The sequence below is a fragment of the Crinia signifera genome, chromosome 4, assembly GCF_055691185.1.
Source record: "Crinia signifera chromosome 4, ASM5569118v1, whole genome shotgun sequence".
NCBI classification, from domain to species: domain Eukaryota; kingdom Metazoa; phylum Chordata; class Amphibia; order Anura; family Myobatrachidae; genus Crinia; species Crinia signifera.
The window spans coordinates 18,603,131-18,891,488 of NC_139220.1; the positions used below are offsets into that span (position 1 = coordinate 18,603,131).

General features: G+C 45.4%; 1 protein-coding gene and 2 long non-coding RNA genes across 7 annotated transcripts; 1 reads left to right on the plus strand and 2 right to left on the minus strand.

The window, feature by feature from the left end:
* Nucleotides 1–42,486: 42,486 nt before the first annotated feature.
* On the minus strand, nt 42,487–180,741 carry WNT7B (Wnt family member 7B). Of its 5 annotated transcripts, XM_083181302.1 has the most exons (5): nt 180,294–180,741; nt 173,128–173,213; nt 77,175–77,401; nt 49,928–50,199; nt 42,487–43,812 (listed from the first exon to the last, which is right to left on the minus strand). In XM_083181302.1, exons 2-5 carry the CDS (start codon nt 173,172–173,174, stop codon nt 43,333–43,335), a joined length of 1,026 nt encoding a protein of 341 aa, XP_083037428.1. In that variant the 5' UTR covers nt 173,175–173,213; nt 180,294–180,741; the 3' UTR covers nt 42,487–43,332. The 5 variants fall into 5 exon arrangements, with proteins under 5 accessions (XP_083037428.1, XP_083037427.1, XP_083037426.1 ...); XM_083181301.1 differs by lacking the exon at nt 180,294–180,741 and having other exon boundaries at nt 173,128–173,394; XM_083181300.1 differs by lacking the exons at nt 173,128–173,213; nt 180,294–180,741 and adding an exon at nt 157,258–157,603.
* A 25,560-nt stretch (nt 180,742–206,301) lies between these two features.
* Nucleotides 206,302–232,049, minus strand: LOC146073817 (uncharacterized). The gene is made up of 2 exons (XR_014473316.1): nt 231,847–232,049; nt 206,302–206,505 (listed from the first exon to the last, which is right to left on the minus strand). It is a non-coding gene; the product is annotated as an uncharacterized LOC146073817 (long non-coding RNA).
* A 36,447-nt stretch (nt 232,050–268,496) lies between these two features.
* On the plus strand, nt 268,497–274,347 carry LOC146072245 (uncharacterized). The gene is made up of 3 exons (XR_014473002.1): nt 268,497–269,097; nt 269,523–269,581; nt 274,030–274,347. It is a non-coding gene; the product is annotated as an uncharacterized LOC146072245 (long non-coding RNA).
* The last annotated feature ends 14,011 nt before the right edge of the window (nt 274,348–288,358 follow it).

Sequence of the window (288,358 nt, forward strand, 5' to 3'; positions counted from 1 at the left end):
CTACATGAAATGAGTTTTTCACGTTTTTTTGGTGTCTATGTCAACAAAGGGGCAAAATAGAGAATGGGACATCCAAAGCAGGCAGAGGGGGACACAGATCTCTAAAGGCCTTTTCTTTTTTTTTTGGGGGGGGGGGGAGAGGATAAAATAATTGCACCCCAAAAAAGCATACCACCCAACCGTCCTAATTTTGGAAAACATTCCCCACACCCCTTTTGGGTGATAACACCACTTTTTTGCCTGTGCACCTACTGCGCGCGCAGATGTTCCTCCTTGGTAGCTCGCAAATGATTTTTGGCCTGTAGAGTAGTACCCTAGGTGCAAAAGTTTTGCCCCCCCCACCTATGCAATGAATAGTTATTGCTGTGCACAGACAGAACTTTTTAATACAGTTTTAATCTATGTGTAGCGTTTTATCCTTTCAGATATTTTTCTTATCTGCGTAAGAAATGAAACTTTACTGGAAATGTAGCATTTCATAGGCAGATGCAAACAAAGTCGCACGCAGATTACACACATATCCTTTTAATCAGCAGAAGCTGCTTGTGCAACCTATTCGCTCACTGGAAAAGTTGCAAAAAAAACACGTCTTGTGTAAGTGCTGTAGGTTGTTCATTCAGAACCTATGTACACAATCAGAATGCCTCCAAGACCCAACATTTTGTGGCTGCAACAACGCTTACTTCACACACACACACACACACACACACACACACACACATAAAAGCAGCAGAACTCCCAACACTTGATTTATTGTGACCTCTTACTTATCTGAGCATCCTCCTTGTCTAGAAACTCAACTCCTGCATTTAATGTCCTCTATAAACCATACCCAAGACACTACTGCTATCAGCCTCTACCCTGCACGCGCTCTCACCCGCATTCAGCTTACTCAAGCAAATCTGTAATTTGGGATTACTTAATGGAGCTCATCTTCTCCCTTGTCAGATTCCTGCCTGTTATGCCATAAATGTGCCATTGCTCATATGTTTACAATCCATCGGAAATTATCTCTGCGTTCGGGTCGTGCATTCTTGTCTTATTCAGCTATTTTCTCTCATGACTCTAACACACAAAAATGCTCTGCTGCTGTCACGTCCTTATTATACCCAGACTGCTGCGATGGTGCCAGCACGGGACGCAATCACCACTGCGCGCCAAAATAACCGCATGTGCTCAGCTACATACTTCACTGTTGGAACCGAATTTGTTATATTCAATCAAACCTGCGAGTTAGATTAGACTTTTATTTTTATTGTTTCTGAACACCGACTGCTCCACCTAAATTTAACAACTTCAATTAAAATCTTCAGGTGTTGTATATACTCCTATCTATCTATCTATCTATCTATCTATCTATAGCATTTCTATGATGCAGTTATCTGAGCAGGGTTTGTAGATTTGCAGAGATATGTTGGCGTTGTAATTGGTTGCATTATGTGGAAAAACTGCCGCCTGCCGTTTACAATGCATCACCATTGTACTCTGGAAAATTAGACCGTTGGTAAACTCTCCCTGTGCTCCAGCTTGGTGACATCTGACCTGCTTGGTGGTCTAGAGGCTGTGACAGTTATTTGCAGCCTACCAATAAGGTTTTTTGTTTTTTTTCGAAATTCGACTCCTATGTCGTGAAATGTGGTAAATTTTTCTGCCCAGCAAACTTTTGTCCGCTTGAAACCAGGCACATCAGTTAGTAATATTTATACATACTGTATGTATGAAATCCGGGTAAAAGAACTATGTGAATGGAAAATACTGTATTGGGAGAGCTCAGTAGTGTTGCCCATGGCACTTCCTGACTTATTCATGAGGCCTGACTAATATTAATCTTATATTTATTATTTTTACCTAAAATACCACTTGGCTGAGCTTAATTAAAGACAAATAATCATCATAGTAAGAGGCATCGCCACTGCCTGACATTGTGCTAGAAAGCTTTCCTCCAAAGTCCAACCAAAGTTTGTATACAGTTTAAAAGTAGACAACGTGCATGAACCGGCGTAAGACTGTGGGTGTGGCCCAGCATGTGGGGGTGTGTCTCCAGACTCTACCAAGATTATATATGCTGCTGCGAAGCCATGGGGGGTGTTGGTCCATATCCACGGCAGGCTTGGATCTTCTAGACATCTGGGCTTGGATAATTAGTATCCGCTAATTAAGGCAGTATAGGATAGGAACTGATCTCCACCAGTTCAGTGCTGGTGAGAAAAGGACACTCCGGCAGGATGGGCTGTATTTCGGGCAGGGTGGAATGTGCTTCACTGAAAGTGCCCTGTCCACCCCTTTATTTTAAAAATCGCACTCCGCAAACTGTTTTGTCCACCTCCCCTCAAATACTTTTGTAACTTCACCCTCTCTAGAACCTGTCCTAAGATCTCCCTCTACCAGACGCTTGAGTTACAGCATGGCAGGTTTTCCAGCCGGCAACACAGAGGCTTCACAGTATGGGAACAATCCAAAGATCCCTAATGTATCCCCACATTTCCCAGCCTATTGCCCAGCCACTATAAGGCATTGGGCACACTGACCCTCTGCTCTGGACAAACATATAACAGGAATTAACAGGTGTTGATAATTAGCAAACAGTGATTCACAATACATCTTAGGGAAACCCAGACTGGATCTCACTAGCCTTGCTGCTGCTCTAAATCCTGGACTGGATCTTCCACATTCACCTCATGTGGAAGTATGCTGTACTGTATATTGTTTTTTACTTGCTTCTTTAATGGTTGGCGTACCTAACGTCAATACATGACTGCAGACGAAACACACAATGGAGATCCAGGACAGTTATATGATTGTTTCCCCTAGTTTCCTGGGCCCCAAATATCCAACCAAGTCCCCTGTTGACATCAGGACCACCTCTGCACACATGGCATTATTAGCCTGATACACTGCAGAGGGCTCTTTTGTGAAGTACATCATTTGCTGGTTAGTTGGGCAGATACTCCCCCAATTAAACCAAGACAATCTCTCCAATTACGGGTGGCTTTCATACTGTCTGCAATGCCAAAAATGTGCAGCTGCCTTTGTGTTTGATCCCTTGAGTGACACTGCGCCAATCTACTGAAAGCCCCCTCTTCATTATGTGGGTGGTAATCAGCGCCCAGCGTGGTCCCTCTGACAACGCAAAGCCCGGCCGACTATTCAAGTCCAAAAATAATTTTAGTGGAATATTAAACTTGCATTATTTTATTGGCAATTATACAATTACTTTGTTTCATCTATAAATCAGAGTATATATATATATATATATTTATGCAGCTTTTCAATCTGTGTTTACTAGAAAAGCTCATTAACCCTGTGTATACTCTGCCAAGTTATATATTAACCCTCTGCCTGCTATGATAGTTTGAGCACATTTACGGGCAACAGCATTTCTTCCAACGTGACCCATTCCAGGAGGGGCAAGATGCTCCGTTCCTGGACTTCCATGCCAGTGGCAGTTGCAGAGTTGGAGGCTGCAGCACAGTCCAACATTCAGATAGGGGAGCCCCACCAACTGCCACACCAAACACCACAGTCAGGCACTCAAAGGCAGGTGTAGCTCCCCTATTTGAATTTTGGACAGTGGTTCAGTCCCAGCTCTGCAACTGCCACTGGCAAGGAAGTCCAGGAGCAGAGCATTTTGTCCCTGCAGGAACGGTGCCCATGGAATGATGTGGGTGTTCACCCACAGGCTGCAAATAGATGTTTATGTGAAACATCCATTTGCAGTGAGGGGGGCGGGCGGGCGGCCCGGCGTTTCCTGGGCGGGGTTTGGTGGACTTGCAGGGCTGCGAATTCGCAGCCTTGTGAATCAACCAGAATAATCCCCCATGTTTCCTAGATCGGCATGTTGGGTCTGTACCTGGGGGCAAACAACCAGATCTACAACCAAGGGCTGTAGAAGGGTACGGGTAAAATGCAATCACATTTCAGATTATAGGTGAAGGCTTGCTGGAGCCAATGAGAATCAGTGGGAGGGATTACAATGATATGGGTACTTAAAGGAGGGAATCCTGTTTCCTGGTCCCTTTGCTTTGTGATTTTCCCATTTTTAATTGATGAACGAGGTGATCAGGATCACAACCCTTCACTATAGATTTAAAGCTGCAATTTATTTAAGGTCAAAGGTCAATACTAACCTTGTTACCCCTTTAAATCACATATTTGTCACCGGAATTACACTGGTTCCTGCAAACCATGGGCCGTTATATTTGGCCCCCCGGTATTTTAATTAGGACTGGTGGAAGTTTTGTGCCATCTGTTCTGGGGGGAAATAAGTACCTCAACCAGAGATGGTCTCAAAACTTTCATTGGCGTAACCATCGATGGACTAATCTTAGCTTGACCCTGATTGGTTATATGGATTACAGAGCTCTGGGGGATGGGTATCAAACTTTGAAGAGATATAAACTACCAGCCAATCAGCTTCTCCCTGCCGTGTTACAGCGTATGTTTGAAAAACGACAGGAGCTGATTGGTTGGTATGTTATCTCTCTCCAAACTTTGTAACATCCCCACCATGTTTTATATAAGCCTGCATGTACAACATTAATAATGTCAGATGCCGCTTCCGTGTCTAATATCATTGTGCAAGGGGTTGGATTTACTAAAGGGCATATTTATCAATTATCAGGTGTCTATCGGCGTATGTCTCGCATATTTTATTTGATATATAAGCCCTTGAAGCTTCTACAAAAGAAAATGTGGATGGGGTTACCCATGGCAAGGGCCTTATTTTAGTTCACTCTTTCTGACAAAATCCTTCTTAGATGGGCAAAACCATGTGCACTGCAGGTGGGCAGATGTAACTTGTGCAGAGAGAATTAGATTTGGGTGGGGTTTTACTTCAAAGTGAGATCTATATTGCAGTGTAAAAATAAAGCAGCCAGTATTTTCCCTTCACAGAAACAAAATAACTCACCCAAATCTAATTCTCTCTGCACATTTTACATCTGCCCCCCTGCAGTGCACATGGTTTTGTCCATCTAAGAAGGATTTTGTCAGAAAGTGTGAACCAAAATAAGGCCCATTGTACCCTATCACCACCCAGAAACACTTGTCAACTTTCTGCAAGGGTGTAACTACTATAGGTTCAGGGGGTACAGCCACTATGGGGCCCTCTGCTGAGGGGGCCCCATCTTCGCTGTCACAGTTATATGTGTTATATACATTTACATACAGTTATATACAATTATATACATTTATCACAATTGGTTGGTATATAGGGGCCCTTTCCAAACGTTTGCTATCAAAAAGGGCAACATGCGTTTTTTACCTTTCTTGCTGTACGATCAATGTGGACTACAATTCGGAACGGCATGCGTTACACTAATTGGGGGTTTATGTCGACAGATGTCGACATTGACATTTGTAAAGGAAAAAATGTTCGTCTACATTTTATGTGCCGGCCACTGTTCCTGTCGACCTTTTGCCTGTCTCAACCTAGTGCGTATGGACCCTTTTGCCTTGTTGACCCTTTTCTCAATCTTTTGCCTGTTGGCATTTCATGGTCGACCTATTCACTGTTGACGCACACCCCTACAAACATCTAGGTGCTCCCCGCCTTTCTGTATTCTCTCTGTATAATGCAACCCTTGGAATTCCACGAGGGTTGCGTACGGCTTGAGTCTGACCCTCCATGTTTAGGTATCGGTCATTGGGTTGACCCAATTTACGTTGCCATATATTGGGTCGACCACCGAAGGTCGACAGGGCTAAGGTCAACAGAGTTGGAAGGTCAACACAAACATTACGTCGACAATGGGAAAGTTGACAGTCAAAAGGTCGACATGATTTTTTTTCACGTTTGTTTTGTCCCGAATGTCGACATGGACACCGGCAAAGTGTACCGCGGCCCCTCGCATTGCTCGCCACGCTTCGGGCACACCACAACGTAGTGGATGGTAGGGCTTGAAATACCGCCTGTCGGCACATGTCGACTCAATTTAAAAAAAACTCATCAACCTTTTGACCGTCGACCTTCCCAATTGTCAACATAATGCTTGTATCGAATTATTTCTTGTGTTGACACAAACCACGACCGAATGCATGTCAACTTAAATAGGGTCTACCTAATGACCCATGCCCTATGTCTTGCATAGTTGTGGCACTAGTACGTTGTGGTGTGTTTAACCCTTCGCCCAGTGGGTCCGTTATGCAGTGCCCTGGTGACCCCTGCGGTGTGAGATCGCTGGGGGTGGAGAGGACATTGCTTTCTGATACCATTTCACTCCAATAAAGGGTTTATAGGTTTCACCATCCCGGGGGAACACATACCCCAGGAGTTTATAATTGTAGGGATTTTCGCATTAAATGTTGCATTACAGGCAAGAGGTTTGGGGAAAGGCTTTCTCCCCGACCACAGAGGTCTCAGTGCTGGGGCCTGAATGCGCTCCCCAGGGTCTTGTGATAATTACAGAAGCAAGTCTTGGCTTCCTCCTGAATTTTGATCAGAATCTGAAAGCTGCGGCTCGGGGTAATGATACGTCTGCTCTTTTGTGTTTATAATGCTGCTATCTGTTGCAGGATGGGCTCAAACTCCGCTAAATCAAACACACATGTCAGGTTCGGCTTTTATTGTACCTATTATTTTAGAATGACAATATCTGAGGAACAGCAAAAAAAGTCAGGGGAAGAGTAACAAGAGCGGGGAAGTTGCCTGTAGTAACTGATAAACCTTATCCTGTGTACACATGGTGAGATTTGACATTAGATTTTGACTATATAGTCCAAATCGCAGGCAGATCGAATGCAGATCGCAGAGGTTTTTTTACCTTGTGATCCCGATGCGCGCTCCCAGGACAGCACAAATCGAAACCCAGATAGACAGGGCAGCAATGACTATATAGTCCAAATTGTATGTAAAAAGTACAGAGATAGCAAAGATTGTATAGCACTCGAATCTTATACCCCTTTCACACTGCAGCTCTTAACCGGTATATTGCCGTTTTTTTAGCCTTTGAAACCGGTTAGAGCTGCAGTGTGAAAGCTCCAGTCTGCATTTACCGGTTACAAATAACCGGTACTTGCAAACGGGTAAAAAGCAGAGTCCTACACGGTTCAGAGACGTTTTTTATGCAGTGTGAACGGCTCTGAACCGGTATATAGGACTCAGGAAGCAGTTAGCACTGAGCTGGTTATCAGCGCAGTGAATATTTAGTGATCGGGAGCTGCTCATTACATATGCGCATATGTAATGAGTGTCTGATTGCAGTAAATAAATAACAATAATAGAGTATTGGTAAAAACATTTATCAATTATATATATCTACTGCCAGTGACCATTAGAGGCCACACAAAGGATGAAATTACTCCTTTGTGTGCTAAAAGATGTCATAATAGAAAGTGAAAGCAATTTTTGCAGGCACACTGATCTGTTTCAAACTTGCTACATATGGAGTGAGAGAGCTGTAAAGACAGAGATTGGAGGTAGGAGCAGATAGGGACTGAAGGTGGGGTGGACAGAAAAACTGTTACAGCTCAAAGTGCAAGTAAAAACTGTCACAGCTCAAAGTGAAAGTACATTGCAGAAGCCATCATTTTGACAGGCTTTTAACTAGTCTCACCTCTATAGGGGGAAGTCAAGTGTTTTGCACGCCAGCAGCCACTAGATGACACCCAACGGTGCAATTCAAGTGTTCCTCTGTTCGGCCGCGCTCAATCGTCGGCGCTGATGTTACTGGAATTAATAGTAACTAGTATCCTATACAATGGTAGGTATAACCTTATAGGTTTTAAGACCAACCTCGCCTTGTTTTGTCTTCACACTAATTGCCGCTTTAAACCTAGCGGCTATCTTTCCGATTTTGCTCCAATTGCCGGAAATCGGAGCCTATTACCGTATAATCATAGAGCTGGTTTCATATATTGGGGAAGATGTATTAAGCCTGGTGAAGAGAAAAAGAGGCGATAAATTGAAAGCAGATAATGCACCAGCCAATCAAATGCGTTTGAAAAATGACAGTTGGGCATTGATTGGCCGGTGCGTTATCTCCTTCCACCTTATCTCCGCTTTTTCTCCACTCTATCTCTTCACCAGGCTGAATACATCTGCCCCATTGCATGACATTCTTGCAGAGTGTAATTAATATCTCCAGTCACTAACTTGTTGACTTAATTTCACTCTCTGACAACTATTCTGTAGTTGAAAAGATTCCCTTGTGTGCCGAATACGAGAAAAAACCTAAAACACTTCAATCCGTTTACTTAAAAGCATTTAATCTTCCCGAGCAGAGGTAAGAAATGAATAGGAATTCGGCAGCCCATTAATGAAAGACACCGGCGGAATGCGTACCGTTTCTGAAGCCTTTGGTTACTAGGGAGACATTTAAATATTTGTAAAGATTTACTTGTCTTGTTTCTGTCAACCACAAGTATGGAGGTTTAATTAATTGAACGGTGCGCTCTCATTAATTTTATCTGTGTCCCGGGGACATACAGCACGTTGCGCTCAGCGCAGGATACAACAGACGCACTGGATAAGCTGGCAAGAGGGATCTGGCGGATGGTACGATCATTGGATTATGTTTTCAGTGGTGTTACTATAACTTTTATATGGTTTTACAGCTTATTATCGCAATTAAGGCAGCTCAGTGCATGGAAGCCAGTGATATGCTGTCACGGCACAAACTCTTGTGTAATACAGGGACTGGGAAACCCTACAGCAGACATGGACAAACGGTGGCCTTCCAGCTGTTGTGAAACTACACATCCCAGCATGCCTTGCCGTAGTTTTAGCATTCCCTATTAGCAAAACTGTGGCAAGGCATGATGGGACTTGTAGTTTCACAACAGCTGGAGGGCCATAGTTTGGACATGCCTGCCCTACAGTACATACCAGTGTCTGCAGGCACAGAAATAGGACTTATAGAAATCTTTTGGGGCTGGATCCAATTAGTAGGTAACTGGGAGATCATTGGTCAGCTACGGATATTCAATTACAGTCCGCAGCAACCGGGTGATAGACCGGCAGGCTAAACTTAACACGGATATCTGTTATAACCCATAGCACAGTCATTAGGTTGATACCATAAGGTCGGCATGGGAAATGGTCGACATGGGTCTAGGTCAACATAGGAAAAGGTCGACATGGTTCTAGGTCGAAAGGTCATTAGTCCGACAGGCCGTTAGTTCTACAGGTCATTAGTTCGACAATGTCTAAGTCGGTAGTCAAAAGGTCGACATGGGGTATTTCACTGTTTTTTGAGCCGACATGTGCCGACAGGCGGTATTTCATGCCCTACCATCCACTAGGGCGTGGTGGGAGAATAAAATAGTGTGCCGAGCGCAGCGAGCGATGGGAGGGGATGCGGTGCACTTTAAACTGTGTCCATGTCGACATTCAGGTAAAAAAAAACAGTGAGAAACCCCATGTCGACATTTTAACTGTCGACATAGACATTGTCAAACTAATGACCTGTCGAACTAATGACATTTCGACCTAGAACCATGTCGGCCTAGACCCATGTCAACCTTTTCCCATGTCGACCTAATGGTGTTGACCTAATGACTGTCGACCAGCATGCTGTAGACCAAATATTCCCAACCCCTCCAGTCCCAGGGGTGCATTGAGCGAGTGCACAGGGTGCGCTGGTGATGTCACAGCCGCGCCCACACACTCACGCAATGCATCCCTGGGACCGGAGATGCCGCTGAAGAGGATCCTGAAGGCCGCGGTGGATATCAGGGGACGAGTTAAGTATGAAAAAAGCCACAAAATATTCTGCAAGACCACGGTTTCCACGGATAAGGGAGACCCCACCTGTAATTGAACATGTTACCGGAAAATCATGAGACAACTCTAAATGAAAACGTTCAGCCGTGAGAAATGTTGTACATACGAGCGTGGTTCAGTAAGTGAGGTAACAAACCCTTTCCTTTGTGTAACGCTCTCTATTTCAGTCCAGGCCAGAGCAGGTAGGCCGCTGCTTCCCCCCACGGCCATCGCATTGCGTCTCAAATCAGTCATACTGTCCCAACATCAGCTGTAGGATGGCAGGGCTGGGGGAATACATGACTGAGACCTGGTCGCACGGCAGCGAATAGGATGCCGCCACCGGGCCAGAGTGTAATCCCGCCCTTCACGGGCCTGTGAAAGGGTAGCGAAGATGCCGCGCCCCAACTGCTCACCTTCCAATGATTTTCCCACTGTGTGCAGTGTCTGAGTGGCCCTGGACTTATTCTGCGGCTGCGAAGGAACCAACCTGACCGGGGACGGAGCTGATGTCACGCACCCTCCCTGACAACGCTTAGGCACGCCTACATTGTTCCTGACACTCCCAGAAAACGTCAGGTTGCCGGCCAGAAACTGCGGTTTCCTGTCAATCAACTTGTGAATGGCCGGCGATGAAAAGTAGTAGCAGGATCTCATCGCATGTCGGCATGCGTGTTAAGAGCTGTACACATGCGCAGCGTATCGACAATTGGACGCTGTGCGAATTCACTCAGCAGCAATCAGGTCTGAATCAGGCACGTGGTCGCACACTGTGGTGCGTAGTGAGATCAGATGTGCGCATCAGCAGCTGTAATTTATCACCAACTTCTCGCAGTGATAACGTCATGTCTCGGAGGCAGGTTTGGTGCATGGCCTGTGGTGGACGTGGTTGCCTGGCTGAATCGCTGCTCATCCCTACTACCCGCCCTGCCAATATCAAAGGCAATGCACTAAAACCACACCTGTGTCCGTGACATGACGTTAACCTGGTGCACCTTGAGATACTGCTGGAGGAATAACCAAATTCTTTGTAGTTCACCTCTTAAAATATGGGAGGCTCCAGAAAATCGGGTCCGCTTCTTAGACCCAGGGAAGGTGAGCAAGTCCCCCACAATGTCCCCTCAGGGGTGGTTACACAGGGACCTGGTGAAGTGAATCGTGTCATTGTGGCCCCGCCCCTGCTGTGCAGTGCCTGTAATACCAGCATTTCACAGCAGGGGGGGGTGGGGGTGTGTGGACATGATGATGTGATCGCAATGGCCATGCCCCTACTCAAGGCTCACTTGTTGAGCTCCACCTCCGGCCCCATCCCTTGGGTCGCCGGCCCCATCCCTTGGGTCGCCGGTCCCGCCCCCTGCTTCCTCTATCTGGCTGACTAAAAGTAGGCAACCCTGAGAGGTCGACATTAGTTTTTTCACATTTTTGGGTGTCTATGAGGACATCGCTCTACATGGATACAGTATAAGTGTACCACGTCCCCCCCACAGTGCCTCACTGCGATCGTCAAAAAAAAATGGGAAAACCTCATGTGTAGACCTATTGCTTGTGTCAATTTTCTGATCATGTCGACCCAAGGCGTGTCAACCCTTTTTTATGTGTTTTTAATATTTGGTTCCAGCCCCACTTTCATCCTTGGAGTGCGATATAGCTAATACCCCCTCTCCACATTCTTGTAAAGTATCTAAGCCCAGTAATTACAGTGCGTACAGCAGCTGAGCGCGGCCAGCACAAAGGCAGCAGGCCCGCCCAGCTCACCTGTAAACCGCTGCAAGGGCTTTGATACTTAAAAACGTTATTATGGATCTCAGGCCTTTGAAGACCTGCTAAAAACATAGGACGGTATTAGGAAGACAAAGGGACGTCGGATTACTCTGACCCAAGGCAGCCGGCGTAATCCGCTACTGTTTGAAGCTGTATTAAACGTTTTACCACCCAGGTGAAAGTTAACCCCTAAAATCATGCTCAGGTATGATACACCATCGTGGAGGGGAAGGGATGACGGTTCTCTTTGTAGTGCCTGTAGGCTACCACTTGTGTTTTGTCTAGGAAGTCTGGGAGCCGTAGTCCGATGGTCGACCCCCTCGGCGTGAAAATTGGGAATCCACATTCTACCTCCTATGGGCCCGGCAACAGAGTTGACAGGTTGACACAAGGTTGTCAGACAAAAGGTCGCGTTTTTCCCCCCGCATGTCGACATCCGGGCAGTCAACATAGTTACCGTCAAAGTGTCCCTTTGCATAGCCGTCTGTGCTCACCACGCTTCGGACGCTGTACCTTGTTACGCTCGGCACACTATTTTATTCTCCCACCGCGCCGTAGTGGATGGTAGGGCATGAAATACCGCCTGTCGGCACATGTCGGCTGGAAAAAAAAGTAAAGAACTCGTGCGACCTTCCCATTGTCGACCTAATGCTTGTTTCAACTTTCCAACCCTGTCGACCTTAGCATCGCCGGCCTATTTCAGGTGTCGTCCTAAACCCATTCGACCTTCAGTGGTCGACACAATGCATGTCTACCTAGTGACTGTATCTCTTGTGCAACTCTGCTAGTTTCTGTCGTCTTTTTTTGCAAAAAGTGACAATACAATGCAACTAGGACGCATGAGGAGACTGTGCTTGGTAAGGTGATATGACACTTATATATTGTGTGCGACTGAGTCTGTATGCGGAGCAGAACAGAACTTGTAATGGGAAAAATGTTTGCGTACAGACTCAGAGACTCAGTCGCACACAGATATACGTGTCATCTGTTACTCAGCACATTAAGGCCCCCATACACTATAAGATTTATCTGACTTGTAAGTCAAGAGTATGTACAGTGCTGTCAGAGTCAATCACCCCATCCACTACGCAGACATATCGGAAGCTGTAAATCTCTTCAGATTTCCCTTGAACTCTCCCAGATAATTCACTTCATATACATCTGATCAATTCTATGTTAAACCCCTGACGGCTTCAGATCAGATGAAACTTTGGTGCAGCACGTAAGATTTTTTTGTCAGAAAGATCTGAGACTCAGCCGCACATCTGATCTGAGGGAGCTCAGATTTTTCTACAGATTGGTCTGTCAGATCCATCTGAATCTGACGAAAACAGGCCAAATCTGACTAGAGGATGGGGGCCTTCTCACGTGACCTGGCATGCTATAAATCTAAGGGGTGTGATACAACATATCAATATTCAAAATGTCGACTTGGTCCGTGTGTGAATCTTAATAATGTCAGCATGAATGCTTTGTGGACACTGTCAAATTTCGCCATTTAAAATCTCAACATTGACATAATGCCGACATTGTGTGTCTGAAGTCGGCATGCCTACATATTTTTAGGTGATGGTGACTCTTACCATAGCAGAGTTGATCGCTGTTGTGCCAACTGGAAATCAATTTGATTATCGAATGATCACAAATGCGTATGGATTGTTTGCAATCCCCTTGCAATTTGACAGGTGTTTCATGTTCACTGCTAGGTGATTCATGCTTGTTGCCAGGGGTTACATATGCTTGTTGCCAGGGGTTACATGTTCATTGCCAAGAGTTTCTAGCTCATTGCCATGGGTTACATGCTCCTTGCCAGGGTTTCATGGTCATTGCCAGGTGTTTCATGCTCATTACCAGGTGATTCATGCTTGTTGCCAGGGAGTACATATGCTTGTTGCCAGGCGTTACAGTCACATGCTTTTTAGCCAGTGGTCACATGCTCTTGGCCTAGGGGCAGGTGTTCACAGCGTGCCAGTGCTCCCAGATCTTCCAGGTAGTGCTGTACGTGCTGCGTACAGACTCTGTCTCATCCAATGCAGCGGCCATTTTGGTGTGCCGTTTTTAATAAGATTCCTTGAGGAAAGCCAGCCCTCATTAAATCTGCTAAGCTGCCGACGCCAGAGCTTGGGCTGCAATTGCGTAGTTACACCTGAATCATTGATATTTCTAATCTGTCCAGTACTAGTAACCACTTTCCGTCGGCCATCTTGTATCTTAGGCTTTGTGGGCCTATAACAACTCTTTACCTAACAACAATGGAAAACTCAAAAAGTAGCAACTAGTTGTGGCAAATCCAATGGCGGATATCTAAATAACCAGATGGGGGTAACATTCCACCCCCTTTATATTTATTTTGGAACCTTTGGTGGGTGTCACATTTAGCCTTCACATTTATCTCAAGAGGTCTGGGGCCGGCAAACCCTTATGATCTGTCTCCATAACAGTGAGCCGGGTTTACGGCTGGGTACTGTATAGTTCCAGGGCGATTAGACTAATTAGCAGAATGAATGGCTACAATATATCATTGGGGGGGGGGGGAAGTGCTTCTTTTTAAGCACTAGAAAAAAAGTTGACCTCTACCGTTAAGCGTTTTATTTCCAGGTTAGCTGCTTTGAAAAGGGGCCAGAACATCAGGTGGCCGGGCTACAAAAGAGCCATTCGGGACATTACGCAGACTGCCAATAAATATCACCAAGGAATACACGGCAATGCCTGCAAAGGCTGGATGCATTGTCTGGCCTTCCCCCCTAATGGTCCTCTGTTTCCCCTGCCGGCCGTGTCTTGGCGAGGTCACCTCTTTGTCTGGTTTATACGTATATACACCCTTATATTGTGGAGTCACAGTGGTTTTGACCTTTTGCACTTAGACCCATTTCTAAATTGCGTTGTAAAGTTGCAGATGCCTAATTGCATTATACCAGCTGCCTTGTTTTTGCTGCCAAAAAAGAACAATGGTAATAGTTAGCATTGTATCTACATGGGGGTTATTCAGATCTGATCGCAGTACAAATTTGCAGAGAGAGTTACATTTGGGTGGGGTGTGCTGAAACTGAAATTTAAATTGCAGTGTAAAAATAATGCAGCCAGTGTTTACCCTCCACAGAAACAAAATAACTCACACAAATCTAATAGTGTGTACACACGGTAAGATATGGCTTCCGATGTTGCCGATATAGTGAACATCGGAAGCCATATCGCATGCAAATCGCATGCTTTTTTAGGTCTGCCGATACGCTGCTGATGCGTGCTCCCATGTGAGCGCAAATCGGCAGCCAAGGTTATATAGTGCAGCTCTGCACTATATAGTCTAAATTGTCCCTCTGCATGATCTGATCGTCTCGGGACTCGCATCTCACTATACATGTTACATCTGCCCCACCTGCAGTGCACATGGTTTTGCCCATTTTGAGAACAAATTTGTACTGCGATCAGATCTGAATAAGGCCCATAGTATGTATATATAGTAGAGTATATATGACGTCAACTGCCACCGGTGGGCAGCTGACGTAAAAACCATGCTGCAATGCAGGAAGGGGTGGGGGGCAGATGTAACATGTGCCGAGAGAGTTTAATTTGGGTGAGTTATATTGTTTCTGTGCAGAGTAAATAATACTGGCTGCTTGGCTGCTTTATTTTTACATTGTAATATAGATATCAGTTCATCACATCTCACCCAAATCTAAAGGCCCATACACACTGGGCGACCTTGAGATGAAAGCCACTCAAAACAGCATTTCAGCTCAAAGCCGCCCAGTGTGTATGCCTCGGCGATGAGTGGTGAACGCTGCTGTGTGCTCCCGCATCATCGCCGGGAAAGCCGTTCATCTGCTGGTATTACCAGCAGATGAACGTCTTAGAGGATGGCTTTGCATAGTGCTGGGCTATGGAAAGCCCCCCGCCACCCTGCTGTCGGTGCCGGGCAGGGGGAAAGCCACTCAGTGTGTATGCACTGAGCGGCTTCCCCCCCCCCCCAGCGATGATAGCGATCATTACTGTCCATACACGCTGGGCATAGTCGCCCAGTGTGTATGGGCCTTTACTCTCCCTGCACATTTTACATCTGCCCCACCTGCAGTACAGCATGGTTTTGCCCATTAGCAAACCAAGGATCTTATTCTAGTTTACACACATAAAACGTTTAATATGTGCTTTTATCGTTTATTTGGTGTCAATGCCGACGCCTGAGCACTTGGACCCTGACTTAGTCTACGTGGATTGTAAAGTCCAAAAAATGAAGACCTTTTCACGTATTAGCCATTCCCATGTCAACCTTTTGACCATGTTGACTATATTGCATCGACCTAGACATTGTCTGTCAGCCATATTTCAGATGGGATGTTGCTATGGGCAACTAATCAGATTCCATTGATTTTCCAGAAGGTACTAAATAAATAAGAAGTAGATACTGATTGGTTGCCTATAGCAACATCCCATGTGAAATAGAACTCCCATCTTAGTTCTATTTCACTCTCGACCTGGGTCATTGCTGGGTCGTTACGTCACCAACCTGGGTCGAGGTGCGGTGTGATAGCATCATCCCGGGTCGATCAACCCAGGATTTCAGCCCTGGTCACGACTAATGTTGAACACGGCTCTGACCCGGGTCGAGGCACAGTGTGAACGGGTAACCTGGGTTGAGTGACCTGGGTCACATCCACACTGTGGAGGAGGCAGCGATGTCGGCGCCATGCACCGCCTCCTCCCCTACCTCCCGATGATGCTCCACCACTCCGCCCTGCCCCCCTGTGATGTCAGCGACCCAGCATTTGCTGTCTGCAAGGTGTATAGATTTCCCCTAAGATCTCACGCACTGGTCACGGAACCTCAGTCTTACTCCATGTTTATTTACAGAGCTTACTATGATTTCTGTGATTAGCAGTGTTCTCTTAGTACTTAGAACGTGCGCCTGCATTTTCTCCTTTGTTTCTGTATGGCACTACAAGTCTCAGCACGGTAGCTCATATTATTATGTTTACAAATACGGTGCAAACCCCTTCACCTCTCCCATATATCCTCCAATATGGCACTACACGGATCAGCATTCCCTCCAGCCGCTGACCCCATACGTTCCTCTCAGAACAGATCGTAATATAAAGGGCACACACATGGGCATACAAATTAGACAAATCGGGGCAGACAGATGGGAGGATGAGCGCTGGTCACGGGAGCTTACAGTCTAATACCCCTTTCAGACAGAAAAATCCCAAAAAACCCAGGTATTTCCCGGATACAAAAACCCGGGTACAACTAGGCAGCAAGGGGCTGACCCCCTTTCACACAGGAGCAAAAACCCGGGTATTTCCCGTGTCGACCCCTTTCACACAGAAGCCGGATTTTTCCTGCAAAACTCTGTGTGTCATAAGAATAGGACAGTTTTAAAGGCACACAGAGATGAGGTCATCAAAAGTGGGTGGTGACTGCTCACTGCATTGCATTAACCATGGCATGACACAAGGATATGTTGTAAACAAGTGTTATTGTTTTTATATACTGGAAGGTACATGTTACCTCACATGGCTGTCAGTATATTTGCAATGTTTGAGTACACTGTGGCATCTTTGACTGTCCCAGTCATCTGCCGATATCCTCCTCCCCTCTCACTGCCAGCAGCTCTCACCTCTTGCTTCTACCAGTGGGCCATGCTATACTTTTTTCAGCTCCCTAATGACCTCAGAGGCCAGCTCCATTGCCATGCCCTCCCAGCCAATCAGAGAAGCCTATCCTCACAACCAATCAGCCAGCACCCCACCAGGAGAGCCAATCAGTGCCTAACAATGTGTAATAATCCCCAAAACCCGGGTCGTTTCCTTTCAGACAGCCGGCGACCCGGGTTTTTGGAATACAGACCCGGGAAAAACCCAGGTAAATACCTGGGTCGAAGTCCCGGAACTTTAGACCCGTGTTGACCCTTTCAGACAGAAGAAAAACCCGGGTCGACACGGCAAGAGCAGGGAAATTCCCGGGTCTTTTTTTCTGTCTGAAAGGGGTATAATTCGGAGGGGGCAGGAAACTAATATACTAATAAGATAAATACAACACTTAAATTCAGATTTTAGAGGAATTCCTAAAACTGTCCCATCCCTCAAACCAGTCCTTCAGCCGCCGATTGCCCCGTTCTAGGCACACACCCGTCAGACCGGCTATGACGGCTTTGTATGATGTATTATTTGTAGTCATTTCACCCCTACAGTGGAACCTGTGCCCACCCCCACCTCCCATGTAAACACCTTCCCTGGAACGCCACCTTGAGCCTCTCACATAGTACAGAGGCATATTTAAGTAGTTTGTCAACATGGGCGTTCCTGACTTGGCACCGATGTTTCTTTACCGAAGGGATAAACACCAAACAGATAACAAGGCGCGGTGTTGTGATGGTATGTTTCCACAAAGACGAAATACCTGTGCGATAACGCACTGAGCTGTGGCGTAACTGCACACAAAGCGGCAGAAAGACGATGAACCCGTAACGCTGCACTGCACTGTTTCACAAACAGCCAAAGAGGGGGGATTAAAGGCCTTTTGTAACTCAGTGAAAAACCTGGCAGTGCAAACAGTTCAACCCATCGCCCGGCTCTCGGCGGAGCGAGAAGCAGCATCTTTATTGTTGGCAAACAATGGAATGAGTATTTCCCTTGGGTAACGATACTGAGTCACAGGGAACTGTACCTACTGTACAATACGCGGCATGCATTGTATGACAGGAATGCCTGGCATTAGGCTCCGGAGTGCCAACCTAATGCCGCCTTTCAGAACAAGATTAACAACATCGCTCCTGGAAGCACGGATTGATATCCTCAGCTTCACCTAGGCGGCGACTGTATCGCGCGCTGGGAGCCTTGTGTGTAGCTTCCTGCATACACAAAATAACACAGCTGTGCGGGCGGCCTGCAGATTCAGAATAAAGATGGCCGACTGCAAGGAACATTCTGCCGCTGGGTTTAATCGTGAAAGTTAGGGAGGAAGATATAGTAGGTATTGGAGAGAGATAAAGTGCCAACCAATCAGCTGCAAACTGCCATGGTACAGGCTATTGGACTGATTCAGACCTGCTGGCTGGTGTCCGAAATTGCAGAGCCCTGCGATCACATAGTCGCAGCTAGGGATGCCAATCCCGGGGCCTTTTTCCAATCCCGGGATTGAAAAATGCTCAATCCCAGGATTCCCGGGATCCCAGGATTGGCATCCTTAGAAAATATAAACCCCGGCCCCCACTCCAAAAACTAGGAACTTATATATAGTTTCATTATGCTCTGTTGCATCCCGTTTATTTGCCGCTATATAGTCTTAAACAGTACGTGGCCACTTAGCCAACCTTCCAGGGGCTGTAGTCTCCTCTCTCATCACCGTATCCATACCAACAATTGTAATCATTGCAGTTTATTATATTTTGTTTTTGTTTTGTTTTTTTATTCTTCCATTTTAACACATGGGTTTTTGCCTATATGAGAGTCGTGATTCAACAACAGCTGTAGAGCCACAAACATTTTTAAGAAGCACTTTAAAAAGATTCCATAGCCCGTAGAATGTCTGTTATGTGGCTTGTCTTCATCGAACGGATTAAGTCATAGCAGAAAATGGAAAAAGTTACGGCAAATGCCACCGAGCGTCTCTCACGTCGGTCCAAACGGTGCCGTTTAGCTCCTATGTTATTACACGCACCACATCAAAAATACTATTATGTGTGTTTTTCACATTAGAGTCCCCCAAAAAACATTATGGTTACTGTGCTTTGTCCCTGCCAACTTGAAAAATATCACTAATAGAATCTTACCATATGCCTGAAGCTAAACAATCGCAAAAAGCGAAGGCCGGCCGAGACACCACAGAAATTTGTACCAAACACGCAGCATTCTTGAGCGGTTGTCATGGACTGCATTCAGCAAATGACACAAACCGATGCTAACTGTACATTTTTATTGAAGGAATATGTGTTGCAGCCTACCGGAGGGGCTCACAAAAGGCTTTGATGCTCAGAGCTGAGATTTTACCTCAGAGATATTTATAGAGTCACCTGTGAACAATGGAGGCAGCCATTTTGGATGGGGAAGGACATTCACTAGGAACCTATGTCATCACTGCAATGGAAGTGTCCTATTTATCTCAGTATTGTCACGTTATGTCAACATACATAAATGTTGTCTTTATTGTCCTCTTTAAAAAAAAAAATTAAAACAAAATTTTTATTCCTGTGAGATTGGTAGAGTGGCGCTAGGTTGTGACATCGTAGTTCATCAACCAGACCATTACTGACATGAAGGTGCCGTGCCCAACAGTTTTACTGATAACAAGCTGCTCCTCCATGTCATTGGCTGGCGCTCCATGTTGGGGAGCTGTGGGGACGTTACCTGCTGAATGATCATCTTTGGGTCACCCATCATTAAGCAGACCCTCCACCTATGATTGCTGTATTTAAGCTATAGCCACGATCATTACATCTGAAACCCACAGATGCTGAGGGGAATGGAGACTTGTGGGTAAAATTCACATATCAGCAAATGGCCGACTGTTTTATTGCAATGTGTGGCCCCAACCCACAGGCATTTGTTGGCCGCAGGGCAGTTGTGAGGTAAATCATCGACATTTAGGGGAGTTTTTGTCCTCAGGGAGTTGGAACTTTATAATAATAATGTGAATGTATTGTGAAAAATCCCTTTAGTGCGTGGAATCTGATATTTGTGAAAAGTGCAGCAGAATTTACGCGCAATCTGCAATTAACTGCAATATCCCCATATTTTTCCATCACTGGCATGCTAAGCAAATTACAATGTACGGGACAATAGGGGGTTGATTCAGTAACTGTTTACGTGACAATACAGATATTATAATGGTAGTTATTGAAGAAAATAGTAAACTATCTCTATGGCAACCTATCTTATCAATGTGACCAGATGGGAAGATGTAGCACACGGCAGTAATTATATTGTCTGTGGGAAACGCCTCTTGTTGTGGAGAGCTTAGTTCCCTACAGTTCCTTAAATATCATGTGACCATTACAAGAATGAAAATGTATTTGGACACAATTCCATTCTTAAACCTTTATTAAGTAAAACATTTCAATATACTGCCACACCCATGATTCAAACTCATAATCTGTTGTATTCCGTTAAACCACCCTACTCATTGATATATGGGATCCTGCATAAGAACTCTGAGTTCAAAATATATGAACCTACAGAACTTGTACTTTGTAGAAAAGCAGCATTTCAATAGAGCAAATCTATGTAGTGTGCAGCCACACATCCAATCCCTTCCACCCACATACTACATAGATCTGCTCAGCTGCAACGCTGATTGTTTTTTTTCCGCAAAGTACAAGGTGAGCTTCAATAAGTTCGAATTGTCTACCTTTCTGTGCAGGGTCAGATGGCTCATGAATAGAGTGTCTGACTGCAGTGCCATATACTATGGGGGTACTTGTGAGTTATCCGGGCTCCCGATTTTTTGATTGTATGCCTTAAGTTAAGGCATACAATCCGATGCGATGCGATACGATATCGCATCGCATCGCATCGCATCGCATCCGACCATCGGATGCGATGACCCGATTTTTCCATAGGAATCAATGTTAAAATGATTCCTATGGAAAAAGGGGTCCTTTTCATACCCCTACTATCCAAGTGGGCATGGAGTTGGATATAAACCTGTGGCGAGCGTAGCGAGCCACCGAGCCCGAAGCGTGGCGAGCGAAGCGAGCCCCGCGAGGGGACGGTATTCCGTGTCCCCTCGCGGGGCTCGCTACGCTCGCCACGCTTCGGGCTCGGTGGCTCGCTACGCTCGCCACAGGTTTATATCCAGCTCCATGCCCACTTGGATAGTAGGGGTATGAAAAGGACCCCTTTTTCCCATTGAATTCCATGTTAAAATGGACTCAGTCCATTTTAACATTGATTCCTATGGAAAAATCGGGTCATCGCATCGCATCGCATCCGATGGTCGCATGCGATGCAATGCGATGTCCCGATCCGACCCGATTTTAAAATCGGACGCCCGGATAACTCACAAGTACCACTATGGGTTTGAATCTCATGTTTGTTAGCATTTTAAAATGAAATAAAGGACAGTGTGACTGAATGACTAAAAGTTCTCCAGTTAAGTTCATGAATGTTGTACAGGTACCGAAATGGGTGGGGGTAAGAAACGGGCAGTTAGGACATGTTGGGCTTCGGAAAGGGGGGAAGGTACAGAAGAAAGTAGTAGTTAAAATAGATCATTAACAAGTGTCGGTAATAGAGTCCCTTATGCAGCAACGCTATGTGCGGTGGCACCACCAGGACCACCATAGTTACAGTCTTTTTGGAAGGGGCCATTAATGCTGCTTATTGTTATATCCACCTATTTTCCTGACATTTGCTGAAGCAGAGGAATGCTGGAATGTCCATGTTGCAGTCGGAATCTCTCTTTGTTCCAGAGTGATGTCATCCTTCGTTTTCATTACCTCTTTCCATGCTAGTTCTCACTTTTGTAAGGAATTCAAACCCTTTACAAGGTTGTAACTAACGTGAGTCAACAGAGCGGGATCTAAGCTTTGTAAGGAAAATATGATGCCCAATGATGTAATGCTGACAATGAAGATACATGGCAAGTACGACAGGACGGGCAGTATCTGTATAGCGCAGGGGAAGCAGAACGGTGGTGGAAGGAGTTTTGGATGGACATTTTTTTTGTTTTGAGTATGGAACTTCTAAACTCGGCCAAACCGCTCCTCGAGATCTACCAACAGTCCCTGTGTTCCAGGCCACCGGTGGATCTGTAGAATGTTCCGTTTAGGAATGAATGCAGCAGCGTCTCAGACATGCTAAGGGTATATAAGAAAAAGCATAAATAAGTGTAATACAGCATACAGGTCATATGGAAAGGGTTAGACACTAGAGAAGGTGAGAGATAGGTTCAATGATATTGCCGGAACATCGTAGGAGACGACAATCACATGACTATTGGGGACCTGGAAGCCGTCGGGACATATAAGTCACCAAACGACATTTCATCAGAGTCGATATGGTCAGTGTCAACATCCTGTTGACATATCATACCACAACCCTGCTCACCCATTGGATAGGTGCAGGATTACTGAGAGCTGCTGTCTTCCCTACAACCCATTGCTCCCCGTTGACTGTCCCCAGTCAAAAGGCCGACATGAGTTTTTCATGGTTTTCTTGAGCCGACATGTGCCGACAGGCGGCATTTCCTGCCCTACCATCCACTACGGTGTGGTGAGAGAATAAAATAGTCTCCCATGCCCGAAGCACGGTGGTACTTATACCATGTCGACTGTGTCAACGTTCGGGGCAAACAAATTGTGAAAAATTCATGTCGACCTTTTGACTGTCAACCTTCCCATTGTCGACCTAATGCTTGTGTCGACCTTCCGACCCTGTCAAGATTAGCCATGTCGACCTATTTCAGGTGTAGGCTTAAGGCCTGTCAACCATCAGTGGTCTACCCAATGCATGTTGACCTAAGTTGGGTTGAGCCAGTGACTCATACCCCTTAGTAACTGGGTTTATTTACTAAGGACGGAGTTCTAGTTCCCGTAGGATATTGCTATGGGCAACCAATCAGAATATACTTCTTATTGAGCGCAGGATCGTGCGGTAGGCAGCCGGAACCAGGTGAGCTGCTTTCACCCGGCCCGGCGGCGGGACAGGTGAGTGCGACGGGAGGTGGCGCACAGGAGGACGGCGCCGTGTAAGCTGCTGCTGCTCAACCGGCGCTGTCCTCCCTGACCCAATCCGCCATCTTTCAATGTTGGATTGAGATTTCCGGAAATATGGCCAAACCCTTAAAGCAGGTGGATTTCCGGCTATTTCAACAATCTACCTGACCGAGTAGGTCGGAACCCTCTTCCGACCTATTAATGCCGAAAACTGACATCTTTTAAACAGCCACGTATTTGCAGATCTGGCCTGTATCTGTGCATGCCAGACGGTGGCTCCCAGCCCAGAGCCTGCCCGCCCGGCCCCCTGTGGCAATCCGCGCTTCCCCGGCACATCTTTATCGCCGCGTCTGTCACGGTGTTATCTTCACCTCTGATTAGAGATGTTTCTGTTCTACAATATTTTGAAAAGAAAACAAAATTCCCCAAATCGTGTCTGGGATTGTTATGACTACAATATCTGTGACAGGAGAGCTACTTAGCTACTTACCCAATAAAAATGTCAGCAATGTGTTCCTTAGGGGGGGCTAGGATTAACCCCTTCACTCCCAGCGTCGACTGCCTGATGTGAACAAAGGTCTGAACAGATTTGCGTTCATCGTGTGGTAATGCTGCCGACAGAGCCGGCGGTGGGTTAAGTATCGCACACGTGAAGTGTTATTGACAAATGCACTTTTCTGCATGAAAAACAAAACAAAATATTTTTTACTACCGACTACTGTCGGAGCAATGGAATTTCAAAATGCATTAGGATGCACTTCGGAATCCCGACAGCCGGCATCTCAAATGTAAGTATGCTGGGGTGGCTTAGTGTCAGGCCATGCTGGGAGGTGTAGTTCCACAGCTGCTGGAGTCTCATAGGTTGTTGCCTACCCTGTTCCAGACCCAGGACTTTGTAGTCCAAGTGTAAGTGCAAATCCCCCTCCCCCCACAGAACCAGCGGATGGGATCTCTCACCGTGACACGTAACCAAAGCAACATGACGCCATGATAAATGTAAAATAACAGATTTATGAAGCGTCACTGGCAATAAGGAACAATCTATATTCCCTACCACATGTACACGCACACACAGACATTCTAGGGTAGTTTTGTTGGGTTAACCTACCAGTACATTTTTGGTATTGTGTGAGGAAACCGGAGTACCCGGAGGAAACCCATGAAACCACAGAGAGAATATACAAGCTCCACACAGATAGGGCCATGGTGGGAATAGAACCCATGACCTCAGTGCTGTGAGGCAGTAATGCTAACCATTACAACGTCCGTACTGCCCCAAGACTTAGCTGTGTTTCCCCATCTCTCGACTGCAGCACTGATTCTGAACTCCAGTCCTCGGGTACCATCAACAGACCATGTTTTCTGGATCTCTTGACTCATTCCTGGGGCCATAACTTGAGGACATGACCTGTCTTTTACATCTTTTCCCTCCTGTATTTCTGTGCTAAGTCTGAGAATTCAGGTGCAGCGTCCTGACGTATCCCTCCTCCTCCTCCTCCTCTCGCAGATAGAGCGCGGTCTCGTGTATAGTCATGTCGCTGGGTGATGCCCCATTACAGACGGCTTCCTCTACATTATGTTATCTGTAACTATCTGTATGGTAACATCAATAACAGAGTGTAGGTGCAGACACAATATCTGCTCATTGTGATCCGTGCTGAGATTCCCGCCTGTGGGGAGAGGATACAGTAAGATCAGGCCCCACCTAACGTTCACATTACTTCCTGCATTATTAAAGCAGCCATTTTGTCAGATGGTCCTATACACAGTTAGCTGAGAGGTACTGACTTTGCATTGCACCTCATGCCTCATTGATGTGGTAAATCAGGGATGGGGAACCTTCGGCCCTCCAGCTGTTGTTGAACTACACATCCAAGCATGCCCTGCTACAGATTTGCTATTTGTCCATGATTAAACTGTTGCAGGGCATGCTGGGATGCATAGTTCAACAACAGCTGGAGGGCTGAAGGTTCCCCATCCCTGAGGTAAATTGTGGCAAATTGATTGGTGCCATTCACACAATGGCTGAACTCAGCCATGTGTCTGCGCTAAGCTTATGAGAATCAGTTACACTACACAAAGGGGTCATTCAGACCTGCTCAGTATGCTGCATATATTCGGAGCCTATGAGCAGGTTAACACCGCCTAGATCCCCTCGCTATGCTGAGAGCGGATTACTGCGCGTACTGCACGTTGTTGTACTAATTGGGGGTGAGCACCAGCCCCGAGCAGGCAGGGGAACGCCCATTGTTTCTATGGACGCCCCCACCATTTTTGTGGGCACGCCAATAAAATGTTGGGTGCCCACCCCGGAGTGCCCCCTGGCTGTCAATCACTGTTCGAGCGCCCCAGCAAGTGAAAATCTCACCGAAGGCGCTTCGTAGTGGGTGTGGTATTACTCGCCGACAGTCATTAGCCCGACGTCAGAATCCCGACTGCCCGGACTCAGACAGCGGGGGGAGCGCAACGAAGCCCCGCACCTATTTTATTCTCCCTCTATGGGGGTCGTGGACCCTCACGAGGGAGAATACCCGCTGCCCGTGTGTCGGGCTTTTAGCAGTCGGGATTCAGATGTCGGGCTAATGACTGCCGGGATCCCGACTGCCGGTGAGTCCTACAGCCAGCGCTGGTATGAAGGACCGTTTCTCCCAAATAAAAATGTATTCCTCTTTCCTTTGGTACAGATCGTTCACTCCTTCTTAATAAACCAATGGGAGGTATCACCTGCATGAACCAATTCAATTCGAACTACCATACTATCGGGTACTGTCAATAACAGGATTGCAACATTCTGATTGGTTGCAATGGGCAATAGCTTCACTCGTGTATTTTTGTAAGGTTTAATAAATCTCCCCTTATGAACCAAATAATAGAAGCGCTAGGTTCATCCTAATGACAGGTTTCTCCAAGACTTAGTTGATCAGGAGGGAGAGAGAAAGTGGAGAGAGATAAAGGGGGAAATTTACTAAAGGAAATTTGTAAAAAATAGGTGTATTTGTATCCAGAAATACACTTATTTTTGACATTTACTATCCCGAAAATACTGCAATTTGTATTCGTATTGATAGCACATCAATACGAATACGAATTGCCGTATTTTCGGGATAGTAAATGTCAAAAATGAGTGTATTTCTGGATACAAATACACCTATTTTTTTTTACAAATTTCCTTTAGTAATTTTACCTCAAAGTACCAACCAATCAGCTTCTAGCTGCCCTTTTTCAAACTCAGCCTTAAAAATGGCAGTTAGATGGTGGATGGTACTTTGGGGCCAATTCAGGCGTTCGTTGTGAGTATAGCGAACAGGGCTCTTTATCTCCAAGGTTTGATGCATTTCCCCCAAGGTCATACATAAAGTGTTCTGTCCCCAAGAGGGGATAATGGTTATTAATATAAACCAGCTGGGCTGAAGGCGGATTTCTGTGAGGAGAGAACCCTTATACCGTACCTCCGATGTTCTGCTCTCATACCTGCGTGGAAGACACTAACCACATTAAAGCAAAGGAGACATCTTTAGATCTCCCAGTTCTATAGAAACATCGGTATCGGGGAACATCATCAAGGGAGGCAAAGACAAAAATCTAAAACAGGAAAAGAGAACTAGGACTGGACCCCTATTCAGCAGGTCTCTATTACATAGGGGCGGTCTATTAGGATTCCAAAACAAGAGACACATCTGAAGGCCGGATTCCGCCTGTGCCTTGATGTGGCGGCTGAATGTTGGTTTCAGAGCAGCCGCCAGATGCACAGAGAGATAAAGGCCATAGTCAGACAAAGACGATCATAGTACAAACGTCTGAGAAAGACGATCAGGAGGACCTGGTGTGAGTTGTACTGTCGATGGGATATTAGGTAATCCAGTAACCGAGCGGTCCAAGACATCTGAGGTGACTTCAAGTAATGACTGATTCCATGGACCATCCTTGTAGGTAGCTGGGTCCATGGTAGATTTAGGGCCCGGATGCTGGTCTGCATATACTCATATCCCCTCATTAGTATGCGGCCGAAGGGGAGAAATAATTTGATGTTGTGCATGTACCTATACGCAGGGTGTAATTTCCCAATAAACAGTATCCCCTGTGTAATAATAAATCCCAGTATCTGTTTATTCACTTCGTTAAGATTTAAATACAGGGAACAGAAGCATTCTGAGTATAACATTTGGTGAAAAAAAAAAAAAAAAACAGGATGTGGGGATCCCGCTGCACTGGGCACCTGTTTATTGGGGTTCAGTGCTCCTTGAGGACGTTGCGTGCAATCTGTGGGGACGCAGACTAACCAGTAGCTACTGTAAGCGTCCCTGGATATTGTATTCACATCTGGCACGAGGTGCGATACAGTATACAACGTAAGATGTTCTGTGGTTGCAATGCCCTGAAACTTTAGCTGGAAGCCAGCTCTGCGCTCGTGGATGGCGGACAAGTCCTGGCCTGAACATGGAGAAATGTTTTGACAGATTCGCAGGTCAGAGATTTTCTTACGCTGGAAATTTCAGACAATATTTAACATTTCCTCCAGTATCTGATTCACAATTTCAACTCATGACTTAAAAAATTGTGTGAATTAAAAGATTGGAAGACTACGCCGATGCCTGGTATCTGCACAATTATAAAGTGTATATTAATCTGTAAGGCATCGGTAACCATCGGGATGCATGCGCAGGCGTACAACATCGGTCGCCTGTGTGGGATATCTCCAATGCATGCACCTGGAGGTACAAGTCCTGCCCCTTGTACCTCCAGGGGCACCATAGTTGCCTTCCCTCCTGCATTCTGCAGGAGACTCCCTGACATAGCAGCAATCTCCCTCTCTCCCTCATTAGTCTAGCAATCTCCCTCATGTCACCTAGCCCACATTACACTGTTACATCATAGTTACCTCCCCTCCTGCATTCTGCCGGAGTCTCCCTGACATAGCAGCAATCTCCCTCTCTCCCTCATTAGTCCTGCAATCTCCCTCATGTCACCTAGCCCACATTACAATGTTACATCATAGTTACCTCCCCTCCTGCATTCTGCAGGAGACTCCCTGACATAGCAGCAATCTCCCTCTCTCCCTTATTAGTATAGCAATCTCCCTCATGTCACCTAGCCCACATTACACTGTTACACCATAGTTACCTCCCCTCCTGCATTCTGCAGGAGACTCCCTGACATAGCAAAAAATCTCCCTCTCTCCCTCATTAGTCTAGCAATCTCCCTCATGTCACCTAGCCCACATTACACTGTTACACCATAGTTACCTCCCCTCCTGCATTCTGCAGGAGACTTCCTGACAGAGCAACAATCTCCTTTTCTCCCTCATTAGTCTAGCAATCTCCCTCATGTCACCTAGCCCACTTTACACTGTTACATCATAGTTACCTCCTCTCCTGCACAGGAGACTCCCTGACATAACAGCAATCTCCCTCTCTCCCTCATTAGTCTAGCAATCTCCCTCATGTCACCTAGCCCACGTTACACTGTTACATCATAGTTACCTCCCCTCCTGCATTCTGCAGGAGACTCCCTGACATAGCAGCAATCTCCCTCTCTCCCTTATTAGTATAGCAATCTTCCTCATGTCACCTAGCCCACATTACACTGTTACACCATAGTTACCTCCCCTCCTGCATTCTGCAGGAGACTCCCTGACATAGCAGCAATCTCCCTCTCTCCCTCATTAGTCTAGCAATCTCCCTCATGTCACCTAGCCCACATTACACTGTTACACCATAGTTACCTCCCCTCCTGCATTCTGCAGGAGACTTCCTGACAGAGCAACAATCTCCTTTTCTCCCTCATTAGTCTAGCAATCTCCCTCATGTCACCTAGCCCACTTTACACTGTTACATCATAGTTACCTCCTCTCCTGCACAGGAGACTCCCTGACATAACAGCAAACTCCCTCTCTCCCTCATTAGTCTAGCAATCTCCCTCATGTCACCTAGCCCACGTTACACTGTTACATCATAGTTACCTCCCCTCCTGCATTCTGCCGGAGTCTCCCTGACATAGCAGCAATCTCCCTCTCTCCCTCATTAGTCTAGCAATCTCCCTCATGTTACCTAGCCCACATTATACTGTTACATTTTTGTATGTATGTAGGAATGATAGACAGATACATTTACACTGAATCATCAGCACCATTTCCCAGCACCACCAAGTATAGTAGCTCTTACTAACTGCTATAGGGCTCATCTACATTTGGATATCAGTCATTTTAAAAGATTCCCCTCAGATGTAGCAGTACACACCCACGCTTCTAGGTGCCACGTTCACAATCTCTCCAATATATGGAACTAGACACACCCTTTGGGTGGAGCATGACACGCCCCCTCAATGAGGGCGCTGTACAAAATTATATTTCCAACTATAATCTCCCTGAAACTAGTTTTCAAAAGTAGGCAAGTATGAGGTGCCCATCCCCATGTTCCCCATGTATTATTATCCGTCTCATCCCAACAAGATACCTTACTTTCTAGCAGAGGTCGGATTACGCCACCTGTGCCGCCAAACCTGGCTGTAACCTTCCCTCTGCATCTACCAGTCTACAAAGGCAATTAATATGATTTTAAGGGTGAGATGTACTAAGCCTTGAAAAGTGAGTATGTGAAGAGTGACAATGCACCAGCCAATCAGCCTTATGACTTCTACGCTCGGCAGCATATTCGCAGCCCTGATTATCTAACTAATGCTCACGCGCATGATATCCAGCGTCGGCTTTTCATCACTGGCTGTACGCAGGACAATTGACAGGCGGCCGGGAGTGGGCGTGGCAAACAGATGTTTCCAGTGAGTGCCAATGAAAAACGCAGGCGCACCCAGCTGCGGCCCTGATCATCCGGTTTCACCGCAGCTGCTGAGCAAGTGCTGGGATACTCAACCACCGCACACACGAGGCCAATCATTAGTGAGTGCGAATGGAGTAGCAGATTTTCCTCAAGGCTGCAATGCCATTCGCTTCTTTGCACATGGGCGGGATTTCATTCTGGCAGAGTTGGCGGCTAAATGGCTCTGAATCGGGCCCATTGCTGGAAAGATGACTTCTGGGGTAAGCTGTTTGCCCTCAGGCCCCCCAAATTTGATAAAATGCCTCAGCGGTGCGTTATAACTGCGCAATATAAAATATGAATTTTGGTGATTGGAAACTTTACTATAAAAAGTAAACCCTAAAAAAAAAACTATTTCTATGAATCGTGGTCTTCAGAGGTCTGATGCAGACTCCCGGTTTCACCTTATGCACAGGACTGACATCCCACCTGCAGTCCATCTCTCAGCACTCCTACCTGGGCAGGTATGTTAGTTACATATGACAAACGAGCCTGCCTGGATTTCCATTTCCTGTGTGTGTGTCTAGTCTCCTGGGAATAAGCGGGAGGAAAATATGGTTTCAGAAAAATCTATTGCTTAAATGAGTTCCCTGTAGCCTGGAGCTCTGCGCTCTCCGAGCCCTGTGCCAGGATTCTCCTTTCTTGAGTCGCTGCCAGCTGAGCAGTGACAGATTTATGAAGGTTACGATAATGTTGGGGCATGTTTTTATTTATTATATTTAAAGGAGACAATCCCCCAAGTTATTAGTTATGTAAACCTTAATATTGTTTGATTTAATACTTCAGTTTACTAGAAAACTTGCACATGATTATATCCAGTGCCCCAGCAGAAGGCCACTGTGTCCTGCACCAGCCTTGCCCCCTAAGTGCATGATGGTGCACCGTGGGGGCGTGGCATTTGGTACCGGGAAGAACGGCAGTCCCCGGAGTGTCCTCAGGACGGGCTGACACTTCAGCAGTGACATTGGCTGATGCGGGTGCCGTAGGGAAGCAATGGATGACCGCACCGCTCCCTAGTTACGGCCCTGGTTATATTTCCGTTTTGATATAACGATCACCACTCTAAGCATGTGGTCTGGTTACAGTAAGTGACTGGACTTTTGGTAATTTCTGTCCTAAGTCCTATTCATGGGAAAATATGACTATTTTGAACATGAAGCAGAACCATTCCGTGTGAACGGGTCCTGGACCGTCTGTGTGGAGTTTGTTTTTCTGGATTGTGAGTGGATTTCCTCATGGTTGTTGGATTTTGAAACCTTGAAGCCACACCCCTTTCCCCAAGGCCACACCTGCTTTGTGGGAGTGTCCACTGAGGCACACAAGACTGTATTAAAATGTTGGGAGGTATGAATAAATAAATTACTGTGAATATATTCTTACCAGGGGTTAGGCCAAAGCAGGGATGCCGATTTATGTTTTTGCTGGTGGGTGCTCAAGGGGGCGTGTCCTTTAGGGAAGGGATGTGGCCCTGCAATGGGCCCCCACAAACACATCCCCCCCCCCCCCCCCCCCCAGGAGGCAGGCCTGGATTCGTGCAGCACCGCAGCGGGGTCCGTGCAGCGATGGGAAGGCAGCGGGGTCCCTGCAACGGATGGGCAGTCAGCGGCGGGGGACCTGCGGCGGATGGGAACTAGTAGCGGTATTGACAATACCACTACTAGTTCCAATCTGCTGCAGGGACCCCGTCGCTGGCTTCGAATCCGCTGCGGGGATCCACGCTGCTGACTGCCCAGCAGTACCAATGTGTTTTCCTACTCAGCAGCACAGGTTGCGGCGAGCAGCGGGTGAACTCCGGCCGTGGCCTGTGAGTGCTTATCATTTTCCATGGGTACTCGAGCCAATGTTTCCACAAACTCTGCCATTCCATTACAGATTTGAAAGATGTCCCTGCTTGATTCCAGATGGTTAAATCAAATTGACTGAGGTACGAATTAACTCACCTGCATGAAACCTGGACTGTAAAGGCAGGGTTTGCGAAATTCTGGGTTAGGCACGTGGCAGCCTATAGCAGTGGTCCTTAACCTCGACCCTCAGAATCACAAGTGAAATAATTAGCTCCACCTGTGGATCTTTTAAAATGTGTCAGTGAGTAATGAGTGCACCTGTGCACATGCTGGGTGACCTAGAAAACATGAGCTGTGTGGGGGTCTTGAGTACTGAGATTGAGAACCACTGGGGGGGAATTATCGCCCCCACCCTGTAAGGCATAATTTGAGAATTGATTTGTTTGATAATCAAATTATTGATCCGATGTCTGAAACCGTCCCTTGAGCCATCGATATTTGCATATCCCACCGGCCCGGTGCCTAATTTACATGGGATTACGTACTGCAGAAATTAAGTACTGTCCTCAGATTTAGGGTTGGAATTCCGCTCTGATCCCTTCCTCTGTTTCAGATGATCAGCGATACCGATCTTTGGCTTAAGTGCCCGGCATTAAAAGGTTTAATTTGAAAGTGGTCAACATTCCAAAGGTATCTGAAAGCCGCGTGCCCGCATTAGCACATACTGTGTGTGCTTCCTCCTGCCAATTTGGACGGGGTACAAGCGGGAACGCAGATGCTCTGAATTCTAGGTTTCCGATTACAAAGCTGTCTTATCTGTGCTTTGTGTTTCAACACCATTTGTTCAATTACCTGCAGTTAATATTTTACATCAAATAGCTGCGTGTTCACGTGAAGCCCTGCGAGCGCCGGTAATGCAGTGACAATTACATTAAGTGCCCGTCAGAGGGTCTAGTGCGGATGCCATTCCTCCGATGCGGCCACACCCGGCAGCTGAGGCCGGCACACGTAGGCTGGGGTCTGTGTTACAGGGTAGCGGCAGACCGTTCCGTGTATCCGCTGAATAAGAAAGAAAAGTGTAATGTAAATGAAATGTCCACACTCATGCAGGGCTGCCAATAGGGGGTGCTGTGGGTACAGCTGCCCCGGGCCCTGGCCTCTGGAAGGGCCTGGGCAGCTAACCCAAAGACTGCCACCGCTGCGCTCAGTGTGCTGAACAATGGTTGGAAGTTTCTGTCCGGGACAGCCTGTCTGCAGTTGGAAGAGTTGTGGGGCAAATCGGTTAGGAGTGATGGCAGCAATGTGCTGGAGTAAAACTCTGCCACATTACCCATTTTTTGGGGCACTTAGTAAATCAACGAGTTTTATCATATGTAACAAGTTTTAAATACAATTAATGATGCTCCGGTCAATCGGCCCCCAACTATCATTTTGCAAACACATGGCGGGAGCTGAACACATAACAGTTAGGAGCTGAACACAGGAAAGTTGGGGGCTGATTGGCTGGAGAATCCTTTATCATGCGCTACTAGTTGATTCTGATAAATGATGCTCTGGCCAATCAGCTCTCAGCTTTCAGTTTTCTAACACATGTCAGTTAGGAGCTGAACACATGGCAGTAAAGGGCTTAACACAGGGCAGTTAGGGACTAAACACAGGGCAGTTGGGATCTCAACAAAGGACAGTTGGGAGCTGATTGGCTGGAGAACCATTTATAATATGATACAAGTTTTAAAACTCGTTGATTAGGATTGTTGATGCTCCAGCCAATCAGCTTTTAACTGTAATTTTCAAACACATGACAGTTAGGGGCTGGGTATTTGACAGTTAGGGGCTGACCACGGGGCAGTTGGGAGCTGATTGGCTAGAGAACCATTACTAGTTTTATAACTGGTTGTGTATTATTAAACTCATTTATAAATAAGCTTTTCAACGCTTGTTCTCTAAAACCTGAGGATTTAATGTTACAAATTGGCTGGTTAGAATAATGGTAATGTGCCGGTAACACAGTATCTCGCCTGGATCAATGATACCTTATGTATTGCTGTAGCTGCAGTATATTCGATGACTAAGGGACTGGTTCAGAGGTGGACGTAGCTAACAACGGGGAGATGTATGCAAGCTATTGGGTATGGGTACATCTCCGGGAATGGATAAAACCCGGAACCCGACCCCGGAACACCAAACCGGACAGGCTCCAATCATCAAAATATGTAATTCTGGAGCTTGTAGTGTCCAGCCTGCGGGGTGGGGCTGCCTGTGACACCTGTCACCATAGAGACTGGGAGGGAGAGATTGCAGCCTCCCAGTACCATACGATCCCTCCACATCTCCAAGGAGACAGCTGTGACAGTCTCCCCTCAAACCGGACACCCCTGGACATGCAGTCCCCCCTCGGACCGGACACTATGGGGTTTATTTACTAAAATGGGACTTCTATTGAAGATTGTATGTTGCTATGGGCAACCAATCAGAATCTATCTAATATCTTCTAGGAGGTCCTAAATAAATAAGTCGATTTTAATTGGTTGCTATGGGTAACATCCAATATTCAATAATACTCCAATTTTAGTTAATAAAAAAACCTACAAGCACAGGAATGGCACAGTTTGGTGAATGGAGTCCCGGTGTTCCGGTTACGGTTTTTACTCAGTCCCTACATCTTCGAATCAGCTTGGCCCATCTAGTCTGCCCCTTCTTTAGCCTTCAGGTAATCTCAACCCTTTTTGATCTTTATTTCTTTGTTGTCATAGCAGCCCGCATGGATACGCACTCCCGGCCTTGATACCGTTATAATTCTCAAGTGTCTCTAATCCGAATTCCACAATATCCAGCTGCACACGATATAATAATAGTGTGTAACTTAGGTTTAATGCTCCTACCAGTTATGTAACGTTCTCCTGCGTTTTATCCTCCCGTCTTGAGCAGCGTCTGCCAAATCTTGATTCAACCGCTAGTGACAGGATTGTGAAAGGTATTAGAAAATTATTATAGGATTAAGAGCGAGAATATTAATTTAAGCTGAAGGAACATGTTGGTTCCTTGTCCTGTGCAGGTAGCGCAACAAACACGGCTGCGGGGGACGTGGCGAACACTCATCCACATTACACCGATTTATGTTACAAATTGACTCTGACCCTCTGCAGTATTCTCGTTCCTTAATTAGGGGATTATCGTTTGCTGCTGATAATTATAAGCTGCAATAATCGTGTGGATTGTGTAATTAGAGCCAAATTAATAACACCAGAGAAAAGACGGGTTTATGATACGTAGTCGATTCCACTTTATTCATGTAACTTAGCATCATTCTTATCTTGTAATAAACAAATATAATTATAGAGAACTTATAGTTGGGGATATGTAATGGCGGCAGTGGAGGAGTGTCGGACACACCTGGGTTTCACCCGCCGAGTGGTGACACCAAATTTCTCACTCCTGCACATTAATAGAAGCCTGATGCTGTACTGTAAAATTACAGGTCGCACCTGTCTTCTGTCACTGTGGAGGAGCTGATACTGCAGCTTACACTGTCCCGGAGATGCAGCTTGCATCTCCGGGACCTACTGAGTGAAGAAAAAGGGTATCCGGCCGGGTCGGAAGGCCATGTCCCTATACACAATGCCACACCCATTTCTTCCGGCACATGTGCAAAGAACAGGCCCGCCCCCACCGAGTGTCACCTGAGGTAGCTAGATAATGACAACATTGAGAATGACTAGATAATGACAACATTGAGGTAGGGATGCCACTGGGGATAGGTTAGGGAGTATTCGGCTTGACAGATCTGCTGTTCCAACCTAGGACAACCTGAGGCGCTCTACCGTGTTTTTTCCGAAAGCGATGGCGCACATAAATGACCGCGGCTTGACTTGGGGGGGGGGGGGGGGTCCAGCCATTTACTGAATTAGCAGCAATGGTTTCAAAGCTTTTTCCACCTTCTTCAGTCTGGTTTCTATGTGACATGCAGACAGGCTGTCCCGGACAGAATTAGCGGAGAACATTAGCTTGCAGAATATATGCCGCTGAGCTAATGATTCTGACACCTCCACAATACCAGCTTTGTAGATGGCCAGTTCTGTTTTTCTATCTCCTATTTTTTAATGGGCGACTGTTTGTAGGAAACAAAATGGATTTATTATGCTCAATCCTAGGTATAATATCGAGGCTTATCGAGTTCCGGGCCCTTAGGACTTCAGACGACTAACAAAACACATCTTACTTCTGCTCCGCTAATCGCCTGTTATTCTTTTCACACGCAGGAATAAAGGGAGAGGAGAAATGGAACGAGAAAGTAAATCTGGGCCCTCCTCGCATCTTACCGGAGGAACCCATTTATAATAAGAACAACAACACAAAAACCTGGAAATCATTTTCAGGGAGCGAATGTTCTTTTTCTTCGATTATCTGTCCAGGAATAATGCTGGGTACACACCAGGACGACTAGGGCCCGATCCCCACAATCTAGATCCAATTCCGATCAATTGGATGTAGATTGTGTGCTGATTGGGCCCTTTTCTGACCTGGTGTGGACCGATCCGATGCGCGGTCCCGCGGGTCGGTCGGTCGTTATTGAGATCCTACCTGCTGCAGGTAGGATCTCAATGACGACCATACAGCCGGGTGCGGGTCGCCATTGGATCGGACCCGCTCACGGTGCACATCGTGAGCGGGTCGTGCCCCCCCGCGTCATCGTGAGCGGGTCGGACGAGACACTGACGACCCGCTCACGATGTGCATCGTGAGCGGGTCGTCCTGGTGTGTACCCCGCATAAGACTTGACTGCCGCAGAGGAGAACGAAGGATCACACTTAGAGGAAGGGGGGGTTTCCAAAAACTTTACGCCGGACTTGAACTGGTGCACTGGTTCAAGTCATTACTGTCACTTTACCAGACCACCAAGCTGGTGCACAGGTGCAGTCATTACTAACTGTCACATTACCAGACCACCAAGCTGGTGCTCAGATGCAGTCTTACTAACTGTCACATTACCAGACCACCTAGATGGTGCACAGGTGCAGTCATTACTAAAGGTGGCCATACATCAGAAAGATATTGTACCCAATCATACAATCTCAACTGATTGTAAGATGGATTGTATGCAGATTGTGTGAACATCTTATGTACATAATCATACAATCAATCAGCAGATGGATTGTATGACTGATTGTAAGATGGATTGTATGCAGATTGTGTGCACATCTTATGTACATAATCATACAATCAATCAGCAGATGGATTGTATGACTGATTGTATGATGGATTGTATGCAGATTGTGTGCACATCTTGTGTACACAATCATGCAGCAGATGGATTGTATGATTGATTGTATGATCGATTGTGTGTAGATTGTGTGTCCAAAAACCACCAAGGACTGCCGGGGATTTCAAGGGAAATTGTACACAATCATGAGCGCAATCGATCTTAAGATCGATCTTTCTGATGTATGGCCAGCTTAACTGTCACATCCCCCAGACCACCTAGCTGGTGCACAGGTGCAGTCATTACTAACTGTCACATTCCCCAGACCACCTAGCTGGTGCACAGGTGCAGTCATTACTAACTGTCACATTCCCCAGTCCACCTAGCTGGTGCACAGCTGTAGTCATTACTAACTGTCACATTCCCCAGACCACCTAGCTGGTGCACAGGTGCAGTCATTACTAACTGTCACATTACCAGACCACCTAGCTGGTGCACAGGTGCAGTCATTACTAACTGTCACATTACCCAGACCACCTAGCTGGTGCACAGGTGCAGTCATTACTAACGGTCACATTACCAGACCACCTAGCTGGTGCACCGGTGCAGTCATTACTGTCACATTTCCCAGACCACCTAGCTAGTACACTGGTGCAGTCATTACTAACTTTCACATTCCCCAGACCACCAAACTGGTGCACAGGTGCAGTCATTACTAACTGTCACTTTACCAGAACACATAGCAGGTGCACAGGTGCAGTCATTATTAACTGTCACATTAACAGACCACCTAGCTGGTGCAAATGTGCAGTCATTACTGTCACATTTCCCAGACCACCTAGCAGGGGCACAGGTGCAGTCATTACTGTCACATCTCCCAGACCATGGTGCAGTCATTACTAACTGTCACATTACCAGACCATCCAGCTGCTGCACATGTGTAGTCACTACGAAGCAAGGAAAAATAATTTTATGTGAATTGGAATTCGAATGATCAACCGCATGTGAGCAGATGCTTAAGCGTGCACATCCGGCCGCTTGCAAGTGCGTGGATTTGCTGGATGGGGGGGGGAGAGGGAGGAAGTGTTCAGCGGGGATAATTGGCTTATGTCATTTTTTCGGTCACAGCATGTAAAATGTCAGAAGCGGATTGGTTAGTACCTTATCTCTCTCCAACTTTTTATAAACTTCCCCCAATGTCAAACCCCCCCCCCATAAAACTATGCTCTTAGTAAAAGTAAACTGAGGACAATGGACATGTTGTTAGGCAGATGTACAAGTTGCAGCAGGGCGCACAGGCCGGCTCAGTGACACCCATCACAGGCAAGCAACCACTTACACTTCCCTGCTACTTTTTGATCTTCTTAAATGCCCCTAATTATTAAACATAAAAACTGCATTACAGGCAGATTATAAACCATTATAGGAAAACAAAAGAAAAAGGCCGACAAGACGAGATAACCCCTGATCAGGGGCAACATCATTAATCATCTGCATAAATCGATCCTTGATGTCCGCGCCATTTCTCGCCTCACTCCTCACCAACCTGTCTGTGCAAGAGAGTGACATGTGACCTTACATCGCTGTATTTTGTCATCACACCGCGTTGTCATGGAGATGACTTTGATGCCATGAATAAAAGTCTTTGTGTGGCTCCCAGTTCCTCGGCCCGGGGTGAGTCACTGGTAACACAACACAAAAAGAGGGACAAAATACAGAACGATTTCATCGGTTAAACATTACTAGACAATACATTACGCTTCTCAGGTTGGGAGAACCAGCTCAGTGACCTTCTGCTGTATGGATCAGCTAATAGGTAGAACTGCAAATAGGGTCAGGATGTCTATATATTAAGATGAAATTAGCAGCTGCATGAGAGCTACTGTACTTGTTCCAATACTGTCCATGATCAAGTTACTTCCCTATGGATTTCCCCCTGGTGAATCTGCCCAGGATGTGTGGGCTACATGCAAAATCAGCCAGTACTTACCCTGCATGATAAATATATGCACCGCCCTTACATTGCAACGTGGTTTGTTTCTGCAGCGCCACCTCTGGAGGAAAACGGAACACAAGAAAACATTTCTATGCTGAATCCCGCAGACTTGAGTGCGTTCCAGAGTGTCCTGTCCAGAACTTACAACCCTGCCTACATAAGCGTACCCAGATAAACTTATAATGTTGACTACAAGATGTATTCTATTATATCTCAGTTTTAGGAATAAATCCATCTCTCTATAGATAATCACCATACTGCGGTACTCCATGACCTTGAAAAGTCCAATTACCAAAGACAGCGCGTTTCACCAAATGAACAATGCGTTTCACTCCTGAGACCTGACCGATGAAGGCTCGCCAGACCCCGGTGAAGCCATGCGATCTAGTTCGTTGACAAAGAGATAGAGAAAGTGACGCCCCGGAGTCTTCGCATGTCATGTGTCATCTGAGCCCAAAGCGTTTCTGCATATCAGGCGAATAAAGGGCGAAACTTCCTTATTCTATATACTGTCAGGAGCAGGCGAGGCCATAGAGTACTGGGCTGGGAGCCACAGGACGGGACCAGGTTGCCTCTCTCCTGTCTCAGGAGTCACCTCTGTGATACAGGTCCAGCCTACTGTAATGCTTACAGAGGATTATGGAGTGCAGGCCTTCGGGACACCTGAAATAACTTGGCAGATGGAAATGACTCTTTTCATGGCCTGCTTACCCTAAGAAAGAAAACAAAGGCTGAATTCCAGATAGGGTTATACAGTGGTGCACACGTTTCTGTGAACAAACAGTCTGAGATCTGCAGAGATGGAGCGGGTATGATTGACAGGCAGCAGATAAGGATCGCCTGGCCCACCTAAGTCGCCCGTTTGCTCTACCTGCTGTAAATCCTTCTAACCAGCTGCCTTTTTTTTCTTACGGAGTTTATTTTCTATGGACCATTGTGCAATGATACGTATAAACTGCACTTGGACTGTGCCCCCTAGTGGCCAAAATTCCATGAATGTACCATATGTATCAATTATTTGCATTGATGTTATTTTCTTTTCTTTTTAATAAGTTGTCTCGTCCAGTTCAGATTTTTGTACCGGTGAGTATACGCCCTCCTGCAGTTTTTAGCACAGGGGTAGATGTATCAAACTTTGGTGAGAGATAAAGTGCCGGCCTATAAGTTCCCAGCTGCCATGTTACAGGCCGTGTTTGAAAAATGATTATAAACTGATTGGTTGGTGTAGGTACAGGTTGAGTTTCCCTTATCCGAAATGCTCAGGACCACGAACATTTTAGATAAGGGATTTTTTCAGATTTTGGAATTTTTTTTTTTCATACTTGGTAGGCCCCAACGTCCATGGTGTCCCCCGGTGACCTCCAGGATCCTCTTCAGCAGCATCTCCGGTCCCAGGGGTGCATCGCGGGAGTGCGTGGGCGCGCTAGTGATGCCCGCGCATTCGCTCAATGCACCCCGGAGATGCCGCTGAAGAGGATCCTGGAGGGCGCCATGGACATCGGGGGACGAAGTAAGTATGAAAAAAAGGGTCTGGGAGGAAAAAAAACAAAAAAGCCTCGATTTAAAAAAAAAAAAAAAACCACGGTTTTTGGAATATTTCAGAATACACAGATAAGGGAGACCTGACCTGTAGTAGTGTATCACTCTCCACTTGATCTCTGGGCAAGCGTTGACACATCTCCCCACAATAGGATGCTACACAGTGTGTTCTGTAGACTGGCTACATCTGTACTGAGCCTACTCTCCCGCAATGGACGGGAGGCTACCGAAAATCAAGCGGCGCTCCCAGCCCCCTGGAAGAGTGGGCAAGTCTCCCGGGCCAGATGCCCCTCCCCCAAAGGTCTGATGATCTGATTTGCAATTTTCCAATTTCCAATGTTGTAAACCTCTGTGTAGCGGGGTTACAATGATGTGGCCACGGACGTGTCCTATTCAACATGACGTACCCCCCCCCCCATGTCGTACGGCACCCCCTGATGTGCCGACCTAGCTTCCACTTGTCAATGGGGCTACCAGAACGTCAGCAGGTTCTGTACGTTACCGAGTTATAACAATTCTGCCTAATAATATAAATACATGGCTACAAATCACTGACTGCAGCTACAAAGTGAAGGGATAATGTAGTAAAAGTCGCGAGAGGCCTGTAAAAGCCAGTAAACAGTGTTATCTAGTTTACAATAGATTTTCTCCATCATGAGTGAGAGTAGAGTTTTATTTGCAGCGATTCTCATAAAACGCTCATCAGCAGACAGCGCTAGAACCTCTCAGCACCTTTCACTAAAGACGTCAGTTGTCACCGGACAGAATATGAAATATGCCCCCCCCTCCCCTCCCCTCCCCCAGCTTACACAAATACCTGAGCACTGAATCTCGGCTCTGTTTAAATAACCTGCTCTGTGTAAAAATGTCCACATTTCGGCTTAGCAGTGCGTATTCTGGTAAGCGGCGTTACTCATTTTTTAGTGTCTTTTAGCAACCTGGTTAATGGAGAACTCGAACCACATATGACATATATAACGCCCATCAATGGGGTAAAGGCGGGGGACGCTAAACAAACGCAGCCGCAAGCACCACAACAGTAATGGGCCCCACCAGAGAAATCTCGGTCTCCGCACTATGGCCTCCGATGAGTCCCCAATTCACATTTTTGTGCCGGATTACCCACTGATCATTCAACGCGAGCTATATTATCTATTGGGCTAGTACGGGTTTAAATGGATATTAGAACACCCAGAAGTCCTGTCCTACATGTAACAAGCCTCATAGCATAATAAACTACATATAATGATTGATAAATATGTCCTGTATTATGCCACCTAAGACTCCACAGGAGACTGCAGCTGCTGCAGAACTTCTTAAACACGTCCGGAGGAAACAAGCTGACGGCACTTTGGAATAAGTGGCTTCTTAACGGAACATAAGCCTAAAAACACAAGTTACCACACAAACACAAACAACTAATAAATGGCCATTGTACTGTCTCTGATCATCTGAAGTGGCTGATAACAGAGGACAGCAGCTGTCCATGGCCCCACTATTCTAGGAGTCTTTCAGCAGGGTCGGGCTGGGATCCTAGAATATTCCCCCTTGGCCTGTCTCTCTGACCTGGTTTTCTAATATAGCGCCCCAACTGGTGACATCCAGTAATGACTTTGTTACGATTCCAGGGACTTTTTCTTGAACCTTTTTGAGTGCTAACATCTCTGTGTGAGATGTTCAAAATGTCCGCTAAGAATCCCAGCGTCGCTCACATTTGTTATATAAATTCAAATAAAAAATGTGTAAAAAAAGATTATATTTCTTATATAAGGCAAATTAAAGGTCATTCTGATGAATAAAATGTTTGCTTGGCTATTTTCACACCTATTTTGACAAATTCACTTGTCACTAAAAGGGTTAAAGACATAAAAAAGTTTTCTTTCTCTGCCATTAATCAGTGCTTACTGCAGTGGAAGTGGCCATCTTTCTTTCTACCCCTCCCATCAATTTCAAATACCCTAAGGAAATACAAAGCAAGAAATATAATCACCTAGTAAAGAATGCAAATAACTACAAAGTAAACATTTATTGAACAAATAGCGAGCGTTATACAGTACGTAGGTAGTTGTGTTATATACCATTCCTGGTGGCTTTATTCTGCACAGGAAATCCTGTGCGGTTGAGGTCTATTTGGACAAAGGACGAGGGATACGTATGGTGTAACGTCTAATCAATAACGTTAAATCTACCAATTTGCCGTCACGTAGCCCCTCCTTTATTGATCCCGACTCCCCCGGGCCGACACAAGCTCAATACTTTCATTCTGTTCCATTACAAAATAATAATAATAAAATAAAATATAAAAGTTTAAGACCCCTCTATCAAGAGCTCAGTAGCACGGAAACAGTTAGAAAAAAAATAAAAAATAAAAACATAATGCACCGTAAGTAAGACAACTCTCTATGTTTAACATGTAGTTGAGAACGAGGACACAAGCTACCCGTTAGTGCTCAGAATTTGTTCGTACTATTAAAACATAAATTAATAATAATAATTTTTTTTTTTCTTATGTTCATTACAATAATTCCAGTGTGACTGGCAGGTGATACAAATAGTATTTTAACTGATAGTTGAGATTCGTATTAGTTTATTCGGTTTGGTCCCCTCCGCAGCAGTCCTACAGTTCTCATAATATAACGTCATTATCTCTCTCTCTCTCTGTATTCACTTAGACTTCTGTAATATGTATAATTTAAAAGTATCTACAATAAACCCTCCAGCGTATAAAGGTGCAACGCTCCCGGTAGAGTAGAAAATCCGTTCCGAAGGAAGCATGCCCGCCCTGCCTTTAAGCAAAGGGTCTAATTTTCTTAATAAAGAAAATTAAGTGTGCAAAATGGCGCCATAGTGGTCCTGTAATGTTTTCTGGTTTCGCCGGCACCGGCGTGCTTTATTTGCAGGTGAAAACCTCTGTCCTTTCGCTGCAAGTGTTGCATTTGACGAAACAGCACCAGTGAAATTTACAGTTGCACTGCCACACTTTGGTGTACTGGTGGGTGTTATAGCCCCGGCCGCAACACATGAGGTCACAACCGTCTACATGCTGGGAGGTGCGGTTACACAGCCGCCCCGCCGTCCCCACGCTGCCCGTCTGGCTGTCTTCCTCGCAGTAGTTTGGAGAACGCTCGATGTACACCAGATCCGTCTCCATGGGCTTCTGGTAGTTTTTAATTTTTTTGATCTTGAGAAAAGTGGGTTGGCGCAGGCGGTTGGCCCGCACCACTTCCACGTGGACCGCGTCGTTGTACTTCTCTTTTAAAGTGAATCCGATGTCCCGGAACTTGGGCAAGGTGTTCCAGCAGGTCTTTGTCGTGCAGGAACCAGACACGCCGTGACACTTACACTCCAGTTTCATCTGCTCTTCTAGTACCTGTGTGGGGAAAAGGATATATTATAGAATCAGCTTTTGTGGCCAAACCAAAGAAACAACTTTTAAATAATTTTGGCCAGATGCACTAAGCTTCAAAAGTGATAAAATGGAGAGTGATAAACAGACAGCCAATCAGCTCCTACCTGTCATGTCACAGACTGTGTTTGAAAAATGTCAGGCAGGAGCTGATTGGCTGGTTGTTTATCACTCTCTATTTTATCATTTGTGAAGCTTAGTGCATCTGGCCCATAATGCAACGCTTTACAGAGAATATCTGAACATTCTCAGCAGTCCTTGCCCCATGCATTATACAGGTTGCACTTTTATCCCTTGGTGTATTTTTTACATGAACAAATAAAGCTCTAAGTTATAATTATGTTATACCTAATAAAACATATCACTGAAGGGTTCCTAAAAAGTACATTTTTTGGAGTAGTTGCTTATAGAATTTTGTTCGTAACCAACCACCTACCACCTCCCTGCACCAGTATCTGACTAATATTCATGGGGCCTGACTAATATTCATGGAGCCTGACTAATATTCATGGGGCGGGGCCTGACTAATATTCATGGGGCCTGACTAATGCCTGACTAATATTCATGGGGCCTGACTGACTAATGCCTGACTAATATTCATGGGGCCTGAGTAATATTAGGAGGGCTGACTAATATTCATGGAGCCTGACTAATATTCATGGGGCGGGGCCTGACTAATATTCATGGGGCCTGACTAATGCCTGACTAATATTCATGGGGCCTGAGTAATATTAGGGGGCCTGACTAATATTCATGGAGCCTGACTAATATTCATGGGGTGGGGCCTGACTAATATTCATGAGGCCTGACTGAAATTCACGAGGCGGGGTCTGACTAATAATTATGAGGCCTGACTAATATTCATGGGGCCTGATTAATATTTGGGGGCCTGACTAATAATTATTAAGCCTGAGTAATATTCATGAGGCCTGAATAATATTCATGAGGCCTGACCAATATTTGTTGGCCTGATTAATATTTGGGGGCCTAACTAATATTCATGAGGCCTGAATAATATTCATGAGGCCTGACTAATATTCATGAGGCCTGACTAATATTCATGAGGCCCAACTAATATTCATGAGGCCTGAATAATATTTGGGGGCCTGAGTAATATTCATAAGGCTTGACCAATATTTATGAGGTCTGATTAATATTTATGAGGCCTAACTAATATTTATGAGGCCTGAGTAATATTTGGGGGCCTGAGTAATATTCATGAGTACCAACTAATATTCATGAGGTCTGATTAATATTCATGAGGCACTGATATAGGCCACTGGAGAATTTTAAGTTTTATTAAGTGGGGCTATATAAATGTACATGTCGCCCAGGGTTATCACAGGGAGGGTGCAAGCCGCATCTGGGTGTCACCAGCAAAGTGCCATCTCCTGTTCACTGACAGAAGCCGGGAGCTGCAATGTAACATTATGTGCAGCACCCAGCTCCTATCACTGTGTAGAAACCAGCACTGCAGCCACAGCACTCCCCTATGGCAGCCTGCACCTCCCGGATACAGAGAGTGTCAAAATAATGGGAGTCTGGGCCATGTGGTCACGTTCCTCCAGTTAAGTAACACCCCATTTCTTTGGGGATGCCAGGGGTGATCTCTGAGTGCTACACCGGGTGTCTTACAGGCAAATGAGGTCCTTTTGTCACCTTACAGACTGAGCCCTCTTCATCTAGCCCTTTAATAGGATTAAATGAGTAATATAATTACTCTGCTAATTCCCTACTGTATTGTTCTATGTATTGTATTGCTGCTGAGAACAATAGGATAGCCACGGTGGGCAATGACCTAAGGAAGATAGTTGAGAGAGGCTACATCTGTACTACTGAATGATGTAATTTACCTTCTGGTTTCTAATTTGGAAATTTTAATTACAGTATTTGTAATTTATAGATTAAAAACATATTTATTATTAATATTAATACTACTAATAATAATAATGTATGACAAATGTAATATTTCCCATGACACTGCAGGTACAGACCAGCTGCACGTGCGGGGTGTAAGGTGTAAGTGGCAGCACAGGAGAGCTGGCTGTGGTTATATACCCGCACCTTGTGCCCGGTTGGAACCACACGGCTGGTAAGGAATGACTTTATTTCTAAGCGGTAAGTTAATACTTTCTGGGGTTTGGCAGCCTCTTCCTCGGAATTCCTCAGAAAATGATGCTCTATGAGGAATATTAATTCCATGCTCAGCTTATTCTCTGCAAGCGTCTTAGGACATAGACTTCTGCGGAATCCCCGCTGCTGGCCACCCGCCAGGGGATACAGTTAACCAGCTTTACTAGCGGCTGCCAGGGAGCCCCTGATTAAAGATTGAAAAACCATTAGCTCAGTCGACCCCTATTATTCTGCAGATCCATTAATCATACATCAAGCCCTCACATGCAGCCTTCTAAAGATCGGCATGTTGCTCCGATGCCCACGGCAAGTTTCCGTTCTTATATCCATGCCTGAGGCTGCTGCGGTGCGCTCCGCGTGCCCAAACAGCACATTGCAGAGCCGATGAAATCCAAAGCAGGTGCAAAGGTTTGGCGCTTGTTCAAGGGAAACTAAAACTAAAATGAGTGATGGACCAATGTTATAGGATGCCTTTAAAAGGTTATATATGGAATACATAAGGATGACCAGCGGTAGGGATGCCGGCGGTCCGAATGCCGACGAATACCCATGTCGGCATCCCGATGCATGGCTGACAGGAGACATCACTAGTGGTCATGGGTGATTGGTGATTGCCAGGAGAACATCTGAGGCCAGAGTGTACAGTATCTACAGTAAACCATGGAGGTAGTGGTGGCGTTATGTTGTGAGGCACCTGGTTTGGCATGGGTCCTCTCGCTTTAAGGCATGGACACATTATCTCTCAGTGAGTAGTAAAGACTAGAGATGTCCTCTTTAACTCTGTGCTCCCCACATTGCGTCAGCTCTACGGAAACCTCAAATGTTTTTATCTGTCCTGTTTCCAGGGTAACGCTGGACTTCTATCCAAAAAATTTGGTAACCAGTGGACTAGATCAGAGTCCAGATCTTAACCTCATTGAGTACCGAATTGGAGTGACTGGTGCGTTCTAGGCCAGCTCAACCTCCTTCAGTGTCACAGTTGGCCGCTGTACTTTAGGTGGAATGGCAAAACATACTGCCTGCTGGGTTCCAGGAACTGTTTGCCAAGAAGGGCGTCTGCTGCTCGCGGTGGACCTACACAGTACTGACGTCAATGACATCTCATTGATCTATTTATTGTCAGTATCCAATCTCTTTTGTCTACATAGTGTAGAAAACGGGTACTTGAGCACAAAGACGCAACTCACCAAGATAATTTGCGATACTCGAGATTGCAAACTAAACTACCAACGCGTTTCGCCGAATCGATGCTTTAAAAAAATCCTTGGAACTGTGTGGACTTAATTCTTTACATTTGGTTGATATTGATTTTACAGTATGTGTGTGTGTGTGTGTAAAATTAAGCTGACTGATTGATCAATAAGAGGATAACAGTTATATTTCCCCTTAAATGATACAATTCCGTACTGTTCCTTACTGTTTGCTTTGGGCGGCGTGCGCTGATTGGAGGAACAGCACATTCCTGTAGCAGTACTTGGCTGCAGCAGAATGTACGAGGTCCTTTGTATCTGCCTCGTAGACATAAAATAACAGGCTTCTGCTAGCCGTCAATCAACATTATTATGAGCTCAGCCCCAGACTGATAAAAAATGACATTTATGTGGGGAATCTGATCCGGAATTCGAGCTGCTCTTTATAATTAAATATACATTTTACAAACGTTCAGACACCTTCTCTTGTAATCATACAGCAATGTAAGCGGCCTGCTATGTACTTAGGTCTGCAGTGGTTACTAGGGTTACAAGGGGTAATTGCCAGCAGTGGGAACTTGTTGGTTCTATAAATCAGGCGATAGTGAAAGCCAGGGCATGTGGAAAAGTCTTACAGTATCTTCACTTTGGCCACCTAAGGAAAGGGAACCTATACATTATTATGTAACAGGTATTTAATAGATATCTATTAAATATGCATTATCTGCAATCGAATAGCCCAAATAGTAGTAAATTAATTTCTAAATCATTGTTATGAATAGTCTGCCTTATGGTTTAAATACAGCAGTTACACATTAACTGGTTTCTATGAAAATGATTGCCTTTGGGGGTTTGCTGTAATTAAAGTGGGCAAGCATCAGGGCACAGGGTCAACGTTGCAACGCATGGAAAACGAGCTAGACCCTGTTTAAACAAAACAAACGGCAACATTTGAAAGTTCCGTATTTCCACCATAATGGGGTTGTTGCTGGTGAGAGCTGGTATATTTCTGTAAAGGTCCACCCCTTTTTCAAAAGTCAAAATAATGTACAAATCTTCTATTTTTGCACAAATGTACCTGCTTTTTTAGGGTGAAGGGTGTAATTTTGTGGGCCAAGATGGCAGGATAGATGAGGTACATATCTGTGTGGGGCTACACAGTATAATCTCGAAGGAGAGGACGACAAAATCTTTATAATGACACTTCCACCAATAAAAGTAGAAAACACGCCTCTCCACTGTTTCGCTGTTTGAATACTGCTTCAGACAAACAAAATGGCTGCCACCTCTGTGAGTGGGATAAGAGCTCACCATTAAAATGCTGTGAGGCTGCTGAAGGGGTGAGAATTTCTAGGAATACGAGAGCCTGATGCTGTGACCGAGAATATCTCTGTCATCCATTTCCCTAACGAGGGTGGACAGGGAACCAGTAGTCAGCAAATGGCGGCCTGTCACCCAACAACAAGTCAGAGGTGTAAAAATTCCACCGTCCGAAGTCATCGCACGAGTGCACCGCTGCACTGTGTTAAATGTGCCATTGTTTTGGTGACAGCTTTATGCCGTCACACCGATAATTGTGCATCTTCTTATCAGTACAAAAGATGAGCTTGTTCCCTCTAGGCAAATGATTGGCATTCTTTGTGGCATATTTACGAGCCCCTTTCACCTCACACACCCACGGGCCTCTGTAGAACATTTTAAGAGGGATAATTTAGTAAATAACCCTTTTCCTGGCCATGTAACCAACTCATGTAGTTGTGAGGTTAGATGTCAAAGGGTCAGGGCCTGTGTGGTCCTTTGGCCTCAGACAACGGCTGGAAACCCGTTTCACACACATTACCTCACCTGCTTAAAATTCCGTTTATAAACTGTTCATAGATCACGGTTAAGCCACTTTAGGGCCTGATTTATTCAGCATTAAAAGGAGGTTAACAGCGTAAGCCAAGCAGAGTCAGCAAAAGTTAACTTTCACCGAACCGCGGCTTAATGGCCTCCTACCATCTGCCAAAGACCATCATGTATTACTGTTGATAATGATGGAAATATTAAGCCGGAAACAAACAGTACAACCCATATGCGTAACTCAGAGCCATCCACCACAGCCAGTTTATATATATTGCTTTTCCTCCTGATGAGGCGGGAAGGCCGCCAACAACTGCCTATGAAATTGAAATGGATGAACCAGAGATGCGGCCAACTTTAGTTTAGGGACGGCCATTTTTTAAAAGGGCGAAGTGGGCTGTGAATCATGAAGCCACTTCTGCAGAGTACCCGTGAACTTCACAGTCCGGATTAAGGGCCACATGGGCTTGGAAATGACCAAGGGCCTATAGGTAGAGGAGGAAAAGCTTTAACCAGTGCTCTATGCGTTTTGGTCAGTGGCATGTGTATACCCCCTAGATACATAAAAGATAGAATTTTATTTTTTTATGAGGTAAATAGTACTTTAATTTTAACCCTTATGGTTTTATGGCCGTCTGGGATGCTGGTAATAGTCATGCTGTCCTGTTGGGCCTTTTGTTATGTGGAGACCTGGAGCTGAAGTGCCAGTACCATTACACTAGTACGCTCGGCCTTTACTGCTTTAGAGAAATAGACAAAAAGTCTGATGACACACACGTGGCGGAAAAGACCAGCAAGAATGTACGTGTCTAGCAAAAGTTGAATAAAGACTGCTTAGATTTTAGATACCCCAAGCCCCTTCCCGACTTTATCACCCCTATCAATGGGACTTGGTTTACCCTGATCTTGAATACCTTTCTGCCGGCTTCGTTGTTGTGTAAGTTCATCAGCCGCCGCGCATTCTTCCTTATTTCCCTGGCGTCCACGAACTTCCTGGAGAATTCGATGCCATATTTGATGTCAGCCGAGCATCCCCCCCACTTCCAGCCTTCCTCTTGATTGTAGTAGCCCTGTTTCTCTCTATCACAGCCACAGTTACTGAAGTTCCCCTGGCTGCAGGCGGAGGTCACCGAGTGCGCTACACCAGCGGCAGTAATGGCGTAGGTGAATGCCGCTTCCCTGCTACCTGCGGAAAAAGTAAACACCTTATAAATAAGTCCGATAAATCTACAACCTGTAGTCATACCCCTAAAAAAAAGTTTTGCATTAAGCTACAATACTGAATGGAAAGAAACCTTTAAAATTAGCGTAAATCCATAGTTTCCGATTCTGACAGGTTGGGACCACAATATCTTAATGTCATCCAGTATGAATGCACTATGTCGCTGATGGCGCACACTACCATACTTGGTCAGCGGCATCTACCGTCATCTGTGCATGCAGGACGATGGAGGATATCGTAATACTCCGCTACTGCTGTGCTTGGCACACTTTACCGTTCCCAATCGGAGTCCGCAGAGATGGTAAAGAATTTTTTTTTAAAACTTATGTCATCCTTTCTATGTGTCGGCCATTTTACCATGACGCCGTATCATACGGGAACAGATAAGTTGGGGCTTCATTCTCCATACTGAACATTTCTGTACAGGCACTAAGGGAGCCTTATCAATCAAAGCTTGGAGGGAAAGTAATGAGATAACATACCAACCAATCAGCTCCTGTCAATTAGCATACACATCCTGTAAAGTGACAGAAGCTGATTGGTTGGCACTTTGGGGCCGAGTAACTATACAGTATTACTACTAACTTTTTTGTACACTCATAATATGGGGGTGGAGGCCGTTTGGTATTTTTGCCTCAGGGGCCAAACACCCTTGACCTGACACTGCCAAGTGTCATGAGCGTCTAACCGCATTCCCACAACTACTGTATATGCAGAATATTTGACACTTTTGCTAAATAATTCTGTTAAATTTCACTGAGGCTGACAGGATATCTTCTTGTAAACACCTACGAAAAATGAGTTCCACGTAAGAGAACACGTCAACACAGCACGGCGTGTAGATCATAAGGTCAAGCAACAGTAAGTCGACAGTTATGCACATTGATGACATGGTCAAAATGTTCACACAGTCAATGGGTCAACATGAAAAAGGTAGGCACCCAAAATGCTCGACAGGCACAAAAGTTCGGCACCGCGGAAAGGTTGACAAGAAAGGTTGACACGTGGGTTTTTAAGCATTTTTTGGTGTATTTTATTATATTTCACTTCACGTGACCCCAGTTATTATACCGCGTGCCTGTACCACAGCGTTTTTCAACCACTGCGCCGTGAGACAGTAGTGTGCCTTGAGCTGTTCTCAAGTGTGCCCCCAGATCTAGAGCTGTCCACACCAGTTTACAGTTACCACCACAAGTTCAACTGTTTATTCACTGGTTCTCTTCTTTTCATGTGAGGGTCAATAGATTTTATTTTTTGTTACCTGTGGGGACCAATGTGATTGGTTTGTTTTTCATATGAGGCCAATGTTTTTTTTTTTTTTTCCTGTGAGGGTCAATGTGTTTTTCCCTGTGGGGGTCTTATGGTGTACCTTCGCAATTTAAAAATTTAGTTTGGTGTGCCTCAAGTTGAAAAAGGTCGACCATTTTTCTGTTAACCATTCAAACCTGTTATCCTTTTGAACCTGCCAACCTTAAGCACCTTCCACCTTTTACATGTCAACCTATTGGCCATATCAACCTATTGTACCTGCTGACCATATGGGGTCGACCTAATTACTGTCGATGTGTCCCCCCAGACACCAATGTCATGTTGTAAAATTTGCTTGAGTAGCTCGATGATCCCATTAAAGGCTACACACTGCGAAGGCAGCCATTTTGGAGACTGAACTAGTTTGTAGGAAAAGTAATTCAGTGACATCACATCACATCACTGAAACATGAGGCATGATGTCACTGATTCCTAATGAGTCGATAGGCTGCAATCTCATAAATATTGTTTCATAACGCAAAATGGCTGCCGACATTGTGTGTAGGAGATGGCTGCACTTTAATCGACAGGCGTTATTTCATTTTTGTCATTCCAGAACTCATAACCGAGTTGTCTCACTAACCAGGCTGGCTTAACTATTGCAATAATAGAAAGAAATTACCTCAGAAGTACTGTGTGTAATATCATTATGAATGTATTATGTAAACGTTTCCTGACACGGTCTCACAGGATTAGCAGCAAAAATCACAGGTCTGGATTCCTGAGATACTGTACATACAAACAATGCATATCTGACATCTTTCTCATTGCTCAGTAACCTCAATAAGGACTTTGGAAGCGTAATCATATTGGACCAGAGAGTGACTATTATGACAAAGTCCACCCACACCAGTCTACACATACAAAGACCAATGTAAACATCGGCATACAGTATGTATCACCTGGGGCTAGTAACACAACTGTTTTTAAAAGCAAGGCGGATTAACGTACCCCTGTCTGCCTGCATGTAGGAACGGTAGCCATTTTGTGGACTGAAAAAATAGTTCTAAGAATATGACCAGACTTGGGATCCTGACAGTCATTTACCTGATGTCGGGATCCCGACTGTCAAAATGCCGACGGCCACCCGCTATTTTCCCTTGTGGGGGTCCAAGGGGCTTTTTTGCGCTTGCCATGCTGTCTGACTCCGGTGCGGCGGGCAGCGGGGTCCCTGCAGCGCTGGTCAGTGAGTCCTTGCGGCAGAGGGGAACTGAGTGAGTAGCGCTATTCGCCGGGCGGCAGCGCGGGAAACGCTGCTGAAATTCAGCAGCGCTTCCCGTGCCGCCCAGCGAATAACACTATTCACTCAGTTCCCATCCGCCGGACCCGCTGCCAGCCCCACGCCGCTTCCCAGCCGCTGCTGCCTGCTCCAGCCACCCAACCAGCTGGCCGGACCCCGCAGCCCGCTGCACGCGTAGGAGGTCCCAGGTCAGGTGGTTGGATGGCCAGCAGGTCCGACCACTTGCTCGGATCCGTTGCACACGGGAATGCTCATCGGACCTGAGGGGACTTCAAACCGAACTGATTTGGCCCGATTTGTCGCAATCGGCCCAAATCGGCTCAATGTTTGGCATTGGTGGTACAGGACCAGTGGTGGATCCAGAGGTAGGGCTGCAGCACAGTTCAAAAAGGGGAACAACACTAACTGCCACTAATGGACTCACTGGCAGATGATGAGACAGCCCTATTTGTATTTTCTACTGTGCTGCAACCCCGCCACTGACCAGGATGTAGATTAAGGTATGGTCTAAAGCAGGGTTGATGGTAGATCTCGAGGACCGGTTTGGCCACCCCTAATCTAAGGCATTTTGCTTATCCATTGTGAATTTCTAAAACTGGGTACATATTAGGCAATGTGCACCCAGCACGACATGACCTGGCAGAGTAGCCGACGTCGGCAAGTACATACATACTGGCAGAGTTGCCCTTGCTAAAGATGTCCTCTGTCGGCCCTGCATGCATCGTTTACGACATAGCGGGTATAGACTAGATGACGTCGGTCTGATCCACTAGAAGGGTCCAAATATCATCTCCTAACTCTAGAATTTTATTTTATTTTAACAAGTCATTTTGGAAATATTATTTTATATTTTGTTCTAGTTTTTTATTTTATTTATTTTTTATTGGCATATTCTTCCTGGTTGTACAATGGGCCTATTATTCCGATCGTAATTCTCAGCACCCTCCCGCGCCTGCCGCCGGATTATCCGTGTAACATCCAGGGACTGGAAGAAAACATTTATACATTTATACACGGAGGCTCAGCTTTCTAATCATTTTATTTAGCGCGAGCCAAAAGTCTGACAGTTAACTCCTTGCGCCAGATATTTGGGGTAGAATCGATGGACGCCCGCTTGCATATTTCATCCCTTATTATACATTAATTTCCGCGATCCCTCCCCACCACTCCTCATCAAACTCTAAGCATAAAAAGATGACTTTGGTATTACAGAAATGTGAAACATGTCCTGGCAGCTGGGAGACATTCCCTGGAAACCCCATTCAGGATTTAACGCTGCCTGGATCCTGGCTGGAGCAGTAGCTAAGAAAGCTGCAACTGAAATATGCCCACATGTGTGTGGAGGGACTACGCTCATCCATTCCCTATGTATCTCCTATACCCACTTTTACATGAATTATCTATTTTTAGGAGCGTGACCGGAGATCGTTTTGGTGGTGACCCTGGATCTGATGGATCTTAAGAACAGATCCCTATACTTCACCTCAGAGTGGGTGAGAAAATGTAATCCCTGGTCAGTATTGCAGACACCACAGTTCCTCATCTACCTGAGGGCCGTCCGCCGGCTCACAGAGACCTGGGAACCTCCGCCTGTGTATTAGGCAGGACTACCCAGGAATTGTATGTTCCCTTCAGTTGGGTGATAGGCCACAATGTAGTATGGATAGACTACAGGGGCGTATGTTCTAACCAGGTGTCCGGAGGCAACATGGAAGATGGCGCCTCCTAGTGGCTTGCACCAGTGCTGATGTCTCAGCGACTCACCAATGGCCCAGTGTGTATGGGGAAGGGGGTTATCGAAGCTCAGAGAGAGAGAGAAAATTTGAGTGATAAAGTAATCAGCTTCTGTCTGTTTGAAAAATGACAGGAGCGGATTGGTTGGAATTTTGTCTCTCACAATTGTATCGCTCTCCAAGCTTTGGAAAAAAAAACCTGTTTATTATAACAATTAGGGGGGTATTCAATCCCCGCTATTTCCCATGGGGGAAATAGAGGCGGGTGCTTATTTAATGCTGTCTTTCCCGACAGCATTGAACAGGGATCTTGGCAGAACGGCCACTACTTTAGATGCAGTCGGGCCCGTTCTGCCAAGAATGGCCGTGGATTGTCGAGCTCCCGGCCGCAGCTTGACGAAGGAGGGTCTCTGAACTTGGACAGCAGTCAGCAAATGACTATGAAATGAGTAGAGATAGTTCTGTCCTAGTTCTACATTCCCCTCAGTCTTTTGTTCTTGGTGCCCCTCTGACAGCTGGAGCATGGCAGCCAATGCCTCCAATGTCTCTAGGAGTTATGGCACTGATAGGCTCCAATATGGCCTCAATTGTTTTGGTACATCCCCAAATATACAGTAAGTGTTAAGCCAAGCACTAGAGGCTGTACAACCTCCCTAGTACATAAGGTAGGAAAGATATATTATCTGTATTCACCATGTATCTTTGTATATAGTGATGTACAAAAAAAAAATAACCTTAGTTTATCCCTAATGATTAGATTAATTTCCTGGTATAAGGCCAGTGATCATTTCAGGCAATAAAATGGACTTAGTTCACAGAAACATGTAGATACACAGTACCAGTAATGTGGGAACATTCCTGGACAGTCACTGGGAGGTAACAGGGGTGTGGCTAAGAAGATACAGCAAATCAGTTTGTGTATGGTGTTTGAAAAATGACCGATGGGAGCCAACTTCTGGAGCACCATGTATCATAAATAATGAGTTTTAAATAGCCAAAACGCAATAACTGGGCCACACAACGAGTTTTAAATAGCTAAAACTCAATAAATGGGCCCCTTTATTCCCTGTCACAAAAAATATCCTTCATAAAAAAAATGTATGTTTCTCATGTTCATGTTGATGAGGAATTTAGCCATAGTTAAGTTCTCCGTCCTCACCAGATCTGGCTCAGATGGCGGTAAGGGTCTACAGGATATGTAAACGTCATGGGTGGCTCGGTCCTCATTGCCAGAGTTCAGAGATACTGTAGGTTCGCAGTGAATCCGCCAGTGCAACAGTGACTTGCCTCACATCTTTAACAGTATCCTCCAAGACCACAAAAACATCCAATAATACAGTTCTCTCGTCACATTTGTGACGTTTGCATCTTGATATTCAGCCTGACTATAGCCTCCTCTGTGACACCACTTTTGGACAAATAAAATCAAATGCTCCCAATCTCGGTTTCGCAAATGAAAGAGGATGAGGACCAGGTTTAGGCTGGCTTGTAGCCTCCAGATGATCCTCACCAGAGCATATGATTGAACTGGTTCCCAGTGAGACATTTTGAAGTCACTTACTGGCTAAGGTTGGTTGCCCACTGACAAAACTGGAAGATGCAATTCCGTTTCGTAGTAACTAGCACTTATAGTTGGGTGGATGAGCAAACTTGGACACTTCAGTTGACCCTGATCAGAGCCAGTGCTTCCACTAGGCAAACCTACCTGGTCCTCTAGTGTGCCAAGGTACAGGAGTGTCACCTAGAACACCATTGCCCAGGGCGGCTCTACCATAAGGCAGCTGCCTAGGGTCTCCAGAATTTGGGGGGGGGGGGCGCCCCTGAGTCTATCACAAAATTTCGGACGACTCAGGAAGGCATCCTTGTTGATTCTAAAACGCCACCTCCTCACTCACACCGGAGGTTCTGGAAAGTCAGTATTGGTGTGTGGGTGGTGGAGGCAGCTAAAGTCTTGCCGATGGTGCTGAAAAACCTTGCACCGGCCAAGTGCCATAATGTGGGGCAATGGTTAGCATTGCTTGTGTCGGATTCCTCCGGGTTGTCCAGCTTCCTAATTGGCTTCTGACCTTAATATGTGTATGTGGTAGGGAACATGGACTGTAAGCTCCACTGGGACAGGGGCTGATGTGAATGGGCAAATATTTTCTGTACATTGCTGCGGAATATGTGTGCACTATATAAAAAGAATGGTGAATAAATAATGTCAATTGTTCCTTCCCGGATTCTCAGCGCCTGTTGTCCTTTAGGTTTGTGTATAACATAGAAGCACAATCTGGTTCTAAGTGCGGCTCTGAGTGTTCCATGTCAAATCTAATACGGACAAATATCAATCATTACTTTCGTCAGTAACACCATTATACTATATCAACTCTTGTCTGTATGTCTTCTAAAGGCGACGGTAATCTAGAACCAGCCATCTCTGATATAGTTTCTTGTATATATCATTTTTTTCTCATATACCGGGTGTCCTTACTATGAAGGCAATAAACATCGTAAACCATAAAATTCAGTGTGAAAAGATCTCAGGCTTTAAGGGATTACGGTTCACTCCAGATCTCACAAGTAGATGCCGTCATGCCAACGAGAGTAAGACTGCCATCAATCTGGAAGTGCCCACCTGCCCTACCAGCTACATGTTACATTTCAACAGCTTGTAAAATGTTAAGAACAGCCCTAATGCATCATGGGCTGTGCACGGAGCTCAGGAACATTAAGGACCATCAACCACTAAGACCTTCCCTGCATGCTCTAGAGAGCGTATCGGAGGCAAGCTACAGGCCAGGATTGGCTGCTATGATGTCATGCACTGCAAAAGCCAAGGAGCTAATTAAGATCACAGGCATCACTGCTCCTGAGAAGATCTCTTTGAAAGCCACAGATGAGGTGTTGATAGGAGACAACATCCATCACCTCAGGGTTGAATCTGGAGCCCTGAACTACCCAAGTGCCGTAAACTCCCTCATGCAGAAACATCTATTAACTCTTTTGCTACTAGTGTAAAAAATGCTCTTAAAATAGATGCTTTTTCTCCGAGCCCAATTCTAGCTCTTATTGATATCCTTTACTGACATATTCTGTAGCATTGTACAAGCCTCAAATCAGTCCCTGTCTCACAAGTGTACTACTGGGCTCATTGGCTGACTAATAAAAAGTGGGCAACTTTGTAAACCGGTAGAAGAAAACAACATAGGCGAATCTAGGGGGTGGTCCGGGGGTGCATAGGACCACCCATTCGCTGAGGGCTGGGGCTTTCCAACGAGCCCAGCCCCGTGTCTCTAGCCCCTTGGGAACCGGATATACTGCCAGGCAAAGCTGGAATGTTTTCCCTATAGGAAAACATGGGACCCGCTAATTCCGACACCCACCCAGTTCCAACAACTGCCAGTTCCCCCTTTGGCATCACTGAAGCTCGAGGTTGATCTCAGTCAAACCCAAATCGATGGACCTTCAATCTGATACCAGGCTGGATCCATATGGGTTAATTGGTTCCAGGGATATTGAGGTTAAACCATTTTTTTCATTTCTTAAATGTAATTTTATGACTGTTTATGTTCTTTGAGGGCAGATTTCTCTGGAACCAAACAGCCCAGTTTCACAGGACCAAAATCATTCAAAGCCAACTCAAAAGTCATGTAAATGGGTCAGTTGGTTCCAAAGATATAGCTGGTTGGTTAAAGGGGGGTAGGGAGAGGGGAGTGGTTTTCTCTCCCCCTCACACCAGAAAATGCAGGGACTAGGCTGGTGTATAGGGGTCAGCCTGGGAATGTCCCTGCATGATCCTGGGACCATATTCCCGGGTAAATCCCTGCATTTTCTGTTGTGAAAGGGGTATTATTTCAAATAGCCGTGACCTGCATTGCTCTGAATACAGCCGGGCAGCCCCCTGCTCTCTGCCCAGCTGTCAATGACTGTCACCCCTGCAGCTTCTGCTCCAATTCTTCTCCCCGCTTTTACCTCAGTCCGCCCCCTTTAATCATGTGGTGCCGGCGCCTGTCGTGCTCCCCCGACGTCACACACAACAGCGTGCACAATATTTCAAATGTCCACTCGGCTAGAGGAGACACCAGGAGGGGATTGGGAGCGTGCTTTGCACTGCACTCTGCTCTGCTCCTCTCCCCATAGAAGCAGCTGCACCGCTCTCCATCTCTCCCTGCAGCAGCAGCGAAGGCTCATATAAAAATTGGTACTTGTGGATTATCACGGCTCCCATCGCATGCCATATATAGTGGCATGCGATGACATGCGATGCAATGCGATTTTTACCGATTTTTGCAGTTTTTGTCAAAATCTCATGCAATCGCATGGCATGCGATCGCATGGCATGCGATTTGATCGCATGCAATTTGATCGCATGCGATCGCATAAAATTTTTCACTGAAAAGCATCCAAATGCATTGAAATTAGTATTAAACATGTTCAAAGGCCCCCAAATGGCATTTTTGAGGCTGTTCCACCCCCACTATGAACGCGAACCCGAAGCGTGGCGAGCGCAGCGAGCCTGCGAGGGGCGGCGGTACGCGTCCTACGACCTTTTCATACCCCCACTATCCACGTCGGCGTGGAGTTGAGAATAGAAAGTGTGGCGAGCCACCGAGCCCGAAGCGTTCATAGTGGGGGTGGTACAGCCTCAAAAATGCCATTTGGGGGCCATTGAACATGTTTCATACTAATTCCAATGCATTTGGATGCTTTTCAGTGAAAAATCGTATGCGATCGCATGCGATGCGATGCAATTTTTTCGCATACGATGGCCATCGTGGGAGCCGTGATAATCCACAAGTACCTAAAAATTTACAGTAAGTGCCACTTTTGGGGGCATTGCTTAAGGGATGCTACAAGTGGCGGTATGTGGGGGCATTACGCATAATGTGTGGCTTAATGTGTAAGGGGCATTATGATGTGCAGCATCATGTGTAAGGGGCATTATGTGTGCAGCATCATGTGTAAGGGGCATTATGTGTGCAGCATAATGTGGCCTTATGTGTAATTGGCATTACGGCGTGTGGCTTTATGTGTAATGGGTATTACTGTATGGCATTTGCTAAAATGTGTAATGAGCATTACTGTGTATGGTCTAAAGTGTAATACCACACCCCTTTTTGTGATGCCACGCCTCCTTCCCATGAGGCCATGTCCCCTTTTTGGCGCGCGGCTACGCCGCACAAAGGTCCCCCTGCTAATTTATCTAGATCTGGGACCACCCATTACCATAATTCTAGATTCGCCTATGGAAAACAAGAGGTTAGGTCATACGGGACCAGAGTCTTCTGCACTGTGGCCTGGATTTAGGAAAGGCAAACGACCGGCGAAGATTCAAAAACATTGATGGTTTATGGCCGATTTAGAATAGGTTTGCCATCGATGGTGGAGAACAAGATGGTTTCCCTCCATCGATGGCAAGCATAACTGAATAGTTGATTTTTTTTTTCTCCCCAAGGGGCTGGGACACGAGAATAGCTCCACTGCAGGCAACCATGAAGCTGCATCCCCAGAATCTGATTGGTAATCCAATCAGTCAAAGAAAATGGATGGCCAAAGGTACAGTAAAACCATCGATGGTCATCAGTTCTTTGTAAATGAGGCAGATCGGAACATGGCCTAATTTGTCCCAAATTCAAAAAGTTAACATCAGGAATGTTCTGCAGATGTGTTTTTGGGACAGAGGACCAAACGGAGGGTTATCAAGCCATTTTACATGTAGGTAAGAGTGGTTCACATCTCCTTGGCATCCCAGGCCCAGCCTGGGTACTTACTTACCCTCTTCCCTGTTGGTGCTTCTTGGGACAGTAGGACCAGCTAATACCCTCAGCAGAAGTCTGAATAGTCTCATATATCTGACTGTATGTCTGAGAGGCCTGGGCATGATAATGTGCTTTGTGGTTATCAGCTGAAAACGCTACTCAGCTAAACAGACAGAGAAAATACACAGTCATTTCCTATAATCGCCGATGTTTAATAAAATAAATCATCACTTTTATTAGCGCTGGAAAGCCAACTGCCAACACCAGCATTATTGAATATAGTCCTTAACCCAAACAAAGTTCTGCATTCTCTATGAATACTTTCTATTAACTCCTCCAATACTGGGGTGTGTGCTGACAAGGGCATTGCAATGGAAACTACAAACAGAGTTCTGTACTGGGGCCAGTGGTACCATTATTGGTAATTTCCCGTCCACATTGCTCCCGTATTTTCCCGTTATACAAGAATCCCAACCACAGACATTTGCTAATTGCTCCCTTGTGTGTTAGCAGAGGGGCGCCCCTAGTGGTCGGCACAGAGAACAGGGGGCAGACCAAGATGAAAGGGGACACTGTTGGGTAAGGAGATCATACACGGGATAAAGCCTTTATAATGTACAAGCTTAACATTGACAGCGGTGGCCACCATTGCATGGGAGTAACCAAGCCCTAAGAGTGCATCAATTCTCCAGTTGGTCCCTAGCAGGGCCGGTGCAAGTTTTTTCAAATTGTTCAAGATAAATGATCACTAGAATCAGTTTGGAAGTTAGTTACGGGCAACAACTTCGGTTTACAAGGTTTGATAAATCTCCCTTCAAAAGAGCTTTATAGAAAAATAATTAATGTGATGCTTCTAGGCCTAGTAAACAAGCCGGAGATTGTGACTGCAGCAGGGACCCCATCAGTGGTAGAGCTTGTTGGTGGTGGGCCCAGGTGCAAAAATACAATTTGCCCTCCTCCAACCCAACCTAATGTGGGGTACACACCAGGACGATATGGCCCCAAACGAACCAATTTAGATACAATCTCGACCGATTGTAGGTAAATCGGCCGTGTTTTGGGCCATTTCGCTGCACTTCTGATGCGATCCCGATCCGATGCACGGCCGGTCTTTTCTGAGATCGTACCTGCTGCAGGTAGGATCTCAGAAAAGACCATTGTAGTGGGTGGGGGTCGCGATCGGATCGCGATCACATTAGGGGCATTTTCGCGGTGGGTCGGCAGCGCCATCAGCTCGTGAGCGGGTCGTACGCTCCTGTGACATCCCGCTCACGAGCACCATCGTCCTGGTGTGTACCGGGCATAAGTTCATAATATGCAACACGACAGTGGGTGACAGGAAGAGGCAGAGGGAGGTAGAGTGTGACACTTAAAAACAGTGGGTGACAGGACGAGGGAGCCATGAGCAGCAGGGGCCCCTGCTGCACCAATGGTAGTAAAAGGATGTGCCGTATGTTCTTCACTGTTTGTTGTGTCTATTACTAAATGATTATTGATTGCGCGGGACAGAGGGGAAGCTGGTGTCCCTGTCTCGTGTTATTTTTATCCCTCACCACATCCAGAACATCAGAGTCTGATGGGGCCAATGCTGGGAATAACAGTAGATGTGTAACATCCTGTTGGGATAGATGATTAGCGATATCATACGATGAGAAGTTGTATCATTGGCGAGCATTGGGCGTGAAGTAATGAAGGGCCTGCTCTCATCCCTATTGCCTTCCCCTGTCTGATTAATGACAACACGTATCCTGAGTGCTTATCACACCTGTGCTGAAATGTATATGAATCTTCAGTCGTGTTACTATCTGTCAGCCGCTGGAGAGAGAACATCATGTTTTGCCATCCACACAGCAGCACAAGTTAACGTTCAATGGGATTTAACGCAGCGGATTTCTGCGGGGCTGGAGCAAAAAACGGTGGGCGCACCCAGAAAAAAACCCAGTGGGCGTCACCATGCGAACGCAGGGGGGACAAAACCTGCACGGGGAAGGCAGCTGACGTCACATTACATCAGTGCCCGCCCCTTTCTCGGCCAAATAAAAGTCAGTCAGTGTACACATCCATTCAGCCGCGCAAATTCACGGGTCGACGGGCATTTGAGAACCCCGGGGACAAATACCCCCCCTTACACTGTAATTGGTATTTCTTTAGGTAATATTCTGCAAAGTGCAGAGTAATACATTTAGGGGCAGGACAGGAATATGGGGGTGCTGTGTAGATGGGAGGGGGGGTGTTAACTTTGGGTGGGAGTTATGGGTTTATCACATTTTTATAAGTGGCTTCAAATGATACAAAAATACATTTATGCCCCTTTCAGACAGCACTTTTTTACCCGTTATTTTGCAGTTTTTTTTACCGTTTTAAAACAGTAATTTGTGCAGTCTGAAAGGTGCAGAGAGAATTTACCGGTTCTTACCGGTAATTTTTAGAAGCTTTAGTAAATTGGGTCATTGGGTTGACCCTATTTAGTTCGACATGCATTGGCCGATAGGGCTGAGGTCTTCACCAGAAATAGGTCAACAGGGTTGGAAGGTTGACACAAGTATTATGTCCTAATGGCAAGGTCAACATTTAAAGGTCGACATGAGATTTTTATGTTCTATTTTGTTCCAAATGTCGATATAGTCAACATGGACACCGTCAAAGTGTACTGTGTCCCTTCGCATGGCTGCCCGTGCTTCGGGCACGGTGCCACGCCATGCTCAGCATATTATTTTATACTCCCGCCACGCCGTAGTGGATGGTAGGACATGAAATACCGCCTGTCGGCACATGGCAACTTAACATTCAAGCTATGGGTTTATCGGACACCTGAGCACTAACATTACGAGGACGGACATCGCATCGCAATGTTTCTTAACCATCGATGATTTCGTTTTGATGGTATTACTTTTACCATTCGATGGCGGCATTCCGATATTTACGGCCATCGAATGGTAAACATTTGGAGGTGACTCACTGGTCGTCCCCCCCCCCCCCCCCCCCCCCCTCTAGCCATGCTGCAGTGCTTCTGGGCACACGTGGCCGCGCTGAAGATATTTGTCCTTGCACAAATCATAGAAAAATAAATTCTAGCAAATTCTTTTGATGCGATTGTCAGTTACCATCGCATGGAAAGATTCGATGGCAGAAGCTCAGCCATCGTTTGATGGTGGGCTTCCGATGTCCACCCCTAGTTTAGGAAAGCTACTCCGCCCCGCAGGTTGTGTGCAATAAAACCACCATGAACGTCTTTGTGAATCCAGCTCTCACAAGCAGCTTACAAACACAGTGACAACATCTGGGCCGTGCTGCTCTACGGATGAGAAAGCCGGAACAATAGCAAAACATGCACGGTTCACGTATCTGCTCGCTTCTGCCGCCAAGAGAAAGGCCGCCTGTTCGCGGCTCGGTGGTCTGTAAGAAAGGCGCTGGCACGGTGTAGAGAAGACGCAGCTTGAGGCCTGGCTAATAATGACACGACAACTACTTGCTCAGATTTGTCGGCCTTGGACTTTCCGTTGTGTCTGGGTGACAGCCGCGGTCTTCTCGCCAGAAACCCTTTGAGGCTACATAGATGTTAACGTGGAGCTCAGATTAATACGGTTTATTGATGATCTGTTCTATGAAGTTTCTGGTAGGAATGTGCTAAGTGCCACCCACTTTCTGCACAACACTAATGGGCAGGGCCGGATTAAGCTTTTGGAGGGCTCGGGTCACTTTAGACAGGGGGGCCCCCTCCCACTTCTGCCGGCCGCAAACTGCACGGGAGAATATTACACTGTCAAAACACAGAGTAAAGGCAGTATAAACTTGGTCAATGGGTAACTGCAGGGGGCAGAATGAATATAAATATGAAAAAAGCCTGTGTTTGTCCCTCTATACCAGGGCTGGGCAATTGCGGCCCTCCAGATGTTGAGGAACTACATATCCCAGGATGCTTTGCATTAGTTTTGCTATGTGGCCATGCTGAAACTGATGCAAGGCATGCTGGGATGTGTAGTTCCTAAACATCTGGAGGGCCGCAATTGCCCAGCCCTGCTCTATACCTTACTCTGTTGATGCCCTGACATGCTCAGCACTGCCTCTGATTGAAAACCCTCCCATGACGAGGCCGCTGCTGCTGTCCTCCATGAGAAGCATATGATGAGCTCCACCAATCAGAGCTCAGCACAAGCCTTTCAGCCTCTGACCTCTTGTGCAAAATCTCATGGGACAGTGCGCCTTGGCTCCCGATGCTCAGCACCATTAATCATTGTCACATTGGCATGTAGGTGAAGCTGCAGCATACCCCACTCCCATGCACAAAACCTTCAGCTAAAAAAAAAATATTTTGAAGAATACATGCCAACCACAGGGGCCCCTAGACAGAGGAGGGCCAGGGGTACTGACCCCCTGTGCCCCCCCTTAATCCGACCCTGCTAAGGGTCATATGTACTAAGCGTTGGAGAGAGATAAAGGGGAGAGTGATAAAGCACCTCACTGCCATGTTACAGGCTGTGTTTGAGAAATAACAGTTGGGGGCTGACTGGCTGGATGTTTAGCACCCTTGCGTTTATCTCTTGTTAAGGCTTAGCACAGCCGACCCGTGTTTGAATAATGACAGTTAGGAGTTTGTTGTCTGGTACTATTTCGCTCTCCACTCTTTCTCTCGCCAATACTTAGCACATCTGCTCCTAGAGCACAATGGGATCCAGGAAGGTGACACAAAAACATCGGTATGTGTATCGGAATGTGCCGGGACTGAGACACCCACTTAGGACGTCTTTAGTTACTGATATACCAACAAAACCTGCTTTGAGGCGCAGTTCTGACTGAGACGCATGTCCAAACTATGGCCCTCCAGCTGTTGTGAAACTACAAGTCCCATCATGCCTTGCCACAGTTTTGCTATTAGGGAATGCTAAAACTATGGCAAGGCATGCTGGGATGTGTAGTTTCACAACAGCTGGAGGGCCACAGTTTGGACATGCCTGAAGATGGTGTGACGGATAGTTGCCTCTAAGTTCTATAGATCCTGTTACAGTGTCATTACGAGGTGATGACATCAGCACTCACTATATCTCAGATTAGTATTTATACACATAGGGGGTTATTCAGACCTGCTTGCTAGGCTGAGCATACTCGTAGCCTAGTGGGCGGGCACTGACGTCATGTGATGTTACCCGCCTGCCCCAAGCAGGCAGGGGAACACTTATGTTCCCTATGCCATCCCAGTATTTCTATGGGAGCGCTGACCACTTTTGTGGGCACGCCAATGAAACGCCGGGTGTCTTCTTTGGAATGCCCTCTGCCTGTCAATCACTGTGCAAGCAAAAATCTTGCCAAAGGCGCTCGCTGCGGGGGTTGCGCATACACATTAGCACCTATGTGCGTGCGCAGTCCCCGACCATCGACAGAGGGGCTGAATTCGCTGCTCTACAGGAAGGTCTGAATTAGCCCCATAGCCAAATAACTTTTATATAAGATAGATAGATAGACTACGACTGGGAAAGCATGCCACGTGGTACACTAATCCACGTGCTCAGGTATCGTCACTGACACCAAAAACCGTGAAAAGCCCATGTCGAATGAATGAATGTTATGTCGTTTACACCTTGTTCTGCTTTTATGTTCTTGTAATACTGACTAATTATGGCCTCTGTGGTTTACGGGCAGTCCTCTAAATACTGATGCTGATAATTGGTGCTGGGGAATGGGCATCTGGGCCAGGGTCAGCCTCCAGCACACATATACCCCTAGTGGTGAGACCAAGAACTGTACTTATGTGGAGACTGTGGCAATGATACATTAATAGAGGGAGACTGATTTACACAGTTAGGAGGTGATTCAGGTTGGCTTGGTAAGCAGCATAAATTCACTGCTTACAGATCGCTTAAATGCCGCCTACCGGCAAACGAGCCAATGCCCGCAGACGCACGAGCGAACAATTTTTTTCGGCCGCTCGCAGATAAAAGTCAGCCTGAGCTGACTTTTATCTGGGCCAGAGACGGCCAAACAGGGGCCTGTGACGTCAGCTGTGACGTCAGCGACTGAATCAGGCCCATAGGCCAGTGCACTCATACGCAACAAAATGGCTGCAGTCTGAACAAACCCCACCCAAATCTGCCAACTGTATAACAGAGCCACGCCCACTCTGTGTTAGGGAATAGGAGCTGCCGGGAAGAATGTGAGATGACATTGCATGATGCGATTAGATGTGCCTGTTATGCAGCTAGTAATTATAATGGAATTTATCGTACAATGTTGGCAAGCATTTGTATCTTCGCAGCCGCTATCGGGCAGCGTATAAAAAGCTGGCAGAGAGTAGAGGAAAGTCTCTCTACACACACACGGGCATATAATAGCTACTGTACCCACTACCCACCAACATCAGAGCCTGCACCAACTCTGCGGCACGTGCGGTTTCTTATGTGTCAGCGCTACTGCGTCTTTAGATTGAACATGTGCAGGATTTACTTGGATCTCAAAGCCGGATCTTATTGGCTATTGGCTGTCACATGTTTTGCATATCCAATAAGAACAGTTTGGATAAATCCAAACTTGCTCTTGCTCTAATCTCCACATAAGTACAGTTCTTGGTCTCACCACTAGGGGTATATGTGTGCTGGAGGCTGACCCTGGCCCAGATGCCCATTCCCCAGCACCAATTATCAGCATCAGTATTTAGAGGACTGCCCGTAAACCACAGAGGCCATAATTAGTCAGTATTACAAGAACATAAAAGCAGAACAAGGTGTAAAAGACATAACATTCAGTAACGGGTCAGCTACTGCTGTAGTATCAAATAGTGGGTTCCCTGCATTCTGATTGGTTATATAGCACTGATTCTGACGGGACAGATCTCTGTGCACGGAAGCAAATGACACCTTATTGTACGCGGCACATGCACAGGTGCCGATGAATGTGGGCATATTTGTGTATCTCAGTCCTATTCTAAACAGTATGGAACACGGTCATATCTGTCTTTGTGGGCAAATGGTAGCATTTTGGGGCATCAACTGGAGGCCGAAAATGCGAGCGGACTGGACCGCTCTGACGTGGGAGAGTCATGTGAGCGTCGTAGGCTGAAATCAATGGGCGGAACTGGTTTCTTACATTGGTATAAGGCTGAATTAGCCCCCAAGACCGCTGGATAGAACTGGCCATTGACCAATCAGAGTTATCATAACTGGTGATAGGCCAGCCCAATACCATTCACGAATCAGAACACAAAATAATGAATTGGCTATCCAGCACTGTAACTAGCGATTGGTCAGCACTAACTAATAGGAACGGTTTTATGGGTCTGTACTTTGAGTGTCTTGCTGGTTACCTTATATACAGCAGCGCACAGCAGCGGCGGCTGGGTCACATGTCCGGTCCAACAGTGAACGTTTGTTTTGCTGAAATCGCCCCCAAAAAAATAAAACTCAAATTTCTTACGCGCTCTAATTTCCTCTTATCGCTTATTTTCCATTTACGGCTCTGATCTACTGTGAGATGATTATTTCCCTGTGACAATGTTATAGCACATAAACAAATGGTTTAATTGTATATGTTACCCGATTCCGCTATCTCTCTGGACCTGAGAAGGTCTTCCCAATTCTGGCACCAGAAAATGGACCTTGAGTTATCAGTTTTGGCACTGATGACAAAAGAGGCCACTATGCTAAGGCTGGCTGATCTCTGCATACCTGGCATGCTTTGGCGATTATTAATGTGGTTTTTTTTACAGGTTCTTTTATATAAATATCTTCAGAGTCTTTAACATTCTGATCAGGAGTGCCAATGCGGTATAACGATATACCGAAAGTGCTGAGAAGCGTTGCATAATAATCTCCGGATCTTAGTCGCAGGAAGCTTATGAATATACAAGTTTCTGTCCGTCTGCATATTCAAGGCTCAGCCATGTTGGGGGGGGGGGGGGGGGGATGTAGTCGGGATTCCGCGCTGGTATAGTGTACCAAACCCATTTAGAATTGTAGTTAAATAGTAATGGGGGTCGTGTATAAGCCATGTATAAAGTGTGGCAGGGACAGCATCATTGGACAATTAGGTGAATGTGGAATATCCAATCCAGGATTTAGAGCAGCAGCAGGACTGATTGGATCCGGTCTGGGTTTTCCTAAGATCTATTGTGCATCACTGTCTGCTAATTAACAACACCTGTGGTTTCCTGTTATATGTTCGGTCAGAACAAAGGGTCAGGGTTCCCAATGCCTTTAAGTGGCTGGGCAATAGGTTGGGGGAATGTGAGGGACTGAACTAGGGATCTCTGGAGTGTACCCGCATTGTGAAGTCTATATGTTGCCTGCTGGAAAACCAACCATGCTGTAACCTCTGATTTTCTAAACTGCCCTGTATGCTGTCTGACTGCAATCAATAAAGAAACAGACTTTGGGGGTTATTCTGGTTGATTTGCAAGGCTGCAAATTGGCAGCCTCGCAAGTCCACCAAACACCGCCTTGCGAATGGTTAGCTGGCACCACCCATCGCAAGTGCACAGTAACATCCATTCGCAGGCCAGGGGGACCCTCCCATATCTTTCGATGGTCGCTGACCATCGAAAGATGTAGTAGTTGCACGCATATGTAAGGTTGCTCTGCGTAACCTTACATTGCGTGCACGTTCAGGGAGAATTGGGCGGCAGCTGACATCCGGTGATGTCACCGGTGGGCCCACCTGTCCATCATGCCGCATTAGCATGAGAACGCCCATGAAATTCTGGGCATTACAATATGCTAATGGGGCTGGCTGGCACCCCACGCCCCTCTCTGCCCCCCCGCCCGCTGTGTTGGTCGATATTACCCCTATCCCTCTCTAATACATAAAATGTATATAAAATTACATAAAAATTGCCCTTTGGGCAAATAAAGGCAAGTACAATTCACGTACACATTTTCCTAATATGTCAATATATCAATATCTGTAGCAAATTGACAACAAGCGTTAATCGGGCGATGTAGAGAGACCCAACGCGTTTCGTCATTACCATGACTTCATCAGGGGGCAATGATAAACCGATTGGATTAACTAGTTTTTATCCGGAGTGTAAACCCAATGTAGTATAAATAAAGAGCAGTCCGGTGTCAGAAAGTCCAATATACATAGAGGGATTATTCGCTGATGTAATTCCTTCAGGGGAAAAGGTCTATGCTCAATGAGCTGGAGGTCTATGATTGCAGTGCAAGGTGTGTGCAGCCCGGGTCCATAACAAGGGGGGAATTGGACAGGCAGCTGACATCCTGTCAGTAAATGACTGTGTCTTAAAGTACCTGGAGTGACGCCTATTCTTTTCAAGTATATATATATATATATATATATATATATATATATATATATATATATATATATATAATGTTAATTAACAGTGGTAACACAGGACTGGACTAGGAACAGATTCTGAAATCAACACCCGTCGCTGATGCACGTTTCTTCAGTATAGAACCGACTTGATAAATAGTAAGAGGATTCTAAGGATAACTCAGTCATGCATCTTTAAGGCAGCTTTGAATCTGGCAAGATACGCGTTTCTGTGAGAACTCACCTTAGCTGGCTCCATCCAAAGACACAGCTTGCTGTGCCCAGTACATTCACCTCTTAATTACACCCTTAAGGTGCATATTTACTACACAGGGCATTTTGCCCTACTGCCGACAAAACAAAAGGAAATTAATGAAAAGGGCATTTTTCCCCCCATATTTTTAAATCGATTGTTTTTAAAATGTTTGTACTTCTGTAAGTGGGAAGCAGGGAGCCAGCAGTGAGCGCAGGACAGAATGTGAACCGCTCTCCGACAAAGGCAGTGCTGTTATCTATGCCCTTGGTCTGTGCTCTTCCCCAGCGAGAGAGCGAGCGGACAGGGGACAGACAGACTGTGACTGCTTTGTATTGCACTAGTGTTACCTAGAATGCGGTGAGTTATTGTTTAAGATTGTACAATACAAATGGGATTGCTGACTGTCTTTAGATTTGAAAGAAAAAGATTGCATTCACAGGCTAACGTTACAGATAACATTAACGTAGGATAAATGTAAATCAGAGTCTGGTATTGATCAACATCTTTAGTAAAAACATACCTGCTTTATACGGGATACGGTTGTATTATACAGTTAGGTCGACAGTCATTAGGTCGACACCGTTGGGTCGAAATGCAACTAGGTCGACAGGGTTCTAGGTCGACATGGATGAAGGTTGACAGGTGTCTAGGTCCACATGGGACAAGGTCAACATGGTTTTAGGTTGACAAATGCGTTAGGTCAACATAAGTTAGGTTGCGAGTTCGACATGGTTTTTTTCGTGCCGACATGTGCTGACAGGCGGTATTTAATGCCCTACCATCCACTAGGGCGTGGTGGGAGAATAAAATAGTGTGCCATGCGCGGCGAGGCACTGTGCCCGAAGCATCGAGAGCGAAGCAAGCGATGAAAGGGGCTGCGGTTGACTTCTAACTGTGTCCATGTCGACTGTGTCGACATCCGGGTAAAAAAAAAAAAAACAGTGAAAAAAAACCATGTCGACCTCGCGACCTGTCGACCTAACCCATGTCGACCTAACCCATTTGTCTACCTAAACCCATGTCGACATTGTCCCATGTCGACCTAGTCACCTGTCGACCTAGAACCCTGTCGACCCAACGGTGTCGACCTAATGACTGTCGACGTAAGTGTGGTCGATAATACGATCCACACCTCTTTATACAGAGATCAGGTTCCAGACTATTTATTAACAGACTATGCCTATATACATTATATATATATGATACATTATACTGCACGGAACTATGGTGTATTCTTTACAGTGCATTGCACTAGTGGTATTTACTACATATATTGTGGCAGGGACAGCAGACTTCCAGATAAGGTGAATGTGGAAGATCCAGTCTAGGGTTTAGAGCAGCGGTAGCAGCAGGGCTAGAGAGCTCCAGCCCGGGTATTCCTAAAATGTATTGTAAATCCCTGTCTGCTGATTAACAACACATGTTACTTCCTGTTATGTGTTTGTCCAGAGCAGAGGGTCAGTGTCCCAATGCCTTTTAGTGGCTGGGCAATAGGCTAGGGGATAATGTGGGGATTGTGTTGGGGATTTTCTGGAGTACCCTGCTAAAATCTGCCATTGCTGTAACCTAAGAATTGCCAAGCTGTTATCCTAAAATGCTGTCTACCTGCTACAAATAAACTACCATTGGTGGCTCCCCGAAAAAAAATCGTCATTGTTATGCTAAACTGATCAGCCACAATGGATGATAGGTTAACAGTGTCTTGACCGACAGTCAATCTTTGACACCATATAGTCAACATAGACAAAAGGTCGATATGGCAGTTGTCGACACACACATGACAAGGTGGGCTTGGGTTTTGGGGGGATGTTTTTCTTTCTTTTTTTTTTGAACATTTTCATACTTTATCATCCACGTGAGCCATGCAAGGGGACGCGGTACATGTTATCAAAAGTATATATTGACACAAAATAATTTGGAAAAAACTCATGTCGACCTTTTCATGAGTAGACCATTTCCACCATTTGTGATCAGAATCAGAAATTGGGGTGACTTTACAAAAATGATCCATACGGTGGGCATGTCTTGGGTGCTATGCAGGTGTGTTAATGCACAATTTGGGAAATGGACGCAGATGTCTGATTGGTAAGTTTGGCTAAACACCCACGGCATTGTATAAGCCCGCAGGTTATTGCAGAACTAAGAACTTCTGTTTCATTTGTTTTTTGTCGGCGCACACAAGGCTGTGCCTGGACACTCGGGACTCGAGTGGCAGAGTAACCACAGCCGTCTACAGCTTAGCCCTGAGTGAGGAGAACAGATGCATTGTCACCCGACGGACTAGTGACAGATAATTGTGGGAAACACATCAAAGGGAAATAGAAAACGATATACTGGTGCTGGACGGGAGAGAAGCGCACATTTGTGTCAGGCCAAACTATTAACAACTGTCAGTCAGCCCCGTCTCTAGTCAGTGCAAAAGGCAACCCCCATACCGGCAGGATAGGAACGGGCAACGCAGGCTAATGACGCATTACACAGTAACGTAGGAGGTCTGTATATGCAAAGAGGGCAAGGACTGGCTATCATTGTCCAACCTGCACAAGGGCTGCTCTAAGCCAATTCAAGAATTTTTTGTTGCTATGGGTTACCACATATCTGTACTGTTAGTAAAGAATTTTTCTAGCCCCTGCCCCCCCAATCCCACACTCTACATGCCCATTACCAGATGCTGGTTAGGACCCCAGGTATCCGGATGATAGGTCGAGAGTATTTAAGTCGAAATGGTCAAAATGAAGTCACATGCAAAGGTCGACATGAGTTTTATTGATTTTTTTTCTAACTATTTAACACTTAGCTTTGCATGTCGACCCCCATCGGGAACAGTAAAGTGTGTCCAGTGCCTGAAGCATGACGAACGAAGACGTATACTAAATTAGGGCCCATAGGTTAAAATCTACAAATTAACACCAAAAAATTAGCGTGGAAACTTTCACGCGTCGATCATTTCTACGTCGATTTTTCAGCTATGTTGCCTGTCGACCTTTTGGGGTCGACTTAGACACTGTTGACCTTTTCGCTATCAACTTACTCTACCACTTTCAGGATTTCATGGGGCTGTAGGCCAAATCCTTGTTACGGCCACAACCCTTCAGCCACCAAAGCTGTTTAGTAGTGTTCAGCCCTCTCCACCCCAACTCAATAGACCACTTATATTAGTGAAGCCTATTTTTTTTTTTTTTATTTATATAACAATATATTTACTGGGAGCACATACAATCAGTGGCGTAACAACAAATTTTGCGCCCCAACCTCAGGAAAATTTCAGCACCCTTCAGTGAAATTAAGAACCCGCGCCCTGCCTTACCCCTCCGCGTCTGTGGCCGGGACTGGCAGATCTACTTGTCTGCATCCCGACACTCCTCCTGGCTCCTTATGAAAAATGTCCCTCACAAAATGGCTGCTCCTAACAGCAGACCGTTTTTAAGGATGCTAGAGGACACAGCCGCTGCCTCCTCTAGCATCCTCAAAAACTGTCTGCTGTAAGGGGGCGGTTATTTTGTAAGGGACATTTTTCATAAGGAGCCAGCCAGGAGGAGTGCCGGGATGTAGACTAGTAGATCAGTGGGTTCCGACTCTTGGCCACAGACGCAGCAGCAAGCGGTGGTGGGATAAGGCAGGTCCCGGCAGGTGGCAGCGTAACAATATCCTCCGCAGACCACCCGCGCCCACACTCAGTGCCTCCTCGCCATCCCGGGGTCTGCAGCACTATTGTGAGTTACGCCACTGCATACAATACATGTATAGAGGTGCAGACTTCCCGGCCAGGGTTGACCGTGTAAACTCAACGGGTCATGAACTTAACTTATTGCAAATTGACATTTTTGTGGAAAACTTTACGTAAACATCCAAACGGATACATTCCTTTGCCGCGGGTATCATCAGTGCTTGTACAGATAACCACTCTTTCTATAACCTAAGGCCTAAGCTGTCAGTAGGACACATTCCCCTGTTCCATAAAAGGCGTACAGTTCCCGGAGCACTGACGCTGGCCCTTTGATGGGAGTTCGTGCCCGATGGCGGTCCACGGGCTATTTTTCTTAGTTTCATCTTGAGTACATATGCACTGACATTGTTTTCTCTGCGGCTCTTCCTGAAGCTTATTTAAGGCCTGACACGTTGTTTGGGAATCTTGTATCACTGTAGCACTCATTCAGCCGCTGTCTCAACATATTCTGCAAGGGGGCTGGGTTTTTTGTCTTAGATAACCTCTCAGTGATACATCTCCTACTCACATGCCCAATTAAAGGGGAACAGACAAACAGAGAACATAGGGCCAGATGTACTAAGCTTGAAAAGTGATACAATGGAGAGTGATAAACCACCAGCCAATCAGTTAGTAACTGCCATATCACAGGCTGGGTTTGAAAAATGACAGGTAGGAGCTGATTGGTTGGTGGTTTATCCATTGGCGGTTTTTACCTATGGGCTGGCAACAGTTATCCGGAAGGCTGACCAACAATATCTAGGTCAATAGTCAATAAGTCAACACTATATGGTCGAAAAAAAGAACATGCTGGTGATCCTGGCAACACAGAATGGGCTGGATATCAACAGAAGACAAAGAAAGACACAGGATCCTGTCATGGTAAAGGAAAAACACTTCAAAACATTCAGCCAAGTAAGGAACACTCCACAGTGGGGAGGGATATCATTATTCAAGTCTACTATAAAAAAAGAAGACATCACAAAATCAAATACAGTAGATTTTCCAGAAGGTATAAACCATTCACAATCCTCAAAAATGAAAAGGCCGGATAAGACTTTGCCCCCAAAAACATCTAAAAAAGCCAGATCAGTTCTGGAACAGCATTCACTGGACAGATGAAACTAAGATCAACCCGTACCAGAATGATGGGATGAAAAAAGTATGGAGAAGGCTTGGAATGGCCCGTTAGCCAACGGACTCCACATCTTCTGAAACACACAGTGTGATGGCATGGACAGACATGGCTTCCAATGACACTGTGTCGCTAGTGTTCATTAATGATGTGACAGAAGACAGAAGCAGCCAGAAGTGTATAAAGATAACCTGCCTGATCAAACTCATTTGAATTCTGTAAAGTTGATTGGATGTTGCTTTAAAGTACAGATGGACAATGCTCCAGGACATACTGCGAAAGCAACCTGGGTGTTTATAAGACACAGAAGCCCAGAAGTGGACTATTCTGCAATGGACAAGTCAGTCTAAGCGCAACCCAATCGAGCAGCATTTTGCTGACTGAAGACAACAGAACCAGGATGAAACAACATCTGAAGACAGCTGCGGTAAAGGCCCAGCGAAGCACAAAATTATTATCGACCATGTATTAAAAATGAACATTTTATTTATGAATATGTAATTTTTTTTCAATTACATTTCAGTACGTGAACACAGGGGACTGTGTATAAAAATGGTTGCAATTCTAAAATTTTTCACACGATAATTTTGTACATCCCCTTGAATTAAAGCTAAAAGTCTGTCCTTAGACCGCATCTCAATTGTTTCATTCCAAATCAATTGTAGGGGCACAGGGAGCCAAAATGAGGAAAACTGTGTCAGTGTCTATGTATAGGGACCTAACACAGTTTCCCTGTCTTTATCTACCACATAATGCAGTAATCATGATAAATCATTAGATAACAAAAACTCTCAATAGACAACAATAGCAGCACTGCCACCATATAAAATATCTGTAAACTATTAAAAACATTTTTGTTTTTCTGCTGCAATTATATAAGAAAGCAATTTACTTACAGGCAAATACCAGACATGTTACAAGACACAGGGGGACATGTATCAATTCTGCCAGAGAAATACAGTTGATAGAGATAAAGGGGGAAATTTACTAAAGGAAATTTGTAAAAAAAATAGGTGTATTTGTATCCAGAAATACACATATTTTTGACATTTACTATCCCGAAAGTACGGCAATTCGTATTCATATTGATGTGCTATCAATACGAATAGGAATCGCCGTATTTTCGGTATAGTAAATGTCAAAAATAATTGTATTTCTGGATACAAATACACCTATTTTTTACAAATTTCCTTTAGTAAATTTCCCCCAAAGTGGCAACTAATCAGCTCCAAACTGTGATTCTTCAACGTCACGTTACACCACTTTTCCACGTTACGCCTGCAACACGGCAACTACGAGCTGATTGGTTGGTATCGAGCTGATAATGTTGATTGAGTCCTCACTACTTACATTTAAGCTGTAATGTGTATTGAACTGTGGTGCTCTTTATTTGTACTGTATTTTTGTTATTTATTCAATGTTATGCCAAGCTTTGGTACTTGTTTCCTATCTGGGCGCCTAGGTTTTCTACGTACGGCACCGTAATGAAATCTGATCGCATCGCATCGTACACATACACGATATTGAACGATGCGATCCGATTCGATTTCCCATAGGAAACAATGTGAAATGGCTCAATTTAGCCAAATTATCATAGGAACAATAGTAAATGGGCCAAAAACACCCCTGAACATTGAAATGTCCCCCCAAAAGTAGTTGACGCCACCCCGCCATCAACGTGAACCCGAAGCGTGGCGAGCGCAGCGAGCCCGCGAGGGGCGGCGGTACGCGTCCTCCGACCTTTTCATGCCCTACTATCCACTAGGGCGTGGAGTGAGAATAGAATAGTGTGGCGAGCGCAGCGAGCCACCGAGCCCGAAGCGTGGCGAGCCCCGCGAGGGGACGCGGATACCTTCACAGTTATCCGCGTCCCCTCGCGGGCTTCCCAGGTGTCCATGGCGACGCGGACACCTGGGAAGCCCGCAAAGGGACGCGTTTACCTGTGAAGGTATCCGCTGCGCTCGCCACACTATTCTATTCTCACTCCACGCCCTAGTGGATAGTAGGGCATGAAAAGGTCGGAGGACGCGTACCGCCGCCCCTCGCGGGCTCGCTGCGCTCGCCACGCTTCGGGTTCACGTTGATGGCGGGGTGGCGTCAACTACTTTTGGGGGGACATTCCACTGCTCTGTGGGTTTTTTTGGGGTTTCTGGCCCATTTACCATTCTTCCCTATGCTGATTTGGGTAAATTGATCCATTTAACATTGTTTCCTATGGGAAATCGAATCGGATCGCATCGCATCGTTCAATATCGTGTATGTGTACGATGCGATGCGATCAGATTTCTCTACGGAGAATAGCATGGTGCGCAATTAACTTAGCGGGCGCCCAGATAGGAAACAAGTACCCAAGCTTTGTCTCCCTGTATTGTTCCTTTGTACGGCGCTGCGAAACACTTGTGGCGCCTTATAAATAAAATTATAATAATAAAAATAATATCTCTCTATAAGGCCTGATACATCTCCCCCTCACTGACATGACGCTTGATGACTGAACAAAAGACATACAGATGAAGTCATCTCGCGTCACACACTAGACACATAGAAGCCTCTTACCTACTCGTAGCTCTTGTCCGAACACCGTCCTTTCTCCAAGTGCTGAGCAGTTCCATCTTGAGTACCGGAACTGATACTGGCATTCATTGATCCCCATCTGTGCCCCTTCTCCAATAACTATAATGGCATCTGGGCGGCTCTCGCAGATGGCTCTTTGCCGAGGCGCCAACCCTGGAATCTTGTTGCAGATTATATTTGCTCCCAAAGCCACCACAGATGACAAAGCTCTAGAGAAAAATAAAATGAGCTATCAGAGATGAAAGGCAAGCGCTGTGTGCAAGAGTGTGAGCATTCTAAGCGAGGGTGAGCATTCTACATGAGAGTATTCTGCATGAGTGTGAGTATTCTATGTGATTGTAAACATTCTGAGTCAGGGTGAGCATTCTGCATGAGGGTGACCATTCTAAGAGAGTGTGAGCATTCTACGTGGGTGCGAGCATTGTATCTGACTGATCACTCTGTGTGAGAGTATTCTGCATGAGTGTGAGCATTCTACGTGACTTTGTTGCCGGGTGAGTATTCTGCATGAGGGTGAGCATTCTGTGAGAGTGTGAACATTCTGCTTGAGGGTGAGCATTCTATGTGAGGGTGAGCATTCTGCACATGTGTTCGCATTCTGTGTTACTGTAAGCATTCTGCGTGAGGGTAAGTATTCTGCATGAAGATGAGCATTCTGCCTGAGGACACCCATTCTACGTGAGGGTGAGCATTCTACAGAGGTGTGAGCATTCTACGTGAGTGCGAGCATTCTAAGTGAGTGATCACTCGGTGTGAGTGAGCATATTCTGCATGAGTGTGAGCATTCTATATGACTGTGAGCACTCTAAATGAGTATTCTGCATGAGTGTAAGGATTCTACATGGATGTGAGCATTCTGTGTGAGGTGAGTGTTCTGCTTGAGTGTAAGCACTCTACGTGACTATGAGCACTCTATGTGACTTTAAACATTTTGCATGAGTGTAAGCATTCTACAGAAGTGTGAGCATTCTTCCTGAGTGTGAGCATCAGGATTACGGTGCACAGTGTGTTCTGTCCTAGTAAAGCTCTCTCTCTTTCTCTCTCTCTCTAGATATAAATTATTGCTATCCAAACCAGGAATGGGACATCGGCAAGGAATTTTTACCATCTCCCAAACATCGATCTATTGAGGCCTATTGTCCCCTTACATATATAAGAGGATTGTTAAGTGTTGATGACAAACATCGATATTAGGGCTTTCTCATCCCTTACGTGGCTTGTGGCCTTCACACAGTAGTGTTTCTGTGTTCCTACTCTGTGCTGTATTGCATTGCTGCCAGGTGTCCGGTCGAATCCTTAACTCTACTGTCTGCTGCTTGGACCAGATGTTTGCCCCTGACCCCTTCATTGCTGCACAGCTGATTGTTCTGCCCTCCTGATAGCACGGTTCATTATTCTGCACACTTCTACAGCAGACCTCTGAGTGCTTATCTCTGTGCTTGCCATTCCACCTGCCCAAATAGTACATCCTATTCTGCTGGACATTACTGGTGGCATGTCAGCTTTTCCTGGTGCCTCATCACCACTAGGACTGCTCTAAACTGCCGCAGCATCACTGGCCAAACACTGGTACTGCACCCACATTTTCACATCACACCTTGGGGCAGATGTATTAAGCCTGGTGAAGCGATAAAGTTGTCATCTCAACTTTATCACTTCACCAGGCCAAAGACGGTATAGGCAACATAAAAACCTGAGACATGCATCAATAGATAAGTGACGTTATATTAACCAGCCAGGAAGCCCTTTCTGACTCTACCTAGGTATGCACTGCTTTGGAAACGGAACCGAGGTCCTCAAACTTATGGCTACAAGACCTCTATGGATATAATATTGTCAGGTGACAGAAGAAATAGACCGGAGGTATGAGTCCTTGCTATGGAAGTATCAGTAGGGAATTCAGGGGAGCAAGCACCCCCAGTACCATTTACTTGGGGGGGGAGTGAGGGACCCTTCCAATACAAAATAAACGTAACTCTGTCTACAAACATCACAAAAACACTTAAATAAAACAACAACATAACAGATGGGTATATTAAATTTGAGAGATTTATGAGTCAGACATTTTTGAGAGATGGTAAATGTGATTATCTGTGAATATATTACGGAGATAAAGGAGATTCCACGGGGGTGGAAAAGAATCTCCAAAACAAGAGACATTGAAAGCTAACAACACAAACAGTCCTAAATGAAAAACACATTGCTGCCCTTAATAAACGGATAAAGAGCCTGATTCATGGTTGGCTCAGTGAGCAGTGAAATTCGCGGCTTACCGAGGGCTGAAACGTCGGCCGCCGGCAAGCTAAATCCCGCCCCCATCGCCGTGCGAATGTCCATCCACATGCCGCGTATGGGTGAAAAATCCCTCAAATCCATCTAATGATTGTTCTCGCACAGATATAAATCAGTTTCATCTGACTTTTATCTGGGCCGGAGGTAGCTGCGCAGGCTTGGGAACGCCTGCGATCACATGTTGACGCCGAGCGTTTTTCTGTGCGCACCCACCGTATTTGTTGGCACGCCCAGGAAACACTGGGCATCCCCATGCACCAATCGACTTCTTATTTTTTAGCACTCTGAGTCTAGAAGATCATAGATAGGATCTGATTTGTTGCCCATAGCAACATCCCATGTGAAGTAGAACCCCCATCTTAGTACATTTACCCCTCAGTGTCCAAATCATAGTCAGAGGGTTAAATTTACTAAGCTTCTAAAATTGGAAAGAGGGGATGTTGCCCATAGCAACCAAAAAAATCCTATTGCATCCTAGAAAATTATAGACAGAATCTGATTGGTTGCTAGGGGCAACATCTTCTCTTATCATTTTAGAAGCGTTAGTAAATATATATATGTCTAGTGTCTATGAGTCGCCGAATCGCTGCCACCTGCTGGCAGAGAGTGAAACTACATCTCTTTCACACACATGCACAAACACAGAAGGTAGCAGACAAGCTTTCAAAGCTTTTGCTTCGAGCGTACTTACTAGTACTTAATGCTAGAGGGATTTCTGACACATATTGGGCCTTATTTCCAGTCAAACATTTTCTTTTGAACGTGTATGCAGTGTCTATTGGCAACGCACACCTATGTTCATTACCTACTAGGGGGTTGGGAGAGGGGTTGAAATGAGGGCATTGGAAATATTTTGCCACACAAATGAGCCGGTATGAACATGCACATCTACTATACCCTGAGTAAGCAGCCATTTTGTAAGCCAAAACAATTATGATTGTGCAGCCTATCAACTTACTCATGGCTAGTGACATCACTAAGGCGTGCAGGACTTCCTGCCCCGGTGTTATTACAAAATGGCCACCTCCACTGTGTCCTTGCAATGGATAAATTTAAAGAGAACTAGAAACTTCAGAAAAAATGTGCGCACCCCGAGAATGAGTAATAAATGATTTATTGAGCTCACGGCATAGACAGTGGCTCCCCTTTTACTACAGTATACATAATATTACATATATTTGTTGTTACACTTCATAATCATCACTATGCTGACCTGGAAATGACTGCCTTAGTAGGACGCTTTATGTTTTTAGCCCATTCCGTGACTTTTCTCGGCGGATAAAGATTATCGTCCCGTCTCCTTGTCAGTTTCAGGTTGTTTTTTTTTCTAAAGGAGAAAGGGGGGAGGGGAAGCCATCTTGTTTTCAGCACTAAGTGCTCTGTCTGGCGCTGAAGCAACAACAGATATTTATAGTGTAAGGACCTCACTGAGCATGTTGTGACAACACCAAATCTCCGGAGTAGCCTAAGCCCCGTGTTCTTAATAGCCACTTACAGTGGAGGCTGGGATGGTGGCTGCAATGCCAACATTGAGTGAGGCGGCTAATCTGCCAACTAAGGTCATGAGGCGATTGGACTTCTTCTGTTTTGTGCCCACGCCAGGCCTCAAATTGAGGACAGGCCGCACAGGTCCACGTTTATGTCTGTAGTGGTTCAGGAGGCCACTATCTTCCCACTTTGAGGAATATTTACTAGTTGTTGGGTTTCAGACCCAATAATTCTAAGTTCCATGCACTACAGTGGGGCGTCACGGATGGTGTAATGGTTAGCATTACTGCCTCACAGCACTAAGGTCATGGGTTCGATTCCCACCATGGCCCTAACAGTGTGGAGTTTGTATATTCTCCCCATGCTTGCGTGGGTTTACTCCGGTTTCCCAGGACAACCTAAAAATATGCTTGTAGGTTATTTGGTTTCCAACAAGATTAACCCTAGAATGTCTGTGTGTGCGTGTACATGTGGTAGGGAATATAGATTGTAAGCTCCCCTGGGGCAGGGGCTGGTGTTCAAATATTCCCTGTACAGCGCTGCGGAATATGTGTGCGCTATATAAATAACTGGAAATAAATAAATAATAGTAAGAAATTATATCTGTTCTTCATATGAAAGAACAGGGGCTCAGAAATGATCCAGTCCCCAGAATGTGTAAAAAGTTAAATGATCATTTCACTTCGACTTTCACGCGGCCCATTGCGCGCACATCTACGGCGGGGTAGTGTTCTGGAGACGCCTTGCCCTTTGTGAGCGAGCAAGTTGGCCAGTACACTAATTGGGGTAACAAACAAAGTAACACCAAAAAACCTATACACATTTGTGTCATCCATTTCTTGTATCAGCCATTTTCTCGTGTTGACCTTTTTACCGGTCAACCTATACATGTTGATCCAATGACCCTGCCAACCTTTTCACTCAGTCGACCTATACAATAAAAATGATTTGTGAACAGGTGCGCACAACACACATGCAGCTTATCAACACTTTAAGGTGACATCCAATAATCACCCAATAGAAACATATGGCAAAACAAATGGAAAAACTGAAGAAATAGCGCTTGTGGTGTTCTCAAATAAAACTCAGTTCATGTGAAGATAATCACAAAGAGTTAATGTCACCAAATGCCGGTATCCATGAATAAATGGGATAATTGCTGGTAGGGTCCTCAAATAGTAAGGTCCTCAATGATGGTGTATAGTATGAAATGACACAATGAAAGAAAAATAGTGCAAACCTTCTTAAACAAATAAATTTAATAAAGATGTGCACTTACAATTTATATGCTTCATATAAGCATGTAGATAAAAGTCGCTCAAGGCAAGACTGCGGTCCAACAGATGGTTCAGGGGCACAGAACTCACACCAGGTCCGGATACTGGGAGAAGTTTGAAGCCCAGGAATACCCACAGCCAAGTCCGTTTGCAGCGATTTAAACAATAAGTGTCTTATTGTTTAAATCGCTGCAAACGGACTTGGCTGTGGGTATTCCTGGGCTTCAAACTTCTCCCAGTATCCGGACCTGGTGTGAGTTCTGTGCCCCTGAACCATCTGTTGGACCGCAGTCTTGCCTTGAGCGACTTTTATCTACATGCTTATATGAAGCATATAAATTGTAAGTGCACATCTTTATTAAATTTATTTGTTTAAGAAGGTTTGCACTATTTTTCTTTCATTGTGTCATTTCATACTATACACCATCATTGAGGACCTGACTATTTGAGGACCCTACCAGCAATTATCCCATTTATTCATGGATACCGGCATTTGGTGACATTAACTCTTTGTGATTATCTTCACATGAACTGACTCAGTCGACCTATGCCATATTGACCCTATGGGATCAACCTATTGCCTGTCAACCTACCCAATGACCCAAAACCAGTATATGATGCAGTGGGACTTGCTTGTTCTCCTAGAACGTCTGGTGGACTCACACATCATGACCACCTGGAAGGTTAATTTTAAATGCTAGTGGGCTACAGGACCTCTGATATCACAAGCAGGTGACATGGCACAACAGGTGGAGGACCAAGCTCCGAACATGGGAGACCAAATGTACCATTGCGGGCTCCCTTTGTTCACCACGCTTCAGACATGGTGGTGAGCAAACCTCCGCTTTGCTCGCCAACTGGTTACTAAAGGCAATAGATGGTGATGTGGATAGTGCTCGTGCCTGACCACCAACCTTTCCCCTCCCCCTGGCATCACGTGATTGGTCATCAGAGATCATTTAGCCCACGCGGTTCTAGAAACTACTGTTACATCACTCTATACTCCCCGCCCACTTCTCTCTGCTTCCTATTGCTGGGGTTTGGGTTCTGTACAAGGAAAAAGCGGGCCAAATGTAAACCCCTATAAATCTCAGCAAAGGTACCCTAATCCAGATAGGACAATATTATAATCCAGTATACGGGGAATTTCTGCGGGTGCACGAGCTTTGTTCTCTCTCCTCCACCTAGATGCGGATAATATTGGACAACTTTATTTTCATTTCCAATTTTTCAAAACATAGCTATGTTTTCATGTCTTCTACACGCTGGTGTTAAAGTTACTCGCCCTACAGAGAAGTATAAGCCTACACAAACAGACTCTGCACGTGTTCTTAAACGGTTGGGAATTTCCATAGGTAAAAAAAAATTCAATACATTAAATACACATGGTTAAAGGGGATCTAGTGATTGACTGGAGGAATTACGCTGTAAAAATAACAATAAGTATTGAAATAACTTCCATACGACAACCACGTTAGCATCTCAACCACCAAGATATACAATGAGGTCGCCACCAATGTAACATCAGATTAGCTCCGACTGCTTCTCCAATGACGTGACTGGACGATGCCTTGGAACATCCCAAACAAAAATCCCCTAAATATCTAGGACCGGGTTCTCAGCTACAGTCTCACAGCTGATTGAGCTACATTTATTGGTTAAGTCATAACAACTTTATACCACATTGTATGTAGCTTTGATGCTGCCTTTAGGCCACAAAGGGCGCTGATGTGGAGATGTTTGGTTCATCGTGGCCAGACGTTACTTCGAAAGTTACACATACAGTATAAATAATCCGGATGACTCAGCGTACTCTCATTCCGATACCGTCCGCCCCAATCACATCAGCGCCGTACGGGTTTTTAGAAATTCTCTCACATGCATTTACGAAAAACTGTGCATTTACGTGAGCGACAGCATCTGTGTGCGCTAAACCAGTGACTACTGATAGAGGTGATCTGCCCTCTTGGCGACTTATTTGAAGGGGCTGTATCGATGCAACGCAGTAAAATGTAGAAGTCGTGACTCCTGACCAAAACGCATACAATTATTGTAATGTGTATGGGCACCTTTAGATACACATGTTAGGGGGTTCGACCCAGCCCGGGTCATTGCATTAGATATGCAGGTTAGGAATGTGATCCAGCCTGGGAGATTGCATTAAATATGCAGGTTAGGGGTGTGATCCAGCCTGGGGAATTGCATTAGATATGCAGGTTAGGGGGTGTGACCCAGCCCGGGGCATTGTATTAAATATGCAGGTTAGGGGGTGTTACCCAGCCCGGGGCATTGCATTAGATATGCAGGTTAGGGGGTGTGACCCAGCCCGGGTCATTGCATTAGATATGCAGGTTAGCGGTGTGATCCAGCCTGGGGAATTGCATTAGATATGCAGGTTAGGGGGTGTGACCCAGCCCGGGGCATTGCATTAGAAATGCAGGTTAGGGGGTGTGACCCAGCCTGGGGCATTGCATTAGAAATGCAGGTTAGGGAGTGACCCAGCCCAGGGCATTGCATTAGATATGCAGGTTAGGGGGTGTTACCCAGCCTGGGAGATTGCATTAGATATGCAGGTTATGGAGTGACCCAGCCCGGGGCATTGCATTAGATATGCAGGTTATGGAGTGACCCAGCCCGGGGCATTGCATTAGATATGCAGGTTAGGGGGTGTTACCCAGCCTGGGAGATTGCATTAGATATGCAAGTTAGGGGGTGTTACCCAGCCCGGGGCATTGCATTAGATATGCAGGTTAGGGGGTGTGACCCAGCCAGGGGAATTGCATTAGATATGCAGGTTAGGGAGTGACCCAGCCCAGGGCATTGCATTAGATATGCAGGTTAGGGGGTGTTACCCAGCCTGGGAGATTGCATTAGATATGCAGGTTATGGAGTGACCCAGCCCAGGGCATTGCATTAGATATGCAGGTTAGGGAGTGACCCAGCCTGGGGCATTGCATTAGATATGCAGGTTAGGGGGTGTTACCCAGCCTGGGAGATTGCATTAGATATGCAAGTTAGGGGGTGTTACCCAGCCCGGGGCATTGCATTAGATATGCAGGTTAGGGGGTGTGACCCAGCCTGGGGAATTGCATTAGATATGCAGGTTAGGGAGTGACCCAGCCCGGAGCATTGCATTAGATATGCAGGTTAGGGTGTGACCCAGCCCGGAGCATTGCATTAGATAGGCAGGTTAGGGGGGGTGACCCAGCCCAGGGGATTGCATTAGATATGCAGGTTAGGGGGTGTGACCCAGCCTGGGAGATTGCATTAGATATGCAGGTTAGGGGGTGTGACTCAGCCCGGGGGATTGCATTAGATATGCAGGTTAGGGGTGTTACCCAGCCTGGGAGATTGCATTAGATATGCAGGTTAGGGGGTGTTACCCAGCCCGGGGCATTGCATTAGATATGCAGGTTAGGGGGTGTGACCCAGCCCAGGGCATTGCATTAGATACAGTATGCAGGTTAGGGGGTGTGACCCAGCCTGGGAGATTGCATTAGATATGCAAGTTAGGGGGTGTTACCCAGCCCGGGACATTGCATTAGATATGCAGGTTAGGGGGTGTGATCCAGCCTGTGGAATTGCATTAAATATGCAGGTTAGAGGGTGTGACCCAGCCCGGACATTGCATTAGATAATCAGGTTAGTAAGAGTGACCCAGCCTGGGACATTGCATTAGATATGCAGGTTAGGGGGTGTGACCCAGCCCGGAGCATTGCATTAGATATGAAGGTTAGGGGGTGACCCAGCCCGGGGGATTGCATTAGATACACAGGCTAGGCTGTGACCTGCGTATTGATATATATAATATGTCATTAGGTTGAACCTATTAAGGTCGACATGCATTGAGTCGACAACTGCAGGCTGACAAGCCTTAGGTCGACACCTGAAATAGGTCAATATGGGTAAGGTCAACAGAGTCGGAAGTTCGACACAAGGTCGAAATGAGCTTTCACGTGGTTTTTTTAGCGGGATACGGTCATTGGGTCACCAGCATGATTATAGACAAGCATTGGGTCAACACCATTAGATCGACATGCATTTAGGTCGACATGACTATTTTTTTGGGAACTTGTTTCCTAGCACGGCGCCCACGATATTCAGTCGTATGGCATTTTATGCATTGTATCGCATCGCATGCCATATACCCGCATGCGATGCATACGATGCAATGCGATTTTAAATTGTATAAGCACCCTAATGGGTGCTTACAATGTTAAATGCACCCCCACGCCACCCCCACTATCAACGCCAACCCGAAGCGTGGCGAGGGGCGGCGTTACGCGTCCTCCGACCGTTTCATACCCCCACTATCCACGTCGGCGTGGAGTTGATTTTATATAGTGTGGCGAGCGCAGCGAGGCGAGCGCAGCGTGCCCCGTGAGGGGACGCTTATTACTTTACATGTATTCCACGTCCCCTCACTTCGGGCTATATAAAATCAACTCCACGCCGACGTGGATGGTGGGGGTATGAAAAGGTCGGAGGACGCGTACCGCCGCCGCTCGCCACTCTTTGGGTTGGCGTTGATAGCGCGGGTGGCGTGGGGGTGCTTTTAACATTGTAAGCACCCATTACGGTGCTTATACAATTAATAATCTTATAGGGGGGACATTTAACATTGAAGACACCCATTAGGGTGCTTATACAATTTTAAATCATATACCATTGTATATGGCATACAATGGCATACAATGCGATGGTATACGATTTTAAATTGTATAACATCGGCGCCATCGCGTAACATCGCATTGCATACCATTGTATGGCTTATGGTATACGATGCGATGGGCGCCGTGCTAGGAAACAAGTACCGTTTTTTGAGCCGACATGTGCCGACAGGCGGTATTTCATGCCCTACCATCCACTAGGGTGCGGTGGAAGAATAAAATAGTGTGCCGAGCACAGCGAGCCATGCGAGGGGATGAGGTGCTATGTTTTAGTGTTTATGTTGACTGTGTTGACATTCAGGGTAAAAAAAAAAAAGTAGACGTTTTCAATGTCGACCTTACCCATGTGCACATAATGACCCTGTCTACCTTCCTGCATGTCGACCTTAATTCATGACGACCTAATGGTGTCTGACAACTTGCTGGTGACCAACTGACCCACACTCTTTTTAGCCGACATGTGCCGACAGGCGGTATTTTATGCCCTACCATCCACTACGGCATGGTGGGAGAATAAAATAGTGTGCCGAGCGCAGGGGACGCGGTACACTTAGACGGTGTCTATATCGACTGTGTCGACATTTGGGACAAAAAAAAAGTGAAAAACCCATGTCAACCTTTTGACTGTCTACCTTCCCATTGTTGACCTAATACTTATGTTGACCTTCCGACCCTGTAGACCTTCTTACCCATGTCGACCAATTCCAGGCCTTGAAGGCCTGTCGATGAAATGCATGTCAACCTAAATTGGGTCAACCCAATGACCCATGCCCTGCGTATCTAATGCAATGCCACAGGCTGAGTCACACTTTCTGACCTGCGTATCTAATGCAATGACACACGATGAAGAATAAAGTCTGGAGATTGGAAATACCATCGACATGTACAAGACACATTGCATCAGATCACTCAGCTATGCGGAAGACTAGACGATTAAGCAGTCACTTTTTTACACAATATTTGCTCAGCTTGAGCACATGGTAAATAACACAACAATACAGCCGCAGAATTCCAGACACCCATTCCTCAGGAGCGGCTAATTGGCACTCGCTGGCATCAACAACCGTACCGTGTCCCGTATTCATACGTGCCAGCATTTCAGCATTGTTACCAGGGGACTTTATTACCTGGCGGAGGGATCTGAACACATCACTCTCAGCACTGTCTACTCTAGATGGTCAATGGTGTGGAGAATTGTGGACCGTTGTCAAATATAATACCCATCCCTCATGTACTGCATTCCCTAATTCTATCATCAGGGAATCAATTCAATGTGTAGTTATGAACTAAAAGGGGAATATCAGAATTATAGACAAATATGGAAGATAAAATAGATGGGTGCTAGGGGCAGCTTAAGCCCGGTGAAGTGATAAAGTGGAAGGTGATAACACAGCAGCCAATCAGCTCCTGTTATTTTCCAAACCCAGCCTATAACTTGTCAGTTAGGAGCTGATTGGCTGCTGAGTTATCCCCGGAGAGGAGACGGTCAGCATCACTTCTGGGGGCGGGGCCTGATGGAGAAATCATGAGTCGCTGCCCCCAGTAATGCAAATCCAACAATATGTGGGTCTCCGACGAGGGGCAGGGCTAAATATGCGCCATTTGCATATATAGCCCCGCCTCCTTCTGGCAAAACCCAATTTAAAGCTTCATGAGAGGGGAAGGGGAGCAGACATAGGTGAAGGTGGACAGGTGTCTAGGTCGACATAGGACAAGGTCGACATAGCGTTAGGTTGACATGGGTTAGGTCCACAGGTCGGAAGGTCGACATGTTTTTTTTTTACTGTTTTTTTTTTACCCGAATGTCGACACAGACACAGTTGGAAGGAAACCGCAGCACCTCGCATCGCTCACTTCGCTCGCGATGCTTCGGGCACGGTGCCTCGCTGCGCTCGGCACACTATTTTATTCTCACGCCCTAGTGGATGGTAGGGCATGAAATACCACCTGTCAGCACAAGTCGGCTCAAAAAACAGTAAAAAAAACAATGTCGACCTTCTGACCTGTCGACCTAACCCATGTCGACCTAACGCTATGTCGACCTAAACCCATGTCGACCTTGTCCTATGTCGACCTTCACCTATGTCGACCTAGACACCTGTTGACCTTCACCTATGTCGACCTAGACACCTGTGGACCTTCCCCCCCTGTCGACCCAATGGTGTCGACCTAATGACTGTCGACCTAAGTGTGGTCGATAATTCGACCGTATGCCCACTAGACGCATTCTATTAAGGGACACAGAAATGGGGAACATTGCCAAGCTGTGCAGCACCCAGGCAGCCATTCAGTGGCGCCACATGGTGATTGCACAGCCAACTAGGTAGCCAGTAACAGTACTGATATATATATATATATATATATATATATATACTAGATGTACTCTAATGAGGGACAGGTACATGGGTAACATATAATTACTGAGCTGTGCAGCACCCAGGCAGCCATTCAACAGCACCACATGGTGATTGCACAGACAGCACCGTACATATAGAACAGTACAGGGTACACAGAACCAGACATAACACAATTAAAGCACAATTATTAGTACACAATACAGCTGAGATATAGGGAAGGAGTGAGAATAGATGCAGGTATAGATTGTAGGTGAGCAAGAGCTGTAATTGAAATGCAAGAAGAGTGCTGTGAGAACAGGAGGGTAGAGGGCCCTGCTCTAAGGAGCTTACAATCTAGAGGGAGGGGTAGACAGAGGGTGTGGTATAGGGGTCCAACAGTCATTATCCCGACGTCGGGATCCAAACTGGCTGGACGCAGACAGCATGGCGAGCGCAACAAAGCGCAACATGGCGAGCGCAACAAAGCTGCGCTCGCCGCAGATATGGGGCAGCAGATGAGCACCCGGTAAGCCAGGGAGGGTGAGATATGGGGCAGCAGACGAGCACCTGGTAAGCCAGGGAGGGTGAGATATGGGGCAGCAGACAAGCGCCCGGTAAACCAGGGAGGGTGAGATATGGGGCAGCAGACAAGCGCCCGGTAAGCCAGGGAGGGTGAGAACCGGGGCAGCAGACAAGCGTCCGGTAAGCCAGGGAGGGTGAGATATGGGGCAGCAGACAAGCACCCGGTAAGCCATGGAGGGTGAGATATGGGGCAGCAGACAAGCACCCGGTAAGCCAGTTAGGGTGAGATATGGGGCAGCAGACGAGCACCCGGTAAGCCAGGGAGGGTGAGATATGGGGCAGCAGACGAGCACCTGATATTCCAGGGAGGGTGAGATATGGGGCAGCAGACAAGCACCCGGTAAGCCAGTTAGGGTGAGATATGGGGCAGCAGACGAGCACCCGGTAAGCCAGGGAGGGTGAGATATGGGGCAGCAGACGAGCACCTGATATTCCAGGGAGGGTGAGATATGGGGCAGCAGACGAGCACCCGGTAAGCCAGGGAGGGTGAGATATGGGGCAGCAGACGAGCACCTGATATTCCAGGGAGGTTGAGATATGGGGCAGCAGACAAGTCAGTGACTCAGGGACGGGTTATGCACTGATGTAAGGAGGAGGGAGGATGAGACAAGGTTGTGGCATGTTGGTACTATATAAATAAAGGGTAATAATAATAATATTTGGCCGAGCACATACAGTATGACATAGATCTGTTCTAGGCTCAGGAAGATAAGTGGGCTGGTAATGTCATTAAAGGACAGAAAGTAGGAGAGGAATGTTACATAGTAATTCCAGCACAGTATCTAGAAATAATCCTACCAATCTGCTAGGAATAATGGGCCTAATTCATGTGCGTACGCAACGGCCAATGTTATCAGCAGACTGGGCATGTGCTGTGATCGCAATGTGCATGTGTGACGCGGCCCCTGAGATCCCGCTTGCATTTTTTTTTATTGACAGTTTCTTATATAGCGCAGCAGATTCCGATGTATTGAGGATTTTGTGGGAGACTGATTGGCACAAAGTGATCGGAAAAGCACAGGCGCGTCCTGGCCATTCAGCGCATGTATCTCCCGTCTCCTGCGAGCACTTACGTGCAAAACCGCGGCACTTTACTAATATAGTAGACAGAGCACCTGGGATGTTGCTATGGGCTACCAATCAGATACTGGCCCTTATGCTGGTTCACTCCCATAGGCAAATTCCTTCTCAAATGGACAAAACCACGTGCACTGCGGTGGAGGCAAGCGTTGATGACCGGAGGCTGGCTCCTGGCAATTCTATCGCCAGCTGCCATGGTTCGCCAGCCGCCAGAAGGGGGCACATGCGCAGCAGGCACTCACGCACCCCGTTCTGACGGAGCCCACCGCCGCCCACGCCCCCCTAACCCTACCGCCGAGTGTAGGGGATACGCGTGCGTGTGAGATGCTCGCGCGTCCCTGTCAGATGCAGCGCCTCTCCGCCAGCGATCGCCGGTTCAGGGAATGTGGCGGTTCCCTGGGCTACCTGAGAGGCGCTACATCAGTAGAGACTTACTTTTATCCACGAACGGAGGGTCAGCGACCACGGAATGATTTTTCGCCGGAGCGGCCGCTTGCGAGGGGTGTTCACGTACACATCCCATCCCATGCTAGCAAAGGGCGGCATGGGTGTGTGTGTGTGTGTTTGGTTGGCCGGCATCTAACCTGCAAACATACGCCGCCTAGCCACCATGTCCGAATCAGACCCAATACAGGATGTATCAGCTTGCGGCCATCACCTTATAGCATGAACTTGATCAATAACAGCTACAAGCTAGAAGGTTTTTATGGACAACTCCTCCACTTGTCCTCATTAGAAGAACCATCTCCTCCCGAGAGTCTCTTGCGGGTAATCCGACATGATGGGAGGTAAGGAATGGGTTTACAAGTGGTTGCTGTGGGGTCTCATTGTGCGGAGTAGAATACCGGCACTATTACCAGCCTCTAACAATTGCCTCCATTGGTGTCATGGTGACCTTGCCCCTTCCATCAGGAGATTAGCATGTGATGGCCTCAATAGCAGAATGACTGCACTATCTCTGCCAGACTTATCAGCGGTTTCACACAACCCGCAAGGACCTCATGCAAAGGGAAATGAGTCTAACGAGGCTTAATGACAGCCGTGCCATCAACACACAGGAGGTAATGTGGTTGCTAGGTCCATTCTTCTCTGGGAAGGTCACAGGCATTCACCAGCTCTGCTCACCCATCTGTAATGGACATTTTACAGCCCAGCAGACCTTACACATGCTATCGGATTATGAGGTCAATGGTTCAGCCTGAAATAAACGTCTACTTAGCCTGTTGTCACAAATCTCTGAGTAGACAGACGGGTTCATGGTGACATTGCCCCATCCCCGTTGCAGGAATACTCAGCCTCGCCAATCACGGCCTAGCGGGAGACCATGGAGGACTCCTGCCCACCACCCCCTCAGCAATTAGCCGTCTTTTCAATGCAAAGCCTTTAGTGCAATTTACATGAGCTCAATAAGGCTTCCATTTATCCAGCGACGTAGATACAAAGCTCGGCCAGGTTTAGGACAGAGAAGGAATTCTATCCAGGAGGCCATTGCTTCAAGTTTGGAGCAACCAGCTTCGGAAGAACTAGGGCAAGTCGACGTGAGAGACAGAATAGAAAGTCAGGAGTACATTTACTAAGATGGGCGTTCTCCTGGCCCAATCAGATTCTAGTTATTATCTGCTAGAAGGTGCAAAACAAAAACTAGAATCTGATTGGTTGTTATGGGCAACATCCAAATCTGATTGGTTGCTGGAGGGGGGGGGGGGGGTTGGTTGATGTCTTGTATGAAGCCTTGGAGAGAGTAAAAGTGGACCCAGCTGCCATTAATTTAGCACACACTTTGAAATGACAGTTAGGGGCTGAGTGGTTGCCTTGGGTTACTACTGCGCGTTATCTCGCTCCGATGTTTGATGCATCTCCCCTATGATCTTTGCAGTGACCACCACTCGTGCGTAATCCTAGGCAGTACAACATGACAGCTGCTTGGCTAGATCTAAATATACCCAATAGTAATTTGCAATAATACTGTACAAAAGTAAAAAAAAAAATCTTTGTTGAAACATAATAAATATGCACAGAAGTTATAGCGATATGAAGAATATTACAAAGGATTCCAGCATCAAAATCCAGGGGCAGTAATAGACTGGTGGAACATCTATATACATTCAGGACGCATACCACGGTGAAGCGCAGAAGCAGTGATCAATGGACATCTTAGTGGAATGGGGAAGGTTCTCATGCCACAGGGCAGCACAGAAGCAGTGATAGATGGACACACTAGTCCCATACCACAGAAGCAGTGATCAATGGACACCCTACTCCCATACCACAGAGTAGCACAGAAGCAGTGATCAATGGACATCCTAGTAGAATAGTGAAGGGTCCCCAACCACATGGTTAGCACAGAAGCAGTGATAAATAGACACCCTAGTCCAATACCACAGGGTAGCACAGAAGCAGTGATGAATGGACATCCTAGTCCCATACCATATGGTAGCACAAAAGCAGTGATAAATGGACACCCTAGTGGAGGTCCCATACCGTAGGGTAGCACAGAAACACAGTTATGAATGGACAGTCTAGTGGAATAGTGTAGTGAAGGGTCCCCAACCACAGGGTAGCACAGAAGGAGTGATAAATATACACCCTAGTCCCATACCAGAGAGTAGCACAGAAGCAGTGATGAATGGACAGCCCAGTTCCATACCACAGAGTAGCACAGAAGCAATGATAAATGGACACTCTAGTGGAGGTCCCATACAACAGGGTAGCACAGAAGTAATGACAAATGGACACCATAGTGGAGATCCCATACCACAGGGTAGCACAGAAGCAGTTATGAATGTACACCCTGTTAGAATGGAGAAGGGTCACATACTACAGGGTAGCACAGCAGCAGTTATGAATGTACACCCTAGTGGAGGTCCATTACCACATGGTAGCACAGAAGTAATCAAAAATGGACACCCTAGTGGAGATCCCATACCACAGTGTAGCACAGAAGCAGTTATGAAAGGACAGCCTATTTGAGGTCCCATACCACAGGATAGCACAGAAACAGTTATGAATGTACATCCTAGTGGAGGTCCCATACCACAGGGTAGCACAGAAGCAGTTATGAATGGACAAGCTAGTGGCAGTCCCATACAACAGAGTAGCACAGAAGGAGTTATGAATGGACAGCCTAGTGGAGGTACCATACCACAGGATAGCACAGAAGCAGTTATGAATGGACAGCCTAGAGGAGGTCCCATACCACAATGTAGCACAGAGGCAGTTATGAATGGACAGCCTAGTGAATGTCCCATACTACAAGGTAGCACAGAAGCAGTTATGAATGGACATCCTAGTGAAGGTCTCATACCACAGTAGCAGTTACGAATGGACAGCCATGGGGAGGACCCTTACTACAGGGTAGCACAGAAGCAGTTATGAATGGACAGCCTAGTGGAGTTCCCATACCACAGGGTAGCACAAAAGCAGTTATGAATGGACAGCCTAGTGGAGGTCCCATACCACAGTGTAGCACAGAAGCAGTTATGAATGGACAGCCTAGTGGAGGTCCCATACCACAGTGTAGCACATAAGCAGTTATGAATGGACAGCCTAGTGGAATGGGGAAGGGTCTCGCACCATAGGGTAGCACCATTTATCATATGCAACACCTTTTATCATTCACAATGACTTTTATCACTCAATGATAAATAAGCCCCATAATGATATTACCACTTATTGCAGCATTAAACACAAGTAAGAAGCCCCTGAATGGAACACTGCTAACACGCAGGGACATGGGGCTCTGATCATGGGAACTGGAAATCCCTAACTTTCCACATTCAGGACCCGATAACGCGCATGCATGGTCATATAGCACTGGGGCTATTGTGTAATGTAGCTCATTGATAACACAATCGGGATAATGGAACATATGAAGATGGAGTCAGCTGGAGCCAAGAAGCAGGAATATCAGTTTTTGTCCCCCCCTACAGGCATTCATGGGAAGTATAATATTTGCAGGTAGCCCAGAAGTAAGAAACGCTGCAGTGAGTGTTTCCTCTCTGGGCTTCTCCGAAGGCAAGTATGATATGGCGGTGCCCGTCAGTGACTGGTATCACAGGAGTAAGCTGCCCATACATATATAGCCTCTGTATCACTGATCAATATGGCGGTGCCCGCCAGTGACTGGTATCACAGGAGTAAGCTGCCCGTACATATATAACCTCTGTATCACTGATCAATATGGCGGTGCCCGTCAGTGACTGGTATCACAGGAGTAATCCGCCCATACATATATAACCTCTGTATCACTGATCAATATGGCGGTGCCCGTCAGTGACTGGTATCACAGGAGTAAGCTGCCCGTACATATATAACCTCTGTATCACTGATCAATATGGCGGTGCCCGTCAGTGACTGGTATCACAGGAGTAATCCGCCCATACATATATAACCTCGGTATTACTGATCAATATGGCGGTGGCGGTCAGTGACTGGTATCACAGGAGTAATCCGCCCATACATATATAACCTCTGTATCACTGATCAATATGGCGGTGCCCGTCAGTGACTGGTATCACAGGAGTAATCCGTCCATACATATATAACCTCTGTATCACTGATCAATATGGCGGTGCCCGTCAGTGACTGGTATCACAGGAGTAATCCGCCCATACATATATAACCTCTGTATCACTGATCAATATGGCGGTGCCGGTCAGTGACTGGTATCACAGGAGTAATCTGCCCATACATATATAACCGCTGTATCACTGATCAATATGGCGGTGCCCGTCAGTGACTGGTATCACAGGAGTAAACTGCCCATACATATATAACCGCTGTATCACTGATCAATATGGCGGTGCCCGTCAGTGACTGGTATCACAGGAGTAATCTGCCCATACATATATAACCGCTGTATCACTGACCAATATGGCGGTGCCCGTCAGTGACTGGTATCACAGGTGTAATCCGCCTATACATATATAACCTCTGTATCACCGATCAATATGGCGGTGCCCGTCAGTGACCGGTATCACAGGAGTAAGCTGCCCATACATATATAACCACTGTATCACTGATCAATATGGCGGTGCCCGTCAGTGACTGGTATCACAGGAGTAATCTGCCCATACATATATAGCCTCTTTATCACTGATCAATATGGCGGTGCCGTCAGTGACTGGTACCACAGGAGTAATCCGCCCGTACATATATAACCTCTGTATCACCGATCAATATGGCGGTGCCCGTCAGTGACTGGTATCACAGGAGTAATCCGCCCGTACATATATAACCTCTGTATCACTGATCAATATGGCGGTGGCGGTCAGTGACTGGTATCACAGGAGTAATCCGCCCATACATATATAACCTCTGTATCACTGATCAATATGGTGGTGCCGGTCAGTGACTGGTATCACAGGAGTAATCCGTCCATACATATATAACCTCTGTATCACTGATCAATATGGCGGTGCCGGTCAGTGACTGGTATCACAGGAGTAAGCCGCCCATCAGTGGCGTAGCTATAGCACCGCAGCCCCCGCGGTCGCGGGGGGGGCGTTGTGCATATGGGGGCGCCGGGGGGGGCTGCGGTGCTATAGTAATCCCCCCGCCCCCCCATCCCCCGCAGGCTTACCTGTCCGCACGTCCCGGCTCTCCTCCTGGCTTCAATCAATGCTATGGAGACGGACCACGATAAAATGGCCGCCCCATAAAGCAAACTGTTCTCTGAAACTGTCTGCGGTATGGGGGCGGGCATTTTATCGTGGTCCGTCTGCATAGAATTAATTGAAGCCAGGAGGGGAGCCGGGACGCGCGGACAGGTAAGCATGCGGCAATGGGGGGAGGGGGCACAGGGGGGGCACGGGCAGCCGGGGGGGAGAGGGGGCGCCCCCCATTGTCATCACCTGTCATTTTAAACAGGGTAATTGATAAGAAAGGTGTTTAAGCACAGGTGATGGTAATCCATAAATTAAGAAGAAAGTCCAGAAACTGAGCAATGTGTCCCTCCTGGAGAGGGTCATATTGGGTATGCACCTCCCCCCCCCCCCATTCACAGCATCCCCACGATTAAATGGCACATGCAAAACACTGACATGGCTATGGTCGACAATGAAAAAGGTTGACAAGATTTATTTTTCACTTTTTCAATGTTTTCATATTCATTCTCATGTGTCGACATGGACACCAATGAAGTGCCACACTTATGTCAACATTTACATATGTTGACCTTTCTGTGTTGATTTTTTACTTGTGGCGATTCGCGGCACCCGCCACGACCCCCTCCCGCGATGTGCAGCACACCCCCCGCAATTCGCGGCACCCCCGGGGACTCCCGCGATTCGCGGCCCCACCCCGTGACACCCCCCCCCTCCTGCAATTCGCGCCAACCCCCGAGCCCCCCCTCCCGCGGTTCACGGTGCCCCCCACGACCCCCCCTACCGCGATTCCCCACCCCTGACCCCCCTCTTGTCATTGCGGCAACCCCCCGCCCCCGCGACCCACCCTCCCGCGATTCACTGCAACCCCACGCGCCCCCCCGATGCCACGATTCGCGGCACCCACCCCCCCCCCCGCGACCCATCCTCCCGCAATTCACGGCATCCACCCACGACCCCTCCTCCCGTGATTCGCCGACACCCCTCACCTCCTCCCTCCCCCACCCCCGCGCGTGATTCACGGCAACCCCAGGATTAAATGGCACATGCAAAACACTGGCACGGCTATGGTCAACAATGAAAAAGGTTGACATGAGTTTTTGAAGATTTATTTTTCTTTTTTTGAATGTTTTCATATTCATTCTCATGTGTCTCATGGCGGTGCCCGTCAGTGACTGGTATCACAGGAGTAATCCGCCCATACATATATAACCTGTGTATCCCTTATCAATATGGCGGTGCCCGTCAGTGACTGGTATCACAGGAATAAGCTGCCCATACATATATAACCTCTGTATCACTGATCAATATGGCGGTGCCCGTCAGTGACTGGTATCACAGGAATAAGCTGCCCATACATATATAACCTCTGTATCACTGATCAATATGGCGGTGCCCGTCAGTGACTGGTATCACAGGAATAAGCTGCCCATACATATATAACCTCTGTATCACTAATCAATATGGCGATGCCCATCAGTGACTGGTATCACAGGAGTAATCCGCCCGTTCATATATAACCTCTGTATCCCTGATCAATATGGCGGTGCCCGTCAGTGACTGGTATCACAGGAGTAATATGCCCATACATATATAACCTCTGTATCACTGATCAATATGGCGGTGCCCGTCAGTGACTGGTATCACAGGAGTAATCCGCCCATACATATATAATCTCTGTATCACTGATCAATATGGCTGTGCCCATCAGTGACTGGTATCACAGGAGTAATCCGCCCATACATATATAACCTCTGTATCACTGATCAATATGGCGGTGCCCGTCAGTGACTGGTATCACAGGAGTAATCTACCCATACATATATAACCTCTGTATCACTGATCAATATGGCGGTGCCCGTCAGTGACTGGTATCACAGGAGTAAGCTGCCCGTACATATATAACCTCTGTATCACTGATCAATATGGCGGTGCCCGTCAGTGACTGGTATCACAGGAGTAATCCGCCCATACATATATAACCTCTGTATCACTGATCAATATGGCGGTGCCCGTCAGTGACTGGTATCACAGGAGTAAGCCGCCCGTACATATATAACCTCTGTATCACTGATCAATATGGCGGTGCCCGTCAGTGACTGGTATCACAGGAGTAATCCGCCCGTACATATATAACCTCTGTATCACTGATCAATAGGGCGGTGCCCGTCAGTGACTGGTATCACAGGAGTAAGCCGCCCGTACATATATAACCTCTGTATCACTGATCAATATGGCGGTGCTCGTCAGTGACTGGTATCACAGGAGTAATCCGCCCATACATATATAGCCTCTGTATCACTGATCAATATGGCTGTGCCCATCAGTGACTGGTATCACAGGAGTAATCCGCCCATACATATATAACCTCTGTATCACTGATCAATATGGCGGTGCCCGTCAGTGACTGGTATCACAGGAGTAATCCGCCCATACATGTATAACCTCTGTATCACTGATCAATATGGCGGTGCCCGTCAGTGACTGGTATCACAGGAGTAATCCGCCCATACATATATAACCTCTGTATCACTGATCAATATGGCGGTGCCCGTCAGTGACTGGTATCACAGGAGTAAGCCGCCCGTACATATATAACCTCTGTATCACTGATCAATATGGCGGTGCCCGTCAGTGACTGGTATCACAGGAGTAATCCACCCGTACATATATAACCTCTGTATCACTGATCAATATGGCGGTGCCCGTCAGGGAATTACAGGAGAGTCAGACTCCCCGTCAGTCCTGTGGTAACAGCAGTTCCTGGAAAATTTTCACTGAATTTATTGACGGGGCTGACTTAAGGTGCCCATACACGTTACAATTATTGTATACAATATTGTATACAATATCGCATCTCATCCGATCTCGGTTTTGCGATGACATCAGATGAGATGAGATCTAGTACAAAAAGTATGTGCAGCACGTACTTTTTGTACTAGATCTCATCTCATTTGATGTCATCGCAAAACCCAGATCGGATGAGATGCGATATTGTATACAATATTGTATACAATAATTGTAACGTGTATGGGCACCTTCAGACTTGCGGCATGCGGTCCGAGAACATTCACATGGGAACATCCCCTGCCCACCTCCATCCCGCGTGCCCCCCCCCCGTGCGAGTGCCGTGGTAACTATACAAGTCGCTGAAGGCACCCGCACAGCAGCCCTGCATTTGCACATACAGTATGGGGATAAGAGCAGTATGAAAACATCGTCCCCGGTGCGAACGAGCCAGGGACCAAATTAATCAGAATGACCCCCATACTGGTGACAAGGGGCGGGAAGCATTAAAATCCAAAAATCTTTGAAAAATACTGTTTCTGAATGTTTGGACGGGTACAGCATAGATTCCAGGACTTGGACAGTGGTGGGCATCGCCATTTTCAGATGGTGCTGCCCAATAGAAGCCATCACAATGCCCCTTCTGAGCAGAATCCCGCCTTGCGAATGGCGGTACTGCCGGCCCACGATTCGCAATGCACGTACGTTCGCACTGGCTGCGAATGGATGTTTTTTATAAACACCCATTCCCAGCCTGCGGGGGAACACCAACATTATTCAATGGTCGCCGATCCATCGAATGATGTGGAACGTGCACGCAGATCTTTGTGCACATTCAGAGGGAAATATCCGGGCAGCTGACATCCAGTGATGTCAGCTGCCCGTCCCCCCTCACCCGCATCATTGACCCGGCGCATGCACAGAAATGCGCATGCGCAAACCGAAAACATTGGCCCCATGCGAACGCACATGGCCTTGCAAACGGACCAGAATAAGGTCCTAAGCCCTTGGACGAAGAATGTTTAAACCAGCAAAAGCCTATGAGCTTCTCTCTGCATCAGTGATGTGGAGGTACGTGGCTACAATGTCCTTCTGTGCATGTGCAAATGGACTCCCTGGTCATAAACCCACGAGTCCCGGGACCGGCGGTCAAGGCTAAGGGCAGCTCTTATTGTAGGACTAATCACATGTTAGTACATATGGTACTTGTTTCCTAGCACGGCCACACCGATTTACATCGGGGTGGTCGTGTCGGAAAAATCGGGTCGATCGCATCGTGGCGAGCGCAGCGAGCCCCGCGAGGGGACGCGGATACCTTCACAGGTAAACGCGTCCCTTCGCGGACTTCACAGGTGTCCGCGTCGCCACGGACACCTGTGAAGCCCGCGAGGGGACGCGTATAACTGTGAAGGTATCCGCGTCCCCTCGCGGGGCGCGCTGCGCTCGCCACGCTTCGGGCACGGTGGCTCGCTGCGCTCGCCACACTATTCTGTTCTCAACTCCACGCCGACGTGGATAGTAGGGGAATGAAAAGGTCGGAGGACGCGCACCGCCGCCCCTCGCGGGCTCGCTGCGCTCGCCACGCTTCGGGTTGGCGTCTATCGTGGGGTGACGACGGGGACATCTAAAATGTGAAATGGGTCATATTGGCCCATTTCACATTTTTCTCATTTTTTTTAGGATTTCAATGTTAAAAAATCTTTTAACATTGAAGCCTATGTAAAAATCGGGGGCATCGCGTCGGGACCTATGTTAATGGTCCCGACCGACGCGATGCCCCCGATATTTTACCTTTCCCGACACGATTTCAATGTTAAAATATTTTTTAACATTGAAGCCTATGGGGAAATCGCGGGCATCGCGTCGGTCGCGTCGGGACCATTGTTAACGGTCCCGACCGACGCGATGCCCCCGATATTTTGTCCTAGCCGGCCAAATGGACCTGATTTCAAAGGAAATCGGGTCCATCGTATGGATCGTGTACCTTAACTAAAGGTACACGATCCATAAGATTTGTGGCCGTGCTAGGAAACAAGTACCGTACATATGTAATAAGTATTGGCGCCTAATAGGGCCTACACACACAGCGAGTGTGCTGAGCGATCTGAGCTGTGCTAGATCACTCAGCAGACAGTGCTGCTCAGCGCGCACAGCGATGTGTAGCGCTGTGTGTTGAGCGAGCTATCAGCGCCAGTTTTCTCCGGTGAGCGAACACTGCCGATAACGAGATTTATGCTCCCTGCTCATTCTTTGTTCTACCGGCGATAACGCTGCGCAGGGCCACGCATCGCTGGCCCGTACACACACGGTAGGGTCATTGTCTAGTCCGATCGCTTAGAAAAATGGCTAAAAATCGCGACGTGTGTGGGCCCCATAAGTGTCAGGATGTTCCACCAAAGGTTGGCTCATCCCATCCTAGGTCATAATGATGCGGCCTATCAAACTGCTTGTATCATGTGACATCACTGATGAAGCTCAATGAGATACTAGAATCTGATTGGTTGCTATGTGATGTATGGATTCATCCCCATGGCCTTCACATCCGTGCGCCTGCATACATCCCCCCCCCCCCAGTGTCTTACTGACTCCAAGTCCTTGGTAAATATTTATAATGGGGGGAGGGCATGTTCCGAATGATCACAGGGACCATCTGTTCCACTGGCGATGATAAGATTTAAGATTCCTGAAGAGGAATACTTTGTATTCGGCCTATGCCAGCATTGCATCTAAATTGGAATCTTGGCAGGGAACGCGTGAAGCGGTTCCTCGGCCAGATGCACGTCTCTGTGTTATTGTCCAGCCGGGCAATCCATTACCACTGAAACAAATAGAGGTGCTACAAATTTACGGCTTCAACACGCTAGATATTGAGGAAACAGGACCAAGGACAATCGGGAAGAGACACAGAAACAGCGCTACGGGACCCTCGTGGCGCCATATAAATAACAGACAACAATGCTACGAGGGGAGCTGCTGTTCTCATACTCCGGAACTAGGAGGCAGAGGCCTAACCACTACCGCAACAGCTATGACCTTAGGCGGGGACGTTGGCTGACTCTATGTAGAGATGTATTAAGTCTATGGTGCAGGTGTTGTCCATAGCAACCTATGAAATTCTAGCCTTCATTTATCTTCTACATTCTAACATAGTAATTAAGGCTGAAAAAAGACGTTAGTCCATCAAGTTCAACCTATCTAACTTGTAACTACTGACTTGAAGAAGTCCTATCTATAGGATTCCCTTAGTGGCCAAAAATGTGTCCAGTTTTGACTTAAATTTATTAGCAGTAGTTGCTGTAACCACCCCCACCGACAATGTGTTCCAGAATGTTACTGCTCTAATGGTGAAGAATCCTCTTCTTAATTCAATACGGAATTTATTTTCCTTGAGCCTCAGTACATGCCCGGGTGTCCTAAGTATAGGCCTGTTAGTGACCAATCATCTCCCAGTTCCATATGATTCCCAATCCTGTATTGGAACATACTAATCATATCACATCTCAGCCTCCGTTTCTCCAGTGAGAACATTTTCAGCCTGGTTATCCTATCTTTACATTCTAGTGATTCGAGACCTTTTACTTGCTTAGTCGCCCTTCTCTGTACCTGTTCCAATTCATTTATGTCCTTTTTCAGGTGCGGTGCCCAGAACTGAACACAATATTCCAAGTGTGGTTTCCCCAATGCCGTGTACAGAGGCACTATCACATTGGTATCCCTTGACTCCATACCCAATTTAATGCATGCCAGTGTCTGGTCTGCTTTTGCTGCTGCACTTGAGCAGTGCGCACTATTACCCAATTTTTTTTTATCTATGATGACCCCCAAGTCCTTCTCTACAGCAGAATTCCCTATAATAACTCCATTTAGCCTATATATAGTTTGTTCATTTTTGTTCCCATAATGAATTACTTTACATTTTTCAACTTAAACCGCATTTTTCACCTTTCCTCCCACGTTTCCAGTTTATTTAAGTCACTTTGTAGTGTTTCCACATCCTCTCCTGAGTTAATTTCCTTACTCAATTTCATGTTGTCTGCAAATATTGCAATTTTACTCACTATGTCACTTCCAATATCATTAATATACATATTAAACAAGGTGGGTCCCAATATTGAACCTTGCAGGACTCCACCTTGGACCATACCCCAGCTGGAATGAATGCCATTTACCACCACTCTCTGTCCCCGATTGTGCAACCAGTTTTTAATCCAATTACAAATTTTATCTCCTAACCCTAAATTACCTAGTTTCATTAATAACTTTTTATGAGGCACCGTGTCAAAAGCATTAGTGAAATCAAGCAGTATTACATCAACAGATTTCCCTAGGTCCAGCCCCCTACTGACTTCCTGATAGAAGCTAATTAAATTAGTCTGACATGATCTATTTTTGACAAACCCATGCTGAGCCTTACTTATCACTTTTTCCTGTTCTAAGAAATTTTGGATACTATCTCTTATTATTCCCTCTAATATTTTTCCCACAATGGATCTTACATCCAGCTGACCGGCCTATAATTTTCAGGGTTAGTTTTGCTACCTTTCTTCCATATTGGTACTACGTTAGCTATGCGCCAGTACGTTGGTACCATCCCTGAGTTTATTGATTCCTCGAATATCAGATATAATGGTAGTGCTATGACAGAACTGATTTTTTTTAGTATCCTAGGGTGTATTTCATCCGGGCCAGGAGATTTGTTACTATTTAGGTTCTGTAATCTATTTTTAAGTATTTCCTCACTCAAACATAAAGTTTGGGAGGAATCAAAAGCCGAGCATTTAATCTGTAGGAGATCTTCTGAAGATTCTTCCCTTGTAAATACCGAAGCAAAAAATTCATTGAATAATTCCGCTTTCTCTTTTCCTTCTATTACCAGGGTATCCTGCTTATTTTTTAGTGGGCCAATATTTTCCTTCCTTATCCGTTTCCAGTTTATATAACTGTCAAATTTTTTGGGATTAGATTTGCTATCTGCCGTTATTTTACGTTCAGTCTCTATTTTAGCCATCTTGATTGTATTTTTACATTTCTTATTACATTCTTTATATGCGGTAAATTATTTGGGTGTCCCATCTTGTTTAAATGTTTTGAATGCCCTCCTATTTTTAGCTATTTCAAATTTGACTTTGCTGTTAAGCCACATCCGTTTCATTTTGACATTTGAATAAATTTATCAGTGCCCTCCAGCAGTATTTTTTTAAAAGTTTTCCACCTTTTAGTAGTATCCATACCTCTAAATAAATCCTTCCAGTTTATATCCTTTAAGGCCTCCTCAAACTTACCAAAGTTTGCTTTTCTGAAATTTAAGGACCTAGTTTCTCCAATATAATTATCTTTGTTAAAATCTAAATAAAATGTGATCATATTGTGATCACTGTTCCCCAATGTCTCCCTTATGGTTATGTTAGTAACAATGTCCCCATCATTGCTTATCAAGAGATCCAGGATATTGTTATTTCTGGTTGGACTTTCAATAAATTGATACAAATATTGGTCATTTAGGGCATCCAATAAAACATTTCCCTTAGCGGTACTAGTTGACCTATCTTTCCAATTTATTTCTGGGTGGTTAAAGTCACCCATAATAATAATGTCCCCTAAGCTGGCCGCTTTTCCCACCTGTAGCAAGAGGTCTTTTTCCTCCTCCGTATTTATGTTGGGTGGTTTGTAACATGTTCCTACTTAAAATTTTTTAGCCCCTTTAATATTACCTGTGATTTCTACCAATACCAATTTTACTGACTCCATTGTGCTCTCGTTTATGTCTTCCCTTATGTATGGATTTAAGGATGGTTTGACATATAAACAAACCCCACCTCCCCTTCTACCTAATCATTATAGCTGGCTTGGTTGCTATGGTCAACCCCTCCAGTGGTCCTCCGTAGAAGGTTAGATACATCTCCTCCTCTGTTCAAGTTCCAATCATTCTATAATGGATGTGGCAACAAGCAGTGAAGAGAATATGGCCACAGACTAAGGAGTGGGGGTGACCGTGAAACCAACTACCACCCCACCCCCCTCCTCCGGCCTTGTATATTGTGCCCGATAATCCAACAACCCAAGAGTCACATTTACAGTGCTCAGTCCAACAGGTCACCTTAAGCACCATACTGGTGACAATCCAAAGATGAGATATAATGACCCAACACTAAGGGTTAAAAACCGCTCTGGGAACACCGAACCACCAGGTTCTAGAGTCCCCCACAAAAAAATATAACCATACAGCCCCACTTAACTGTGGGCAACTAGCATGCCCCCTCCACTACACAGGCTCTGTCATGACATCATCAACAACAAAATCTCCACTTCGTTATTAGCTTTTATACCAGTGCTTCCCAAATGCGGTCCTCAATGCACTCCAACAGTCCAGGTTGTAGGGATATCCCTGCTTGTGCACAGATGGTGTAATCAAACTGACTGAGGGACGAATTAAGTCACCTGTGCCTAAGCAGGGAAATCTTACGACCCGGACTGTTGGGCTGCCTTGAGGACCGCATTTGGATGCATACGTCAATGGTCATGATCCGCCGGTTGAATCCTTTCAAGGGACTTTCATGCATAAAACAACACAATTACGATGGATATGGATCCATCCCAAGAAAGGTTGACACTTAGGCTGACAGGCAGAAGGTCGACAGGGACTGAAGGTCAACAGTGTCCTTAGGCTGACAGGCAGAAGGTCGACAGGGACTGGAGGTCAAGTGTCCTTAGGTTGACAGGCAGAAGGTCGACAATGCAGAAGGTCAACACGTATTTTTTTTATTTTTTTAGGCGTCTAGATGTAGACGTCTAGTTCTGGACACTAAGTGTATGGCAGCCCCTTACATCGCTCGCTGCACTCGCCATGCTTCGAACACGGTGCCGCGCTACGCTCGGCACATTATTCTATTCTCCCTCCTTGCCCTAGTGGATGGTAGGGCATGAACGGAATCGGTACATCTGTCAGAATGAACTTAGGTCTACAGTCATTAGGTCGACCCCATTAGGTCGACTGGCTGGAAGGTCGACCTGATTTAAGGTCGACATGGGCCAATGTCGACATGACTTAAGGTCGAATTTGCATAAAGGTCGACATGAGGAAGGTCGACTGGTCATAAGGTCGACATGGGTTTTTCTCTGTTTTTTTTTATCCGAATGTCGACACAGTCGACATGGACACAGTTGGCAATGAGAATCGGACCCTCGCATCGCTCGCAATGCATCGGGCACGGTGGCTCACTTCGCTCGCCACAGCTTTAATAACCTCCTCCACGCCCTAGTGGATGGTAGGGCATGAAATACCGCCTGTCGGCACATGTCAGCTCAAAAAACTGTGAAAAACGCCATGTCGACCTTATGACCAGTCGACCTTCCTCATGTCGACCTTTATGCAAATTCGACCTTAAGTCATGTCGACCTTGGCCCATGTCGACCTTAAGTCAGGTCGACCTTCCTGCCAGTCGACCTAGTGGGGTCGACCTAATGGCTGTAGACCTAAGTTCATTCTAATAGATGACCACTTCCCGCATGAACCACCGCCTGTTCTGGAACCACAGTGGGGAAAAATAAAAAAACCTGTGTCGACCTTCTGCATTGTCGACCTTTCGCCGGTCGACCTAAGGACACTCTCGACCTTCTGCCTGTCGACCTTTCCAGTGTCGACCTAAGGAGTGTCGACTTTTCTTGGGCCGACCTAAGGACCATATCCCATTACGATGATAGCCAGTGGCGTAAGTTTGTCCCAGTTGCCCGGAGCCAAAATTAATATTGGTGCCACCCCCCCCCCCCCAAACACCCCCCTCCCCCACACACACACACACATTATTCAAAATATAGATAGTCTGTTAAGAAATATATATTGTATACTGTATGTATACACAGAGAGAGAGAGAGAGAGAACATATATTTCAGAACTCAGCCACAGAAGCGATTTTAATGGCTTTCAATTAATGGTTTTAAACTGGCAGTGGTTGAGAGGTGCCCCCTTGAGAGCAGGAGCCCGGCGACAGATGACTCCATTGCCTCCCAGAGTTCTGATGATAGCACTGATTCTGGTAACTTCTAAGAAGCACTTATAACGTATGAAACTGATTCATTTTAATGTTGTGACCACAACTTACTGTAGGAATAAAGCAAAAATCTTGGGGAATAAGTGCTTGAGATAAAGTTATCAGCAAACCCCTCTTTTGTGTTGTTCAGGAAAACTGTGGAAAATTTGGGAGAGTGTAAAAGACAGAAAACAGTGCATAGCGCAACTTTCAGTGAGCTGCAGAGGGTCATTATGCTGAACTGTGGGTTTGAGTATCAATACATCATGAACTTTCCATGCCAAGTCACATCTGTACAGTAGGTATAACACAGATCTAATTGTAAAATCTAAATCTCTCAAACATGGAAAAAAAATTCCCATTAGATTTCAGAAACGTCTGAAAAGAGATTTTATCCCCTTTTCTGTTCCATTCTATTCGTCTCTTTCATCCCTACACTTACCATCCTCCTTTTCTCCCTTTCCCCTCCCTTTCTCCTGTGGTTTTCTGTGATGACATCCTTTTTTATCAGCAGTCTATTGTATTATATATAAAAGTAGCTGTGAAGGGTTTCTGTGATCAGTCCAATTAAACCTTTTTTTTCTTCTGTAAATGGGCCTGTATGATTTGTGTTTTGCTGTTGTGGAACTACAGTACTTGGAACAGCAAGCTCTCCTCCCTGGTCTAGATAAAAGCAGTTGGATAATCTGAATTTAAACAATGTAGCACGGAAAACCTCAAAATCAATTCACTGTATAGACTGTGATAAATGGATCTGATTCAGAGCTGTTTGCTAATCAGAGAATCGGAGCGATTATCGAATGACTGCGAATGTGTACCATATCATACCCTCCAACTGTACCGATTTTGCTGGTACAGTACCGTTTTTTAACAGTACTGTACCGGCAAAATTATTTTGTACCGATTTTTTGAAGCTGCCCGGCTCTCCTCTCCCTGGTCCCGTTCCCAAGGGTCCCTTGCGGCGCCGGCGGGCATTGCATGACGTCATGACGTCACTGCCGCACCAGCGCCGCACCCTGCGCACAGTCTGGCGCTCAGGGGACGAATGTGAGACTTACTGCCCTGCCTCACTTTCTGCGCATGCACAGACTCAGGGCGCGAAAGGGCAGTGAGGCAGAGGCGGGCGTCAGTGACTGAGTGCGCAGTCAGGTGTAGCAGCAGGAGCCGGGGCGCGCATGAGGGGGCATCTATCTGGAGTGGACTACTGAGTGGGACCCCTGGTGACCCAGAGCCTAAGTAAGTGCATGATGCAGTGTTTTTTTTTTTTTTTTAAGTTTAGGGGTCGTGGCCACGCCCCCTTTACTCATGGCCACGCCCCTTGTCTGCAGTTGTACCGATTTTTACTCCTCAAATGTTGGAGGGTATGCCATACGCACTGCACATTATCGACTGAAAGTGCATATGTATAATAAATGCATAGTGGGCGGAGCTTGACTGACAGGAAGCCGGCATTTGGGCGTAGTAGCCGGCAGTTTTCTGGGAGTGTCAGAAAAAAAGCAGACGTGTCCAATTGGTTTAAAGGAGGGTTTGTGATGTCAGAGATGACCACTTCCACGCTGTCCCAGTTGCAGATTAGTGGAAGAGTCAGAGCTACTTACATTAGCAAAGACAGCAACATCTGACTCAACTGGTTGAGGGAGAGGGCAGCTGAAAAGTAGGCAACCCTGAGATACACCCCATGACAATGGCCAGCGCCACTACTAGGCAGCTCTAGGCATTTGCCTAGGGTGCCAGCCACTGGAGGGTGGCAGTTTGGAGCAGGTCCCCCCCACCTGAATGGAGGTGAGTGGCACCGTCCGCAACTCCCCCCCCTCCCCCGGAGAGACTAGGCGGCCACTGCCGCATCACCCGTTCCCCCTCCCCACCCCTGGAGATACTTAGCGGCACTTGCCGCATCAACCATCTCCCCACCCCTGTCAACCCCCCTCCCCGTGGAATAACGCAATGACCTGCCGCCGCAATACCCAGCACCCCTTCCCCTTGTGGAGCGGCCATATCGCAGATCACCCCCCCTTGCACCGGCCCTGACAATGAATACATATTACAGCATTGATTTTCAATCTTTTTCAACTCATGGTACACCGAACAAGATTTTAAAAGTGCCAAGGCACACCATGGGAAAGAACACGCACACCCAGACATTTACTCCATTGGAAAGAAAAACACATCAAGGGGTAAAATTAATGCACATTGGCCACCACGGGGAAAAAACACACATTGCCCACCAGGGGAACAAACACACATATTGCCCTTCTCAGCATAGTAATCAAACACATTGGCCCCCACAGTAATAAAGCAAATTGGACCCCTCAGTAAGAAAACACATTGGCCCCCACAGTGATAAAACACATTGACCCCTGCAGAAATAAAACACATTGACCCACCACAGTAATAAAACACATTGGTCTCCACAGTGATAAAACACATTGACCCCCGCAGAAATAAAACACATTGACCCACCACAGTAATAAAACACATTGGTCTACACAGTGATAAAAAACATTGACCCCCGCAGAAATAAAACACATTGCCCCCTAAAGCAATTAAACACTCTAGGGGGTAGTCAATCCCCGCCACTATTTCTGATAGAGGACGTTGCGACAGCCGCCTATTCAATGCTCTAGTGTCTGACAGAATTAAAGAGGCAGCTCGACAGACCGGACCCAACTTTAAAACCAGTTGAGTCCGTTTTGCCAAATACGGGCGTGGATTGTCGAGTTCACGTCCAGTTCTCGACAATCGTTTTCGCCAACAGGCCCCCTTTTCGTTGCCGATAAACTGGCGAACGGACCGAAAGCGGGGCAGGGTTCCGACTGGCGGAACGTTGCCACAGTCAGAACCCGAGATTGAATACCCACCATTGTGCCTGGGCACAATGTCCCCCACACTAATCAAATATATAAAAATACACTGGAACCCAGGGACGTGCGGTGAGTTAAATGGATCAAGAGTCCCTGGCAAGTACCAGAGCCAGATATGCACACAATATATGTGCCATGGGGTACATACAAGCATTATACACATGTGCAGCAGTATACACTGCTGGAGATTCGCTGAGTTTTGATAAGAGATGTGCAGAAAAGGGGGCACTGCCTCACCTGCCATATACTTTTTACTCCAGAGTTTTGACTATAAAAATGATTAGCATCATAAAAATAAGATTTTTTTAATATATTCGGTACATGTTTCCTAGCACAGCGCCCATCGGGTCCCATCTCATACCTTAACTTAAGGTATGCGATGGGACCCGACCAACCCGATTTCTGGCTTTTTTTTTAGGTTTCCCGACAAATGAAAAATTGGGTCCATCGCATGCCATTATAATGGCATGCGATGCGACCGACGAGACCGACCCGATTTTACATTGTAAGCATTGTATGTAATGTTAAATTCCTATGTAAAATCGGGTCCATTGTATGCCATTATAATGGCATACAATGCAACCAATGCGATGGACCCGATTTTACATAGGAACCAATGTTAAATAGCCCCCCATACCCAATTTTTGATTGTATACCCACCCTGATGGGTAATTTCTATGTCAAATGCCCCCCCCCCATTGTTAACGCCACCCCACGATGAACGCCAACCCGTAGCGTGGCGAGCGCAGCGAGCCCGCGAGGGGCGGCGGTACGCGTCCGACCGACCTTTTCATACCCCCACTATCCACGTGAGCGTGGAGTTGATTTTACATAGTGTGGTGAGCGCAGCAAACCACCGAGCCCGAAGCGTGGCCAGCGCAGCGAGCCCCGTGAGGGGCCGCGTAATACCTGTGAAGTAATGCGCGTCCGCTCGCCACACTATATAAAATCTACTCCACGCCGACGTGGATAGGGGGGGTATGAAAAGGTCGGAGGACATGTACTGCCACCCCTCGCAGGCTCGCTGCGCTCGCCACGCTTCAGGTTCACGTTGATCGTGACGTTAACAATGGGGGGGCATAGAATGAAAAATGGGGTCTAGGGGGCATTTAACATTGGGGCCAATGCAAAATCGGGTCTCAGGGACTATTTAACATTGGTTCCAATGTAAAAAATCGGGTCGGTTGGGTCAATCGATGCGATTGAACTGATTTTTGCAACCCGATTGCATACAATTAAAATCGGTGGCGCCGTGCTAGGAAACAAGTACCATATATTATTTTTGTATTTTTCACATACTTTATAAATTAAAAATGCCGGCATATACGTTAGTATGACATGAAAGGCTGTGCCTCACCTGCCTCACCCCACCGCACGCCACTGCTGAGTAGATGAGTGAGTAATGTAGCTGTGAAGGAGCCCAGGTTTCCAACTGTCTCCCTCAATGGAGGAGCAAGGAACAGCCTGTGACATGGCAGGTAGGAGCTGATTGGCTGGTGGTTTATCACTCTCCATTTTATGACTTTTGAAGCTTAGTGCATCTGGCCCTTTGGCTTTAGGCTGCCCAGCTGGCGCTGTGGGGGTAATTCTGGTTGGTTTGCCAAAGCAAACTCCTTCTTTAATGGACAAAACAATGCTGCACTGCAGGTGGGGCAGATGTAATGTGCAGAGGGAAGGGAGCAGCCGGGCAGCATCTGAGTGAGTGCTCAGACGCTGCCCGGCATTAGAATGGCAAATTTGGGGCCAAATCCCGGGATATTGCCGATCCCGGGATTGGCCACCCTATTTTTAACCAAGGTTGGTTGCCAGGTAAATTGCCAGCAATTTAACCCAGGTTATAAGAAGGGTTAAACCCAGGTCACCCTGAATAGAATGGGCAATGTGAAAGCGGCATTAGTAGCGTAGTGATGGCTAATGCTGTGTCCTCAGGACCTGGGCACGCCATTGTGCAGGGTGGTCTGCTGATTACGAATCTAAAGATGGTGTTAGCTACTGGAGTCAACCGGAACTTGGTGAATTCCGTTTCCTGCTGCAGTCATATCCGCTGTAGTTACCCATACACACATTCCCGGGATGCCTCATATTTGTGGTGATGTTCTGCCAATATTAATTGATAAATGCGCCCCTCTGTCTCTAGGTCTTACCACTGGTTATTAAGCAGAGGTCTCAGCTCAATGCTTGGTACAGATCTGTATTGTGTCACTATGGAAGCATGCGGTGGGTAACCTAGAGATCCGGGCTTGCTCTTTCTGCCACATAAAAACCCTGTATTTCCCAGGTGAGGTGGGACTATCATATTAATACTGTATCCCAGTAAGTGCCACGGTCCCTTTGAGGTTTCGAGTCTCTTTGTTGAGTCCATATATAAGCTAAGACACCCATTAAACACAATGGAATTAGCTACATGAAAGTCCTTGTAAAATAAACAAGAAAAGAAACGCAGTCGCTATGTGTAAATTGCCGGCAAACCCCACTTAGCTTATTGCTCTCTCACAGAAGGATTAAACAGGATTTCCACAGAAAACCCACACACACAAATTATAGCAATAATCTGCTGGCTGCTGCGGTAATGACTTTCCTTCAGCGGTGACATCACCGTGTGTACCTGCAAGCCAGGCTGCAGAGGTAATAACAATGCATTCCTAAGCAGGTACTGTACGTGAGAGGAAACAGGGCGCCAAAGGCCTCGATCTCCTACAATGGCTCCATAACAGAGCGAGTGCCCACCAGGGCTTGTCTCTACCTCTACGTAGTACAGTCTCGGTCAGTCAGCATTTGGCCAATGTTCCAGGCTCGGCTGAGCCCAAACAATCAAAACATTTGTCACAAAAATGTGCCACCATGAGCCGCCATTGCCAACCGTCTTGTACTGACTGCCAGCACATTTACAAAGTGGCACTGCATTGTTACATACTTGCCTACCTTTAGAAACTAATTTTGGAGAATATATTTGTATACTAGTAAAGGCTTGTCAAAAGGAAGGCTTCTACAATGTACTTTCACTTTGAGCTGTGACAGTTTTTATTTTCCCTTTGGGCTGTGGCAGTTTTTAGCCCACAAACTCCACTCCGGTCCCTATATGCTCCCAGCTCCAATCACTGTCTTCCCAGCTCCCTCACTCCATACCCAGCAAGTTTGATACAGATCAGTGTCCCTGCAAAAAAATGCTTTCAGTTTCTGTTGTGACAACTTTTAGCACACAAAGGAGTAATTTGGTCCATCGTCTAGTGGCCAGTGGCGGTACTTCACCTCATAGAGGTGAGGAGTAGCTATCCTTTAAAATATATACAGTAGATAGTTATTTGAATCTATTAAAACAAATACATATAGCCATTAAATGTATTGAAAAATAACTTGGAAAAGGACCTTTCATTTGTTGATTCAAATCAGCTTACCCCTGGCTCCACCCCTCCCCCAGCTCCACCATGAGGCCAGTGAAAGCTTCTCGTCGGAGGAGGATATTACAGTACACAGAGCAAACAGAGCTCAGAATATTGTCCCAATGCCTCTCTGCTGGCTACAGCATGTGTCATGTTACTGTGGTTGCCATGTTAGTGACATATCACTGTACAGAATTTTAAATTGTTAGCAGTAGCCTGAAGACACAAGGAGCAATGGTGCATACCAAAATACTTGTTATAACCTGCCACAGTAATTTCTGTTCCGAAAACACATTTGATTTTTTTTTTTTGTGGGATCGCTGCTTTCAGTCCAATCAGTGAATTTATTAGCTACGATAATCAGGAAATATTGGCTCCCAAATGGGGAACAACGCTGGATTTGTAGCTGGCGCAATAATGTGTCCGCTAGTCAGGGCCGTACGTGGAGTACGCAGATGAGTAAGGCACCATAGTAATCAGGGCACTGACAGTGTCTTCTACATTGCTGTCAGTGCCCTGGTGACTATGGCGCATTACTGTGAGGGGAGTTGGGGGACAGACGCAGGCTGGTGCAAAAGAACGGTGACAAACGGGCACAGAGAGTGGAGTGTGCAGCGGTGGCTCCTGATTGGCTGCCGGACTGCAAGCTCAGATTGGCTTGCAAGCAGGCGCGAGATATTTTAATGGGCATCACGGTGTGTAATGGGCATCACGGTGTGTGGCATAATGTGTAACGTCCATTATGGTGTGCGTAATCCTGGCACAGTGTGTCTATGGAGCTCTCACGCTGTACCCACTATACATACACCACTGAGCCTGATTCTGAGGTGAAAGTATAGGAAAAAAGAGCAAGTACTGTACGTGCGCATGTGGGTCCTTGTCCAAACTCAAATCGAAATTACAAATCTAAACTGTCCACCGAGGGCCCACTTAGAAGCGGTTTATTTACCAAGAAGAGAGTCCTATGGGCTACGGGCAACCAATCAGAGCCTACCTATTATATTTTAGAAGATGCTAAATAAATAAGTAGATTCTGATTGGTTGCTATGGGCAACATTCCATCTGCAATAGAACTCTCATCTTAGTAAATAATTTATTCTGGAGAAATCTGATCCTGCTAATAAGGATGGGGGATGAGGCCGCAGGACTATAGATTTGCTGTACATAGCTCGTTCCACAACCCCCGGCACTGATGGTGTATTGTGTCCTCTCCCCCAGCTATTCCATGCAGTGCCACCGGCTCCTGGGCAACAAATGCTTCTACTGCCATTCACTGCGGCTTCAAAGGGACTTCTTGTCATCGGCAGCATTTCAGCACGAGCGCCTCCGCGCTTATCCGAAGCGACAGATGCAGTCGTCCAGCCACGGCCCTGCTACAGAGCATGACCTGGCATTTCTACGGGATTACCAAGTGCGGGTCCCGAAACATATTCAAATAATCATTCAGTAAATAGCTACGCCAGGCTCCAGGTCACAGGCGGGTGGTGAAAGGTCTACAGCAGGCATGTCCAAACTGTGTCCCTCCAGCTGTTGTGCAACTACACATCCCAGCATGCCTTGCCATAGTTTTAGTATTCCCTAATAGGAAAACTGTGGCAAGGCATGATGGGACTTGTAGTTTCCCACAGCTGGAGGGCCATAGTTTGCACATGCCTGGTCTACAGTATCTAGGTGGACAGACAATAGGTCGACAACAAAAGGTCGCCATGCAATCGGTCAACATGGAGAAAAGGTTGACATGGAACAGTCGATACAGACAAAGGTTGACATGCAATAGGTGGACAGGGTCAAACTATGGACACAAGCAAGAGGTCAGTATGGAAAAGGTCGACATGCGGTGTTCAAAGAATTGGCATCAATGTCAACAATTGTCGACATGGACCCCCAATTAGTGTAACGCTTACCATCTCATGGCTCGCCATACTTTGGGCTCGGTGCCTCGCTACGTTCTGCACACTATTAAATTCTCTCTTTATGCCGACATGGATGGCATGGATGACGTACAAGTCGGTAAAAAAATAAAATCCTAAAAAACTCATGTCGACGTTGTCATGTGTCTGCCTTCTTCATGTCGACCTTTTGACCCTTTCAACCTGTTTGACCCTGTCAAGCATGTTGACCTTTTTCATGTCAACCTTTGACCCTGTTGACCTACTGACCATCTATCTAGACACGGTAGATTTAGCAGCTGGAACTGTCTTTACCATTCCCAATTGTAGCCCAGGTGGATGGTACAGAATGAAAAAGTAAAAAAAAAAGGGTACAAATTTGTAAAAAAAACAAACATTGACCTTTTTATTTGTCGAACATTGTCATGTCGCCATTTTACTTGTGTCAGCCTTTTCTCAATGTTGACCTATTGCATGTCAATCTTTTGGCGTCGACCTATTGACTTTTGCCCTATCAACTGGAACCAGCTATAGGGAGCCTCAGAGGTCTCCTGTGCAGATGATCAAATAGTATAGTAGTATAATGTGGAAATCATAAATGTCACTGCCAGGCACTTGTGGTTTATATGGCACTATGAATGGACCTAGGGGACCGGGAAACCATGATGCTAGTAGGCAGGTTTGAATTAGCTGTATCAGAGGGTGTCGGCAGTACTGACCAATACAGAGCAGCTTTCTTGACCGCTCAGAGAGAGGCCGTTCTATATTAAGTAACTAGGTGATTCATCGCGTCCTACGGGCGCTCTTCACACCGTCGTAAGGGGCTGCGCCCCCTTATTTTATGAACATTTGCATATGAGAAAGATGGTTAGAATTGTATGAAAGATGGCCTGTATTGCAACTTGAGTTATAGGTGAAATGTGTTAAATAGAGAGCATATGATGTGGAAGGGGGTGTGTATTGTTTTGTTTAATTAAAAAGCGGTTACAGAGTAAGATGTACATTGATAGTGTGGATGGTACAGTGACATTTGTGGGTGTGGGGGGGGCTGTGTGTGCATGTTGTTTAGGTGTGTGTGTGCATAAGTATAGTAGGGTGTTTCTGAGTCAGCGGCTCCCCACTGGTGGAGGTCACGACACAGGAAAACAGGAGGCTGGGTAGTGATAGGGGTGTGTGGGCATAAGGGGGACTAAAGAGGAGGGTGGGAAATACTGTGCAGCTTCTGCCAGTGGGTGAGGGGCCAGCGTGGCAGTACAGGAGTACAGGATGGTGGCCCTTAGTCAGTGTCTCCTCCTACTGGGTGGGAGTTCGGGTGCATGAGAGCAGGAGGCTGGGCTATGAGGCATGATAGGGGCATGTGGGCAAAACAGCGTCAGCGACTCCCCAGTGGTGGAAGTTACGGTTCAGGAGAGCAGGAAGCTGGGTAGTGATAGGGGTGTGTGAGTATACGGGGGACTAAAGAGGGGCTTAGGGGTGCTGCCGTGGGTGGATGCCGTGAATTGCGGGAGGGGGGGGGTCGCGGGGGGGGGGGTGGGTGGGTACCGCGAATTGTGGGAGAGGGGGGCGCGGGGGGTTGCAGTGAATCACGGGAGGGTGGGTCGCGGGGGCGGGGGGTTGCCGCAATGACGGGAGGGGGGGTCAGGGGTGGGGAATCGCGGTAGGGGGGTGTGGGGGGCACCGTGAACAGCGGGAGGGGGGGCCCGGGGGGTTGGCGCGAATCATGGGAGGGGGGGTCGCGGGGTGCCGCAATCGCAGGAGGGGGGGGTGTGTCACGGGGTGGGGCCGCGAATCGCGGGAGTCACCGGGGGTGCCACGAATTGCGGGGGGTGTGCTGCAAATCGCAGGAGGGGGGTCGCCGCGAATCGCCACAAGAAAAAATCAACACAGAAAGTTCAACACATGTAAATGTTGACATAAGTGTGGCACTTCATCGGTGTCCATGTCGACACATGAGAATAATTATGAAAACATTAAAAAAAAGAAAAATAAATCTTCAAAAACTCATGTCAACCTTTTTCATTGTCGACCATAGCCGTGCCAGTGTTTTGCATGTGCCATTTAAACCTGGGGTTGCCGTGAATCGCGCGCGGGGGTGGGAGGGAGGAGGTGAGGGGTGTCCGCGAATCACGGGAGGAGGGGTCGTGGGTGGATGCCGTGAATTGCGGGAGGGGGGGTCGCGGGGGGTGCCATGAATTGTGGGAGGGGAGGCGCGGGGGGTTGCAGTGAATCGCGGGAGGGTGGGTCGCGGGGGCTTGCCGCAATGACAGGAGGGGGGGTCAGGGGTGGGGAATCGCGGTAGGGGGGGTCGTGGGGGGCACCGTGAACCGCGGGAGGGGGGGCCCGGTGGGTTGGCGCGAATCGTGGGAGGGGGGGTCGCGGGGTGCCGCGAATCGCAGGAGGGGGGGTGTCACGGGGTGGGGCCGCGAATCGCGGGAGTCACCGAGGGTGCCGCGAATTGCGGGGGGTGTGCTGCAAATCGCGGGAGGGGGGTCGCGGGGGGTGCCGCGAATTGCCACAAGAAAAAATCAACACAGAAAGGTCAACACATGTAAATGTTGACATAAGTGTGGCACTTCATTGGTGTCCATGTCGACACATGAGAATGAATATGAAAACATTGAAAAAGTGAAAAATAAATCATGTCAACCTTTTTCATTGTCGACCATAGCCATGTCAGTGTTTTGCATGTGCCATTTAATCGTGGGGATGCCGTGAATGGGGGGGGGGGGGGAGGGAGGGAGGTGCATACCCAACATGACCCTCTCCAGGAGGGACACATTGCTCTGTTTCTGGACTTTCTTCTTAATTTATGGATTACCATCACCTGTGCTCAAACAATTACCCTGTTTAAAACAGGTGATGACAATCATAAATTAAGATGGAAGTCCACAACCCAGCGTTACAGCTCCAGACACACTTTGAGTGACAGATGTAGCCAAATATATAAGAGATGTCTGAGTCTATTATGTGGGGCGGGGCTTCGTAGAGGCCCCACCTCTATGTGGAGGTGTAAATGGTGTGGGTCACATATATGGAGGTGGAAATGGTATGGGACAGGTATGTGGAGGTGTATATGTGGTGGGACAGGTATGTGGAGGTGTAAAGGATGTGGGACAGGTATGTGGAGGTGTATATGATGTGGGACAGGTATGAGGAGATGCACATGATGTGGGACAGGTATGTGGAGGTGTATATGATGTAGAATAGGTATGTGGAGGTGTACAGTATATGATGTAGGACAGGTATGTGGAGGTGTATTTGATGTGGGGCAAGTAAATTGAGGTGTAAATGGTTTGGGCCAGGTATATGGAGATGTTTATGATGTTGGACAGGTATGTGTGGGTGTAAATGGTGTGGGACAAGTATGTGGAGGTGTTTATAATGTTGGACAGGTATGTGGAGGTGTATATGATGTAGGACAGGTATGTGGAGGTATACATGATTTTCGACAGATATGTAGAAGTGTAAATTATGTGGGACAGGTATGTGGAGGGGTATATGATGTGGGTCAGGTATGTGGGGGTGTATATGATGTAGGACAGGTATGTGAATCTGTATATGATGTGAGACAGGTATGTGGAGGTGTATATGATGTAGGACAGGTATGTGAATCTGTATATGATGTGAGACAGGTATGTGGAGGTGTATATGATGTGGGACCGGTATGTGGAGGTGTAATGGTGTAGGACAGGTATGTGGAGGTGTTATGGTGTAGGTCAGGTATGTGGAGGTGTAATGGTGTAGGACAGGTATGTGGAGGTGTATATGATGTAGGACAGGTATGTGGAGGTATATATGATGTAGGACAGGTATGTGGAGGTGTAATGGTGTAGCACAGGTATGTGGAAGTGTATATGATGTAGGACAGGTATGTGGAGGTGTATATGATGTAGGACAGGTATGTGGAGGTGTATATGACGTAGGACAGGTATGTGGAGGTATATATGATGTAGGACAGGTATGTGGAGGTATATATGATGTAGGACAGGTATGTGGAGGTGAATATGATGTAGGACAGGTATGTGGATCTTTATATGATGTAGGACAGGTAAGTGGAGGTGTATATGATGTAGGACAGGTATGTGGAGGTGTATATGATGTAGGACAGGTATATAGAGGTGTATATGATGTAGGACAGGTATGTGGAGGTGTATATTATGTAGGACAGGTATGTGGAGGTGTATATGATGTAGGACAGGTATGTGGAGGTGAATATGATGTAGGACAGGTATGTGGAGGTGTATATGATGTAGGACAGGTACAGTATGTGGAGGTGTATATGACATAGGACAGGTATGTGGAGGTGTATATGATGTAGGACAGGTATGTGGAGGTGTATATGATGTAGGACAGGTATATAGAGGTGTATATGATGTAGGACAGGTATGTGGAGGTGTATATGATGTAGGACAGGTATGTGGAGGTGTATTTGATGGAGGACAGGTATGTGGATCTGTATATGACGTAGGACAGGTAAGTGGAGGTGTATATGATGTAGGACAGGTATGTGGAGGTGTATATGATGTAGGACAGGTATATAGAGGTGTATATGATGTAGGACAGGTATGTGGAGGTGTAATGGTGTACGACAGGTATCTGGAGGTGTAATGATGTAGGACAGGTATGTGGAGCTGTATTTGATGGAGGACAGGTATGTGGATCTGTATATGATTTGGGACAGGTATGTGGAGGTGTAATGGTGTAGGACAGGTATGTGGAGGTGTAATGGTGTAGGACAGGTATGTGGAGGTGTAATGATGTATGGCAGGTATATGGATCTGTATATGATGTAGGACAGGTATGTGGAGGTGTATATGATGTAGGACAGGTATGTGGATCTGTATATGATGTAGGACAGGTATGTGGAGGTGTATATGATGTAGGACAGGTATGTGGAGGTGTATATGATGTAGGACAGGTATGTGGAAGTGTATATGATGTAGGACAGGTATGTGGAGGTGTATATGATGTAGGACAGGTATGTGGAGGTGTATATGATGTAGGACAGGTATGTGGAGGTATATATGATGTAGGACAGGTATGTGGAGGTGTATATGATGTAGGACAGGTATGTGGAAGTGTATATGATGTAGGACAGGTATGTGGAGGTGTATATGATGTAGGACGGGTATGTGGAGGTGTATATGATGTAGGACAGGTATGTGGAGGTGTATATGATGTAGGACAGGTATGTGGATCTGTATATGATGTAGGACAGGTATGTGGAGGTGTATATGATGTGGGACAGGTATGTGGAGGTGTAATGGTGTAGGACAGGTATGTAGAGGTGTATATGATGTAGGGCAGGCATGTGGAGGTGTATATGATGTAGGACAGGTATGTGGAGGTGTAATGGTGTAGGACAGGTATGTGGAGGTGTATATGATATAGGACAGGTATGTGGATCTGTATATGATGTGGGTCAGGTATGTGGAGGTGCAATGGTGTAGAACAGGTATGTGGATCTGCATATGATGTAGGACAGGTATGTGGAGGTGAATATGATGTAGGACAGGTATGTGGAGGTGTATATGATGTAGGACAGGTATGTGGAGGTGTATATGATGTAGGACAGGTATGTGGAGGTGTATATGATGTAGGACAGGTATTTTGGATCTGTATATGATGTGGATCAGGTATGTGGAGGTGTATATGATGTAGGACAGGTATGTGGAGGTGTAATGGTGTAGGACAGGTACAGTATGTGGAGGTTTATATGATGTAGGACAGGTATGTGGAGGTGTATATGATGTAGGACAGGTATGTGGAGGTGTATATTATGTGGGTCAGGTATGTGGAGGTGTAAATGATGTAGGACAGGTATGTGGAGGTGAATATGATGTAGGACAGGTATGTGGAGGTGTATATGATGTAGGACAGGTATGTGGAGGTGTATATGATGTAGGACAGGTATGTGGAGGTGTATATGATGTAGGACAGGTATGTGGAGGTGTATATGATGGAGGACAGGTATGTGGAGGTGTATATGATGTAGGACAGGTATGTGGAGGTGTATATGATGTAGGACAGGTATTTTGGATCTGTATATGATGTGGATCAGGTATGTGGAGGTGTATGTGATGTAGGACAGGTATGTGGAGGTGTATATGATGTAGGACAGGTATGTGGATCTGTATATGATGTGGGTCAGGTATGTGGAGGTGTATATGATGTGGGTCAGGTATGTGGAGGTGTATATGATGTAGGACAGGTATGTGGATCTGTATATGATGTGGATCAGGTATGTGGAGGTGTATGTGATGTAGGACAGGTATGTGGAGGTGTATATGATGTAGGACAGGTATGTGGATCTGTATATGATGTGGGTCAGGTATGTGGAGGTGTATATGATGTGGGTCAGGTATGTGGAGGTGTATATGATGTAGGACAGGTATTTTGGATCTGTATATGATGTGGATCAGGTATGTGGAGGTGTATGTGATGTAGGACAGGTATGTGGAGGTGTATATGATGTAGGACAGGTATGTGGATCTGTATATGATGTGGGTCAGGTATGTGGAGGTGTATATGATGTGGGTCAGGTATGTGGAGGTGTATATGATGTAGGACAGGTATGTGGATCTGTATATGATGTAGGACAGGTATGTGGAGGTGTATGTGATGTAGGACAGGTATGTGGAGGTGTATATGATGTAGGACAGGTACAGTATGTGGAGGTGTATATGATATAGGACAGGTATGTGGAGGTGTATATGATGTAGGACAGGTATGTGGAGGTGTATATGATGTAGGACAGGTATGTGGAGGTGTATATGATGTAGGACAGGTATGTGGAGGTGTATATGATGTAGGACAGGTATGTGGAGGTGTATATGATGTAGGACAGGTATGTGGAGGTGTATATGATGTAGGACAGGTATTTTGGATCTGTATATGATGTGGATCAGGTATGTGGAGGTGTATGTGATGTAGGACAGGTATGTGGAGGTGTAATGGTGTAGGACAGGTATGTGGAGGTGTATGTGATGTAGGACAGGTATGTGGAGGTGTATATGATGTGGGTCAGGTATGTGGAGGTGTATATGATGTGGATCAGGTATGTGGAGGTGTATGTGATGTAGGACAGGTATGTGGAGGTGTATGTGATGTAGGACAGGTATGTGGAGGTGTATATGATGTAGGACAGGTACAGTATGTGGAGGTGTATATGATATAGGACAGGTATGTGGAGATGTATATGTATATGATGTAGGATAGATATGTGGATCTGTATATGATGTAGGACGGGTATGTGGAGGTGTACAGTATATGATGATATAAAAACTTTTATAAAACACTAAAAACCTCTAATACTTTGCTTGCCGCCAGTAACAGTCCTGCTGTCCCCGTTGCAAATTGTTTTGTGGTCCACGGTAATTTCCCCACTTGTTCATTGCCCGGGTTGGGATTTGAAGTGCACCGCATCCCCTCGCATCGCTCGCTATGCTTAAGGCACGTTTTTTTCCTCCCCCCACGCCCTAGTGGATGGTAGGGCATGAAATACCGCCTGTCGGCACATGTCGGCTCCAAAAACAGTGATAAACCCCATGTCGACCTTTTGACTGTTGACCTAGCCCATGTCGACCTAATGCTTGTGTCGACCTATATCCATGTCGACCTTGACCCATGTCGACATTAACCCATGTCGACCTTGCTGCATGTCGACCTAATGACCGTATCCCCATTGCCCCATCCCAGTCGAATTGATCTAGAAAACTGCGGAGAGGACATCCCAATGGAATCAGATACCAATAAATGGGTAAAACTAGTCCCGTGTCTGGTTTGCAAGATCATCCATTCTCATGTATTTCTGTTGGCATAGAAGATTCATTTTATGGCTGCTATATTCTTCGGAACAGTTGATAATATTTCATATCAGACTTAAGAAAACATAACACACAATAAGCTGTAACTCTTACTTTCCACTCTATATTAATCTCAATCAGCTTCCGGAATCCAAGTTTCCTTCAAACCAGGACTACACGGCAATAATTAAAGTTACTTTATTCCTGTTGAGCCGTGGGCCAAAGCACAATATTCTGTCTTGTGTAATTAAGTAGTATGAGGAGTGGGAATCCAAGGCCCCCACGGAAGGTTTTCCTTTGCTTACGCGTTCCTAAGCAACAACCTATAATTACAGATTCATTCATCGCTGAGTGTGCAGTTCCTCCAATGTTAGATACCGAGGGAGGAATGTGCAAACTTACTGCAGACAAAATAGTGCTTTACTGCAAAAATACAGAATAAATCATAAATAAATTATATGTTTTTATTTATTTACAGTTTCTTATATACAGTAGCGCACACATATTCCGCAGCACTTTACAGAGTATAGTAGTTGAACAGTCACATCAGTCTCTGCCCCAGTGGAGCTTACAATCTATATTCCCTACCACATGTACACGCACACACAGACATTCTAGGGTTATCTTTGTTGGGAGCCAATTAGCCTACCAGTATATTTTTGAGCTGTGGGAGAAAACCAGAGCACCCGGAGGAAACCCATGCAGGCACAGGGAGCATATACAAACTCTGCACAGTTAGAGCCATGGTGGGAATGGAACCCATGACCTCAGTGCTGTGAGGCAGTAATGCCAACATTACACCATCCGTAATGTATATAACCACATACATACATACATACATGAACACACACACACGTGGCCTAAATCATGACTAATTTGATGGAGCGAATTTGGCCCCGTTCTGATGGTGGTGGGGTATGCCGTTGTGCAGCCCCCCTGTGCGAACGCCTTCGCTGAGGCTTTTCATTGGGTGGTGGAGGGAAGGGACATGAAGGAAGCGGCATGTGTGTCCCGTTGGCTGCCGGGGTGCAGGGTGGCGGGGGGTCGCGGTAAGAAGCCTATAGGCTTCTATGGGGTATTGCCAGGTTTTGCTGGCGATACCCCCGATCGCGATAACCCGGCCGTGGGGCTTCAGTGCATCCCAAAATACGCTAAAAACCCTGATAACAGCGTTGTTACCGCATTTTTGCGTTAGTGCATCCCCCCTGAAGCCGAACTGTTATCTCACCTTCTCAGAAGTGAGATCTCCATGACAGTGACAGCTTGTAAAGCCTATGTTTAAGGAAGAAGAGACAACATAGAGTACAGTACAGTATACGGGCGCATTGCAGAAGAGACAACATAGAGTACAGTACAGTACACGGCCGCATTGCAGAAGAGACAACATAGAGTACAGTACAGTACACGGCCGCATTGCAGAAGAGAGAACATAGAGTACAGTACAGTAGAGTACACGGCCGCATTGCAGAAGAGACAACATAGAGTACAGTACAGTGCACGGGCGCATTGCAGAAGAGACAACATAGAGTACAGTACACAGGCGCATTGCAGAAGAGACAACATAGAGTACAGTACAGTACACGGCTGCTTTGCAGAAGAGACAACATAGAGTACAGCACAGTACACGGCCGCATTGCAGAAGAGACAACATAGAGTACAGCACAGTACACGGCCGCATTGCAGAAGAGACAACATAGAGTACAGTACATTACACGGCCGCATTGCAGAAGAGAGAACATAGAGTACAGTACAGTACATGGCCGCATTGCAGAAGAGACGGCGGACAGCTCTGTGCTGGCTAGGAGACCACATTCCCCAGTGACAGGACTCAGTCCCACACCAGACGTGTTGTTACTGCTACACAATGTGTCAGGCTTAACCCCATGAACAAACGGAGGATGGAATACCTTATTCTTCGGTGGGGCGCACACATTTAACCCCGTGACCACCAGACGAGCAGTCAAAAGACTTTGTAATCTTTACAAAAACCTTATAATGAGTAACTCATCCCTACTGCAAATTATAATAAATATTATAATTATAATCCACAATCTGTTTTTTGCTAGTTCCTAGTCCTAACCTAACTACAACACACGGAGCGGACTATTGCGGTCACTGCTCTATGGAGTCAATCCGATTGTGCGTAAAGGGTGCAATGTACCATTGCTGCAGCGTTTTAATGCCAGAAATTACCCCAAAGACTTCGCGCGATGAAATCAGCTGACATCACACAAAAGTGTTGGGAGATCTTTGGGGCATGGGAGCGCTCTTGTGCGAATCTGGACTGAGGTAAAAAGTGCGGCCCCTGACAATAGGACTGACCCCTATAACCCAAAGGCTTTTACAAATACTGGGCCTCATTTCACGTGGTCCCAAAGTGGCTGAAGTGTGAAAGCTGAACGATGCATGCTTCTGCGCCACAATGGGCACACGCACCTCGTGAATTGCGATGATGGTCGCAATGAAGGATAAGTCACAAACTGAGTGACAGGCAGACAGTTTTGCCAGAGAGCGGTCTGACCCCTAAGTTTGCCGCCGGCCGCCTGACGGAAATGATGAGGCCGCAGTTGGCGTCCTTATGCTCGGGTCAGCTTCTGCCAATAGGGATGCGGTGTTTACAGTAAATAGGTCAACCACTATTGGTCCACAGGCCATAGGTCATTTTTTGGGAACGTTCCCGCGACCTGTCCGGGGCCAGCAGTGTCCCGCAGCAGGCGGGGGGCAGTTGGGAGTTCCCCGTCACCCGTGAATAGACACATGCGCACAGTATCAATTCCTGCAGCCAAAGGGGTGGGAGCATGGCCAGCAGCTCACAGAGCCGCTGACCCCACAGCAGTGAAAATCAGGGCGTGCCCTTGCAGTATAGGTCACACTCCCTGTTTCTAGGCCACGTTTACAAAATACCAGGAGGTGCACGCTCTGTCCCTCTTCTGGATCGGCCAATGCTGGGATATATATGTCTATACCCACTTGGATGAAAAAACACCTTTTTGTAAAAAAAAAAAAGATTTCCTTGCCGCATGCCGCTTGCACAGGGCCGTGGATGCCATAGGCTGCCTAATGGCGACTAAGTGACCCAATGCTGGGTCCTAGGACGGAGGTCAGATCACTACTGCAGCAGAAGGCGTCTGCTTGCAATAGATACTTCATGCTTTACTAAACAGCAGTGATAGCCAGGGGCACCATCAGGCCGGCCGAGCTCCGGTAAAATGGAGGGGTGTGGTCACCGGCAGGGGCTTCTGGAAGGGGGAGTGGCCACACCCCCATGAAAACAAAAACATAAACTACAGGGAGAGAGAGGACAGGCTGCTGCAGCTGTCTGTCTCGCCAGCTCAGCACATGGCACTGTGGCGGAAGCCTGTCATATCTCCCCCCTGCAATGGGGGAGGAAGGAGCGGGACCCAGGACCCTCCGCCAGACCCGGGCCCAGGTAAAAAGTACCTGCACCCCCCCCCCCCCACCCCACCCCCTCCACTGGTAATAGCAATTCTAACCGTACCTGTATTAGGCCCATACTCCCAATTATGGACAGGAAAGAAAGCAACAGCAACCGCATCAATAACCCCATCTGAATGATACTCATAGAACTTTCTCTCACTAAGGGGTCACTGACAAAAGATCAAAACAAGCGCCTATAAATTTTGATAAAAGTCTTAAATCCTAAAGCACGGCATGTCAGTTTAACTTGCTAGAACAAGAGCCAACCTAATGGTTTTTTTTTCAGGTTTTTTTTGCATCATTAAAATATATATATATATTGTAATGATGACAATCTCAAATAAATCATAATTTATTTAATCTAAAAAAATAAACTTCCCAGTAATAATAAGTGGGATTGCACAAATGCATTGACATGTGTATACCAGGCTCATACAGATCCTTTAGGAAAACAGCAATGAAGAGAATAAGGAGTTATAATAAATTCAGTTTTTGGACTACTCCAATCCTAATGGTCAATTTACAATCGATTTTAATCAACATTGAGCTTCCACGGCAAAAACACACCTTTACTGACAGATTCATTTTATATTATTTTTAAATGTTAGTAGATATGCTTTCTTGCCTTGGAAGGCCAACATCGATTAAGATCGATTTTTGAATTCAGCAACTTCGATCAAAAGAAGAAAAAAAATGATCTATGAAAATAATAATAATAATAATAAAATAAAAATAAATAAATCAACCAAAATCGACTTTTATACTGCTTTCACATTGCAGAAATGGGTAATGACACGGTATTCTTAAATGGGACTTTAAAACAGGTCTGAGCCTTGAGACCTTTCACATTGCAGGTGAAAACCGTTTTAAAAATCATTTAATACCATTCAAACATTCAACCCGTTTAACCCCAAGGGACACGTTTCAAGCCATTGAAATAGAGCTGTTCAAACTGCCAAAAAAACGGCTATGAACCGTGTAGGACTCTGCTTTTTAACCGTGTTGAAATACCGGTTAACTTTAACCGGTAAATCAACTCTGGCACTTTCACATTGCAGCCTTAAACGTTTTAAAATGGAAAAAAAACGGCAATATACCGTTTTAAAAGTGCGATGTGAAAGGGGTATTAGTAAGCGTACCCCTTTAGTTTTAAGTTCCCGGTTGATATATCAGTATTCCTATCAGCCAAAGCTCCCATAGACAATGTAGACCACTGTGCAATGAGATGGGGGCCCATAGATCCAGCCCGGCAGATGCTGCTACATAACTGAATTCCATGTTAAACCCAGGGCTGAAAAGGAAAACACCGTCTGACATCAGCGATAAAACCATCAGGACTTGAAATGTGGATTTTTGACACTAAGTTTGCATGAGTCGGACACAGATGAATAACCTCAGCGGATCATCAAAAGGAGAACAGATTTGTTTTAGTGATGCGGAGAACAATTGTATCCCCGTCCTAAGAATGCATGGGAATCCTAGGGGGAGATGTGTATAATTACACTGCGTGAGCAGAACCGCACTTGAAGTATCAATGAGATTCAAAACCACAAGAGTCTCTTCTTCAGCTGCCCAAAAAGAAAAGAGGACTAGTGTGGTTTCTGAATCCTACACAAAGTAAGCAAAATAACCCACGGCTTCTTCAGACCATATCTTGTTCCTACATTTCTGGCTTAACCGCTGCAGTGCCGGTGTCCATTCGATAAAAGCTACAGAGAAATCTAGTGGTGTCCTGCAGCCAGGGCCGGCGACACCACTAGGCAGCCTTAGGCATTTGCCTAGGGCGCCGGCCGCTGGAGGGCGGCAGTTTGGAGAGCCGCAGTTTGGGGGAGCGTTGCGTCACGGCGACCCGCGTCACCCGCCAAGCTCCCCCCCCCCACTGGAACATCACATCGCCGGACACCCCCGTCCCCTCCCTGGGAAGAGTCGCGGCGGGCAGCTCCGCATCGAACGGCAATCCACCCCCCCAGAACATCCCCCACCACATCACCAGCAGATGGCCCCCCCTGGAGCGAGTAAGTGAATGAGCGCCGGGGCGCCCCCCCCTCCCTCCCCGCCTGGGGCGCTCCGGTGCCTAGCACTGGCCCTGCCTGCAGCCCCCTCTCCCTAGGTGTACCACCCTTGCAGGGGCAGATCAAGAGAGGGGAGGGTCCAGGTACCCCATTGGGGGCCAGACTTTGCCAAGAAGTTTCTACAAAGGTGTATCTATAATGGGTAATCCGATGTGCAAAATGCTGACCGCTTATACATAAATACCCTAATCCTATTGTGATACCCCCTAACCCTCCGCAGCTGTACCCTAACCCCCCCCCCCCCACAGTGTTATCCTAACCACCCACCTTAGTGCCTACCCAAGTCCCCACCCGCAGCCTAACCCTAACCCACCCCCATCTGATCCCGCCTCCGGGCAGTGTAACTGTAACCAATCCTGGCATACTTGTGTGTATTGGATGAAACTTTTACCACTACTGACCAAGAATCTCTATTTACAGAGAATTTGCGCTAGAACAGCATTGTATGGCCCTCAGATATCATAGGCACTGTGAGATATCTCCCGATCTGTGGTCACACAATATCTGGGTTTCTTCCCAGAGAGAAGACATTTGCCCAGTTAATCCTCTGTAAAATATCCCAGTATGAATGGCCACACGATATCTGGGTCCTAGGGAGGCGACTTTTACCATTCAACCCCTTTGAGATATCCCATCATGTATGGTCACACAAAATCTGGGTCCTGAAGAGATGTTTTCCCATACCTCCCCTTTGCGAATCTCACCATGTATGGTTGCACAATATCTGGGTCCTGGGAGGAGACAATTTAGTGTTCCTTCTCTGTGAGATATGTCACAGTGCATGGGCACAATTTCTTGGTTCCTTCCTTGCGGAGGAGACAACTAAGGACCTCATTCTGATTGACTTGCAAGGCTGCAAATTTTGTAGCCTTGTGAGTCCATCAGACGTCGCCCACCGCCCGCAGTGCCGGCCGAAACACAGGACCCCCCACACGGCTGCAAATGGATCATCATTTCTTCAGCGCTTGCAGTTCAGAGACACCTATATAGCATACCTCCCAACTTTCGAAGTTCTGCAGTCAGGACGATGCTCCTGCGCGCCGGAGGCGTGCGAAAATTTCCGGGGGGGCGTGGCCTAACTTGGGGCGTGGTCTATACTCGCGGCTCTTCCGCGAGGCCACGCCCCCATTTTGCCGCTATGGGGGCATGACCCAGAGGCTCTGTGAGCCTCTAGCCATGCCCCCAGTCCCCTGGCTGCGCACAGCGTTTATTCCCCGCTGCTTAGCAGCTGACGGGGGGGGGGGGGGACTCCCAACAGCCCCCCCACACCACAGGACACTGCCGCCCGCGGGTGGGACATCGGGACAGGCCCTGACAATCGTGACTGTCCCGATAAAATCGGGACTGTTGGGAGGTATGTATATAGTGACTCTAAACTGCAGGCGCCCTGCGCGAGGACAGGGTGGTCAGCTGACCTCTGGTGACGTCAGCTGCCCGCCCCCCACATGTCCATCACGGCCTAATTAGCCTGAGAACGCCCAGTTTCTTAGGCATTCCCATATGTTAATGGGGTTGGCCAGCGCTCCCCGCTCTTCAACACCCATGTCCCCCCCCCTCCCCCCCCCCGGTGTGTAGGGTGCGTGCACCCGGCGAACCAAAAGCTCTCCGTGGGTGCACGCACCCTGCATCTGCACAGAAACACGCCTGTGCAGACGCTCAACATCGGCCCTCCGTGCGAACGCAAAGAGGACCAAGTGGAGCTGAATAAGGTCCTAAATACGATTCAACAATATAATTAAGAGAAATCCCACATGTAAAAACAATTCTGCACTTATCAATGCAAAACAATTTAACATCGCACTTAGCTCTTGATGATTAATAATAATAATACTATAATAATAATAATTACTAGATCGCTATAGTGTGCGGTATTTGTATAAAACAAGCGATACGCACAACCTCCCCTACACAGTCACGGAAATGTCCAGTTTATCAGGCTCATAGATTTCTCAATATGACATTCAGCATAGAACCCATGCGATCTTAGGCGATGCAGTCAAAATCCCGACGGTCAAAATCCCGACAGGGTCAAAATCCCGAATGGGTCAAAATACCGACAAGGACAAGTTCCCGACATTTAAAATACCGACATGGTCAAAATCCAGACATTTAAAATCCCGACAGGGTCAAAATCCCGAGATATAGAATGTACAGGTTAAACAGTCTACATGACTTTCGGTCGACAGGTGCGAGGTCGACATGGGTTTTTTCACTGTTTTTTGACCCGACATGTGCCGACAGGCGGTATTTCATGCCCTACCATCCAATAGGGCATGGTGGGAGAATAAAATAGGGTACTTGTTTCCTATCTGGGCGCCCACTAAGTTAATTGCGCACCATGCTATTCTCCGTAGAGAAATCGGATCGCATCGCATCGTACACATACACGATATTGAACGATGCGATGCGATCCGATTCGATTTCCCATAGGAAACAATGTTAAATGGCTCATTTTAGCCAAATTATCATAGGAACAATAGTAAATGGGCCAAAAACACCCCTGAACATTGAAATGTCCCCCCAAAAGTAGTTGACGCCACCCCACCATCAACGTGAACCCGAAGCGTGGCGAGCGCAGCGAGCCCGCGAGGGGCGGCGGTACGCGTCCTCCGACCTTTTCATGCCCTACTATCCACGTCGGCGTGGAGTGAAAATAGAATAGTGTGGCGAGCGTAGCGAGCCACCGAGCCCGAAGCGTGGCGAGCGCAGCGAGCCCCGCGAGGGGACGCGGATACCTTCACAGGTAAACGCGTCCCTTCGCAGGCTTCCCAGGTGTTTGCGTCGCCATGGACACCTGGGAAGCCCGCGAGGGGACGCGTATAACTGTGAAGGTATCCGCGTCCCCTCGCGGGGCTCGCTGCGCTCGCCACGCTTCGGGCTCGGTGGCTCGCTGCGCTCGCCACACTATTCTATTCTCACTCCACGCCGACGTGGATAGTAGGGCATGAAAAGGTCGGAGGACGCGTACCGCCGCCCCTCGCGGGCTCGCTGCGCTCGCCACGCTTCGGGTTCACGTTGATGGCGGGGTGGCGTCAACTACTTTTGGGGGGACATTTCAATGTTCAGGGGTGTTTTTGGCCCATTTACTATTGTTCCTATGAGAATTTGGCTAAATTGAGCCATTTCACATTGTTTCCTATGGGAAATCGAATCGGATCGCATCGCATCGCATCGTTCAATATCGTGTATGTGTACGATGCGATGCGATCCGATTTCATTACGGTGCCGTACATAGAAAACCTGGGCGCCCAGATAGGAAACAAGTACCTAAAATAGTGTGCCCGAAGCATTGCAAGTGAAGCGAGCGATGCGAGGGGCTGCGGTTCACTTCCAACTGTGGGCCTTATTCTAGTTCACTCTTTCTGACAAAATCCTTCTTAGATGGACAAAACCATGTGCACTGCAGGGGGGCAGATGTAAAATGTGCAGAGAGATCTAGATTTGGGCGAGTTATTTTGTTTCTGTGCAGGGTAAATATTGGCTGCTTTATTTTTACACTGCAATATGGATCTCACTTTGAAGTAAAACCCCACCCAAATCTAATTCTCTCTGCACAAGTAACATCTGCCCCACCTGCAGTGCACAAGGTTTTGTCCATCTAAGAAGGATTTTGTCAGAAAGAATGAACTAGAATAAGGCCCTGTGTCCATGTCGACTGTGTCGACATTCGTGTGAAAAAACAGTGAAAAACCCATGTCGATCTCGCAAGCTGACGACGGAAAGTCATGTAGACTGTTTCACCTGTACATTCTATATGTTGGGATTTTGACACTGTCGGGATTTTAAATGTCGGGATTTTGACCATGTCGGTATTTTAAATGTCAGGATTTTGTCCTTGTTGGGATTTTGTCCTTGTCGGTATTTTGACCCATTAGGGATTTTGACCCTGTCGGGATTTTGACCGTCGGGATTTCATACCGAGGGGGAGATTCTCTAAGAATCTCCGCCCCCCTTCGCAATTATAATTATCGCATATGTTCTAACATATGCGATAATTATAGCAAAGGACAGCTCTTGCGTTAAGAGCTGTCCTTTGTGGTGGGAGACAGCGGGTCCCAGCGGCTCCCCCCTCCCTCACACACCCGGCGCTGCTTCTGCCCCGGGCTCTCCTCCTCCCTGCACCCGGAAGAGGATCAGTGCAGGGAGGAGGTCACAGGTCCGGGCAGCACAGCTCTGTGCTGCCCGGACACAGGTGAGGGGGGCGATGCGGGGCAGCGGGGGTCCGTGCGGGGCGGCGGGGGGTCGTTGCGGGGCGGCGGTGGGATGCGGTAGAAGCCCATTGGCTTCTATGGGGCATCGCCAGATTTTTCTGGCGATGCCGCCCGCCGCAGTAATCCGGCGGGGAATGTTTACAGCAACCCAAAATGCGGTAAAAACCCTTATAACGGGGGTTTTACCGCATTTTTAGCTTAGAGAATCTCCCCCCGAATCTGTTCTTAGAGCTTTAGAGATTTTTATGAATACATTGGTTGCGTCTGATTTACCTTTATAGATTCATTTTCCTGGTTGCGCTACCTGCCTGACTGACCACAGAACTGCTCCCAATTTTTACCATATTTAAGCTAAAACGTTTCCTCTTTGTTGCCGCCATGATGCGGACACCCAGCAAGAAGCCAAATTAGATTAAGCGAGGGCTGCATAGGCATGACACCATAATGCTCATTGCATATTACGGGGTCAACATGGATTAACCTGCTCTGCCTGGGGTTAACATGCTCGTTGCCATGAAGTTACATGCTCTGCCATGGGTTTCATTCTTTGCCAGGGGTTAACATGCTCGTTGCCATGGAGTTACAGTACATGCTCTGCCAGGGGTTACATGCTGACTTCCAGAGTTGGATCTCAGCCCCAGCAGCATGCAGGGAGGCAGCAGACACAGAGCAACCAACCAACCACCCACCTTCCACCTTGGAACACAGTGACCTGGACATGGCTGGGGAACCAGGTCTGGGACTGCCGGGCTGGAGATACAGTATGGCACTGAACCTGCTGCAGCTGGTGGCGGTTGGGATGGGAATGGGGGGAGCAGGGCGGGCTGAATTCTGCAGAGTGGGTGGTACTCCCGCGGGAGGTGGCCTCTCTCTGACCCAGCTCCTCCCAGCACCCAGGGACTACCTACCCTAAGTATACTCCTGTCGCCGAGCCACGGTAAACTCCCAAGTCAAGTGACTGTCTCTCAGCAGGCCCTGGAGTCGGTGAGCGGAACGACACAGAAGGACCTCTGTGATGCTGCTGCCCCCACGCCGGCCCACATCCGCACTCCCAATGCCGCCGCTAAAAAGCTGACTCCAGCGCATTCAGACCCGGCGCACTCACCAACAAAAACAAAAAACTGTGTGTCCAAACCAGGGCCCCCCTGACAAGCTTGGGCATGGGTAAAATGTACCTGCTCCCCCCCCCTCAGCACCCATGTTTGCAGCTAATCGCCGATCCAGCTAATTTTCGCAAGCTGTGCTAAACAATTTTCAGACTTGCATGGGGCAGGATTTCACTCTGGCAGGACGGCGTATACCTGATCACTGGGCAACAATACTTACCAGCCCAGCGATCATGACTGCATCAGGCCCTATGTAATTCTGGGCCTGATTCAGAGGTGGATGCAGTAACGGAAGAGAACGTATAATAATGCTGTAGCCAATGGGCCATTGACGGAAATGCCCACCAGCCGCAGGTCTAATCTGCCCTAGAGTGCAAAAAAAGTCGCACCATCGGTGAAACATCGTCCACATTATCAGGGGATGTTGCTATAGGCAACCAGTCAGAATACTCATTTAGCACCTACTAGAAGATAATAGACAGGATCTGATTGGTTGCCCATGGCAACACCCCATGTGAAACAGAACACCCATTTTAGTAAAATCCCCCCCCCCATCATATTTTGCACCTTTTCTAATCTGTTTTTAAAGAGAGATAACGTACCAGACAATCAGCTCCTAACTAATATGTTACAAGCGGTGTTTGGAAAATGACAGTTAGGAGCTGGTGTGTTGGTAGTTTATCTCTCTCCTCTCTGTTAGCTATATCAACTAATCAGACGCTAGTTATTGTTTTCTAGCAGCCAATCAGATTTTACTTATGGTTTTCTAGAATGTGCTTGCTAAATAAGAGCTAGAATCTGATTGGGTACCATGGGCCACACCTCCTTGTTTGCGTTTTAAAGTTTTAATAGGTCTACCGCTAGTCTGTATAACTAAAACTTTCTACATGAAATCAGTAACGCTCTTGTAAATGAGCGTTTGCATTACCATTCATCCGAAGATAAATGCAGGATATTCCATAATGGTTACGTCCAGACAGAAATAGGGTCATCATGAACGAGAGGGGGTAATTCATTTACTAATTCGGCCGCGGGACTTTGGAATGGACATCCATCTGCTTCCGTGGAACCCATTCGGTATGAAAAGGGAACTATCATATTTCTGAATCCTCCAGCCGAATAGCAACCAGCCCCTGCCGGGAAAAGGAGCCTCTCTTTATATCCAGTACTAGGATTCTCTAGAAGCCAGCCTCAACACCCCCTGCCAGCAACTTTTGTTTTTGGGCAAGTTACTCCTCATTGTGCCATTGGCACGCAAATTCAACGATGTTTTTACAGTGCGAATTCAACGTGCATATTAATGGCGCTTAGTACAGATCACCACTGTGATGTCCGACAATGGCGCTTATGGGTATAGAAAGCACATTCTCGCCAAATGTCATTCTCAACTGAATAAATAATCAAAAAAAAAAAAGGGCCATTTTAATCGTAACATACAGGCAAGAGATATCTGTGAATTCAAAGACGAAGAGAAAAAAAAAGATTTTCAGGTGAAAGGCGCCCCCAAAATTGGCCTAGTTAATAAAACAGTGTGAATATAAAATGATTGAGGGATCAAGAGTTTTAATGGGTTAACTGGTTGGCCACTTACAGCTGTCACTGCCTGCAGGTGGGTGGTTCCACAGGGTTGCCCCAAAAGCTATCTTCTATTCTAATCAACTCCACCTGCCCCATTTATTTTTCCATTTGTTTACATATCCCTGATGAAATCACATTGGCTAAGGGGACTTACCCCCTTTCATACACAGGATTCGAACACATGACCTTCCATATTGCAACCAGATACCTCACTTATTGAGCTATTTACCCACTGCAAATGCTGCTGTGGCTGGTATATATACAGAGGGCTTGCATTGGCAAGCTGCCCGTCCACTTCCTTCCTAGCGTGAACGCATATGTAGCTCAGAATGGGCGGCGGCAGCCAACCATTCGCAAGGTGGGGTTTGGTGGACTCGCAAGGCTGCGAATTCTCAGCCTTGCGAATCAAACAGAATAACCCCCTTAGTCTCTAGGGGCCACCCCGTACTGATGTTGGCTTTAGTCTCTGGTGACCGCCCCGTGGTGACCGCAGCGTGAACTAAGCTTGTTGTGGAGATCAGTGGGAACTGCGCTGTCCTCCATTAGACGGTGCCCAAAGTTCCCTGACAGAAATCACACATTAGCTGAGCTGTAATAACTTCTGTTATTACAGCGGCCATTCAGAGTCACCGTCCTGACAAAATAAGCTGCAAAAACGCCTCCAGCGTCAGAAATTTGCATACAGTGGAAGGAAAAAAAAAAAGAGCAGCACTTGTCGAGCGTGGGAGCTGAGAGGATGAACCCGTTGGGTGCAGCAAATTAGGGTGGCACTGGGTGATTGGCAGCATTCGCCCTGGTACAACCAATGGGTGCACTAAAAAGACATAGTTACCCAATACAGTATAATAGTGAAAGACAGCACAGATTAACGTCAACGTGATGAAGGTGTGCGACATAGTGACTTCTGTCAGGGCATTTGGTGTGATGTATGCCAAGTTGCCTTTAATAAAATAAACTTTATCGACAACATAACATTTCAATTTGCATTTAGAAATAAAATAAGAATGCAAAAAAGGCCGTAAGGAGGTGTGCGCAATCGGCATCGATGGGCAACTTCGCTGCCCCGTAGCACGAGGCTTTGCGGCTGGCCTGCTACTCCACAGGTGTAGTGGGCGGAGTCAGCACAGAGCGCGCTGTCACAGTTACGGTGCTGCACACAGGGATATACCAAGGCATATACTTAACGATTAGCGCAAAATGTAGGTGGAGGAGAAAGTGTCACCACCAAATCACATTGGTTACTAACCTCTCTCCATCCTGGACCCCCCCCCCCTACCCGGAGAGATGTCCTTGTATCCATTCTTTTGGTTTCGGTTCTGATTTAGTGTCGTGTTTTGGTGTTGGCAAAAGCCCAAGTGTCTTGGATCAGATTAGGTTTTGCAAAACCTGAATTTCTAATTTAAAATTCAAATTCCGAACTGTGGGAAAATCTGACTCGGTTAGCGTAGGATCTCCTCAGGATTGTTTCGGATTGGATCCACAAAATTTGTGTGGATTCGGATTCCTGGAGAAAGGAATCCGCACATGTGTACTCCGCAGTAGGTCAGGCAGACCAACATGGTTTTGCATTGTAAATGATTGCCGCTTTAAATATACGGGCAATCTCGGCCGAAATCCTGGACCTCCACAAACTCGGACCCGCTACATTTCCCCAAATATCTATTCCAGGAATTCTCAGCTCCGGTACTAAAACACCTTCAGCAGGTCATGTGTTCAGGATTTCTATCTGAAGAAACAGGTGGGATTATTACTGACTCAGCAAAGCACCTGTACATAATGAAAGAAACCCAGAAAACATGACCTGTTACATGAGGACAGGAGTTGTCTAATGTATTCCATTCCTCTGCCGCAGGCTGTGATGCTAGGACAGTGATGGCTAACCTTGACACTCCAGATGTTGTTGAACTACACATCCCAGCATGCCCTGCATCAGTTTTAGCATGGCCAAATAGCAAAACCGTAGCAGGGCATGCTGGAATGTGTAGTTCAACAACATCTGTCAAGGTTAGCCATCACTGTGCTAGGAGGAATATGTCTCTGGATAGGATCTGTCAGACATGCTGTAACCCATAGCAACAAACTAAGCAACAGATTTCATGACTATTCTAGGCTGGTGTAGGATAATATCTGATTAGTGGGTATGAATTACAGCACATCGTTGTTGTTTTTTCTCTTTTTGCGGCAGGAGCTGTAACCTATAGCAACAACTCAGTGATGATTTAAAATAGGAAGACAAAATCATAGGGTATGGGTCGACTCAATAAAGGTAGACATACATTGAGTCGACCACTAAAGGTGGACATGTCTTAGGTCGACAGGGTTGGAAGGTCGACACACGCATTAGGTCAACAAAGGGAATGTTGACATGAGTTTCACGTTTTTTTTTGTCTAGAATGCCGGCTGGCAAAGTCGACATGGACACCGTCTAAGTGCACGTTAAAAAACTTATGTTGACCTTTTGACTGTAGACCATCCCATTGTCGACCTACTGCTTGTGTCACCTTCCAACCCTGTTGACCTATTTCTTAGCCCTGTTGTCAGTGGTCGACCCAAAGTATGTCGACCGTCATTGAGTCGACCTAGTGACCATTTCCCCAATCCTATTGGTTGTTATGGGTTACACAGCATTATATATGAGTCATTAATCACATTGTATATTGTTAAATAGATTTATTTATTATTTATTTACAGCGTCTTATATAGCGCAGCAGATTCCGTTACAGTGTCTTATATAGCGCGGCATAGTCCGTTACAGCGTCTTATATAGCGCAGCAGATTCTGTTACAGTGTCTTATATAGTGCAGCAGATTCCGTTACAGTGTCTTATATAGCGCAGCAGATTCCGTTACAGTGTCTTATATAGCGCAGCAGATTCCGTTACAGTGTCTTATATAGCACGGCAGATTCCGTTACAGCGTCTTATATAGCGCAGCAGATTCCGTTACAGCATCTTATATAGCGCAGCAGATTCCGTTACAGCGTCTTATATAGCGCAGCAGATTCCGTTACAGCGTCTTATATAGCGCAGCAGATTCCGTTACAGCGTCTTATATAGCGCAGCAGATTCCGTTACAGTGTCTTATATAGAGCAGCAGATTCCGTTACAGCGTCTTATATAGCGCAGCAGATTCAGTTACAGTGTCTTATATAGCGCAGCAGATTCCGTTACAGCGTCTTATATAGAGCAGCAGATTCCGTTACAGCGTCTTATATAGCGCAGCAGATTCCGTCAGTGTCTTATATAGCGCAGCAGATTCCGTTACAGTGTCTTATATAGCGCGGCATAGTCCGTTACAGTGTCTTATATAGCGCAGCAGATTCCGTTACAGTGTCTTATATAGCGCAGCAGATTCAGTTACAGTGTCTTATATAGCGCAGCAGATTCCGTTACAGCGTCTTATATAGCGCAGCAGATTCCGTTACAGCGTCTTATATAGCGCGACAGAGTCCGTTACAGTGTCTTATATAGCGAGGCAGAGTCCGTTACAGTGTCTTATATAGCGCAGCAGATTCCGTTACAGCGTCTTATATAGCGCGACAGAGTGCGTTACAGTGTCTTATATAGCGAGGCAGAGTCCGTTACAGTGTCTTATATAGCGCAGCAGATTCAGTTACAGTGTGTTATATAGCGCAGCAGATTCCGTTACAGTGTCTTATATAGCGCAGCAGATTCCGTTACAGTGTCTTATATAGCGCAGCAGGTTCCGTTACAGTGTCTTATATAGCGCAGCAGATCCCGTTACAGTGTCTTATATAGCGCAGCAGATTCCGTTACAGTATCTTACATAGCGAGGCAGAGTCCGTTACAGTGTCTTATATAGCGCGGCAGAGTCCGTTACAGTGTCTTATATAGCGCAGTAGATTCCGTTACAGTGTCTTATATAGCGCGGCAGAGTCCGTTACAGTGTCTTATATAGCGCGGCAGAGTCCGTTAGTGTCTTATATAGCGCAGCAGATTCCGTTACAGTGTCTTATATAGCGCAGCAGATTCCGTCAGTGTCTTATATAGCGCAGCAGATTCCGTCAGTGTCTTATATAGCGCAGCAGATTCCGTTACAGTGTCTTATATAGCGCGGCAGAGTCCGTTACAGTGTCTTATATAGCGCAGTAGATTCCGTTACAGTGTCTTATATAGCGCGGCAGAGTCCGTTACAGTGTCTTATATAGCGCGGCAGAGTCCGTTAGTGTCTTATATAGCGCAGCAGATTCCGTTACAGTGTCTTATATAGCGCAGCAGATTCCATTACAGTGTCTTATATAGCGCAGCAGATTCCGTTACAGTGTCTTATATAGCGCAGCAGATTCCGTTACAGCGTCTTATATAGCGCAGCAGATTCCATTACAGTGTCTTATATAGCGCAGCAGATTCCGTTACAGTGTCTTATATAGCGCAGCAGATTCCGTTACAGTGTCTTATATAGAGCAGCAGATTCCGTTACAGCGTCTTATATAGCGCAGCAGATTCAGCTACAGTGTCTTATATAGAGCAGCAGATTCCGTTACAGTGTCTTATATAGCGCAGCAGATTCCGTTACAGTGTCTTATATAAAGCAGCAGATTCCGTTACAGCGTCTTATATAGCGCAGCAGATTCAGTTACAGTGTCTTATATAGCGCAGCAGATTCCGTTACAGCGTCTTATATAGCGCAGCAGATTCCGTTACAGCGTCTTATATAGCGCGACAGAGTCCGTTACAGTGTCTTATATAGCGCAGCAGATTCCGTTACAGTGTCTTATATAGCGCAGCAGATTCCATTACAGTGTCTTATATAGCGCAGCAGATTCCGTTACAGTGTCTTATATAGCGCAGCAGATTCCGTTACAGTGTCTTATATAGAGCAGCAGATTCCGTTACAGCGTCTTATATAGCGCAGCAGATTCCGTCAGTGTCTTATATAGCGCAGCAGATTCCGTTACAGTGTCTTATATAGCGCGGCATAGTCCGTTACAGTGTCTTATATAGCGCAGCAGATTCCGTTACAGTGTCTTATATAGCGCAGCAGATTCAGTTACAGTGTCTTATATAGCGCAGCAGATTCCGTTACAGCGTCTTATATAGCGCAGCAGATTCCGTTACAGCGTCTTATATAGCGCGACAGAGTCCGTTACAGTGTCTTATATAGCGAGGCAGAGTCCGTTACAGTGTCTTATATAGCGCAGCAGATTCCGTTACAGCGTCTTATATAGCGCGACAGAGTGCGTTACAGTGTCTTATATAGCGAGGCAGAGTCCGTTACAGTGTCTTATATAGCGCAGCAGATTCAGTTACAGTGTGTTATATAGCGCAGCAGATTCCGTTACAGTGTCTTATATAGCGCAGCAGATTCCGTTACAGTGTCTTATATAGCGCAGCAGGTTCCGTTACAGTGTCTTATATAGTGCAGCAGATCCCGTTACAGTGTCTTATATAGCGCAGCAGATTCCGTTACAGTATCTTACATAGCGAGGCAGAGTCCGTTACAGTGTCTTATATAGCGCGGCAGAGTCCGTTACAGTGTCTTATATAGCGCAGTAGATTCCGTTACAGTGTCTTATATAGCGCGGCAGAGTCCGTTACAGTGTCTTATATAGCGCGGCAGAGTCCGTTAGTGTCTTATATAGCGCAGCAGATTCCGTTACAGTGTCTTATATAGCGCAGCAGATTCCGTCAGTGTCTTATATAGCGCAGCATAGTCCGTTACAGTGTCTTATATAGCGCAGTAGATTCTGTTACAGTGTCTTATATAGCGCAGCAGATTCCGTTACAGTGTCTTATATAGCGCAGCATAGTCCGTTACAGTGTCTTATATAGCGCAGTAGATTCTGTTACAGTGTCTTATATAGCGCAGCATAGTCCGTTACAGTGTCTTATATAGCGCAGTAGATTCTGTTACAGTGTCTTATATAGCGCAGCAGATTCCGTTACAGTGTCTTATATAGCGCAGCAGATTCCGTTACAGTGTCTTATATAGCGCAGCAGATTCCGTTAGTGTCTTATATAGCGCAGCATAGTCCGTTACAGTGTCTTATATAGCGCAGTAGATTCTGTTACAGTGTCTTATATAGCGTGACAGAGTCCGTTACAGTGTCTTATATAGCGAGGCAGAGTCCATTACAGTGTCTTATATAGCACGGCAGAGTCCGTTACTGTGTCTTATATAGCGCAGCATAGTCCGTTACAGTGTCTTATATAACGCGGCATAGTCCGTTGCGCTTTACAAAAGGAAACAACAGTGATAAAATAAACTGGGTAGTAACAAACCGACATAGAGGTAGGAGGGCCCTGCTCGCACGCTTACAGTCTATATAATAATAACTTCTGCATATAGGATCATGCCTGTGGGCACAGATACTCCCACTTTATGCTATATAATATATATAGTAATTCCTTTGGCCCTGATCGTATAATAAATAATTTGGTCACCATTAAATAACAGAGGGAGGCATTTTTTTTAATTCAAGGTCATTTCAATATAAGGATACCCCGTACATAGATGTCATACATGTGCCAGGCAGCCCAGATTATACCCTGTACACCAATGTCATACATGAGCCATGTCATACATGTGCCTGGCACATGTATGACATGGCTCATGTATGACATTGGTGTACAGCCCCATACCCCATAGGCACCCCATACTATATCCATGTCACACGTGTGCCAGGCACCGCAGATTATACCCATGTCATACTGTACATGTGCCAGGCACCGCAGATTACACCCATGTCATACACTGCAGAATATACCCATGTCATACACGTGCCAGGCACCGCAGATTATACCCATGTCATACATGTGCCAGGCACCGAAGATTATACCCATGTCATACGTGTGCCAGGCACCGCAGATTATACCCATGTCATACTGTACATGTGCCAGGCACCGCAGATTATACCCATGTCATACACGTGCCAGGCACCGCAGATTATACCCATGCCATACACGTGCCAGGCACTGCAGATTATACCCATGCCATACACGTGCCAGGCACTGCAGATTATACCCATGTCATACACGTGGCAGGCACCGCAGATTATACTCATGCCACACACGTGCCAGGCACTGCAGATTATACCCATGTCATACACGTGCCAGGCACCGCAGATTATACCCATGTCGTGCATGTGCCAGGCACCGCAGATTATACCCATGCCATTCATGTGCCAGGCACCGCAGATTATACCCATGCCATACACGTGCCAGGCACCGCAGATTATCCCCTGCGCACTGAGGACACGCCAGTGAGAAACGCTGAGATCTGTAGTTCTGCAGCAGCTGGAGAGCCGGCGTGGTCTGAGCTGGTAATACATTATCCTTATATTGAAATGACCTTGAATAAAAAAATGCATCCCTTCGGTTGGAGCAATCATTCACTTGCAGCTCCCGCAGCATCTGCCTCCTGGTATCCAATCTTCCGAACCTATAATTATGTCACACAGTCCGGGTAACCACCAGCATCTCAGCATCTGGTATGCGGTCGAAAAGTTTTGTTTCAAGATCAAAACTATTTATAGGGAGCAAAATATTTCAGGATAGTAATTTCCTATACGGTTTTATGAAAATATGGCTGCATTTATGTCAAAAGAAAAAAAAAAATCATCCAGATATTATAATTTTTTTTTTTTTTTACATTTATTTTTCCAGAAGCCAAGCCGTAGGGGTCGCCATTCAGACCGTGACCTTAAGATCTTCTTTGAAAAAAACGCAAAACTATTTAGTGCATCAAAAAATGTCAAACCAAACAACCAATATAATCTCATTTCTTGTTCCATAAATCAGTCGTCTCTGTACATTAGCGGCCAACGCATGTGCATCGCATTAGGATCCAAGTCTGCAAGAGAACAGTCTAATAGAATAATTGAACGACTCTCTACTATATAAATCAAGTTTGCAATTGAGCCAGAACCAGCACGGGTATTTGGAGTGCCCCGTTAAACAGTTTCGCAAGCAATAGAAGTTATTATACACGGTATACGGGCTCCCAGCAAGAGGGCGAAAAACTAATTACGCCAATAAAGTTATTAAACATTTCACACCGGTTAAAAATAATCCCAACAGTGCTGCCGACGGTAGTTCTAGGTGCGCGGAAGACAGACCTCGTCAGCTAATAGGATGCATGTGCAACGGAGGGAGATTAGTGGTCTCCCTGTGTATTTCCGTTGTGTAGGTTAGAGATTCTTTGGCAGGTGGACAAGTCTTTGGCACGTTGTCCAACCCATTCTGAAATCAACCTCAACCGTTTGTTCCGGGGTCAGGCTTATTTCCAAAGATCTATCTCTGTCTCACTAATGAAGAACAGACACCTTGAAGTGTTGGTGAATCTATTAGATTGGACTGTGAGTGATAGATCAGAAAACACCTATCCAACTTCCAATCATCGGTGTGATGCGTGGGGGGGGGGATTATTATAAATTTCACAACGGTCAATGAGAACAGCCGGAGAGAAATTGGTTGAGGCCGCAAACGATGCTCGGTGGGATTAATTAACTATGCGTTCTTTGGGGAACTGGGGATTGAGGTTCTCCTATTGGAGAACATTTATGAAACCTTGGAGAAAAATTCCAGTACCAACCGATCAGCTCCTTACTGTCATTTTTCAAACACAGCCTGTAACATGGCAGTTTGGAGCTGATTGGCTGGTACATTATTTCCCTCCACTTTATCTCTCTCCAAGTTTTGATCAATCTCCCTCCAAACAATCATAAATGATATCACTTCCGACCCTTTTATCGCCACAGCAGACCATATGACGTCATCTGCATCTGCTGTACAATAGTCCATATATCAAAATAGCAATACATTTCCACATTCCAGTGCTCTACCACACACACACACACACACACACACGCGCACCTGCACATTTTTGGGAAATGAGTCTTAAGAGAAAAAAAAAATTCCATTAATAAAGAAGTTTTTCATCACTTTATACAAACAGTGCAGAGATAAAATATGAATATCTTCCAAAGGTGGTGTCTCATCTCACAAGGAATCGACGCACACTGTACCGTCCAGGTGTCTGAGATGCAGATTTAGCCACGCCTATCGTTGGTGCGCCAATCACCACGTGCAACCTCTGTGGCGATTGGTGCAATCCCGTTGCCACGGGCATGCGTCTGATTCGCTCCCGCTGCTCACAGAAAAGCATCGATGTTGCCATGTGGCCTAATTTTGGTGCGACAAACAAGCACGAGTGGCCGAAACGCGGCGACGAGGAGTGTGGCTAAATCTGTAAGACACAGCAGCATCCTTTGGTGCCTACACCTATGATGGCATCTTGTCTTGGCATTGATTCGATGCCACCTTGCAAAGAACACATTCTTCCTGCACAATACAATCAGGGGAGCACACATTTTTTTGTTGTTTAAGGATGAGGGGGTATCAATTTTTTTTTTTTAAACTATGGAAACTTTTTGCAACTCCAAAAACTCTCTTCCAGACCGTGGGAAAACGCCCCCTTCTCCTGCCAATCCCACTATGGGCCACCAACTGGGATTCTACAAAGACACGATGATTACAAATAAAAAAAAGGCAAGACTTACAGGTAACTTCCACTGGTAAGGATGAGAAATATCTGGGGGTAGTACACTGAGAGTAATACAGTGCGTGATGTCAGCAGAATCATGGCTGTTGTCCTCTCGCAGGTAGATAGATCCTTATAATTCCGTTTAAGGCCCCCCCCTAAATCCTTGACCCCCTCCCCAGATTCGACGACACAGTGGTCCCAGTCCCCGTGCTTGGATGATCCCCCTCCTGGTCCTCAGTAAAAGCATGTAGGGAGCTGCTGTCTTGGTACCGTGCCTGTCATGTCTCAGTGGTTGCAAGTTTACAGACTGGGAACTCTCTGATGATGGTTTAAAGGATTTGGATGGCAGGGAGCACCTCTCTTGTGTCCCCCTCTCCCTCTGGCTTTCATGAGCCTGTGATCAACCATTGGGCAGATTGATGCTGCAGTCCGCCTACTTGTTTTTTAGTAAAAGGGGGAGGATGACAATAGGGTGACAGTGATACAGCTTGTGTATTCACTGGCTGGGATGCTGCCATCCCGGAGTGAATGTCTCCCATTCCAGCTGTCCCGGACACAGTGCTCAGTGCTTGGCACCAGTACAAGTGGAGTACAGAGGAGTAAGGACACCTTGCCAGGCGGACACTGTAAAGCCTATCAGCTGTCACGAGACTTATGTACCATTCATCCAGCGCATCACTGTCATTGTCACTATACTCTTTTCCAAGTATAAAGTCCAAAATGTACACGGCTTCCCGTACTGTCCTGTGAGGTCATTTCCACGTATCATGCTCCTACTGTATACAGGTGCACACGCGTCACCCCTGAATTAGTGTTACATGGGGAATATCTTATCGCCTTGTCTAATGTGACTGTATCGGTGTATATATCAGGGCCTGGTGTTCAGTACAAAGATATGGACACAATATCACAGGCAACTACAGTAGGCGTGATATTGCGAGCTGCAAACCCTACGCCAAAGATGCTGCCATGATGGTTACGGTCATTGTTATGTACGGCGAAATGCATGGTTGGAAGATCACCATTGGGCCTATAGGTGCGGTTGTCTTCCAACTCCAGCCGACCGGCCCATGTGTGTGGTCAGATTTAAGGGATGCCAAGGGTAATCTAGGGCACTGTGGGTTACACTAGTTGCCATGGGCAGTACTGGATTCTGGCTGGGCATTATCCTATAATATTCATTACAGCTTCTTTCTGACTGTATTCCAGACTTCCTGGCCAGGGGTCATAGTGTCGACTCAATGAAGGTCGACATACATTGGGTCAACCACTGTAGGTTTGCAGCACTTAGGTCGATACCTGAAACAGCGTCAGAAGGTTGACACAAGCATTAAGTCGATAGTCAAAATGTCGACATGAGTTTTTTTTTTAATTGGTCCCAAATGTTTACATAGTCGACATGGACACCATCTAAGTCAGGGCTGGGCAATTGCGGCCCTCCAGATGTTGATGAACTACACATCCCAGGATGCTTTGCATTAGTTTTGCTATGTGGCCATGCTGAAACTGATGCAAGGCATGCTGGGATGTGTAGTTCCTCAACATCTGGAGGGCCGCAATTGCCCTAGGGCGATCTAAGTGTACCACGGCCCCTCGCATGGCTCTTTGTGCTCGCCATGCTTCGGGCACTGTTACTGTATATTCTCCCGCCACGCCTTAGTGGATGGTAGGGTATGAAATACCGTCGGCACATGTCGGCTAAAAAAGAAAAACTCTGAGAAAATATCGACATTTTGACTGTCGACCATCCCATTGTCGACCTCATGCTTTTGTCGACTTTCAGACGACCTTAGCCATGTTGACTTATTTCAGATGTCAACCTAAGCCCTGTTGACCTTCAGTGGTCGACCCAATGTATGTCAACCGTCATAGGTTTCCCTGGCCAGGGCTAGAGCAGGGTTGACGACTTTTAAAGTCTCCTCTCAGGGAGAAGCCCGGAGAGGACACTGTGAGAGGACACTGTCAGCAGCATTTCGGGAGGCAGGGCCTGATGTAGAAGTCATCAAGCACGGGCCCCCACTTGGCAAATCCCGCAGATCGAGGGCCTTCGATGAGGGGCGCGGCTAAATGGGGCAATTTGCATCTTTAGCCTTGCCCCCTCCCCCGAAAATCGTGGGAAATTAACATTGCCGTGAAGAAGATGCGAGGGGCCACCGGTATCCAGGAGGGTTGCCCACATTTCTGGGGGGCCAGGAGGGGGACCCGATTTTCGAAGTCACAGAGAGGCAGATGTGACCCCAGCTCCGGCCTCCACATAAAAATAGGACCATCACCACGACGGTGTGACCATAAGAAGCCATCTAGCTGGCCACACAATCGCCCATATAGTATATAAATTGTCATTCTGCACAAATGTGCCGTTTTGTGAGACACTATAGGCCTGTAAAACATTTCCAGCCCTCGGCCCTTGTTGACATTTTGACCATACTGGCCATATGGTGTCGACCTAATGATTGTTGGCTTGGACACTGTTGACCTATATTTGTTTTTCAGGTTACTTGTTTTATTGAGATTGATCAATAAACAATGCACTTATCAGCGCATTAATCCTCAGGAACATTGGTGTCTATTGAATTAGGGTCACTTTCATAATCATCAAATGGTTCCGGAATCCGCACAGCGGGCCTAATTCAGACCTGATCGTACAGCTGCGAATTCACAGACCGGACGACATCGATAGACTGCGCATGAGTACGGCCCGTAGTTCACATGTGTGAGGCCGTCCCGCGATAAAATCCGGCTACTCTCTTTATCGCTGCCGCACGCAAGGTGATGGACAGGAAGCCGGCATCTGGGGGTGGTAACCGGCCGTTTCCTGGGAGTGTCAGGTAATACGCAGGCGTGGCCAGGTGTGTGAGGGGAAGTCATGTGACGTCAGCTCCGCCCCCGATCAGCCTGATTCTATCGCAGCCGCCAAGTAAGTCCTGGGCTACACACAGACTGCACACACTGGGGAATCATTACATGGTGAGCGGCTGTTATCTGGGAGTGTCAGGTAATACGCAGGTGTGGCCAGGTGTGTGAGGGGAAGTCATGTGACGTCAGCTCCGCCCCCGATCAGCCTGATTCTATCGCAGCCGCCAAGTAAGCTACGCACAGGCCCTTATTCAGATCTGATCGCAGTACAAATTTGTTCTCAAAATGGGCAAAACCATGCGCACACTGGGCGTTCCCATTGGTATGCGGGAAGGCCGATGCCCGCCCTGTCTTTGCCCAAGTGCCCGAAAATAAAAGTCAGTTGAGACTTTTATTTGTGGAGGCAGGAGAAATAATTTGATGGTCGGCAACCATCAAATGATTTCTTCAGCAGCGGCGGCGGCGGCATGCGAGGGGATGTGTCTTTGGTTGCAAGGAGAAACAGGTAGTGGGCATTCATGCATCGCAATGGGTCCCTGGGCTACCGCCATTCTGAGATGGCGGTAGCCCATTGTAGCGTATGGGCTACAAACCACACGGCTGTCAAGGCGTTCCACGCGGCTGTCAAGGCGTTCCACACGGCTGTCAAGGCGTTGTGGTTGGCGGGAGTCAGTGATGACCCTGCATGCGCAGATCCCTGGTATCTGGCGAAGCAGATCACAGGGACAGGCTCCTTTAGCAGCCCCTGTCCCTGCGTCTGCGTGGATATACATTGGCCCGAAAGATTTGCATATTGCAATGCAATCCTGGTCGGTAGAGCCAATAGTAAATAGGCCACTAGGTGCTAAAGTTTGGAGTTTAACCAACTAAACATATTCCACACCTGAATAAAATACTAATTATAAAATAAAAGTCCCTCCTAACCTTTTATACTGCAGGTTACCTCTGATGAAACCTGAGAAGCATGTGGAGAAACGCGTCAAGTCAAGTTTTGCTTCGCATTCATATGATCAATTTATCACATTGCTGAGAAGATACTTTTTAGGACTCACTCACTAACTTTCTGTTATGTGCCAAGTGCCTAAATGTCTTCACTGGGGAATTTGAGGAGTTACCTGCCCAAAACGCTCCTTGGAACACTAGGTTCCTTAAGAAGGGACGCCACTGGTTCCTGGTGAATTGATAGTCTGCATTCCTACAACTATTGGCTCAGCTCACAGAACGGCACCTTCCACTGTGTGCACGTGACGTGTGCATTTTTAAGAGCCATAATGTATTAGCCAAGAAGGATTTAAAATGTTAATCCACTTGTGCAAGAGAGCAAACAATGCAAGGAATGACAAATATTAAAGCACTTGAAACACCTTGCAAGGGATGGGTACTGTGACTTCACTTGTTCCTTGCTGATATTACATTATATACCTGGGATGGGAGATTAGAAATGTTGAAAACTGTTCTGCTGAACATTCCATTCATTTGTGAAGACCGACGCGTTTCGCCGCTGTGGTTGTTACAGTTCCTACGAGAAGAATGAACTGGAAGTGACAAACCCAATTACAGTCATAGGGCCAGATTCTGAGACAGACTCAGTTGTGTCCTTGTCGGCGTCTTTTGCGGTCAAGTCACAGGCGGATGACTGCCCATAGATGGTGCTGCGCGCACTCCTGAATCAGGCCAAAGAGTGTATAATGACATAGGTCATTGGAGAACGGCCATAATGGTCTAAGATGACAGGAAGGTGACATTAACTCAAAGATACTGGCATAATGGAAATGCTTTACTCTTTCTCCCACAACTTTATCACTCTCCAAGGCGCAGCAAATTTCCTTTGATGTCACATAGCGTACCTCATCTCAGGCTGGTCCCACAAATGAGACGGTGTGCTCAGTGTACTCCAACGGTATCCACTACCCCCCCATCTCAGTAGACACAGCACCATGGGCATAAAGCGGAGATGGAGATTTGCCACAACATGTCACATGCGCCAGGGTCACTTAAGATTGATCCTAGCACCATACTAAATCCGTGCCACAAAGATACCAGGCTGATCTGGGAGTAACGGTAACTGCTTTGCTCCCATACCGTATTTATGATTGTATAGGGGAAATCAGAGTTCTGGCCAGAGGGACATTAACAAGAGCACTGAAGCAGTGTCCCCATCTAAAGGCCATCAGAAGTACTGCAGGCACAAAATTAAATTCTGCAGATTCATGACATTTGATAAGGATGCACATCAGATATTACAGCATCTACATTCCACAAAGCCTGAACCAGACATACTGTAGGACCTGGTTCTGCCGCAGTTGCTTCTTCTCCCCAATAGTGCCCAGTAGGATGGCATTCGGTCTCAGGACAAGTGTTTACCGATAATAAGGATATATATTGTGTTACAGCTGGATGTTTGCAGCACTTGGGCCAATTATCACTCCAAAACCAGTCCTAGGTAATGACTGGATCTGGCCTGCTCCATGACATGTATCCATAACCATGAGCCCAATATTGGGAACTTTTGTAGAGTTCATTTAAAAGCATAGTTACTATACTTGAAATCAGATGTTTTCAAAATCATAAATCAAGGTAGCAGGGGCAGTGACATGATGTGAGGAGGGGAATGGAGGCAGCAGGAAGCCACAGACTGAGTTATATAGTGGGAGGAGCAGGGTCCCCAGCAGCACAGAGTATATCAGGAGATGAGGGATGTGTCAGTGAGGACAGGGCTGCATGTGACAGGGACAGTGATATGACGTGAGGAGGGGAATGAAGGCAGCAGGAAGCCACAGACTGAGAGTTATATAGTGGGAGGAGCAGGGTCCCCAGCAGCACAGAGTATATCAGGAAATGAGTGATGTGTCAGTGAGGACAGGGCTGCATGTGACATGATGTGAGGAGGGGAATGGAGGCAGCAGGAAGCCACAGTCTGAGAGTAATATAGTGGGAGGAGCAGGGTCCCCAGCAGCACAGAGTATATCAGGAAATGAGTGATGTGTCAGTGAGGACAGGGCTGCATGTGACATGATGTGAGGAGGGGAATGGAGGCAGCAGGAAGCCACAGTCTGAGAGTAATATAGTGGGAGGAGCAGGGTCCCCAGCAGCACAGAGTATATCAGGAGATGAGTGATGTATCAGTGAGGACAGGGCTGCATGTGACAGGGGCAGTGACATGATGTGAGGAGGAGAATGGAGGCAGCAGGAAGCCACATACTAAGAGTTATATAGTGGGAGGAGCAGGTTCCCAGCAGCACAGAGTATATCAGGAGATGAGTGATGTGTCAGTGAGGACAGGGCTGCATGTGACAGGGGCAGTGACATGATGTGAGGAGGGGAATGAAGGCAGCAGGAAGCCACAGACTGAGCGTTATATAGCGGGAGGAGCAGGGTCCCCAGCAGCACAGAGTATATCAGGAGATGAGTGATGTGTCAGTGAGGACAGGGCTGCATGTGACAGGGGCAGAGACATAATGTGAGAAGGGGAATGGAGGCAGCAGGAAGCCACAGACTGAGAGTTATATAGTGGGAGGAGCAGGTCCCCCCAGCAGCACAGAGTATATCAGGAGATGAGTGATGTGTCAGTGAGGACAGGGCTGCATGTGACAGGGGCAGAGACATGATGTGAGGAGGGGAATGGAGGCAGCAGGAAGCCACAGACTGAGAGTTATATAGTGGGAGGAGCAGGGTCCCCAGCAGCACAGAGTATATCAGGAGATGAGTGGTGTGTCAGTGAGGACAGGGCGGCATGTGACAGGGGCAGTGACATGATGTGAGGAGGGGAATGGGGGCAGCAGGAAGTCACAGACTGAGAGTTATATAGTGGGAGGAGCAGGGTCCCCAGCAGCACAGAGTATATCAGGAGATGAGTGATGTGTCAGTGAGGACAGGGCTGCATGTGACAGGGGCAGTGAGATGATGTGAGGAGGGGAATGGAGGCAGCAGTAAGCCACTGACTGAGAGTCATATAGTGGGAGGAGCAGGATCCCCAGCAGCACAGAGTATATCAGGAGATGAGGGATGTGTCAATGAGGACAGGGCAGCATGTGACATAATGTGAGGAGGGGAATGGGAGCAGTCATAGACTGAGAGTTATATAATGAAAGAAGCAGGGTCCTCCTGCAACACAATTTCAAAGCCCTATCAGGTTGGTACTGGAATAATATGGCGGGTGACAATTTAACCTATAAGAAAATAAACTCATACATCACACTTGTTTTATGCTGGAAACAGTGGTATCCAGCATAAAGTAAACAGTGGTAGAATATTAAACAAGAGGCAGTCTGCCTTGTGTCCCTGCCAATGTACCATTTAACAAATCCATGTCTGCTATGCTGTGTGATATAATTTACTGTTATGACACTCAATTATATAGAAAATAACATATAATATCTGACTCAGATATATAATCTGCTCTGCTATACATTGTCCACTAACACCTAACTCTCCTATACCCCATTCACACCAGAGCCTCAACCTGGGATATTGCCACGCCACTCCGGGTCATGCTTGGTGTAAATGGGGCCAAAAAAAAAAAATCCTGGTACCTAGGAATCCAACCCTGGAAATGCTCAGGTTCCAACACGGGTGAGACCCAGGGTCAGTGTTAACGGTTAACCCTGGACCCGTTTCCACCAATGAGGGAGCCCAACCTCCTGACCGCAGCGTCCTGCAGTCAGTCCGGAGGTTGGGCAGGGGGGCATACAGCCTCTGCTGCAGTCTGCTGTACTATGCAGACAGCAGTGGAGCCTGGGAGGAAGTGAATGGATGCTTGTGTGCGGAATCCATTCACCTCACAGACGTAAGCTGGGGGCACACGGAGCGTGTTAGTCCAGGCTGGTGGATTTCCCGGTGCTTGGAGATGATGTCATCTTCAAGTGCCGGCTCAGGACACACCTACGCCGGTGTCACCCGCCCAGCATTATGCCTGGTGGGGATGCTGTGTAAACGGGGTCAACGGCCGGGTCGCACCTGGGTTGGAGCCGTGCCCAAAAACCCGGGTGCGACCCGACATTTTGTTGTAAAAGTGGTAATATGGAGACATCAAATTAATTGCTCTGAAAAACACAGTATCTACAGTAAGCTTGCGGTCACACACACACACACACACACACACACACGCCTAAATAACAAATCAACCTGTTGACTTAAAATCAATCAGTTTTAGATTTTCATTGTGAAATTCAAAACTTTCAAATTATAATTAATTTTAAAATTGGAAAAAAACCATACAGTATTATAAAGTATTATGAAAACAGCATTATGAAGTCCTTTTTCCTGCTTGTGTGATGTATATAAATTACATATATACCATATGCCCATAAAATATGGGCATCTCCAAACCCTACATGGGTATTTCCATCAGCTGGCGGGTCACTTTATATCCTAGAACGATTTTTAGCAATCCCAAAACCACTCCTGGTTTTAAAGTGCTAAATAATACATTCCTCTGATATACAGCAGCCTCTGATACATTCCTCTGATATACAGCAGCCTCTGATACATCCCTCTGATATACAGCAGCCTCTGATACATCCCTCTGATATACAGCAGCCTCTGATACATTCCTCTGATATACAGCAGCCTCTGATACATTCCTCTGATATACAGCAGCCTCTGATACATTCCTCTGATATACAGCACCCTCTGATACATTCCTCTGATATACAGCAGCCTCTGATACATTCCTCTGATATACAGCAGCCTCTGATACATTCCTCTGATATACAGCAGCCTCTGATACATTCCTCTGATATACAGCAGCCTCTGATACATTCCTCTGATATACAGCAGCCTCTGATACATTCCTCTGATATACAGCAGCCTCTGATACATTCCTCTGATATACAGCAGCCTCTGATACATCCCTCTGATATACAGCAGCCTCTGATACATCCCTCTGATATACAGCAGCCTCTGATACATTCCTCTGATATACAGCAGCCTCTGATACATCGCTCTGATATACAGCAGCCTCTGATACATACCTCTGATATACAGCAGCCTCTGATACATTCCTGATATACAGCAGCCTCTGATACATTCCTCTGATATACAGCAGCCTCTGATACATTCCTTTGATATACAGCAGCCTCTGATACATTCCTCTGATATACAGCAGCCTCTGATACATTCCTCTGATATACAGCAGCCTCTGATACATCGCTCTGATATACAGCAGCCTCTGATATACAGCAGCCTCTGATACATTCCTCTGATATACAGCAGCCTCTGATACATTCCTCTGATATACAACAGCCTCTGATACATCGCTCTGATATACAGCAGCCTCTGATACATCGCTCTGATATACAGCAGCCTCTGATACATTCCTCTGATGTTAAGCAGCATCTTATAAATTGCTGATATAAGATACCCTCTAATAAATTAATCAGATATAAGGAATCCTTTAATATACATTTTCGGAAATATAAAGTATTTTGCTCTTGTATATAGGAGTCCCATATACATTCCTCATATAAAAAGCCTCTAATACATTTCTCTAAAGAACCCTTTAGTACATGTTTACTATATGAAGCAGCCTCTTAATACTCAGCAGTATTGTCCAATCCATTCATCTTATATTATCCAGCCCTTTATACTAATGGTCTGATGTAAGGCAGCCTGTAACACATTGTCAGTATCTGCTATATAATATCCTGTAATGCATGAGTTGGTTACACTAATACCCTTAATTACGCTAATATGCTATTGCCTGTGATGCTAACAATTACTAAATTGCTGTTATACACTATCCTGTAGTCCAAGATTAGAACTTCTATTCACAACACCAATCACTATACTGTGTATAAATCACAGACACCAGTGTGTACTATATACAGTATACATGAGATCAGCAGGAAGGCTTATACACCAAACAAGAAATACAGTACAAGTAGGTTATTACATAATGAATCGTTATCTCATAGTTTATATTAAGTTTCCATAGTAAATGACAGAGATAAGCTAGTACCGTTCTGTTATCATAGCCGGATATAAAAATGTATTATATGAATTTATTGTCAAGGCTCAGCTGAGTCATAAAAACAATTAATTTACGCTCAGAATATAATATATGCCTAAAATACTTTATTTAAAGAGAGAGAGGATAAAAACATCGTTATACTGTTCTCCCACGACTGGTTTTACTGGACAACAATGCTGCTGGTCCAGTGTCTCCTTGAGCAAAACACAATAATGCTACAAACAATTAATGTAATGATAACTAAAAAAACTGAACCATTAGCAAAAATATGCACTTAATAAATGTACAATGCTAATTATAATAACAATAAGAAGAAAAATAATGCTAATAATAATTATTATCATCATCACCACCAGCATAATATTAGAAGCAAAGTGTATATGAGAATTGTTCTGTGATACAGTATTTTCTCCAATCGCTGGCCGGCGAATAAACAGCTAAACAATCAAGTAATCAATCTGAAACGTCAAGTATCTCCAGACTGTACACTGCTGTCCTGCAGAACACTTGTAATTATGTCAGGCAGGAAAATTGGGCAGTTAAATGTGAGAGATGTTCAAAATATAGTATACACAAAAAAATCCTGGCGGCACTCACATTTGTTATATAAATTCAAATAAAAAATGAGTAAAAAAAGATTATATTTACTATATGAAGTCATTACAGGTCATTATGATGAATAAAAATGTTTGCTTGGCTATTTTCACACCAGTTTTGACAAATTTCACTCTGCACCCAAAGGGTTAATATCTGTCACCTCGATACAGAGTAGGTGTATACAAGCGCTATATAAACACATGATCCGGTTCCGTGAGTAGATGCCAATAAATGTACGGTATCACAATAGAATTGCTAGCCCTGCAGTGCATTTATATAAATTCTTTAATATTGCCCCCTTCCTGGCATTAATTTAATACAGTAAATGTGCCCTAAAGTAATATTGCACTGAGGGGTTAGGAGAGTTCACACGCAGTGTTTGGAAGATGCCTCCTATCCCCATACAGGCAGATGACAGTGTATATAACACCTGAGACTGTAGCCATTGTCTCCGGACTATGAAATGACAAGTACTGAGAGCTGCAGATCTGGTACAGGGGCTGGAAGGGACACAAGGTAACTTGAGCCTGTTACCCGATAGGTGGCAGCAGAGAGCAATCCAGGTGACAGGCAGTGCAGATTATCCCTACCTGTCTGTCTCCTGTCTCCAGTGACCACCTGACACAGATGAGATCCAACAACAGCTCAGCTTCAATTTTAATCATAGAAATAGCCACAAGGCAGATTTCTCAAGTTCTTCAACTTTTTTTTTTCTTTCTACTCTCTCCTTGTAGTGTTTGCAACAAAACAGGTAAGGACTCAGCTAGGACTCTGGAATGTGGAAAATCAACTCAGCCTCCTGGAACCAGGCATATTAATAAGGGCACCCAGGGAAGGAACTTGGCAGCTAGGGTAGGTGCAAATAAAATATAATGATTGCAATAATCGTGATCATGTATCTGGAGAAAACACGGGTATGGGTAAAAATCGGAACCGGACAGTAAACCGGAACGCCAGACTGGACAGGCACCATTCATCAATTTCTATCATTCCGGAGCTTGTAGTGTCCGGTCCGGGGAGTGCCTGTCCGGGGCGGCTGCCTGTGACACCTGTCACCAGGGAGAGAATAAAGCCTCCCTGTATGGTCTGGGGATGTAGCAAAACCCGGAACGGTCCGGAACACACAGGGAGGTTGTAATCTCCCCTTCCCCATGTCCCTGGTGGTAGCTGTCACATGCATCACCGAGTTTGATGTCCGGTCCGGCGTTCCGGGGTCTTGTCCGGGTCCAGTTTTTACTTAGTCCCAGCAGACACTGGGTTGTGAAAGGTGGCAGCAGCAGCAGCCAGGTGAGGACAGTCCGGAGCCCCAGTGACAGGTAACTGTGTCATCACCTCCTCCTGATGTGCAGGTTCCCCAGCACTGTCCAGTGCAGGAGCAAGGAAAGCAGTTTGCACCCTCTTTGACTGTCATTGCAACCTTACCCAGTCAGTCCATCCATTGGGGATTTAAATGTCTCACTTGACAGCAGCACCAGGCTAAGCGGACCCACCACTACGGTGCAAATAAGCCCCTTCCCAAAACAACCACAAACTTATTTTTAATTCATCCCATCGAGGCTGGAAGCCGCTGACTTTTAGTTACATGATCTGATTTAGCCCATGTACTTTTTTTTAAATGATTATTTACAAGTCAATGATTGCATTATTGGGTACTCACCCTAATTTCATATAGATGATCCCAAAGCAGAGAAACACATAGAAAATCCACCTCCGAGAGTGCCTGTGCATGGTCTAGACAAAAGGCTGATCCATAAAAAGTTATGAAAAAATGAGAGCGGAGCTCAAAGTATATCCCAGCAATTGCATGTTGCAGTTAACCCAAGAGAAGTCGGTTTGCCTGTAACAACAGAGTGCAGAGGCATGGTGCCCTGCCTGGGTCCGCGCTGATAGGGGGCCTGCAGTGCACTGGGAAAGAGGACTGGGCTCTTAACCCCAAAAGAAGTGAGAGGCTGCAACTGTCTGTCTGATCATCACATCCAGCCTGGAGACCAATGTGCCCCTACATGTCCTGACTACACCAGGTAATACGCTGCCTGTGTGAGAGCAGGTAGGAGGAGGAGGGTCTCTCAGCCTGAGACACTGTCACTCTCCCTCTCCTCTCTGCTGCCTGTCTCTTGCTGGTGGGTGCCTCTCTTTCTTGCTCCCAGCAGCATTCCTCTCACCTGCTGTCTCTTTCACCTTACTGTCTGCCATGCTCATTTTACACTGTACAAACACACCTTACATTGTCTGCTTATATCCCTGCCACAATAGGGCTGTCTCGCTGGCAGGCTGTCACTGCAGCAGCAGCACAGAGCCTGTCTCTTTTACTGACAGGGGTTGTCTCTCCCTCCTGCTGCACTCTGCTACAGTGATGTGCTTAGTTATAGCTGTCACATTGTTACAGATGTCTCTCCTTCTCCAGTCTGTCTGTCTCATCCCTTACTGTCTGATCATCACACAGCGGTCTCTGCTTACCTAATAAGACTGTCTACTGAAGTGTCCTCTCAGTTTACATTAAGGAGAAACTCTCTGTCTCTCTCTCTCGGGGAGGGGGGGGGGATGTACTTAGCCTTGGTCGGTGATACAGTGGAGAGAGATTAAGTACAAGTCAATCAGCTCCTAGCTGCCATGTTACAAGATGTGGTTGAAAAAAACTGGCAGTTAGGGGCTGACTGGTACATTATCTCTCTCCAAATTTATGTCTCCCCAAGGCTTAGTACATCTGCCACGGTCTCCCTATCTGCCTCTCTCCCGCTAATTGTGTAATTATGCCTGTCTTTCTATTACTGTGCAAGAGTTACCTGCCGACCTCCAACTGCTGTGGGACTACAAGTCCCAGCAAGGGATGCCAGATAGTTGGAGAGCCACAGGTAATCCCTATCTCATTTACTACCTTTCACGTCTGTCTGTCTGTCACTCTCTTATTGTCTCACACTAGCACTTTACAGGGGAATCCTGCCTGTCTCTTGTATCAGTCTCTCTGGGGTATGTAGCCTCAGTGATGGGAGCCGGATGATGGAGCGATGGTCAGTACCCCGACATTGGAATCCCGACTGTAAAGTGCACAACAGTCTGAATCCAGATTTACAGGGGCTTTTCTCCCCCCTGGGATCCCCAGTCTGCAGCGTGGTGAGCGCAGGGAGCCCGCAAGGGGCTTTTTTGCATTCGCCCACCTGTCGGAGTACTGGCAGTCGGGATTCCGATGTCGGTATACTCACCGTCGGAATCCGGACAGTCCACCGGCATACCACACCCTCAGTGAAGACCTGATACTTATATATGAATTGCCACAAAGCAGAAAATCCACATAGGAAGTGATTACATTGCCTCAGTAACCCTTTCACTGCCAAGAGAAGCATTAGTAGGCATTTACTATATATATATATATATATCCAAAGAATGATCCCACGTGCGCCCTAATATAGTAAGCAGCTACTCTAAGACCCCCCCTGTTAGTGGGAGGCAACAATGAACATGGAAAACAAGAAATATAGAGAGCGCTTTTACCACCTAATGGAACTTCCACCAGTTGTAGTCATATACAGTACAATAACCCAATACAATGTGTAACCATAAAACCAGAATGCTTTATTTATGTTTCAAAGGCCACATCTGGACATTGTATATCCTTTTCGGAAATACGATATCAATAACCCAACGCGTTTCGTCTTGAAAAAGACTTCATCAGGGGTTTTACACTAGGTGTGATTTCAAACGCTTAAACTTGCGTGTAACACCTTCAGGGTTTGCAGGCTGTAATAACCTTCCCCTCAGTGGGGCAGATTCCAAATATCCGAAGCTTCCCCAATTGGGGTCAAAAAGTACACGATATATCCACAACCTTCTTTATGCCCCTATACAGGGTGCAGGCACATGACATTTTGAATTAAAGGGACCATCCCATTAATAAAGAACTGTCGGCGAGATCTGTGCAATGAAGATGGCCTGATCCACCGTATCTGGTTCACAGTATCCGATGTTCAGTTATAGAATGGGTACGGTGCGTATGGGTATCAGCAATATACAGTTCAATTTCTATAAACAGCTCAATTTCTGACCCTCTCCATGAGGGACACAATGCCCTGCTCCTGGGCTTCCCTGGTAATGTATATATACATACACACGGTATATGAGCTTTCAAGAGATACAGGTAATTAAAGGTACAGTCTTGTCTTCATACACTCTACAATGGTCCATAAAGACTAAACCACAGCTGCTGCGGAACCTCCAAATAACCAGATCCGCGTTCCAGAGTTGTGTTTGTACAATTCCATGATTGTCTGATGGCATTGGAAGCAAATATTCTTCACAATTGGACATCTCACTGAAACCCCTTTTCTACTAGCAAAAATAACCCAGGATCATAATTACCTGGGTTGGACCCGGGACGCTCCCGGGTCCAGGGGCAGTGTAAACAGGTAGCCAGGGTCGATGCAACCCGTGTCCCATTCACTGCAATACAAAAGCCGTCGCTGGGAGATGCTCTCATCGCCCAGCACTGCCCTGGCCCCGCCTCTCGAAGATGTCACCCACCCGACTTTTTTGCTGGATTGGGGCGCTAGTGGGAAAGGGTTTGCAAGCTGGGTCGCACCCGGGTACAAAATCCCTGGTGCAACCCTGCTTGTTTAGTGGGTATAACAGAATTATATAGAATTGGCATGTGATATATTAGAATCAGATGTTATTCAGCATCACTTGGGACTAATACATTGCCGTTTTCTTGGCCAATTAGGGCTGCACTATGTAGAAAAAAGAGATTGGACACTGGCAATAAATAGATCAATGAGTTGACGTAAATACTGTGTAAATCCACCACAAGCAGTGATTACTGCAGACACCCTTCTTGGCCCACTAGTTCCTGGACTACAACAGGCGGTATGTTTTGACCACTGAAGAAGGTTGAGTCGGTCTAGAACACACCCGTCACTACAATACGTCCCGGAGGTTCTTAATGCGGTCTGGACTCTGACCTGGCCAGTCCATCTGGGTTACCGAATATTCTGTATACCAGTTCAGCGCTGCCCTGGAAACATGACATTGCACAGTTTGCGATGATCCCCTTTTTCAAACCCAGTAAACTCCTTCTGGTAAGCCATTTTGTTAGCAAATGCCCCTCTTAACTTTTTGGCCATTTATTACATAATTGCCTACTTGCTTTACTGAACTCGCAGGAGGATCGATCCATCCGAACAGATCCCACCCACTTCCTCAGTAAAATGGGTGGTCCAGGTGGCCCTACCCCTATACCTGCTGCACAGTGCCGCAGTGGCTAGTGCTGCACTAACATGACTCACTGCACCCTACCAGGAGCACGCTACTCTTGATCTCTCCGAGGACTCACCTTCAAAACATCAGCAACTATGAGTTTTCATTAGAAGAGGTGATAAAAGAAATCGATTATGGCAGCGATCCAGAGATGTCTCATCAATACTGGTCCAAAGTGGCAACAGTTAGCTAACCACTTTGCCCATATATGGGCGGTGTGAGTCATGTACCAAGTGCCAAGCGCCACTGACATTCTCACTAATAAAATCTCCACATCCTTATAATTAAACTTCACCGTTGATCTTGAAAGTAACAAAAATATAGCTCGACTTGGCTAAGGTCAACTGGGTCGGAAGGTCAACCCAAGCATTAGGTGGACAATGTCAAAGTCAACAGTTAAAAGGTAAGTTTTTTCCAATTTTTTTTTAGCCGACTTGTGCCGACAGGCGGTATTTCATGCCCTACCATCCACTAGGGCGCGGAGGGAGAATATAGTAGTGTGCCGAGCGCAGCGAGCCATGCGGTACACTAATACGGTCTTCATGTCGACTTACATCAAAATTCGGGATAATAAAAAAAGTTAAAAACTTGTCGACCTTCCCTTACGACCCCGTCGACCTTAAGTGGTCAACCTAATATATGTCCACCTTCATAGTGTCCACCCCATGACCCATACCCAAATATAGATGCAAGTTACTCATTGTGAAACACTACTAATAACTTTCCCCAATACGGTATGTTCCATTAGCACATCAGAAGGAAATGTAAGTAGGAAATGTTTGCTCATGGAGATGGTATTTTTCCTATCAGACTAATTTAGCTGCAATCTGCCAGTCACACTTTGCTGTGTAGGGGGAACATCCTGCGAGTCATAATATATTGTACAATATCCTCCAAGATAAATAACTGTCAGTCTTTGCTGGTGGTGACTATAAATGGCGAAACGCGTGTTACAGGTGGTGAGTGCATATACATGGCGAAACACGTACCACAGGGAAAATCCCGAGGTGGGTCTATGAATATGTAATGGGTCTTAAAAATGTGCTTATATCTATTCATTATTTAATGCATACATCGCAGGGGGCGGAGTTTCTTAACAAACAAACCTACAATAGGCAGTTAGGTGCAATGTGTGGACAGATCATCTTAGAAATTGCACAGATCAGTGTGTGGCTTATGGTTTGCGGGATGCCTATGTGTAAATGTTGGTAGGTACTGTATGATTCATGCATAGGGCCTTAAAATTTCTTATACCCCTTTCAGATCGCACCTAATTACCGGGTTAGTGCCGGTTTGTTGCCTGGTAGACCTGGTAATTGGTGCAATTTGAAAGGGTTTACCGGGTCCTGCAAACCAGCAGCAACCCAGCATTATGAACAGGTAAAAAAGAAGGGTTCTTATCGGTGCCCATTCACACTGATGGAGGAGGCCGTGCTTGGAGCAGCGACAGCTCCAAGCGCTTATCCCTCTCCCGATGCCGCTCCGCCCTTGCATGACGTCAGCGAACCAGCAATATTGCCGGGTCACTGTAGGGATCTGAACAGAGCAAAATGCAGGGTCGCACCGGGACTGAACCGTTTCAAAGTCCCAATGCGACCCTGCATGTTGCAATGTGAATGCGGTATTATTCTCTCCGGCAGCTTAACACTTTGGGAGAGGGTCTGGGGTCCACAAAAATGCATCAAGCTGTCCTGTCCTGCCCCCAAATTGCATTAAATAGCGTGTAGGGCGTGGTGCTTAATTAAATGCATTTGTGTATTTTAGCCCCGCCCCATCCATTTGGCTCCAGGTTTTCCCTATTAATCTCCTTATCCTGCCCGCCTCAATTAGAAATGGGTGGGATGTGGGAGATTCAGACACTCTCCCATGCATGAAGGGGACTGGCCGAGAAATGGGGAGTCTCCTGTAACTTGTGGCAGAGTAGGTACAGCTAAGCTATGTAGGGACCCAGACTGTCTGTTTTTCTTTTCTGTTAATTCCTTTTCTTAATAATAATAAATAATAATAAATTCAGTGAACGTCCACCTTTATTTAGATGACTTTAATGCAGGCATGTCCAAACTATGGCCCTCTAGCTGTTGTGAAACTACAAGTCCCATCATGCCTTGCCACAGTTTTGCTATTAGGGAATGCTAAAACTATGGCAAGACTGTAATCCTTATTTTCCCACAATATATAGTAGTACAGAGGTACTCTATTGATATAATTACATGTTATAAAGAGTCCTATGTATTATGTAATGTGTCACATCCTAGGGCAGTGGAAAATACAATTGAATTGGTCATATAAACACGTTATTGAAGAGAACAAAAGATAACTTGTAACTTTAAAACAAATATTTTATTAACTATGTATTCCACTATATTTTCTGTATTTTTTTTTCCATGGGCTTAAGAATTGATATTAATGTTTTACATTCTGAAGGTTAGCTTTCTAGGGGTGTCAAGAGGAGAAGATTCAGCTTTATTTAAGGGTGAATGGTTGGTTAACTCCCCCTCGTGTCCCCACCCCTTCTCATGGGGCCCCGTTTGTTACAGGAAAGAACAGGGGGTGGTGTGCAGCATGAACCAGGGTTGAAATGTCGACATAATAGTAGTAGAGATACAATATACAATTCTCATGTAGTAGAGATACAATATACAATTTCACGAATGCCCAGAGAAATCGGCCCAAATCGGATGTGTTTGGCGACCCCTCGGGTCCGATGCGCAATGTCATGGGCATCAGACCTCCGACTCGGCTCCCCTCCTGGCAGCAAGGAATGGAGTTGCATTCGATCACCTTCCCGAGCATCTAACGGGAGGGGGAATACATCGCAGTAGTGTATGGACATCAACAGTTGGGGTGTGGGCATGAGCTGGGGACTTGGGCACAACCAAACTGCCAACGAACAGTAGCACGGCCACACCTACCACAAACTGAAACCTAGATTTTGGCCAGGTCCTATTTACCCTCATATGTAGGTAACCGAATCGAACAGATGCGGCCATCCGTACTGAAGCTGGACTCCACTTGGCACGACAACCTGGATTTATGCTTGTTTTGTGGTTGAGATTAGCACTGAGTTGCACCTCCCATCGGCCCATACGGGGAGCCTTTAAAGTCATGCTAAGTGGTTAAGTAAATAATCGTCCTTGTTTTTGTAATATTTGCAATTCAGCGGGAGCAATTGTGGCGGAGCGAAAGGGATCCATCATGCAGCCTCGTCTCAGGGACTTGGCCATTAAATATTAACAGATCGCAAAAAACGCACGTTAAAAACAATGGTCATAGGAGGAACGACAACTTTTAAAAAGTCCATTAATTCTAAGTTATGTTTATTGGCTGTAGCTCCACTTTAATTACGCATTGTGCAAGAGTCAAGAGTACATAGAACAGGCATGAGTAATGGGGTGACCAATCCTTCAATGAAGAGTAGAGCGTAAGGGAACACATCAGTAGAATTATACAATGAGTAGAATCGGGGGGAGAGGAAAATCAGTCATTTCCACCAAACCTGATACAAGCTGATGAAAAAAGTTATATTATTAATTAAGCTTCTAAATACACATGAATAGATTACTGCTACTTCCGCCGGCCCCGCGTTAGCCATTAGTTCCAATGAAGCTGCAACGGAAGATTACATTGTATTTAGAAACAGGGCAAACAATATATTAGCGCTGTGTCTTTCTCCAATTAATATAAATCTCCTCCTAAGTTGCGGTTCTGTTATTTTTTTTTTAACCCATTGAGTGCCAAGTGAATTTGTCAAAATAGGTGTGAAACTTACCGAGCAAACATTTTTATTCATCATAATGACCTTTAGTGTTACCTTATATAGGAATGATCATCTTTTTTACACAACATTTTTCATTTGAATTTATATAACAAATGTGAGCGACGCTGGCAGTTTTAGTGGATATTTTGCACCTCTCTCACAGAGATGCTGGCACTCAAAGGGTTAAACTATCATTTCTGTATTATCGAATTTGATACGCTTTATTTTCTTCTTTCAATCAAAGTTTAATTTCCATATACACCGTTAAGTATACTATGTGAAGTAACACTTTACGCCTCGACTTCAACCAAGCAAGTCAGATCCAGCTGAAACCTGGACAAATATATTGGTCACGAATTTAGCCCAGATTTTATACTTGCCTAAAATGAGAGAATTTATTACACATTTTGAAACTTTACAGCTGGGTCGACAAATCAGTTTCGGAAGCAAAGTTTGATCTGTTTTATTGGTAATGACTTAAAGGTGTATTCAATGCGGGCGGTGAGCGGCGGAGTGAGGGGTTTGTACGGCGAGGATAGCTTATTTTCGGCGAGGAAAAGCCATCCTCGCTGTCCAACCCCCTCGCCGGCTGCTCACAGCATTCAACGTTCAGGGGAAATTCCCTTAAACTGCGAGGTTCGCCGCAGATGCAGCGAGTCTGCCTCAGTCTGTGGCGAGCCTCGCCGTTTTAATGGGCGCACTCGCCGTTTCCACCTCGCTGTCATTTATGTAAAAAATTTCATTTTATAGGCTGTGTTTGAAAAAATTACAGTTAGGAGCTGGGTTCCCAATGAGCTAATAGGCAGGAGAAACAGTCTGGCATGTCTATAAGGTTATGGTATAGCGGATCAACTGTGTCTAGATTGATTATGTTATGGCTGACTACGCTTAGTCGGACCCATGTAGTTAGATACCAAAAGATAGTCAACATTGTCTAGATCAACAGCAAGGAAAGTTAGACGCAAGGGTTAGGTCACATGACAGTCACATGTTTGTCATAAGTTTTCTCGTTTTTCTCGTGAGAGGTGTTTTCCTGCCTCTGTGATGTCCCCTTTCCCTGAACCAAAAGTTCCCAAACGTGCTCCTCAACAGAGGCGTAGCTAGGGCGGAGCACCAGCTCCGGGTGCCGACATGTCACCTGGTGCCGGAGCTCTGCCGCCGGCTCCCCCCCGCCCTGCCCGGCATCCGTCTGCACTGGGGACAGTTAAAACCCGGCGAGCGCTCTCACCGTGCATGCGCCGGCATCCCAAACAGGCGCCTGCGCAATGTGAGCGCGCTCGCCGGGTTTACACTTTCTGACTGATGCCGGGAACAGCGGGCATCAATTTAAACATGCTTGGGATAAGCATATTGATATCCTTACAAAAAAATAAGGATCAAATATGGTTTGAGGTAACATGTTTAAAAAAGGGGCAGACTAGATGGGCCTAGTGGTTTTTATCTGCCGTCAAATTCTATGTTTCTATCAACATCATGGTGCCGCATCCCTGGCACCGGAGACCCTATCCAGGGGTCAAGGGGTGAGCACTGTGGGGTCCTATTATTATTATTATTGTACAGGGGAGCAGCCTTATTATTATACAGGGGGAGCAATCTGTGGAGTCCTGTTATTATTATTAACGAGCAAGGTCAGTCCTCTTAGCAACAAGCAAGGTCAGTCCCCCTTGGCAATGAACAAGGACAGTCCCCCTTTTCGCTGTGCAGGGAAGGGGTGTCGAAACATGCCCTTGCTCCGGGCACCGTGGAACCAAGCTACACCACTGCTCCTCAAGGCACCACAACGATCCAGGTGAATATCCATGGCTCAGCACAGATGGCTAAATCAAACAGACTGAGGCACTAATTAAGTCATCAAACCTGGACCGTTGGGGTGCCTTTAAGACCGCATTTGGAAACCTCTGCCCTAAACTTATATACACCTACATACAGCTCTAATGGTGTGAGCCATCATTCACATAAAGAGGAGGCAGCCATCTTGTGTGGCATGTCAGTAGCCCCGACAATGTAGCCTACCAATTCTCTGAGAAAGGAACGGTTCCGGAGAGCTTACATGCTGCGTTCCCTTAAATATTTGCTGAGGCTACAAAGTAAAAGACATAACCGATGTCAATGAATCCTAATCCATTGAGTGTCCGATGTTTGATAAATATAGGCTCAGTTGACAAGATGTCTGCCACAGTAGCTCAGCCACGGATTCCTGTGAACATCTCCTCTGTACTGCAGAGCATTACATCTATTGTGTGGGATTGATTTGTACTTCTAGGTAACACACTGAACATCTCCTCTGTACTGCAGAGCATTACATCTATTGTGTGGGATTGATTTGTACTTCTAGGTAACACACTGAACATCTCCTCTGTACTGCAGAGCATTACATCTATTGTGTGGGATTGATTTGTACTTCTAGGTAACACACTGAACATCTCCTCTGTACTGCAGAGCATTACATCTATTGTGTGGGATTGATTTGTACTTCTAGGTAACACACTGAACATCTCCTCTGTACTGCAGAGCATTACATCTATTGTGTGGGATTGATTTGTACTTCTAGGTAACACACTGAACATCTCCTCTGTACTGCAGAGCATTACATCTATTGTGTGGGATTGATTTGTACTTCTAGGTAACACACTGAACATCTCCTCTGTACTGCAGAGCATTACATCTATTGTGTGGGATTGATTTGTACTTCTAGGTAACACACTGAACATCTCCTCTGTGTACTTTACAACAGTACCTAGCATGTGTGTAGGGAGGAATTTATTTTTATTCTAGGTGATATATAGAATCCTGGAATGCTAGTTTTGTTTTTCTAAGCCACTTTTATTGCTATGTGTTGTAGGGGGTGGGGACTAAACGAGTGGATTCCAATTATTGGGAATTGGGAACTCATGCATTGTTAAGAGTACTTAAGTAGTCATTGCATACGGCTGTGGGCCTAGATTGAAGTGGGCCGTTATTAAAGTGGGAAAACTGATTCATAACTACAGCGTTATACCAGCGTGAAACTGAGGGACAAAACAACAACGGAGAAAACCAAAGTCTACTTTGAGTGAGTTAAATTCATTCACACTACTCCGGCCTGCTTAATCTGGCAATTCAACCATAACATCAGCATTTTACATTTGCAAACAACTTTTACTATCACTGTTAAAGCTTGTACTTGCACTGTCTGTTTGGAAAATGACCAGCTGTACCTCTAATGACCTCACCTCTCCTGCTCTTCCATTGATAGTAGGTGTCCTCTTTCTCTATACATCCTCTCTGGGTGAGCTTATGTGCTCACTCAACTTCCACTATCACATCTATGCTGATAACAGTGAAATCTACCTCTCCTCTCATGATCTCTCTCCCTCTATCCTCACTCATATCTCTAACTGTCTCTCTGCTGTCTACTCTTGGATGACCCAGCGCTTTTTTAGACTTAAAATATCAAAGACTAAGCTGTCATCTTCCCACCCTCCTGCATAAAACCTGACCATCGCTTATCCTTACCTACTGTTTATGCTCACTTCTTTACCTTCTGTGTCACCCCTGTCTGTCTATCCCTCCCCTTTAGAATGTAAGCTCTCACGAGCAGGGCCCTCTCTCCTCATGTGCCTTTCTTAGAATATATAAACCTCTGCCACCCTGATGATTGCTTCAGTGTCCTGTCCCCTGATGCAACTATCTATATTAACCATGTGCTTGTCCTAAACTGTCTTGCACTGTAATTTGTTATGTGTTTTTGATTATAACTATGCTCTGTAAAGCGCTGCGGAATCTGTGTGCGCTATATAAGAAACTGTTAATAAATAATAAATAATAAATTTGCTGGTTGGAGTTTCGCATAGATTGGCCTGCCAATAACATGGTTGCCGGTGCTGAAACATTTTAAGTGCTGTATCGTTTCCTGTCATGTATTTCCTGCAGCCTTTACCTAGATAAACGTTGTGTTTTGTACAGCACAGATCAAAGCCATTTCCTGAGATTTTCTGCTATTTCCTAGAATTTGAACCTGCTCTCCAGGTAAATTCTGGGTGGCCCCCCGTGGTCTCCGTGGACAGAAAACGTTAGCACTTCTCTTCAGGATAACCAGGCCTAAATGAAGAAGGTAATTGAGACTCTAAGCAGACTGTGTCAGTAGCAAAGATGGGAAATTAGATAGTTTGGGAGGAAGATCTAATTTCAAAGCATTCCCCTAATCTAATTTCAAAGCATTTAACCTGCTGGTGCTGCCACCTGCTGTACAAAGAGTAAACTGACTGATAAGTATTCAGTGGATGAGAGCTGCAAAATGCAGTAATGGCGCCACCTAGGGGAGTTTTTAGGGACTGTTACAACTGGCTACAAAAACCTGGTCGTGTCGCAACTGTTTTGTGTGTACGCGTCCTTTTACATGATTTGTTTGGTCCCGCGACTTAGTTCCGACCAATTGTGCATCTTTGTATGCCGGTGGGCACCTCAGTACAAATAATAGGGTTTGCAACATTTGCGTATATTTGGTAGTGGTGCTGTGTACAAAGAGGCTGATTCAGACATGTTCGCACAGGTCCGATCCGGCTCTTCCGCTGATGTTATGGGCAGCCACTGAGTGACTCCCGGGTCACGTGGCAGCTGTCAGCGGTGGCCACAGTAGGAGAAATTATTTGATGGTAAATATCCCATTAGTCATTACATAATGTAGTAAGGGCTCATCATTGGAGTGTATAATCCCCTTTACTTATTGCTCTATTATCTTAAGGAAAACCACTGAAAAAGAATAAAGCTAAATAATTAACAGATGTCAATGTATTATTATAACATTTTATTTATAAGGCAGCATAGCCCTGCATTCGCAGCCGTGCTCATGTAAGTACCAGGGGCAGGCTTGCGTTCACTCAACTCGCCGTCATCCGTTTCGCACCTTCGGGCTGACAATGGTCCCGTTACTTCTCTCTCTTGTTTCGCTGGATTCGGATACGATGCTACATGTAAGAAATGGGGATGGAGTGTCCCCCTATGATCATCACAAGCGCTACTGGCATTAGACTGGTTATACCCGCTTGTGGGTGTAACCTGGGTGGGGAACGCTCCAGGGAAAGGGGACGGAACACGCACAACACGAATTGTTCTCATCGGATATCTACTCGTCCCCTGGATGGTCAGTGGTCCTGGCACCTGGAACAAAGCACAATGGCCTCTGCTCCACAGCCTACTGTACATTTAATGGCGCCTGACTGCAGGGCGTCAGCTCAATCCTGTACACCAACCCGCCACCTAGTGCTGTCAGTACACAGGACAAAACCTAGGGCCTGGCCCCCACGCAAACCTGCAGCCTGTGCCGACTAAGCAGGCTGGCGGCCTAGCACCTGCACATTCTTGCGGCCTAGCGCTGCCTACGCACACCTGCAGCCTAGTGCAGCGCAACCTTGTGGCCTAGTGCCGCCTAAACACACCTTGCAGCCTAGCGCCGCCTAAGCAGGCCTGCGGCCTAGTGTCTAAGTAAAACAGGCCTGCACCAAAGTACAACACACCATGCAATCTCTGAGACGTACAAGCTACTTTAACTAACCGAGTACAGGAGAAATACAGGCTATACACAGTCCACTAGCTAACCAGGTACAGGCTATGTACAGGCCAAATACAGTACAATTAACTAAACAAGTAATACAGGCTAACTAAAGATTAACGACAATACAGCTAACTAAACAAGTAATACAGGCTGAGTCTCTGCTCTGCAGTCCAGCTTTCCTCCCTGCTCTCCACGTGGGGAAAATCCTTGTTTCCTGCACGTGGGGAAATCCTCATCCTGCTCCCGCCCCCGCTATACATACACTGCCGCGGGGGTTCTGGGGCGGGTGACGCGGCAGTGCTGGATTGGGCAGCGCCGCCCACTGATGATGCGCCACACCACGTAGATACACAGGCCTCTGGGGCCCGCGGCTTCCGTCATTGCGGTCACCCGGAGGAGGGGGTGGCCGTGTCTGAAGTCCCACATTTCCCCCGCTCCTTTTCCTTTGTGGTCCCCACAAAGATTCGGTTTACCATCCAGTCAAAGTCTGGGTCTGTAAACCGTGGCGCGGGCACTCCCATGGTGGCGACTCCACCTATGCACTGGCTCGGGTGGGGGGTAGGGGGCCTAAAGGGGTACTTGTCTGTGGTATCTCTGCTTATTCCACTGGTGGAGCAGCCACTGGTGGGTTGGTTTCAGCGGCCCCCTCTGCCGTGGGGGTGTGGGTGCTTGTCCCCGGAGACAAAGGTGGCACCCACCAGTCAAAGATAATGGGTCCCAGAGCGGCCGTTGGCTCCCTTGAGGCCTTCTTGGCAGCCGGCAGATTACATGGTGTTGGGGCCTCGTTCCCTGTGTTCTGAGGTTCGCATGGTCTCAATATATACCGGTGTAAGGTTCTGGTACACCCGCTGTAATCTTCGGCATGCACCTCATAGACCAGACTGTCGGGAGATAGCTGCTGTTGCACAATATATGGCACAACCTCCCATCGTTTGCTGAGCTTGCCCTTGGGTTGCTTCTCTCAGACTCGGACCCGTTGGCCTTCTGAGAGGGGAGCCCCCTGTGCCTGCACCGGTTGAGGTGCTCTTTGGACCCAATGTTTTGCTCTGCCAGTTCTGCGATGACCCCTAGACATCGCCTATGTTCTTCAATCCATCCACTCTCCGTCCATTAGTCCTCCTCCGCGGGTGTGGTCAGAACGAGGTCCTGCCTGGGGTGGCCAAACAGCATGAAGTAGGGCGAGATGCCCATGGTCCAGTGTACCCAGTTGTTGTATGCCCATACTAGCCCCTGCACAAAGTCTGGCCAATGTCTCCGCTTTTTGGGTGTTAGGGTTTGTAGCATCTGTAAGAGGGTCCGGTTGAATCTCTCACAGGCGTAGTTGCCCTGGGGGTGGTCTGCAACTTCTGCATCCGCTCCATCACTCGGCCTTGGACGCATGCAACCTGGTCCGAGTGGATGCGTTGTGGACAGTGGCCACCTCTGCCGTTTGGTATCTGGTGGGGACCACCATGATGAACTTGGTGAAGTCATCGTCATCACCAGGGTATGTTGGTATCCGCCGGTTGATTATCCTATGGTCACATAGTCTATCATCAGAAGTTCTAGTGGCCAACTGGCCCGGATGGTCTGTATGGGGGCCCTTTGCTCGGGAGGCTTGGTGACTCCACACCGCTCGCGCATCTGGTACACATCCTCCACTATCTGTTTGTGCCCTGGCAGATAGTTCTGTCGGCAAAGCCATTGGAGCGTTTCGGCTACCCCAAAGTGGGCCCCATCCTCGTGGGCCTCCACCACCAAGACTCAGGCCTGGACCTCCGGGAGAACGACTTGCCAAACGTGAAGAGGCTCCTGCTCCAGGTAGGCACGTTGACATAATTGCTCCAGTTTTGCCATGTCGAGGTGTGTCTGGGAGTTATTATCAGTGACGACCTCGAAGTCCCCTCCGGTCAAGTACTCTTAAAATTTTTCCATCATGGCCCATAATAGCGTCAGCAACTCAAGCTTAAATGAGCTGTAGTTATCAGGGTTCCGCTCCGAGTCTCGGAGGCTCCAGCTTCTGAAGGCAATGAGTCTCCGGGCCATCCTGTAATTGAGAGAGCACTGCTCCCAATCCTTGGTTGCTCCCATCCGTGTAGACCACGAAGGAGTAGTCGAAGTCCGCATAGGCTAGCACCAGGGCCTACAGGAGGGCTTCCTTCAGCCGGTTAAACACCTCCCCCCATAGTAGGTTGTGGAGGGGCCTGGCGATTTTGGCGAAACCCTGGATGAAGCGCCGGTTGTACCCCACCAGTCCCAAGAAGGCCCTCACATACATAAGGTGGGGTACAGGCATATGGGTGCATAAGGTGGGGTACAGGCATATGGGTGCATAAGGTGGGGTACAGGCATATGGGTGCATAAGGTGGGGTACAGGCTTATGGGTGCATAAGGTGGGGTACAGGCTTATGAGTGAATATATGGCGGGGTACAGGCATACCGGTACATAAAACGGGGTGCAGGCATACGGTACATAAGGTGGGTTACAGGCATACCGGTACATAAGATGGGATGCAGGCATACGGGTACAAAAGGTGGGGTACGGGTACATGAGGTAGGTTTTCATAGGCTAACAGAGGTGTTCAGCATACGTCCCTTCGAGTGTAGTGGTACTACCATCCCAGCATGCCCTGCCACAATTTCAGCATTCCCTAATAACTGCTACACTGTGGGTGTATTCAGCTATGTATGCCCAAACTGCATGCTGGGATGTGTAGTTCCACAACAGCTGGCAGGCCTCGTGTTGAACACCCCCTGGACTAGAACAACCATTTGAGCTCATATGGAACACCTACAATTTGCGCCCATTGAGAACAGCAATATTATAAATGACATATAAATAACAATAACCCCTTAGCTTATGCAGATTTGGGAGAAGACACTTCCCGACATATCGCCCTACTAAACACCGCCTTCTATGCCCAGACACGCCCACTGCCATGTGATCCCCGCACCATGTGATCCTGGCCCAAACAACAAAGTACCACAAATAAATATAACAGTGCTCTTACCTTTCTCCTGAAGTGTGGCCAGCGTATCCTGCAGGGGAACAGCCCATGCCCGCACCGTATTGGTCTCCTCCCTCTTCTCTCAGCTCCTGTTATTATAACAAATAATAAAAAATGTATAAGATAATTGAATATAACTGACACTGCCTAAGCTTAACACTAAGAAACATTATATAAAAACTCTAACCAAACTATCACTAACACTATAATCTAGAATCCACACCACCAGCTCCAGCTTCCTGCCCTAAGGGATGAACCCTAGTGTGCTGTCCTGGCTTACCACTCATTGTGAAGTCATAGGGCCATTAAGATGTAATTGAACAGACATTAGCAGCAACCATACAAGGGGGCAATTGAATGTGGTTTTTTTTGCACTTAATCTTCTGTCTAAAGCAGTGGTGTGCGGTAAAGACAGTGATTGGTGAGGCCGTGCAGGGGGAGCTGCGAGCCTGGGCTGCGGGGCTCTGGTCTATATTACCCCCAGTACACACAGCACTATACATAGTCCCCCCCCCCCAGTACACAAAGCACTATACATAACATCCCCCATACACACAGCACTATACACAGCACTCCATGTACACATGTAAGAGGTATTGGCAGAGTGTCTATAAGTACGTGCAGTGTGGTTGTCAGACCTCACACTTAGAAGATATAACCAAATGAAGGCTTTATTCAAGTGGCAGGCTTGTAGGTTACAACAGTACTTTAGTAGTTAACTTCAAGCGGTAATACAAACTGGTACATTGGGAACGACAGTCTCTGGTTGTTACTTAGCTGTAGCGTTTTGGCGCGTGCAGGGTCAATGACAGTTTGCTGGTTTACGCTGCGGTATCTCTCCCAGTCTCGCTGCTGCCAATGATGACTGATCTCCCTGTGCAAAAGGTCACGCTGGTAACGGGATTACAGCGGGGACTTGCTCCTATGCGCTCCGGTGCACGTGGAGCTACAAACAGCATGGACGGAGTCACATACGCTCTGAGGCACACACTACGCGGGGACTTCCTCACAGGAAAGGGAACGCTGCCAGCAGGGTCAGGGGTCTCTGCCCTGCTATTCGCTTAAGCGAGCTGTCACTCAGGGTGACGCCTAGCTGCGTTGGCTGCAAGGGGACAAGGCAGACTGTAAGCCTTACACTAAACAGTGTATGGAGACAGGCGCTGAGCGCTGCAATCTAACACTCCCCCTCGCTCAAGGCTGTCTTCGGCTACATAAAAGAACTTAATACAATTCTCTGTCCTTTTGTGATACCTGTAACCGAAAATATGGTTAGAGAGAAAAGACATTCAGAACATCAGAACTTCAAATCAACATTTTGAACTTAGACAAGTCCACAGTCCTTCACGAACTTAATAAGCAAGTTTGTCGACAGTCCTTTAGTAAGCATGTCAGCGACATTCTGTTCACTTGCAATGTATTCAACATCGATGGACTTGTTCTCCACTAGTTCTCTGATGAAGTGGTGTCTTATCGCGATGTGCTTCGACCTTCCATGGTGCTTGGTAGTACAGGAAAGATCTATTGCTCCCCTGTTGTCACATGCGATACTGATAGTCTCTTCTTCATAAAGTAGACCTAACTCACACAAAGTCTCTTTGATCCAGAGTGCTTCTTTTGATGTCTCTGTAAGAGCCATGTATTCGGCCTCAGTTGTTGAGAGAGCAACTGTTGGTTGTTTTCTACTCGCCCAACTAACTGCTGCTCCGGCCAGTGTGAACAGGTAACCGGTGTGGGAACGACGATCATCTTCATCTGCTCCCCAGTCGGCATCGCAGAAGACTTTCAAATTTGAATTGCTTGTCTTGGCGAATTTTAACTTCAAAGAACTTGTACCTTTTAGGTATCTCAGAATCCTCTTCACCGCAATCCAGTGTTGTCTTCCAGGATTTATTGCAAATTGGCTCACCCGACTGACTGCATGAGTGATGTCTGGACGGGTTCCAATACTTGCATACATAAGACTTCCAACCACGTTCTTGTAAGGAACATCTTGCATTTCCTCTGCTTCTTCTTGTGTGGTTGGTGACATACCTTTTGTAATCTTGATGCTTTTGTCAATTGGTGTATTCACTGACTTGGAGTCTGCCATCCCATACTTCAAGATTGTTGCCTCGATGTACATTTGTTGGTCGACTGTGACTGTTCCCTTTTGCAAGTTTTGAACAATTCTCATGCCCAACAGATGATTGGCTGGACCTAAGTCTTTCAACTTGAATCTCTGTTTCAGTTGATCTCTTACACTTGTGATGTGATCTTCGTGACCTGCTATAAGTATATCATCCACATAGACTGCTATGATGAACAACTTTTCTCCCAGAGTTTTGTGATAAAGGCAGTGGTCAGTCTCTGATCTAATAAAATTCATTTCAAGTAGTACTGTGTCCAATTTTATGTACCAGCAACGACCACTCTGCTTTAGGCCATATATGGATTTCTTCAGAAGACACACTTTCTCTGTCTGAAGTTCATTCTCATCATAATGATCTGGTGATTCCATATAGATTTCTTCAAGTAGCTCTCCATTTAGGAACGCTGAGTCGAAGTCTAGTTGGTATAGCAGTAAGTCTTGTAAGGTGGCGACTGCAATTACTAACCTGAGAGTGTTATACCTCGCAACGGGTGAGTATATCTCCCCATAGTCAATTCCGGATCTCTGTGTGTATCCCTTAGCAACAAGACGGGCTTTGTAACGGGCAACTTCTCCGTCTGAATTTAACTTCTTGCAGAAGACCCACTTGTTCTTGACTGTCTTGCGGTTGCTTGGCCTATCTACTATGGTCCAAGTATCGTTCTCTCTCAGTGCTGATAGCTCTGTGTCTATTGCAGATTTCCATTTCGCCCAATCACTGCACGCTTTCGCTTCTTGAATACTCTGAGGTTCACTGAAAGCAATATTCGCATATTCTTCCTCATATCTCCTGGCTGGTATGCCCTTGTTTCTTCTTACAGAAGCTCTATTAGTTGGTTCGCTTCCTTCTTCAGTATTTTCTGTTGCAGGTATGCTCTCTATTTCACATACCTCTCCTAGTGCTTGCTTTTCTTGCTCTTTTGCTTTTGTGGGTGATGCTGTTTCTTGAAATATCACATCTCTTGATTTTAGAAGACGTCTGTTCTCTGCATCCCAGAGCCTGTACCCTTTGCTCTCCTCACAATAGCCTAGCAATATGCACTGTCTTGATTTTGGGTCAAGTTTCTTCCTTTTCTCCTTTGGTATATGCGCATAAGCTCTGCTCCCAAAGACGCGGAGGTGACTGATGTCTGGCTTCTTCCCAGACCAGGCCTCTAAGGGGGTTTTTCCCTTCACGGCCACTGTAGGTGTTCTGTTTTTCAGGTATACTGCAGTAGATACAGCTTCTGCCCAAAAACTCTTCTCCAGGCCAGCATCGTTCACCATCGCTCGTGCTCTTTCAACGATTGTTCGGTTCGCCCTTTCACTTACGCCATTCTGTTCAGGCGTGTAGGCCATCGTCAGCTGATGCTTTATGCCATGTTTTCTGAGAAAGTCGGTTAGAACTTCATTTTCGTACTCTCCCCCATTGTCGGACCTCAGGACCTTTAGCTTTAGGCCCGTCTGAGTTTCCACTAGGTTCTTGTACTCCACAATTTTCTTGACCACCTCACTTTTCTTCCTTATGAAGTATACGTGTGTCATTCTTGTGGCGTCATCGATGAGAGTCATGAAGTATTTGTAACCACTGGTTGACTCCTCTTCCATTGGTCCGCACACATCTGTGTGCACCAGAGCTAATTGTGTTTCTGCTCTGCCTGCTGACTTGGGAAATGGGTTGCGGGTCTGCTTGCCTTTTATGCAACTCTCGCACACAGGTCTTCCGGTGTCCTTCACTGTGATTCCTGTTGCCATTCCATCAGCTAATTTCTGGACATTATCATATCCTAAGTGTCCCAAACGTCTGTGCCAGAGTTCCATCGACTCATTTTCAGCAGAGGCTGCCAAAGCTACACATTCCTCTGTGTCTAGGACGTATAGTTGGTTGCATCGGGTTGCTGAAGCAATTACAGTCCCTCTTTCATTATGCACCATACACTTGCCCTTTGCAAACTGGACTCTGTAGCCTTTTGCCTCGAGTACGCTGATAGCGATGAGGTTACTTCCCAATTCTGGTACATACAGGACGTCTTGGATATCTGTGACTACTGTCTGTCCCTCAATTCTTAGTCTCACTGTGATTGTCCCAACATTTGAAGCAGTAAGGACCTTTTCACCAATCCCGGTAACTGTTGTGGGGTTACACTGTGTTAAAGAATTGAACCACTCCTTGTTGCAGCTGAAGTGTCTAGAGGCTCCCGAGTCCATGTACCAGAGATCCCTCCTTGGCTTGTCTGTTACATTCAGTGCTGACTCGTTCTTCTTATCATGCCGCTTGTGCATGCCACTAGTGTTCTTCAGCCTGCATTCTGAAGCCTTGTGCCCTACTTTGTGGCACACATAACATTTGAATGTGCATTTCTTGGGTTTCGCACCCTTTGCTACTAAGGCAGAACCCTCAGCTATGGCATCCTTGTGGATTCTCTCTTGGAACTGTAGTAGTTTGGCTCTCACAACTTCAGTTGTAAGCTTGGTTTCATTTGACTCCAGTGCGACAACTAGGAAGTCAAATTCTTCTGTCAAGTTCTGCAGCATTACCATCGCCACTTCTTCCTCATCCACTTTTGCTCCTACACATGCCAATTGCTGAGCTATCGATAGTATCTTATCAATATAATCGTTCATGTCCTTGCATGCATTCAGCTTTGTTCCATACAGTGTGCGTCTCAGACTTATCCTTCTCATTAAGCCTTTATTCTCATAAGCACCTTGTAGAGTTGTCCACATGTCCTTAGCGGACTCCTTCCCACAGATAGTAGAATAAACATGCTGCTCCACAGCCAGGCCTATTGTGCCAATGGCCTTGTCTACCTCTTCTGGGTTTGGACTATCTCCTGGGGCTATTGTGACTTTCCATAGCTTCTCCCTCTTAAGCTGCATTTCCATAGCGAACTTCCATGTAGTATAATTCTCTGAGCCTTTGAGCTTTGGAAAGTTCATGCTATGCCCTGTACTGTGCATTCTCGTTAACTCTCCCACAAATGGCAATTTAGAAATAATTCCTTTGTGTTCTTTTATGTACTGCGCTAGCACTTTGTCTTCAGGGGGTTAATCTTCGCGCACGTGACGTGCTGGGCCCATAACCTATTGGCAGAGTGTCTATAAGTACGTGCAGTGTGGTTGTCAGACCTCACACTTAGAAGATATAACCAAATGAAGGCTTTATTCAAGTGGCAGGCTTGTAGGTTACAACAGTACTTTAGTAGTTAACTTCAAGCGGTAATACAAACTGGTACATTGGGAACGACAGTCTCTGGTTGTTACTTAGCTGTAGCGTTTTGGCGCGTGCAGGGTCAATGACAGTTTGCTGGTTTACGCTGCGGTATCTCTCCCAGTCTCGCTGCTGCCAATGATGACTGATCTCCCTGTGCAAAAGGTCACGCTGGTAACGGGATTACAGCGGGGACTTGCTCCTATGCGCTCCGGTGCACGTGGAGCTACAAACAGCATGGACGGAGTCACATACGCTCTGAGGCACACACTACGCGGGGACTTCCTCACAGGAAAGGGAACGCTGCCAGCAGGGTCAGGGGTCTCTGCCCTGCTATTCGCTTAAGCGAGCTGTCACTCAGGGTGACGCCTAGCTGCGTTGGCTGCAAGGGGACAAGGCAGACTGTAAGCCTTACACTAAACAGTGTATGGAGACAGGCGCTGAGCGCTGCAATCTAACAAGAGGCACTTGCTGCGCGTACTCATCTCGCTGCACTCTGTCTCTCACCTTCGGGCCGATGATGGTCCCGGTACTTCCCTTTTTGCTCCACTGGCTTCCGATGCGACGCCACCTGTAGGGGAAACGGGGAAAGGAGAATCCCACTATGGAGGGGAAGGGAAGGTCATCACAGGCAGTACTGGCCTCAGACTGGTTACACCCACTTGTGGAACACGGCGGGTGTAACTCGGGTGGGGAAACGCTGCGCAACCTGCGACCTAGTGCCGGATCCTCCGATGCATATGGCCTAGGGTCGCGCAACCTGGCGCCTAACGCACGCACAACCTGGAAAGAACACAATCTGCACAGGGCCACAATTTCATGAACCCAAGTACAGCATACAATGCACAGTGCCAAATAAAACAGTACAATGCAAACAAGACAACACTGCACCAGCACACTAGTGAGGGCTTACCTCCCTCTGACTGCTCCCAGCCATACCACAGTAGCCTCTGTGGCGACACCTGAATGGACGCCTGCTGCCACAGACCTATTATCCCTACCAAGACCTAGGAGGTGCGAAGGAGAACCCCCAGCTTGAGTGACAGCAGGGAAGAGTGAATCGGAAGCCGATTAAACACTTCCCCCATAGTAGGTTGTGGAGGAGCCTGGAGATTTTGGCGAAACCCTTGATGAAGCGCCGGTTGTACCCCACCAGTTCCAAGAAGGCCCTCACATACATAAGGAGGGGTAAAGGCATATATGTACGTAAGGTGGGGTACAGGCATATGGGTGCATAAGGTGGGGTACAGGCATATGTGTGCATAAGGTGGGGTACAGGCATATGGGTACATGAGGTGGGGTACAGGCATACCAGTACATAAGGCGGGGTGCAGGCATACCGGTACATAAGGTGGGGTACAGGAATACGGGTACAAAAGGTGGGGTACGGGTACATGAGGTAGGTTTTCATAGGCTAACAGAGGTGTTCAGCATACGTCCCTTCGTGTGTAGTGGTACTACCATCCCAGCATGCCCTGCCACAATTTCAGCATTCCCTAATAACTGCTACACTGTGGGTGTATTCAGCTATGTATGCCCAAACTGCATGCTGGGATGTGTAGTTCCAGCTGGCAGGCCTCGTGTTGAACACCCCCTGGACTAGAACAACCATTTGAGCTCATATGGAACACCTACAATTTGCGCCCATTGAGAACAGCAATATTATAAATGACATATAAATAACAATAACCCCTTAGCTTATGCAGATTTGGGAGAAGACACTTCCCGACATATCGGCCTACTAAACACCGCCTTCTATGCCCAGACACGCCCACTGCCATGTGATCCCCGCACCATGTGATCTTGGCCCAAACAACAAAGTACCACAAATAAATATAACAGTGCTCTTACCTTTCTCCTGAAGTGTGGCCAGCGTATCCTGCAGGGGAACAGCCCATGACCGCACCGTATGGTCTCCTCCCTCTTCTCTCAGCTCCTGTTATTATAACAAATAATAAAAAATGTATAAGATAATTGAATATAACTGACACTGCCTAAACTTAACACTAAGAAACATTATATAAAAACTCTAACCAAACTATCACTAACACTATAATCTAGAATCCACACCACCAGCTCCAGCTTCCTGCCCTAAGGGATGAACCCTAGTGTGCTGTCCTGGCTTACCACTCATTGTGAAGTCATAGGGCCATTAAGATGACATTAGCAGCAGCCATACAAGGAAATACTGGTATGACATAAAGGGGGTAATTTAATGGTTTTTTTTGCACCTAATCTGTCTAAAGCAGTGGTGTGCAGTGAAGACAGTGATTGGTGAGGCCATGCCGGGGGAGCTGCGAGCCTGGGCTCCGTGGCTCTGGTCTATATTACCCCCAGTACACCCAGCACTATACATAGTCCCTCCTGTATACAAAGCACTATACATAGTCCCCCCCCCAGTACACAAAGCACTCCCTGTCCACACATCACACTGCACTATACACAGTCCCCCCAGTACACAAAGCACTATTCATAACATCCCCAATATACACAGCACTATGCACAGCACTCCCTGTACACATGTAAGAGGCACGGGGGCGTGGCCTGCGCCACTCGCTGCGCGTACTCACCTCGCTGCGCTCTGTCTCTCACCTTCGGGCCGATGATGGTCCCGGTACTTCCCTTTTTGCTCCACTGGCTTCCGATGCGACGCCACCTGTAGGGAAAACGGGGAAAGGAGAATCCCACTATGGAGGGGAAGGGAAGGTCATCACAGGCAGTACTGGCCTCAGACTGGTTACATCCACTTGTGGAACACGGCGGGTGTAACTCGGGTGGGGAAATGCTGCGCAACCTGCGACCTAGTGCCGGATCCTCCAATGCCATGGCCTAGGGTCGCGCAACCTGGTGCCTAACGCACGCACAACCTGGAAAGAACACAATCTGCACAGGGCCACAATTGCATGAACCCAAGTACAGCATACAATGCACAGTGCCAAATAAAACAGTACAATGCAAACAAGACAACACTGCACCAGCACACTAGTGAGGGCTTACCTCCCTCTGACTGCTCCCAGCCATACCACAGTATCCTCTGTGGCGACACCTGAATGGACGGCCTGCTGCCGCAGACCTATTATCCCTACCAAGACCTAGGAGGTGCGAAGGAGAACCCCCAGCTTGAGTGACAGCAGGGAAGAGTGAATCGGAAGCCGATTAAACACTTCCCCCATAGTAGGTTGTGGAGGAGCCTGGAGATTTTGGCGAAACCCTTGATGAAGCGCCGGTTGTACCCCACCAGTCCCAAGAAGGCCCTCACATACATAAGGTGCGGTACAGGCATATGGGTGCATAAGGTGGAGTAAAGGCATATGTGTGCATAAGGTGGGGTACAGGCATATGGGTACATGAGGTGGGGTACAGGCATACCAGTACATAAGGCGGGGTGCAGGCATACTGGTACATAAGGTGGGGTACAGGAATACCGGTACATAAGATGGGATGCAGGCATACGGGTACAAAAGGTGGGGTATGGGTACATGAGGTAGGTTTTCATAGGCTAACAGAGGTGTTCAGCATACGTCCCTTCGTGTGTAGTGGTACTACCATCCCAGCATGCCCTGCCACAATTTCAGCATTCCCTAATAACTGCTACACTGTGGGTGTATTCAGCTATGTATGCCCAAACTGCATGCTGGGATGTGTAGTTCCAGCTGGCAGGCCTCGTGTTGAACACCCCCTGGACTAGAACAACCATTTGAGCTCATATGGAACACCTATAATTTGCGCCCATTGAGAACAGCAATATTATAAATGACATACAATAACCCCTTAACTTATGCAGATTTGGGAGAAGACACTTCCCAACATATCGGCCTACTAAACACCACCTTCTATGCCCAGACACGCCCACTGCCATGTGATCCCCGCACCATGTGATCCCCGCACCATGTGATCCTGCAAACAACAAAGTACCACAAATAAATATAACAGTGCTCTTACCTTTCTCCTGAAGTGTGGCCAGCGTATCCTGCAGGGGAACAGCCCATGCCCGCACCGTATGGTCTCCTCCCTCTTCTCTCAGCTCCTGTTATTATAACAAATAATAAAAAATGTATAAGATAATTGAATATAACTGACACTGCCTAAACTTAACACTAAGAAACAATATATAAAAACTCTAACCAAACTATCACTAACACTATAATCTAGAATCCACACCACCAGCTCCAGCTTCCTGCCCTAGAAGGATGAACCCTAGTGTGCTGTCCTGGCTTACCACTCATTGTGAAGTCATAGGGCCATTAAAGACAGTGATTGGTGAGGCCGTGCCGGGGGAGCTGCGAGCCTGGCCTGCGTGGCTCTGGTCTATATTACCCCCAGTACACACAGCACTATACATAGTCCCTCCTGTACACAAAGCACTATACATAGTCGCCCCCCCCCCCAGTACACAAAGCACTAAACATAGCCCCCCCAGTACACACAGCACTCCCTGTCCACACATCACACTGCACTATACACAGTCCCCCAATATACAAAGCACTATACATAACATCCCCCATACACACAGCACTATACACAGCACTCCCTGTACACATGTAAGAGGCACTTGCAGCGCGTACTCATCTCGCTGCGCTCCGTCTCTCACCTTCGGGCCGATGATGGTCCCGGTACTTCCCTTTTTTTTCCACTGGCTTCCGATGCGACGCCACCTGTAGGGGAAACGGGGAAAGGAGAATCCCACTATAGAGGGGAGGGGAAGGTCATCACAGGCACTACTAGCCTCAGACTGGTTACACCCACTTGTAATAAACACCCTTGAACCGTTTCCTTGGCCTGATTCTTGCCCTACTCCCAAGAAGATGAGAAGAGGAGGAAGAGACGATCAGCTTCCTAGAGTGCAAGGTAAAAGGGTTACTGGCTTATTCATCCTGGCTCATCACACTTACACACATATATAAAAAAATAATACATACATTAAGTAAATAAAAAACATAAAAAAGAATAATACATGAGATAAAAAATACTATTAAATAGATGGAGAATTTCATACAGTAATAATTTAAGATAAAAAGTGTCAGCTCGAATTACACATTTAAACCATTGGGAACAAAGGTGTTTAAACGATGGATCCAGCACATTTCCGTTTGGGACAGATGCTATTCTATATCTCTCGTTCGCTATTTGGGTGTAATTAGCTGGACACCCCAAAAATTTGGAATGGGGTCATTTGGTCTACAGCCGGATGGTCGACAGTCATTAGGTCGAAACCATTAGATCAACATGGGAAAAGGTAGACAATGGTCTAGGTCAAAAGGTCATTAGTTCGACAGGTCATTCGTTCGACAGGTCATTAGTTCAACAGAGTCTAGTTCGACAGTCTAAAGGGGTTTTCACTGTTTTTTGAGCCGATATGTGCCAACAGGCGGTATTTCATGCCCTACCATCCACTAGGGCAGGCATGTCCAAACTATGGCCCTCCAGCTGTTGTGAAACTACACCTCCCAGCATGCCTTGCCACAGTTTTAGCATTCCCTAATAGCAAAACTGTGGCAAGGCATGATGGGACTAGTAGTTTCACAACAGCTGGAGGGCCATAGTTTGGAGATGCCTGCACTAGGGTGTGATGGGAGAATAAAATAGTGTGCCGACCGTAGCGAGACACTGTGCCCGAAGGATTGTGAGCGCAGCGAGGTGATGCAGTGCACTTTATGTCCATGTCGACTGTGTTGACATGCTGGTAAAAAAAAAAACAGTGAAAAACCCCATGTCGACCTTTTGACTGTCGACCTTTTGACTGTCGAACTAATGACCTGTCAAACTAATGACCTTTGGACCTAAAACCATGTCGACCAAGGCCCATGTCGACCTTTTCCCATGTCGACAAAATGGTGTCGACGTAATGACTGTTGACCATCATGCTGTAGACAAAATGATCCCAACCAAATTTTTTTATAAAAACCATACGATAGATTCTTGAGTTTAATATGTGCGTAAGCATTGTGCATAGGTAAACCGTTGCGTATATTATAAACGTGTTTCGCGATGTGAACTTTAAATGACATAAAAAAGACCACACGCACATTCTAGAAGGTATATCACATTCTTAGAATGGCATTTGATGAAATCCTCTATCTTATGATTTTTATTTTTAAACGTAAAAGTCACCATCTTTTTTTCAGTGGAATTAACAGATTTACACATCAGGCAACACCCACACCAATGGAAACACTTGGTTCCCTCACTTTGTCTCGGTTTCATTTCGCTGGTACTTTTTACCAAGTGGTCTTTTAATGATGGGGCCTTCCTGTATATAAAAGTGGGTTTTGGGGGAAATAGGTTTCCAAGGACTGGGTCTTGTTTAAGCAAAAAACAGTTTCTTTTGAAATTTTAAATTTTCTATCTTCTTATGTGATTTGGTGAATTTAGCGATGAAGGACCACTGATGTTTTGTATTACTATTCTCAATTTTTGGGACTCTCTCTTTCATCAGGTCACGTTTTTTCACTCTACTGTATGCATTTTGTCTTTCACTCTCTTTAGAACTTCTTCGGAGTAGCCCTTGGAAGATAACTGTTCTGAGACCTCTTGTAGTTAATGTTCACAGATTCCCATATCAGAACAGTTTCGCTTAATGTGCACAAATTGGCCATATGGTATGCCATTAAGACAATTCTGATGATGTGCACGTGATGTATCTATAAAGATATTTAAATCTGTTGGCTTTCTAAAAGTTTTTGTATTAAAAATACCATCTTTAATAAAAATGAAACCTCCGAGTTGCTGGTAGTGAAACTAAAATTTATATAAAAGTCATTAATATTAAGGTTTTCACAGAAGGTTTCCAAATTTTCTTCACTATCACGCCAAATAAAAAGCACATCGTCAGTAAAATGATACCAGGACACCAAACCTTGCCCCAGCACACCGTCATGCCATATATGTCTGTCCTTCCAATAGGCCATGAACAGGTTAGCGTAGCTGGGGGCAAATCTGGTGCCCATTACTGTGCCAATACATTGTAAAAAAAAAAAAAAAAGAAACATAATAAAAATTATTATCTAAAATGAACTTCTGTAGTTTGGTGCTAAATATACATGAGTTGAGGAAATATGACACTGCTTATAATACCTTCTCCTTATTAATAATGGTATACAGGGTGCTTACATCGGTGGTGCATAGGATGTCATTTTCTTGCCAGACATAATTTGATAATTTCCTAAGGATGCCACCCGTATATTTTAAGTAGGCTTTAGTCTTACCTACCAACGGTTGTAGGTAGTGGTCCACCATAGTGGACAGATTACTCGTTAAACTGTTGTACCCCAGAATGATGGGTCTTCCAGATGGGTGGGCTGTGTCCTTATGGACTTTTGTCAGGATATAGATAGTTGGTATTGATGGTTCTTTTATATTCAAAAAGTTCAAACTAATTTTTTTGCAATAACCTTCTCTTCCAATGCATTGGTGGTTAAATCAAGGAGGGCTTTACTGATTTTACAAGTAGGGTCCATTTTTAGTTTCTTATAGGTGTTACCTGTTTTGGGTTGTTTTTCGATTACTTCCATATACTCCTCTATTGGACAGCCACCGTTGAAAACAATTGAGTTCCCTCCAAAGTATGAGACTGGCAGAGTAGCATAGACCTGAGAGGCGCAATATTTTATCCAAAATGGAAGGAGCGTTGGAGACGGCTGGGTTTATTCTGTCTGAATGCTGTAAAGCGGATCAGGCATAGTAAAGTGTGGGTATAGCCCTGGCTATGCAGCTCCAGGACACCCATGGTGGTCTCACTAGTACAGAGCGGGCACCTCTACTGATCAGGTGAAGCCTTGATAGAGCCTTAACAGAGACACATACATTGGCTAAATGCCCCGCTGTCTGTTGTTATGGGAACAGTGATATATTAGTGTGTGTGAATGACAGTTATTCAGTAGAGCTATTATATCATACTGAAGTGTTCACAAAGCCACAATTGAGTGCCTCCAGTTCATATTATTGTTGGGGTACACTCGTACCGAAGTCAGATACCAGGTGGTCGGAACAACCTAAAACAGAGGTGCTTTACGCTATCTTGCTATTTGGCCCTAGGCAAAATATATACTGAAGGATATTTTTGGGAATGGTGAAGTCAAAATCCTGGTGGTCGGAATCCCGACGGTCGAAATACCTACCACCACAATGCTGACCGCCGCAATACCGGGACTTTGTCCCTCTATGGGTGTCCACGACACCCATAGAGGGAGAATAAAACAGTGTGCCGAGTGTAGCGAGGTCACAAGGGGCGGGGGGATCCACGCCCCCTCCCTTGTCGGCATTGTGGTGGTTGGGATTCCGGCGTCGGTATTTCGACCATCGGGATTCCGACCGCTGGGATTTCATACTGATCCCTTGGGAACAACCTCCCACTGTGATATGTACATGCCCTAAAAGCTGTCTCCACATTTCAAAATGTAAAATGTTGGGAGAAATCAAGTGAAGCTGCGGTATATGGTGATCAATTGTGTGGTGCAGAGCCTCTCAGATTTGGTTGGCCAGCCAGGGCCTCTATGTGTGCATAACTGCCCGTTCATATTAGACAGCCAATCACAACGGGGAGTGGTAGGATAAACGCAGATATCTCGTGGCCTTTCAGATGCCATTTTCTGGGCGTGCACAAATTAGCCGTTACAATCTTCCTTGCTACTGGAGAGATGTCTGTGTCCTGGGTGAGCAGCTCAGCTTGTGCGTCTTCAGTGGTACTCAAGACTCTCCGATATGTTCTAAATTACAACAATGGTTCAGCTGTATCAGAATTTATATGCTATCGAATGGAAAAGGTGCCTTAGCAGTGGGGTGTCTCTATGCTCAGGTTAGCTTCTGCCCACATTAGCATAAAAGCAATGACTGTTAATATAAAGAAAAATGGAAAAGAGTGTATATTAATCGTTGGGACCGCACATCGGATCGAAATCGTACATAAAACACATACAATTTGACACTTTCACCCAATTTCTTGGCCCGATCCGTGGAAATCGGGTGAAAAGGGCTCAAATCGTATAAGTGAATGGCAAGCTGATCGCTATTGCGGAAATTTGCAGATGACTGCGAGTAGATAACCACCACCCACACAGAACCCGCCTGTGCAAGTGAATTGCAAAAGGATCACTATTCATTATCCACCCGCCAATCCATACGGAATTCCCGAACCATCAAATGATTTCCCCAGTCTGTGCGTTTGTGAGTAGAGACCGGCTGATCAGGCCCGGTGCTGATGTCACAGACCCTCCTTTAAACTGGACACGTCTGTGTTTTTACACGGAGGGGGAAGGGGTGTGGCCAGGGTGCAACTATGCAAAATGGCTTTTGCGTATCACTGCCACTACATTATTTTTACATGTGTATTTTAAATACCTTTTTGATTCTAGATTATTTATTTTACCAGCGTAGTTAATTAGTATAAAGAACAACATCATTTTTCATGTTAACCCAGGACTGTTTATATTTATAGACGGAAACTAATTTACATTTTACTAAATTCGACTTAAACAATTACAAAATATTTATATTGCATCCACCAGATCTTTACAAGATAATACAAAATCCTATTGGAGAAAAGCAGTATCTAAATACTTATTATTAATTATAGGTATGTGCTTAGCAACCAGCTGTTATTAATAATAACTACTAATAATAATAATAATAATAATAATAATAAAAAATTGTAATTACAGTAAATGTCCACCAGGTGGAAGCATCTTACAGAAAGAAAAAATATCCCCATCTATAGAGTAGTGGTATGGCAACAACTTCTTTTTTTTATTTATTTTTATTAGCAGGCCCTAAAATTGAATAAACATTTATGGCTCTATTCTATTCAATGTATTTTTGTCCGATAAAAAAAAAAAAAGCCGGATTTCGTGATTGTCATTATTGCGGTATCCAATTTGCAGATGTTTTTATAAAATGACTGAAAGTGGACCCGCGATTGGGGATTTCGCCCATCCGCCGGCTGCTTACCAGCTTATAGGAATAATACCTGATATTGGCAGGTACAGGTTGGGTACCCCTTTTCCAGATATCTGTTATCCAAATTATTCTGAAAACTATATATATATATATATATATATATATATATATATATATATATATATATATATATATATATATAGCAGGCAGATGAGGGCACTCCAGTACAACGGTGGTTTGACTGCCGGGGTGCAGCGGGTGAATGGGATATGCAGGAGGACGGGAAACACAGGCACTCCACGGACTTGATAAAATAACGGCACAAAGGCACACAGAAGTGGCCAACGTTTCGGAGCTTTTTTTTTTTTTTTTTTCTTTTTTTTTGCTAAAAGCGCTACTGGGGACATATGTAACTGGCACTACTGGGAACATGATATGTAACTGGCACTACTGTGGACATCTGTAACTGACACTGAGGACATGAAATGTAACTGTCACTACTGGAGACATGATATGTTACTAGCACTACTGGGGACATGATATGTAACTGGCACTACTGTGGACATCTGTAACTGACACTGAGGACATGAAATGTAACTGGCACTACTGGGGACATGATATGTAACTGGCCCCACTGGGGACATGATATGTAACAGCACTACTGGGGACATTATATGTAACTGGCACTACTGGGGACATGATATGTAATTGGTACTACTGGGGACATTATATGTAACTGGCACTACTGTGGACATCTGTAACTGGCACTAAATATGTGCAAGAAAATGATTTCTTAGCATTCAAATTCAGTTCCTGAGATAGTACACAAACTTTGTTTCATGCACAAATCATATATATATATATATATATATATGTCTAGTGTCCATGAGTCTTTGAAACACTGCCACCTGCTGGCTCGTTATGTGCCTGTAGGAAAGTTATTTTAATCCTTGAAGGGCCCACCTCACTGCCTGACGAAGGGACAAGTAGCTCCCGATATCCCGATACGCGTTGCAGGAGGCTGGAGTGTTGTTTATGGGAAGGAGGAATCCAGAGCTGGAGTTTTGGGAAGCATCTGAGACCCAGGTTTATCTGTAGAACCAGGGGCCCTTCAAGGATTAAAAGAACTTTCCTACAGGCTTTCAAAATCACCATGATCTGGTAAACCCCCACCCATAATATTAAGGAGACCTTGTAAATCGGTCCAAATTTTATTATTGTGTGTAAAAAATATTTTATTGTGTTTTGAGTGCTTTTTGTATTAATAAATTGTTATCCCTGGCAATATCACACTATTTGTTTTTCCATCTTCCCCATATCCCCATCTCTTATATTATTGGCGAGCCTCGCTGAGAGGTGAAGATATATATAAATAAGGGAAGTAACATTCATTTATTGTTCACCTTTATAAAATGGTCACCTACTCACTGGGAAGGTGTCAGCGCACAAAGTCACTTACTATTTCTACAAACCGATAAATGCACTTTGGGCGGTATTCAATGAGGCTGATTCGCCAGGTTTTTATGGCGATTTTGTGCTGTAAGGCGAATTTCTGACTAAAACGGTGAATCACCCTATTCAATGACCAGATGGCGAATACATTTCAAGGTTTTTTTCGCCATGATTCACCGAGTAGCAATCGCTATCTTTTTATGGTGAAGTGGAAGGTGAACTTTTAAAATAAAGTGTTTTGTTTTTTACAATTGGTGTAAAAAAATCAGGAATTTTATTCTGAGGAGGGGCATGCTATTTTTATTCATGTGCTGTAAGCACATGAATATATATTTGATTAAAAAAAAAAATATTTATATTTTTTTTTTTACACAGACCAGCCAGCAGGGGGCCGGAGCCGAGACGCTCATTATATATTCATATATTCACTGCACCCGATCATTACATATGCATGATCGGGTGTAGTGAATATACCCGGTCCCCTGCTGGCACCCCCGGGGGGGCAGCCTGTGCTGCCTGGCACCCGGGGAGCCCACCTCCCCCCCACAAACGTTCTGGGGCAGGCAGGGAGACTTCCATCTCCCTGCCTGCCACCGTCCTCAGGCTCCCTGCGGCGTCCGCCGCAGGAGCTCAAATTCGCCGGTCAGTGGCAGTGAGCCCCTGACTCGTTGAATACCGGAGCCGGCGAGGCTCCGGAACGCAGCGAGCAGTGGCGAATGTGCAGCGAATCCTAATCAGGATTCGCTGCACGTCGCCGGTATTCACATTGAATACCGCCCTTTGTGTTCACGCATGAGTCCCGTCCTCAAGATACCCCATTGAAATATAAAAATATTCCGATATCCGAAGCGCTGCAAAGATCTGAAAAGTTGTAAATATATATACTTTGCATTATTTTAATAATTGTAAAGTCAAACCTATGGGCTATACTGGAGTATGACAGATGAGGCTCTGCCTACCCTGACTGCACACAGGTTTGATGCCCACTACATGGTATTAGCAATGTGATTATTACTGATGTTTCCCCAGCTGATTTTCTACGTGCACTACAAAAGCCAGGACAGAACATCCAGGTGATAATTAGACACAGGGAAAGCAGCGTCCTAGTTCTCTGTAGCTCCGTTCATCCCTGCAGGACCCTGGTTACAACATGAATAAGTATGTATATGCCTGTAGTGAGGAGGCTGCCAGAGGATGCACCACATTCAGGGCATTTATTGGTAAGTGAGAATAAGATTTTTGAGCATCTGGCTGTGGATATAAAGCCTCTGTAAATTGAGCATTGTCTTTATACTTTTAGAAATTCTCCGCCTGTCATGTGCATTTCTATCCAGACTTTGACTTTTGGAATACAAATCTTTAACTGCTCAAAAGACCAATGTGCCTTGCTGCAAAAAAACAAACAAAAACCTACCTGAGCAGTGTTTTAGTAGATACGTGTAAAAGTTACAATGATGAAGAAAGCATTCCTAAAGGGGGTGTGATAATGTGTAGCAGTCTATTCCTGCCACAAAAAAATTAATACTATTTTAATTCCAGCAGATGGCGCTGTTACCCAATAAATCTGTATTACATGCTACACACCCTTAACATCTAAACAGCATTATAAAAAAACAAACATACAAAGAAACCAGCTCTTATCACTGTGTGCCTGTCACAGCCAGCCACTCTGTGAGCTGAATCTATACTTACAGATAACAGTACTGTATATCGGTAGTGGTGCCATCAATTAGCACTTGGATATAGTCGGAGTAGTAGTTCTTTAACAGCTGGGTATCCAAGGCTACCTGAACCCCTCTCCAGTTGTGATACTGCCTGCACAATCCTAGTTACATACCCTCCAACTGTACCGTTTTAGCCGGTACAGTACCGTTTTTTAACAGTCTGTACCGGCTAAAACGAACTGTACCTATTGTACGGCGAAAGGCGGTGGGACATGGCAGGCCCACCTCCCCCTGCTCAGAGACTCCTGTTGGGGGACGTCACGGCTGTGGGGAGCCAGTGACTGAATCTGTAGTCCTCTCCCCTCCCCACGCCGTCTCCTAAAGAACAAGCCGCCGCTGACGGGATCAGAGAGTGGGCGGCGTGACGGCACCAATGTGCGGCCTGTTCTGCCGCAGCATGGAGAACCTGGCAGCGGGAACTAATGGAACCTGTTCTTTCGGCCGGACACAGCCGACGGGACTGTTCCAGGTAGGGACAGCCAGCGCGGGATGTATTTTTAAATGTGATGTGTAATGTAAAATGAAAGGGTCACGACCACGCCCCTTTACAAATGGCCACGCCTCTATCTATGGCCACACATCCCTGGCCTGTACCGATTTTTTGTTGTTGGAAATATTGGAGGGTATGTAGTTATGGCCCATATTGATGTTTTAATAATTACTACTATATGGTTGTTTAAACAAACCCAATTTTCACTCTGGTCTAGGAGTGACTTACCTGCTCCTGGCAGTCATGCGCGGAGCAGTACCGGTGCCAACCTCTGACGGTGCCACAGTTTCCCCTCTCCCCTATGCCTAACCCTGATGTCTACATTCCGAGAATTCTGAGAATTCGTATGTTGGTATTTCCAATATCAACACTGTGCCTGTCGATATGTCAACAATCTCGACATCATGACTGTTGACATTATGATGTTAATCTTATGATTGCATCCTGCCTCAATAAATTATGATCTACGCCTTCTTCTTGTACCATCCGGAGTGATTATGTCCTGACTGCAGTGGCAGCCGGGAAGTATGACCCCCATCATGCCGGTTAGGACCAAGGGCAAACCGCACGCCATCATGTGAGCAATTGACTGCACGGGGCAGGCTAGCACTGGGTCTAGAGGTGGATTTTATACAATGCAACGTTGGAGCCTGTCTAGGGCCCAGCAGGTCCCACGGGGTCACATAAAGATATCCTGGCCTTCTAAAATGCTCCCAGAGAAGCATTGCATGACTACTGCGTGAAGTCGTAACATCACATAGACCTGCTTGCACTCATGACATCACATGGACCTGCTCGCACTTATGACATCACATAGACCTGCTCGCACTCGTGACATCACATAGACCTGCTCGCACTCATGACATCACATGGACCTGCTCGCACTCATGACATCACATGGACCTGCTCGCACTCGTGACATCACATGGACCTGCTCGCAGTCATGACATCACATAGACCTGCTCACACTCGTGACATCACATGGACCTGCTCGCACTCGTGACATCACATGGACCTGCTCGCACTCATGACATCACATGGACCTGCTCGCACTCATGACATCACAAGGACCTGCTCGCACTCATGACATCACAAGGACCTGCTCGCACTCATGACATCACATGGACCTGCCCACACTCCCATAGTCCCTTTGATGTTCTTTGATAGGATAAAAAAAATGTTTGGACACACAAAATAGTCTCACCCGCTGTATGTGGCCGGCCAGGTTACTTTTACATGTGACACAGGTATTAAGCCTACTACCAAAAAACCTAGAGCCTGATTCAGATTTGTACGCAGCTGAGCAATTATCGGTAGAATATACACACGCCAAAATACTCTATGGATGCCACCTGCGATCAGCAGCAACAATATAGTGCTATGGTATGTTTAACCGAACGGCGTTTGCCGGTTCACTAGGCTGATTACACGCAGCCTAGCAAACCCATCTGAATCAGGCCCTTACATGCGTCTCTGACTAGGTCGTAGTCACTTCTACTCCACGTGACCGTGCATTTGAAAACCCTCTTTATATACCCCACATTTACTATTGATAGGGAGACAAGAATTAATTTGTTATTGTGCCCCTGTGGAGCACGGAGCATGGCAGCCTCTACTCATTGTAATAAATGCAAAGACCGGGAAAAATTATATTTCAAGCACAAAATAAACATAAAAATGCCCGCTTTGGCAGCCACACACAAACTAGTATATGGACGTAAAGTGAAGACCACCTAACCCACTGTGTCCAGTACATCCTGCGCGCTCTGTAAATAATGGAAGGTGTTCCGGCATTCTGGTGTGCCCGAAAATGGGTCATCCTCCCCCTTTCTCTGGTGCAAACCTGCTTCAGACTCTAGACATGGCATCTGGTAGTAATTAGTCTAATTGTCTGGCCTAATTGATACCCAGGTCACTAACCATCTTGGAGTACATGAAAAGAAGCATAAAAGGCAGACACAGGCACAGATGTGAGAGGAATACGCTATCGGGAAGTGTGGAACCCTCTCCATCCCGTGCTGCCAAATCCACTCAGGACCCACTATTATCCCACTCGTCGGCTGGATACTGTTTGGGGAAATTCTAAATTGTCAAAAAAAGGAATGAGTGGGACTCGAGTGACGATTCCAACACTGCGCTTTATCATTTAACGTCTACCAAAAATGTAATTTTTAATAGGTAATATTTTACTGGATTGAAATTCTGCATAATGACGTATTCAGGGACATTGGCATACAAAGTCCTATTGAATTATTTCAAGGCAATTAATTAAAAGTAAAGTGCCGGTGTCGTTGCCTTGGGAAACTGTGACCTAGCCATTGTCAAAGTAAACCCAACACTTGAGTCCAGGAGTTGCTAAAAGGTTGCTTGGACACCTACTAAGGGGCTTATGTAATAGCCAATGAGATACAAGCTGTGCAGGAATATCGGCACGCAGGACTGTTTTTAAAGCGGCAATCATTTACAAAGCAACACCAGGTTGGTTTTGCCTTATAAATGATTGCCGCTTTAAAAATACGGCCCTACTATCTCGAATTCCCACACAACCCTCATATATTCTAGTAGCTCCTTTTACTGTTGCCTTCATCCCAAAAAGACAGCCTTCTGTGAGTCATCCCATAACATTGTGTCATTGTACCCTCGGTAACAAGCGAGGGGGTGTGTGACGAGAACACATCCTCTTGCATGCCTCCGCTAGAAAGAGAAAACATAAGATGGCCGCCAAATGATTTCAGCCTGTATGTGATTGGTTAAGGAAGGTTTATGAAGGTCATGTGGGTGGTCCTGGAATATAATAATCTATCTAGAGAGGTAAGTTTTCAGGGAGCACTTTTAGGATTGGAGACTTAGGGAACAGCTGTGATCCTGGCCCGTTTGCGGTTAGCCCGACAGTTGAACGACAGGCAGGATTCAATGTCCCGCCTGCTACTCAGCGCAAAGGGGACCATCCAGCGGAAACTGATTTTTCTAAAGTCGGCCCCGTTCTGCCGCAATTCCGTTTCAATGATGCTGCTAAAGAAAGCATCGAATTGGGAGCCGATGCTATTTCCCCCGTCGGGAATAGTGGAGGCACATTGAATACCCCCCTAAAAGAGAGTCCGATTGCCTAATCAAGCACAAAGTAACATCTTTTTCTCATGTCTGTCTGACCTGATCATTTACAACGTATTGCTATTTTATGTGGCAATATAAGCATCTTTTATACTGATGTAACAGGCCTGCAGCCTGCAATGGCGCGGGGAGATTGTCTCTCGCTCCTGTGAAGCTAGGCGGTTCATTTCTCACACAGCAGAGCCAAGCAGCTCAAGGTCCCGTCATACATCAGACATTTTGGATGCAGCTGGCCTCTTATCCTCTGTTCTCCTCATGCCTTTGGACACATTCCCAGCACAGCCTGTGTCTTTGGGGACTGTGTTTCTGCACTGGCTTCTTATTGTTTGCAACAGACCAGTCTAGATTATATTCTGCCCCCCCCCCCCCCCCCCCAGACAAAGCAGCAGTCTGCTTCCAAAAGATTACTATTAGCCCCCGGACCTTCTCCTGGAAATTGGGGCTCATCTCAAACACAGGTCTATCTCTTCATTCCCTTACCTGTGACACGGATGTAACGGGTGCGGTATACGTGGATTTCATCTGTCATCTGAGATGCAGCAGAAATGGAGACTGGACACAAATCAACGCCAAAACCTTTTTTATTGTTCTGCTTTGTAAACCTTATTCATTTGCATTGTGTGTAACTGTGGGGAGAGGTAGAAACCCCAAAGAAATGAGACATTGGGGGAGATTCTCTAAACTAAAAATGCGGTAAAAACCCTGTTATCGAGGTTTTTACTGCATTTTGGGATGATCTAAGCATTCCCCGCCGGGTTACAGCCTCTATTGGTCCTTCACCTCATCTAGATATATATTAAAGCAGTGTATGTAATATACAGAAATATTAGTAAATGAAAACAGCATTATAAAACCAAACCACTTAAACAGGGTTGCCGACTTTTACAGTCTCCTCTCCGGGAGAACCCCGGAGAGGAGACTGTCTACATCACTTCTGGGGGTGGAGCCTGATGGAGACATCATCAGTCCCTGCCCCCAGTGATGCAGATCCCGCAATATGCGGTCTCCGATAAGGGGGTGGAGCTAAATATGCCCAATTTGCATATTTAGCTCCGCCCCTTCCGCGAAACGCAGCGGATCGCGGCAATTTCAAGCTTCTGCCCCCAGGTAAATGAGGGGGGGAAGGGGACCGCCGGAATCCGGGAGGGTTGTCCACCTTTCCGGGGGGCCGGGAGGGGGACCCGATTTTCGGGATCCTCCCGGCCATTCCAGGAGGGTTGGCAACCCTGCAATTAAACAAATATTGAATTTAACCAGTGTATTTGAATGGGGATGGATTGAATCACTGTGAATACCCACAGCAGTACTCACATGTGCTATGGAACTATACCAGTCAGTAAATAACCACAATGTCTTCTACTAGCTCCGTTTACTAATATGGTTATGATGCCACAATGACATTATCTAACAGAAGAGCTTTATCCTCTACGGTGTCCATTTTCCAACTGCTTACATGCTCTTCTCAGTTTGTGAAATATCATTCCCTTCTGCTCCGTTCCGGGACTCTTCTCCCCACAAGCCGCTGGGTACATTTATACCGATGACTGCTGTACTTTCATAAGACGTTGTGCTCTAGCTGCTGGAGAGCCAGACATAGGCCAGGGATTAATAATGAGGTGTGTGAGGAATACACGCAGGGAAAGGAAAGCGATTTAATATACTGCTCATTTTATTTCTAAAAGCTGCTCTTAAATATTATTACCTGGCTCACGCGTTAACCAAGTTCAGTCAGTCTGGGGTGTTGCGTGAAGCAGTAATCTTTTCACTGCCGTGAAAGATCTCCAGGACCCATTTGTCAGTCCCTTGGTTTTGCAACAATGTAAATGGACAAACTGGGATAAATGATTTTTCCTCCTCCGTGAACAATTCACCCTCGCCGCCCTTGCCTATCAAGTGCCTTCATAAAGTGTGTAGCTCATCGGTCAAATGCACCGGCTGAATAATAATGACTTAGACTAACAGGGGAAAATAAAAAAATTCAATGTACAATGTCAATTCTGCATGGCTCTAGAACCTGAAGACATTTAAATGACTATAGAGATCAGTTTGAGCAGATCCTGAAAGCTGATTGGATGGCTGCAATGCAGACTTGGGTGTACCACACCACTCCACCGAGCCTATTGGGGCCTTCAGCTCCTGAACAATGCTAGTCCAGCCAGAGATATATTTCCACCACTGCCGGCTCAGACAAATCCTTGGAGTAGATGTCTATGCAAGGTTGAGGTGGAAAAGATTAGGCCAACCGAGTATATAATAGTTGAAAATAACACATTGTAATGTAATTAAGGATCTGTTAGACCTAGTTGAATAGATACCCCAGAGTGTATGGGGGGGCCAGGGAGTAGAGGCTGATTTTCGACAAGGCAACCCAGGCACATGTGTAGGGCCCAGCAGGTCCAAATGGACCCCATGAAGATATCCTGCCCATCCAAAACGTTCCCAGAGGAGCATTGTGCAGCTATCATATGACATCACATTGACCTGCCCACACTCGTGACATCATGACATCACAAGTCCCTTTGATGTTCTTTGATGGTATAAAAAATATTTAGACACACAAAAAGGTTTTATCCATGATACATATACTTTACAAGTGGCACAGGTTTTAAGCCTACTTCCAAAAAACCTAGATACCGACCTCTGCCAATGAGACGATCGATCCCTTTCATTTTTGGGAGGTGGCCTGAGGTGAACCCCCCAAAAAAGTACATCTAGTGGGCATGTTATGGAAGTTTTTCGGGTGTGTGTTAGTGAAAGTGGCGGCATTCTCAAACTAACAGCGACTTCCACAGACACCATAGTCGCTTATGCATTTCTTTTGTAAAGCGCAACGGAATCCGCTGCGCTATATAAGAAAGAGTTAATAAATGCATACAATGGCGGCGTGTTTAGAATCACTGTTGGCGGTACACCGTGCAGAGACGCAGAAAGTGCGCATCCCAGAACTTGCACAATAAGGCACACGCTTGTACACCAGGGGAAGGGCTGAAAACAGCATATGCAAATTATCGATCCCACGACTCCGCCAACAGGTGCTAGAGGGAACGCAGCAGCTACCACCTCTCAATCGGGGCCAATATGAAATCGATGCACGCAGAGATCTTTTAAGCATGTATTCCGGGCCCGCTAGACAGAAGAAATCCTACAGGAGTTGGAGCATATTCACACGTACATGTAGCAATATCTTATACTGTGACGTGATATTCTTACAGTATGTTTGGCTAGATGTGTCTACAAAGTGTTTTTACAGTGTTCAAACACAGTTTGATGCATCAGCACGGGTGTCAGGCAACAGGCCCAATGGGGCAGATGTATTAAGCTTGGCGAAGAGATAAACTGGAGATAAAGTAGAAGGAGATAACGTACCAGCCAATCAGCTGTGTTTGAAATATGACAGTTGGGAGTTGATTGGCTGGTGCGTTATCTCCTTCCACTTTATCTCCAGTTTATCTCTTCGCCTGGCTTAATACATCTGCCCCAATATTACAGGACGGGAACTTAAACTGTTCCCAATAATAATACAATAACAGTATTAGAAAAAGTAGGAACTGTATTGCTATTGGTGAGGGTGTAATTATGAGTTGGACGTTAGCTTGTTCGTGGGGAGTATTTTGTGCACGTATAGGAAGAGTACAGGCAATGCAGTCAAACACATTTTTGATAGGGGGATGCGGTCAATATGCCCGCGGTCGGAATCCCGACAGACGAAACACAGACCCCGGAATCCCGACCGACGCAATGCCGGCACTTTGTCCCTCTATGGGTGTCCACGACACCCATAAAGGGAGAATAAAATAGTGTGCTGAGCGTAGCGAGGCACTGTGCCCACTACAGGCCCCCCCTTGTTGGCATTTTGGCGGTCAGGATTCCTGCGTCTGTATTTCGACCGCCGGCATTTCATACCGAATCCTTGATAGGAACAGATAGACTGCAAAGAAGTTTGGAACTCTGCCTATTGGTAAGTATGGTGTATTGGTTAGCATTACCGCCTAACAGTGCTGGGGTGGCAAGTTCAATTCCCAACATGACCCTATCTGTGTAGCGTTTGTATATTGTTTGCGTGCATTTCTTACTGCAACCACCCAAAAATACAGAACTTTTCAGAAACTTTTATACCATGACATTGTATCAGCTGACATGAAGCCTTCTACTATTTGTAGGAATTTCATTTTTGAAGTTTGGACAGAAAGCATGTTAATGCTTTTTAACAGAAGAAGATTACTTGGACAAGATATCTCTTATGACCGTCTAAAGAGAGAAGAAGCAGAATGCGCTTGTTACTTTATGGGCTCTTGACCAAGTTTAAACATTAGAAAACCATGTGACTATATGTTATTGAAAGCATATAGTCCTATTATTTGTACTAATCCAGCAACGTGCCGGACCATTCTATAGATCCTGGAAGGCTCCTGTTTAGGGAGCTAGTGGAAAAACAGGAATCGCACAATGTCAAGATGTGTTACAAGCTATGAACTGCTGCATTTATCTCATTTAACCCATCTCCGTATTTTTAGCTGCTATATCCCCAGCTGATTTACTAGGCCTGTGTATAACTCACCACCATCGGTAGGATTGGATTCACTAATTATACCTTATCTTTTTCCTATTCTCCAGGGCTTTAAGTGGTCCTGGAGAGGTGGTGGTCATTTCCTTCTGCCACCTAATTCTTCCCGGTATCCGGTTAACGGATCTAAGATGTCTAGGTCGATCATGTCATGGTCGATTATGCTTAGTTGACCTTGTCTAGTTAGACGCCTAAATATATTCGACCGCATCTAGATCAAAAGTAGATGCCAGAGTTAGAGCTAAAGGAGCATGGTTGACAGGAGTTTTTTTTTTTTTTTGGGGGGGGGGGGGGGGGGTCCCGAATGTCACAGAACAACTTGGTTCCTATATATTCAATTGATCCTGGATCCATTCCGAAATTCTTTTGACGGAATGGATCCGGCATCCATTATTCAATGCAGCGGCCAAATCCAGAAGTCGGATTTGGCCGCTGATTGATGCTCACCCAGCCGGTGCGGGAACCAGTTGAGCACAGTGGCGGAACGATTGCCCGGAAGGCAGCAGGAGCTGGGACTGGGCCGGGCGAGCTGCTCTCACCCAGTGCAGCGGGTGAGTACAGGAGGCAACGGGAGGGTACGGTTATTCAGCGGGATGGTACGGGAGGCGGTGAACAGGAAGACAGCACCGTGTAAGCTGCTGCTGCGGACTCGCATCGGATCTAAAACATGCAAAAACATGCCTCAATCCGACATCTTTTCATGTCGGATTGAGATTGCCAGAAACAGGGCCAAAACCTTTCAGTTTTGGCTGTTTTTTCGTCAAAAGCAGGTGGATTAGCGGCTATTCCGTCAATCCCCCTGGTTTCCGGCAGGTCGGAACATTTCTGCCTGCCGAAAAAAAACAGCTACCATTGAATAGATCGGTACCCCTTCTGTTCTATTCATGTCGAAAACTGACGTCTTTTCAGCAAGAGGGCAGTTTCGACATCAATTGAATATACCCCATAGAGTGAGATTATAATAGTGTGCCGAGTATATTGAGGCACAGTGCCCGAAACATGGCGAGAACAGCGAGCCATGTGAGGGGACACCGTGCACATATGCAGTGTCCATGGGGACGCCTATGACATTCAGCACCAATAAAACGTCATATCGACCATGTGACCATCAACCACGCTCCCGCTCGCTCTAGCATCTAACTTCCATTATTATAAATCTAGACGCTGTCGACTATCTTTGGGCATCTAAGTAGACGGGTACGACTAAACATGGTCAGCCATAACATGGTCCATCTAGACAGCTTCGATCCGCTATACCGTAACCATTCCTCTCCCTCCTCTACCCCCATTAGGCATATCCAGGGACAGTGGTACACTATAATGTTTTTCCGTTAGAATTACTGCGCAGGGCCAAGATGAAGGTTGAACTAGTTCCACCTGACCATTATAGGTGGTGGAACTCAGTTCCACCCCATTCCCCCCCCCTCCCACTTTAATCACTGTTTGTCACCAGGATTCCCTTGCAGTATAGGAAGATGGTGGTTAAATGCATAGAAGACAGTAGGGATTCGGTATGGAATCCCGGCGGTCGGAATCCTGGCGTTAACAATCCCGACCGCCGAAATCCTGACAGGGGGGGGGGGGGCGTGGATTGCCCCCCCCCCCCCCTTGCAGGCTCGCTGCGCTCGGCACGCTAATTTATTCTCCCTCTATGGGTGTCGTGGACACCCACGGAGGGAGAAAGTTTCGGGACTCCGGTGGTCGGGATTCCAGCGTCGGGATTTTGAACGTCGAGATTTTGAACGCCAGGATTCCGACCGCCGGGAAATTAACCGCATCCCGACAGTAGGCCTATGAATGCACAGCATTTTTAGTAAATTCATACAAATGGGTCTCACAGTAATTGCTGAAATAATAATTAGATCCAAAATATACACCAGATGAAAATCTCACACACACTTTGAAAAAAAGCAATAGAAAAAATAAATAATTGGAGACAAATCTAAAAAAAGTCATTAAACTTGATACAATTCCTATAACGATCTGACAATGTGATAGTCAGCCACTTAACAAAACTCGGAGACAATTTACATTATCGCTACAAATCACAGTGAAAACTTGTCTGCAGAAATAACTGTCACCGGCACGTCCCATCTCTGCCCCAACAGCAATTTTGGCTGACAGATACACAGGGAAGTATTCCAGTTTTTATTCACTGAAACAAAAATGATATAATGTTTCAAGAAAATCATCATGATTCAAATGCAAATTCTTCTGTCCCCCATTTGGTGGTATTCAAGTTAAACGCTAGTCAGGAGAAAATCCAAAGAGGGCATATATATTCACCTGCATCCTTGCAATAGCTAACTATGGAATATATATCTATAGAATAAGTCCCTATGGAATATATATCTATAGAATAAGTCCAGGGTTTTCGGGCAATATAGCTGTGTCTAGTTTTATTGTGCAGTACATTAAATAAAACATTAAAATAAATCCTATTATATGTTTTGGTGGTAGGACCTCATGCCCCTAAATACAAACACAGGCATGTGCACAGTACTTACAGTCAGTAAATCAGTGTCTCATAACAGGCCCGCTTTCCTAGGTAGCGAGACACGGAAGGAACCAATCTCTGCCACAGCCATTAACAGCCTCTTACAGGTGCAGGCATTAATTAGCCTGTTACCAGGATGAAGGCCTAAAGACCTGAAATGGGCCTTGTGGGTGGAGCCCTCCCTTCTCTCTTACATCGGCACCCCAGGAACCATTTCCCGGCTTTTACTAGGGATTCCGATTAGGAATCCTGGGTATTCTACCAAAACCCTTCATCCCTACTGGGCTACATACCTCTGCCCACTTACTGCTCTTATCAAACACGAGTATGCCTTAAACATTGATTGTAAATTGTCTAACAAATGTTTTTATCGGTGGATTGAATATTTTTATTTTATATATAAACCATGGGAAAGAGAGGCGGCACTCGTGGATTTGAGTGAAAAAAAATGAGGTGAATCAGTTGCCCGACGTTTCGAAGCCTGTCGTCTCTTTTTCAAGGTGTGAATTTATTTTATATATGTATAATACATTTTTTATTGTGGAACACACACATGTGTATGTTACATTATATTAGGTGAACCCCAGCGCTGTTTATCCATTCTTGCTTAATCTATTAGTAGATGGTTTTCACATACCCCTCAATAACTGCTGCTTAGATCCCGGTCTTTACCATGGTCCTTGACCTGAGATTTGAGACCTGGGTTGACCCTTTCACACTGAAGAAATACCCATGTAATTCAGAAAATGAATGGGTTAAAAAACCCGGTAATTTGCTGCTCAGTGTGAAAGGAGGTCAGACTGCACCCGGCAAAATGATCCAGCACACAATGCCGGGTAATTCCTGGGTTGCTTGTATGAAAGTGGTATCACACGTCCATAAATCCCGGTTACTGCACATGAGCAGGCAGCATCTGGGGTATTGTGTAGTGTAAAAGGACACTGATGAAATTATCCAGGGTGACCCTGCATTTCAACCCGGGTATCGAGCATGGTTGAACATAGATTCAACCCAACTCGCGGTGCAGTGTAAACAGGTAACTCAGGTCACATGGGTGACCCAGGACTCATTCACAGCAATGAAAAAGCCGGCTCTGGGAAATTATCTCCAAGCATCAGCTCTGGACTCCGTGATGTCACCCACCCGGCATTATGTAAAAGTTTTTACAAGCCAGGTCGCATCCTGGTTGGAGCTGGGTACAAAATACCAGGTTAAACAGTGTAAAGGGGTATAACTGGCCTAAATCCAGAGTGTAAAAAGGTGAAATGAATATTGGCGCTAGAAAAAAACCAAGTACATATATTTTTACATATACATAATCAGTCGTGAATTGCAAGCCACTGTCTTATGGTATTTTCTTTCTTTTCCTACAGTGAAAGGAAACTTAAGCTTTGACGACTTGCTTGCCTATCGCCATTTCCTGACACATGTCCCTGTGTGCAAAGTGTACGGGATGTGCTTTTACAAGGTTTTGCAAATGAAATGCAATCTTGGCAAGAAAAATAGTCATTTCGTCTCAAAACAGATAAGTGCTGATTTGCAGGCTAAATGCTAGTCAGGACATTTTAATTAAATTTAAAATTGTTCAACTACAAGACGCCATCTGAGCCTTAATAAGCAGAGAGTTATAAATTATGCATCATGCAGAGAATATCATATGAACTGGTTGGGCACTTACAATTGTTTTATTTCATTGCCTAAAAAGGAATGATAAATTTCACCGATCGAGTCCAAAAGAACTTTAACGGTTATGTGATTCTGAGAACGGTATCTTGCGCTGGTAGTATTAAGATTTATAGAGTTATTTGATATATCAATTTATTTTAGTATGTGCAATGGGACTTGATAATATATCACAGAAAAGGCTTGGATATCACATATCAAATGAAAATAAATCTTAACCAATTTCTGTGATATTCTATTGGGGTTAGTCACCAAAGCAATGTAGAGCGAGTCTAAACCTGTACGTACTGTACATGTGGCCCAGAGGTAAATCACAGATGCATGCGTTTCCTCACCCTGTTAACTCTGGCTCAACATAACTGCTTAGAAAACCACATGAATTGTGTAATCATTGCTAAGTGCAAGTGATATGATGATAATGACCTGATCATAATCTTTCCTATAGCTAGCGAGCACGCTGGTTAATCCAATTGAAAGGGGACTACAATCAGACATCGTAAGGTTCAGAGCATAGACGTGTGCAGCCCTTTTTTATTAGGGGGCGCCCCATTGGAGGGGGCATGTCTATCACCGCCTACTGGGCGTGTCTATCATTGAACAAGGAAAAATGGTATACTCTGCGCAAAACCACATATATGCCAATATCAAACACACTGTGCTCCTGGAATCGTTTTAAATAAAATTCAATTTTTATTCTTTTTTTCTTTTTAAAAGTACAGAAAGGGTTATATTAAATACAAATGGTACTGTGTCATTAGTGGTTCAAGAGAAAAATATTAATATGGTTAAAAAGAACGATTTTACTAATACAGGTTGAGTATCCCGTATCCAAAATGCTCGGGACCAGGAGAATTTTGGATAACGGATTATTCCGTATTTCGGAATATTTTAATATTTCAATTATGTATTTTGAAGTATCTTGCATTATTGCTGTATAAACACATACAATACACACAAATATATTTTATTACCACATAAAATACACACAAATATAATTTATTTGTTCAAAAAACAAGGTTTCAAGACATGAAACAAAATTTGTGTACTATCTCAGATATTGAATTTGAATGCCAAGCAATCATTTTCTTGCACATATATAGTACCAGTTACATATCATGTCCCCAGTGATGCTGTTACAAATGTCCCCAGTGAGTTTTTAGCAAAAAAAAAAATTTTTTTCACTTTCTGGAATGTATGGTTTTCGGAATAATTCGGATAACGGATACTCGGATACGGGATACTCAACCTGTACCGGTATACACACTGGGGATGGTTTGACAATACAAGACAAACATACATTAAACATGTATTAAAACAAAGGGGTATAAATCCTCCTTAAGTGGTGGTGGTGTGGGTAGCTATGTCCCTTGAGGGTAACCTTTTTATATCCGGTTAAATGTTAGTCATACTTAGGTACTTTGTACAAGGTAGCAGGTACAATTTTGTATCCAAATTGTTGATGCTTACTTTCAGGGCGCTGTAGTGGCTGATGGTCTGCCAGCAGACTTCCCAAGTGGGCTGTGTATTTAATTATATTGGGGGGAAATAAAATAAATAAATAAATAAATAAAACACACAGGCTCCTACTTGTGAATGCCAGCGTCAGGAGAGCACAGAAGCAAATGTCAAAAGGGTTTGGGGTACACCGGGAAAACTAGAGTATGTGTATCTAGGTGGACTTCAAATGAAGATCATGATTCAAATACTTTATCAAAAAGGTGATTCTTTTATTAATGACGTATGGGTGGTATGACGTCTCGCAGAACATGCTTATAAGGGGGCAGGGATTCGTACTCCCGCTTATCTCAGTCTGTCTACATCCCCTGATCGGCGAGCAGCGGGTGTGACATGGGGGGGGGGGGGTGGTTGATTCTGCTGGGCAGAGCAGTAGCAGCATCCGGACTCCGTAGACAATGATGTGATTGACAGCGGTGGGGGGCTTGGTGATAGATGTGGGCGGTACAGGGCGTGCCTGTCCACACCTGGTACACCTTCAGAAGCAAGATGAGGCGCTGTTGCCTGTATTTTCACCCTATATGAATTGACTCCAAATTGTACTGTAGATACAAAGTGGTTAGGTGTGTCAATTGCTGACACTGATGTGGCTGTACAAAATATTGTGCATGCCAATGAAAGACATAGGGCGGATATGTAATAGGATCCAATATCAGAGTAGCCGTCGGAATTTTGGTGAATTCACTACTAAATTTCAAGTGATAGGTTAGTTATAAGGCTTGCTTTGCTTTTTAATCGATAATGCTTTAAGGAGGGGAATTCCATTGTGAACAGATCCACCTGGACGAAGTTGCACGACACCAGCCACACTTTTACGGCAGTACGCTCTCACTCAAAGGTGTCCTACCCACACACACACCTTCCCCAGATTCCGGTATACTAGGCAGCTGCCTAAAAGTAGAGTCAACCTTGGTTATGAGACTCAACATCAGTTTAATACATTTTCTTAGTTTATATGTTTTATTTTTCATGAATTATACAACACTATAGATCCTCCATTTAAAAAAAATTCAGTAGGTAAATGTTCAGGGTTTTTGTTAAGGTGAATTTTCCGCACAGAAAAGAACGTACTGTAGATGTCTTTTCCTGGCCAAGTAACAGCCCAGATGCAAATCCATTTGAGAATCTTTGGATAACTGGAAAGACAAAAAAAACTCAAGATGATCACCACCAAGATTCATACAAGAACTTATCCGAATATGGCATAGGGATGAAGACATCAAGATAAACGGTGAAATTCTCATAAACAGCAAACCAGAATGATTATAAACATCAAAAGATGTCCTGCAAAGAGTCATATCCTATTATCCCAAATAAAACATCGCTGATGATTTTTTATCGCCTGAAAACACACAAGCTCGGTGAAACCGTTCCATGAAAATGCGATAGCTATTCTGAGTTTTGGCTTTGCCTGACCTGAGGCTCTTGCTGGCTTATCGGTAATTAGATGGGCCAGAGGAAATCATTGGAAAGGATATCCACCAAAGTATGAACAGTTGTAATAAGTGTGTAAAAAAAATTTTTTTAACAAAAATTCCTCGTCTGTGTCCAATCGTTTACACACATCTGTACTACATAGCTCCCACAGGATATACCAGATTACCAATGTATATCCAGACATATAGGAAACGGGTATGGTATAACTCTTCTACAGTCAGGATTTTGGCAGTCGTTTCTCCGACATCAGAATACCGACTGGGATCGAATCGGATGGCAAGGCAAACGCATTTGATTTGGACCATATAGTCTTGCCTGCACAGTCTATTTTTGTCATCCAGTATCCATGCCGTAGGGCCACACATCAGGATCGAATCGAAAGCTTTCGATTTGATTTTGCTTATATAAGCAAAATCAAATCGAAAAATAGACCAAATCGAACCGTGTGCATGGGGTATGATTAATAAGTAATTAATAGTAAAAATAAAAATTGTTCCATTTAGTTTTGGAGAATTTTACTACATGTTCAGCGCAGGTTGTTGCAACCCTACGATGATTGCGTGCATTGCTTAAACAGGCTCAAATATTTTTACTACCATGGTATATAAAAAGGCTTTGATGCATCGCATACACTACTAATACACGCCTCAAAAATATAATCACCTGAATGGGGTTTTATTTTAAATAATTAATTATAATTATTTATAAAGCCAAACATTACGGGTGAAATTTAATAGGATGAGAGATTTGAGAGAAAGTGAGAGATTTGTTAAGAAATCGCCTTTTTTTTTTTTTTCTAAAGCGGCAATCATTTACACTGCAAAATCATACTGGTTTTGCAGTGTAAATGATTGCCGCTTTAAAAAACTGGGGATTTCTTACCAGATCTCTCACTTTCTGAATCTCTCATCCTATTAAATTTCACCCCACATGTCCTAACAGGTGGTTTTCTAAAGCTGCGGATGATAAGCAGCTTTGGCTGATGGTTTAAAAGCGGAAACAGAAATGAAAATCAGTGACTCTCACGGCTCCAAAATATGTTTTTATATTGTAACCACACCCTGTAGGTGGGTACACATTAAAATGACCGCCAACCAGAATGATGGTCAGGTCAACTTCCCTGTGCCCCAGACCATCCCCGAGTAGCAGATTGAACGAGGAAACAATACCTTGTTCCGTCCATCCTTAAGGTCTCCCGCGCACATCACAAAATGTATGTGCAGAACTAGATCACATTGCATCTAGTTGAAAATGCACGCTGTTGCAGCATATCGGATGCATTTTAGATTGCATGTAATCTAGTTCAGAACGCAAGCAGCACATCGCACTGTGTGTGAGCACCCTTAAGGGCCCCATACATCAGCAATCAATTGTGACAATTTTCATATATGGAGATGATTGCCACAATTAATTTTAGATGTGTGGGCTCCCCCTTTTGGCAATCCCAATCAAAATCTCCAAACGATTGCTTAATCAGGTTTTTAAACATGTTTAATAATCTGGTATTATCTGCAGATCTTTTTTATATGTGTGGGCATTCCCAATTCGTCTTCTTCATCTATTTACATTATGAACAGCAATCGATTGGGCAATTTCCAGATATGAAGATGCAATCTTTAGATGGAAAAATCTGCCGATCACTGAAATAAATCTGTAATGTGTGGGCAAAGTCATATAGATTGTAAAATCCATTTATCTGGCCAAAAAATCCCTGGATCTGGAAATCCATTAATTGTGATTGCTGATGTATGGGGCCCATTACACTGCACCGGGTCGCATGGCCGTTCAGCACAGGTGATTTGAAGATGTTGCCTGCTCTCTGCAGGAGCCCACAATCCTGCGTGCACCCTCCCCACCCCCAATATAAACGATTTGTTTACACAGCAAAACGTCACAACATTGTGCAAGTGTGTAAATGTGAATGGCAATAACTTGGGGGGGGGGGGGGGGGGGGGGGGGGGGTTGGGAACACGTTGTGAGGAATGTTAATTAAGCTTTTAATATGCAAAATGCAAAGATTTTGGGGGCCAATTCATACAATGTAACAGTGTGGGAATAGGGTCTTGTTGATCCCCCTGCTCTAACTTTTCCTGTCTGTCACCACAAGAACACCTGAGCCCACTATACACCGAATTTTTGCTATTTCACACACTAATCTGGGGCCAAAGTGCTATACTCGTTGTGTGGTCGCCTGTACCATCAATAGAGGCTGCATGGCTTCCCAGTGTAAGGAGTACACAGTCAGCTGCACCTTACTGCCACTTATGTGAGGGAACATGGCAGCCTTGCAGCATGGATAGCCCCTTCCTGCCCGAATTGCGTCACTAAGCCACCATTGCCCCCTTCCCCTCCTCTTCCTGCCCTCTCAGCGGCGTCACTGAAGACACTTTACGTCAGGGGCAGAGGTTTCACAGGTTTTCCCCTAATTTATACATTCACAAAATGGGAGAAGCAGATCCCTCCCTGATCTGCCGGCAGGCGGCCACCCACCACCGCCCCTGCAGCTGGACGCGCTGGCACGCTGCGCGCCGCGCCCGCCATCTTGTCTCGCTGAGGGGAGGGGAGAGAGGGAGGAGGCGGGAATGTGCGCGGGCGGGAAAGATGATGGCGCTAGCAGGGAGCGGACTGAGCTGAGCCCTCAGGCGGGGGCAGAGTTCAAGTCACACGCACCGTTACCAGTCTGCTCAGTAACCCTCTCTGACAGGACTGATTCCCACAGCTGGGAGGGGGAGAGAGACTGAGGAGCCAGCCTATTCATTTGGGCTGCCCCCATGTTGTGACACCAACACGTCTAGTAATAAAATACAAAAAGCGTGCAATAATAATTAAGGAAATGTAAACTTGGAGAGATAACTATACTGACAGAAATAGCACCAGCCAATCACCTCCTAGCTCTCATTTTCAAACCCAGTCCGTAAAATGTAAAGTGGAACCTGATTGGCAGGTACTTTTATCTCTTACCATTTTATCTCTCCCCGAGCTTTGATAAACACCCCCCTTTATTTTGGTCTGGTCTCCCTGTCTACTGTGGATTTATCCTTAAACTAATCTAATTATGTTTCTGCCTCAGGTTTACTTACTGTACTTATTAGCCATAAAAAAACTGGCAACCCCCTGCCTATAATCCCAGTTCCCGCCCGGTTTGTGTCGCACGTTTGTAATATTTCCTAGTAAATAGTGATTCATGCTGATACATCACCGCTGCCTAGTCGTAGTCTCGGTTTATGTGCTGTTATATCATTTTGTTTTATTGTAATTTTTTTGCTTAATAAAAATTACCACAAAATACCAACTGCAGTGTCGTAAGTTAAGGTGTGTACACACAGTGCGATATGGCGGCCGCTGATATCGATTCGATATTATGGCGATTGATGTATACTGGGAATAGCTGCGGTATATAATATATGTGCTGTACCGTGATGTATACTAGGAATAGCTGCGGTATATAATATATGTGCTGTACCATGATGTATACTGGAAATAGCTGCGGTATATAATATGTGTGCTGTACCGTGATGTATACTGGGAATAGCTGCGGTATATAATATGTGTGCTGTACCGTGATGTATACTGGGAATAGCTGCGGTATATAATATATGTGCTGTACCGTGATGTATACTGGGAATAGCTGCGGTATATAATATGTGTGCTGTACCGTGCTTTATACTGGGAATAGCTGCGGTATATAATATATGTGCTGTACCATGACGTATACTGGGAATAGCTGTGGTATATAATATGTGTGCTGTACCGTGATGTATACTGGGAATGGCTGCGGTATATAATATATGTGCTGTACCATGATGTATATTGGAAATAGCTGCGGTATATAATATATGAGCTGTATCATGAAGTATACTGGGAATAGTATATAATAATAATATATATGTGCTGTACCGTGATGTATACTGGGAATAGGTGCGGTATATAATATATGTGCTGTACCATGATGTACACTGGGAATAGCTGCAATATATAATATATGTGCTGTACCATGATGTATACTGGTAATAGCTGCGGTATATAATGTGTATGCTGTACCGTGATGTATACTGGGAATAGCTGCGGTATATACAGTAATGTGTATGCTGTACCATGATGTATACTGGTATACTGGGAATAGCCGGTATATAATATGTGTGCTGTACCATGATGTATACTGGGAATAGCTGCGGTATATAATATGTGTGCTGTACCATGATGTATACTGGGAATAGCTGCGGTATATAATATGTGTGCTGTACCATGATGTATACTGGGAATAGCTGCGGTATATAATATATGTGTGCTGTACCATGATGTATACTGGGAATAGCTGTGGTATATAATATATGTGCTGTACCATGATTTATACTGGGAATAGCTGCGGTATATAATATATGTGCTGTACCATGATGTATACTGGGAATAGCTGTGGTATATAATATATGTGCTGTACCATGATGTATACTGGGAATAGCTGTGGTATATATATGTGCTGTACCATGATGTTTACTGGGAATAGCTGCGGTATATAGTATATGTGCTGTACCATGATGTATACTGGGAATAGCTGCAGTATATAATATATATGGTGCTGTACCATGATGTATACTAGGAATAGCTGCGGTATATGTGTGCTGTTCCATGGTGTATACTGGGAATAGCTGTGGTATATTTTATATGTGCTGTACCATGATGTATACTGGGAATAGCTGCGGTATATAATATATGTGCTGTACCATGATGTATACTGGGAATAGCTGTGGTATATAATATATGTGCTGTGCCATGATGTATACTGGGAATAGCTGTGGTATATAATATATGTGCTGTACCATGATGTATACTGGGAATAGCTGCAGTATATAGTATATGTGCTGTTCCATGATGTATACTGGGAATAGCTGTGGTATATAATATATATGTGCTGTACCATGATGTATACTAGGAATAGCTGCTGTATATAAAATGTGTGCTGTACCATGATGTATACTGGGAATAGTTGCTGTATATAAAATGTGTGCTGTACCATTATATATACTGGGAATGGTATATAATAATAATATATATGTGCTGTACCGTGATGTATACTGGGAATAGGTGCGGTATATAATAAATGTGCTGTACCATGATGTATGCTGGGAATAGCTGCGGTATATAATATGTGTGCTGTACCATGATGTATACTGGGAATAGCTGCGGTACATAATATATGTGCTGTACTATGCCGTATACTGGGAATAACTGCGTTATATATGTGCTGTACCATGATGTATACTGAGAATAGCTGTGATATATATAATATATATGTGCTGTACCATGATGTATACTGGGAATAGCTGCTGTATATAATATATGTGCTGTACCATGATGTATACTGGGAATAGCTGCGGTATGTAATATATGTGCTGTACCATGCTTTATACTGGGAATAGCTGCGGTATATAATATATGTGCTGTACCATGATGTATACTGGGAATAGCTGTGGTATATAATATATGTGCTGTACCATGATGTATACTGGGAATAGCTGTGGTATATAATATATGTGCTGTACCATGATGTATACTGGGAATAACTGCGGTTTATTGTCTCTGTGCTGTACCGTGCTTTATACCTGTACTGGGAATAGCTGCGGTATATAATATATGTGCTGTACCATGACGTATACTGGGAATAGCTGTGGTATATAATATGTGTGCTGTACCATGATGTATACTGGGAATGGCTGCGGTATATAATATGTGTACTGTACCATGATGTATACTGGGAATAGCTGCGGTATATAATATGTGTGCTGTACTGTGATGTATACTGGGAATAGCTGCGGTATATAATATATTTGCTGTACCATGATGTATACTGGGAATAGCTGTGGTATATAATATATATGTGCTGTACCATGATGTATACTGGGAATAGCTGCTGTATATAATATATGTGCTGTACCATGATGTATACTGGGAATAGCTGGGGTATGTAATATATGTGCTGTACCATGCTTTATACTGGGAATAGCTGCGGTATATAATATATGTGCTGTACCATGATGTATACTGGGAATAGCTGTGGTATATAATATATGTGCTGTACCATGATGTATACTGGGAATAGCTGTGGTATATAATATATGTGCTGTACCATGATGTATACTGGGAATAACTGCGGTTTATTGTCTCTGTGCTGTACCGTGCTTTATACCTGTACTGGGAATAGCTGCGGTATATAATATATGTGCTGTACCATGACGTATACTGGGAATAGCTGTGGTATATAATATGTGTACTGTACCATGATGTATACTGGGAATAGCTGCGGTATATAATATATGTGCTGTACCATGATGTATACTGGGAATAGCTGCGGTATATAATATATTTGCTGTACCATGATGCATACTGGGAATAGCTGCAATATATCATATATGTACTGTATCAAGATGTATACTGGAAATAGCTACAGTATATAATATATATGCTGTACCGTGATGTGTACTGGGAATAGCTGCGGTATATAATATATCTACTGTACCGTCATGTATACTGGGAATAGCTGCAGTATATAATATGTGTGCTGTACTGTGATGTATACTGGGAATAGCTGCGGTATATAATATGTGTGCTGTACTGTGATGTATACTGGGAATAGCTGCGGTATATGTGTGCTGTACCGTGATGTATACTGGGAATAGCTGTGGTATATAATATATGTGCAGTACCATGATGTATACTTGGAATAGCTGCGTATAATATATGTGCTGTACCATGATGTATACTGGGAATAACTGCGGTATATAATATATTTGCTGTAGCATAATGTATACTGGGAATAGCTGCGGTATATAATATATGTGCTGTACCATGATGTATACTGGGAATAGCTGCGGTATATAATATATGTGCTGTACTATGATGTATACTGGGAATAGCTGTGGTATATAATATATGTGCTGTACCATGATGTATACTGGGAATAGCTGCAGTATATGTGTGCTGTACCATGATGTATTCTGGGAATAGCTGCGGTATATGTGTGCTGTATCGTTATGTATACTAGGAATAGCTGCGGTATATAATATGTGTGCTGTACCATGATGTATACTGGGAATAGCTGTGGTATATAATATATGTGCTGTACTATGATGGATAATGGGAATAGCAGCGGTATATAATATATGTGCTGTACCATGATGTATACTGGGAATAGCTGTGGTATATAATATGTGTGCTGTACCATGATGCATACTGGGAATAGCTGCGATATATAATATAGGTGCTGTACCATGATGTATACTGGGAATAGCTGCGGTATATAATATATGTACTGTACCGTGATGTATACTGGGAATAGCTACAGTATATAATATATGTACTGTACCATGATGTATACTGGGAATAGCTGTGGTATATAATATATGTGCTGTACCATTATGTATACTGGGAATAGCTGTGGTATATAATATATGTGCTGTACTATGATGTTTACTGGGAATAGCTGCGGTATATAGTATATGTGCTGTACCATGATGTATACTGGGAATAGCTGCAGTATATAATATATATGTGCTGTACCATGATGTATACTAGGAATAGCTGCGGTATATGTGTGCTGTTCCATGGTGTATACTGGGAATAGCTGTGGTATATAATATATGTGCTGTACCATGATGTATACTGGGAATAGCTGTGGTATATAATACATGTGCTGTACCATGATGTATACTGGGAATAGCTGCTGTATATAAAATGTGTGCTGTACCATGATGTATACTGGGAATAGCTGCTGTATATAAAATGTGTGCTGTACCATTATATATACTGGGAATGGTATATAATAATAATATATATGTGCTGTACCGTGATGTATACTGGGAATAGGTGCGGTATATAATAAATGTGCTGTACCATGATGTATGCTGGGAATAGCTGCGGTATATAATATGTGTGCTGTACCATGATGTATACTGGGAATAGCTGCGGTACATAATATATGTGCTGTACTATGCCGTATACTGGGAATAACTGCGTTATATATGTGCTGTACCATGATGTATACTGTGAATAGCTGTGGTATATAATATATATGTGCTGTACCATGATGTATACTGGGAATAGCTGCGGTATGTAATATATGTGCTGTACCATGCTTTATACTGGGAATAGCTGCGGTATATAATATATGTGCTGTACCATGATGTATACTGGGAATAGCTGTGGTATATAATATATGTGCTGTACCATGATGTATACTGGGAATAACTGCGGTTTATTGTCTCTGTGCTGTACCGTGCTTTATACCTGTACTGGGAATAGCTGCGGTATATAATATATGTGCTGTACCATGACGTATACTGGGAATAGCTGTGGTATATAATATGTGTGCTGTACCATGATGTATACTGGGAATGGCTGCGGTATATAATATATGTGCTGTACCATGATGTATATTGGAAATAGCTGCGGTATATAATATATGAGCTGTATCATGAAGTATACTGGGAATAGTATATAATAATAATATATATGTGCTGTACCGTGATGTATACTGGGAATAGGTGCGGTATATAATATATGTGCTGTACCATGATGTACACTGGGAATAGCTGCAATATATAATATATGTGCTGTACCATGATGTATACTGGTAATAGCTGCGGTATATAATGTGTATGCTGTACCGTGATGTATACTGGGAATAGCTGCGGTATATACAGTAATGTGTATGCTGTACCATGATGTATACTGGTATACTGGGAATAGCCGGTATATAATATGTGTGCTGTACCATGATGTATACTGGGAATAGCTGCGGTATATAATATGTGTGCTGTACCATGATGTATACTGGGAATAGCTGCGGTATATAATATGTGTGCTGTACCATGATGTATACTGGGAATAGCTGCGGTATATAATATATGTGTGCTGTACCATGATGTATACTGGGAATAGCTGTGGTATATAATATATGTGCTGTACCATGATTTATACTGGGAATAGCTGCGGTATATAATATATGTGCTGTACCATGATGTATACTGGGAATAGCTGTGATATATAATATATGTGCTGTACCATGATGTATACTGGGAATAGCTGTGGTATATATATGTGCTGTACCATGATGTTTACTGGGAATAGCTGCGGTATATAGTATATGTGCTGTACCATGATGTATACTGGGAATAGCTGCAGTATATAATATATATGGTGCTGTACCATGATGTATACTAGGAATAGCTGCGGTATATGTGTGCTGTTCCATGGTGTATACTGGGAATAGCTGTGGTATATTTTATATGTGCTGTACCATGATGTATACTGGGAATAGCTGCGGTATATAATATATGTGCTGTACCATGATGTATACTGGGAATAGCTGTGGTATATAATATATGTGCTGTGCCATGATGTATACTGGGAATAGCTGTGGTATATAATATATGCTGTACCATGATGTATACTGGGAATAGCTGCAGTATATAGTATATGTGCTGTTCCATGATGTATACTGGGAATAGCTGTGGTATATAATATATATGTGCTGTACCATGATGTATACTAGGAATAGCTGCTGTATATAAAATGTGTGCTGTACCATGATGTACACTGGGAATAGCTGCTGTATATAAAATGTGTGCTGTACCATTATATATACTGGGAATGGTATATAATAATAATAATATATATGTGATGTACCGTGATGTATACTGGGAATAGGTGCGGTATATAATAAATGTGCTGTACCATGATGTATGCTGGGAATAGCTGCGGTATATAATATGTGTGCTGTACCATGATGTATACTGGGAATAGCTGCGGTACATAATATATGTGCTGTACTATGCCGTATACTGGGAATAACTGCGTTATATATGTGCTGTACCATGATGTATACTGAGAATAGCTGTGGTATATAATATATATGTGCTGTACCATGATTTATACTGGGAATAGCTGCTGTATATAATATATGTGCTGTACCATGATGTATACTGGGAATAGCTGGGGTATGTAATATATGTGCTGTACCATGCTTTATACTGGGAATAGCTGCGGTATATAATATATGTGCTGTACCATGATGTATACTGGGAATAGCTGTGGTATATAATATATGTGCTGTACCATGATGTATACTGGGAATAGCTGTGGTATATAATATATGTGCTGTACCATGATGTATACTGGGAATAACTGCGGGTTTATTGTCTCTGTGCTGTACCGTGCTTTATACCTGTACTGGGAATAGCTGCGGTATATAATATATGTGCTGTACCATGACGTATACTGGGAATAGCTGTGGTATATAATATGTGTGCTGTACCATGATGTATACTGGGAATGGCTGCGGTATATAATATGTGTACTGTACCATGATGTATACTGGGAATAGCTGCGGTATATAATATGTGTGCTGTACTGTGATGTATACTGGGAATAGCTGCGGTATATAATATATTTGCTGTACCATGATGTATACTGGGAATAGCTGTGGTATATAATATATATGTGCTGTACCATGATGTATACTGGGAATAGCTGCTGTATATAATATATGTGCTGTACCATGATGTATACTGGGAATAGCTGGGGTATGTAATATATGTGCTGTACCATGCTTTATACTGGGAATAGCTGCGGTATATAATATATGTGCTGTACCATGATGTATACTGGGAATAGCTGCGGTATATAATATATGTGCTGTACCATGATGTATACTGGGAATAGCTGTGGTATATAATATATGTGCTGTACCATGATGTATACTGGGAATAACTGCGGTTTATTGTCTCTGTGCTGTACCGTGCTTTATACCTGTACTGGGAATAGCTGCGGTATATAATATATGTGCTGTACCATGACGTATACTGGGAATAGCTGTGGTATATAATATGTGTACTGTACCATGATGTATACTGGGAATAGCTGCGGTATATAATATATGTGCTGTACCATGATGTATACTGGGAATAGCTGCGGTATATAATATATTTGCTGTACCATGATGCATACTGGGAATAGCTGCAGTATATCATATATGTACTGTACCAAGATGTATACTGGAAATAGCTACAGTATATAATATATATGCTGTACCATGATGTATACTGGGAATAGCTGCGGTATATAATATATCTACTGTACCGTCATGTATACTGGGAATAGCTGCAGTATATAATATGTGTGCTGTACTGTGATGTATACTGGGAATAGCTGCGGTATATAATATGTGTGCTGTACTGTGATGTATACTGGGAATAGCTGCGGTATATGTGTGCTGTACCGTGATGTATACTGGGAATAGCTGTGGTATATAATATATGTGCAGTACCATGATGTATACTTGGAATAGCTGCGTATAATATATGTGCTGTACTATGATGTATACTGGGAATAACTGCGGTATATAATATATTTGCTGTAGCATAATGTATACTGGGAATAGCTGCGGTATATAATATATGTGCTGTACCATGATGTATACTGGGAATAGCTGCGGTATATAATATATGTGCTGTACTATGATGTATACTGGGAATAGCTGTGGTATATAATATATGTGCTGTACCATGATGTATACTGGGAATAGCTGCAGTATATGTGTGCTGTACCATGATGTATTCTGGGAATAGCTGCGGTATATGTGTGCTGTATCGTTATGTATACTAGGAATAGCTGCGGTATATAATATGTGTGCTGTACCATGATGTATACTGGGAATAGCTGTGGTATATAATATATGTGCTGTACTATGATGGATAATGGGAATAGCAGCGGTATTTAATATATGTGCTGTACCATGATGTATACTGGGAATAGCTGTGGTATATAATATGTGTGCTGTACCATGATGCATACTGGGAATAGCTGCGGTATATAATATAGGTGCTGTACCATGATGTATACTGGGAATAGCTGCGGTATATAATATATGTACTGTACCGTGATGTATACTGGGAATAGCTACAGTATATAATATATGTGCTGTACCATGATGTATACTGGGAATAGCTGTGGTATATAATATATGTGCTGTACCATGATGTATACTGGGAATAGCTGTGGTATATAATATATGTGCTGTACTATGATGTTTACTGGGAATAGCTGCGGTATATAGTATATGTGCTGTACCATGATGTATACTGGGAATAGCTGCAGTATATAATATATATGTGCTGTACCATGATGTATACTAGGAATAGCTGCGGTATATGTGTGCTGTTCCATGGTGTATACTGGGAATAGCTGTGGTATATAATATATGTGCTGTACCATGATGTATACTGGGAATAGCTGTGGTATATAATATATGTGCTGTACCATGATGTATACTGGGAATAGCTGCTGTATATAAAATGTGTGCTGTACCATGATGTATACTGGGAATAGCTGCTGTATATAAAATGTGTGCTGTACCATTATATATACTGGGAATGGTATATAATAATAATATATATGTGCTGTACCGTGATGTATACTGGGAATAGGTGCGGTATATAATAAATGTGCTGTACCATGATGTATGCTGGGAATAGCTGCGGTATATAATATGTGTGCTGTACCATGATGTATACTGGGAATAGCTGCGGTACATAATATATGTGCTGTACTATGCCGTATACTGGGAATAACTGCGTTATATATGTGCTGTACCATGATGTATACTGGGAATAGCTGTGGTATATAATATATATGTGCTGTACCATGATGTATACTGGGAATAGCTGCGGTATGTAATATATGTGCTGTACCATGCTTTATACTGGGAATAGCTACGGTATATAATATATGTGCTGTACCATGATGTATACTGGGAATAGCTGTGGTATATAATATATGTGCTTTACCATGATGTATACTGGGAATAACTGCGGTTTATTGTCTCTGTGCTGTACCGTGCTTTATACCTGTACTGGGAATAGCTGCGGTATATAATATATGTGCTGTACCATGACGTATACTGGGAATAGCTGTGGTATATAATATGTGTGCTGTACCATGATGTATACTGGGAATGGCTGCGGTATATAATATTTGTACTGTACCATGATGTATACTGGGAATAGATGCGGTATATAATATGTGTGCTGTACTGTGATGTATACTGGGAATAGCTGCGGTATATAATATATGTGCTGTACCATGATGTATACTTGGAATAGCTGCGTATAATATATGTGCTGTACCATGATGTATACTGGGAATAGCTGCGGTATATAATATATTTGCTGTACCATGATGCATACTGGGAATAGCTGCAGTATATCATATATGTACTGTACCAAGATGTATACTGGAAATAGCTACAGTATATAATATATGTGCTGTACCGTGATGTATACTGGTATGGAAGTCGAGTTACACACACGCCATTTTAGGATAGTATGGCCGCCATTTTGGTTCGCAGAGTTGCGCAAATAAAGTTTCCATACCCGAGTATGCGTGGCAAAGTGGACCAGAAGAGTAACCATACTATCACACATAAATTCATAAATACATACTGACACTAAGTAAAATATAGTTAAAAGGTTTAGAACGCCACACATAGCTTAGTTAGCCCTGCATACATCTATCTGTATCGTGTTTAGTACCGTTCCGTTCAGCTCATTATGCGAAGTATTCCGGTCATTGCGAATATATCACAATATACACTGCCCGATAGTTATGGACATAATCCATAACTCAGAGACAGTTTCTGTTGAAAGTAGTTAACAAAGGAAACTAGATGAAACCAGTTCTTATCACTGCTGACGCCGAAACCACAGAACAAAGGACTCTTAAAGTTCACTCCCCTGCACCTGGTCAGACCAGGTACAGCGTCTAACCTCCAATCACAGTGGACCGGACATTCGACCCCTGACCAATGAGAACGGCCTTTGACCTCCCCTTTCTGACCCTATAAGATAGGCGACCCAGAGCAGCCAAAGTCTCTTCGGCACATCTACTTTCCCTGGACCTTCCTACCGGACTATAGTTCATTCCTGAACGATAGTGAGCTCTGACCGGACTGCGCTTCGCATATTTGATGAGACGGGTAAACGGTTGCATTAACGGTATTTATCCTTATTGTATTGATTGGCTGATTGTGTCTTGTATCTGTTTTCTCTCCCCTTAGCAGAGTCTGTTTAGTATTCATTGTTAGTATATTGTATCACCTGTTATACCTGTTTATTCTTATTTCTGTAACCCCCTTTTGTCCATTAGGGACTTAAATACAAACCTTTTACGGAGTTCTAATCTCCTTATTCCTATTCAGTGGTCGTGTCTGTTTATTCGCATAATAGCGATAAGGTATATTGCGGACACAGTCCGATAAGGTATATTCGCAGATTAGAGACAAAGTACTGCGAAGGAATCTCTGAATAAGGTATTGGTTCTTGGTATACATAATACAATAAAAGGTACGCTACGCTGCGCTACGCTTTGTTCGCACGTAGTTAGGTATAAAGGGTACGTTGGTTGCGGACTTATTACGTAACCAACGCTTTTCACTTATCGTCACTCTGGTTATATTTTAATCACCATTAACAATTGAGGGCTCGTCCGTCCGCTCCACAGTCCGGAACTCAGTACCAGGCGTGCGACTCGACCTATACCAGCAAAAGGGTGGAAGTATTTATTTGTTTCCATTGCTGGATAGGCCGAGTCCGCGGCGGTGCGGGGTTCGGGAAGTGCTAGCGCTGAACCCGGAGTACAATAAGTGAAAGCCACGTGTTTTAAAGCATATCATACCTAAGTGTTTAGTAAACTGTACTTCTGCCTGCCACAAGTAGTTTAACGGGGTATAGTGTCTTGGGTTGCTTGTTTATTATAGTATATGTACCACGTGCGATAAGGTTCGCACACGTGGAGTCTGTGTTTATTATAGTACATAGAGGATCCCCTCTGTGCAAAACTATAACTTTTTGTTAGTTACTGCAAAACCAGGGACTCAGCCACGTGGCGACAAGCCCTGGGCCTTTTTGCAGTAACGCAAAGCGTCTATTGTGTATTACGCAAGGTGCGCGCGCACGGGCCCATATCGGGAAATTTTCGCATCTTTGTACGTGATTTACGGATTAAGTGCGGGATTTATTTCGCATCTTGATACGTAACTTTCGGACGGAGTTAAGGGATTTATTCCACATTTAAGCGCAATTACTGCGTATAGCGAAACCCGAGTGCAACCTTGCAAATACACTATAGAACACGTGGGTGGACGATTCATCGGCGGCCTGTGAACAGTGCATGTACACACGTGGCTGTTCATTGGTACTGCACATGCAGCACACATAGGAACGCAAAGGTGAACAGTATTTAACCACTAGCTTTATTTAAACAGTATAGCAATATACTGCGAATGAGGCGGTGATTAATAAAAGAAAATAAGTTTTTTTCTTTTTGTTCATTTTTTTTTTTAAAACAAGCAACGCAAGCATTATTTTAATAGATTCCTATAGAGTGTTATAAGGGATTTATACCTGCATAAGTATCCAGTGAAAAGCTACCAACTTGGGAAGATTTTCTGTACAGAAATATTTCAAATATATGCATAAGACCAAGGTGTAACCAGCGCCCAGTGTGAAAAATAACTGAGGCGAACGGGTGTGTGACGACACGACTCAAGCGCAGTGTAGTCCAGTGTAGGACAGTCCAAGTAGGACAAGGTTAGGGTTCACGTGACGACGTGCCCATAGGAACTGCCCCTTCAGTGGAATTGATTCCGCTAGGAGGGTACAAGAAGATACATCGGAACGCACTTGTTTCCGATTAGCTACTTTAGAAATCCGATTTTTGGGGGTATAGGAAAACAAGTTTGTTATACCCTGGAAAAATTGTGCCGCATCAAGCAAGTTGGCTAGAAGTTCGCTGCTAGTTGAAAGACTTGGTGATTGAGTATCATACCTCGTATCCTTCGCACCTGCTTGACTGTGGGATGTTCTAGGAAGCTGTAGAAGTGAGTGTTTGGGGAGCTCTCAGATAAGTAATAACCCACCGATATCTATTAAGCTGTGAACGTTTATTCCTGTAACTATGGGTAATAACGGGTCACGCTGTGATAACGTGCATGTTAGGGAGGAAGCAAGCCGGCCAAAAGGATCGGCTGCTTTTATTATGTGCAAGAAGCACGGTGAACTCGCAGTTGTTTACCAAAATAAATGGAGAAAAATGACACAAGGCAGCAAGTTAGAATTTCCCAGTGTTGGTAGCTTCGATCCGGAAATCTTATCGGCAGTAAAAGATGAAATATGCCTACTCTCCAGTCGTAAGGAGAGAGTGAAGCATATAAATATTCTTAAATTGTGGCAGAAGGAAGGACAGGAACAATGGGGAAGCAGAGGTTTGGCAATACCTGACGCAATCAGCCACAATATAAATGCAACCGCCGCCATCTGACAGCTATGACAGGAGGATATTGTGTCACCCTTTCTACACAGTTTGGGGTGAAGTGTTGTACATATATCACCAACAATACTGAAGACCCAGAAGAAATCATCGATCATCGGATGGATGAGATTCTTCAGCTTAAATGGGAATTTAGAAGGGAACATAATATCAGCCTGGCAGAAATAGGTAACAAAGTTAGTGAATGGACCTCCTGGTTGAATCCACTGAATATGTTGAATATACTGGGAATAGCTGCGGTATATAATATGTGTGCTGTACCATGATGTATACTGGGAATAGCTGCGGTATATAATATATGTACTGTACCGTGATGTATACTGGGAATAGCTATAGTATATAATATATGTACTGTACCATGATATATACTGGGAATAGCTGCGGTATATAATATATGTGCTGTACCATGATGTATACTGGGAATAGCTGCGGTATATAATATATGTGCTGTACCATGATGTATACTGGGAATAGCTGTGGTATATAATATATGTGCTGTACCATGATGTATACTGGGAATAGCTGCGGTATATAATATGTGTGCTGTACCATGATGTATACTGGGAATAGCTGCGGTATATAATATATGTGCTGTACCGTGATGTATACTGGGAATAGCTGTGGTATATAATATATGTGCTGTACCGTGATGTATACTGGGAATAGCTGCGGTATATAATATATGTACTGTACCGTGATGTATACTGGGAATAGCTGTGGTATATAATATGTGTGCTGTACCGTTATGTATACTGGGAATAGCTGTGGTATTTAATATGTGTGCTGTACTGTGATATATACTGGGAATAGCTGCGGTATATGTGTGCTGTACCATGATGTATACTGGGAATAGCTGCGGTATATAATATATGTGCTGTACCATGATGTATACTGGGAATAGCTGCAGTATATAATATATGTGCTGTACCGTGATGTATACTGGAAAATAGCTGTGGTATATAATATATGCGCTGTACCATAATGTATACTGGGAATAGCTGCGGTATATAATATATGTGCTGTACCGTGATGTATACTGGGAAAAGCTGCGGTATATAATATGTGTGCTGTACCATGATGTATACTGGGAATAGCTGTGGTATATAATATATGTGCTGTACCATGATGTATACTGGGAATAGCTGCGGAATATAATATGTGTGCTGTACCATGATGTATACTGGGAATAGCTGCGGTATATAATATATGTGCTGTACCATGATGTATACTGGGAATAGCTGCGGTATGTAATATATGTGCTGTACCATGATGTATACTGGGAATTGCTGCAGTATATAATATATGTGCTGTACCATGATGTATACTGGGAATAGCTGCGGTATATAATATGTGTGTTGCACAATGATGTATACTGGGAATAGCTGCGGTATATAATATGTGTGCTGTACCATGATGTATACTGGGAATAGCTGCGGTATATAATATGTGTGCTGTACCATGATGTATACTGGGAATAGCTGCGGTATATAATATGTGTGCTGTACCATGATGTATACTGGGAATAGCTGCGGTATATAATATATGTGCTGTACCATGATGTATACTGGGAATAGCTGCGGTATATAATATGTGTGCTGCACAATGATGTATACTGGGAATAGCTGCGGTATATAATATGTGTGCTGTACCATGATGTATACTGGGAATAGCTGTGGTATATAATATGTGTGCTGTACCATGATGTATACTGGGAATATCTGCGGTATATAATATGTGTGCTGTGCCATGATGGATACTGGGAATAGCTGCGTTATATATGTGCTGTACCATGATGTATACTGGTAATAGCTATGCTATATAATATGTGTGCTGCACAATGATGTATACTAGAAATAGCTTCGGTATATAATATGTGTGCTGTACCATGATGTATACTGGGAATAGCTCTGTTATAAAATATGTGTGCTCTACCATGATGTATACTGGGAATAGCTGCGGTATATGTGTGCTGTACCGTGAAGTATACTGGGAATAGCTGCAGTTTATAATATGTGTGCTGTACCAGGATGTATACTGGGAATAGCTGCGGTATATAATATGTGTGCTGTACCGTGATGTATACCTGGAATAGCTGCGGTATATAATATGTGTGCTGTACCGTGAAGTATACTGGGAATAGCTGCGGTATATAATATATGTGCTGTACCATGATGTATACTGCAAATAGCTGTGGTATATAATATGTGTGCTGTACTGTGATGTATACTGGGAATAGCTGCGGTATATAATATATTTGCTGTACCACGATGTATACTGGGAATAGCTGCGATATATAATATAGGTGCTGCACAATGATGTATACTGGGAATAGCTGCGGTATGTAATATGTGCTGTACCATGATGTATACTGGTAATAGCTGCGGTATATAATATGTGTGCTGTACCATGATGTATACTGGGCATAGTTGCGGTATATAATATATGTGCTGCACAATGATGTATACTGGAAATAGCGGCGGTATATAATATGTGTGCTGTACCGTGGTGTACACTGGGAATAGCTGTGGTATATAATATATCTGCTGTACCGTGATGTATACTGGGAATAGCTGTGATATATAATATGTGTGCTGTACCGTGATGTATACTGGGAATAGCTGCGGTATATAATATATGTGCTGCACCATGATGTATACTGGGAATTGCTGCGGTATGTAATATGTGCTGTACCATGATGTACACTGGGAATAGCTGCTGTATATAATATGTGTGCTGTACCATGATGTATACTGGGAATAGCTGCTGTATATAATATGTGTGCTGTACCATGATGTATACTAGGAATAGCTGCGGTATTTAATATATGTGCTGTACCATGATGTACACTGGGAATAGCTGCGGTATATAATATATGTGCTGTACCATGATGTATACTGGGAATAGCTGCTGTATATAATATGTGTACTGTACCATGATGTATATTGGGAATAGCTGCTGTATAGAATATATGTGCTGTACCATGATGTATACAGGGAATAGCTGCTGTATATAATTTGTGTGCTGTACCATGATGTATACTGGGAATAGCTGCGGTATATAATATATGTGCTGTACCATGACGTATACTGGGAATAGCTGCTGTATATAATATGTGTGCTGTACCATGATGTATACTGGCAATAGCTGCGGTATATAATATATTTGCTGTACCATGATGTATACTGGGAATAGCTGCTGTATATAATATATGTGCTGTACCATGATGTATACTGGAAATAGCTGCTGTATATAATATGTGTGCTGTACCATGATGTATTCTGGGAATAGCTGCTGTATAGAATATATGTGCTGTACCATGATGTATACTGGGAATAGCTGCTGTATATAATTTGTGTGCTGTACCATGATGTATTCTGGGAATAGCTGCGGTATATAATATATGTGCTGTACCATGACGTATACTGGGAATAGCTGCTGTATATAATATGTGTGCTGTACCATGATGTATACTGGCAATAGCTGCGGTATATAATATATTTGCTGTACCATGATGTATACTGGGAATAGCTGCTGTATATAATATATATACTGGAAATAGCTGCTGTATATAATATGTGTGCTGTACCATGATGTATTCTGGGAATAGCTGCGGTATACAATATATTTGCTGTACCATGATATATTCTGGGAATAGCTGCTGTATATAATATATGTGCTGTACCATGACGTATACTGGGAATAGCTGCTGTATATAATATGTGTGCTGTACCATGATGTATACTGGGAATAGCTGTGGTATATAATATATGTGCTGTACCATGATGTATACTGGGAATAGCTGCTGTATATAATATATGTGCTGTACCATGATGTATACTGGAAATAGCTGCTGTATATAATATGTGTGCTGTACCATGATGTATTCTGGGAATAGCTGCTGTATATAATATGTGTGCTGTACCATGATGTATACTGGGAATAGCTGCTGTATATAATTTGTGTGCTGTACCATGATGTATTCTGGGAATAGCTGCGGTATATATTATATGTGCTGTACAATGACGTATACTTGGAATAGCTGCTGTATATAATATGTGTGCTGTACCATGATGTATACTGGCAATAGCTGCGGTATATAATATATTTGCTGTACCATGATGTATACTGGGAATAGCTGCTGTATATAATATATGTGCTGTACCATGATGTATACTGGAAATAGCTGCTGTATATAATATGTGTGGTGTACCATGATGTATTCTGGGAATAGCTGCGGTATACAATATATTTGCTGTACCATGATGTATACTGGGAATAGCTGTGGTATATAATATGTGTGCTGTACCATGATATATTCTGGGAATAGCTGCTGTATATAATATATGTGCTGTACCATGATGTATACTGGGAATAGCTGCTGTCTATAATATGTGTGCTGTACCATGATGTATGCTGGGAATAGCTGTGGTATATAATATGTGTGCTGTACCATGATGTATACTGGGAATAGCTGTGGTGGGATGCAGTTAAGATCCCGGCGGTCGGGATCCCGGCGTTCAGAATCCTGACCGCCGAAATGCCGACACTTTCTCCCTCCTGGGGTGTCCACGACACCCCTGGAGGGAGAATAAAATAGCGTGCCGAGCGTAGCGAGGCACCGGGCCCGCTGCGTGGCGAGCGCAGCGAGCCCGCAAGGGGGGGCGATCCACGTCCCCCCCTTGTCGGCATTTCGGCTGTCGGTATTTCGGCGTCGGGATTCTGAACGCCGGGATCCCGACCGCCGGGATTCAATACTGAATCCAGCTGTGGTATATAATATGTGTGCTGTACCATGATGTATACTGGGAATGGCTGCGGTATATAATATATGTGCTGTACCATGATGTATACTGGGAATAGCTGCGGTATATAATATATGTGCTGTACCATGATGTATACTGGGAATAGCTGTGGTATATAATATATGTGCTGTACCATGATGTATACTGGGAATAGCTGCAGTATATGTGTGCTCTACCATGATGTATACTGGGAATAGCTGCGGTATATGTGTGCTGTACCATGATGTATACTGGGAATTGCTGCGGTATATAATATATGTGCTGTACCATGATGTATACTGGGAATAGCTGCGGTATATAATATATGTGCTGCACAATGATGTATACTGGAAATAGCTGCGATATATAATATGTGTGCTGTACCATGATGTATACTGGAAATAGCTGCGGTATATAATATATGTGCTGTACCATGATGTATACTGGGAATAGCTGTGGTATATAATATATGTGCTGTACCGCGATGTATACTGGGAATAGCTGCGGTATATAATATATGTGCTGTACCGTGATGTATACTGGGAATAGCTGCGGTATATAATATATGTGCTGCACAATGATGTATACTGGGAATAGCTGCGGTATGTAATATGTGCTGTACCATGATGTACACTGGGAATAGCTGCTGCATATAATATGTGTGCTGTACCATGATGTATACTGGGAATAGCTGCTGTATATAATATGTGTGCTGTACCATGATGTATACTGGGAATAGCTGCGGTATTTAATATATGTGCTGTACCATGATGTATACTGGGAATAGCTGCGGTATATAATATGTGTGCTGTACCATGATGTATACTGGGAATAGCTGCAGTATATAATATATGTGCTGTACCATGATGTATTCTGGGAATAGCTGCGGTATGTAATATGTGCTGTACCGTGATGTACACTGGGAATAGCTGCTGTATATAATACATGTGCTGTACCATGACGTATACTGGGAATAGCTGCTGTATATAATATGTGTGCTGTACCATGATGTATACTGGGAATAGCTGCTGTATATAATATATGTGCTGTACCATGATGTATACTGGAAATAGCTGCTGTATATAATATGTGTGCTGTACCATGATGTATTCTGGGAATAGCTGCAGTATATAATATATGTGCTGTACCATGACATATACTGGGAATAGCTGCTGTATATAATATGTGTGCTGTACCATGATGTATACTGGGAATAGCTGCTGTATAAAATATATGTGCTGTACCATGACGTATACTGGGAATAGCTGCTGTATATAATATGTGTGCTGTACCATGATGTATTCTGGGAATAGCTGCGGTATATAATATATGTGCTGTACCATGACATATACTGGGAATAGCTGCTGTATATAATATGTGTGCTGTACCATGATGTATACTGGGAATAGCTGCTGTATAAAATATATGTGCTGTACCATGACGTATACTGGGAATAGCTGCTGTATATAATATGTGTGCTGTACCATGATATATTCTGGGAATAGCTGCTGTATAAAATATATGTGCTGTACCATGACATATACTGGGAATAGCTGCTGTATATAATATTTGTGCTGTACCATGATGTATACTGGGAATAGCTGTGGTATATAATATGTGTGCTGTACCATGATGTATACTGGGAATAGCTGCTGTATATAATATATGTGCTGTACCATGATGTATACTGGGAATGGCTGCGGTATATAATATATTATTATTATTATTATTATTAACAGTTTCTTATATAGCGCAGCATATTCCGTTGCGCTTTACAATAGCAGACAGTGATACAACAAAACAGGGTATTTACAGACAGTCAAAATGTAGGAGGGCTGTACCATGATGTATACTGGTACATGATGTATACTGGAAATAGCTGCGGTATATAATATATGTGCTGTACCATGATGTATTCTGGGAATAGCTGTGGTATATAAAATGTGTGCTGTACCATGATGTATACTGGAAATAGCTGCGGTATATAATATATGTGCTGTACCATGATGTATACTTGGAATAGCTGCGGTATATAATATATGTGCTGTACCATGATGTATACTGGGAATAGCTGTGGTATATAATATGTGTGCTGTACCGTGATGTATACTTGGAATAGCTGCGCTATATAATATGTGTGCTGTACTATGCCGTATACTGGGAATAGCTGCGGTATATAATATATGTGCTGTACCATGATGTATACTGCGAATAGCTGCGGTATATAATATATGTGCTGTACCATGATGTATACTGGGAATAGCTGCGGTATATAATATGTGTGCTGTACCATGATGTATACTGGGAATAGCTGCGGTATATAATATGTGTGCTGTACCATGATGTATACTGGGAATAGCTGCGATATATAATATATGTGCTGTACCGTGATGTATACTGGGAATAGCTGCGGTATATAATATGTGTGCTGTACCGTGATGTATACTGGGAATAGCTGCGGTATATAATATGTGTGCTGCACAATGATGTATACTGGGAATAGCTGCGGTATATAATATATGTGCTGTACCATGATGTATACTGGGAATAGCTGCGGTATATAATATATGTGCTGTACCATGATGTATACTGGGAATAGCTGTGGTATATAATATGTGTGCTGTACCATGATGTATACTGGGAATATCTGCGGTATATAATATGTGTGCTGTACCATGATGGATACTGGGAATAGCTGCGGTATATATGTGCTGTACCATGATGTATACTGGGAATAGCTGCGGTATATAATATATGTGCCGTACCATGATGTATACTGGGAATAGCTGCAGTATATAATATATGTGCTGTACCATGATGTATACTGGGAATAGCTGCGGTACATAATATATATGCTGTACCATGATGTATACTGGGAATAGCTGGGGTATATGTGTGCTGTACCGTGATGTATACTTGGAATAGCTGTGCTATATAATATGTGTGCTGTACTGTGATGTATCCTGGACATAGGTGTTGTATATACACTTTTTTCCCCTATTATATAATATAAGTGCAGTTTCATGCTATATTAAATAAGTTTCCTTTATGCTGAGTTCACAGTAGCTTCATTTTGCGCTCTGTAAACACTTACACGATATAACACTCTTCTTCTAATTTCGTATTGTATAATGGAGAAGGCCTGCTGTACTGTATATAATGATATACTGCACTGTCATGTATTATACAGGAAAAGCAGCGTTACATAAGCTGTCTGCTGATATTTCAGCCTGGTGTCATATTAAGTATCGGAAACACTGACTGCATTGCATAGTCAGCAGAAAATACTATATACTGTTGTGTCATATCATTTACTGGGAGCACTGCTGAAGTGTACTTTAATTTGCTGCAGATTATGTAGTGACATTTATATTGGCTACTAGAAAAAGGTGATTATACATGTTTATATATAATATAATTATAAGCTGATGGTATATACAGCTTGGTACTATACTTTAACTAGGTGGTGCATTATTACACTGTATATGAGGTATATAATATTGCTATGCTCTTTGTGCTTTGAAGTGTCATGCTGTATATATACCGGAAGTGTCACTGGATTCTATCTCCTAGTCCTACAGTCCCGTATCTTACTTTATACTGGAATACCGCAAACGTTCTGCAGATTATACTATCTGGAGTATAGTGTACTTTGCAATCCTGTAAAGAAAAAGACATTGGGTTCCAGCGCAGGTTAATAATATACTAATTTTTATAATGACTTTCCTATCTTAAGTGTGTTATTTTTATACGCCAATGATTACTGTCACAGACATCTGTCCTGACCTCCTCTACTCCCCTGTGCCCTGAATAAAAACCAGAGTTTATACTGTACTTATCATACTGTTTTCCTATTTTACATGTTCCTCTGCTGCTCCTTACCTTGACCAGGGGTTCCCAGACTCTGCAAATACTCCACATGCATCAGCTTATTTCATGTTTATCCGTACAAGTCAGACATTTCTGTTCTATCTTCTGGGTGCAGAACTGCAGCGAGGGAAACTGTACAGAACAGCTCCAGCAGTTTGCAAACTTTCCTGTCTACAAAATGAACGTATACTCTACTGCCCCCCATGTTCCCTGAGGAAAAGATCCACAAAACAGACTCAGCAAGTTTTTCAAATCTGCTTTATTTGCAGCTTTCAAAAGTGAAGAACCACTTTAGTATCAAGTTTGTGTGTTACAGTTCTTAAAATGTTTTGCAAGATAATAATATAACACAATCACCACCATACCTACCACCGCTGCTCAGCACCTAATATGCTGGCTTAATTTCATTTAGAGAATTATCTATCACACTGGAACGCACGGTCCAATATTTTTTTATTTTTTTGCATCGGTTCCGATGTGAATGTATAAACCATAAATAACATGAGATGCATTTTCCACTTGCTTAATATGTGTAAAGTGAATTTAATGTGCGTAATCCCTGAACCTCGAACCTTTAAACCTCTCTGTATGGCCGGTTATGTTTTTAATTTATTTCTATATATATATATTTATTATTATTATTATTACTGTGAGGACCATTAAGGGGGGTATTTATCAAAGCAGAGAGAGAGAGATGGAATTGTGAGAGATAAAATACCATCCAATCAGATTCTGTCTTTCAATGTATAGGCTGTAGTTGAAAAAGACAGGAGGTGCTTAGTTAATAATATATATATATATATATATATATATATATTGTTGTTGTTATTATTATTATTAAATATTATCCTCACAGTAATAATTACAAATGATAACATGAAAACATATAGTTCAAAATATATTGATATCTGATTTTTTCAGCCATATTGTCTTCAATATATACTGTAGCGAAATAATATTTTATCCTAGTTATATAATACTCACTCCTGCTTGTCACTTGTTATAATAATAGTAATAATCCTCTCCTGTTTGTCATTTATTTGTAAATTTTACAACAATATCACGAGTTAGTTATTTTATTTTATACCTGCCATGCTGTAAGTCCCCCAATTTTCTGCCACCTTGATACTTATGTCAGTGCCATCTGCCTATGCATCTATGTTTATATACCCGGTACTTGTCCTTTACTGTCTCATACTGTAACTCTCTTGGTTTGCTTGTATATGTCCTCTGTAATTGGGCGCTGCAGATCCCTTGTATCACCATAGAAATAAAGAAGAAGAAACCTACTACTTATTTTATTGATACACTTCACTTGTTACTAGTGATGATAGTACAGTAGAGTGAATTATTCCTGAATGATGCTTTGTGGTATATCTCAATTATTTCAGTTTAGCTGTAATTAGATTACTATTTTACTCTTTTATTAAAGCACTAATTGGGAATGCCTTTGATCGTCATTTAGCCATAATTATTTATTGTGCCCGCATTAACAAATTCATTTATATTGTGGGCTTTGCAAGCACCTAAATATTAAAATGTACAGATCGTCCCTGCCACGTTATAGTAGAATCTTTTAAATTAGTAGTGAAGTGTATTTTTAATATTTTATAACAATCAAAGCAGTTTATTACAGTGATACATGGGATAAGCCTTATTCTCTGGCAAGTGGCATAAAAATATACTATATTTTAATAATATACAATAGTCAATGTTTCGTCTTCTTTTTCCCCCGTCAGCTCAGAACTTACTCAGCTCCTTGTTATAATTAGTGGTTGTTGCAAAGAAATATATATATTTATGAGATATATCATTGACCTTTTTTTGTGATACTGAAACTATTTATTTTTTTTGCTAGTTATTTATCGCAAGTCTTTTAATGAATTGCAATATTAATAAATAGAATTTTTTTTTGATTGCATGTGTTCAGTAATGTAGTATAAGGTCTCAGATAGATAGATTGATAGATTTAAATGCCTACTCTTGATAATGTGACATTTTTGCTTTTGTTAAAGTATTGAAAAACTTAAAGGGCCATTACAGATTTAAGGGAACCATTATTACATGGCAAGGATATATAAACACACCTTACACCTATCTACTGTTAAAATTCTGAATGTTTCATTTTCACCGCTGCGGATTTCAGATATCGCCTTTTCCTTGTGTACCACCACATTATTAGATACGGGGACTTTGGTATTTTATCATTAGGCCAGATGAGGGTATTTAGCAGAGAGAGATCACTTTTGTGAGAGATAAGTTACCAGCCCAATCAGCTTCTACTTACATTTTGCAGGCTGTGTTTCAAAAATGACAGTTAGAAGCTGATTGATTGGTACTTTATCTCTTATAATTGTATCTCTCTCCAAGCTGTGATATATTTTCCCCTATAAGCCATAACACATATCACTGTATTGATCTAGATTATATTCTATATCTGTATTGGTATATATCACTGTATTGATCACTGTATTGTAATGAGGGTAACGGATAGGGGATTATTATAAGTTTCTGCAAGAGCACTTCTTCCGTTGGACATGAAGATATCTGACAGTGGTAATATTATGTGGCATATTAATTACATTAAAGTTCTATAATATAGGGATGATAAATGTGTGTTATCTACACAGAGGTTGGAAATGTCAGTGGGATAACAGGATGATTGTCACCTATATACGTCTTAGATTCCATATACATTACACTCAGAATTTGTGCGGACACTGGGTAACGAGGACGGTGATTTTACAATTGTACCCACTGATTTATTGTTTTATTGTATTCTACATTGTGTTGTTTAACTGCGTTAGAGCCTTACTGGTAATTAGGTGCGTTCTTCATAAATAATAAATACCAGGCACACTTATCGTGTTCGTAATAAGCATATATAATGTATCCAATATAATTTTGTGTACTGTATTTTAGCACATCCAATATAATAGTGCATTGCAAGGTTTTGAAACCTTGTTTTTTGAACAAATAAAATATATTTGTGTGTATTTTATGTGGTAATAAAATATATTTGTGTGTATATTATGTGTTTATACAGCATAAATGCAAGATACTTCAAAATACATCATTGAAATATTAAAATATTCCGAAATACGGAATAATCCGTTATCCAAAATTCTCCTGGTCCCGAGCATTTTGGATAAGGGATACTCAACCTGTACCATTTTTTACTGCAACAAAACATTTCCACCTCTCCCTTAATATTCTCCCCTATTCTAGTTTGTTTTCCTTATATGTTTTTCCTTGGGGCTGCTAGGTATTAAATTCCGTTTTCGTCTCTTATAAATACATTTTGTACAAGTCTTTTTATAGCTGTGAAATATTTCAGCGATAAACTGGGAACATTAAAGCAAATTCTTAGTGTTTATGTAACCAAACTCATAAAATAGGATTTATTGAACGTGCAGTGTGGGCTGCGAGGATTATATACTATATATTTTACAGCTAGATGGGCATCCAGTGCGGCAGGAAATGGGGGAATAATGTCACTTCCATGAGTGGGTCTTCTCCTGCATTTTAATGGACAGCGTAGTCATTGTCTGATTCCGGGAACAGATTCACCGCTTTGTGCTCTAGAAAACAACGTTATAATAAAATATCATCTATAGTCTATAGCCATTTCATATGTAATAATATTGCAAAATATTTCAACCCTGTATTTTAAGGGGGCACAAAAAAATGATTTTTTTGCTTTAAAGTCTATTTATTTTTCGTAGTAATTGCATAGAGACCGAACAGTGCAAATTTGATGATTTAAAGGCAAACAGGGCTGGAATGGTGAATCATAAAGTCATGTACAGTACTGTGCAGCTTGTCTACCGTTGACATTCAGAGGAAATTTCCACTCCCTTTCTAGGTTTCAGACACTAGAGGGCGCACAATACATTCGCAGAATGGCGCCCACAGGAGGAATGAACACTGCAGAGGGAAGCAAAAGTTTTATTGGTTCTGGTTCTCTCCCGCGCCCTTTTTAAAAAAAAATGATCTAGCTTTCTAAGTTATTATTTCAAATAATCATGTTCCAGATGCATAGAACTCACTTTCCTACTAGGAATTTTGATGAGTCCATAATATTCTTATCGGACAATAGTAAAAGTGTCTGTGACTTTGAGGCCTGATTCAGGTAAACGTCAAACCCCCCCCAACCGCGCGACTCCCTGCATTTGCATGTGGGTGAATGTGTATGCTTACACATCCCGTCACATGCGGCCTCACAAATAACAGTTAGTTTAAAATGACTTTTATTTCAGACGGAGGTATGACGTCAGCTGCCCAAGCAGGCATTGACCTATCTGCCCAGCGAATCGGGCCCTTTGTCACCTTCCATTCTATGAAATGCGACCCAACAGCCTCACTTGGTCATATTGCATCCACAGTGCCAGACAGGGGGAAAAAAAGGCCTATTTTTAATTAAGCCTGCACTTAAACTGTACAGCGTCCACTACATTCCTGCCCTACGCAGGTCAATTATTACTCACATCTCCAGTACCAAGGTCAGCGTTGTTTTCTAGCATCATATGAGTGTTTTATATAAACAGGGCTGTTTTTACATTTAGCCCACACTTCTGGACAGCTTTAGTGTTAGGCTGGAATTTAGAATTAGGTTTGCACACACCCCTCCCTAATATAAATCCCTCTGCACGTTACATCTGCCCCACCTGCTGTGCTGCATGGTTTTACCAAGGTTAAAGCACTTCCTTCCTGCCGCACAGATTGTATATATATATATAGATATAGATATTTATCTATATTTAAAGAGCTCTATAAGGTAAAGTACCGCTAGGGACCACTAAAGGCCAATCGATAGACCAAATTACTCCTTTGTGTGCTAAAAGATGTCATAACATAGCAGAAAGTTAAAAGCAATTTTTGCACAGACACCGATCTGTTTCAAACTTGCTGGTTATGGAGAGACGGGAGATGTGAAGACAGCGATTGGAGGTAGGAGCAGATAGGGACATGGGGTAGGACGGAGAGTTTGTGGGCTAAAAACTGTCACATCTCAAGGTGAAGGTAAAAACTGTCACAGCTCAAAGTGAAAGTACATCGCAGAAGCCGTCATTTTTATGGGGTTTAAACTAGTCTTGTATTAAAATTGTACATTTGAATATATTATCCTTACTGTAAATTATGCAGAAAGTAGAAGTCAATGCGCTGCGATAAAAAGCTAGTATACATATATCCGCCATAAATACAGTAGGTGGTGAATCTGCTTTATACTGGCCAACTTTCTGGCAGCCCGATAGATTTTGAGCACCTAGGATGAGCCTAGCACTCTGCTTCCTGGTCCCAGGTCATGATGTTCCTGGGTCCAGGTCAGGATGTTACAGTACATTACCGAGGTGACAGACTTGGGCGCAATAGTACCTTACTATTTTTTTATTATTACGTTTTCATGTTTTAAATTGTGTCATTGTTATTAGGCCATGTACTGTAATTAGGTATGTACTGTAGCGGCAACACTGGACAGTATATGTGAGAGATGACTACCCCTATGGTATATAAATCTGTATAGTAGATGACATCATCAGTATAGGTGATGTCATTTATTGTAATATTAGATCAACTTGTATATGTGTACATACATGCTGGAAGTGCAGTTTTCTATATGTTCCTGAAGGAATATTTTTGCAGTGTAAGTATTTTATTCCTCGTTACCATATACCCTGGAACAGACTGACAGTGTCAAGATTTTTTTTTCTGAAACCAGCTAATTAGCGTTATATTAAAGGACGCCTTGGCATAACGAGAATTATTTCATTTCCCAGCCCATCAGCACAATGAGAAAAACAGCAAGTGACTCACAAGTGTCTCAGATATTAGCGTGAATGAATGCAAGCCGAACATCATTTTAATATAAACTACCTCTTAATTTCTATGGATAAACACACATAGCAGCAGGCTTTTGTTAGACAAGAGCGTCTTATATATACTTATGTAACAATGTTCTCTCAAAAGGCAATTGGGGGCTTGCCACTTATCCTTGGGAATTGTTAAAGAGCACAAAAGAACAAATTAAGTCAACACATCCCAACAATGTAACAATCAGTGATTTTAATGGCTCATTTCAGCAACATTAATTTGTTCCCACACATAAATAACCGAAGGATAAACTGGTCCTGTAACTATTAAATTATAAGCACAACTATCGTGAGAAAGCAGATAGATAGATAGATAGATAGATAGATAGATAGATAGAAAGATAATCTTCCATTTTGCAATGTTCGTATTGTACTCCATTATTTTTCTTTCTCCTTATTTACTAATTGTTTGATGTAAGCTTAACTTATGAACTTATTCAGACATGAACCCCAATGGGCAATTTAGCGGAGCCCTGAAATCAGATAGCCGCCGCCCAGACAGAAGTAAATCCCGCCCTGTTCAGACTTGCGTAAACATCCCCAATTGGTGGTCATCTGAAAATCCATTCACAACTCACTCACAAACAAATGGTTTTCCCACTGTGTGCAGTCTGTGTGTAACCGTGACCCTTCCACAACTCTTTGATAGATTCAGGCTGATCGGGGATGGAGCTCGCACATCCTCCCTGCAAACACTTGGGAACGTCTGCGGGGTTATCTTCCAGAAAATACATATGACACCCACAAACGGCGAGTTCCTGTCAATCAACTTGCGAACGGCTTGAAATCAGAGTAATCGCTGAATTTTTTCGCTGTTTGGCCTTGTGCATGAGCGCTGTGAACAGCACTGCAGCAAAGATCAGAATGACCCCCACGATACACTGTATATATATATATATATATATATATGTGTGTGTGTATTAATATAAGCTTAAATATAGTAGATATGAAGCGGACTGGCACTCGCTCCTGCAGCGTCACTCGGAGACTTCATTTAAAGTGCAAAGAACATTTTATCCCATGGACTTGGAGCAAAAACAAATCCAACATTTCGGGGGTACACAGCCCCCGTTATCAAGGTGCAGAATGAGTCCATGGGATAAAGTTTTCTTTGCACTTTAAATGAAGTCTCAGAGTGCCGCTGATTGAGTCTTCTATGATAGGAAAAAATAACATAGAAGTGCGCTTTATGTTCATGTGCACGCTGATGCACACTGGTCAGTTGTACCTGTACCTATCTTGACAATGGCCCCACGGGGTTGAAACATCGACTAACCATTTCGTAATTTTGGACGCATAAAAAATTGATAGTAGTATTGGAATTCTCCTTCCTTAATATGAAAGGACCGAAGTGTGGTTTCTCCTACTATATTATATATATATATCTACTGTATCTCTTATATATTTGGCCAGATCTATCACTCTGTGACTGTGTGTATAATGCTGAAGGGGGGGATCATGGGCGGAGTTATAAAGTGACAGATCGAGTAGCCTATCAAATAGCAAGAGAAAAAGGAGATACCCATGTGATGATCACACACACTGCTGTAGCTACAGTAACTACATACATGCTACATGTAACTGCCCGTGTGATAATCAGAGACTAGATGACAGGGAACATGCTGGAAGAGAGGAGCTGACACAGGTGAGGGACAGCCGGCTGCTGGGATCAGTGTGTAGTTCTGTACTACAAATCATTACATTCCCCACCACCATGCTGCTAGAGACTACAACTCCCGGCATGCTGTGCAGTAAAGGGTGTCCTCTGATTGGCCGCATGCAGCTTGCCTATGGACTGTGCATGTGAGAGAAGAAGCTCAGCAGCAGCAGCACTGTCCCCTGCTATGCAGCAGCAGCTATGAAGAGGGGTGAGCATTATCCCAAGTGATGCCCAATACTAAGCACTGCAGCCTCCCCCTGCTCTGTGCCTCCTCTTCTGCTGCCTGTAATGTACCCTAGCACTACTGAGATATATATATATATATACACACTACTGATTTATATAAATATATATTCTAGCACTACTGATATCAGAGGCGTAACTATAAATTTTGCTCCCCTCTGCCAAAAAATTTGTTGCGCCGGAGGTTGTGTCAGCTAGCATTGTTATGTGATATGGGCACATGACACTGTTGGTAGGAGCGCGATAGGCTGGAAAAAAATCACATATGTGTCACTGCTAGCTGACACAACTTCCGACTCCCGGACAGCGCTCTCTGGTAACTCACAACAATCCTTATGCCCCGCACTACCCCTAGGTAGCAGCAGTGCCGGGCGGGTCCCGGCGCCCACGCTGCCCCCGCTCCTCCAAGCGGCAGCGGGGGCTGCCTTACTGTAGCTACGCCACTGACTGATATATATATATATATATATATTTATACACCTTAGCTCTACTGAGTTATATAAAAATATATTCTAGCACTACTGAGTCATAGAGTGACAGATTGGGTAGCCTATCAAATAGCTGTGATGAGCAAGAGAAGGTGTATCCCCAGCTCCCATCCTCGATCCCCCAGCTGTGTCCCCGCTTGCCACGCGCTCCCCCCCCCCCCCCCAGCAGCATCTCCCGGCTCCGTCTATCCACAGCTATCCGTAGAGCCGCCACCTATCATGGGCAAGTGACAGCCGACGCCGCTCCCCGCTCGGCCATAAGTGCATGGAGGGGAAACAGAGCACAGTGGCGTACAATACATAATAGTGCTTCACACCCCACCTACACCACCCACAGTATCCCCGCCACCGCACACACACAAACCCCTAACCACCTTCCCCCACCCATAGCCCCTGTGCACCCAACACTCACCCATGCAATAAATGCGTTAAATGCAAAGACTTCATAAATAATTGACAATGAATCAGAACACAATCTATGATTCATTGTCAATTGTTAATGAAGTCTTCGGAGTGCTGTCATATGTTTTCCCACACGGAGAGGTTGGCACCTGAAGCTGTCGACATTTCCACTCCCTTCTGACATCATGATGTCACCTGTTCAGGGGGTGGGGCTGCTACAGGGCACATTTTTACCCTGCTGCAATGCGGACGTACGCACCACACTGCATAGTGAGCAATTATACCGCACTCCCTCAAAAAACTTTGCCTGTAGAAATGCCCTACTCCCATGTTCCAGCTGCAAGTACTATTCAGAGATGAGCATAGGATTTGTGGAGCATGTAGATTCTTGAATATTGGAAATCTGCCGCTACATACAGTATGATTAGCTTTTATTTCCCCTCTGCCGATTCCTGATGTACAGTCAGCGGCAGAGAGGAACTGGAATTGGGGGCGTGTTATTCCTGTCTTCTAGGAGGGGAGAACCAAGGATGTTACCATGTAGACTTCCTGGCCTCAAAGGCCCCACTTTTGTTGGCGTGTAGGCTGAGGTTTACTCAACTGGCCAACAGCACGAACATTGCGACAGATGGTATCAAAATCGACTTACCTTTAACTGGAATGCGAGAACTTTCTTTGCATGGATGGTCACCAAACGCACCAAAACGGAACAGGAAACATGCAAAGACCTTATTATTATTATTATAATTTTATTTATAAGGCGCCACAAGTGTTTCGCAGCGCCGTACAAAGGAACAATACAGGGAGACAAAACTTGGCATAACATTGAATAAATAACAAAAATACAGTACAAATAAAGAGCACCACAGATCAATACACATTACAGCTTAAATATAAGTAGTGAGGACCCAATCAACATACAACTAGAGGCTTGAGGCCAATGATGGAGATGAGTATGAAGATGGTCACTGAGTGTTGGAGTAAAGGAGAGCTGTGAGTGAAATGTGAAGAGAAGTGGGCTTTGACAACAGGAGGGAAGAGGGCCCTACTCGGAGGAGCTTACAATCTAGAAGGAAGGGGAGACAGACAGATTACAAGAGGTGCAAGCGAGTGGGTGGTGGTTAGATAGCAGGATGTAAACAGGCAAGGGGTCGGAGAACCAGCTGGTTTATTAGCGCCTGGGACATGGCAAGGAACCAGCATCGGCAAGTACATGTCGCCCAGTGTGTACCCAACATTACAGGCATAAGTAGAGAATTTGAGAAGCTTGTCTAAATATAGGGGTATGAAGAATTTGGTTTAATAACTGCATAAAATATACTTTGTAGATAAATGTAACCATAAGAGGAGTATAAAGATCTGATATAACGGGATTTTATAAACATTTACAGTTATATGAGACTGATAGACATACAACATATACGGAAGTACCAGATTCCAGTTTCCAGACTTATTGAGAAACTCAGTAAACGTTTACAGACGTAAGTGGATAATTGGTAACCATTTACAGATATAATGATAGGCGTAATAACTGTAGACCTAAGACGCACTGACAAAGAAAAACAGTTCGAAACCCCAACTGTAAATTACATGCTACTTTGATTTATTATTTTTTCATATGCAGTGCAATACGATACAATTTAATAACACTGTCTACTTTGTTTGGTCTCATAATAAGAATGAAATAAAAAAAATAGTAAATAGAATTGACAGTTTTCTTAATTTCAAAAAAGCCAGTGGCGTAACCACTGTAAGGCAGCCCCAGCTGCCGCTTGGGGGAGCAAGCGGCAGTGGGGTCTCTGTGGGTGCCGGCACCCGCTCGACGCACTGAGATGCTGCTGCCTGCCGCTGCTGCCATTCCACTGGCTGAGCACCGGAGGCAAGTCAACCGAGGCATGGCAGCGGCTTTGGCAGACACGACAAATCCCCCCCACTGATTCAATTGACTGTACACAGAGCCACTATTGGCTACTGTATACAGGATGGGCGGGCGGGCTTATGGGCGTGCTAGGGTGGCATGGGATGCATCGGAGCCAAGGGAAGCAGCAGTGTTTGCTGGTCTCTCTTCCTCTATCCTGCTTTACCTTCTCCGCTATGCGTGTGACGTCATCACGTCACATGCTGGGGAAACACACTGGAGAGGAGCCCGGGGGGGAGGGGCGCCACAAACTTTTTGGGAGGGGGGAGCAAAATTTACGCCACTGAATAAAGCGTACGCCTTATTAAATTGGGTAATTGAGTTTTCACTTCATGGAGTTAAGTTCTAATGAGTGTCTAAACCTTGTTGGAAATTTTTTAATTATTTATTAATAATACTAGTTAAGGGCCCATCAAAACGACGGCTTCTGCAATGTACTTTCACTTTGAGCTGTAACAGTTTTTTTATTAGACTTTGAGCTGTGACAGTTTTTAGCCCACAAACTCCCCAGTCCCTATCGACTCCTACCTCCAATCTCCCTATTCAGCAAGTTGGAAATGGATCAGTGTCCCTGCAAAAATTGCTTTCACTTTCCATTATGACATCTTTAAAGCACACACTGGAGTCATTTGGTCCATTGAGTGGCCTCTAGCTCATAGAGGTGAGGAATAGTTAGCCTTTTATATATATAAATAGATTTAAGGTGTGAAATGGCGATTGTCTTGGTCTTGTTGAACTTGATTTTGCCAGATCAAAGAAATTCCAGAGGTGAATATATACTCTGACCCTTGCCAGGAGCTGGTGCCTACTGCAAACCACCATGGGTTTCTCATATCAGCAGTCCGAGAACGCGAAAATGAAGATAATTGGTTGTTACGTTGCAGCGGTGGGCTATAAAAGACAACTAAATGCTTCCAGATTGGAGTTTCCACTGTCAGGAACATCATTAAGAAATTGAAGTTAAGGAAAATATTGGGGACCTGATGGTAAGTTGGTTGTGAATCGGAGACATGTGTGCCCTTACCGGTAGCACAGAAAAAAAGCGTGTATTCACATCTTGCAGTATACCTCATAGGCAAACGCAGGGGGGGGGGGGATTTCTGGTTGTCCAGAAACCCCCCTCCTCTTGACAAGTGCCAACTAGTGCTGGCACCACACTATGCAGTGTAAGGGACAGAGCAGAGCTGCTGCACATGCCCACTGTACCAGCTTCTTCTTCCACATTTACTGCATGTGTGGATCTGAACCCTCAAAGATCTCAATGGACCAGAGAGCAGATGCCAGGAGGAAGAGACAGGAGCCTTACCATGAAGTGTGACTCTGTGCCCTTGTGTTATACTGTGCCCCCCTGTATTACTCTGTGCCCCCATGTGTTACCATGTGCCCCCTGTATTACTCTGTGCCCCGTGTGACTCTGTGCCCTTGTTCCCCTGTGTAACTTTGTGCCCCTGTGTTATACTGTGCCTACCTGAGCTATGTGTTATTCTGCGCTCTTCTGTGCCATGTGCTCCCCTATGCCCACCTTTGCTATGTGTTACTTTGTGCCCACTTTTATGTAGTATGTCATGGGCATAAGGGTGTGTTATATAGTATGTAATGGGCATTATGGTTTGTTATACAGTATGTAATGGGCATCATGTGTGGCTTTATGTGTAATTGGTATTACAAAGTTTGGTAAAATGTGCAATGGGTATTACGGTGTGTGGTATAATTTTGGTCAGCGCCCACTTTTCACTGCGCAGGAGCCTCACCTACTACAAATGGGGGGGGGCGTGAAACATGCCCTTGCTCCGGGCGCCGTGGCACCTAGCTACATCACTGCCTACAATATATCTAGTTACTACCCTGGATCTGCTCATTGTACTGTTGTATATAAATCCTGGCTGGCATTATAATGTTACCTAATATGAACTGGGGGCACTTTAATGTTGCACAATGTGAAGCGGGGGCACATAATGTTGCACAGCTGGTGGCAGCACTGTAAAGTGTCATAATATGAACTACGGTTCAGAAAATGAACTTGGGCGCTGCAACGGAGCATTAAATAAAACGTTCTGCAGATCGGTGTCTCTCTAGCAGAATTGGAACAGGGGCCGATTTAAAATGTTGCTATGGGGCCCACAGAGTTCAGGCTGGACCCATACTTGCATGTGCCCTTAACGCTAAATCAGACCCTTACTTTTGCCATACGCCAAGCAAAACCCACAAATCTTCTTCAGATCCCTTGTAGAACGGTTACCTGACAATGGGACATTGGTCATCTCTCAAACAAACGTGCAACCTTTTCTGCAAACGGAATGAAGGACTGTAGACTGACTGGATGTTTTCAACCACAACCACATAAGTGACATTTGGACAAAAGCACGGGAAGTATCTGCTCATCAACCGTTATGCTAAGGATACATCTAATATGCTACTATTTTGGGTTTTGTGGCAGCCGGTGGCTTAGTCTGCATGGAAAGAGTATACTAAATATAAATATCAAAATGTATAAAGCGAATGTCCAAGAGTCTGCTAAAATAAAGGAGTTAGAGATATGTTATCCAACATCAACCATTAAGTACTTAGAGGAATGGACAATTAAGGTTTCCCCTGACTCCAGACTCCCCAGAGGTCTCAGACATGCAATGCCTGCGAGATGACCCTACCGTCCGTATATCTCTGAGCCAGGAGACTTCTACAAGGAACAACTCTAACAGCAAAAGTAATCAGCTGGCTGCAAGACATGTTTGGAAGTTGTGATTTACCAAGCAGGATATGCAGGCAGGGGGACGTTGTGCAGGCAGGAGGTAGTATGCAGGCAGGGGGTTGTATGAAGGCAGGAGGGCAGAGTGCAGGCAGGGGGTTGTATGCAGGCAGGAGGGCAGTGTGCAGGCAGGAGGGGGTGTGCAGGCAGGAGGGGGTGTACAGACGGGTCGGTATGCAGGCAGGTGGCGTTGTGCAGGCAGGGGTAGGTATTCAGGCAGGAGGTGGTGTGCAGACAGGCGGCGGTGTGCAGGCAGGAGGTGGTATGCAGGCAGGAGGTGATATACAGGCAGGAGGTGATATGCAGGCAGGGGGTGGTGTGCAGACAGGTGGTATGCAGGCAAGGGGTGGTGTGCAGACAGGTGGTATGCAGGCAGGGGGTGGTGTGCAGGCAGGGGGTAGAATGCAGGCAAGTGGTGGTATGCAGACAGGTGGCAGTGTGCAGGCAGGGGGTAGTGTGCAGACAGGCGGCAGTGTGCAGGCAGGAGGTGGTATGCAGGCAGGAGGGGGTATGCAGGCAGGTGGTGATATGCAGGCAGGGGTAGGTATGCAGGCAGGTGGTGGTATGCAGGCAGGGGGTAGTGTGCAGACAGGCGACAGTGTGCAGGCAGGAGGTGGTATGCAGGCAAGAGGTGGTTTGCAGACAGGGGTAGGTATGCAGGCAGGAGGTGGGGTGCAGACAGGCGGCGGTGTGCAGACAGGAGGTGGTATACAGGCAAGGGTAGGTATGCAGGCAGGAGGTGGTATGCAGGCAGGGGGTAGTGTGCAGACAGGCGACAGTGTGCAGGCAGGAGGTGGTATGCAGGCAGGAGGTGATATGCAGGCAAGAGGTGGTTTGCAGACAGGGATAGGTATGCAGGCAGAAGGTGGGGTGCAGACAGGCGGAGGTGTGCAGACAGGAGGTGATATACAGGCAGGGGTAGGTATGCAGGCAGGAGGTGGGGTGCAGACAGGCGGCGGTGTGCAGACAGGAGGTGGTATACAGGCAGGGGTAGGTATGTAGGCAGGAGGTGGGGTGCAGACAGGCGGCGGTGTGCAGACAGGAGGTGGTATACAGGCAGGGGTAGGTATGCAGACAGGAGGTGGTATACAGGCAGGAGGTGGTATGCAGGCGTGGGGGCATTGTGCAGGTAGGAGCTGGTATGCAGGCAGGAGCTGGTATGCAGGCAGGAGCTGGTGTGCAGACAGGGGGTGGTGTGCAGGCAGAGGATGGTATCCACCTACTCCTTCATTTGCATTGCTAAGGATAGCATATTAAAAGCTGCTGCCAGTTCCTTAATATATACGATCCTTAAGGTGCATACAAACTGGGCAAAAACTGCCCAGCGTGTATGCAGACCGATTATGGGAAAATCGCGGCTTTCCATAGCAGGATGCTATGGAAAGCCTTCCATTCGGTTGTTCATCTACTGGTAATACCAGTAGATGAGCGACAGTGGGCGTCGATAAAGCGGGAGCACGCATCTGCGCTCACCACTCATCGCTGCCCCGTACACACTGGGCGGCTCAGTTGGAAAAACTTACCTGTAGCTGTTTTCAGCTCAAAATAACCCAGTGTGTATGGGCTTTTACTGAATCTCATCCTCTATTCATTATTTTGGTTAAGTAATAAAATAAAGCTGGCCATACATCTACAGATTGATTGTCAGATTGGGCTGATTGAAACAAAAACCTGGTAATGGATGAGAGCAAATTACAGTTGACCATTTGCTTCTAAATGCTGGGAAACTTCCAAACTGTCACTCAGATATTACCAGGTTTTTGTTCCAACCAGCCAGATCACACAATCAGTCTGTAGATGTATGGCCAGCTTTAGACTGCATACTCTGGTGTTAAAATCCTACATTTACACACAGTTTCTAGAGCAGCGTGGAAAATAATCATCGCAGGAAATCAGACGGAAGTTTTACACTATTGTTACATTGTTACACTGCCATGTGTTATTACCATTGTTACACTTGCAGTGCGTTATTACACTATTGTTGTATTGTTACACTGCAATGCATTATTACACTATTACTATTGTTGTATTGTTACATTGCAGTGCATTATTACACTATTGTTGTATTGTTACACTGCCATGCGTTATTGCATTGTTACACTGCCATGCGTTATTACACTATTGTTGCATTTTTACATTGCAGTGCGTTATGACACTATTGATGCATTGTTACACTGCCATGCGTTATTACACTATTGTTGCATTGTTACACTGCCATGCGTTATTACACTATTGTTGCATTGTTACATTGCAGTGTGTTATTACACTATTGTTGCATTGTTACACTGCCATGCGTTATTACACTATTGTTGCATTGTTACACTGCCATGCGTTATTACACTATTGTTGCATTGTTACACTGACATGCGTTATTACACTATTGTTGCATTGTTACATTGCAGTGCGTTATTACACTATTGATGCATTGTTACACTGCCATGCGTTATTACACTATTGTTGCATTGTTACACTGCCATGCGTTATTACACTATTGTTGCATTGTTACACTGACATGCGTTATTACACTATTGTTGCATTTTTACACTGCCATGCGTTATTACACTATTGTTGCATTGTTACATTGCAGTGTGTTATTACGCTATTGTTGCATTGTTACACTACAGTGCGTTATTACGCTATTGTTGCATTGTTACACTGTCGTGCATTATTACACTATTGTTGCATTGTTACACTGCAGTGCGTTATTACAATATTGTTGTATTGTTACACTGCAGTTCGTTATTACACTATTGTTGCATTGTTACATTGCAGCGCATTATTACACTATTGTTGCATTGTTACACTGCAGTGCGTTATTACACTTTTGTTGCATTGTTACACTGCAGTGCATTATTACACTATTGTTGCATTGATTCCTATAAAGCTTGCGATGGCGTGTGCCCTTGAATTGTGTGTGTTGTATAGATATCTTTCTATACATTTTGGCGTCATTGTGCAACTTTGTTTTTTTCTTTTCTCCTTTCAGTGAGTATAGTCTCCGACATATTGTACCTCTTTCAGTAAATGATAACAAATATAAGAAGCCACGGCTATCATAAAAGATCGACATCGGAAAGAAGCCGCCACGGCTTTGTCTGATAGATACAATGTTGTTCTGAACTATTTTAGGCCTTCCTTTCCGCCAGATGCTTCCAATGCTGTAAGTACTCAGCGATTCCCACAGTCCTAGGATAAGAAATTAAAGGGGAACCGTGCATTGTTGCTTTAGCTGTGATGTCATACAGTCACCCCCACTGTCTCAGCAGGCAACAAGCAGGGACAATCCTAGAGGAGAGGGGGTCCAAGCAATTAACCAATTCGGCACCATTAGATGAGGGGAGAACAATCTGAAAGTACAAAGAGACATCTGTAACATGGAACACAGAGAGTTCACCAAGGATTAGCCATGCTCTCTGTTGGGTAACACCGCATGTTACTTGTGCGACTATTTTTAACTTCTTCCCCCTGCTGTGCCGGCCTGGTTGTAATAAAATACCAGGAAAGCAGGGAGAATTACAGTGACATTTATGAATACATGAATACTTATTAAATATGTTGGTAAAACAAGAAAAACAATGAGACTTAAAATGAATATAAATTAACATAGCGATAAAATATTGACGTTTTCTACAGCGCAATCGCTTCCTTTTTTATCGCAACAATACAAATGATTATATTAATACGACTTGTAGCAGAGGCTGCACTGTACTTGCCTACCCTCCCAGAATGGGGAAAAAAATTGTGTCCTCCGACCTGCACCCCAGAAAGGTGGGCAAGTCCCCTGGAATGGCCCCAGCCTCCTGGGGGGGGGCATGGGGATTTGATTACATGAATCAGCTCATTGTGGCCATGCTGTGCAATGCGGTATTGCAATGGTCACTCCCCCATTCAAAACTCCTTTGCTAAGGTCTGCCTCCAGTCCGCCTCTTTCCACGCCCAATGCCCCCTCCCCTTGCCTCCCGGAGGGCAGCCTAACAGTCAGCAAGCCTTGGCTGCACATGCTCCACCTACCTGCAGTATAACTAAAAGGAGTACATTTAGTAAAGCTTCGACAAATTGGGGCTGTTGCCCCTAGCAACCAATCTGATTCTAGCTAATAAATCTGATTGTTGGATACCCCATAGTGGTATTTGAAGACATTCTGAGGTCCAGGGCTGGATATAAGCCTTGCATTGAACCCATACAGTTTCTCATACACGAGGGGGTGTGGATCATAGGGCCTAACCAGGCACCTAATTATTTCATACCCATCCTCCATGACATCACTGGCCTGCCCTGCAGCTCAACCACACACTCTGAAGCTGTTGTAGGTTGAGAGGATTATCAACTCAGTATGACTGACGGCAGAGCCCCAGGAGGAGATAAAGGGATGAGAGGAAGATTAATTCTTCTTTACTGGAAAATAACACGGTGGATAAAATGATTCAATCAAGACAAAAAGTTAAGTTGTCAGATTTCAGATGTTACGTGGTATTAAAAGCAAATAAACATCCTTCATCCTCAGTGGAAGGAACTGCAAGATGCGTAAACCCTTTTTTTTCTGGATTGTAAAACTTTATTTATCTGCCCAAAACAACATGGTTATGTTATATTGTAACAGTGGCTTATAGAAACGAAAATCATTTTATACATAATAAGGCCATACTTGCCTAAATGTTATTTCTCCTCTCAAGGAGAAACCAGGAGAGGAGACTCAGCATCACGCCACGGGGCAGGGATTGAGTTTGACTTCTTTAAGCCCCGCCCCATTACAATGAATGACGCAGTTTGTGAGCCTATGTGGAGGGGGCATTGTTAAAATGATACTATTCTTGTGGGATACGGTCGATTGGTTGACAGCGTATTGGTCGACAGTCATTAGGTCGACACGACTAGGTCGGCATGCTGAAGGTTCCACATGGGACAAGGTCGACAGGTCATTAGGTTGACCTAGGACAAGGTCGGCAGGACATGTGCCGACAGGCGGTATTTCATGCCCTACCATCCACTAGGGCGTGGTTGGAGAATAAAATAGTGTGCCGAGCGCAGCGAGACACCGTGCCCGAAGGGGAGGGGGATGTGGTGCTGCGTTTCAGTGTCCATGTCGACTGTGTCGACATTCGGATTTAAAAAAGCGAAAACTCCCATGTCGACCTTTTGACTGTTGACCTTGCCCACGTCGACCTAATGCTTGTGTCGACATAATGACATGTCGACATTGTCCCATGTCGATCTAGACCCATGTCGACTTTTAACATGTCAACCTAGCGGTGTCGACCTAATGACTGTCGACCAACATGCTGTAGACCTAATGATCCACACCCAATTCTTGTCATTTTAGCCTCCGAGGAGAGCCGCGATTGTCGATATTTTACCGGCTAAGGAGGGGGCTTTGTTGGATCCGGGGGCATGCGGGAAGCTTGCCCACCTTTCCGGGGGTCCAGGAGGGTAGGAAAGTATAACTAAGAGGTGCTACCATAATGAGACTTGTAGAGCCGTACAGAAAAAGGGAAAATGCAGGTGCGCTCTCTTAAGGCCCCCATCCGAGGGGAGAAGTGGCATGCAGAGCCCCTGGAAACTACCAGGAGCTTCTTGGGTGGCAGGATCACATACCATATACAGTATTGTATGCGTTCCCATTCCCTGCTGCCGGGAGGCTGTCCGCGTCAGAGGTGGGATGTGCAGCAGGTCCGAATTCCGCTCCAATGCGCACGATTGGATGTTAAACACATGCGATTTGGCCACTTTTCACCCAAATTCTTGGCCCGATCCGCACTAGTGTATGGCCAGCTTAAGTACTAAGACACTGACAATCAGAACAATTATATTTGTAGTAAAACTGAGGTTCTTAGCATATTTGGTTAAGAACATACTTGCCTAACCTCTCGGAATGGCAGGGAGGGTCCCGAAAAATGGGTCCACCACCAGGCCTCCCTGAAGCGTGAGCAAGCCTCCCGCATTAAGTAGGGCCCCCTCACCCCTCAAATTCCCTTTTTAGTACTACCTCCTCCCTGATGAGCCGTGAATCATGGCATTTATAGGAATGTAGACGGGACTTAAGGGGCTTTTCCCAGAGAGGAGACTCTTAAGGTTGACAAGTGTGGCCAAAAATGCATGCCCAACTACTACAAATGGAGCCACTCTCGTTTAGTCCGCCAGCTCGCCAGCGGCTTGAGCTGTACGTCATGATGAATCTCATCAAGTGTATTGGATAACCCTAATTTGCCCCCTCTCTGCTATTTGTTACATATTACCTACAATCGTTAGAGACTTTTTAACAATTACAAAAATTTTGTTTTATTCCCGGTGACGTTGGTTTTTATTCTTTTTGCGTCAAGTACATGATGTTCCGCAACCTGGAGAAAAAGTTTGAGAACCCGCAGTGTTTTATTGGTGAGCCTTCTAAGAGTTTGTGATTCTTCCCACATTTTCTTTCTATTCTTTATTCCGTACTAAATCAACTCAAGCTGCGTAAAACTTGGCAGATGCCGCTGCAGCTAATAATGTTTCCAGCCAAAGCATAAACCTGGTCCTAGGCTTGGAAATAGGCCTGTGACGTCACTTCTGGTCGCACATGTCATACTGAAATGCTGAAGAACACAGTCAAGCAGTCTGGGATTTAATGTCGGTGAATGCAGGAATCGTGTGGAGCAGGAGCGGTGAATGCAGTCTTGTAGCTGGGCCAGTAACAATGAATAAGTTGTAGATAAATGACAAAACCAAAAAGCAGGGAATTGGGTGTAAAAGCAGCATTACAAGGTAGGATCAATGCTGCCATAGTAGGGAGTGGGGATTTGTGTGTGTGGAATGTGGGGAGGGGGAGAGTTTAGTGCCACTGCCCCCCCCCCCCCCCCCGGGACCCCTGAACCAGGGATCATCAGCAGATAGAGGGCCCACTAGTTATTTTAGTCCTGGGTCCCACACTCAGATACCCTCTATACCTGTCCTTGCAGCAAACCTTAATTTTGCAATAGCCACTTTATTACTGGGCAAGCCGCTTTACGTTATAATTATTATTAAGAATAATAATAATAATAGTAGTCAGGTTTTAGCATTCGGAGTAAAAGATGTGATTATCTGTGGATAGCCTTTCTTTCTTTCATATAATAATATATTCAGGGCCGGTGCAAGGCACCGGAGCGCCCCTGGCGAGTCGGGGTGGGGGCGCCCCGGTGCCGGGGGGAGGGGGGGTGGTAACTGTGTAAAAAAAACTTGCGGCCCCGGCGTCCCTGCAGTGCTGCTGGAGCGGTCAGGGGTGTCCGTGCCGCAGGGGTACCTGCGGCGCCGTCATGGGTATAAAGCTGGCTGCGGCCGGTGGGGTCCCTGCAGTGAATAGAAAATAAGTTGCGCTTCCCGCGCCGCCGCGCGCATAGCGATAGTTATTTTCTATTCACTACAGGAACCCCGCCGGCCGCAGCCAGCTTTATACACATGACGGCGCCGCAGGTACCCCTGCAGCACGGACAACGCTGACCGCTCCAGCAGCACTGCAGGGACTCCGGGGACGCAAGTTTTTTACACAGATCGCTGGGGGTGAGGGGCGAACTGCCGCCCTCCAGGTGCCGGCGCCCTAGGCAAATGCCTAGAGCTGCCTAGTGGTGGCGCCGGCCCTGAATATATTGCAGCGAGCATCCTCTGCAATATAAGGTAGTAGTAAGATCTCTGAGGAAGCCTAAACGGTGAAACGCGTTGGTCTTTCACAAGTAGCATATACTTACCTCTACTTGGTCCTAAGAACCCTTGGACTTATACGGAGAACTATTCCTACCCCAAACAGCTGGGGAATCAAGCTAAGCACTTTCATTATTTTATATTTCTTTTATGTTTTGCACTTCTCTGTTGTATACAGGTTGAGTATCTCTTATCCAAATATCCGTTATCCAAATTATTCCGAAAACCATTCATTCCAGAAAGTGACATTTTTTTTCTTGCTGGGGACATCTGTAACAGCACTACTGAGGACATGATACTGTATGTAACTGGCACTACTGGGGATATCTGTAACAGCACTACTGAGGACATGATATGTAACTGGCACTAATGGGGAGATCTGTAACAGCACTACTGAGGACATGATATGTAACTGGCACTACTGGTGAGATCTGTAACAGCACTACTGAGGACATGATATGTAACTGGCACTACTGGGGAGATCTGTAACAGCACTACTGAGGACATGATATGTAACTGGCACTACTGGGGAGATCTGTAACAGCACTACTGAGGACATGATATGTAACTGGCACTACTGGGGAGATATGTAACAGCACTACTGAGGACATGATATGTATCTGGCACTACTGGGGAGATCTGTAACAGCACTACTGAGGACATGATATGTAACTGGCACTACTGGGGAGATCTGTAACCGCACTACTGAGGACATGATATGTAACTGGCACTACTGGGGAGATCTGTAACAGCACTACTGAGGACATGATAGGTAACTGGCACTACTGGGGACATCTGTAACAGCACTAACAAACAATAATCCGTCGCCTCTATGCTAAGCTGACCCCGCTCTCTTTCAGACTCGGCCACCCGCCGCAAACTGAAAAAGTGTATGTTTGTGTCCGGGCCCCCCTGGCTGGCCGGGCCCAGGTAAACTGTACCTTCCCCCCCCCCCCCCATCCTCTCGGCAGCCCTGACTATATAGCACTACTGATGACATCATATGTAACTATCACTACAGGGGACATCTGTAACAGCACTACTACATTCACTGTGGGACTTCACAGATCTTGTCTGCACTAGGGGATAAAAAATATACTCCAAAATGGCAGATGTGCATGTGGAGTACTGAATTTAGACTACGGGATAAAGCGTGCACTATGTTTCTGTAGACCTGCGCATGCACACTTCTCTGCATAGAGGTGGGGCCCCCCCCCCAGAGTCTGCACACGGGCTCTCTCCTCTGTCAAAGCGCCCCTGCACACACTCACATAGTGGCTGCAGGTGCTGAAGAGGCGGTAAGTGGACAAAGAAAAGATGAGTGCAGTGAACACAGTTGCAAAGCTGTACATTGCTATCACAGAGGGTAATCCAATAGCCGACACAGATCTGCAAAATGTGACCACAGTCCACGTCGCTTTGGACAACAAAGGAGTGTCTAGACCAGTGATGGCTAACCTTAACACTCCAGCTGTTGTTGAACTACACATCCCAGCATGCTCTGCATCAGTTTTAGGATATTTAAATAGTAAAACTGTAGCAGGGCATGCTGGGAGTGTCAAGGTGAGCCATCATTGGCCTAAACCGTACTGACTGTAATTTAGCAAAATGACAATTTATGGTGAATTAGATCCACAGTACATACGACTGGCGGATTTACCTATGCAGGTCCTGCAGCCACCACAAGCAGGGGCAGGAACACAATGATGTGTCGCTCTGTCATGCCCCTGGTTCCGCTTCTATTCAGCCATGCCCCTGCCACACCCCCCTCATGCGATGCCACGCACCACGCTGTGCCCGGAGGGGCAGCTACTTTATCAGCATGTATGATTAGAATTTATTGTCCCTACACAGAATGGCTTTAAATGTAACTGTTTATGAAAACCTTCATTTCAAGTGACTAAAAATTACAGCCACCCCCCCAAAAACATGATAAAGATGTTAATTTTGGCTCCCCGGCCAGATATCCCCGAGGTCATTGACTTGCTCACATAGCAGAATTCTAGCTGTAACAGTGTCCATATGAGTCTTATCACAGCCCGTCACTGAAGGCCATTCTCGTTATTGGTAAAATTCACAAAGACAACGTAACAGAAACCATATGTTTCAGTGTAGTATATAGAGGCCGGGAAAATAGACGCTGATAGATAGCGCTGTGTATTTTCTGTGAACAGATAACGTGCTTTATTTCCCACACAAGCCATACAGTAAATACGTGCCATTTACCTTTGTTATTTATTTAGTTTAATGTCACTGAAATTTGTGATACTTTACTAATTCTTAATCTGTATTGAATAAATATGCATACCCAAACGATTTTACGGGCCGATTCAGAACTGATCACAGGGCTGCAACTTTTGCAGCCCTGCGATCAGTTACCCCCCTCCCTGCCTGAAAGGAGGGCTGCCCCTGTGCACGGCTGTGTAAGTCAATACTTACGCTGCAAAAAAAAAACCAAAATAACTAATAATGTTATCAGGTAATGTAATTGGGTGCTATAGCGTTTGATGTAATTCTCCGCCATTACTCTGCACAGCGGTGCTCAGTACCACTTCCTTTGACACTTCAGAGAAGCTCCCTCAGCCTCTCTTGCAGTATGGCAGCAGCGGCAGCACATATAGAGTGAATCGCTGACAGAGCAGGGAAGGCGTCTGTCCAGCCCGGTGCCTTTATACAGGCTTACCACACAGCATAGTATGGGGAGAGGGGGAACTCATATTTAAAGGGATGTCCAACAGGTTGAGAAATACTGTGTGATCACTACAATATACACTAGCTGTGATAGAAGGGTGTCTAAATGTAGGGGATATGTAAGGTTGACCAGTGGTGGGGAATGCTGGAATCCTAATGGAGGGAATCCTGACAAGTTCTGGTAAGTATACATACCTTACCCTCTAACCCTCCTACCCATAAACCCCACCCCACACCTCAGCAACTCTCCCTGCTAGTGCCTTACCCTAACCCTCATACCTTGCCACCTAAATCTAAACACCCCCCCCCCCCCCGCCCACACCCTCACCAGGACTGGATTAAGGTCTGTAGTGGTCCTGAACAACACATTTGTGGGCCCCCATCAATAAAAGTGATGTCATGGCGGTTATAAAATAAAGTATCATTCATCAGTCAGCATTGTGATTGTGTTCAAGAAAGAAGATACAGTATTTTTTGGAAAACCTAAATGCAGTCACACTTTACCAAAAATGTTCTAAATATGAATAATACAATAACTGATATGTCCAGTGCTGCCAGCCAATCACACACATCCAGGGCCTCACAGCCCGCTGCCAGCCAATCACACACTGCCAGTGCCTCACAGCCCGCTGCCAGCCAATCACACACTGCCAGTGCCTCACAGCCCGCTGCCAGCCAATCACACACTGCCAGTGCCTCACAGCCCGCTGACAGCCAATCAAACACTTCCAGGGCCACACAGCCCGCTGCCAGCCAATCACACACTGCCAGTGCCACACAGCCCGCTGCCAGCCAAACACGCGCTACCAGTGTCACACAGCTCACAGCCCGCTACCAGCCAATCACACATTGTCGGCGCTGCTGCTGAAGGAGCTGAGAAATGGCGCTGCCTCACTCTCAGCTCCTGAATGTCAAAGAAATCTTAGTGGCCACGGTGGTGACTGTGAAATCCCCAGAGAGGCTGACAGTGACTTCAGCAGCACCTCGACGGGTATCGCTGGCAGCAGCTGTGTAGGGTGGAAATCGGAGACATGGCTGAATCATGATGTGGTTCGATTTTAGTACCAGTGGCGTGCGCAATTCAGGGGGAGAGTGTGGGGACCCCTAGTGTGTGGGGGTCCTAGGAAGACCGCCCCGATGGCCCTTCCTTGGATCCCACCCCTCAGCTTAACCCTAACTCTCCCTGCTAGTGCCTTACCCTAACCCACTTACCCCACTGACTAATATTACCCCCCCCCCCCCCACCATGCAGAGCTAGCTTATTTGCAGAGGTCAACAGGACATTTTTACAGTTATAGTTCCACGTTAGTTGAAGAATCATAAGTTGCCCAAGTCATGTTTCCACAGTATGCATGTGCCTGTGTTTACATTTGTTTTATCTGTTACATAAATTAATATTTTTTAAAACATAGTTACTGTAGCTAATAGCAACAGAATGCAATGTTCTATATACAGTAGATGCTTTATTATGGTGCATACACACAGTACGATGTATGCACAGGAAGACATCGATGACCAATTTCCATTGAACTTCCCGAATATCCTGGACGAAAGATGTTGACTGAAGACGACCGATCTAGCTAGAGTCTATAGGCGTTTTTTGAAAGATATCCAAAGTGAGCTGCATGCACAGCCGATGAACAACCTTGATGAATGACCGGCGGATATGCGCATCATCGTTTATAGCATACACGCTGAACGATATTTTGACCAATATCCATCAGAAGTGCCAAAATGAACAGTGTTGGTGAAAATATCGTAGAGTGCATAGGCGCCGATTCCGTGGGTGCTCCAGGGCCTGAGCACCCACGGAAAATGTTAAGCATCCACCTTCCCCAACGGAGTCTGTAGGGAGCACCCAGTTGCGGCTTGCAGGAGGCTCATAAAAACACTCCCTGTGCCGCGTAGTCTCTGCCTCTCCATCAGCATGGTCCCGGCATTGTACACCGTATCACATGTACCCCCGAGTCAAGCAGCTGTCATTTTTTCTAAGTAAAAAAAAAAACTGCCTTGGCCGCGTATTATGATCCCCGCCGCGGCCCGCCTACCCGGTTGCAGACTCCCTCATGATTAGCTCCTGCACACGTGTATAGTGCTCAACAGCAGTGAGATGGGACTGGACATCAAATACAGACTGTGCGGACATGCACAGCCTGTACTTTTGGACCCAGGACTCGCCCACCTTCTTCTCCTTCACTGCTGTCATATGCTCCCTGTGGAGGTATGTGTCCGGGACGCTTCTGTGGCTGCACTTCTGCATGTTGTAGGCGGGGGAGTAATTTTCTAGGGATATTTTTGTAAAGAAAGACTGCGCTTATAAGAACCAGGTGCATGTAGGTCTGAATTAACATTCACCACTTGCTTGTAAACAAATATATTTATTTATAAAAAGTATTAAATTCAGATAAATTTATTTTTACAATGAAATATACACATACAATCAATACTCGGTGGCCACCTAGATTGGGTAAATTAATAAAATAATGCTGCTTAAAAGAAGCTTTCTTTGGGCTTGTATAGCTTTAAAAATGAAATTAACTTTTTCCAAGAGGCTCGCGGGTGACGTCACCAATCAGCGACCAGTGGCTGCTGCCTGGTCAGAAGGGCAGGATAGTCCAAAACAAATATGGCCGCCGCACCACAGGGCTGATAGCACCGGTCCTGGTAGAACGGTCGGCGGCACAGCCAGATGAAAATCTGGACCGGCCCGCCGGGAAATGGACCGGCATCCCGGCGGGCTGGTCCAGATTTTCATCTGGCTGTGCCGCCGACCGTTCTACCAGGACCGGTGCTATCAGCCCTGCGGTGCGGTGGCCATATTTGTTTTGGCCTATCCTGCCCTTCTGACCAGGCAGCAGCCGCTGGTCGCTGATTGGTGACGTCACTCGCGAGCCACCTTTGGCCTGGCGGTACGGCGGGTGACTGGTAAGTAACATCCCTCCCCCCCCCCCAGGGCAGTAGCGCACGTTCCCCCAAACCCCCACCCCGGCAGTCGCGCTCACCATCGCCGCCTCTACCCCACCCCAGGCAGTAGCAAGCGCAACCCCCCCCCCCCCCCCGGGCTGCTTCGAGATCGTTACCGGGACGGATTGCGTAGCCAATCTGCCCCTGGAGGGACACAATGCTCTGCTCACAATTCCTTCTCTCTGTATGATTGCCATCACCTGTGTGAACAGGTTAAATCATGGGTCTTCAATCCGTGGCCTTCCAGATGTTGTGAAACTACATGTTCCAACATGCATTGCTACATTTTTTCCTATAAGTGCATGCCAAAACTGTCAGGGCATATTGGGACATGTAGTTCCACAACATCTGGAGGGCCACAGTTTGAAGACCCATGGGTTGAATGATAAAAAAAGGTGTTTCACCAAAGGTGATGGTAATCATACCGAGAGAGGAATTCTGGAGCAGATCATTTTGTCCCTCCTGGAGAGGGTCATGTTGAGAGGTATGGAACTACCTCTGCTTCATATTGTGCCACATTGAAGTACCCCAGTTCATATTAGGTAACATAAGAATACAAGAAAACGCTGTTGCCAATGAAGGTTTTGGGAGGTTTATTGTAGTGAGTTTCTGTAGATAACCAGTGACAAACACTGTTACTTCTCTCCTTGAGTTTGAAGCCTGGGAATCTTTTTTTTTATCGGATCAGCTTCTTTTCTTAGTTGAGTGTCTCTTTAAGTCAGAACACATGCTGAAAGCACTTATCCAGCACACCACCCACAGACAGCTGGTTCTGACCTTACTGGGTCTCATCGTCTATGTGGAAATTATATGCTGATACGTTACATTATGAATATGTCCAAATCCATTTGTATTTCACTCACCACCGACTGATTTCTCCACCGGTCCCTGCTGTTCCCAGGCCCCGCGTAGCCCAGTACGTACTCGGCGCCTGCAATGAAAACAGCTGCATCCGGGCAGCTGCTGACATCAGAAACGCCCCCTAGCAGGCTTAGGCACGCCTGCGTTTTTCACTGACACTCCCACCGTTTCCGTTTGGATGCCCACCGTTTCTCTTGGCACTCCCATACATCAGCCGGTTCCAACCCCCACTCCCTGTCAATCATTATGCGAAGGGCCTGCAATGAGCCATTTTCACAGGACCCGTTCGCAGACGGTACTCACGCGCGGCACTGCGTATGCGCACTTTATCAATAATCGCCCCAAGACGGCCAAATTCGAATCCTGTAAATGGAATAACATGAAACTACATACAATACGTACCTGTTCTATTCAGCATTTGCATATTACCGACTGGCCAGGTTTTCACCATAGAAATCCCCAGCTACCAGCAGCCATCTTGTATTCTGTTACATTCCGTCCGTAGACCCCTTATTCACATATCTTTTCCCACAGTGATCTCTCACAGGTTTTGTGATCCCACCCGTTGGTTCAGGGTTGGATGAAACCGCCCCGCTCTGGGATTCCAAACTCTATATGAACTGGAGCAACCCCACGAGGATTCTGTTGGCGGTTTTACAACTCCGACAGATGCACGATAAGAGACGGCTTCTATATTTAGAATTCTTATCAAATAGACAGAGGCAAAACCCAGCAACAGATAGCAACAGAATAATTAATGAGAAAGAAAACAATACATCGAATTCTGTGTTAACCCCCTAATGTGGTATGGAAGATTGTGTAGAGATCAAACTGGTTTCAAGAATGCAAATGATACAAAACAATCCCAGCTACGTGCACTAACATATGTCGTGTTATAAATAGAATCTTATTTCAGAATGATATCAGGGAACACAAAGATATAAGGAGAAAATAATAATTCTACCAGCGTTCTAATGGCCCATTTATTATAGCAACTCGTGTGCAGTGCGATCGGGACGGGATCTACCACCCAGGATCACATTGCAATATGCGATCCTTTGGGACTAATGTATGTCCCTGCGGCTCCAAGAGAAGACAGTCCCTGCGATCTGCTTCACCAAGCGTTTTCTGAGCTTGCCAACAAAAACGGTGGTTGCGTACAGAAAAACGATAGGCAGGTCAAAGTCTGCACGGGGGGCAGGCGTCCGACGTCACATGTCAACGCCCGCCACGTTCTTGGACATTTCCGAGCCAAATAAAAGTCAGTTTAGACATTTATTTGCGAATGGGGGAAAAAATCATTCGATGATCGGACGCACGCATGAGAACAGATATGTCAGCGTACACATCCGATCACATGCTTCCGATGGGATTTGCGGGGCAGCGTTTATGCGCTCGCTAAGCAGCGAACGACCACTGTTTAGCAAGCGCGCCTGAATTAGACCCACTAGACGTATATCGTTAACGATATTTTTATCAGGCCTATAATTTACGATAAATTCTATAGTGGTCACTCACCTTTAGACACAGGGCCTTATTCAGATCTGAGCTCAGTACAAATTGTTTGGAAAATGGGCAAAACCATGTGCACTGCAGGTGGGGCAGATGTAACATGTGCAGAGAGAGTTAGATTTGGGTGGGGTGTGCTGAAACTGAAATCTAAATTGCAGTGTACAAACAATGCAGCCAGTATTTACCCTGCACAGAAACAAAATAACTCACCCATATCTAACTCTCTCTATGCATGTTACATCTGCCCCACCTGCAGTGCACATGGTTTTGCCCATTTTCTGAACAAATTTGTACTGAGCTCAGGTCTGAATAAGGCCCACAGTTGTACAGATTCATGTTTGCAAGCAACTGGTAAAAACCATGTTGCACTGCAGGTGGGGTAGATGTAACATGTGCAGAGAGATCTGGGTGTGACGCGTTGAAACTAAAATCTAAATTGCAGTGTAAAAATAAAGCTATTGAACATCTGTGGGCAGCCAGTATTTACCCTGCACAGAAAACATACATGCATATACTCCCCTTTGCATGGTTCCAGACACAAAGCAGCAGCTTTACTTACCAACATGAATCAGACTCAGTGATTGTTATTTTTACATTTTCTACATATCGCAACTTGAATTTATTGAACCGGTCTACTACCTCTGGCTTTTCTTTCAGGAGTATTCCGCACCCCTCCCCCCAAGCACTGACATCAGTGGGTGTAAGAGAGTACAGTTGGGGTTTTGTCCGTGCTGTTTTCTGCTGAGCTGTCACACATGTAGGCTTGCTGTTGAACAGCAGATGTTACTGATGTTATATAACCCTGCTATATGATTACAGTATCCATACGGGAACATGTAAAGCTGGAAAGATATTTTAGGCTTTTCGGCAGCGACAGAGGGTGGGGGAGTGAAATCGGAGCTTGCATGGTTCGAGGGGGGGGGGGGGGATGACATTCTCTTTCAACTCCCTGTGCTACTGTTACATGGAAACCACAAGTGACGAGGTTCATGATGTAAGATTGCTGGAGATTTCTCTTGAGTAGCCCCAGTATTAATTGCTGTCTTGGTCATCCTGGCAATCGCCAAATGCGGGACTTTCTGCAGCAGTGATCAGAGCTATAATCCCTGTATGTGTCCAGCAGTCAACATTTATAATGTGAACAATGTTCTGGTACATAAACACAATGGGAGAGCGGATTTCCACGTGTCCGTGGGGAAAGTGGATCAACCCTCAATGCTGGGTACACACCAGAACGATTTGGCCTCAATCCCGTCAATTTCGATTCAATTTCGACCGATTGTATGTAAATTGGGCATGTTTTTGGCATGTTTTAGATCTGATTCCGATCCGACGCGCGTCCCCTCTGGTCGTTTTGGAGATCCTTCCAGTGGAGGTGAGGATTTGTACAAGATCCCTTCAACTGCGTACAGATCGTGATAGGATCGGATGGGGGGGGGGGGGGGGGGGGTTGAGCACATTTTAAACACCTGTGTGACTTCTAAGAAAGCGTTGCAATGATTCCATTGGGAATGGTTAAAAAAAAAAATTAAGGGCAAGAGGGGAAATGTCAGAGGGGTCCCCCAGCTGTGTACACTTATCCAGCAGCTGGGATGTCTCTCTCTATACACTGCGCTCTATTGCCCCAGGGAGACCGTCGTCAGGTGACAAATAGAGCCAGACTCCGCAGAGGTTCTAGATAAACAGCTGGAGGGGCCTGTGTTTTGTCAGTACGTACCTGTCTGGCTGCAGCAGAGCCCCTGACCCCTTTCTTACTGCTAAAAGCAGATGTTCTGCTCCCGGGATTTGCAGGTCGTATTGTTAACGTGTACCTGTTACCGCAAATGATCGTCCCAGTCATTTACCAAACGCTACCGGTGGTTTATTATCTACGAATACCAATAAGCAGTGCTTTATGCATGAGTTTTTCATGTTTGTTTTTTAGCCGACGTGCCGACAGGCGGTATATGTGTCCATGTTGACTTACATCGAAATTCGGGGCGAAATTTTTTTTTATTTTAGGTCTCCCGCTGTCGACGTAATGCGCAGGTTGACCTTCTGACCCTGTTGATCTTAGCCACGTCAACCTTTTTTATGTGTTGACCTAATGTACGTCGACCTTGAAAGTGTTGACGCTATGTCCCATACCCCACACCGTACATGTGCGCTTTGGCTGTAAAACGCATCCAGCTCTGTATTAAGCGCGGAATGTCTGTGCTTTAATCTGACCGACAGGCCAAGGAAGAACTTACATTGAAAGTAGTTTTACTATTAATTATTTATGTGACCAACTGGAAAAAGACGCCGAAAATAGAACAAGAAGGAAAAACATCAGAAGATGTTAGCGAGATCCGTCCTTATTTGCTATATGTGCGATCTCCCTGATATATCACAGTAATAGTGACCGGGAGCATCTTCATTGCCATGTAGGCCTTGGGCAAAGCAACGCATCATAGTCCCTACCCACACATTCACAGGAATAAGTATAATGAAGAAGTTCGTAACTGCAGGGCAGGGAGGAGGGAGCCACGGGCTGCTCTGCTGCTAGGGGAGAGCTGGACACGCCCCTGAAAATGACAAAAAGGGGATTGTGGCGCTAGGCCATGCCCCCTTTACCCGAAGCCACATTCACTCACTCAGTAGCTCTGCACCCTTTTCAGGGCCGGCAACGACTTCGGCACAGCAGTTCCCAATTTGAAGTATGTAACTGGCCTACTTAACTACCCTCCCAGAATGGCCGGGAGGGTCCCAAAAATCAGATACCCCCTCGCGGCTTCCCGGAAGGGTGGGCAAGCCTCGGCCCCGCATCATCCCCCGTACCCCCTCCCTCTGCCGGTCAAATACCAGCATTCGTGGCTCTTTTGAGGTGGGGTTAAAATTATGCAAATCTCATCATTTAGTACCACCCACTCCCCGAAGAGCTACAAATCACATAATCTACAGGAATTGGGGCCTAGCTTAATGTCGATACGCCCCGCCTCTGGAAAAGCTGCAGAAAGTCTCCTCTCTGGGCTTCTTAAGGAGAGCTTCAAGGCAGCATTCTTTACCTGTTTCCCAAGAAGCTCTGGAGGCACCAACCTCGGGGGGGGGGGGAGATGCAGCGCAGTTAACCTGTACTTGAATGTCCAAGGAATTGGCTGCGGAATGTGCTCCTATAGGAGTAGTTCCTTAGCAGACCCCCTAGACTTGCTGTATGGGCAGTTTTTGCAAACCATGCAATTTACTCAAATGGAATTAAATTGCATATCACACTACACTCTTACATAGGTCTAGTCCTGCTAATGTCATCCTCATACCGTATTTACACACGGCCAAGAATACAAACCCTGTAATGTATCAAGTGACAAACCACATGTTAAACCACACAAAAGTTGGATTTGTTGGACATGATTCATACAAGAGAGTCAGTACGCAATAGATTGTTGCTATCTGCAATGTAATAACAGGAAAACCATAAGGTAAGAATTTGGGAACAACACTCATTACTTAGCCAGTATTAATGGACAATAACATCTGATGTGTAATGGGAGCAATAAGAATGTAATCATCACAACCAACCTTACCTACATCCAAGCAACCCTTGCATTTTTGGGAGCCCCCCATACTGTTTGAAGAGTAGTGGACCCTCTCACATGTATGCCCATGTCTTAGTAAAATGGGCAGTATAGAGGTTTAATTCCAGTAACTGCGTATCCATATGAGGTCATTTTATGAGAATGCTATCATTTTAGCCTTGTCTCCTCTTTGTAGAAGTGGCATTATACTTATGTATTTGCATGGACAGTGATTTTCTGCCATCACTGTCCTGCTCAGGATTCCCTGCTGACTTCTCTAAGCATCCCCCCTTGCAGGAACTCCTGACAGGAAAGAGACAGCAGCACATGATCACACAGGATCTTCTTATCTGTGCTGGTGTGCACTGATCCATAGAGTGCTGCTCCTGGAAAAACCATCCGATGCCCATTGGATTTCTATAAACAAAATACAATAGAAAAATAGTGGAAATCTCAGCGTGTGTACCCACCATTAGAATCCCTTACTTACCAAACCTGGCTCGTTCCTAAGAAGCAAAATTATTACTACCCACAGAATCTTTAATTTGGCTAATTAAGATAAGCACCCAGATGCTTCAGTGCTAATTGGAGGTACATGGATGTCACCCTGCATAAATTTGGCTTTCCCTCCCTCCTGATGACTCTCCGTCTGCATCGGTTTCCAAAACTGGACTTCAACTCATTTGAAATTCATTAAGTGCTGCCTGCTGCATAGATCCTGGCAGACCATTTATATTGGCAGGGTGTTGATGGACCTGGCTTCTCCAGGTAATGATGATTATAAAACCTCCTTATTCATTTGCAGAAAATACAGCATGTTGCTTTCTCTGCCTTCTAGTTCTAAGGGACTCAACGTGATCAAATGCTGCAGTGGCTTCAGGTCCATCATATCAAGGGCATGTGATATTGTACAGTATTTCATTAGCTATATACACTTAATTTCACAGTTGCCGACTTTCTGGCTGCCCTCTCCGGCTGCCCTCTTAATCCCCGATACTCTATTGCTAGTTGTCCGCCACCATACCAGATTATGTTTTTTTTTTAAATTCTTCGGTCCCCGAGGGACCAATGTTTTGCGTCTGCACCTAGCAGTGCGGGCGGTGGTCGGCAGCTTATGTAATTTCATCGGTGTTCCCATGCAAATCTCTCGGTGACGCGTGGGGGGGGGGGGGGGCAGTTGATATGCCCGTCTGCTTCCCGCACAGGGTGCTCACAGATCAGAGACACCATAGAGGTGTCCCTGATCTGCGAGCCCTGGAGAAATCATTCGAAGGTCGCATTTGATCTAATGTTTCTCCCCTGCACCCAAGGCGGCAAATTATGCAAATCATCCATTCGCAGGTCCGAGGGGTCGAGGCCGACACAGCGGGCGGCGTTTAGTTCATAAGCAGAGTACCAGACTATGGACCTTCCCATGGGCTGTACCCACTGGCCCGCAGTGCTAGGTGTGAGTAGGACGTCGAACATGTAGTTTGCCGTGCCCGCTCGCACCTTCCGTCTGCACATGCGCAGAAATTAGAATAACCCCCTATGTTCCAGGACTCGAAACTGTTTTTAAAAGTCATCAAACCATAAGAATCTGCTTTCTGTGCTAAGACCATTTCATGAGTTAAACTCTGTATCTGTGAATTGAGGAGACCAGAGGTTGGTGATGTATCGTACACGTCTGTTGTCTTCTGCCTGGAAACGCGCCTTCCGCCTGGTTTCCCCTTGTGCGGCTAGCACCTGGTGCTTGAAATGCTCTGATCCTCGGAGAACCCTTATAGAAGGCCACAGACAGCAGCCAAGGTGACCTCTAACACATGTGTCTGGTAAGTAAGTGTTACTTTACAGACCTCTATAAGCAAGGTGACCCCTCTCCCTCTGTCGTGGAGGTCAGGGATCATATGTGGTGAGAGCTTATGTCCAGTGTTCTAAGAGACCTTTCAGTCTAATTTCATAAATCCTGGGTAGCCTAGACCCTCTAAACCAGGCCCTGACCAAATTCTTCCACCTCTGAGTGTTAACAGTCATTAATCCAGACCTTGCCCAAATGGAACCCCCCCCCCCCATTCCTATTCATTACGCTTAACCCGATTTCACTCTCTTCCTCATATATAATATAAAGTATGCACAGCTTTTCATAAGGCGTGGCCACAAAAATGGTGGGTTCGCCCATGAAAACGCTTGGAGTACCCCTGCAAATGCAGTCGGGTCAATGCCTGCTCGGGGCAGGTGGCTGAGGTCACATGATGTTAGCGCCCACCCGAATTCAACCATTTCTGGGCCAAATAAAATGGTGAGCGACCATCAAATTACTTCTCTTCCATTCGACGGCATGCGGGTGGATGTGTATGCGAACGCATCTACTCACATGCTAGTGAGCGGACTCCGGGCGGCGGGCATTCGGCGGGATGGCAGACAGTGTTTACCTGTTCCCTAGGCTGTGTAGACTCGCAGGTCCAAAGTACCAACCAATCATCTCCTAACTGTCATTTATTCAACCACAGCCTGTAACATGGCAGTTAGGAGGTGATTGGTTGGTTGAGCACCTTATCTATACTCATGGCAATTCCAAGATGGATGCAGGAGGAGAAGCAGGGTCACGTAACATAGAAAGTAAAAGCAAAATGTTCTCAGGAAATGTTTGAACATATCATAATAAATAAATACACAAACATAATAGAACCAGTACTGCACTTTCTAAGCTCACAATCTCCCACTTCATGGTAAGGCTCCTGTCTCTTCCTCCTGGCAGCTGCTCTCTGGTCCATTGTGATGTTTGAGGGCGCAGCCCCACACATACAGTAAATGTGATAGAAGAAGCTGGTACACTGGGCATGTGCAGCAGCTCCGCTCTAATTTAAGGCACTTGTAAAGAGGAGGGTGTGTGTGTGTGTGTGGGGGGGTTTCTGGGCAACCAGAACACCCCCCCCCCCCCCTCCCCCTGCATTTGCCTCTGACTTGGGGGATTTCAGTGCACTGGGAGTCACTGACCTCAGTAATGCCACTGCTGTATATCAGTTATACAGTATTTACATTTATGAAAGTTTACCGTAAGCCCAGGATTTAGGGAAAGTGCAGACAAGTCCGTGTGAAATGTGCAGATAACGCGGGCATGACCTTGTCAAGTAGAACTCTGCTATCTGAAAGACAGAAAGGTACAGTAGGCACCAGGCGCTAATGAAGCACATCATTTATACGAATCATGTCTAATTGTCAGGAGTATGCTCGGCCTCCGGGGCCAGCCTGCCTCGTCTCAGTTTACATTTTTATGGCTGCGGCTTTGGGTCATCTCCACCACAGCTGTTAGCAAAAGTAACTTTACAGTAGAGCTATAGCCAGGCCAATTAAACCATTAATTACACATGTACAAGCAATATCTTGTAGCTGCAGATGTTTGCACATCTACATAGAACAGAGAAAAAGTAAAAAACAAGTAAGTTACATACAAACAGTGCAAAACTGCAGTCACCTATAGCAACAAGTCCCACATGTGCTTACTCTATGGAACATTGATAAAAGTGCAGTTGGTCTCTGTTTTGTGCAAACGCTCCAGAACTTGTGTAAAGCTTACGGCAGCGATGAGCAATGTAGCATCTTCTACCGGGCAGAGATGGGCATATTCCTGGCGTTCTTTGCTGCCGCCCAGCCGACTCAAAGGGTATCTGATGCCAATATACTTTCCCCCGAGAAATCACAGTGGTCTATGGCCACCTTGACTCAAACAAGGCCGCCACTAGAAATGCTGGGGCCCGGGACTGGCCTACAGTCTGGGTCCCCAGCGGCACAGCGCCATACCTCTGAACACACACACATCCCCGGTGCGCCCGCCCGCCACCACCCTGCCTGCCACTGCCAGCACCCTGCCTCCCCCTACTCCCTTCCCATTACCATCATGTCGCAGCCGCGTCCTCCGGCTCCTTCAGTCTCCACGGTCCGAGCGCACACTGCAGAGTGCCGAGCCCCTCTGTGTCTTAGGCTCTGCGCTCTGCAGGCTGCACTATGTATTGTGCATGCCTGGCCACCGGGTGAGGGACGCTAGATGCGGGTGTTCTGCGGGGGGGTAGGGCTGGCTGCCGGGTGAGGAACGCTGGGTGCGGGGGTAGGGGGGCTATGGGAAGCTGCCCGGGCCCCTCTAGAGGCCGGGACCCAGGACAGCTGTACCCAGGGCACCCCCCTGTCGGCGGCCCTGACTTAAACCCTCCCTTCATACAGTCTACCTCCCACCACATAATTGTAATCATCCTCACCTGCAGACTAACCCTAATAGTAGCCTAGCCCTAACCCCTTACACCCCCCTCCCCCCTTCACAGCCAAACTTTCCGTGTCATACTCACATTTTTGGATGTTCACTGTTAGTATTCCGGTGCCGGTCTTCTGACCGCCGGCAATCTAAGTGTTGGCATGCCAGCTACATCCCTTGTAGATGTAATTGCTCTGGTACTTTGTGGTTTAAATTGCTATTTTTTTACAATAACAAGCAAAACTGCATTGGCTCTGTTACAAAGTAGCCATTTAATAAACATTGCTTCGTATCCAGACCATGGCTGTAAACTTCCTACGAAGAAGCTACATAAACGGCCCTAAATTACAGCGACGTGGACACCGCAGCTTTGTGAAAATAGTTTGTAGCGTTTACACAACTAAATGCTGTTTGTTCTATCTGTCTCCAGCAGACTTACCGGTCCCCTTGTATAATCCATGCGGAACTCATAATGCATTTCTTTGTGCATATATTATACGGTAAATCTTTGCATGCTTTCTTTCAATTAAAATTATACAGCCATATAACCTTAAAGTGTGTCTTATGCTTACAAAAAAAGTTGAGGCGGCCATTTTGTTGAATGAGCTAGTATTGGATGGTAGAGAGGTATGGGGAGTCAATATAGCTTTAGCACATAAAATGGCCGCCTCCGTTGCATGAAAGAGGCAAGTACTGTACATATTAAGAGTCCAGCCAGTTGCAGTTTGTTGATGATATTGGTTTGCTGAGGTAATTGGACTCTCACCAAGCAGTCACAGGGCTTACTGCGCATGAGGGAGCCGGCTTGCCAGTACAAACTGCCGTGTGAAAATATATTGCAGATAAAAAAGTATAATAGGTATATAAAAATAATTGTAAAATTGCAAAAATATTTAAATAATAAAGCTTTTTTTTGTCGACACAGATTCTCTACTATTGACTTCCTGAGATGCCGTCCTTCATAAAAATTCAGCTTTTTCTGAGGTAAAGGTCGAAGGTTCTCAGCAGTGGTATAAAGTAATGGCTATATTTGGCTAGGGGGCTTCTTAAATAGGGTGTTTTTACTGCATTAAAGGTATCTTTCTTTTATAAATAGACTAGCACCTGAAAATCACATGGCTCTCCTAACCACCCAAAAACGTGGGCTAGTCTCCCAGGACACCTGCATCACCCTTGGCAGCAGAGACGAATGCAGACGATCGTGGGGCTCCAGGGAGGGGTCAAGACTAAAATGCAAATCACACAGATCCAGGTTATTCCTGGATCGGTGCAGATCGGATCACATGCTGTGAACGGATCCCGGCTCAGACGACCTGAGTTACCCATTTCAACTGCAATTCATCCAGGTTCTTCCCATGTAAAATGGTTCTAGGTACCCAGGTGGAGCCATTTCCACTCACTACGATGTTCATTTGCAATAACCCAGGATTGTCAAGTCAGTGGAAAGTGATATTGCTTAGCACCTCAGTGAAACATTTGGACTTAAGCCATGGATAGCCTTAAAACCTGGACTGTAATTGTGGAGTTTGGTAAGAACTCTATGGCACAATGCATGTCTCTCAGACTAACGAATAAAGCTTGGCTTACCATCATTTATCAAGATGAAGTTCTGGGCAAAATCATATTTTTTTTTAACAGACAGCAATAAGAGGAATCATGGAATTTGATGCTGTTTTCAGTGTTTTCATATGATTTGTATTCCAAAGGCTGCTCTTGTTTTACAACACAAAGCTGCCTTGTAGACACTTTGGAGCCTTCTCCGCAGCCTGAGATCTTCTGTGAACATAATACAGGATACATCTTTAGTACTGAGCTATGGTTTTCATAGCCAGTCAGAAAGGTGCCTGTTTAACATGAAATATGTCTTGTTATGGAAATCCCACGAGGGGCTGTTATAGTGGCCTCTGAGCGGAGGAGAGAGAGCATACTGTATATCAAGAAGTGCCAAGCTGTCAGCAGCCTGACTCATTCACATCTAGGTTCTCAGGTGCTGACCTGCAAGCCTGACTGAAGTGAAGGAGAAGAGCTGGACCAGCTGGGAGAAGCTGTCACTTAGGGTAGGGATAAGCCAAAATTTACAAGGGCAGGAATGTGACTCTTCCACTCAGTTTCTGCGGAAAGTTTGGAAAGTAAGACCTCTGCTGTGAGCCCTCACTTCTGTCTCCAGGTTTTACTCTTCGAAACGAGATTATATTTCTTTCCAGCAATTCTCCGTGCTTCCTGTTCCTACATTTCCTTGTCTACAAAACTCGTACCTTCCCTAAGCTTTCTTTCCTACTTAAAGTGAAATTTAAGCTGTCGTTACAAGGCCTGGATTGATCATTATGCCGTGAAGGCCTCTTTTTCCGTGTAACTGGGTTGAGGCTGTAGAGGTTGCAACCATTCAACATCCACGACATCAGATCTCACGATGTTCCACTCGTCATGGCTATGAAAGAAAAAATTATGTATCTCACCAGTAATTAAAATGTTAACAAAGTATATCATGGAGAAACAAAAGCTCTACAGCCAAAGTTCTAGGTCTTCAATAGATCTTGCCCTGGTCCTAGTCACATAAACTGCGGTAGAGCCCAAGATTTGGCTTTTGCAGAGGTGGAGAGTAGATATTCCCTAATCGTGAAAGGCCGAAATTCGATCAATGTGTGCCCTATCCAATGAAACCAATGTGGAAAATTTTTTGAGGGTTTTGTGGTCCAACCGCCTTGGTGTGTATCTCAATGATGACAATCTATCGTAGATTTTAGACCTTTACAGCTAATTTGTCCAACCACTTCAATAACCACTTTCGATCATGTCTAGTGGATTGTATTCCACTTGTATCATACCATCATTTGCCGATCAACGGACCAAAATAGTTTGTGTCACAACATTTGTTCACTAGAGGCACTAGTGCATGAAGTCTATGTTGGCCGGTCCAAGAGTTCGGCTTCTTCCACGTAAATAAGTAAAGTTTTCAGGCCTTGACAAATGACTATCTGTGAAACAAAGCAAAGATCTCAAAAGTCCCAACTTTTTATTAATCTGAGTTTTTCCTACATTCCCAAATTACTCACCCGTCCAGTGATACTTTGAGAGTTGGCTGTTTTTCAGATTGTTAATCCCTCCAAAAGGAAACATTAAGTTGTAAGGCGCTACGTATCAAATATACACGTGTGACCAATAACTGTTGGGATTATAGGAGCTTCAAATCTAGCTTTTAGGAGAGGCGGCAGTAAAGGAAATTAATTTTCACAATACATTACAACATGTTCTTGTTACGTTCACCGAATGTCTGCTGCAGAGACCGGGTTCCAGCAAAGCAGCTTCCTCCTATTCTGCTACAAAAGAACGATAAATGACTTTGGAACGATATAATGTCACAGTGAGAAATAGGAGATAGTGTTGGAAGAACGCTCTGTGTTATACCATTGCTCATTAAAGCCCATTGCATTGATAGCAAGTGCTTATATTTCATAGGTACTGAAACTCCTGAAACCACAAAACGCTTCCCGCAATAATGTGTTTGAAATTAATGGAAAATTAAAAGAGCCCCTAGGACAAAGCACAAGAATTCAGGGCTCTTAAAAAAATAGGACAAATCAAAACGATTTATTTCCAGAGCTGGACGTTTCGGGGGCTCCCGAATCTCTTTTCTTGGGGTGTTGCAGATGGCAGGATGAGGTATCTACTCATGAAGTAGCTCAAACCTCCAGAAGACCCACCTGAAAGTCACATATCTAACTCATCATTATGCAGCACGGCACTCAGGTCATGGGTTCGATCCCCTCTATGTTCCTAACTGTGTGCCGTTTGTATATTCTCCATAGTGATGTGTGGGTTTCCTCTGGAGGGATACATACGGATGACTGGCAGAAGTGATGTTGGCGGTCCAAAGACTTTTGTGCATAATATGTGTAAGAGGCACCGCTACTGTTTGGGCATAAGATGTATAAGAGGCTCTTCTGTTGGCTGGGAATAATGTATGTAAGGGGAACTACTGTGTGGGCATAATGTGTGTATGGGGCACTACTGTATGGGCATAATATGTATAAGGGCCACTGATTATGTTTGGGCATAATGTGTGTAAGGAGCACTTTTTTTGTCGTATAATGGGTCCCAATGTGTGGTGTAATGTCAATAACGGATACTACTGTGTGGCATAATGGGAATAACAGACACTAATATGTGGTGTAATGTGAATTGGTACCATTCTGTGGTCGCACTACCTTCCACCATGAAGGCACGCCAATGTATTTTTGGCTTGTGCCAGGTGGGCATCAATTCTCTTTCTACCACAGGGCACCAAAATATCTAGTTTATTTATTACCAGTTTCTTATATAGCGCACACATATTCCGCAGCGCTTTACAGAGAATATTTGAACATTCACATCAGTCCCTGCCCCAGTGGAACTTACAATCTATATTTACTACAACATTCTAGGGTTAATTTTTGTTGGGAGCCAATTAGCCTACCAGTATATTTTTGGATTGCGTTGAAGCTTGACATCGATTGTGGGAAACCATCTGGTTCTCCCCGATCAATGTCAAAACTATTCGACATCGGCCATAAACCATCAATGATTTCTAACCATCGATGGCCACCCCTACCGATCGGGCATTGGCTGGAGAATGAGCAGACGCAGGGCGGGTGCTGATGGGAGGAGAAGGCCTTGGGGGCGGGCGCTAGCTGGAGAATGAGCCGGGCAAGCAGCATCTGACAGATCAGTGAAGCAGGCAGCAGCAGGAGGTGGTGCCTTCCGTTGCTGCATATATTGCTTGCATGACCTGTCATACTGTTTAATCAGCAGCTGCCCGCCCACAAGTGTCTTCCGGTCCACACACCCTGCAATTTGCCACTGGCAATTGTTAATCTGAGTCGGTCCTAGGCTTGGGATGCCCTTAGCCATTCCAAGTTCCCTAGGCATTTGCCTAGTCTGCTTATGCCTCGGGCCGGCTCTGGGTATTGGGTATATATTGGTGGTGGTGGGACCAGCAAGCTGAAGTTTGCCTTATTCACTTTTCCCTACGTCTGTTTTGTGCACAACTGCGTCCCGTTCCAGGTAACCCCACTGGGTGCCGCTCACAAACCCTCCTGATCTTGTAGATTAAAACTAGGACAAATGATCCGTAAATGAAGTGCTGTCTGGCGGCCAACTCTGAAAGCTTATGGCAGGTACGCGCACATGGACAAGGCTCTGGGCTTTATGACATCACAATCTATCCAAGTTGTTGTCTACTTTGTCGAAGCTTATATTACTCCTTATTAAGCACAATGTGTGTGAGAGAGAAAATAAAACAAAATAGTTTTTTTTTCCGCCAGACAGAGGTCAGACGGGTCAGTTCTCTTGTGCGAGTTCGCTCTTCTCTAAATGGTGTGCTGTACTCATAATGATGGCACACACAATCATACCACACCTGTGCTGTGGCTGACAATGGCTGTTTTATTCCACAGGGGACAATGCGAAGACCTTTAAGAGCTCAACGCGGGAACAGAGGTGCTTAGATGGGAACATTCGATGTATGAAAGACGGGTGCTTGGATTACTCTCTCAGCCGTTATTCTAGAGTCTCGCACAATAAAAGAAATCAAGGGGTAGATTGACTAACGCTAAAACAGGTGTGGCTGTCGCCCATAGCAACCAGTCAGATTCTGCATTCAACAAAATGATTGAATCTGGTGGGTTGCTATGGGCAATAGTGCCATATGTTTGTTTTAGAAGCTTTAGTAAATGTATCCCATGAGACCAATATATATTAACATATAGCTCCAAAATATAAATCAATAAAACAACACAAGTGTAAGAACACTGCCTGTAATTCATTTTCAAGTTCTGTAATTCTAAAGAAGTCATTTGAATAACACGAAAACAATGAAACAGCTACAATTTAATTTCATGCATTGCACACAAAGTAGTCGACATGAGTTTTCACTTTTTTGTGTCTATATCGAAATCTGGCAACAAGGACACCGTATAAGTGTACCGCGTCACCCTCATATGGCTCCCTCTGCTTGACACACGATTATATTATCCCTCTATGGACTGTAGGCCTAGTAACTGTTGACCCATCGACTGGATACTGTTGGTTCCAGAAAGACCCGCTCACACCGCTCACATCAGTGACCTGGGAAAATTTGTAAAGACACATGTTAAAAAGCACATGCACACTTACAGATGTGGTCTCTGTTGTATAAAATGGCTCCTCTTGGCGTGCCAGGGCTCTGCATCAAAGGGGAGGAAAAAGAAGAGAGTAAAACGATGGTGCATAGAGAGATATTAATGTATAGGCATAAGGAGTGCCATGTTTGGGTCTCTGAAGATGGAGAGGGGATGTCAGTGGCATATTGAACTCAGATCTTTTCTGAACATCCATATGGACAGTCAACCACCTTAGACATTTCTGACCATCCACATGGACAGTCAACCACCTTTGTACTTCTCTGAACATCCATATGGACAGTCAGCCAACTTAGACATGTCTGACCATCCATATGGACAGTCAACACCTTTGTACTTCTCTGAACATCCATATGGGCAGTCAGCCAACTTAGACATGTCTAAACATCCACATGGACAGTCAACCACCTTTGTACTTCTCTGAACATCCATATGGGCAGTCAGCCAACTTAGACATGTTTGACCATCCATATGGACAGTCAACCACCTTTGTACTTCTCTGAACATCCATATGGGCAGTTAGCCAACTTAGACATGTCTGACCATCCACATGGACAGTCAACCACCTTTGTACTTCTCTAGACATCCATATGGGCAGTCAGCCAACTTAGACATGTTTGACCATCCACATGGACAGTCAACCACCTTTGTACTTCTCTGAACATCCATATGGACAGTCAGCCAACTTAGACATGTCTGACCATCCATATGGACAGTCAACCACTTTTACACTTCTCTGAACATCCATATGGGCAGTTAGCCAACTTAGACATGTCTGACCATCCACATGGACAGTCAACCACCTTTGTACTTCTCTGAACATCCATATGGACAGTCAGCCAACTTAGACATGTCTGACCATCCACATGGACAGTCAACCACTTTGGACTTCTCTGAAAATCCGTATTCACAGTCATCCACATCAGATCTTCCCTGACCAACCGCTTAAACATTAATAAACCTTAGATCTGTTCTGAACATCCATATTGACATACATCCTCCTTGGATATTCTCAGAACATCCATCTTTGATCGTCTCTGACCAACCATGACGACAGTCATGCACCTTAGGCTTTCTATGGACATTCACAAAATTCTGAACATCCACATGGACATTAATCCACTTTAGATCTCTCCTGATCATCCATGTGGGCAAGTTGTCCAGCTTAGATCTTTTCTATGCATCCACATGCATACTCATAGAACTTAGATCTTCTCTTAACATAAAAACTAAACAGTAATCCACTGTAGATCCTCTACGAAAAGCCCCACAATGTTTAACCAATGTTTTTGTTGGCCGTAACAGCTCAGCTGCTGGCCATGCACCTCCCCTGCCATCTGTCAGTGAAGACAGAGAAAATAAGTTTTTTTTCACCATTAATATCGTTGGTAGGTTTTACATAAGAAGTGAAGATGAGATTAGTACATCAGGCATTAGAATAAAATAATGGGTTCTGTGTTGTTCATTAGCCAAAGATAGAGGCTTATATTGTACATTGACCGCCAAGAAACATTCTGTATTAGGTGTAAGCCATGTGTATATTTAGTACTTAAATGTCCTGTGCTTATATCATGTATCTACCTATATTATCCCAATGCATTCTGGGGCCAATGCGTACGCTCGGGTCTGAATTCGACCCCTTCTCCGATGGTGGGGGTTTGCACATGTGCATGCACGAATATGCGCATCGACAAACCCCTGAAGCAAATGGGTTCGGTGAGTTTCACTCTCCCTGGGCCGTTAGCTGTAGCGCAGGCAGGTGTGGAGGGGCAGGAGGCTGGAGCGGCCGGCTGAGGGGATCCCAGGAGACTAGAGGTGAGCCTGCTGAGGGAATCTCGGCCAGGGGAGACAGGGACAGCCAGCCAACGCAGAGGGAAGGAAGGCAGTGGTGAGTCCAAAGGCCCCTTCCAGCACATAGGGTAGCTAGCCATGCCCACCAATGGATTTAAAAAAATAAAAAAAAACACTGTCATCTTTCTCAGTGCCCTGCCCAGTCTCCTACAGACCCTGCCCAGTGCCCTACAGGGAGTGACTTGCCCCTGTTAAACTACACCCCTTCTTTTAGACCACGCCCCCTTTTTAGTTTTTTCCCGCGCATGCCTAATCCATTAACTTTAGTCTGGGACCACTAGTATATTTCTAGCTTCGCCTATGTTCTTGAGTCTACTGTAACGTATAGTCTAATATGTGTCTGGTGGCAATTGCAAGACAAAAGCGGTGCTTTATACACATGGCGGCTTTTTCTGGTTGTCTTCTATTGATGTACAGAAGACAGACATTGACCAACTAAGAATCTTGGATCCGTAGGAGAATCGCTGCCATGTGTACACGGGAGTCAGTACATAACGCTAACGTAAGCAGATGCGATAAAATTATGGGAGTTATTCTGATTCACTCGGCAAGACACAATCACTCTAATGGACAAAACCATATGCACAGGTGGGGCAGAGAGAGTTAGATTTGGGTGTTTTATTGTTTCTGTGCAGGGTAAATACTGGGTGCTTTATTTTTACACTGCAATATAGATATCAGTTTGAAGTATACTCCCCACCCAAATCTAACTCTCTCTGCACAAGTTACATCAGCCCCACCTGGAGTGCAGCACGGTTTTGTCCATTAGAGAGTGATTGTGCCTTTCTGAGTGAATCAGAATAACCCCCTATGACTTTCAAATGCGTTCCTTAAAGTTTAGTGCTATGGTCAGGCCCTGTGGGCCCAGACGTCGCTTTTCTCATAGGGATTAAAGATCCCTTAGTGTGCTGACGTCACGCCCCCATCTATCCTCCATCTGCCACCCCGAGAAACGGAACGCAGCACAGGCGGATTACAACTGCTGGTGTGCTTTTGCCCCTACTGCTGGCATTTCTGTCTCATTAACCCCTTCGAGCCACAGCAGGGCTTTGATGGGAGAGCCGAAAAAGATGAGGTTATCCTATGAATTCATAACACGGTTGCAGTCCGAGGGTTTTTTTTTCCTCTTATTCAAGTGCATCCACCTGTTTTATATTTTCTTTCTTTTATTTTTTACATTAAACGATTTCCTTCTGCGCGTCTAAAAAGCCCCGCTATTTACCAACACAAGTAGGTACTGTGGAGTGTTTCAGTCGCCCCTTTTGTTTGCGTTTCCTGCATAAGGTGGGTTTTTCAGAGACCAGATGCAGAGGACTGGGCAACAGACAGTCTCGGGACCATCTGTGCAAGGTTGGGGGGGGGGGGGAGTCGAAGAAAGGCTGTTTGTGTAAGTCGTGGGAAACGCACTGCACGGTCGGCCAGTGGGCTGCATGAATTGAACTAATTGAGGTTTACACTCCCAAGCTTGCCGCGGCCTAGTCAGCGCATAATCCTTCATCAGCTGCAGTCGCGGGCAGTAATTGGAGCCTATTACAAGGACGGTTCTCCCTGCAGTGATGTCGAAATTGAGAGGCTTTTCTGTCTAATTACTGGCTCTCAATAGTGCTGGGAAAATAGGGGCTGGGAAGTGCTGCGAGGTGAACGGGGAATAGGAGGAGGGTACATTGATGTAGCTTCTGCCAACCCAGCCTAGACGTCTTTTCTCCTGGAAAACAACATTGCTGAATATATAATGAACTGGAGTTGTTGGTAATTAACCCCCCTCCTAAACAGAATTGCTGAAGCTCATTTGCATTTCTGCAAGAGCCCGGAGATTATGTTCTCACGCTCAGAGATAGCAGACGATGTGCAGTTATCACCCAGCCCTACGTCGGGGGGGCGCCTACAACCCATGCGACCGGCACAAAATACAGTATTATTTCATCTATTGTCAGATAAACCGAATACAGTGGCTTCCAGTAATGACGTGCGTCTGTTCGGCTGCCACTGTTGCCCGCTGGGCTGTGCCTGGCAGAGCCTGGCATTTACATCCTATTGCATATTTTAACAGAAGGCGATGACGGCATTCACCCATTCCTGCGCCCGTTTCACAAGTCAGAGTAATGGTGGGGGGGGGGGGAGGAAGCTAAAGCTCATTTATGAACCGGAAAGAAACGAAGAACCACGGGAGACAAATAGGTCGTCAGGGATTACAGCAGTAGGTTGACGCATGAAATGGGTTGACAGGGTCGTAGGTCAACACAAGCATGAGTTCGACAACGGGAAGGTCAACAGGTCAGAAGGTCGACGTGATATTTTCTCGTTTTTTCAAGGTCTATGTCGACGTAAATCGAAATGGACACCATATCAATGTACCGCATCCCCTGGCATGGCTCACTTTGTTCGCCATACTTTTGGCGCACTATTGTATTCTCCCTACACGCCCTAATGGATGGTTGAGTGTAAAATACCGTCTGTTTTTGAAAAAAAAAGAGAAAAACTCATATCGACCTTTTGGTTGTCGATCTTGCCATTGTCGACCTGATGAACAGGTGCTGTCGACTCTTTATACCATCAGCTTTGGGCATTTGGTGCATCTGATCCAACTACAAATATTAGATCAGTGATTTTCAACCTTTTTCAACTTGCAACGCACCGAACAAGATTTTAAAATTGCTGAGGCACACCACCAGGGCCCCACAGGGAAAAACACATTGGCCCCCACAGGAAAAAAAAAAAATCCATATGCCCAGGATAGGACAGAGAAAGGACTGGAGCAGGAAGAGACCAATGAAATATTGCGATACAAAATCTGATCCAGCATTTTACGTCACAGTGGTTGAAAAATGCTGGATACGATTTTGTATCGCAGGAAATGAAATCGGGGTTGCAGAGTAATTAGGGGGTCCCATACCCGTCTAGTGGGTTTCAGCAGAGCTTTTGAAGCTCCACGAAATTACCTGATTGTCCCTCGATTTCTCACTTAGAGGAGGAAGTCGACATCGGCCATTATAACATTATACGGCATAAAATTACCTCATTAAAACGTGCAAATACGACACGTAGAGCGGAACGTCCTCCTGTCACCTTACACATGTCTTATTAGTAAATGAAGCCCCATAGTATTTTAGAAGAAAAAGAAAACCTGTAATTAATTAGCGGTGTTACTCCCGCCAAGCGACACCTCGCCATTTATCGCAGTTTCACGCTGCATCACTTTCATACTATTACCAAGCTCATTGTATATAGATTTTTAATCAGGAAATATATAGAGTAAATATCCTTCATTTAAAGATGTTATTTTTTTCTGTTTTTTGTTTTGTTTTGTTTTTTTTTAGTCATTCTTCCTTTCCACAATTTACCTCAAAACATATATTATATAAACATAGTGGCACTTCATGGGTGGTTTGGTCTATGCTTTTTAGCCATTAGAATAATAATCATATACTGTAGATACACACTTTATGGATGACCCACTTGAGCCTCCATTGTAGATTTGGATGTTTTATTTCTTTGCATTTTTCCAGCAACTGCATCAGCTCACCCCAATAAACAGTTGCAATAAATGGTTTAATACTATTGTAAAGCGCAACGGAATCTGCTGCGCTATATAAGAAACTGCAAATAAATAATAATGCAATAGCCACGCCATCTTTTTACTGGCAGATGCTTGAACATTCATAGGTAGGTAATGGAAATGAGTAAGCAGACTCCAGTAGTTTTTATTGAAGATAACAGCATACAGGTGATAGAAGATAAACAGCAGTCAATATACTAAGGCATCAACCTTTCCTGGGCTAAGTACTGTACCGCTAAACCGCACTGTGACACTCCAATAACATAGTGACAGACTTGAGCATATGCAGGACCTTCTATAGAGCCATGTAAACAACATGTACCTGCTGTCTAATCAGCCTTACCTTTAATTCTGGTGACTTGGGCGTGTGATGTTATTGTGGCTGAAGAGTTATGCACAATAACACAGGTGAAGACTTCAGTGAAGAGACATACAGATGAACATTTTGTGCCACAAACTGTATATTGAAGCCCCATCTAATGTCCCCTGAACCTTTGGGAAGTAAGGTGGAGCCAGTGTGACTTCTTCCAACCTGTGATACTCTCTACCCTTTGTGTCTGGTTCTAACCTTACTTTCACTCCTTCAAATGATCACTCACCTGATACATCTCCTGCCACTCATCCCATTCAAGGACTTTTGGTGGGCCCAAGTGCTGGTGGAGTCACTGGAGGGGATGCAGTAGAACCTCTAGCATCTGTCTCCTCCAAGGTGGTGTCCATATTTTTAGTTCCATTTTTTCGGATTCCACAGCCAGACCACATGGAATCAGCAGAGAGTAGATCCTGCACCCCTGCAGCGCCAGATTTTCACCACCCCAGCTTGAGCTGTGGTGCCCTAGCGATGCCACTGAGCAGGACCCTCTCCTCTCTGCATTTATTTTGCCTACCTTGTATGTCCTAGTTCCTTACCACCAGGCCCTACTGACTCTGAGCACTATGGCCAGGGCCAGCTCTAGGCCTCCTAGCGTCCCAAGCTAAATTTTGAATCCCCCCTGGGTTGTGGGTGCAACAAGCAGTCCAGGACAGATACAGGGGGAGGCAGGTGGTAACTGGGCAGCATGAAGCACCCGGGGGCTGTGGGTGCAGAGGGCAGTCTGCGTGTCCGGGAAGCGCTGAGTGAGCAGACAATGCTTACAGCGGTAGCAGAATTAGAAAATTCAAAAGATAAAATGGCCACTGATTGGCTGAGAGTGCTCTCTCTCCCAGCCAATCAGCAGCTGAGGCCGCTCCACCACTGCACCCACAGCCCCCGGGTGCTTTACGCTGCCTGGACCCCCACGCTGCCTTCCCCTGTATCCTTCCCGGACTTAGGCCACCCTTAGGAGCCAGCGCCCAGCGCGGCCGCTCCCGTGGAGCGTTCCTCGCGTCTATGGCGATTTACAAAGCAAACACCATAGTAATAACATGAATAATAATAGTAATACTACAGGCAGGGGTGATAAATCTGCAGAATGTTGGGCCCCTAATAACTGCGACCCCACGTTTTACAACTGGCAGTGACCAATGACTGCGAAAATGTTCCTCATTAAAGCCAGGTGCTCCTGATTGGGGCTGTCGGAGGAATAACAGAGCTGGCTTTACAGATAACTGTATCTGAGAACAGATGAGGCAATTAGTAACTTGTCATTTTGACTGATCCGTACAACATTGTGGTCTGCTCACGGTCCCTAAGGACCACCGTTGTCATGCAGTGCTATTCAGTTACCCTGCTCATATAATTCATTGCAAGTGTCCCAGCGAGACTCTTAGGGCAGCTGCATTTACCAGCGGATCTGTCATTTCCATTGAAGGTTTTCTTGGGGGCAGGATGCCGACCCCTGAAACTTTTATTTTATTTTTCAGTGTTAGTATTGTACTATTACTTAGCTTAGGTTTGTTATCCACTCGTATACATTTTAAATAATAGGCCATTCCCCGATGTTCGGTGTCTGCGCATGTGCATTTGCGTTAGTGCGCATGAGCCAATGGGGAGCGAGCGTTTCGCACTCGCCAAGCAATTTGCTCCAGAGGGAGCGGGCGGAGGCGGACACGAGGCTGGAGCAGGGGAACGATCAGCATTTGTAGCCGTCCCCCATGGGCGTTCCTCTGGGAGTGCAGGCAGGCCGATGTCTGCTACAGGCGGGTGGCTGAGCACACGCCCCTTTTTTCGGCCCTCTCCGCGTGAAATAAAAGTCTTTTATTTCCGAACAGGAGAGAAATTATTTGATAGTCGGTGATCCGCCAATGATTTCTCTCCCCTTCGGCTGCATACTAGAGGATGTGTTCTCATGTGGGCGAGTGGTGATGGCGGTGAAGGGGGGCTGGGCAGAGCAGCGGGTGGTGCTGACCTGTTCTCTAAGGTGCGAGTATACGGTGTGCAGCGAGGGTCATACATAGGAGCAGCTGTGGTTGTGCCCAGAAATGGGTATTTATTATACCTTGTATGTCTGTATTAGCATTGGTATTATATTGTAAAGTATCAATGCCTTCACAAGCTAGCATCTATAATTACCTTTACATGTGGCTTTCATGTGTCCTAAAGGAAATTCAGTTGTCCTAAAGAGGTCATTAGCTCCTACAAAAATGGTGGGCTCGCCCACGGAAACGCTGCATGTACTCCTGCGAACAGAGGTGTGCCCATGTGCCTCCTGGGGGTTAATCCCCGCTCCCCCAGGGTCCCTGCCCGAGCTACCCATGCCATTTTTGTTTATTATATATTTTTTGCCACTGACTGATCTGTGCAGGCTAAAGCCAAATACGCATGGAAAATGAGTTGTATTTTCCAGGCGTATTTTCGAGCCATTGGCGGCCGTATATTACATATGGCCGCTTAGTAAATTAGGAATCGCCATTCGACTGAATGTGCCATGAATATGAATACGATTTGGCGTATTTTCGGCATCGTAAATGCCGAAAATACGTGTAGGCAGTCGTATTTGCAGATGACTGCCTACGAATATGCCAAATCCAGGCGTATTATCTTAGTAAATTTCCACCAATGAATCATATGTGATCCTGTTGCCCGGCAGCTGGCGAGTGAGTTAGCGGTGTATTATGTTCAAGGTACCGCATGTGATACCTCACGATAATGGATGGGGGCCTTTACTACATAGAATTCCTTGTCCGGCACTGTGGAAGCTTTTTGACACCTTAATAAAAAATAAAAGCTAGTGATAATAGCAGTAATACAGAAGAACCGGTCACGTGTATTAAGCCTGGTGATGTGATAAAGTGGCCGGTGATAACACACCAGCCAATCAGCTCCCACCTGTCATTTGTTAAACACAGCAAGCAGGAGGAGGAGTTTGCAGGTGCACACTAAATATAAATGCTAGACCTTTTAATATCTTTGCTATATTGCATTGGAGGTTATTAGCATAATGATGGCCATTATTATGGGCTTGTCCACCACGTCCAGGTTACCTCAATAGGACAAGTCCCTAACAATACTCTGAGACAGGTCCAGGGCACAGGACCCCCCAGGCCAGCCCAGCAGAACCACCCCATGGCATCACATTAGTGTGAAATTGAAGTGATCGTAAAAGGGATAGGGGAAATTATATGTGATAGGACTTACCTAGGTAAGAAGTAATAATAAATGTGGAGGGTGCTACATATATACTAAACAAACTAAAGGGGTGATGGAAAGTGTACGATATGATGCCATGGAGCAGCCCAGCAACAGCAGCCCAAAGAGCCCTGCGAACCAAACACAGTCCCACAGACTAACACTCAGCATATATATATAGTAGGACTTACCCTCATAGTGCCAAGCTAGAGTGTGCAGTCTTGAATGTTGGACTCCAACCTAGTTAAAAACAATCTGGGACAGGTGGGTGGGGTGCTAGTTAAGGAGGAAGGCGTCTCTAGTTCCTTCCAGTGTGTATGAATACACAATATATAGTACATAGGGGGAGGGGCCCTAAACTGCACACCCTGGACATATGAGGTGCTACCTGCTGAGACCTGTAGTGCAGCAAGCAGGAGGAGGAGTTTGCAGGTGCACACTAAATATAAATGCTAGACCTTTTAATATCTTTCCTATATTGCATTGGAGGTTATTAGCATAATAATGGCCATTATTATGGGCTTGTCCACCGCGTCCAGGTTACCTCAATTTGTTAAACACAACCTGTAACTTGACAGTTCTGAGTTGATTTGCTGGTACTTTATCAGCGGCCACTGTATCACTTCACCAGGTATAATACATCTACCCCAAAGTTTCAAAGACTCGGTTCTCAAGGCACCCTGACATTCCAGGATTTACGGATATCCATGCTTGTGTACAGTTATTAATTAAGGGGTTGATGTATCAAGCAGTAAGAAGAGCATAGAAGTGAACGAGTGGAGAAGTTACCATAGCAACCAATCAGCTTTTACCTTTCATTTTATAGAAGGCACTTGATCAAAACTGGTTACTGACCCAAACGATCATCGATGGTAGCATAATATGTGATGTATGACCGATGGTTTTAGCTATCGATGGCCATCCCTTTTATTTGACTGACTGGCCCATGGGCCAATCAGAGCCTGGGGCGGGGCTTTACAGGGTGTTGGAGGCGGCGCTCTGCTCTGTGTCCCGGCCCCTTGAGTAACTATTCGGTTCTGCTTTGCAATCGATGGAGGGAAACCATATTCTTCCCCATCGATGGCAAATCTATTCTACATTGGTCATAACTCATCGATGATTTTGAATCCTTGATGGTTGATGGCAATCCGTACCCTGCCTTGCTCTCCACAGGGCTGCGGAAAACATCTCTTTGTCTCTACTGCATAAATTCTACTTAAACTTAATATACATTCATGTTTATACATATTGATAATTGTAGATAGTAAACTAAAAATACTTCTTTAAGACTTTATCATTTGCTAATTATGTCATTTTATATAATATATGTGAATTTCGGCTAACGTCCACTTTTAAGACATAGTTCACTTTAGAACATGATGGCGAAATGTTTTCCTTAAACTTTAAATGATCTTGGAAAAATTGCTTGCTCTTGTGGTCCGAGCCTAGTAGGGTACGCCGCGTCCACCCGTGTTCTGAGATGAGAACTCTTGGCTCCTATATGAGAGCAAAATGTTATTGTGCTGAGTAAGGTCATTCCGAGGACCAGTAAATTGGTTGAAAGGTTTAAAATCAAACCGTACAAAAGATAAGTACGTTCTGTCCTGCGATGATATTTGTGAGACCGGCGCGCACAGAACTCTCTGTTCTCCGCAGTGTTTCTCTGTTCCCGATGCAGGCGCCAAAATACTGAAGTGCTAGAGATGTCGCTTACATTGGCACAGGCCAAACTTCAAAATCTACCCTAATAAGATTAGCAAGCAGGAGCACGGCGCAACAAAGCTGTGTCAATAGTTACCGTTAGAAAGGAGAAGAATTCTGCTGGTGAAACGCGTGAAAAAGTGAGACAAGGTGACTATATCATAGAATAGTATTGCCCATCTTTAAATACAATGTAGCTATATCACCTCAGCTCTGGGCCACATAGCAGCTGCACCCCCTGCACCTATGGTATCTACACCCTGTATATAACACATGTAACTGTGACAGGGAAGGTGGCCCCTCTCAGCTCTGGGCCCCATAGCAGCTGCACCCCCTGCACCTATGGTAGATACAGTAGATACACCCCAGTATATAACACATGTAACTGTGACAGGGAAGGTGGCCCCTCTCAGCTCTGGGCCCCATAGCAGCTGCACCCCCTGCACCTATGGTAGACACAATAGATACACCCCAGTATATAACACATGTAACTGTGACAGGGAAGGTGGCCCCTCTCAGCTCTGGGCCCTATAGCAGCTGCACACCTGCACCTATGGTATCTACACCCTGTATATAACACATGTAACTGTGACAGGGAAGGTGGCCCCTCTCAGCTCTGGGCCCCATAGCAGCTGCACTCCCTGCACCTATGGTAGCTACACCCCTGTATATAACACATGTAACTGTGACAGGGAAGGTGGCCCCTCTCAGCTCTGGGCCCCATAGCAGCTGCACACCTGCACCTATGGTATCTACACCCTGTATATAACACATGTAACTGTGACAGGGAAGGTGGCCCCTCTCAGCTCTGGGCCCCATAGCAGCTGCACCCCCTGCACCTATGGTAACTACACCCCTGTATATAACTCATGTAACTGTAAGAGGGAAGGTGGCCCCTCTCAGCTCTGGGCCCCATAGCAGCTGCACTCCCTGCACCTATGGTAGCTACACCCCTGTATATAACACATATAACTGTGACAGGGAAGGTGGCCCCTCTCAGCTCTGGGCCCCATAGCAGCTGTACTCCCTGCACCTTTGGTAGCTACACCCCTGTACATAAGCACATGTAACTGTGACAGGGAAGGTGGCCCCTCTCAGCTCAGGGCCCCATAGCAGCTGCACTCCCTGCACCTATGGTAGCTACACCCTGTATATAACACATGTAACTGTGACAGGGAAGGTGGCCCCTCTCAGCTCTGGGCCCTATAGCAAATGCACTCCCTGCACCTATGGTAGCTACACCCTGTATATAACACATGTAACTGTGACATTGAAGGTGGCCCCTCTCAGCTCTGGGCCCCATAACCGCTGCACCGCCTGCACCTATGCTAGCTATGTCCCTACTATTGCCACTACCAGCCAATCTTCAAATGCATCCAAGGATATTTTTGGCCTAATTCAAACCTGATCGTAGGGCACATCTTTTCTCTTTTGGGCAAAACCATGTGTACTGCAGGTGGGGCAGATGTAATATGTGCAGAGAGCGTTCAGGGCTGGCGCCACCACTAGGCAGCATTAGGCATTTGCCTAGGGCGCCGGCCACTGGAGGGTGGTACTGTGCAGCAGAAGAGGGCAGCAGCGGCAAAGTGATCCCAGCGGGGAGTGATCCCCGCGGCCCCCTGTAGCCCACCCCCACTCCCCTCCGCCGCATCTCCCGTGAATATTAGTGAGTATGCCCACCTGCCGCACCCATGTCATCGCTGGATTTCCCTGGGAACGCTCAGCACTTTCATGGGAATGCCATGTGTTGTGTCCCCCCCCCCACAGCCGCCCCATGCCCCCCACTCACACTGCTTGGTTCGAGCAGGACGGCGAACATGTAATTCGCCGTGCCCGCTCGCACCTGGCATCTGCACATGCGCAGAAATGCATCTTTACACGCACAGACGCAAACATCGGTCCCCCGTGCAAACACATGGGGGGGAACGGAACAATTTAGAATAACCCAATAAGTGCATATAGGTTTCTTTTGGAACCACAAACCACTGTAACTATAGAACCAGAAGGGGGATGGCATACTTCACTCACCCCAAGAAAGGTGTTAATACTCTATGCCTGTAATGGCTTCTTTTAAGGGATAAACCACATTGAAGCTCCCACCTTATTAGATGGCTAACGGTAACAAGCATACCCCACTCGCTGAGAAGCGAATAGGTTCCACACATATAGCAGTTTCTTTAGGGGTCCCACTTTATGTCACAATCAATTTTGTGATGAACATTTTTTTCCCACCAAAAATTACCAATGATAACAAAATAGTTTAATAATAAAAATTAAATGTACAAAAGACAAATGTAAAACAAACAGAATCTGCTTCCAGCAATGCAGGGATTCATTAGAAGAGATGATATACCGTTCTTATGAGATCCTCCATCAATAGAAGGTAAAAACAAAACAAAATTTTTTTTTAAATACATACAGTAAAAGGAAGCCAATAAAAAGTCCAAGGGTAACTGGCTGTTCGTGCTCCTCAAGGACCATCGACGCGTTTCGGTCCGTGGACCTTTATCAAGATATAAGCGAACACATTCCCTCGCATGCAATCAGGGAGGCGGGCGTTCGGTTGGGTGGCATTTTATCTGTTCGCTAGACTGTGAACATACGCAGTCTAGCGAACTGGTCTGAATCAGGCGATGCCAGTTTTTTCCCCCACATTTTTATGCAGATATGCATGCAAACAAGGAGAGTATATACAAACTCCAACACAGACCAGTGCTCGAAATCAAATCAGTTTTAGAATTCAAAATGGCCAACCTGGTGGCTTCTTGTTCCTTTTCCCTGGCTATGATCTGGATGCTACCAATGAATAAACAGAGGTACCTCGTTCCCACAGAGGCGCATCACTGCCCTCAGATAATGTGGAAGGGCTGACAGATTAATGTGACAAATTTAGACTGATCACAGAATATTACACGTGTGCCTCACCGCGTATGACGGGCGCTGAGTTAAAA

What these genes read in the sequence shown, in the direction of transcription:
- WNT7B (XM_083181299.1), bottom strand. Translation starts at nt 145,276, where the DNA reads ATGATTCTGCTGACATCACGCACTGTATTACTCTCAGTGTACTACCCC. An exon ending in CGGACAAGAGCTACGAGTAG is followed by an intron (nt 50,200 to 77,174) that starts GTAAGAGGCTTC and finishes CTTTTTCCGCAG; the next exon opens with GTAGCAGGGAAGCGGCATTC. An exon ending in ACAACGAAGCCGGCAGAAAG is followed by an intron (nt 43,813 to 49,927) that starts GTATTCAAGATC and finishes TTCCCCACACAG; the next exon opens with GTACTAGAAGAGCAGATGAA.